Here is a 226,181-nt window from a genome sequence, read left to right as displayed (position 1 = left end):
TTAAGGTTTTACCATTTGGCTTGTGCTCCGCGCCTGCTACTTTCCAGCGTCTCATGGATACCGTTCTCTCTGGGCTTAAATGGAGAACCTGCCTAGTATACCTTGACGACGTCATTGTGTTTTCTACAACGTTTGACGAACACCTTGAACGATTGCAAATGGTCTTGCAGGCCATACGAGCCGCAGGCCTGACGCTCAAGCCGGAGAAATGTCACTTCTGCTTTGAGGAACTACAGTTTCTTGGCCATGTCGTCAGTTACGCAGGAGTTCGTCCAGACCCCGAAAAAGTTGCCGCCGTCGCACTGTTTCCAACACCATCAGATAAAAAGGCAGTGAGGCGTTTTCTGGGTCTCTGTGCATATTATCGGCAGTTTATTCCAGATTTTGCGCGCATCGCGTCACCTTTAACTCGTCTCACAAGGGACGACGTTACATTTGTTTGGGGCAACGAACAGGAAGATGCTTTCAATGACTTGCGGCAATGTCTACAGACGACCCCCGTGCTTGCCCATTTTGATGACACAGCCCCTACAGTGCTCCATACTGACGCCAGCAATGTTGGCCTCGGAGCTGTACTTGTGCAGCGCCAGGACAACGAGGAAAGAGTGATCGCTTACGCAAGCAGAACTCTGTCACGCACAGAAGCAAATTACTCGACCACTGAAAAGGAATGCCTCGCCGTGGTGTGGGCAGTTATGAAATTTCGCCCATACCTGTACGGTCGCCCATTCAAGGTTATCAGTGACCACCATTCGTTGTGTTGGTTAACAAGTCTGAAAGATCCTTCAGGGCGATTGGCACGCTGGAGCCTTAGACTACAGGAGTTTGATATAACAATGGTGTATAAGTCGGGAAAACGACACACGGACGCCGACTGCCTATCTCGATCACCAATAGAGTCGGCTGCTGCTTTTGATGAAGAGACAGCGTTCCTCGGAATCCTCGACACGTCAACCATCGCAGATCACCAGCATGACGATCCTGAGCTACTTGGCTTGATTAATTATTTATAAGGACGAAGCCAGAATGCGCCCAAAGCCTTTACAAGAGGACTATCGTCGTTCTGTGTGCGAAACAATGTCCTTTACAAAATGAACTTCTCGTCAGACGGGTCCACCTACATGCTTGTCGTCCCTACCACTCTTCGTTCTGAGGTGTTGCAAGCGTGCCACAACGAGGTAACATCTGGACATTACGCTACACGCGCACACTGAGCAGAGTTCGAGGGAGACATTACTGGCATAGACTCACTGCTGCCGTGAAGCATCATGTTCGGACCTGCCTCGATTGCTCGCGGTGCAAGTCACCTCCAACGAAACGAGCCGGTTTGCTACACCCTGTCCAGATCCCGACAACGCCATTTGACCAGATCGGAATGGTCCTTTTGGGCCCACTTCCCACCTCTAGTGTTGGTGACCGCTGGGTTATAGTGGCGACCAACTACCTTACTCGCAACGCCGAGACAAAAGCCATCCAGAGAGGCACAGCAGACGAGGTAGCCCGGTTCTTCATAGAGAACATTGTGCTGAGACACGGTGCGCCATCGATCGTTATAACAGATCGCGGAACCGCATTCACGGCCGGGCTTTTAGATCATGTGTTAGTGCTCAGTGGTACTATTCATCGCAAGTCGACAGCTTACCACCCATAAACCAACGGGTTGACCGAGCGACTTAACAAAACTCTGGAAGACATGCTTTCAATGTATATGGACATCGAACACAAAAACTGGGACGAGATTCTCCCTTACATAACGTTCGCATACAATACTGCGAAACAAGAAACCACTCGGATGACCCCATTCAGCCTTGTTCACGGACGAGAAGTAAGAACTATGTTAGACGCGATGCTGCCACACGAATGCGATGACAACGAAACGACTGCTGGCGCGTTTACTCAACGCGCAGAGAAAGCCAGGCAGCTCGCACGTCTGCGAATATACCAACAGCAAGAGTACGACGCAGGCCGCTATAACCAACGTCATACACCTGTAAGGTACGAAACCGGGGACTGGGTGTGGGTGTGGACGCCTGTACGAAGACGGGGACTATCCGAAAAATTGCTCAGAAGGTACTTCGGACCTTATCGAGTGCTGCGACGACTAAGTGACGCTACCTATGAAGTCGTCCCGGATAGCCCAAACTGTTCAAGGCGTCGCCAGCACCGACCTGAGCTTGTGCACATAGTGCGCATTAAGCCATACGTCAGCGAGTGACTCTGCGAGGCTCCGTCGCTTCTACAAAGTGACTTCATGCGCGAATTACTGTCTCGGCTATAGCATCGGGGCGATGCTCTTTTAAGGGGAGGCGAATTCCGCGCCCGAAACAAAGAACGAAGACGATGTGCGCACCAACAGCTCGTGAAAAGGGGGACTGAAGAAGACGTGTTTTTGTTTTGCTCGCCTGCTCTTGGCTCCTGCATAACAACACACGCCGTTGGTTCTCGGACTCAACGTCTCGGTGCACTGCTTACGTTGAACCGTGACAATATCCCACACAAAACTACAATGGAATGATTTATGACGACTATTCATTAACCTGGTCAATAGAATCTCAACCGTAAAGCGAAAATGATTGTGCTGAAAGAGCCATGGAGGCAAAAGCACATTATGATCACAGTAGCATGACAGGCCACAATCGCACACCAACGTTCGCAGAGACAGATTGCAATTGTCAATTGTAAGCATGCATTACCACAATCTTGAAGGTGGCCACTCTTCTTCAATAAACCTGAACCCGTATCCAAAGCACACAGAGGAGTTTTGCCAGCTTAAGCCAATGGATTGTTAAAGCAGCAGCCTAAATACAATTTTGAGAACTCTGTTATACAGCACATACTGTGAACACGTCTTGGCACTTTAACACAATATAATAAGGAACTGAAGAGGGAAACCAAGAGCCTACAATTGCATAGCCAGTTGTCATATTGAATATACGTATGAAAATAGTTTAAAATGGCACTGGGGTATAAAAGGCTTTTCTCACATTAGTAAACTACTCTTTCACAGTTCTATAATCGCCACCATTGCTACAAGAACACCTGCAGATTGAAAACGCAGGTAGCAAGGCCACCTTCATGTCCCCGCACTAAATGCAGCAACATTGTGGATTTCGATGGCGTCTACTAAGCTCTACGCATTTCCCAATTAGTAGCAATGAAATACACTGTCCTCTCAGAAGTAGATGGACTGGCTATATATGTCATTGCACCAATGTCTCCAAAATATGAAAAAAAATGCAACTTTAAATCTGTGGCGTTTTGCTTGTAGATTTCGGCGCAACATTTCAAAACGAAACTTTTTTTTTTTATTAATAAACCTGTGATGGCAAACTTACTGACAGTATAGCTCGCCGAGCACACTTTATTAAAGCCAAATGCGGTAGTGCTAAGAGCCGCGGGCACCCCATGAATTGTAACAAAATCGCTTCTTCTCTTCGTGTCTCTTGGCATTCCTCATCCCCTTGGCATTTGTTGTGATGTCCACACGTCGTTTACTTCGTCACCCAGAACACCTGTTTGTCCAGTCAAAGGTATTTGCACTTGCTGCTTACCGTGGTAGTGGTTAGAAGAGGAAGAAAGCACCTAATTTCTGCAGCCCGATTTGGAGCACGGCGCAGTGCTTAACCGTACAAGGAGGAACACTCGGCGAAGGGGGGAGACGAGCATGGGAAAGAGTGAAACGAGCAAGGGAGTCTTTTGTATCATCAAACACGTGCAACTCCGCTATTATTGCACCGTTCCGGAAAATTCTCACGGCTAGAGTTCGTCGTAGACTCATGCACAACTGTAACACAACTAAATTTCAACCTCTGGGCAGTTTATAGGCCCTTTAAAATGCTAACCAATACTCTCAACATGCAATAAGTTGAGAGAGTATTGAGTGTTCAATCACCAATCAAGCCAGAAGCAAGCACCAATCAAGCCAGAAGACCTTTACAAGAACTCCACCCCTTTATCAAATGTCTGCCCTCCAAGTAACGACACGGACAGGCCACATATGGTCTGGGGCGAGAGACAATAGTCTCTCGCCCCAGACCATATGTGGTAGAACTCGCCATGCCATGTTAATGGGTGAATATCAAGTTTCCCCTGCCAGAAACCCAAGCCTATGCTTGTAGGCACTTTTGGAACATGGTACAAGGGTTTGAGAGCAGCCCCGGGAGAGGGCAAATGTGCATTTTGTAGCAGGCTTGGAGCATCCAGAAAGACGTTTTGGAGCAGGCACGAAACGTTTTCGAGCAAGTTTAGAGCAGTCATAAAGACTGTTCAAAACAGACGTAGCACAGTTTCAAGTCAGTCGTGAAGCAGCATTTGTCCAAAGTTGCTTTTCGCAAACACTAGGCTAAATTGTGCAAGTCTTATTTAGCTATGCACACATGTTCGCCTTTTTCGTTGCTTGACATAGTGTCTCCCAATGGCCAGTCGTGCTAGGTATAGTGAAACGCCTGCAGCAATATGTGCGTATTCTGGAAATTTCCTGCTAGGTTTAAAGTTCTCCCAAACAGTAAAATAATTATGACATTTTGTTTCTTCGGTCCTATGCAATAGAGTTACCACTAAGATATGATCACAGCTCTAGCTCTAACAAATTTCAGGGCAATATGGCTTTTTCTGTGGTCCCAGCCAAGGAACCTTAGTTGGCCTGCAGTGTAATATTGTACAATTGTAGCGAGCGGATTTCCACCCCACAACATTTGATAAGAACATAAGCTGCTGCACTAGTACAAAGCTGAAGCTGGCACTTACGGGTGCGCATTTATGCCGACTCAAGTGTGCGCATTTATGCCGCACCACCAATTGCCTATCAGCAGCGCATCATAGCCTCCAGAGAGTGTGCACGATCAAGGGTGGCAAGTTAATGTGCCTCTGCATTTGAAGACAAATGGCGGTGACGAGTTTCTTTTTTGTGTGCATTAATCTGCACACACGACTGCCGCATCGATGCAAGCCCTATCGTTGCACTTAGACATCCTATGTAAGGTGGACTAGGAACTAAAGAGGAAGCGGATTATCTTGGCGAAGGGTCTAGGCCTCTCAACGTCAACATGCACAAACGTTCAAGACTCACACACCTGTCAACTCTACAACTTGCGCAAGGACTCCCGAATTTTCGACAAACCTCCGGATAGTGTGGGCACTGCAATCAGAAATTAATTTTAAAAGGCAGTGGTTTGAAACTTTTTTGCTTTTCATCCATCACATGTGAAATTTTCCTTAGCTCGCTTTAACCGCAACAATTTCAGGAAGAAACGCTTACTAAAATTATCAAGGAAAACTAGCTGATAACGGTAACATCACATAGGGTTCATTAATTACGCATGTGCCATATATTTACAAGTAAAAGTACAATTGTTGGCATCTAGGAACTTTACTGACAATAATTCAGATCTCGTGACATCATTGTGTCTCTGAAAAATAAATGAAAATGTATGCCGCTTTTCTTTTATTACATTCAAATTAATAGTTTTCTAGAAATATGAATATTTTGGTGACCATGCGAGATTTGTATCACCAAGCTTTCACTGATCGATTGATATGTGGGGTTTAACATCCCAAAATCACCACATGATTATGAGAGACGCCACAGTGGAGGGCTCCGGAAATTTAGACCACCGGGGTTCTGAAACGTGCACGCAAATCTGAGCACACGGGCCAACAACATTTCGGCCTCCATCGGAAATGCAGCCGCCGCAGCCGGGATTCGAACCCGCGGCCTGCGGGTCAGCAGCAGAGTGCCTTAACCACTAGACCACCGCAGCGGGGCACCAAGCTTTCACTGCATTGAACCGAAAAAAAAATTCTCAATTCGAGTTTTTCATACAAGATGCTTTTGTGTGGATGGATGAATAATTTTATTATGGTCCTTTGGTGCATGCGTTTAGCGCACAGTGGGCCCAATGCACAGCCCAGAGTTGTGATCCAAGGTTTGAGCTGCGTAGAGCTCAGTCCCACTCTTCCTTAGTGATCCTGGCCCCCGGTGCCAGGGGACAACCCTAGAGCATGCGAGCTAAACTTGTACGTGCAAAAACAAACAAAAAAAGGACTGAGCTTGAACCACTCTCCATTCTCTCTCTTTTTTTAAATTCTGAGACACGTAATACCTGCTGAACAGCCTCTATAGCCAACCACAGCCTTGATGAAATAAACTATAACAGATTCAGTGAAACCAAAAACTATGTCTCCGCCACATTGTCAGGCACTGAGCTTGAGCGCTGCAGCACATTGCGGGTAAATTCTGGTGTTGAAGTGCAATGCAATGCTGATAAGAGTTTGGTGAACAATGGTGCGAAAGGCACAGCTGTTCCAAACCTACACGAGTCATGTCTTGGCAACGGGAAGGAGTCTGCAGGATTGTTCCAGCTGTGCTCTCTACTGCAGGACGACGCCCACCAAAGACCCACCTTCGTTTTGCATTGCTTCACAGTTGGGTGGCGCCACCGCAAGGACACTGGGGGTATTTTTTGCACAGTGGCAAATGACTTTGGCTTGGCCAGCATTTCGCGAGAAAGCCAGTATACAGCCCACGTGGGTGCCGTATAGTGAAAACAACTTCTCAGGGGATGCAAAGATCCCCACACACTGGTGTGGTAAAAAAAAAAAAAAAGTTTGCCAGAGTCCAGGAGTTTTTTTATTTGTGTACAGGGTCCCTCAGAACTTCATTCTGTGTGGGTACATACGGTTGCGCAGCGAGAAGCTGGCAGCCAGGTAGTGCACCAGAGCCCTCTTTTCGGGGTGCTTCTTCATGGCCTCCAGCACCTGCTTGTCGACCTCCTTCTGGACCTTCCGGTGCTCGTCACTCACCGTTCGCTCCTGCATGACACAAGAAACAAGAATCTCAAGCTCTCATTGAAGTGATGCAAACATCCGCCCTTGCACAGAGGTACAGAAGATGGCGTTTGAGTAGAGAATCCTGACCATAGAGTTTCACAGAATAATACCTAAAGAAGAATCTGGCGCTGCGATTGTGTACCTCCACGTGAATTATGGGAAGTACAGGCTTCGGATTGGACAGGGTTAGCTAGTGAACTGTTTACGGACTTTTGTCTGCAATGTCAGTTTCGTTCTTCATGCAGCGCGGGTGATGGGGTGCGATGCAAAAGGCTGAGGCAGTGCCTTTGTTGTTCAAAGAGGCGGATGACCACTAAATCTCCTGATTTGCTGCGACTTTGGAGCTTTTCGAGTCGTATAGGACAATTTAAACAAAGCGTCGTCAACTCACTGCTGCGCATAGATGTAGCGTCTCATGCCAGTGCAGGATATTGCTCCGAGTTCATGTTTTTCACGAGCGCGTCTCGCCTAAACTCGTTTTAAATCGACTGCAAAGTGATGACGAAGCTAAGTAGACGCGCCATCATGCTCCGTAGACTCGACCATATCAAAACCAGATAGTGCGTTGGAGGCAGACCACTGGGACAGACGCACTTAGCGTCGCAGAAGACGAAACGGTAAGTGCTTCTAACTTAATACAATACTAAATGATAACACATACTGTTGAGAAAAAAAAAAACAAGCATGTTTGTTTTAAAGTGCTGTAAAAAATAATTCATTAAATTTTGATGCCAAATCTGAAACGCAATGGCAGAGCGATGCATAACCTGATGGTTGAATTTGCCCAGGTTTCACTTTCGCCGTCTGGTCACGAAAACTTTTTGCAATAAAGTTTGTGAATGAATGATTGAAGCAGGTTTGAATTAAATCTAAGTTCATATCACTTTGCTTTACACTCTGAGAAAAGCATCGCGAATCTCAAGAACGTAATCAACCCGAAGCAGATCTGAAACCTGTACTTCCCATTATTCTCATGGGGGTACAAGCGCCGCTGAAGGAGCCCGCATAGACACAAGCGCTAGATTCCCCTCTAGGTATTATTGCATGAAACTATGATCTCGACGGACCACAACAGCAAGTGCAGACGGTGCAACATCATCAGGAATGGGCAAAATGGAGATGCAGGTTTCGTTACAGCATGGCAAATGGAGCACCCAGTCTGTGTCTCTCTTTCGCAGCCCTTACATGTGACACACAAAAATTTCAATGTTGTCCCTGTATTGCGAGATTTTCCAGGATAACTTAATTAGGTAAGATCAAGAAACAAAGGTGACGCGTTGCAGTGGCAATAGTTGCTGAATACCACCATAATTACATGGTGTACCATCTCTAAGACAAGCTATCAGCCGTGGTACCAAAGCAGATGACTTACGCTGATGCCTTGAACAAGTGAGCTTCAACATAGAGCATGTAAACCATGCTTAGCATTAATTCATTGGGATGGTGTCTTACCACCTCCTGAATAGTTGCTTCCTGCTCGGTACAGTCATATGCAATACCAAAGGCTGCACTACAATATCTTTTTTTTTTTTCTCAGTCTCCCCCACCTTCGATACTTCCCCCAAGAGGCACTAAGGCTACCGACTTAAAGCCTAAAACTGCTTGGACCTCCAAGTAGAACAATGCAGTGACTGGCAGTCGGTTGAACAGTTTTTTACAGTTGTGCACCTGCTTCCGCTGCTTGCTTTGTCCGACTAGTGGCTTCATCGGAACTACTCTGAAGCAGCTTGCCATATCACTTTAATACTAACTTCCTGCCTAGCTTAGCCTGTGCATCAGCAATTTTTTTGCGCGTGCAAGCACCTGGCAATTAAAAATGAATTGTTCACACCGCAAAAAGATTTAATGTTGTCTCGAGCAGAATGCGCCTGAAAGTATGATGCAGCTAAGCAGCACAGTTGACGATACTGCAATGATGCCACTGTAGCTACGCAGTAGCTCACTGAAATTAATCAGACTACAGATACACAGACCCTGCTTAGTCCACCTTTCTTTTTGCCCAATTTTCACACTCTCACGATACACAGTTCACTTCTGCAATAACAGTAGACTTACTATACAAATATATGTCTGACAGAAAAAAACAATACAAATGGGTGGCACTACAGCATCTACAAATTTGAGTAATATTTGAGGCTAACTCACTTTAGTGCAGAAACCAGTCTCTGAACAGCAAGTATCTGATGCTTCCATAGCATAACCACCCAACATAAGTAATGTTGCATTTAAAAAACAAGGCCCTCAGCAAAAAGTTCAAGAAGCAAGAAAGTTTTTATTTTCGTTTCTTTCTCTTTCTCTGCGCTAGATATTAAACTTTTCTGGCCAAAGCAACAAAAATACTGTAGAGTTAAAACAATATTCCCAAAAATACTCAACTTTTCTTTCAACGCCTGTGTTCATCGCTAGTTACGATTTAAGAGAACATGTTGGAGCACTTTCCGGTCTGACCAGACTGGTTTTTTTTTTTTTCTCTTTCTCTGCACTAGATGATACATTTTCTAGTCAAACCAACGTAAATACAGCATAGTTAAAACAATATTCTCAAAAATATACTCAACGTTACTTTCGTCTCTTCATAGATAGTTTACGATAAAAAAAAAAAAAAAACATGTTGGAGCACTTTCCGGTCCGACCAGACAGAGGTTGAATCTGGGCAGAAGGATATATGCACCCTGTTTATGTTTGGCAGTCTATGGAGGGACACCCCATTAGTAAGGGCATGTCCCTTGTAAGCAGATCAGCCAGCATGCTCATATATAACTCGAAACAGCAAATTTCCAACCAAGCAACTGAAGATTCCAGCGGTGTATACGTGACAACTTCTATACACGAAAATTACATTGTTGAAACGGCTCTCTGACTCGGCTGTTCCAAAGCGAGTTTCGACTTGAAATCACAATGTCCAAATGGGCCTTTCGTGCACATCCTCAATTTGTGGCCTATTCCGAACGATGAGTAAAAGTTAACTGGGAAGAATTTTGAACAGTAATGTTTAACCCAGTGTTTCTTTAAGACCTCTCAAGAAAACTACCCACAGACCTGGCAAACTATCAGTTGTGCTTATTAGATAAATGCAACATATGACTGTTTTCAATGCAAAACAAGAATTTCAAATTAAGAAAGACGAAGTAACAAGATGGCTGAACATGAGGAGAAAAACTTTTTTAAGAAAGGGAGAAGACGCACCTGTTTTCAATGCAAAACAAGAATTTCAAATTAAAAAAGACGAAGTAACAAGATGGCTGAACATGAGGAGAAGCAAACTTTTTTAAGAAAGGGAGAAGACGCACCTGTGGCTTGGTGTCAAAGATCTCGCCCTCGTCCTTGCGGCTTCGCCTCTTGGCCGACTTTGGTCGATTGAAGAAGCGGTCGTCGAGGTTTTCGGGCAGCTTGACTGACGAGATGTCAATCTTGGTGCTGGTGGCGATCACGTAGATCTGGTTGATGCGTCTCAGAGGGCAGCCGTTGATGCCGTAGGGGCCGGTCACCATGAGCAGGCCCGTCTTGAGCTGCTTCAGGAAAACTACCCTCTGCAGGGAAAACAGCGGCAAAACCAAGGGTGTCAAGAGGACGATTCTCCTCCCACAGGTCGTACTACCACAACACCCTGCCATGCTTCTCTTCTTATCACAGCAGCTCACTGTAGCACATTTTGAAAACCTTCATTCGAAAAATATGTAAATAAAGCAGCACCACACATTATTTTAAATAAAGTCTCTGCAGGGAATGTCTTGAGAATTTTTACGACACTACAGCCCCTGAAATGAGAATGCTCTGAAATCTGTGACACCACACTGACACAGGATTGTTAACGTCTCACTGTAAATAAACACAAGTTTGTTTCATTTTTGCATTCCCTTATAATAATCAACCTATTTGCACACCAATGAATAAGCAAGCACAAGTGATGAAAACATGCTACCATTTTAATGTGTTTACTTACTGTAACTGCTAAATGCATCGTCTCCAATAGGAGCAAACATGTCGGAGCACTTTCCGGTCCGACCAGACAGAAGTTGGGTCTGGGCAGAAGGATATATGCACCCTGTTTATGTCTGGCAAATCATGCCCCGGCACCCCATTATAAGGGAATGCCCCTTACAGATAGATTTGCCAGCTTACTAGTCATACATAGATACGGAAATGGGAAAAGGCTGTCTTTTCTCACTGCCTAGACAAGCAGAACTATGTCATAAGACCTAGACGCATGTTCAACTGATACAGGTTCACACACACAAGATACACATTTTTAAGGGGAGATGAGAATAGAAAAACCAAGTTTTTAACGACACTTCTCGTATTTTTGGTTTTTATTGAATTGTAATCCTCAACCCTTCTTCTATCATCTGTGAAACTTTCAAAACAGAATTCGAACAGCAAAATGCAAAATATGTGTATAAAGCCGTCGCAGTGGCTCTAAATTTCGCGAATTTCCGCTAATATTGACCACCTTTGAATGAGTGCTGCTCTGCATCGCAGCGGCGCCGCCCGCTGTAGCGACCAGTTAGGAAAGTTGCGTTCAGGCCTTCTTACAGCTCCGATGCCAGTTTCGTATGTGAGCACAAAAAAATAAATAAAACAAGGCTGTTTTACCGCGTGGTTTGAGCGGCTTGAAACACGCGGCACTGTCAGCCATTGGCATTGGTCCGTCTGCTTATCTGCGCGTCTACGCATATTCTCGCAATCGCCATGACAAGCCCGAAAAAGTGCAACGAGAGACCACAGAAGTTTCGAACGAAGCACAAGTTCAAGGGAAAGCGGCATAAAGCGCGTCAAACAACGGCAATGAAAGAGAACCAGCCTACGTGTGCTAGGCCTAGCAGCGGCATCAAAGGGTATGAGAGCGACAGTGGCTGCGATGAAGGGATCGATGCTGTGCTTTCTTTCGTCAGTGCCTCAGAAAAAAGATCGGCTTCTTCGATAAGGACAAGAGACGGTGCGGTGAGGTTTGTACGATGACAGTGTTGTGCGACATTCTTGATGACGGCACTTGTGGCGGGTGGGGCATGCCCGGTTTGCGGTAATAAACAACTTGCAGTTCGGGAGCCGGCAGAAAAGCGCAAGGGACTTTCGTCGCTCCTCGAACTTTCTTGTGCAAACAGCAAATGCTTAGCGACTGTACTTTCGTGCTCTTATACGTCACCGCGTGTTACAGCAAATGGCAGCAGCCGAGCGAGCCAACGGTACGACAAGGGGAATGAGATGGTTTCGCCGTAAATGTGAAGGCGGTGGTGGCTGCACACGCTGTTGGCATCGGGCATGAGCAACTGTGGAGATTTTGCTCCATCATTGGACTCGCAAAGCCAAGGCAACATCAAGGATTTTTTTTCCATAGTTACGAAAGTGCACACCGCTGCCATGGAAGCTGCGAGTGAAAACTTGCTCCAATCTAGACAACTGACAAAAGAAGCAGCAGGCGAAACTGATGTGGCTGTCATGTTTGATGAGACTTGGCAGAAGAGGGGCCACAAAAGCCACAACGGTATTGGCACAGCTATCTCCTTAGATACTAGCCTCTGCTTGGACTTTGAGGTCAGTTAAAATTTCTGCCTGACATGCAGTGGACACAAGGATATGGGCCCTGAGGAAGTGTGGCAGGCGTTCCTTGGACCAGTCTGTGAAAAAATGCACTGTTCCTCCGATGCCATGGAAACAGAGGCTGCAATGCGCATTTGGCGGAAAACAATGAGTTACGAAACTCCACTGCGTTTCATGAAGTTCTTGAGTGACGGTGACAGCAAAGCATTTAGCGCAGTTGACGAGTCAAAAGTCTATGGGGCTCTCAATATAGAAAAAGAAGACTGCACTAACCACGTGGCCAAAGACTTAGCACTGCGATACGGGAGCTTCACGTGCCATTACCAAGAATGGCAGAAAATGAAAGAGCCGGACATTCAGAAGGTTTAAACGTATTACCACATTGCCATAACAAGCAACAGGGGGAGCCTACGAGATATGTACACCGCAGTATGGGCTTCATACTATCACTCATGCTCTACGGACAATGCTGGCAGTCCCAACTTCTGCCCTGCAGGAACACTCATGGTGCAAACAAACAAGCTAAAGCACTTGGCGAACCTTCACCCCCCACACCTCTTCTGACAAAAGCCCAGGGATTGGCTGTTCTGCCGATTTATAAGCGACTAACAGGTGAGAAGCTCCTTGCTCGATGCATTCAAGGGAAAACCCGAAATGCATCATAACAACTGCACAGCAAGATGTGGCTACTTTGCCCCAAGACCAAGTTTGCCTCCCTGAACAGTTGTCGAGAATGCCGCCGCTATCGCAATCCTGTGGTTCAATAAGGGTCATGCTAGTTTCGAGCACATCCCGGAAAAGCTGAACATACTCCCATCTAGGAATCTAGTTGCTTTCAGCGATTCCTGCGATGCGAAGCACATCAAGAGGATGTCCGGGCGTTTGACAGCAGAAGCAACGGCCCACCGTCGTCGTGGAGTAAAAAGGGCACGGCTCGAGGAGTGTGCTTGCTTGGAAGGACCGTGACGGCACAACTTATGCTGTTGGACAGTTCTAATAACTTGCAGTGCTTCTTAAAGTTCTCTTGAACATTATGGCCAAAGAATATGCATTTTGACAATTCTGTGAGAAAAAAGAAAGGTTTAAAACTTTCAAATGCATTTTTCTCTTTTTTCAGTTTTGTGATCTGTGCTGCTTATGCACGCCAGTTAGTATACTTAGAATTCTCACAACTCTACGAAATTTTGCACATAGCATGATGAAGGCCTGTAGAGCACAGGTATCTATTATTTCCAATGCTGCTTAGTTATGTTTTTCTAAATGTTACATAACATTGAAAGCCCTTGGCAACTAGAGCCATGGTAGAGTTTATTTTATTATTGTATTTCACCTTTTTACTAGGGGTGTGCGAATATCCGAAAGTTTCAAATATTCGACGAATATTGCATTTGTAATATTTGTATTCGTTTCGATAACCACATATTCGAAAACCACATATTCAAATATTTGAAGTAACTCGAATATTCCTCAAATATTCTACGTTTACAAATATTCATTCGTAGGCTTGTGCGATTATTTGAATGCTTCGAGTATTAAGGTATTCGAATTCTCTTCTGTTTGAATTTAAATTATTGAAAATTTCGAAGTATTCGCAAGAAACGAATAGGTGCATATCAATCTGTGGTTTCACTGCAGTGTAAGGGTGCTGATCTGTGAAAGCACCTATGCAGGAGAAATCCGCGAAGCCCCCCCCCCCCCACCCCCCTTCGAATTTAAAGGGGCCCTGCAACACTTTTTGAGCACTGTCAGAAAACGCTGCCGATCGGTAGTCGAGGCTACTGAGAACACGCAAGTCAAATATTACAGCGCAGCATGCTACCTGCGATTCACACTAAATTCTCAGTCAGCTAAAAATTGCCCTCTTCTCTTGGCAAATGACTTCACAAGCTCAGAAAGCACGTGTGACGTATTTTTTCCCATGCCATCCCTCCCTGCTTAGCTTCCAGTGGTTTCGTCAGTATGAGATGAGAGACAGTGGTTTCGTCGGTATGAGATGAGAGAAAGCACTAGCAGCACGCGAGAAATCTTTGCAACTCCGCGAGTACAGGACGGATTCTAAAAATATTTGCAGCGGTGAATTCATGAGGCAATAAATAAGCTTCCTTAGTGAATTAATTCCATGGCTACTTGAAAAAGGGTCGCACAGCCCCTTTAAGTGAAAATATTACTCTCAAATCAATTCATTTTATTAAGCTTAAAAGCTTGTTATGATGGCTTGTATGCTCTAAGTATACTAAACCTTAAAATGTTACGTATTACAAGAGTTATGACACATCCTGCTGAAAGCGAAATCCTGCTACTACTCAAAGTTCTTCCGAATGTTTTTTTTTAATAAAAAAAACGGCATTTGCATAGAGGCTTCATTTATTAAAAAAAATATTGTGCAGGTTAGTTAGGTGATGATAAATATACCATTTTTCTTTATGTCATATATACTATTCGAATACGATACGAAATTATTCGACCAAAATCCCCATTCGCTTCAAACCTGAAAATCACTATTCACACAAGACTATTCGTTCGCATATGTCACTGTGAAGAACTTAGTATTTTGCACATTTGCCATAAAAGCCTCATTAGATCACGCAGTTATTATGATGACTTCAGCACAAGTGCGGTGATGCTTGCGTGGAAATTCATGGGAGCGTGATGACAGCTACCAACAAATGTGGCGGCAAGTCATCGCGACAAACCTACCAATGATAAATATCTCAATCAATCTAAATCATGTACTGCCTGCGCGGCAGTACGTGTGGCTTAGCGATGTAGCGCTGTTAGGGTTCATGCAAGCGTACTGACCACGCCATCTGCTGCACGCTGGACCACATGTTCATATCGCTCATGGAAACGAAGGCAACTTGTCGCCGCCACATTGGTTCAACAGAATTAACTTTACAAAGTTTGCTCGGTCTTGTGCTGAGCGAGCACGAAGAAAAAAAATCTCTACGCAAGGGCAAATGCACACGTGTACGTTACAGGGCACGGCACTGATGGAGTGAGATTTGTAGGCGATGCACCGCGTGCAACTAGCTAGGGGCGCGCTCAGCTTGACGTATGATGGTTTCATGTATAGCCATGCCAGTTTTCGCCAATGAATCACCGTAGAAACGTACGCGCACATGTCGAAGGCTGACGAGTGGTCCGTCAGCTGTGTCGTTACTTCAGCATGTATACCCTCTTCATAGTTTCAGAATGATGTCATGATAGCGAATATGGTCATGCAAATGAGCTGAAGTGTTTTTACGCGCAATGACCAACATAGAAAAGGCCATGCACTTTTGATACCGTTACAATGGCGTCACCACATATAGTTCTCCATTGCTAACTGTAACGCACGTAAGGTGACAAACGGAGTACTGCGTAGTTCCGCTGTGTTTCCGACTGTACCTTTAAAAATTTGTCGTACGTGCATCGAGCTCGCGCGGCAAGGTCTCCTGCAATCAACCCTCTGTTACACCATTGCTATGATATTGTCTTTTGCCAACGTCAGTTTACTGCCGCCTGTAGCCAGTGCGCCAAAGGGGTCGCGATGCGGCAAAATAGTGCCCTAGCCGCCGAGAGTTGTAGCTCCATCAACAAAAAAGCGTATTTGGGGCGTCTTTTTATCACACATTAGTAATCATCTATCTCGTGCGCTTACCTCGCGTTACTGCTGCGCGCGCAGTACAACTCGGTAACGACTGTGCAGCTACCAGCACAGCACAGCATTCTTGATCGCGAAATGGCGAACGCGGTCCTCGAGAAGGTAACAGAAGCAAGCGAGATAACGAGTATTGCCGTGTAGTTGAACGCCCCTAAGTACTCCCATTTTCCTTAGTGACTTGCCCGGATATGAGAACAGGGGACAAGAAAACTATAAAATCGAGGTCTTTTGAGCCATAACTGGATGAATTGTGACGACCTAGACTGTTTTAATAATCGCTTAGACTCGAGTATATTAATTTTTACAAAATCAAACCAATGGCCTCATGCTCAGAAGTCATCAAGGCAAGTACAAAGCTTTTCTTTCTTTTTTTTGTAATAAAGTGCTACCACATAAAAAAAGATACAAGAGAATTGTTCATCAGGTGAATTGAACCCAACGTCACAGTCACAAGCTCAACTATTAGTCTTATGCTTTCTGGCAAGTACAATTTTTTTTGAAATATTTTTAACTTTTGTGTGCAATACTGACTATAACAACAACTGTACCGTTTCTAATCTAAATATACGATAAAGTATTACTGGCGGAAAAAAATTGCACCTTTTCATTATTCGATATTCGGTTCGTATTCGTATTCGAAAATTTTGAGATTCGCACACCCCTACTTTTTACACATGGAACTTGTTATAGTTTTTTGCACTCTACAGTTCCAAAGGATCATAGTGAGCTATATCTGCATGCGTTATCTCAAAGTTTTATAGGTCAAAATTATTGCATAACAATGGCCATAATTTCACAGTATCTCAGCAGCACAAATAAAACCAAACAAGCTACATGAAAATAAATGACATATTTCAAAAGAGGAGAAAAATCTATTGGCATGCCCATTTGTGTTCAATTCAAACTCTTATTAAAGAATATCGTTTTCAGAGTAGAATCTCCCCTTAACTAAAGCAACTACCGTATTTACTCGCGTAATCCTCACACTAGCATAATTCTCAACCTCCCGCATCGGCCAACAAAAACGCGTTTTTTTCCTCGAGTAATTATCGCACCCCAAAAATTACCGCAATAATGTCGTCTGCTCGTTCCAGCCGTTGATGATAATGTGCGCCATCTCTTAAGCATCAAGTGCGCTTGCGGCGTGTTTAGTATGTTGTGTCGGTAATCTTGTCACTTTATGGGGCGATACTGAAGCTGCACGGCTGCTTTAAAGCTGAAAGTTATTGATCATCCACTAAACAACGGCAACAGGTTCGCCGGTAGGCCCTTTGGAGTCTACGAGTTTTGTGTTCGCTACTGGTGGCGGCAGCTGAAAGCCACCAAGAGACGTTGGGCCTGCAGTGTGCCTAAGACTGGGATTGATGGTAAATGTTATTTGTTTAGAAGAAAACTGCGGACGATTCTGTTAAGGGGGGAGGCTACCTTCGAAGGGCAACTTTTTTGTTTGTTGAGATATCTTAATGAACTTTTCAGGGTATACTAATAGCAAAGCCATTTGAATAACCACAAAGTTTCATGCAGTTATGTTCACTGGTTCCCAAGTTACAGCCATTCATCAGGGTAGTCCACATGGGTCCCCTAGTCAGGGTCTGGAGAATTTGAAAAATGTGCTAGCACTGTGAAATTCACTATGATGATTCCTGGATAGGTGCTTTAGGGCAAGACAGAGCCCTTTTTTTAAATTTCCTTGCCAAAAAATGTTAGCAGAGCACTGAATTTAGTGTTCACAATTTGGCTCTCAATGAAGTTTTAGTTAATTATTACAAATTACAGACACAATAAATTGAAAAAGCGGGCTTGTCTTGCCCTGGGCAATTTATTAAGGTGCATAATAAAAAAAACCTGATAGAAATCAGACCAGCAGTTCCAGAGAGATCACCTGACTAAGCAGCCTCACTGGCCAAAAAAGTCATTCTGAGAAAATTGACTTCGAAAGTTTCAAACATTTATTATGGTCTAAAATGACCCTGCAGAGTAGCTAGATGTGTCCTTAGGCTCTCTTTTTCTTTCTCGTTCTGACGAGCAGAGCTCCACGAACTTGAAACTATTCCACAATGTGGACATACCAGCTCAAGCATCGTGGCAAGTCCAAGCTGGGTGCCTCCTTGAACTTTCATCCCGGTCGCGAGGCAGCGCGGGCACGGGGTCTTGGACAGCATGTCGCTAAGGGCATCCCCTTGCACGAGGAAATATCTCTCGCCTTCGGTCGTAGCGGTGGCAGCTTCGGGTTCAGGCATCATCGCTTGAAACTTCCTCTCGGTCGCTGGCATAGCGCCAAGCTTTCGTTGCACAGCAGCACGTTCTCTCTCCGCCGTCGCCAACTCCTCGCACGTCCGAAAACGTGTTTGGAAGTGCACAGTCGACAACGCGGTCTCACTGTTCGGGGCCGGAATCAATGCGGTTGGCGAGCGCGACACACCAGGCGCACTTGAGCACGAAACACCAGCCTCACTCGTCACGACGGATCCTTGTGCCGGTGGTGTAGAAGTCTCGTCGCTAGAAGCGTCGACGCAATCGTCTTGAAAAGATGAAGCGGAAGCATCGGTGCAACTGTCGCCGCGCGTGGGCGTGCAGGTGAGCTTCGCCATGCGTACGAGCTTCAGCTGACGCTTTCTTGAACCGAACGCGTGCCGAGTCTTGAACTTCGAAATGCCCATCGTGACCGTCAGCGCAACAATCCGCGTCCCGTGAACACGGCGGAAGATCGTCTCGTGAGGACGGTAGTGATCGTCTCGTAAAGACGGTAGAAGATCGTCTCGTGAAGACGGTAGAAGATCGTCTCGTGAAGACGGTAGAAGATCGTCTCGTGAAGACGGTGAGATAGAGGAGCACGTGTGACGACCGATCGGAATGATGGCAAACGGGGCACACAAAGAACGCCGGCATTGAAAACGCCGGCGCAGACGACGAGCCGGCGCATGCCGGAGAAGCAGCTACGTCATCGCGCGCAGCAGCCAATAGGAGCCGCGCGTTCCCCCATTCTCTCGAGAGGCGCGCGCTTTGTCCAATCGCGGCTTCGCATCCAGGCAGCGGGACATTCGAAAGCTTCCGCGAGCCCCCCAATCGTGAGCGACTCCCGCCTCGGAGCGCCACCGTGGCCACTGCCGCGGGTGGCAAAAAAAAAAAAAAAAAGCGCAAGAATTCACGAGCAAAACAACATCAAGATGGCGGCGATCGGCCGAGCGGTTGGGAAATGGCGAGCGCGCGAAGTTGGGGTATTTTTGGCGCTCGCTCGCCGCTTGCCGGCTGCCGCGGCATGTTATAAAATTTATTTAACGTACTTTCGCGATGAATTAGACATTGATATTCACAGTAGAGGCAGTTTATGAGTCATACTGCCCGAGTATGTGGTTTTCAAAAAATCGACTTTTTCGCGATTTTTCGGTTTTCAAAGGGCGCGTCCCCCCTTAAATAGCCATCAGCCCAATACTGACATCCTATGTTTACTTTTTGAGGGCTCCTGTTGAGTGACATACACTACCGCTACGCCCGCAACGCCCACAAGCTTTGCGTATGGTATTCTAATTCCAGACTCAAATAAATCTTGCCTTGTGTTGAACCTGTTCTTTTATTGTTGACATAAGGTTTGATTAGTATTTCTCGAAGCTTGCTGTTAGTTGCCGATTTGCGGCCACTTCGTTTTCTTTTTCGCTCTGTATATACAGTTTTCGTGGAAAGTTTTTCTTGCGTAAATCTCGCATTCCCTAACTTTGCATCGGTTTTCCGCCGAAAAAACTGCGAGGATTATGAGAGTAAATACAGTACCCACATCTAAAATTCTAATGATGTGTATAAGTACTACACTTTTCACTGGTTAGTTGAAGCAACATTTTGAATTGCCTCTGAAGTCACAAAAGATGCCAATTATGTTCAGGCATTGAGAATTTATCCTAACAATGTTCCTGGTGCAAATATTTGGCATCAGAGTGAAGAGCTGAAAATTGTGCACCACTGCAAAAACAAGACATGCCTTGAAAGAGGTGCAATTCAATTTAAATTTCAAGGTACAGGATATTTTATGTAGTGACAGTGTCTGAAACAAAGAAAACCGAGCACAAGTACACAATATCAGGGCCAATAGGTGTCAAGAACACAAACATGCTGCTTTGTTCCGGCTGTTCGTAAACACGAGACATGTTTGCACGATCAGGTATGAAACTATCACTTCGAATGAAGTGTGAATTGTGCAATACTGGAGAACTGTTTTTTTCTCTCGCCCACTGACACCATAATATAACAGCTAGACATCAACTAGAGCAGGATTTTCCCTACAGATTGAAATCTTTGTTTATTTACACTCGGACCTTATTATAAAAAAAGTTGCATCTTGCACAAAATAGGTTTGTTCTATCCAAAAATTTGTTATAATAGTATATTCCTAACACTATATTTATTTTAGGACTATTCATTTACACCATTATAACCAATTCTTCGTTATGTCTGGGTTTGTTATGTAGAGGTTTGAGTGTATACCTGAAGCAAGTTAGCCAGAACAACATAACTTCAGTACACTGAACAAGTTGACTTCACTCATACATTGGCCGTTTGAGAATTGCACCGGTTACTTCGGTTACTTTTTGGCTTCAGCTACTCATAGCAAAGTAAGACACCCTCGTCCTTCTTGAACTTGAGATTGTCCTTGCACAGGACACGCCCACAAGGATGAAAAAAAAAATGTTCTTAGACAGGAGCTTTTCTGCCCACCAGCTCACCTTGCCACGGTGGGGTCCAGCCAGAAGGATGAGGATGGTGCCAGGGGTGATCCTCTTGCGGAGCTTAGCAATTCGCAGCGAGGAAGGCTTCATGTGGGTGGTCCTCTTATGCTTGGGGCTGTCCTCCGTAGGGTAGGAGCGGCGCTACAATGAAAAAAAAAAAAAAAAAAACGGCAATGCCATGAGGCAGCCAAGACAATAGCGTTTCCAGACATAGGTTGTACTGTATGCACTATTCATGCATACAGCTACACATCGATATTAAGAGGGACACATTTCAACTTTCTTTATTTCTTGATCAATTTTGATGAAAGTGTGCACTTGGGGATATTTGTGTGCTGATATCAAATATGCAATAACTCTTTTTGCATATGTGCAGTTTTGAAAGGTAGAACATTTCATGCACCGTTTGGGGCTAAACTTTATATAGAAAGAGTTACAAAGTAAATCAGCACATCACAACTGCGTGCAGTCTAATATAGAAATGGATGTTCTAAGCCTATTTGAAGGTAAGTTACGGTATGTTGAACACTTCCAAGCGAGTTGATTTCAAGCTCGGATTTCTTTAATGAATGTTTAACATATCACAAGTGGATGACACTTTTTTTTTTTTTCATTGTATGCAGTTCTGATTTCAGAAGATTCCAGAATATACTGACTGCAATGCACCGGCTTTAACACTTACCTCCTTCTTGATGTGCACAACGCGCTTGCCGCCATTGTTATCGCCGTTAATCTTCTTGACGTGGACACGCTTCTTGCGCTTTCGCTTCTCCTTGGGGACTGGTGCGTGCTTCACCTTGAAGAGGCCCCGCTTGTGGAACATCTTGGAGCGGGAGAAGAGCCACACGCCACCGGGAAGCTTCTGGTTCCGCGGGGCATGCGCCTTCTTGGGGACTGCCGCATCACCCTTTGCAACAGCGGAGGCGCCCTTGGCAGCACTCTTTGCCGCCGCAGGCGCCTTCTTCGCCTTTGGATCTGGCTTCCCAGACATGCTTTCACCGCCTTAGACTGCACGTATAGAGAAAGTGAGAGATCAGGCATGTTGGGTAGCAGAAACAAGTGTCTAAACTGGCAATATATATTAACTACTTCGTATAAACATTGTGAATATGTAGATCACAAAAGCCGCTCTTTTCCACCCCTCCTATGGTCGCTAAGCTATCAGTTATGAACCACAGTTGCGCTGAAATGCACTTGACGCCACTTAAAAACACTCACAATCGATACGTTCACAAGATGAGGCATCAGTCCCACACTTTCGCTTTTAGTGTCAGAAGTACAAAGTGGAATAGCACAAGCACCTCGTACTTATTGCGCTAGAGACCGGTTTTGCACAGAAGAGACGAACGGTAGTGACAAGGCGACGGCTAGCAAGGAACTTCACGAGCTACCTGTAGAAACGTTTCTACCTGTAGAAACGCGGCACACAACTACATTGTTCTTAAACATAGTGAGCAATCGGACACAGATCCTTCGCACCAGTATACTGGCCCATCAAACACGAGGCTTGCACACTTTCATGTGCTGTGACGCACCCGGCTACTGCAATCACACACATCTCCAAATCCACGTTCCAGCTTGTAGTGAAGCGACCGCAGTTAGCTATATATACGTCGCATTGCACAAGCGAACTAACCTGCTATTTGGGAACGGTCCCAAATAACGCCGGTTACTAGCCACAACGAGCATGTCAGCTGAGAGAGCTCCACGCGAAGCCACTTCTACAGACACCGCTGCCGTTCTTACGCCAACGAGCACACGCGTGGAATATTCGGCACTTGACAGCTTTAACAGTAAGTGACGCTCCTATCGCATGTTACAAACGCGCACCTTTTAATGGTCTCTGAGTGACCGCGTGACGTGCAGTCTACGAAGTGAAGGCCAACTAAGCGGTGCCGCAAATCGCCGAGCTAACGACTATGCATGCGTCAACGATCTATTGTAGCACAGTGGGGTATGGCGGCTGACTGCATATGGGCGTTCCAATTTCACTGTACAGAACAGCAGCAAAAAGAAAACAACGTAAAGCTGTAGTTCTCAATACATTTAGGAAAGTTCACGAGTGCTACAGCGGCTAACGTGATTTCGCTACCGCATTGTGCACTTACAAAAAAGTGTAGACATAGAACTAACGTCCTAAACGTAATTAAGAGGCATAGAGCAGTTGCTTGATGCAGCTTACAGGTTTAGATGGCCGAAATAAAACCATAATTTTTTAGATTTTGTCAACTACAAACATCGAACTTGCACTCACCTCAACAGCGGTATGAAAAAGGAAGGAGGAAGAACCCACGGTTGCCGGACGACTATCGTTTGCGAACCTAAATTGGCCGCATAGCCAGCTAAAGCAAAGTTGCGTAGCCAGAATAACTATAGCAGCCGACGTTGGCTGCTGAAAGCGTCCGCTGAGAACTGAGTGCATAATGTCCGGAATAAACTCGCAACCTCATTGATTCTATGTTCCGTAACTGCGTGGCTCATTTTGTGAGCAAGAACGACCTTAAGTTGTCGCAACATTTCGCAGTGGCATGCATACGCTGTAAAAGTGCCTGGCAATTTATTCGAAATAAATTATATAGATTGAATATAACAAGATTTGGGAGTTTCCGAGGAGCCAATTTTCATAAGCCAATCATTGAAATTTGTGACATCACACTAACAGAGGCGCGAAAGTTTAAAAATGAAACTTTGACCACTTTTTGTTTGTAGAGAATTAGCATTGAATTGTCCCTCCAAGATGTAGATACCAGACGGCCCGAACATTTTACGACATGCAGAGTTACTGACTTCACAGTAAAAATGCTGCGCGGTGGCTAATGTCCGGTTATCTTCCGCGGGCTGCTATGGTAGGTAGGCTCGTCACTTCTGTAATATTTTTATTGTTCAGGTTCTCTACCTTCATAACGCAAAAGTCACGCGCGTGTTAGCGCACCTTTATGACGCTTTATAATGATGCCTCTAAGAAAGTATTATTATTATTACATATTTATATGCAAATATATAATGGGGTCAGTTTATATGAAGTTACACATGCATATTCACAATAAGGACGCACTTGCGCGATGTGTAGACGCCAGGAGCGTCGCTAAACATTTCTGGGGGTGCTCTGAACGTTCCTATGCATGTTCGTGCGCATTTGCATATATGTGTGCGTGAATATACACGCATTCAAAATGTAAAAATTTTGCGCATGGGCGGAAGGCGGGCGGTTTGAGCCCCTAAAACCACGTGCATAACTGGCTACGCCTCTGATAGATACCGACACGATTCGGGATAATTAAATACGATCTTTATTATGGTAAAACAAGACGGCAGTTGAATGACAGCGTGTTGTTCACACGCGAATAAAATTACGTCGCTCGCATTGTTCATATCGCCTAAGCGCTGCAGCTGGGGATGATGCAGTGGTAGTCCCGCTCGCAAAGTGGCTATTTTGCTTCTTTTCAAGTTCGGCGCGAACCAGCCACACCAGACCACCTAGCGCAGCTAGTACAAGGGTGGCAATGAGGATCCCGCAGGCGACCAGCTGCCGATTGTTCCACGCTTCCTTCTGCGTGATGCGTTGAATCACCACAGTCGACCTGGTCGGGGAAGGCGAGTTGATTGCCGAGTGCACGATGGACTCCGCGGCCGGCTCCACCCCTATCCACCTGCCCTTGCGCCGAGGCTTTGGTTTAGGCTGGATCCATGATGATTGCGTTGCCCGAGTAATGGTGTTGATCAAACCACCATGTTTTGTCCGGGATGACGCCATGTGCTGCGTCTGTTGAGAACAGTAGCGAGACTCTTCTCCTTGAGCAGGTTGTGCTGCAGAAGTTGCATGGTGTCCCGATGAGTGGTGCACATCCGCGGCTGCATGGCGCCCTGATGAGTTGTGCACGTTCCCTTTTTCTGTAGCTTCATGCACTGCCGCTGCGGTTTTTGCACGATCGAGTGGTTGCTGCATGGTCGCGATAGATATCTGTGTACAACGACACAATTACAGCTGCGCGTTAACCTTGCCAGTCCATGCCAGAGTTCTTCTTCTTCCTCTTTAACTTGTGCCATACACCGACATAGCACGGGTGACAGCAGGCCCGTAGCCAGGAGTTCTTTTTTTTAATTTTTTTTCGAGGGTTGGGGAGGTGTGGGGTAGAGGGGGCCTTTGTTGAAGCTTAGTCTTGAAAAACACCTATTTTCATTATTGTTCCTCGGTAAGCCCCTTACGTCCGAATTTAGGGAGGGGGGGAGCTAGGGCAGCTCCTTTTGGCAACGGACCTGGGTGACAGACTGCTGTATTACACACGCGCTGGTTGAAAGTCCGCACGACTTATTCTTTATAAAAGCGGCTGGATGTCCAGAAAAAAAAACAAAAAAAAAACCGTTGCAACACACCCGCGATGCAACACAAACGCTTTTCACAATTATGACGCATCTTGACTGGAATTTCGACTCACCGCGAAAGCTATTCTACGAACAAAAATCAACTGAATTCGGGTGTACTTAGCCGTGAACTGCTCACCCGTCGCAAGATTTTGGTAGAACGCATTACCAAAAAAATTATTCGGGACATCTTTTTCCCGCTCAAAATTGAGTAACTTCTTTTCAGGATGTTTTAACGTACTAAAATCTTAAATTAATGACTCATCGCTTTGCATGCAGCGAGATCGTTATGACAAAATACTTGCCTCAACATTTTGAAAGCCGCGCACCCCCAATTTTTTGTACCGAAGCCGCCATTTTGACTATTTAGAAGTGCAAAAACATGCGTTGGAACTAATTACAAGCTGTCTCAGCGTACAACTAGAGTGCTCTTAGTGCAACCACAGCCTGTACCACCGCGTTAATTAGTCCCCGGCTCACAGTTTCACGTAATTTGACGAGATCGGAAAGACAACAGTTGTCAACACTGTTCGGGGGCGGCTGCCTGTTGCGCTGTAGATGGAGCGCTTGTCTGTGCCGTAACCTTGTGGGATGGCCAAGGGATGGCGAACTTCGGTATTCATCGCTTGCAAATCAGCGATAGCGACGACAGCGACCGGAACATTCTCGTGAGAGCTGACAGATTCGCATCGTACGAGAGCACGGAGCGCATCGATGCCACCACTTCTTGGGCCACTGCTTCCCGTAAGAGATGCGAGCGTCCGCTACACTTGTAGCAGACGCGCTTTTTTTGGCCTCGTTTTTTTCGTGCTTTGTCGTAGTTTTTCGCAATCGCGCGTTTATCAAAGACTGAGCGGCCCAGAAATACTCTCTGCGGAGCCTCTTTGTGCGCTGCATGTGCAGCTGCTGCTGTGCTCTGCGTGCGACGTCACGAAACCGCCGCTGCAAGATCGAGTTTTCGCGTCGATCGCCGTATAGTTTCCTGCTTCCCGATCGCGTATTCAGTGTAAGCTAGCTTTGCGCCTTTGTGGCGCAGCAGTTTGCGCTGCGCTGTCGCCAAATTTGGCAACTGTCATTATATTTGTGTGTTCGTAATTGTGTGCGCGGTTTCATGAACTTAACTTCGCTTATTAGGATGGAGCGATCACCATAGCGGCTGCGCGTACGTGACGTCACGCGCGACCTCCTTGGCGCGCGGCACGTACTGGACTGGTCAAAAGTTTCCAGGCCACTATCCCATGTATTCCTATATGGCAGCCTGTGAACTTTTTATCCCTCCCCCGTACATGTACATGCCTGTGTGTGTATATATATATATATATATATATATATATATATATATATATATATATATATATATATATATATATATATATATATATATATATATATATATATATATATATATAGATGAAATAGATGATCAGAGTTTCTTCCGGCTACCGTAATAAAAGTTATAAACTTCGAGAATAGTGCAGTATAGGAAACAAAACAATAAAATATTTATTTAATCCTAACAGTTTCGGCTGGTGGACCAGCCTTCTTCGGAGGATGTAAGTGAAATTTCACTTACATCCTCCGAAGAAGGCTGGTCCACCAGCCGAAACTGTTAGGATTAAATAAATATTTTATTGTTTTGTTTCCTATACTGCACTATTCTCGAAGTTTATAACTATATATATATATATTGTAACGCGGAGAAATAAGACAAAGAGACAACGCCTTTGCTGCAGGCCGGCTGTTCTTTATCTGCTTCCTCTTCGTCGTCTTCCGTCTCTCCCAGGTATGCGCCGAGCACGATCGCCGCTTTGTCATCATTACACTCGGCCACGCTGCAGCTGGTCTACTCCTGTAAGAAAAACACAAACCAATGTCACGTTTGCCGCCGTATGCAGTTCTTCATCCGCGACACATGCACCGCAAAGTTATTCCGTTTTCTCTTGTCTCTGCGCGTATCAGAAGCTGTGGATCGTACTCGCCAAGTGTTATCTCCCAAGCGCTCAGAAATAATGTAAGGGCCGTCGTACTTTGGGTGCAGTTTGTTTGAAGACGATGGCGCACCTCGCTGTAGCCACACCTCATCACCTACACTGTATTTCGGCGCGGGACGGTGGCGTCGGTCGTAGTATCGCTTTTGTGCCTGTTGAGCATGCACAATCCTCCTACGCGCCTCCACACGGATATCGCGACAAAGTCTCTGGCGTGCAGCGGAACGCCCTACTTTAACGGGAGTGTCCAAACCGAACGTAGCATTCAGTTGCGGGAGCTGACCATAGACAATCTCGTAGGGGCAAATTCCTGTGGAGCTGTGTGCCGCCGTGTTCACTGCGTACGCAGCTGCTTGGAGATGATCATCCCAGTCGGCCTCACCTCGTTTGTGATTCTTACAGTACGGTGCGAGTCTAGCCTGGATAGTCTGGTTCGACCTTTCGGTCAGTCCGTTCGCCTGCGGATGGTATGCCGACGCGAAGTGATGGTCCACTCCAGCTTGTTGTAGGTAAGTGCGGAGCTCGCGACTGCGAAAGGTGGTCGACCGGTCGGAGATCAACTTGTTAGGAAGACCGTGTCGCCATTCGAAGCGATCTTTCAGGAATCGGATGACATGGCTAGCAGCAAGCGAAGGCACGGCCGCGACCTCTACGAACTTGGACAAGTAGTCCACAGCGAGTATAATGTAACGATTGCCCGCTGTCGTCATTGGAAGAGGCCCGATGTGATCTATGCCCAACGTGTGGAAAATTGTCTCTGGAGGCTTGATCGGCGTAAGAAGTCCATGTCGAGCTCCAGGACGTCGTTTGTGTTGCTGACAAATCTCGCAACTGGCAACGTATGAACGCACGCTTTTATCCATTTTCGGCCACCAAAAACGTTCTTGTGCCTTGCGTAAGGTGGCTCTGTAGCCAACATGGCCTCCCTCGGGAGTGTCATGGATGGCGCGTAGTACGCTCGATCTTAAGGTGTCAGGAATGACCAGGAGATGACACTCGGTGCTTTTATCGGCCCAGTGACGCCGATACAGCGTTCCATTACGTAAGACAAACTTGGCATTGCGTCCCGCATCGCCAATGGAGTCTATAACGGATGCGAGTCTTCCATCGGCTTGCTGAGCCTTGGTCACGTCCTGTTGAGAAAACAGGATCCAGGTTTCTCGATTTCGTGTGGAGAACTCCTCGATCGGATTTCGCGATAATGCGTCCGCAAGCTGATTTTGTGCTCCAGCACGGTGACGGATGTCGTACGTATAGTCTTGGAGCCGAACAATCCATCGGGCAAACTTGTGCTTGAGGTGCTGCTTCTGGAACATCCACGCAATCGCGGAGTTGTCTGTTACTACCGTGAAGTGTCGGCCAAACAAGTAGTGGCGGAACTTTTCATCCACACTCCATACTACAGCCAAACACTCCAGTTCATTCGAATGATAATGCCGTTCTGCGTCCGATAGTTTACGACTGGCGTAGCAGATGACGTGCCCACGCCCACTCGAGTCACGTTGAAGTAAAACCGCCCCCAGGCCAATCTGACTCGCATCAGTATGGACTTCTGTCATCCAATCTTCATTAAAGTGGCAGAGCACCGGGCTATGTGTAAGCTGGTGTTTGAGGGTTTGGAAGGCGTTATCCTGCAAAGGACCCCACTGAAATTGGGCGTTTTTCTTCAGTAAGTCCGTGAGTGGAGCAGCAGTTGACGCAAAGCTCGGTACAAACTTGCGCAAGTATGACGCCATTCCTAGGAATACCTGGAGCTGTTTTATAGATGTTGGTGCAGGGTATTTGGCAACGGCGTCTATGCGTTCAGGCAAGGGTCGTACGCCATTATGAGATATCTGATAACCAAGATAAGATATTGTCGTCAACCCAAACTGGCACTTCTCGCGGTTAAGTCGAAAGCCGGTGTTGTATAGCCTCTGCAGAACCGTGTCGAGATTTTGTAGATGTTGTTTTTCTGTTTCCCCGATGACTAGAACGTCATCGAGGTACACGACGCAGGCACGGTCTATCAGTGTGCCTAACACTGTGTTCATGGCACGCTGAAAGGTGCTTGGAGCAGTTCGCAGACCGAACGGCATCCGATTAAACTCGTACAAGCCAGATGGTGTTCGGAAGGCCGTCTTAAACTTATCTTCTTCAGCCACGTTGATCTGCCAATACCCTGCTTTTAAATCTAGCGACGAAAAGAACCTCGCTTTTCGTACGGCGTCAATAGCGTCGTCAATGCGTGGCAGCGGGTACGAGTCTGGTATGGTGTGCTTGTTCAGCTCTCGGTAGTCAACACAGAATCGGAGATTGCCGTCCTTTTTACGGACTAGGACAACAGGTGCTGCCCACGGGCTAGAAGATGGCCTGATTATGCTTGCGGCAAGCATTTCTTGCACCTGCTGGTCAATTAATATCCGCTCTCGTTCGGCATATCTACGTAACGGTATGGACACCGGCGGATGATTGTCGGTAGTAATATGGTGCACTAGCACGCTAGTTCCGGGAAGCTGAGTAGTAGTATCAGCGAAGAGCGATGCGTGCCTCTCGAGTATTGCGGGAAGTGTAAGTGGCGTCGTCAGCTCACCTTGGGATTGCGCCGGAGGCACACTTGGAGCCACAGGATGGAGGTTGACGGTACTTCCTTCCACCGTGAGGCGCACTTCCCCGGAGAGCAGGTAGTCGGCCCCTAAAACCATGTCTGTGGGCAGGTCGTCGAAGACGGGCACCGAGGACAAAAACTTGCTGCCGGCCTCGGTGTTGAGTTGCAGGTTTAGGGCACCGACCGGTAGTACGTCGCCACCGAGACCCCGCAGTGGTGGCTCAGTCCAAGGCTGGAGAGGTTCGGAGGCGTGGCGGCGAAGCAACGCCGTACGTTGAGCTCCGGTATCAACGAGAGCTGTCAGTTCTCCGATGCCGTCGACGCGGACCTTGAGGGTTGGAAGTGGGCGTGATTGATATTGCATCGCTTGAGGTTGGCTTTGTGGGCAGCTTTTATACCCATGCCCGATGCGGCCACACGTATAGCATCCGCGTCTCGGTGAAGCTGGCTCCTTTGGGCCAACTGCAGCCGCCCGGCGATGAGACGTGTCCTGCAACTCCATTGCCTGGCGTACGAAAGTGGAGATGTGGACTGGGTGGTTGTAGGCGGACAAGACGGCTGCGTGCGTCGAGTCATGGATCCCGTCGATGATGTACTGCCTGGCTGCGGAGGAGGTCCACTGTATATCGCAAGCTTGTAAAAGGTCCAGCTTGTCGTAGATGTAAGTCGCGACGTCCTCGGTTGCACCTTGCCGGCGTGACCGCATGGTCATGAAACGGTCGTCGTAAGCGCTCGGAAGCGGCGCAAACGCGGACATCAGGGCCGCGCTCCATGTTTGCCATGTAGCGTATGTACTGCCTTGGAAACGATGCCACGCTTGGGCAGATCCTCGCAAACGTCCTTCAGCGACCGACTTCTTAATCGTGTCGCTCCACGAGTATTTAAGGGCAACCGAGTTTATCACGCTTACCCAGTTGGTAGGGTCATCCTTGAATCCATGAAAATATGGAATTTCGTTCTCGTTGAACGATCCAAAAGAGGCGCAGCCAAACCCGGATGTCTTGAGCTCTTGGGCGAACAGAGAGAAGCCTCGAGAAATGGCCTCGCTGCAGTCATGATGCGGTGCCGCCGTGGAGGCTTGGACGCCGTCCGTGATCGGTGGGGAGTTCGAGAGCACTCGTCCACTTCGAAGTGTAGTGGACGCAGGGATATCGGGGTCAGTAGTTCGCGACTGCGCCATTGTAACGCGGAGAAATAAGACAAAGAGACAACGCCTTTGCTGCAGGCCGGCTGTTCTTTATCTGCTTCCTCTTCGTCGTCTTCCGTCTCTCCCAGGTATGCGCCGAGCACGATCGCCGCTTTGTCATCATTACAATATATATATATATATATATATATATATATATATATATATATATATATATATATATATATATATATATATATATAAAAGCAATGGTACCATGCTGACTTTTTAAAACATGCTTAATATTATTTCTCACACAATGTAGGTATTTATTAAGGCCTAGATTAGAACATACATGCTCAACACTGATTTATAGCTCGATATTTAATGAAACAAATGTTCATTATTATTTACACACAGTTAATGATAATGGGATAAAATAGAAGACAGATGTGTGTTCAGTACAAAAAGTGGATAAGTAGAGCACTCAAAAAGTACAGCTAATTAGTGTCCCACATGCAACTGCCAACAAGTCAAAAACAGCTCTGCTGTCAACAGTGTAAATGCAAGAGCGATAGCATGACATAAATGCACATATCGTAGCCAGTAAGCCATCATGGCTGCTGTACCTGTTTCACTGCATGACAAATGTGGCATATGTGGTGCCACGCGTGGCTTAAATTCTCCTACACGTGAAAATTATAGTGGACTGTAGATGAATGTGTCACATTTTCAGTAGCATATTACATGCATTGAGGTTAATTTCTTTGCAACAAAACTAAAATTGGTAGGATATGTTGCTTTGTAGATATTCAGCTTAATTTTCAAGTTTTTCATGTTATGCATGTACCTTATGGAGGGAGAGAGAAAGATAACAACATTATTAAAAATAAACAAACACCAGTACAGGTCCACTAAATAAAAAAAAGGGGGCTCAGCCGGGGTTGTCTAGTGGCTAAGGTACTCAGCTGCTGACCTGCAGGTTGTGGGATCGAATCCCGGCTGCGGCGGCTCCATTTTGGAGGCGGAAATGCTGTAGGCCCGTGTGCTCATATTTGGGCGCACGTTAAAGAACCACAGGAGGTCGAAATTTCCAGAGTCCTCCACAACGGCGTCTCTTATAATCATATGGTGGTTTTAGATGTTAAACCTTACTTATCAATCAATCAAAAAAAGGGGAAGGGGTTGGGCTAGTCATCGCATGATGCGAGCTGACAATGCCTTGTACATATATTTTTAATGAATAGTAGGCTTTCAGGCTCCCTGAAACTCTTTTCTCCTATTCTTGTGTTAAGTTTGAGAATGCATGTATCCTTTTCAGATGCCGACATCCCGTTAGATCTCACCAACTCCGTGGAAACCAGTCATTCGGGCCACACTGAACTAAGTTTCCCCAGTGGTGAGATACAGGGGGAACGGCTGGCAAAGTGCTGGCAGTCAAACTACCACGAGGCGGCAATATTCCTAGAGGTATCGTAGATTTCTTTATTCGAGACGCTGGCATTTTGAGTTCTCGCCGTCACTGAAGCAAAGTGTGTGACATGTATTCGGCAACTGCATTATATCGCTTCGAGCTGTGCAGAGAACACAGAATTTTCGCAAGCATTCCTTAGAATGTTTGTACAGAAAACCATGTGCAATGACAAAGCTACTTATTATATAACTCTTCTCTTGGTTATGCATGTGCAATGCATAATGCCAGAATTTGTGCAAATACCTGAGTGGGCTTTATGTCCACCTCTCAATTGTGAGGCAGCACCATGATAATATTGTATGCTTTTATGCATGTTTGCAGAATGACAACACATTCATGTTAGGTAGTTGTGCAGGCCTACACATGGCTCTGTAATCAGAATGCTATCTGATACCACGCCATTATTGATAGGCTCAGTGATATTTAAACAATGGATATGTGTAACAATTGCATATTTTATGAAGTAGTAGTGGATAATATTTAAGGCTATGTAAGGGCATGCAGAACTCAAAGCTAAATATTCTAAAATTCTGATATGCACGCTGTGTTGTTGTTCTTGTGTGGGCACAAATGGACACAAAAAGATAGACATCTAAATAAATGAAATTAATGTCTGAATTGTTTTCTTCCTATATTCGAAATTTCAGAGTACCTCATGCAAAGCTGGGCCACATGAAATAATTTCAATTAATACAGCAGTAATAATCAAAGGTAATGTGACAAGTTAGAAGGTGAAACTTCTAACTTGTCAAATTCATAGCGGGGGCCTCATTCTGGCAGCCTCGGTGCCTTTAGGTAGTATACGAGAGATTATTGGTCAGCTTCCAGCTCGTAATAAGATCACGTTCTACGTGACGCCAATATAGGCAGGAAGAGTGTGCTGCACTCGCTGTTGTGGCTACAGGGGGCGCTGACTGACGCTCCCACGTTTAATTCACATGTATACCAAATAAAGTGGATGGGGGATAGCCACCGTAGCAGCTCAGTCGGTAAAGCATCGAACACATTATTCAAAGGTCGTGGGTTCGGTCCCTGCCCACGGCAAGTAATCATTTCATCCGCTTTTATTTCTGCAAATTTACATTAAAATTATCTCATATAACATTCCCTATACTTTCCTTGGCATGATTGTTAGATATCATTTAATATTGTGTTTAACAAAAGAAAACGAGCCCTTAAGTGTGCACTTCTTTCCTTCATTCATAGCTGAACTAATGTAAGCTAAACTACAAGCAGAGGACAAATTACAGCACCTCACACATAATTATCCAGAAATGCTATGTCGTCGCTGCATAGTTGTTGACAAGTGATGGTGTTGGACAAACTTGCTACAGCAACCGAAATTTCATGCCTAGGAGTGAGAAACATTGAAAAGTCACATGCACTGACGATCGTGGGGAAGCAAAACCATTCCTGTTCGAATATCTTGTCATTTTGTCTGCAACAATTTCATGAGACTACCCCATTTTCGACTGATCACTCGTGTGCAATGTGCAGGAAGGAGAAAACAATGACAAGCTCGACTTCCACCCGTGCAGCCGCGAAGCACTACCAGCCTACCTGGTCGTCCATAATGTGCTCTTCTACTGCCTCGACCTGCTTTCAGCCACTGTGCTTATGGCACTGGCCCTTATGGAGGCCCCTGCTGTACCAGGCCTCAGTGTTCCCGTGGCTGTGAGCACGTTTTCCTAAGTATGAGATTTGTGGATGAGCTGCGGCTGTCATGGCTTGCAGTTGGGGAAGACCAAAGAGTCATTTCATATTTTAGTACCAAACACAGCACTTTAAAACGTACCATGCCAAATTCCTGTTCACTTGTTATGACCCAGAATAAAACACGTGGCGTGCCACTAGCTATATAGAGAGTGTAATAATTGCTGAGGTTTTACACCCCAAAACCACAATATGGTTATGAGAGACAATGTAGTGGAGGAATGAAAATTTCAATTACCTGCACTTCATTAACGTGCACCTAAATCTTATCTTCAGCATTTTGCCTTCAGCGTTGTAGTCGGGATTCGATAATGTGACCTTAAGGTCAACAGTCAAAAACCATACCAACTAGACCACAGCGGTGGGTAGGGAGGAAGTGAAAAAAACATTGTGCAAAAATCATAGATGATTTTTCGACATGGGCGAGAAGCCAAAAGACTCCAAAAAAGTGAGTGGCGATAATATAGGAATGACACGTATGAAGACTTACATTTGTTGCAGATAGGATGCGTAGGTATATTTGACTGTTTCATTTGGAATTCCACAGAAAACATAGATGTTAGTCAGTGCATCTGCAGCTCCAGCACCTCACTTGCAAAGATGATCGTGGTCAATCGGTGCCATTCCATTGCCTTTGTCACTGCCATAAATAGAAATGACGTCATCCATCTTGTTGTATTCTGCTCGGTCCTTCATGTCTGGAAGTGACGTTCGAACCTTCAAGATTTACCAAAGCCTCAAACTAAACATGAATAAGATAATGAATAACTTATGCTGCATTCACAGTTATGATATTAAAAATAACAATTGGGTTAGCGAATAATGATAGTGAAGCAAGCTTGGAAGCAGGGCTGAATACTACAACAGCAGCACATGTCACTTTAGTGCTCTTGTGTGGAAAATATAAAACCTGCATTGTCTGTTTACTTGTTTACAATTAACATTCTCACTGAAGATACTATTTACTTGTAATACATGTTCACACCTTTCATATACATTGCGAACACAAGGTAATTTAAGAAATATAGATTATTCCTGCTCTTAGTCATCATAGGGATCGTATATCTGTCTGTATAGTCTCACATGACATCTGAATGAAACATATTTTGCACCCATTTTCATCATGCCATTTGTGTGTGATGAATTCAGCACACTTGGGCAATGAGTATAGTAACTATCACACCACATAATAAGAAGGTTTGACCACTGCATGAAATTGTGCTAAAAATATGCTTACGTCATTATGGTTCCCGTTATGTTAGCCATTATAGTTGCTGCTTTCTTAAGAGCTGAACCCTGGCATTGTAGTGTGTACTGTGTGATGTACATAGAACAGATTAGCTGTTGAGGTATCACCTGTTTTGAGTTGAACACAACATAGTTCTTAATCTTTTTTTTGTCATTTTCAGCTTCATGTTTCCGTTGAACTACTGGCCCTCTCTGTAGTTGCTGTTGAACTGTGCATGAAACTTCGATGGATGGGGCTCAAACCGTTCTTTACTCACAAGAGAACCGTCTTTAAAGTAAGTACGCTTGTTTTTTGTTTCTTTGTTTCGTTAGATTTTTGGAAACTTCTTATGCTCATCATCTTTGTTTTATTTTAATTTTTTTTCCGCTCAGCTGTCGATCCTGCTGTTAATGCTCATAGAGGCACTTGTGGTTGCTGCTCGGCAGGCCACACACTTTCGCATCCTCCGTGCCCTCAGGCCCATCTTTCTAATCGACAACCACTACTTGGGCGGCGTTCGGAGGTACTGAGCATGACCATTCTTGACGCACTTCTTGCAAATGTATGCTTGTTTTTTTCTTCTGATTATTGTTATGATGTAGTTTCTCTGCCCTTAAACACAGAATACAATAAGGTCTTTTGATGCCGATTAGTTTTGACTCAACTAATAATCAGCAGTCTACTCATGTCCACAACAAGCAAAAGAAAAAGTTGGAATACTGTGTCGCAGTACTTTCCCACTGGGCTTAAATAAGGAATGTAAGTTTGCTCTCTCTAATAGTGGCATCAACAGGGATTACCAACAGGCATTACCAATGTTCACTCAGGGGCTGCATTTATACACTCTCAACCTTTCAACTTCCCTCTCTCTGCATGTTCACGTGTATATGCGTGTGCACACATTTCTTGTTCTTGTTTTTATCGCTATATTCTTTTCACTTACATTCTGCCAAAATTTGCATAAATTTTAGAACATTCATGGTACACATTTCAAATATTTTCTTCACCTGGGCTGTTGTGTAACTCTAAGCGTTGATCTTCAGGATTTCAATAAAGTTTACTATACGATACTATACCTAGGCTGTTATGTTGATGAAGAGTATGGTCACTGAGCACCCAGTAAAGATATCCTTTGGTTTACATTGTGTTTCAACTTGAATAACTCATCAATAACAGTTATAATTGGTTTGCTTTTTCTTTCATATCATGCAGATTGACTCGACAGATCCTGCAGTCTCTTCCACCGGTGTTTGATATGTTGGTCATATTGTTTTTCTTCATGACTGTGTTTGCCATTTTAGGTGAGTGCGGCTCTCGTGTTGTGTTCCAGCTATAAGCTTTCTTGCGATCAGGCAAGCTTGTACACTGTGCTCTTTCACACCACAACCCAGCTGAGTAAATGCAAGAGCGGAAAGAACTTACTGCAGCTATGGATTAGACCTTCTTTTGTAAGAGCCGTCAGTCTTGACCGTGTCTAGCTATACACCTATAGCTCTGTTATAAAGCTCTAAGGTTGTTTGTAAAGGACAGTTAACTCCCATTAATTTTACCTTAGGTAATTCAACTTGTTGCCTAATTATATAGCACCATAAGCTATTCAACTCGGGAATTCGGGCCAGTTGGTGGTAGCTGAACTATAGGTGCCAGCCCCTGTTCTGTTTGCGTGCTGTCTTTCTTCCGAGTTTGTCCCCTTGTGCTTTACCATAAGTTAACCATAAGCTTTTTCATATATGTTGCCTGACCTGCAACAGACATTGTGAATAGATGGCTAGAGGTTTTATAAATGATGCCTTGAGTGTGCCTAGTGTTATGCAAAATAGGTTGACCTCTGTGCCTATCAGCTTTCATAATTTGTAACTCAGTTTCAGCAATGCTAGTTGCAAAAAAGTTCAGCCATCTTGTAGAGCAATAGGCAAATGGAAAATCCTGCCTGTGGCATTCAACGTATCAAGCTTATTGCAAACGCATAGCTTACTTATTTCTCTCTTCAGTCCTGTCATATCATGTGTGTGTATGAAACCTCTGACTTTTTATTGCAGGATATCACATCTTCTCATTTGTTGACAACCAGCCCGTAAGTATATCTTGAGCGTGTGGTTTATATAGAAGATTTGTTAACGAGAAATGCTTCCTTTTGCTTACAGTACTTCAGTACACTCTATGACAGCCTCGTGAATCTCTTTGTATTGTTGACAACATCCAAGTGAGTACTGCCTTTTTACTGCGCACACTCATTGAGTTATTTTTTGTCTTTGCATTAATTTTGCATAATTAAATGTTGGTGTGTTTTGGTACATAATAAAGCATTGGCATTTATGCGTTAATCACTCATTTGAGCTAGTATATTTATAAACCTGATTCTCAAATAGTAAGCTGTGTTAGCAGCAATTGTGAAGAAAAACAATGTAAATGTGCGATACAAAAAGCAGGAATTTCTACATACTTGACAGATGTGTTGTAAATGTTGGGTCACTGCATATATGGTTTGTTATTTAACTTACACTTGCACGTGAAATTCCCTGTAGTTTACAGGTCGAGAGACACAAGAGATTAGAAAGAAGCTGCCCCATCTGCTGTGTTGAGTGTTACACAAAAATGTCACATGCATCATGCCATGAGTGCCTCTGATCACATTTTTCTCTTTCCTTAGCTTCCCTGATGTGATGATACCGTACTACGCCAACTCCAAATGGGCTGCGCTGTTTTTTGTTGTGTTTCTGCTCGTCCACCTCTACTTCCTGATGAATTTGGTGAGTGATGCGTAGTAATAGAGCTGGAATTTATTGTGTTTATTGCTATTATAAACTGAGACTAGCAATTCTCTAAGTACTACAAGCACTTGCTGCTACCATAGCATTCTGGCACATGAACACTTGCAGCTCCTCAACATCAAAAATATGAGGAGGATATTAGTGCTTAACAGGTCTTAATAAGCTCCTCCAGCAAACTGTGAATGTCGGCCATGCCGTCGACATAGTAATCCGCCTTGGAGGGTACCCTGCCCACACGAATGGACAGACCCTTGCACACATCGAACATGTCTTCATCGGTCACGTCGTCACCGGCACACATTGCAGGATTGACTTGGAGACAGGGCACATCCTTGCTCACGGTGCGCACATCTACAATCCCCTTGCCCTCGATCACTGCATCGCCCACGTGATGCCGGAGTCTCGTGACCATCTCTCTCGGGTTGAAGCTCTCAACGCAATGGTAGTGTAATGCTAGAGCGGTGCTTTTGATCTCCAATACCATGTCCGGCCACGCCTTTTTGTATTCCTCCATAATCGCAATGCACTCCGTCAAGTCCAGTGGCTCTCCTTCCCTCTTCCACGAACCGTCCCTCCTGCGGTAAGCACCGTGCTCGGCAAAGATTTATATCTCAGCAGGAAACCAGCCGTCGACCTGCTCCTTTTGCCTGCCAGTGCATATCACAGCCTTAGCCGTTTTGTTGAACCTGATCAACAGGTCGATAAGCTGACCGTTGGGACGTGCATGGTGAGGTATCTTTTGGACCGGATTGAGCGTTCCATCGTAGTCCAGCATGAAAATCTTGTTTGATTTTAGCCAGTGCTCTTTTAAAAACCTTGGCAATGTCGAGCGGTGGCAAGTCATCTCTGATCACCTTGGCCTTCTTCATTGGAGTAACGCTGCACACGAATGAGGAAAATGAACTAAACCAGAGCCCCACGCAACATGTTTTTCACAAGACTCCTGAGAAAGATAAACATAGTAGTAAAAAATTTGATGGCAAGACAGGTAGGAACGGCATGTGGGCAGTACAAATTTAGCAACATTACAATTAGTGAAAAATAACAGTGAGAAGTATGTTATGAGCACTGGTTACCTTCACTTTGCTCTCATTGTTTCTAAATGAAAAATAAGAAAGATAAGTGCGTTGCTGTGCTGTACAAGGATGATAATCTATCTCAATCTTTAGTTGTCATCTACCATTACTAGATTGGGTAGAGAGAAACATTTCAAAAGAAGTAACATTTGAAGCTAGCACTATCTCTGTTTTTTTCGTTGTCATAGCTCATTTATAGCTTTGCTAATTAATGTGGTAATTTTCCTCAACATTTAGTCTGCCCTAATTACTATTTTTTTACTTGCTCTCCAGCATGTCTTTTTATGTGCACCATAAATATTTATGGCCTGTTGAATTATCATTCAGCTATCACAGTAACCACAGATCATTGGATGATTATGATTCTATCACCTTTTACGAAAAGAAACTCAGATATTGGTACTTCGACAAGCAATTTGCCCTCCACTTACTTTTTGTTGGAGGAGCAGTTGTTTGCGCTGTTCTAGCATGAAACTATAGCGGTAGCCAATTTTCAATAAAGACATCAATCATAAGATCAAGCTACAGACTGAAAACATTTCAGCAAGCATAAACTTTTCACCGAGCTGTTAGCACGTGCATTTCGCAAAGAAGTAATTGGTGTAATAACTGTTTCGATACACGGAATAACGGAGGAAACTAAAAGCCGAGCTTCGTTGATGGCGGGAATCACCGTGCACTCGGAAACGCAGGTGCTGGCGGTAGTGTACGAGCGTTTCTCATCCCTGGAGAAGGACAAGTTCCGCAAGCTGCTGCTTCATCGCAGGAAAGCCTGCCACCAGGCCTTTCGCCTGCTGGTCAATCGGTCCTCACCGTCGTGCCTCTACTTCTGCCACTTTGAGGGACTCATGAAGTACTACAAGCCACGTGCGAGTGAGCCCACTGTCCAGCTGCCTTCTTCGCCTATTTTATCAATTTACTGGTGTTAAAAGACTGGCCACACGTGAAATTTTATAGAGAAGTATCGGATCCGCCAAAAAATTGTATCCGAGTACACTGGAAATGTAGTATGCAACTAAATTGAGGTGTTTACTTTCATCGTAGTTGCATGCAGACAGATTGCTACATACACTGAAACCTCATTTTAACATAGTTGCATCTTACACAAACAAGAGATTGTTATGTTAAAAAATTTGTTATAAAGGTATATTCCTAAAACTACATATATTTTACAAGACTATTCTTCATTTAGTTCGTTATAACCGATATTTCGCTATATCCAGGTTAGTTATATTGAGGTTTGAGTATAATATGTGCCCCAGTTAAATATTTTCCTCAACAGTGGAATGAAAAAAATAAAAAATAATCAAATAATGGTAATTTTTCACAGCCGAATACAGCCAACAAATAAAGAGTGCAAAGAAACGAGATTAAGCAATCGGCCATGAACTACGACATGAAATTACAAGTAAAAAAAGGGAACACAGTCTGAATTGGCTGGCAGCTTCTTATCTAATTTGTGGCTGTAGCATTGCACAGCTATATCTGAGAATGAGAGTCTAGTGCTCGTCTGCAGCAGCCCCATTTGAATTAGCAAAAATGCTTGCTTGTATAGTTTCAAGGACTGCAGGTGGTTGAAAGTAATCGATAGTCCCCAACTACAGCATGCCCAGTAATGAGACCATGGTTTTCTCACAGAAATAATTTGTTTAATATTTTCAAAATAAACTATTGAAGAAGTTTTAGCTTTAAGTTTAATCTACGTTATTTACATTGGATGCCCTGTTAGCACCTCTGCGCATTGATCGTGCCTAGGGCTGAGTGTTTTACTCCGGCTTTTGAGTGTTTTACTCTGTTTTTTCTGACACATGCTAATTAAGGTAATACAAATGTGCAACACATTTCTCTACAGAGCGAAGAGATGTCTACCTGATGTTCAAGACCATGGACACGGCACAGAATGGATTTTTAAGCCAAGAAGAGTTCCTTCAGGTGTATGAAGCCAGCAAGCTCACGTGGGAGGTGTGTGAAGTTAGAATGATTGCCTCATGTGGCTGATATAAGGGAACACAACTAATGGTGTTATTCCATTAAAGCAATCCAGATTGCTTCTTCAAGGTGCACGCTTCACAAATTGTGCAGGATCTCATGATCATTTGCTGATACCATGTGAGAATTTTAAAGCTGTCGTGCCTCCTCTGACGAAGCAGCCAAGAAAATCTCCAATGGAAATGCATTCTTGTTGTAAGAAAAAGGAAGTAGTACTTGAAAGAACATCACTTTTGCCAGGTGTGTTTTGTTAGCAAATGTGTTATTGCAGAATTTCTTTTGCTTCACGTAAAAAAATGATAACAGATAAGTTTGGTGCCTCTGTATCGTTCCAAAGCCCCTGACTTGCTAAAGAAAGTGGCAATAGTTACATATGGAGCATATTGCATGATATTTGGAAAAATTAATTGGTAAGTAATGTTATGTCATCTGTAATGTTGGTAAATAATATTTTGAAGAGGAAATGGTTACTGGAAAAGACTGCAGCACCTTTATTGATAATTTATTACAAGCTATTAGGAAGGTATGTCTAATGTTAACTAATTAAACCTGAGGCATACTCTGCAACAAAGATTCTCTGATGCTGAGTATTACGTTTCTCTCTTTTAGCGGAAATGGTCGGACTACCCTTGGTTCAATGAGCTGAAAAGACCATTTGAGAGAAAACTTTTTGAAGGTAAGGCAGCTGCGCCTTTGTTACGTGTAGTTCAATCCAATTCAGAAGTGTGCTTCAGTGAAACACTGGACGCAATTAATTTTGATGCCCTTGCTAACTGGTCAAGCATGGTCGTGTCACATTCCATTTCAGCTAGCGCTAATTTGATTGATTAAATATAGCCTCGCCAATCTTTTCAGTATTTGAGTGGTAACCTTTTGCTCTGTTTCTTTCATTATTCATATTGTTGAAGGTGCCTACAAAGTGATAACCTGGAAATGGAGCAATGTTATCATATGTAAGTATGATGTCCAAGATCTGGCCGGTTTTTTATGCGAGTGAAAAAACGTTTGCCGATTGCAATAATGTCATGTAACTGTCTGTGCTCTAATCTTCCTGCCTTTTCCTAAACAGAGACCTAAGCTTGTTCCTGTTGCTCTTATTTTCCTGTGCTTCCTTTGAATCTTTCCTGCCACTGCCCAAGTCTTACTTGTGAGTTTTGTCTTTCATTTCTCTATGCACTCTATACTCATATAGGCGTTGTACTTCGTTTCTCAGGCTTCAGCTCACTAAGCTTGTTGCCCATTTGTTTCGGGGTATGCTGTTCTGAGTGATCCGTTTTTTCGAGGTTGTTATTGATGTAAGTCTGATCTAAGTTGACAGTAAATTTCCTCTAGCACAGCTAACCCAAACCTCGATATAACGAATTTTGGATATACTAAAATACTGGCTATAACGAAGTAAATTAAGAATAGTCTTGCAATAGGTACAGCATTAGGAATATACCTTTATAACCAAATTCCAGATATAACAAACTTATTTTCGTGTCAGATGCAACTTCGTTGTAATGAGGTTTGAGTGTATATGAACGCCAAATGTATTGAATACAACTTGCCATCTGTCTCGCTTTTCATTACTATTAATAATTCATAGATGTACAGATCTATCAATCTTGCTTTTCAGTAACCCCAAAGATGTGATAGAAATGAGACACAACTTGCATTGTTTTGAGTGTGGAACTATTAAACACATCTAACTTTGAAAATCAGTTTATTTTCACTAAACTGCAACGTAATTTCCAGCAATCATTGGCACTCTGAAGTGGCCAGAACTTTGTCATTGTGACAAAAGACAACTTGATGAAAAAATAAACACAATTTGGAGTTGTGTGCCCCTATGCAGCACGTGCTTCTGAATTTTCCCAGTCAGCATGCACTGAACCCAGTATCCCCGAGTGCATTTTATTAAGAACTTTGCCCCAATTGCAAGTACTCAATAGTTGACACAGCTCAAAAGAGTTACAACATACTGAGAATGCAAATTGGGATGGGCCACATATTCAGAAGTCTTAGCTGCCTTAGCTGTTGTGGGTCGATTTTGGATGTAAAGAGCAGCTTGTAGAGTGAATGCGTGCAAGAGCTCTTTAACCCTTCGCGATCCAAAACTTTTACCCACTTTCCGCATCTTCCGGTTCGAAACTATTTCGCCAGTTTCTGGCATCACAAAGGGTAACACAAACTGTGCAAGAAAAATTGACCGGATATTCATTTTCGCTCCTGCATTCAGCAAGCAACTCCTTTAGCGATATTTGAGCAGCGTATGATACCACTCAAAGCATTCTCTGGGTACAGGCTGGGGTTGTTACTGCAGGTTTTGCAAAAGAACAAAGGTGTTTTCTCCACTGCCATTGTCGTCACTCATTTCTGTCGAATCACTGTCATCAATGTCTGGTGGAGGCCCGTAATTCTCTCCATCAATAAATTCGTCCTCGCTTTTGCTAAAAGCACCACCGTAAATCACACGCGCTAAGAGCGTGACCATGCTTTTCAGCAAACCATGCCCGAGTGGGTACGCTCTAGGCTCTGTGCTGAACATAGTGCAGCACCCTACTGTAAAGACAAAAAACTCCAACAAAGTAGGCTCCTTTATTTTTCAAGAGGTGGCACTTCATGCATTTTAAAAATACCTGCAATTTCCAGTGAAAAAACCGCGACATATAAACCACGAACATTCTTGTCGGGTGGTGCCCGACAGCGGACCGCAAAAGGTTAAAGTATGTATGCTCTAGTAACTATTGTTTTGTTGAAGCTTCCTGCATAGAATATTTTACTTAAGACATGTTGGCGCTGCCATTTTAGGCAGTCAAGCCAACGTCTTCCCGTTCTTGTACATTACAACGTGAATTAATGACATCATGAAACGTCGGATGCACCAGTCAAACTGTTTTCATGTGTATGCGCCTATGTAACACTGTGCATTTAGTTCTTAACGATATAAAACCCAAAGGTTAACGGCCAATATGGAGGCACTCAAATGAATCAGTAAATTAGTTGATTGGAAGAAAGATAGGTGGACCATCTGTGGCTCAACACAATTATCTCTCTTTTTCATTTTCAGACCTTGTGATTGCAACAAGCTTTCTGTGGCACATAGTGGAAATCACGCAGTTCACAGGCAAGGCTAAAAGTGCTTTATTTTTATTGCAAACTCGCATTAACTGAACACTGCCACAAAATTGGTTTTGTTGCGTCAAAAAAAATTCTTTTGTGAAACCATAGCGTATTTCCTGTCTGCACAGGTGACTCCTCATCAATCATAGGGGATGGAAAGACTGGACTTTCAGCATGGATTCTAGTTGGGCTGCTCGTATGTGAGTGTGAACTTCTCGTTGTGCACATAGGCTTTCATTTTTTTCCTTAGCTGGGACAAAACGGCGTACCACTAGAAAAGTTTTCCAATATCTTTGCTTTCTTTTTGATTCTTCACAGTTTACCTCGCCGAGATGCTTTTGAAGATAGCAGCCTTTGGGGTGGCCGACTACTTCCACCAAGGCTGGAACAAGTGAGTGGTGTGGTTATTTGTGTAGGAACTGCATGTTTTCATCACGTCGCAAAAGTCCCAAAAGGTGAATTAGAGCAGTAAATTTGACACATTTGATAGAGTTCAAAGCAAAGTAGTTTTTCATACTGTTGCTTGCATATTATAGCTGTTTATACAAAATTCCTAAACTTCAGCTTGTCTCTCGTAATTATGCAATGTCTCTAATACAGTGTCAGTCTGTGTCGTCATATGTTCCTTGACCCTCTTCCTGTTTGCTTCTTTTCGAAGATGAACATTTTGCCTTTTGTATGCTACATTAACTGCTTTATGTTTCACCCCATTTTAACACAAATGTAGAAATGTTAGCAGTTAGACTTTGGTGAATGTGCGACTGGAAGCAGACCTGCCACACAGTGCAGTGTCCTGCTGATGTGGTTTTTAAATGCATATTGAAAAGTGTGTAATTACAGCGACAATATGTGGAAAGTGTAGTTAAATCTGGTGTTGTGTGAATCGCGTGACTTATTAGCACTGAATGCAGCTATGGGGCGTTCTTGCAAAAAGTCGATCGTTTTTTTAAGCAAAGTTTTACGTAGGTTAAGTTGTCCGAAGCATGAGGGCACAACAGTCACAGCGCAACGAGCTGGCGTGGAAGGCACGTGTTTATAGAACACAGTGCGCACATGAAACATGAGCACACATGCTACAAACATACCAGGTGACACCTTTGCACGAAACGCCGGCACCTCTCAAGTACAAGGAATACAACACGCACATTGCACAAAATAACTAGGTCAAACACAAATCTGAGTGAGTGAATATGATTAAAGAAACTTGGGCAGATGTTTAAAGCAGAAAGCCAAAGGACAACATCAATCAACAACGTTTGTGCAAACACCTCAGAAACATCACATTCGCATGGTTTTGACATGTGTATCGCACCTACCAAAATTTTTTTAAAAGATAGGATCATATCGTCCATATGAACAAATGATTTCACATCATTTTAACATCCCTAACTAGCTATGCTGTACAGTTTCGTTTTCTTACTGGCCTCTTGATACTTTTTTTTTAGGTTTGACTTTGTGGTCATTGCGGCTGCTGTTGTGTTTGGGTCTATAGGAGCCTTCCTGGACGCCAACCTGCTCAGAATACTCATCTTTCGATCACTGCGTCTTCTCAAGTGAGCTTCTAAGGATTTTCTACATACGTCAGTTTTTTAATTACAATGCATGCAATAATGCCACGTTTGACAGCAAGGACAGTGTTCATAACTTGATGCTTAATTTTGCTTTCTGAATTTTTCAAGTTATGAGCTACGCTGCGTGGTAGCTAATGACAATAACATGCTGACAATGCTGGGAAAAAATGTATTGCACTGCCAGAACTTCTTTCAAACAGGTGGTACAAGGATTTCATTAAAAGTGCATAGTTTTCTATTTCATGTAGTAAAATATACTACTTCAATTAAAAGCTTATTACAATGACATTTGATGTCAGCGCATGTTAAATAACACGAGATGGTCCAAATTTACAGAGCCCTCCACTATGGCGGTTCTCGTAATCATCGTGGTTTTGGGACATAAAAGCCCAGATATTATATATTACAATGGCATTTCTGTGACACAGGTTTTGCTGAAGTTACGATTGATGCTTTGCAGGTTGTTTCAGTTGAAGAAGAGCTACCACGACGTCTTAGGCACAGTGTTCATCCTGATGCCTCGATTTGCCAGCGTTGGTGTCGTCCTCATTATCGTCTACTACTTCTTCGCCATCATTGGAATCGAAGTTTTCTCACAGTACGTCATGGAGGACTGTTGCAAGTAAGCACGCTCATTGCACTGACACGTTTATTTACGTGTTCATTAGTGTGCAAATGTAGGTTAGCCTTCCCAAGGTTACAGCCACACAAGAATAAAAAAGAATATTCTGGTTCAAATATAATTTCTTTTCTATAAAAGTGTAGAAAATTTAGAAAATTTAGACACCATCGTACTCTATGCTCGTCTTCTTACAACCTGTCACAGATTCAATAAACAGAAAAAGGGCTGTAAACACTGTTACGATGAGGACAGCTGGCTTTGCCTAGTTGTACACTTTGTAACAAGCACTGCAGACAGCTTATATTTGATCATAATTGTTAGTCAGCTTTTCTCGGTCGTTATTATGCATAAATTGCACAACTTTTGGACAAGATTTGCAGATATAGAATGATATCATATATAGTGGTAGTACTAGTAATATTTTTATATTAGTTCATAACACTACCTTTTTTTTGTTTTTTACTCTAGGAACACAACAGTTGAACTCTACTTTGCCACGAATACATCATCCGGGCCGGGCTATTTCTACTTGATGAACTTTCACAACATGGCCAACAGTTACGGTATGTAACACTTGATATTGTTTTACGTTTTGCTGCAAAACAAGACAAAGTGGGGCATTTAACATTCAAACGCATGATAAGGTAACCGTGTTTGCACTAGGTCAAACACCACGTTTAGCGCTTGCAAGATGCCGCAGCTATTTGTATGAAATTAAGAATAAATAAAACAGTCTTACACATCATTTTTAATTCCCCTTTTTTTTTTCATACAAATTTATTGTCTGCCTGAAATTGTACACACTATACATATACATAAAATTTAGTTTTAAAAAAATTATGTGGTGTTTCTCTTTATTAACTCGACCATAGGGCAGTTGCACACATTGTACCCACTCAAAGTACATCTAATTTGGCATAGGAGACGATCACATGCTTATGCAAGTAGTGCTGGCCCAAGTGTAAAGGCTGAAGGCATTTCTGCATTACTTTTACTACACCAAAAGCACTGCTAAGTGAAATGTAATGCAAAATCAAAATTATCCTTTCTTTCTCGAACCCCCCCTCCCCCCTCACCCAAAGTGACCCTGTTTGCCCTGATGGCTGTCAACAATTGGTTCATCATCATGGACGGATACGCTGCAGTCACATCCGAGTTCAGCCGCCTGTTCTTCATGTCCTTTTATCTTATCACCATGGTGGGTTGGCTATCAGTCGACTAGTAGAGTGCTTTAGCTCCTCTTCTGGTCTGTTCAGCTTGAGTGTTCGCACTTCTAGAGACTCAAGAAAACTGCATATGTTAACCCTCTTTCTACTGTTGCCAAGCATAGTTATGAGATTTTGTAAAGAAATGACCGATGACAAAGATTCTTGTCATCAACGAAAATTGGCCCTACGTAGAACCAATGAAGACTAAGCTCATCATACTTGTGTTTCTTGATGCCATTTGGGTGCACCTCTCCATTTTGAGCCATTTGCGTCCTAGCTTTCCTATTATTGTCATTTTTTTTCCATTGCATTTTGATTCGGTGGAGCCATCTTAAAGTTTTTTTTACAGGATTAGCAAAATAAAAATAAAACTATTGTATTCAGAAGGAAAGCTTTACAAACCGAGGGGACAAAAAATATTTTGTCAATTTCGGCACATTTTTCTTTTCTTACTGCAGCAAAACCGTTAACATTGCTAACGAGCCTTCATCACGGTTATTGTCAGATTGAGAGCTACATAAAGTAGATGCAAGCATTGCATTCTACTCAGTTTGACAAAAAGGCAGACATTATTTAATGCCCTATCTCATTGTTCCTGTCACGAGGGCTACAAGTGCGAATACTCGCTTTTTAAAAATTAGCTGATCACTACAAGAAACTTGTTGGGAAGCATGCATGAAGCAGAACGTAATTACTTTGTAAAGGCATACAGCTATGAGCAGTAATGCCGGTTTCTGTCGTTTTTTTTCTTTTCATACCCCGCTGCTCAGATCGTCCTTCAAATTGTTGTGGCCTTCGTGCTCGAGGCATTCATATTCAGGATACAGTACAAAATGAAGATAGGCAAAGAGAGCAAAGGTGAGTGGCGACCACCAACCAATTGCATGATTATTATCACGCTTGATGGCACCTCGGCTCGTTGAGTGAGCAATAGGCAGTGGTGAGGTTTTTTAAACAACAGAGATGCGCAACATTTTTTGACCTGCTTGTGAAGAACTGTCAGTGTAGACCATGTGGAATGCTTGCCTGCTGTAGCTTCTGGAAAACTTAGTCGAGTGACTGCATTGCAAAATGAACAGAATTCCGAGGGCTTGTTTCTTTGTTTAACACGGTGTTAGTGAAAATCAGCAGATAATGAAGCCCGGGAAAGTATAAAGGACGTTAATTGTATTGTTTTGTGAGTATATTAGTGATTGTGGTATAAACGTGAAAGAAGTAAAGAGGGCTAAAGGAAACATGCCACCGGAAGGGACTGGAACTGAATCTTCAGCCTTTGAATTACACGCTTGATGCTCATACCGATCGAGATACACTGGGTGGTCGTCCCCTCATTTACGTTTTGGGGTAATTACATGCACGCAAACCCTGGCCGTCTCCATCGCAAAATATTTTACACGATGGTCGAGAGCACTGCGTAACTGTTGGCTTTAGGATTGTCCACCAGAGCAGAGTGCTTCATTTACATTTGACTCCACTGTTAAGGCATAGGCAAAAATATCCCTTACACCTTTTTTTTTTTTTCTGTTCCTCACAGAGGACAACCTCGTGAGAGTCGAGACGACAATGTCGCGAATGGAGCTGCAGTACTGCAGCGTGCCTCCCGAGTTGTCCAGAAACCCACAGCCGCTGGTTTACGATGTGGACAGTAGTTCGCAGAAACTTGTATTTCGAGGAGTGCGCTGGAAAACGAAATTCTCCTTCTGCCTCAAGATGTATGCCGACGAAGCAAAGGTGGATTACAAATTAACAAATTGATTATGTAGTTTACTTTGAAAAGATGCCTCAATGCCATAACGTAGGGCTCCAAGTTAGTTTTTACTGCCCATGGCTTTTTAGTCCATGCACACCTAAAGCATGATAGATGAGCATTGCGATTTCAAGCAATCATTATAATGTGCAGCCGGGCATTGAAACCATGACCTTGTGTACATCAGCACAATGCCATAGCCACTGAGGCAGATGCATAAGCCATGAAAGATGTTTATGAAAACCCTGGATTGTTTACGACTTGTTAGTACTGTTAAACAATCCTAAAGTGAGAACGATTCCTATTATCGACATTAGTACTGTTAAACAAGTCCTAAAGTCAGAATGTTTTCTGTTATCGACATCCTAGACATGGACCGTTTGTCGCTCCTGTAATATTATACCAAACACTGCATAGCATTATGTTTAAGTGGCACAGTGACACTATTACCAGCTTCAGGCAGGTATCTTTTATTTTGAAGACTATTTATTGAAAACAAATAGATAAAGGTAAATATTAATTTTACGACTTCAGATAATAGATTCAGATAATAGATTAATTTCCCAAGCATATCTGCCAACAATTTAAAAAAAAGCCACCGACAAAATCACATCTTGGCCCTAAAAACTTTAGTGAAGGTGCCCCATTGATTTGTAAAATAGGGATGATAAGCCATCTTGGAAGTTGCCAGTTGCTAAAACCAAGACAGATGAGAGGGCCAGACGGAAAAGGTGCCGCGATCACTCAAATAGCATTACCATAGCACAAATTTCTTTTGTAGAAAACATAAACTGGTCACACTTAATTTCAGCTTCATTTATGGTGGCTGATACTTAGTTTCCAATTACAAAAAGAATTGATAGATAACAGAACTGATTCTGCATTTTCACATGATCAGTGGTAATCATGTCCTCGAATTATGCAATGTCTCGCACAACATAACCTGTGAAGAAAGGATGCTTACCACTTGCCTTGTTTTGTTTTTATTAGATACTTGCAAATGGCCAAATGCCAAGCTTCATATCGAGAGCTGGCTAGTTACTGAACCTTACTTCAAATACAATTGGTATACAAGTTACTGCTGCATCTGAGTACTTCACTGCTTCAGGATAACGCACACAGAAACAACAAAGCTTGAGAAATAGTTGCAATGGCATTCTAATGAAAGCAAGCCCAGGATGCACACTTATGTGAGGCCGTCTAACATTTGTAAAATGCAGAATGATGGAACAGATTAATTCTGTGGAGTCTGCGTAACATCTGCATTCTCTACAGCACAATTTCCTCTTGCACATTTTGCAGTTGTGCAGAGTGCAAAATGAGTGCACGCCCATCATATGCAGTTACAGTTGAATCTCGATATAACGAATTTGGATTTAATAAATTATCATTTATAACAAAGTGAAGAATATCTGTGTAATAGAGACAGTATTACGAGTAATTGTTAATCACCAGTTTCTGGGTATAATTAAGTATTGTTCTGGGTATAATTAAGTACTGTTGGGGGAGATTGATGCAATCATACTTGTGCAAGTCGTATGTATGTGTGCCTGTATACGTATGTATGTGTGCCTGTATATATACAAGTCTAAAACTGAAAGTTTGCGGAAAAGGGGGGAGGGGATTGAGCCTTTTTCCAACCACCTGGCTACGCTAAAGCTTCTCCATTGAGTCTGCTGTAACCTAGCCAGCCAAAACGCATGCAAGGACTTCAGGCTGCACCGCGGTACTCATTTCGTGGCTGTATTACCAATCTGAATGATTGCCTGCTCTTCTTACGCAACTTGTGGTATTGATCATGGCTCTGTTGAACACGGCATTTAGTATCCCGCAACACCTTCTCCCATCTATTTTTTTTTTCAAGCTCAATCACCGACTTCTGCAAGGTGTAGCATATTTTTATTAACAAGATTGCCCATGTGAAAAGAGCGGGCATGCAAACGGGGACTCAAGAAAGAAGACACCACAAATGCCGTCCCGACTTCTTTCTCGAGTCTATGTTTGCACACCGTTTCTTTAACATGAATACATACCTAGATCAACTCTCTTTTACTCTAAGGCTGCCCACCTGGCATAAGGTGCCAAATGAAAGGAAAATATTTGCACGTGAAGTGCCAGAAATATATGCACAAAGATGCTTGACCTGTCCTTCTGTGCACTTAGGAGTGGCTGGACCATGCGGAACTGGAGGAAAGGCGCTCCAACGACTGGCTAGTGCTCAACATGCAAAGTTCCGAAGCCGATGGTGGAAACCGATGGAACGAAAACAATTCCAATCGTCGGACGTTTACCTTATGACTACAAACGGCTTCAGTGTAACGACGTGTACAGCTGTACAGTTCATCAGTGCGATTCATATTTTGGACATCATCCATGCCATCACTGCTGCTCGGTGAAATGAGAGTTACAGTGCGTCAGACAGCCCTGGTAATGCTGCAAACTCGCAAACTTCAGTTACTGCAATTTTTTTTTTTCACTTGGATTACAGTATAATCTTGATAAATGGAAACCTCTTAAATGGAACAACAGCCTCAGATTTTTTTTGTACTGGGCAGTGCAAAGAAAAATCCCTTCATCTACCTGTAAATTGAATTGCTTTTAATGTTACGACCATTCAAGGAGCACAATTCGAAACCCCAATTTAAACATTTTTTTCAGAAAGAGCCACACTTTGAAATCCTTTCGGATCTGGTTTCCTGTGTAAAACGATAAATTTTAATGCTCCAGCTAAAAGAAAAGGGAGTATATTTTTATGTGCGATATGTGCTCAGACATCCACTATTATTTGGAAATTAACTCTGTCACTTTAAGAGTTCGGCAAACAACCGTACGAGCTTGTGTGATGTACAGTGTTCCATCCGTACACATACTCGTCGGCAAGCGAAGGTCCCGGTTAAATGCAACAAGTTCTCTTGGTCTTGAGGTTCCATTTAACAAGATTATACTGTAATTTACAGAGAGTCGGTGGCATGCTCGGTTTTGCATTTGCAAGCTGCCTTAGAACGTGCTATGCAAAACATATCTGCATTGAACAAACGTTTCCTATGTGGAAGGCAAAGAACATAAGACAACACAGAAAATTTTTCAGGCAGCTGAATTGACTAGACCTTCGCTAGGTGGAAGGCAAAGAGTACAAGACGAGATAGAAAACACGCAGGCTGTTTTCACGGCAGTTATTACTGCTAATGCATTGTGAACTGTGCAAGGCTTGGAAAAGGTTTTATTCCCTTCCCCATAAACATTAATTTTGCACGACTATAATGATGTATGCACCTTGTCCCATCTTTAATGTAGTCAGCCAGAAGAGCACTTAAAGTTAAGCTCCGACACAACGAATCAAATTTTCTACAATCTTCAGACTGCTGCAACTAGCATGTATATCGCCATCACCTATGCATCGACAAATGTCTGTGACAACTCCTGTGGAATGTCAACTTGCACAGGCTTTATTATCCAAACTTGGGTTACCAGGGTGGTTGCTAACCAACTATTACTATATGTTAATTTTACGACTTTTTAGCATGCAGTTTGAATGCACATTGCACGGCGAGCACGAATTCAATGCAACTTTTGTGCAAGTTCAGTCTTGTGATCCTGTACATTTATGAAGTTTTCTGTGTTTTAAAGGCATTAAATTTTAAAGTACGAAAAAGAAAGGTTAATTTAGTATTTACATTTCAGTTTGCATATTTTAACCAATTGTTTTGTCTTGACAAGCCAAAGAGAACCAGGCTGAAACATTTTTTTTTCTATTGAGCTGCTCTAGTACAGCGTTGTTTTTAATCATTTCTGCGCAGCTTACCTCATGCTTCATTCATTGTCGTAACTTTGTGAATGGAGGTCACATTTCGTGCTGCACTTTTTAGTGTCACAAGAATTTAAGCCAGGTGCTCCTTAATGGCCATGTTGACTAGTATTTGTTGCAAGTTTCGGCTATTTTATGGCAGGGTTTTTTACAAACAACCCTCAATGCACGGCTCCTTTAAAACTTGGCAGAGAAGCCCTTGACGTTATTTTTAACTTTGATCGCAGGTGCAGCTGCTTTACATCATAAATGCAAACACACCTTAGGTGCTTCAAGTAGCTTAATTGTAACACATGGGCAAAGAGCAATAGACAATATTTTACAATAAGCTAGCCAGTATATACAAGGTGCTCCTAGCTGTGACGGCAGGAGAAACAAAAAGGTGGTAAAAGCATTCACGTTAACTCCTCGCAATAATACCTAAACATTGGAATAGTGCTACAGACTTGAGTTGATGATACAAAATCACGGTTAATACTGCTTTGAAAAAAGGCAACATTAATTTGAGCCTTGCAATTGGTCAGTATAGTGCCTGGGCTCTAACAAAACTTGCTCATTTACGCTGATAAAACGTGCTCACGCTTACATTCTTTTGCATAAGGTTTAAACACAGTTTATAAGCGGCTGATTGGGATTGTCTTGTATCGCCTCGCAGTATAACGTAACACACAATCACCAGTGGTGAGCTACACCAATTAAATTCAGAGTCGGAAGTTATACTGGTGCCGCACGGCTACATTAGATCGCGATCACATCTTATCCGAATCAAATTTTTTAGCTGTGGTTGGTTCCTATACACAAGCTGCAGAAGAAAGCCAATCACAATAGAGAAATTTGGTCCCGACCAAGCTTAATCACTTATCAGCTTGGCACCACATGACACCAACATCTGACAGCGATTTAGGCATGCCAGTGCACTGTCCTGCAAGATAGCGTACACAAGATGAATGTAAATTTCGTACTGGAATCTACATTCGCAATGATGGAGTATTTGTAACAGAGATTTTTAAGTCAAGCATGACTGCGTATTGCCAGTGCCAGCAGTTAGGGAATACTTCGAAACAGCGTTTTCAAACTGCATATGAGAAGAGACTTTCCGGCATTACATTTGATGCAAGGAAACTCATTTGTTTTTGCCCCACCCTTACTGTAGAATAATCCCGAAACACCACACATTTTTTGTCTGTTGTCTTAGTTATTTCTGGTGGGAAATGTCAAATGTTGGTGGACCCCAAAGCGATCACATTTTCTCTACTCTCATCATTTATGCACATGCAGAACAAGTGAATGTGCGAAACTCTGAAGTGCTTATGATTTGGGAGCAGGCTTTTTTTTTTGTATTTTAACCAATAACTTGTTTTATGTGCCCAGCCAAACAGGGTTTGCATAGTTTTTCAAATGTGATAGTTCGTATGGCATGGCAGTAGAAATTTCAAATCGCATTCTCTTAACAAGATGCAGCTGATACTGTTGCGTTTCATTAGTAAGAATTTCTAGATGGGTGTGGCACACACGTTTAACAATGCAAAACACAAATTTTATGTCCATGTTCAGCTGCAGTTTGATAATAAATTGTAAATTGTGCATTTAAAATTAACAGCACAACACTAATAAAGAAGCAACACAGTAAACACTTTGGGGGAGTTCCAAGGTAGAGCTAGAATGGAAACAACAGAGCTTGCGTGTTGTCGGCTGCATTCATACAAAGGCTAATATTCTTTTAGCAAATGGCATTTGTCCTTGCTTAGAAACATTTTCAATGACCCGAAGCAAAAATATATATTAAAAAAAATGGGGTTTAGGTTGAACTGGTTGATCAAAAAGCGCAGATAGACTGTCTCGTAACAATCGGCATATTCCCATTTCTGCAAGTTTTGAACGCTAGTACAATTTTAGTATTTCACAGAGAAAAAAAAAACTAACAGCTTTCCATCTGACACTAATGGTCTATACTGCGCTGGCTTATGTAATTTTTTTTTCCCTCTTGGAAGGCAGACACAAGACAAAAAAAAAAAACCCACAGTGAAACCTTTTAAGGAGGCACCGCAATTTTTGCTAGGGAACAACCAACAACATTAACAGCAATGTCATATTAAGCCTTTGCATGCACTAGTCCAATTTTCTTTTAATGGCAAACAAAAAAAAATGTTGCAATGTTTTGATACCTGCATATTATCTGGGCAGCCTGTTCTACACATTTTAATTCTGCTTGAAGAGAATGCTTATATGTAAAATAAAATATTTTTTTCACCAATGTACCTGTTTATGTGCTTTTCCAAATGAACATTTACTTTTTACTAGTGAGATACCACTTTGTGCTGCTTCTTGTACTTTAGCAAAACAACTGTCTCAGCAAGTGCACCTTGAAAAGTTTCCAGAGGCCGGTAGATAAGGTTGAAAAGAGAAACGAAGCCGACTGCATAAAATGTTGCCAAAAGCACCGCTCTGCACTCACCTGTGTAACGACCCATCATAGCACTTAACAATCAGCCTCGAAAATGCATAGAGTGTACGATGAACATTTGTGAACTGCACCCAACTTCAAATGTAGGAGTGGTAATCGTGAAGATTATTCAGACTAAACAGAAGTCTTTTTGGGCATATCATTGCAAGAAATAATTTGCATTACAAACCTTCCTGCACCAGCTTAGTCATTTTGATATTCATACCAATGAAGCACATTTTAAACGAAAAAGTTTCAATAACAAAATAACACTCAAACCAATGTCCTCCGCATGATCAACAAACAAGTAACAGCAAGCTGTAACCAAAGTTCTCCAAACACTCCATTTGAACCATGTAACTGAAGCAATTATACTTATTCGATAACACCCCTTTAATGCCATAATATAGTTCTAGCTTTCAGGAACATGCGGAAAACTGTACAGCATCGAGCCTACTTCAAAAGTGAGTGATCAATGCATATTTGTATAATAGAAAAAAAAAAGAAAAATTCTCCACAACGATCGAATAGTGATAAACCCCATCAAAAGCAGATCTTGCATAATAGTAATTCGATCTCAAAGAAACAGACTGCAATATCAGCAACAACCATTAAATTTGGGCTCCCACTGGCGTTACTAGAGAGCCAGACTGGAGCACAAGCTGCACTGTGCTGAGCGGTCCTTAGAGGCACAGCTCATCCAAGTCGCTTTCAGTCACAACATCCTTGCCTTCAAACAGCTTGTCGACTGCTTTTGCAGCGGCCCTCTTGCTCAGCGTCTGTTCAGCAACCAACTTGTGCGACAGCAGCTTGCATATCTTCTTGAACAGATCCTTTGAAAGCCTGTTGTCTTTGTACTTTGGGTAGAGGCACCTGTTGATGTTTCGTGCAGCTTGGTTCAGCTCTTCTTTGATGTTTTGCTTCTTCGGACTAGACTCTTTCGACTTTTCCAAGCTCGCTCCCTCGCCCCTTTCACCACGTTTTTTGCCATGATGTTTTGACGACTCCTTCGCAACGTCAGAGTTCCCAGATGTATCGTGCGATTCTGAATTCTCCTGCGCAGGGTCAGAATTGGTTTTTTTGCGACGAGGAGAATCCTCTGCCTTGCCAAAGTCTAATTTTCTCTTCTTTTTTATGGGAGAGCTTTCGAAAAAATATCGGATCTTCGAAGCCGACGCCCCCTCGTACTCTTGCTTTGGGCTAGAACTCATGTATGGAGGGGTTGGTGTGCGTGAAGCAGCACCGCTGGATCCTTTGCTGACCGGAGAACTTGTTTGGGCCTGCTTGGCCAGCTTTGAAGCATGGAAACCACTGCTTTCACTGTGCAATGAATCATCCGAACATTCCATGTCCACTGATTTCAAGTTGTCAGCAGCAGCCTTCTCAACATCCTGCACCAGGGCCCTGTTAGTACTGCTGTCTTGCTTGCTTGGCTCAGGTGGTGAGGGCTTCTCAAGCTCGGCCGTTGAAAGGAAATCTAATAAGGTGTGCAACCTCTCAGGTGGCTTTGCCTTCTCTTTGGCTGCATCCTTGGGTTCTTTACACTTCAAAAGAAGGTCGTGAAGCTTGACTGCACGAGTAGCTTCCCTTAGTGCTACAAACAAGTCCACCAGCTCCTTCCTGTACAGGTGCACATTTTTCTTTGTTTTGAATATGTGGAGTTCATGCTCGGCGGCACAGTTTCTGATCTCTCGAGGGGTCAGCTGTGGCTCGTCGTTGAAGGTTTCGTACGCAGCGAAATTCATCTCCATCTCCCCTTTCAACTTAGTTAAGTAATCTTGTCGCATCTCGACAGAAACTTCTTTAATGGCTGAGCATTTGGGCTCTAGAACACAGCAGTTTTTGGGAATAGTTCTCTTCTTTGGCTGCTCAGACTTCGATCCACGACGCTTCTCAAATTCATCTTGAATTACTTGTGAAAGAGCAGCGGCTGCTTTGCTATTGCTTTCACCATCACTCCCGCTGTCAACATCATAATACTCGCTGTCCATTTTTTGACCATGCCTTCCACCGCCATAAAGTTCATTATCGAAACCATTGTTGCTTTCCTTCTTAATCGTTCCAGTGAGCAGAGTAGCCTGGAATGATGAAAGCCTACCTTCTAGCTGTTTTGGCTTCGTACAAGCATCACAGTTTTTTTCACAGCCTTTCAGATCATCTCCGAATTCACTGCAAAGCACTTTGTGGCGACAAGTCATCCCTTCGCAGTAGCTGGCCATCTTCTCAAATGCTTTGGTGGCCATCTCTGCGACAGTCTTGGCCCTTTTTGTTTTCGCCCCTTGTTCGTCTCTTTTCAAGAGGTAGGTTATAGATTTTCTGTCCTTCCTGGAGTAATAAATTCGGCAGTAAGACGGCCTTCCATCACGACCAGCCCTGCCAGATTCCTGGTAGTAAGCCGGAATAGACTGTGGAACTGACCAGTGCGCTACAAACCTAACCATGGCACGGTCAACACCCATTCCAAAGCTTACTGTGGCGGCAATTATGGGCACTTGCCCTTTGGTCCATTCGTCCTGGTTCTCTTTTCGTTCTGCGGGCTTCATACCTCCGTGATATGGTTTCGTGAGCAGGCCAAGGGACGTCAGCTTCATGCTGACTTCCTCACAGGCGTCCCGAGTTCTGCAGTACACTATGCCACTTCCCCTCTTTTTTGGGTCCTCTTCTTCCCAACCTTTGCCAAGCGCACGGATCGAGAAGTTCTTCAAGTTCTCAAAGGGCTCGTCAAGAGCCTCCTTGAACTCGACATCGTAGTAAAGGTTAGATCGGAAGCTAGAAGTCTTAAATATCGCCACAGGCTGCCTTAGCCTCAACTGTACCAGAATATCGTCGAATACCTTGGCAGAGGCGGTGGCAGTGAGGGCGACCATGGGAACGTCGGGAAACATGTCGCGCACTTTGCCGAGCTTGAGGTAATCCGGCCTGAAATCGTGACCCCACTCGGAGACGCAGTGCGCCTCATCGACCACAAAACGAGCCAGCTTATCGATCTTGTAAAGCGCGCTGAGGACAGCCTGAAACTTTTCGCTGGCCACTTGCTCTGGCGTCACGTACAGTAGCCGGGTCTCCGGGCTCATGCTCATCAGGTCTCGCCTAACACGCTGCCGTTCCAGAGAGCTCATGGTAGAGTTGATGGTCTCGGCACGGACATGCAGGGACTTGAGTTTCTGCAGCTGGTCAGTCATGAGCGCGATAAGCGGCGACACCACCACGGTAACGCTGTCCTTCGGGGTCACTACGGCGGGTAGTTGGAAGCACAGCGACTTGCCAGCTCCGGTCGGCATGGACACGAAAACATCTTGGCCGCACTGCGCCACCGCTTCGATCGCCTTCTTCTGCAGGCCGCTGCGATAAGCCTTGTGTCCAAATATCCTCGTCAGAGCATCGGCCAGGGCGTGCTGCAGCTTGTCCTGGTTAACGCTCAACGCCGGCTCCATGGCTTTTCGCTCTTTCGAGTCCGACATTACTACCACGACAGAACAGCTACAGCCAGGACCGTGGCCACCTAAACTTGCGTCCTGTGCGCAAGGAAACCTGGAACGTCATCTGTCGTCTCGAATGGCTCGTGGCACTAGAAACACGGCACGCGCTATGAAAGCGCCAGCTCGACCATTGCGCTGCAGACGCGGCGCAGTGCCCTCGGCCTACGGGCCTTGCCGCAGCCGGCCGCGCCGTGTTGCAGACGAAGAAAAGCACATCCTTATATATTTGATTCTTGCATGAGGCGTCCACAGAGTTGAGGGCGTTGGATGACGCGAAGTAAGCACTTGGCAGCACAGCAGTGTCCAGTTGGCAATGGTTTCTACTCTAGCCAGCGTAGAGCCTAGCGGCGGGCGAGGAGAAGCTTGCAGCGCATTGGGTCTCTCAAACATGCGAGTTCGAATGGTTCGAATACTACTATCCGGTCCGATGCACTACAGGCTTCTCGAGCACTGCCAACGTTGCGCGCGATGTGCCGAAGCATTGCCGAATTGCCGAAGGATTAGAGATTAGAAGGAGCAATAGAGTGGTGATGAGGGAGCAAGGCCGCAGAGTTCAAGAACCTAGCAGGGGGCGCTGATCGACTTCCCGCAAAGGCAGGCACAGGCGCGCAAGCGTGTGCGAAAACGCTTTCACAGCTTCTCTTCTGCAAGTGAATGTGACAGCATACGCGTTGCTTTACGGAAAAACAAACAAACAAAATGCCTGTTCATACGAAGGAACACATACAGGAGAAGCTGAAAAAGGAACTTGAAGCTACTTACGTGGTGAGTGATGGCTCGGCAGGGCGTCGGCTGAGCTGCACGCTGGCTTTTGCGCAACGTGATCGATGAATGAACCGCTGAGTGCAATAAATGCGGTCTATTTATGTCCTAGCTAGTCAGAATGGAATGGAAAACGTGGCTGGTGATTTCGCACACGCGCAAACTTCACTCGAGAAGCGCTTTAGCGCGTGGTATCCCTTCCGTTTGTGCGATTAAATTTAAGGCAGGAAGTAGCAACTGTCGCGAAATGACACTCTTGTAACAATGCTGAAGGATGTATGTGTGCGCGGCTTTATTCGAAATAGAATAAATTACGCGTGTATCGCTGCAGGACATGCAAGACATTTCTGACGGGTGCGGCGCCAAGTTCAACGCTATCATCGTTTCTCCCAAGTTCGAGGGAAAGGCGCTGTTGGAACGACACAGGTAAGTGCCTCAAAATTTAGCCGTATTTGAAGGTTGTTTTACCGTTAAAAAAAAATAGTCATGGAGCTTCTGATATAAAACGCGTGTTATGTAGTGCTGCCGACTACTACCGAAGATATCCACAGCACTGGTAAACAGCTATCAAAACTCGCCGATATTACGTTGGAGAATATGCTTGTCGATTAGTTTTTTTTCTGTCACGAAGGAGCATTCTGGCCTCTATTCTGCCTTACGTTTTTTTTTTTTTGTAGCATGCATACCCAAAAACACAGCCGATTCCATCATTAGTGGAACAACACAGCAGAAGGCAATCACCTCTAATGAAAGTCTGTAAACAGACAAGTTTCATGCTTCATGATGTTTCTGTGATCGCACATTATAGCAGTGGAAAAACATTCAGTGCCTTAGAATGCTATTGGATGCATATTTATGGCATCGCCTACGGTCATATGTTCGCATGCTACGCAAATGATACGTTTGTGGTTCTTGCTCTGAAAAATGACACAAACACATACTAGTTTTGGGGATAGAGAATGTTTAGAATCAACAATGCACAAGTCTTGCTGCATTGATGCCCTTGAGCACTCAGAGGTACGACAGCCGCATCGGTGCATTCCTGCAGAAAGTGGGTGCAGCCCAGAGCACCACAATTTGAACCTTTAGTCTGGTTTGATCTTGACCACCTGGCATTCTTCAAAGTGATTCTAAATCTAACAACATGGGGCATTTTGCATCCATCAAAGTGCTGCCACTGTGGCAACATTGATGAGCAGACCTTGTGCTCAACACTGCAGTACGTTGGTCAGAGCTACCAAAAGGGGTTTCCTTGTCCTTAAGGTTCAGCGAGGCGGCATCGGCAGCCAAGGGGTTTATTCTGGATGCTTTCAATTTCCGCTATGTTGTCAAATTAACCATTTTGTCAACTCAGGTTGGCCAAGAGGGCTGCTATGACCCCTCTGATTGGCTTAAAATTCCACGATTGCAAGATTTGATCATAAAGAGCATTTATAATAGGGTTTGTAGCCATTGTGTTGCTTGGGTATGTGCGCTATTTTTCCTAGTATAATGTGCGTGCCCATCATGTCAGCATATAATGCATGCACAGTGGCAACGAAACCTAGCGCAAAACTCTGCGTGCCCTATTCTACAAATAACACAGGGTAATTTGACAGTATTAAGAATAGCAGCCCTTGTACAGGACCTAACAGCCGAAACTGCACAGTTGCGTCCCTATAAATGCCCTATAAATTGCCAGAAAGAAATGATGTGCTTTTGCTTCCCACTCCCCTTCTGCTTTGAGTTTGTTACTCTATGATGTATGCTAGTACAAACATAATATTGCCAATTTTTTTTTCGTTTCAGGATGGTCAACACTGTCCTTGCTGTAGAGTTGAAAGACATTCATGCATTCTCAATGAAGACCATGACACCTACACAGTGGGAAGAGAAATCTAAAGCAGAGAAGTCTAAAGGATAATCATTAGTAATGGTATATGTGGATTACATTAACTTTCTTTGCACAAATGTTGCATGCACTTTTGTACTGCCTAACCTACAAATTCAAGCACATTTAATAAAAGAAGCAAACTCGCGACATCATGTCCAGGAATGATTCTTTCTTATGTGGAAGGGACGCAGCAAGGTGTTGCTTCATATTCCCAGTAACAAAGACCAACGAGTAGACATACCTGTGAGAAGTCAAGTTCTTATGGTGAAGCTGCATCGGTGAAGTTGCCAGGTGTTTCTATGAAGAACTAAAGAAGAAGAAGGGATATTCGTTTATTGTGGAAACATAGATAAAGTGTTCTTTGTCTGAGGTCGGTGGCCTTCTCAGCGTAAGAAACATTCAAAAATAAGGTTACTAATGAAAAGAAAATTTCTACTAAACTATAGGGTCTACAGGTGTCTATAAACTATAAAAAACATGCTAATTAAGGGTTAATTAAATAAACTATCTTTAATCCCATCATGACATGCATTGCAAAACAAACTACAAATTGGCTTGGCATATCTAATAAGAATGTATCTAAGCAAACCCCGAATCAGACTTACATTAAGGTGCACAGTTGTTCCAGTTACACATCACAAGAGTGCTGTTGACATTCTTGCGGGCCAAAGTCTTAATGAAACTTTTTAAACAGTGTAGTCTATGTGTGTCTACAAGAGTTGATTTGATGATGATATGTCGGGTTTAATGTCCCAAAACCACCATATGATTATGAGAGACGCCGTTGTGGAGGGCTCCGGAAATTTTGACCACCTGGGGTTCTTTAACGTGCGCTCAAATCTGAGCACACGGGCCTACAACATTTCCGCCTCCATCGGAAATGCAGCCGCCACAGCCGGGATTTGAACCCGCGACCTGCGGGTCAGCAGCCGAGTACCTTAGCCACTAGACCACCGCGGCGGGGCATGTCTACGAGAGTGGGCAGGGCTGTATGCGCTATCCAATTATCAGTGTATACTATATCAACCATCACCCAGTGCCTGAAGTAGCATGTCAGGTAAATAGCCAGGCCAACATCTACAGCTGTTCATTAAAACATTTTTCTCTAAACAAAACGCTAGCTTTCGCTTTGAAGTACAGAAGTAACTAGAACACCACATACTCCACAGCATACTTCAGAAACAAACATTTGAAAACTGGCATCACCATCTAAATTTGTATTAAGTTGATATGCCTTGCAAACTTGTCAGATACAATATGGCAACTCACCAATAGGTCAAATCACACTGGTGGCTTAAGCTGCCAAGAATAGGTTTTCTGTCGGGGGCTGCGCTCACCCAGTCTACAACCGATCTCTGGCTACGACAGTACCACAACCCCCACGATGCATCATGTTAATTTTGACACCACAATCTGCAATGAGACACGTGACACATTTGCTTTAAACTTGAGCACAGACCGTGTTCACCACCTCAATGCAATAGACTTGCCCAACCACCTGGCTCCAATTGTTACATTCACGAACCTTTCATCGTTCTAAACTTTTTGTACAAATCAAATTGATCTGTGTATCTTTTTTATTACCTAAGGGCAAGCTTTCTAACAAAGAATAACTAATTCACGTGATGTAAAACTTTTATTAATGCCTACCATACCTGGGACTAAACCAATTTTTATGTTACCAGTTTTCTTTAGCACAGAGGAAAGCTTGCGGGTCAAAGTGTTGAACCGCAGAATGGTAACATGGAAAACACGATGAACCATTCACAATCAAACTTTTTGAGCGGAGAAATATGAAGTAATATGCACGCAAAATATGTTGCAAACATTAAGAGGTGAAGGCAAGAGCTGTTCGTGCTTGTGCACGGCGATTTGCTGCACATGAATGCACTTCGCGGCTCGACATGTTCCGCCAACTACTGCAAAAAGGTGCTGCTTTCCCATGAGCTACTTTTTTTTTGTACCTTATAAGGAGCACAGAATGGAGTGGGAACGGAAATATACATACTCTCTTTTTTAGCACGAGAGATGGTGCAAATATAAACAGCATACTGTGAAGCATACTGAACTACTCCACAATCCAGTTTCAAGGCTATTCTGCTAGGCTTTGTGAAATCCTACTCTGGGGGATCACAAAAAGGGGTGCTTGAATGTCACTATAATGCATGGTCTTTTCAGTTACTTCAGGATCTAATTACACATTCTGGCTAGTTGCTGGTCCCTTTATCAGCTCGCTTGAAATTTTTTTGCTCCAACTCTAAACGTCTACTTTTAAACATTTCAGATTAACAGCCCACAGAAATACGTAGTGCAACTAACACAAAGCAAAATGCAGCGCTTCCCTTGACCCCCCCATAGTAGAGACGCATATGCAAGTGCGTTACAAGTGCTAGCAACCCACGATAACACCAGTACAGTTAAACCTGCTTAGAACAAATTCCTTCATATAATAATGTTTTTCTATTCCACACCGTTACTCCATAGAAGCACATGTATTTCCGACCTCTAGCTAACAAAGTAACAGCGCGAGACACCCTCGATATAATGAATTTTCACCAAGGACAATCTAGGAATTTCGCCCCAGACTTAGTCATTTTGTCACGAGCATGCATATTCCACGGTTGCCCTGCCGCCGACGCGGCGACTCCCAGAAGAGAAAAGCGCGGGTGCGTGCGAGGCGGGCAGGCGGACCTGCGCCTCAAAAGCCGATGTTGCTGCCGTGGCGAATGTGCTCTCCCCCTCCCTCCAAACCAAACACACACACACACACACACACACACACAAAAAACTACTTTTGCATTGGCAGTGCCACACTTTTAGTTATCGTCACATATGTGGTGATGAAAGTGACTTTTTACTTCTTTTTCGAGTGGCCATACATTTTTTGGAGTGAAAGAAATGTTATTTTAAAGCAATTAATGGTGTTTTAGGAGCAGATAAATTTTTCATACACCCATTAGAATTCAATGCATCTCGTAAATATTAATACTGATTATAAAATGTATTTCATAGACAACCACCAATGTAAATTTCAAAAAAGCAAACAAAAATGGCTTGTTAGCAAAACTAAGCTGAGAAATGAGCTATATATTTAAATACTAGTATTTGTAGCAGAAATTAAACCACACTGGTAACGCTGAAAACCACAGTTTAGAAGTAACCACAGTCCCACATAGCAAGTGCTAAATAAGCAGTAGATAATCAATTTGAGATAAAAGAAATCCTGCTCATTTTCACATTTCACCTCGCTAGCCTGCAAGTCTAGCTGGAAAAAAAAAAACTGCCAAATGAGCTATATATTTAATATGCCGGTTCTTGTCACACAAATGAGGTCAGTGCTGATAATGCGACACACTAGTAGTATGCTGGGACGATAGAATATTCTTTTCAGTTTCTTTAAGTGGCCAGTAAATGTTCATCATTCTCATTCTCTTAGTGCCATTGCAGAGCAGGTTTGGAGCAATTACTAACAAAGATTGCTGTTCGGAGCAGCATGGAGTAGCATTTCTCTTTTGGAGCAACTGGAGCAGCACTTATATCACTGCATATGTGATATGTGAGGCCGCACTGCATATGGAGGGCTCTTTACCGAATAATTTTTATCAGTATGCTTGTCGTTAGCTCCTCGTTATTGATGCCGTGCGTGCGTGCATAGTATCACTGCACACGCATAGTATGACCCTTGACAACATCCAGCTTCGATTCCCCCCCCCCCCCTTTTTTTTAATGCAGACAACCATGTCACTACGGAGGGAATGTCAGATTAGGCAGTGATGGAAACTCTCCGAGACCACCAATGCCACGACGGATCTTCGGAGGTCGACTCGTCATGCGCTTCCGTCTTTCACCGCGCCTTTGCGATTAGCAAATTAGCCCTGGCAACAGCACAACCGCGTGTTGAATGGCAATGCAATGGATGTGACAGCAACAAATTGTAATGTTATATGACATAAGGCTGGCAGCCAACTTTATTGGATCCAATATCGCAGAGCTCCTACAAAACGCTGGCATAAGCAAATACAGCTACTCCAGAGAGAAGTGCTCTTTTCAGTCTTTTCGTGTTTAAAGAGCACTGATGCTTGCCGAGATAGCGCACGCCCCAGCGATTGCCAGTGCACCCTTAAAGTTATAGTTCACCATTGCTGCTGGAGCGACCCCCCTACTTGCGTATTTTCATGCTCGTTCAAGACTGGTAGTTTTCTTTCCGTTTGAGTATTCGACGACAGTTTTAACAGCAGGAGTAACACGCAGGGTTATGTTATCTTGTGCGCACTCAAGACGATAGAGATGAGCCGACTTATTTTATCTATGCTTCAGCAGTGCTCGTGCGCTTTTACCCGCTTGTAAAAATTAGGATGTGCGTGAGTGTGTTATATATTTGGACTTTTTACTGAAAATAAAATACTGGCGGTGGCAAAACCCGTTGAGAGTGTCCTACAATTTCTCTCACAATAATCACGCAGTTCCTCACTGAAGTGTTTTTTGGGTTAGCTATGCTTTCCGTTCCTTTCTTTGTTTTATTTGTGCATCTATTTTTCAAATTTTCACACCGAACTTGCATATAACAAAATCCTCTTCACAACAAATTTTTCTGGGAATTCGTCAATTTATTTATATCCAGGATTAACTGTAGTATGAACATATATTATGCATCACAGCAATAAAAAAAGGTCAAGTAAGTAAGAAAAGCTGGGACAGTGCTGTTTCGCAGTCTTTTATGCTCTGCCAAAAAATTGCATGCAGTGCAGATCCTTGACAGCTACCAGCATAGAATCAAGAAAATATGACAGGCTGAAATAATTTTAGTTACCAACATTATTTATGTACTGTACATTGTAGCATTTGGTCTTTGTCCCTCGTGCGGTCAATCATGTTTTTTCATCAGCTTGTGCTTGGTACTTCTTTGCACGCTTCGTTTTCTCCCTTTCAAGCCAGGTCCTGAATGACTCGAGTTCTTCCTTTTCGTCGTCTGAATAAAGGAAAAGAAGAAATGTTTAATCTTGCCAGCAAGAACTACACTTGCACACTCAGCCCACCCCTGGTTGCGACCTTCAGCTGAACTACAGTATGGAACCTGTAGGGACCGGGAAAATACATTCTACTTAACAGGAGTTCCGTTTACTCACAAATGAATGGGGTTCAGAATACAAGTGCGAAACTAGTTAAATCAGAGGCAGTTTTAAGCAGCTGTTTTGTTTAACAGATTTTCGTTCACTGAGAGTCTACTGTAATTGGTCTCATGTAATCACCTTATAGCACTTCCTGCAACAAAGATATCAACCCCTTCGTGGTAATTTCAGCTTTTCAAGAAGCTCACTAAGCAAGCGTTCTTTTTGACAAGTATTCTGAGAAGGTTGTAGGAGTAACGATATGCTAACGCAGTACCTTCATCATCCATTGGGTGTTCCTCTTCAGAATCTTCCTCATCGCTCAATCCAGGTTGGACATCCACACTATCTTCACCTCCATGCACTTTGCCTGAAAGTGTTGAAGTGCAGACAACAACAACTGATCCATTTGTTCAAGATTAATTTTAAACAAGGCTTCTATGCACAGTAGTCCATAGATATATCCACAAAAGCAAACTCACAAAGAATATACAGCAAATCTACACAGAACATCAACAAAGCATTTGGAAGCAGTGCTTAGATAACACACACACACACACAAATAATAATAAAAAAAAATTGTGGAACTAGAGAATACAATGAATATAAAAAGAATTACATGCAGAGGCTTGCTAAACATGTGGAAATATATGGTATAGATGGTTTCGGTGTTTGTAAACAAACTGGCTCGCGCCGAACGGCCTACCCTAACAGACTTCGGTGCGGCACTTCCGGTAATGCTTTTTCAATGGTCACGGTGGTGTTTTCGTGGTGTGTTTGAATTTGCTGCTCTATTAATTCTGGCGCATTCCTTATGAAGTGTTTGGAGCAAGGTCTAGCAGCTACATGAAGGGGTTCGAAGCGCACGGGAGGTACAGGCGCGGCCACTGCTGCAGGTAACACGACTCACGTGGCTGACGGGTGCCACGCAAAATATTCGTCGTGGCGTTCCGATGAACGCGGCTCCCTGCTCCGCGTTACTTCTGACAGTGGCCGCGACTATAGAAACAGAAAATGCATCAACTGCAGTAAAGTTTGTCAGCGAACTTAATTGGGCCAGTTAGTTCTGCATGTTGACGATGTGTATGCGCTTTGAAGACGCGGTCAGAGATTCGACAGCGCACACCTGTCTCCTCCCTGTTCGTGTCTGCAAAGCACACCAACATCGTCTACATGCGGAAGCAGAGTTGCCTGATCCACAGTGAAGTTGTTCAATTCAGCTTTTCGACTAGAACTGGAAACCTGACTTCTGTCGAACCACGAACTTATAGGTGTTTTTGTCTAACACACAACCACGGGTAAAACGCTTATTTCTGCGCCTGTGTCACACCGGGCACTTATTATAGAGATCAGGGGCGATCAGAATCGCTCGCGATCCGAAGTGTTTGTGTGACCGAAAAAATATAAAATGTACTGATTATGTGATGACGTAAACTGCGGCTGAGTCACGCAGACTATTATGGTTTCCTCACGTGTAAACTATTCATTAATCAAACTTTCAAGTTGAACCCACCTAAACCTACAGTCCATGTTCACACCGAAAGATAAATTAGCTTTAATGCGGCGTTTTTCAGTAACGGCAGAAAGACAGGCGATAAGTAATTTGCTCGAACATATGTGAGCCCACTCGCCGGCGTCGCTTGCAAAAAAATCAAATGAAACGACAACGAAACGTGAACACCATGACGCTCACTGTGCAGCGATTCATGTTGAGCGCGGCTACTTTGTGCCCATTGTTCCATCGGACAGTACACATCATTGATGTTGCTCAAACTGTAAAAGAAATACCTTTGCGACGGATTTTCAGTGTTATCTTCCACGTTTTGCCACCGATGTCAGGCGTCAGGACACTCATCTACCACGGGTGGAATGCGACAGCGCCTGATGTGTTTCCGGTAACTGGGGGCCTACGACTAGTCTAACGTCTAAGTATCTATCGCCTCTGTGCCACAAGTCTGCGCTGAGCTTTACATTGCCTTTAATGAAGTGGGCAGAACAAACCTACGCGTTCTTGGTGGGAATACAGTTTTCTCGCGTGATCGCTGAATGCAGGCGCTCTTTCGAACGTCATCGGTCGAAAAACAGAACGGTTTAACTAGCATATAAAATTAGTTCAGGCTTGCAGACTGCCTCCTGTCTTGACACAGCTGTGCCCTAGTTGCGGGCGCTTCATCGGAATAATTTTATCTGCATAAAACATCGGAACACACGCAGACGCGGCCAGCAAAAAGGGGAACATGCAGACGCAGCCAGCAAAAAGAACTAAAACCATGCAGAAACAAGCTTAACCGGAAGTTTCCATGAGTGGTTTTCCGGTCATTGCACAAAGCTGCCGGAGACTGGTAGGCTCAGGCTAAACCGCCTATAGTGTAATAAACAGGTACCTGCCAACCTAGGGATCTCAAAAATACTAAAGGAGAGGGTGCTGACAAAAAGAAACAAAAACCGCACATATTTTAATTTTTTGCTTCTCAGGGCCATAGTAGCATAGTAGCATCATATTGTTATGTGCCGCTCACCTAGAGGACGAAGAAGAAAAGGACTGGGTAGTGCCTGCTCTCGCCATATTTTTTTACATTGCGCCAAAGTAATTTTACAGTCAAAACACAGTAATCATATTCCCCTAGTCTAGAAAACCTAAAGGTATTGACTTGCATTAACCACCGGCTTCTTGGCCAATCCCCCTTAGTGGGTGAGAGCCACAAAAGAAAGGAACAAGCAAGCAAGCAAGCCATCTTGGTTGTTTTTGCCCGCACTACTGTGGACTGTAAATATTGTAAATGCGCCCTTTTCTGTCATCCCCCCATAACATCATTGGTGGAAGGTGCGGGGTACCCACTTCACGCAAGACGGAACTTCGCAGCGGGTGTCTTCTTGGACAGATCATCATGTCGACAGACAATGCGTCAATCCAGCCCCCGCTATGCCGAATTCACCAAGCCATGTTGTTGCGACCCACTCTCCGAGACTCTGGCCTCTTTTGCGAACTGATAATGTGCATGTGGAGAAGTGGCTGGCCGACTACGAGCACCCCAGCAAGACCAATCGCTGGGATCCACTTTGATGCTCGCAAATGTCAGCTACTACCTCAGGGGTACGGCCAGTGTGTGGTTCGACACGCACGAGGAGGAGCTGACCAGCTGGGACGTATGCAAACAAAAAATGAAAGACCTTTTCAGAAAGCCCATTACACTCCTACGAGCCGCTCACAAGGAACTCTTGTGCCGGGCCCAAACCTCGACGGAGCCGTGCACGGTGTACATACAAGATGTCTTAGCCTTGTGCTAACAAGTTCATAGCCAAATGCCCGAAGCCGACAAAGTCAGCCACATTCTCAAAGGCATCACTGACGACACCTTTCACTTGCTTGTGTATAAAGACTGCTCCACCACTGACGATATTATTACGGAGTGCCGGCGGTTCGAAGAAGCAAAGAGCCGACTAGTCACGCAGCAATTTGTTCGGCTCCCTAACACTGCCGCCACATCGTCGTGCGAAGACGTCCAGGTTCAGCCGCCACCCAGTACTGAAAACTTTCTGCGTCTTGTGCGCCGAGAAATCGAGGCAGCAAGTCCATCTGCTCCCCAGGCTCATTTTCACGAGGATGCCTGCCTGACAGTGTCACTAATCCAGGCAGTCGTGCGCGAAGAACTGGCAAATGCAAGCATCCTGCCAGTATGTGCTCCAAGTCATCCCGCAGTCAGCCCTGCTTCATACTACCGGCCACAACAGATGTATTCCAAATACTGTGATCCGAACCAGTGGCGTACGCGTGATGACAGGCCGGTATGTTTCAACTGCAATGGCGTCGGCTACATTTCCCGCAATTGTCGCTGCCATCGGCCATCGTCCCCTGGTTCATCGTCCATCCAGGCGACACCAGATCCTCCCCTTTTCACAGCCATGAGGACCCACTGAACCCTAATGCCCGAACATTGACCTCACGTTACAACCGCTTGCCGTCCCCCCAGACCGAGCGACGTTCTCGGTCACCTATGCCCCGTCGCTCCCCTTCACCTTTCCCGCGCCATCCCTTTTCGGAAAACTGACCAGTACAGCTCCCAGAGGTGATGCTGCATTGACCTATCGACCCAGAAATCCTCTGTTAACTCTGGCAACTCGGCGAAACCTTTTGGATGTTGACGTAGATGGCATGCCTGTTTCAACGCTCATTGACACAGGTGCCCCATTATCAGTCATGAGCGCTCACCTTTCTCGCAGTCTTTGTAAAATCGTTACACCCGCCTCATCACCTGTTGGTCGCGTAGCCGATGGCCGTACACCCACCGTCTTAGGAATGTGTTCTGAGCGTGTGAGCTTCGATGACCACAAGACTTCAGTCCTTTTTGCTGTTCTGGACGAGTGCCCTCATGACTTAATCCTCAGCCACGACTTTTTGGGCACGCATTCTGGCCTGATCGACTGTTCTTATGGTTTGTTACAGTTAGAGCTTCCTGCTATACCTGACCTCCCTATCCCGTTGCCACCACGTTTATGTGTCGTCCAGTTTGTTCGCTTGCGCCCAGGTACCGTAACTTAAGTCTTATTTAACGCAGACCCACCGGCACGTGATGGTGACTACTTGATTACCCCCTCCTTGGACGTTGTTCTGACGCCACGAGTAGCTCTGCCTCACTCTCTTGCGACTGTTTCTAATGTTAAGAGGTTTATTGGGCGAACCAAACGGGCAGGTGGAAGATTCGAGATAGCGACAGGACGAGAAAGATGGAGGAGCTCGAGCGCCGATCTCGTGGAGCCTTACTCTGCGATGATGCTTGTTGTTCCCTGTTGTTGTCATCATTCCTTCATCATAATTGCCCCAGTCGAGAAAGATGAAGCCATCCTGGCGATCTAACAGGTGGGAACGAGCGGGTCGAAGTACGGCTTCAAGCGGTCCACGTGAACAATATCGTGTTCACGCCGACGATAGTCACCGAGTGGCGTAAGCGGTTCAATGGCGTAATTGACGGGCGATGTGCGCTCTACCACGCGGTATGGACCATGGTAATTTGAAAGTAGCTTGGTAGACAAACCAGGTGCACAGGGTGGTACATGCAGCCATACAAGGGTTCCAGGGGCGAACTTTGCGGCAGGAGGGTGGTCGTCATCACGGGCCTTTTTCTGGCATTGCTGGTCAGCCGCAGTAAACTGCTTCGCTAGTTGGCGGTATTCTTCGACGTGACGGACGGCTTCAGACACGGTCGTGCACTCAGATACATCTGGTGCGTATGGCAGCAAAGTGTCATTTGTGTGTGATGGTTGACGTCCGTATAGAAGGTAGAATGGGGAAAAGCCGGTGGTGACTTGGGTAGCGGTGTTGTACGCGTAGGTCGCAAACGGAAGAACCAGGTCCCAGTTCGTTTGGTCAGATGCCACATGCGTCGCGAGCAAGTCACACAGGCTCCGATTAAACCGCTCAGTCAGGCCGTTCGTCTGAGGGTTGTTAGGTTAGGTTAATTTGGTTTTTTATGGCGCAAAAGCAGCTAAGGCTATGCTGCGCCAGACACAAGACTTTCAGAAATGGACACTAAAAAGATGAGATTTTAAAGCTTATTTAACAGGTTACATTCTTTCAGAAACTTTAGCAAGTCAGGCAGAGGTACTAGAGGGTCATCTCCTAGGAACAAAGCAGGGTGTAAAGGTACGTGTTGTTTGTATAGCTTGCTGAAATGTTTTTGTCTCTGTGTTTCAATGATAGGGCATGTGATTAGGATGTGCATAAGTGTTAACGCTTCTTGGCATTTTTCACACGTTGGTTGTTCTTCCTTTGCGAGTAAGAAGTTGTGTGTCAGGTGTGTGTGTCCAATGTGAAGTCGGCATAATACAACTTCAATAAACCGTTGCTGGTGACGGCAGGTCTTCCATTCCCCGAGTGTAGGTTTCACCAGGTGGAGCTTTTTGTTCGTGCAGGTGTCCCATTGCTTTTGCCATTTTGCTAGTAGGGCCAGGCGAATTGTTCTCTGGATATCTTTAAGGGGAACTTTTACTTTTGTTACTGTTTGATGGGCTGCCTGGGAAGCATACTTGTCTGCTTTTTCGTTTCCGGGTATCCCAACATGACTTGGGACCCAGCAGAAACGGATGCAGGTTGCCTGGCTGTTTAAGTATACCATGTTTAGAATGTCGCCTACTATAGGCTCACATTCGGATTTTATATGTAGTGCTTTTAGTGTGCTTAGTGAGTCGGTGTATATGATTGCTTTCTTGTATTTTTCAGCGATGATTTTCCGAACTGCTTCACTCAAGGCATAAGCTTCAGCTGAAAAAATAGAAAAACTACGAGGTACTTTCACAGAAATTGCGCTTTTCGTCGTCACAATCCCAATACCCACGTGGTCCTCCGTTTTTGAGCCATCTGTGTGAAATTCTTCGTAATCCCTATATTCGTGCTGAAGTGTAAAAATTCTTGGATTATGTGTTCTAGTGGGGTGCTTTTTTTGTTGAAACGGCTTAGCGAAAATTCGCATAGCTGTGACAGGTCAAACCATGGCGGCAGTCTTGGTGGTTTAATAGCGACATCTAGTGATCCATCAGGGATGGTATAAAAGCGGCAGTATTCCTCGAAACGTAGGACAAGTGGTTTGATTAGGTTCGGTTTGTTGAGGTAGTGTGAGCGCGAGTCACATTTTGCGGCAATTTCATAGCAGATGTGTTCAGGTGACGACCTTATTCTTAAAACATATGACAAGGTTAGTAATGCTCTTCGATCACATAGAGGGGGCTCATTGTATTCTACGTATAGACTTTGCACAGGTGATGTTCTGTAAGCACCACTTGACAGACGAAGGCCGAGGTTGTGTATAGGGTCAAGACGGCGGATGTATGAGTTACGCGCCGAGTCGTAGACTATGCATCCGTAGTCTAAAATGCTGCGTACAAGGGATCGGTAAATACGTATAAGGCAGAGTCGATCGGAACCCCAGTGTTTATGGGAGAGTACTTTGAGCACATTGAGTGCTCTGTTTGCCTTAGTTTTCAGTGCATTTATGTGTGGCAGAAAGCTTAGTTTTCGGTCGAATGTGATTCCTAGAAATTTGTGTTCTTGTTTCACCGGCATGTTGATGTTGTATAGTTTGAGCGCGGGTTCAGGGAACAATCCTCTCTTTTGCGTAAAGAGAACAGCTGTGGTTTTTTGGGCTGAAAAGCGGAAACCATTTTGGTCGGCCCATTTCGTAAGCCGATTTATTGTAATTTGGAGTTGCCTTTCGCAGGATGATAGGCTGGAGGCTCGGCATGCAATTTGCAGATCATCAACATAGATGGAGTGCATGACTGTACGGGGTATAGCCCTGTTGATGGAGTTCATTTTCACTATAAACAGGGTGGTGCTCAAAACGCAGCCCTGTGGTACACCATTTTCTTGGACAAATATTCGTGACAGTACCGTACCCAAACGTACTTGAAAAGTTCTATTCGATAAAATATCGTGTAAGCAGTTCAGCATTCTTCCGCGAACCCCTAAGTTAGCTAGATCTCTGAGAATTCCATATCTCCAAGTTGTGTCATATGCTTTCTCTAAGTCAAAGAAGACCGAGAGACAGAACTGTTTGTGTAGAAATGCTTGTCGTACTTCTTGTTCCAGCCTGACAATGTGATTAGTGGTGGAACAGCCCTTTTTATATCCGCACTGGTGTGCGTCTATTAGGAGCTCCGATTCCAGAGTGAAGGTAAGTCTAATATTTATGATGCTATCGTAAGTTTTTGCGAGGCAACTTGTTAATGCAATGGGTCTATAGCTACTTGGGGTTGTTGGGGGTTTACCAGGTTTTAGGAATGGTATGACTATGGCTTTTTTCCAATCTTCAGGCATTATGCCAGAGTCCCATATTTTGTTGAATTGGAGAAGTGCCTTCGCGGATGCTTGAGATAGGTGTGCCGACATTGTGTAGTGTATCTGGTCAGACCCTGTTGCCATTTTTTTACCGGCAGAAAGTACCCTGTTCAATTCGTGCAGCGTAAGCGGAAGGGTGTAACATTCATTTGAGGTACTGCTAGTAGGCAATCTTTGTCTTTCTGCATTTTCTTTATATTTCAGGAATGTATTGGTGTAATTTGCTGAGCATGATACCTTATAAAAGTGTGCTCCTAATAGGTTGGCCTGGTCTTCTAGTGTTGATTGTGTGTCTGGACTTCTAAGCAGTGGTATTGTGTAGGAGGAGTACTCTCCCTTGAACTTCCTTACCTGGTCCCAGATGTGATTAGATGTCACTGAACTGTTAATTGATGATATGTATTTTTGCCATGAATCCTTTTCTGCCTGTCTTCGAATAAATCGGGCTCTGGCTTTTGCCTGTTTGAAGTTGATGAGGTTGGCGTAGGTGGGGTATCTTCGTAGGATTCCCCAGGCCTTATTTTGTAGTTTTTTGGCATCAGTACACTCGTTTGTCTACCAAGGGTTGAATTTCTTGCGTACGATGCCCGATGATTGCGGTATTGCTTTTTCTGCTGCTAATATTAAAACTTTGACGAACTCTTCGTTTAGTTCCTCAACAGAAAGCTCCGATGAGAAAACTTCATCGAGCTTAGCGTTTTCTGTGAAAACTGGCCAGTTCGCTAGCTGCAGTTTCCACCGGCGTGGCCTGCTTGTTAAAGTTGGGTAAGATGGTATGAGTTTTATGATGCCGGGTTGATGATCACTACCATAAGACGTGTTGACGACGTCCCATTTAAAATCATTAAAAATACACGATGAACACATGGCGAGATCTAAGCAACTAAAAGTGCGCGAGGTTGGTGAAAGGAGGTAAAAGCACCGGAATTAAGAAGGCAGATGTCATTCGATAAAATGAAATCTTTCACGGCTTGCCCTCTTGCGTCAGTTTTGTCGCTACCCCAAAGGGTTGAATGAGCATTGAAATCCCCAACTAAGATAAATGGTTTTGGCAACTGTTCCACTAGATTTTCTAGGTTTTTGGTGGTGAAAAGGGTGTGAGGTGGGATATACAGTGAGCAGATGGTGATGGTTTTGTATGATAGGATGGTGACGGCTACGGCCTCAAAAGATGTGTTTATTTGGACATCTCGCGTAGGAGTGCTGCCCTGCACCACTATGGCTACTCCTCCTGAAAGACGGTTGCAATGTTCGCGGTCCTTTCGGGCAACTTTGAAGCCTTTTAGGAAATGGCTGTGTTTTGCACCAAGATTTGTCTTTTGGAGGCAAAAGGCTACAGGTGAGAATTTCTTAATGATGTCCTTTATGTCACCTAAGTTATGAATTAAGCCTCTGCAGTTCCGATGTACGATAAAAGCCATGGCAGAATAAAGTTAAGTAAATATACTTCTGGGGATTGATCGGTATAAAAGATGATAGGTGACAATATTAAGAAATAGAAATAGAGAGAAATACGATAACCATTACGGTTATCGCTTTTTTATTGTGGTTACTGGGACTTTGTCCTTGTCCTGTTTGGTACGCTCGAGAGAGCGCTTGTCCTTTGGTGTCGATGACACCGGAGTTTTGTGGTCGATCTCCATTGCCTTGTCTGAGGCGCTGGAAGATCGAGAGTGAGGCGCTGAGAAACTGATCTCAGGCCTTGGCATTCTATTGAGTTTAGGGCCCAGGGAGACCGGAGTCTGCGGGCCCTTTGCTGTGCATGGAGCAGCTGGCGCTGCTTCTTTTACGGGGGCGGTTTGAGTCACCATGGAACCACTGGGTGTGGTAGCGGTCGACTCCTGAGGTCTTTGTGACGCTGCCCCCGACTGCGTCACATCGGCGTAACTTCTGTGGAAAAGGTACGATAGGCGTGTTCGCGCTTCGCTGAATGATATTTTTTCTTTGACGGTCAGAGCGATCACTTCTTTTTCTTTTTTCCAACATGGGCATGACCGGGAATACGCTGGGTGTTCCCCGTCACAGTTAACACAGTGGGGTGAGGATGAACAGTTTTCTGATTTGTGGTTGTTTGCGCTGCATTTTGCGCATGTTTCTTTGCCTCTGCAAGAGTGCGAGTGTGTCCGAATCTCTGACATTTGAAACAGCGTCTGGGGTTGGGAATGTAGGGTCTGACATTTATTTTTAAGTACCCAGCCTTAAGAGAGGTGGGAATTTCACATGTTCCAAAGGTTAGTATTACGTGTTTGGTGGGTTCCTGTTTATTGCGATGGATTACAATTCTTTGGACTTTGATGATGTTTTGGTCTTGGAAACCTTCGAGGAGCTCTTCGTCACTAAGGCCTAAGAAGTCTTCCTCAGAGATCACTCCCCTGCTGGTGTTTAGAGAGCGATGGACCGAAACGGTGACAGCTGTTTCTCCAATGCTGGTTAGTTGAGATAGCTTAGGCACTTGGTCTTTTTCGGTTAGCTCCAAAAGGAGGTCACCGCTTGACATTTTGGATGCTTTGTATGTGGGTCCTATTTTTTCTTTTAGGCATTTAGCCACCAAAAATGGGGATAATTTTCTTAGAGGTGTGCTGTCACTGTGGATAATGTGGTACTTCGCGAAAGTAACTTTAGTTTCTTTCGAGGCGTGATAACTTGCTTCGGTGCGGCCTCTCTTGCGAGACCGATCAAGGTCGGCGGATGCTTGTAAAGCCATACAAGTATGAATGTGTTCGGTAACAGCGGCGACCACCCACCACGGAGCCCAACAAGGGGACGTGGTTGGACTTGTTAAAACAAGCCCTCCCGACGCCAGCCGTACGCTGTCACTATAACCCAATGTAATTATCCAAGGTGGGATACCTACACAAGGTTAACTTTTGCCGCCATGAATATCGGAAGTAAACGGAAGAGAGTAGAAGACAGGACAGATAAATAGTAAGAGATAAAGACGAAGATGTAGGGGGAGAGAGATAGGAAAAGGCGACTGCCGATTTCCCCTGGGTGGGTCAGCCCAGGGGTGCCGTCTACGTGAAGCCGGGGCCAAAGGGGTGTGTTGCATCTGCCGGGGGGCCTTAAAGGTCCAATCACCCAGCGTCAGCTCAACCCCCAGGATCCCCTTTTCCTCGGACACGGCAAAGCCACGCACGGCTAGGCGTGGGAGGGAGTAGAAACTCCCCCGTTAGCTCGGGTCCGTGGTGTCGCTACACACCAAACGCCTACTTGCGCAGGCGTCCCTGCGGGGGTCTGAGGGTTGTAAGCAGTACTCATCCGGTGTACAATATGGCACTGATGGAGAAGTGCTTCGGTCACATGGCCTCGGTCACTGAGGAGCTCGCGAGGAGGGCCGTGACGCAACGTCCTGAGCGGTCGCCGTAGGAAGAGCAGCGGTTTCGGCGTACCGTGTCAGGTGATCTACAGCAATGATAGCCCGCCGGTTACCTGCTGTGGTCAATGGCAGTGGTCCATAAAGGTCGATTCCGACGCGATCGAATGGGCGGTCAGGGTACAAAAGCGGCTGTAGTGGAGCTGCTCCTGCATTCGGTGGCTGTTTTCGTCGCTGACACTTGTGGCAGCCGCGAATAAACTGTCGAACAAAAGTAAACATCCCACGCCAGTAGTACCGCTTCCTTAAACGTTCGTTGGTCTTGAAGACACCGGCGTGAGCGCATTGCGGGTCGGAGTGAAATGATGCACAGATTGTAGAGCGCAGCTTTTGGGGAATAACGAGCAGCCATTTCCTGCCGTCTGGTGAGTAATTGCGCCGGTACAAGAGGCCACCTCGAATGGTGAAGTGCGAAGTCTGGCGTAGCATTGCTTGAGTGGTGGAAAGTGTCGGTACCCCAGATAAGATGTCCAGAAGCGAAGTTATCCATGGATCGTCGCGCTGTGCAGAGGTCATTGTGTCGATGTCAAGAGCAGACAGCGCGTGTTCTATAGAAGATATAGAGGCAACCTCAGCGGACAGTGGTGATTGTGAGAGCGCATCAGCATCGGTATGTTGGCAGCCGGAACGGTACACGACGCGGATGTCATACTCGAAGTCGCAGAGCCCAACGAGCAAGGCAACCTGATGGATTCTTCAGCGACGACAACCAACATAAGGCATGATGGTCTGTAACTACAGCAAAAGTGCGGCCATATAAGTATGGGCGAAATTTCACAATCGCCCAAAGTATGGCTAAGCACTCTTTTTCGGTAACACTGTAGTTTACTTCAGCCTTGTTGAGCGTTCTGCTGGCGTAGGCGACGACATACTCAGGGGATCCAGGCTTGCATTGAGCGAGAACTGCACCAAGACCGACACCGCTGGCGTCTGTCTGTATGGATTTCAGTTGCAGCCGTGGGATCATAGTGGCGCAATATAGACGGTGATGTCAGGAGACGGCGAAGAGTGGTAAATGCGTGATCACATTCGGAAGACCATGATGAGATGTCGTTGGCACTGCTTAAAAGTTGGGTCAGAGGGGCAATTATGGAGGCAAAGTTGCGCACAAACCGACGAAAGTAGGAGCACAATTCTAGGAAGTTGCACAACTGTTTTACAGTCGTCGGTTTGAAGAATTCAGCGACAGCGCGTAGTTTAGCCGGGTCAGGGAGAACGCCATCCTTTGATACAACGTGACCGAGAATGGTGAGCGTCCGAGCAGCGAAGTGGCATTTCTTGAGATTTAGTTGGAGCTGCGCATTCTTCAGACACGTGAGGACATGTTTCAGGCGTACAAGATGTATTGCGAAATCGAGTGCAAAAAAGACGATATCGTCGAGGTAGCAGAGGCATATGTTCCATTTCAAACCTCGCAGAACCGAGTCCATCATGCGCTCGAATGTGGCCGGCGCATTGCAGAGGCCGAAGGGCACGACATGGAACTCATATGGCCCGTCCGGTGTCACGAAGGCTGTTTTTGGACGATCACCATCTGCTAAGGGCACCTGCCAATACCCCGAACGCAAATCTAACGACGAAAAAAACTCGGCACCTTGTAATCAATCAAGGGCGTCATCAATCCTAGGCAAAGGGTATACGTCTTTGCGAGTGATCTTATTTAAGTGCCTGTAATCAACAGAGAAGCGAATTGTACCATCCTTCTTCTTAACAAGAACGACAGGTGATGCCATGGACTTCGGGAAGGTCAGATAACGTCGCGCTTGAGCATATCGTCAACCTGTTTGGTGATAACCTGACGTTCTGTGGCAGAAACACGGTATGTTCGCTGTTGTACTGGCGCCTTGGAACCTGTGCCGATGCAGTAAAAAAAACTGGGAGTTCGGCCAAGGGTAGGTTGTGCAACGTCAAAGGATTCACGAAACTGGTAGAGCAGCTGAAGGAGCTCAGAGCGTTCAGATGGCGATAGTCCGTCGGCAATCGATGAATCGAAAGGCTCGGAGGGTGGTATATTGGAAGGGTTGAGGGCACTGATGCCGTCGTAGTCACCAGAACAATCTAATGGCATGGTAAAAATTTGTTCTTTATCAATGACATGCACGTGTCCAAGAGATTCACCTTGAAACAGTTCGACAGGGAAGGGGATCGTTGAGGCAAAGAGCACTGTTTCCTTCAGAAATAGAGAGGATTGAATGAGGCAGAAGAAGTGATCTTCGGCTAAGGAAGAGGCTTGATGGTTCAAAGAATGCAGCTTCGTTCCTAATGCCGTCACAGAACACGGGGAGCAACAAAGCTGTTGTCGGAAGAATTGCAGTGCCTTCTTTGACGACGAGTGTGTACGGCGGGCTGGATGCGGCTGGTTGGTTGGCCGTAAAACGGGAAAAGTTCAAGCTCCGATCTTGCACAATCAATAACGGCATGGTTACGCGATAAAAAATCCCATCCAAGTATGATGTCGTGTGAGCATGACGAAAGGACAATAAACTCAACAGTGTAGTGGTCCTTCGCGATCATCAGTCGGACAGTACAGGCGGCTACAGGCTGAACCGGGTCCCCATTCGCTGTTTTCAAGGACATCATATAAAGAGGCGTCGTCACTTTTCGGAGCTTGCGGCAAAGTTTAGCGTCTATCACGGAAACGGCAGCACCGGTATCCACTAGAGCATATGCTCGAGTACCTTCTACAAAAACTTCGACAATATTCGACGGCAATGTCCGAGGACTTGAGCATTTTGACAGCGCAGTTCTTGCCTCCTGAACTGCGGCGGTTAGTTTCCCTTGTGTTCAGGAGCTGGCCGACGACGCATGGGTGACAGGTAGCGACCAGACATAGTACGCGGACATTCCCGTGAAGACGAGCTTAACTGAGGGTCAGAATTTTCTAGACGAGATGGAGGAAGGTCCATGAAGCTGTTCTGTGTCCGGGCGTCTGTGTATCCCGGCACGCGACGACGGCAGTAACGGGCGATATGGCCAGGGCCGCCGCGTGCAAAACAGATGGGCCGTTTATCGCGCATTCTCCAAGTATTGGCGACGAGGGGAGCAGCCCATGCGGCAGACGGGTGAGTTGAGGCTGTGGTGGCAATGGGAGGAACCCAGGCGGTGGACGGCTGAGTCGGGGCTGAGGTATACGGCAGTCCCTGGAACGGCAAGGGTGGTGTGGCTGCTGCCGCTTTAGTGCCTCAGTGTAAGTAAGAGGCGCGGTGACGGGGGGTGCTGCAAGGGCACCGGCATAGCCTCGAAAATCTGCTGCTGGACCACATGTCGGAGCATGGGAGCCAATGGTGGTGGGTGTCGCAGTGGTTGTTGCTGCGAGAGCTCTTGGCGTTGAGCAAAAGGCAGCAGAGAAAGCTGCCGAGCCACTTCCTCTCGAACAAAGTCTTTCATTTGTGCGAGAAGGTTTGTCTGATCAGTCATAACGTCCAGTGCGGTCACTGGTTGGATTTTCTGGAATGAGCGTCGCATCTGAGCTCCTTGCCTCCGCAATTCATCATAGGTTTGGCACAAAGTCACTACTTCTGCTACAGTGCTAGGAGACTTCGCGAGAAGCATATAGAAAACGTCATCGTCGACGCCCTTCATAATGTGCTGCATCTTTGCACTCTCGCTCATGGAAGCATGGACGCGCGGGCAGAGATCGCTCACATTTTCTATATATGATGTGAAAGTTTCACCTGGCTCCTGTGCCTGTGAGCGCAGATGTTGTTCGGCGTGTAGCTTCTGTAAGGCAGGACGACCAAAAACGGCACATATCGCCTCCTTGAAGATGGACCAATTCGCAAACTCGGTTTCGTGGTTCGTATACCACAGCTTGACCACGTCGGTGAGATAAAAATTGACAGTGCCAAACTTAGCAGCGTCATCCCACCTGTTGGGTCCACTGACTTTCTCGTATGACGACAGCCAGTCCTCGACGTCCTGGTCTTCGGTGCCAGCAAAGATAACACACCCAAGGCGGTGTCGCCAACGCTCGACTTACCACGAGGGCCCCCGACGCGCAACCCGTGGTGCCATGCACCGGAGACCCACGCTAGAGACAGCCATTCGCGGCAACTGCCACGTGCAGAAGAGACCAGCTTATTTCTTGCTCGCCGCTACTAAGGCTTGTCGCCGCCGGCGCTATACCATGATGATGATGATAGAGGTGATCACCGCTCGCGTACACAACGCCACCTGTCACTCAACAGCCATGACCCCAAAATACGGCTTCTGCGCGAGACACGTGCGCCACACAGCACAAACAACTTCACAAGAGGTGTCAGCACCCCACACTTATCGAATTGACACCGCGGCCGCAAGACCTATTCACTGATACCCTTAACATGTATCCGCGACCAAGCGCAGCGTCATTCAAAAGGAAGCTGACAAGATGCTCGCTAAGGACGTCTTCGAGGCATCTTCGAGTTCTTGAGCATCGCCCGTGGTACTTGTAAAAAAGAAAGATAACGCCTGGCGGTTTCCGGCACCTCAACAAAATCCCCAAGAATGACGTCTACCCTTTGCCCCGAACATGGTGCACGGTACTTTTCTTCTATAAAAATTTGTTCGGGCTATTGGCAAATAGCTGTTGATGAAAATGATCGGGAGAATACCGCCTTCATTACACCCAATGGTCTACACCAGTTTAAAGTCGTGTCATTTGGGTTGTGCAACGCGCCAGCAACATTTGAGCGCATGGACTCACTATTGAGGGGTTTCAAGTGGTCCATATGCCTCTGTTACCTGGATGATGTAGTTTTCTCCCCGATGTTTAATAGTCACCTGAAAAGCTTGTCAGCTATTATGCAAGTCTTTCACTCCACCGGTCTTCAACTCAACTCTTCAAGATGCCGCTTTGGCCGCCAAGAAATCACCGTGCTTTGCCATCTTGTTGATGCTGCCAGTATACGACCTGATCCAGCAAAAATACGCGCTGTGACCAACTTCCCTATTCCACGTTCTTCCAAGGACGATCGCTCGTTTTTCGACCTGTGCACGTATTTTCGCTGCTTTGTTAAAGATTTCGCAGCCATTGCGCAGCCTCTCACATGTCTTCTGAAAAAGGACGTCCCTTTCTCTAGGAGACCTGACCAAGTGTCGGCTTTTTCTCATCTCGTCGACCGACTCACAAAACCACCTGTGTTGGCCCATTTTGACGACTCTGCGCCTACCGAAGTACGCACAGATGCCAGTGGTCATGGTATCGGCAATGTCCTTGGCCGAAATTAACGTCGTCACGACTGCGTCATTGCTTACGCCAGCCGCCTCCTCTTTGCAGCTGAGTGGAACTATTCTATAACCGAGAAACAGTGCCTTGCTCTTGTTTAAGCTGTGGAGAAATGTCGTCCCTATCTTTACAACAGCGTGGTAAGTGATCACCACGCCGTATGCTGGCTGTCTTCACCCAAGGATCCGTCTGGTCGACTTGGTCGTTGGGCACTACGATTTCAAGAGTACATGTTCACTGTTGTATACAAGTCTGACCGCTTGCATCAAGATGCCGACTGCCTGTCCCGTTATGCCGCCGACCTGCCAGACTCTTCGGCGAACAATATCATTCCGTCTGCGCTTGCTATAACTGGCCTGTTCAACGTTTCTGCTGAGCAACTCCGTGACCAGACTCTTCGCAACATTATCGACCGCCTCAACTCTACAGCTCCCCATTTATCCCTTCGTCTCTTCATGCTACGCGACGGCACCTTGCTACGTCACAGTCTGATACCCGATGGTCCTGATCTCTTACTCGTGATTCCTGCACACCTTTGTTTGACTGTTCTGGCCCAGCTTCACGACGTGCCGACGGCGGGGCACCTCAGCGTTTCCCGCACCGGCAATCGTGCACGCCGTTGGTATTACTGGCCAGGAATGTATAGGTCAGTATGTCGTTACGCGACCTCGTGCGATTTTTGTCAGCGCCGGAAGAAGTCAACACTCCCGCCTGCCGGCTGTCTTCAATCACTCGACATCCCATATGAACCATTTCATCGTGTCGGCCTCGACTTGCTTGGTCCGTTCCCTAGGTCTGTTTCGGGAAATCGATGGATTGCCATTGCCACGGACTATGCTGCACGGTTCCCAATTACTCGCGCACTTCCCACCAGCTGCGCGACCGACTTAGCGGATTTCTTGCTCTACAACGTTGTCCTTCAGCACTGACCACCGCGGCAGCTTCTGACGTAGGGTGGAAGGCTGTTTCTATCTCGGGTCATCAATGATATTGTAATGTCTTGCTCGACCAAACATAAGCTAGCCACGGCCTACCATCCACAGACAAATAACTTGACGAAGCGGATGAACCGAACCATTACCGACATACTGGCAATGTACGTATCTGCCGACGACCAAGATTGGGATGCAGCGTTGCCTTTTGTCACTACCACCTACAATACGTCGCGGCACGAGACGGCGAGCTATTCGCCTTTCTTTCTTTTATTTGGCCGAAATACAATGCCTTTGCCTATGGACACAATGATGCCTCCTTTGACGTACTCACCCACTGAATACGCTCAAGAAGCTATAGCTCGCGCCGACCATGCACGTCAACTTGCGCGCGTTCGGCTAACTGACTCGCAAGCCAGCCAAAACACCCACTTTCCGACCCATCTCGTTTCACAAGCTGTGTAGGTAAACATTTTGAGCATGTTGTTCTCCGCTGACTACAGCCACATTTAGAAGCTAGCAATTTCTTTCCCAACACCCAGTTTGGCTTTCGCCTCAACCTATCAGCACGGGATGTCCTCCTGAATGTTAAAGAGACTATTTCATCCCAAACGGCAGGCAGCTCGAACCAGAGCCATTCTCGCATTAGACATACAAAAGGCTTTCGACAATGTAGGTCTTGAACACATTCTCAGGACATTGGCCACAACTGGCTGTTGTCGTAGGACCTGGCATTATGTCAAAGTTTTTTGGAAAAGCGCACCGCCGAGGTTAGATTAGGTACACTCACATCCACCACTTTTTCCCTCCCAAACAGGGGCACACCCCAGGGAGCTGTCCTATCGCCACTCTTATTCAATGTATCCTTAGCCCCATTGGTCAAAAAGCGCGCTGATATTCTTAAATTACAGCATGCATTTTACACCGATGATATGACTCTGTGGGTGTGCCATGGCTCTATTGGGGAGGCACAAGACGTTCTACAAACTGCCATCAATGTCATCGAGAGGCATATCAGTAGAATGGGCCTCCATTGTTCACCAGAAAAGTCGGAGTTACTTACAATTAAACCCCGCATGCATGACCCAGGCATTGACCTGCACGTGCATGGTCAGCCTGTGCCAAGAGTACATAAAATCAGAGTACTGGGTCAACACATATGTGATGGTTAAGGACGTTCGTCACTATGTTTGCTTATAGCGGACGAGAAAGGATTAACATCAACAATTGATGCGAACAAAAGAAGCTTTATATTGCACACTAAAGAAGGAAGTGACACTTTCTTGTTGATGAGCTGCGCGAACCAATGGCTCTGCGCCTCCTGCGCGGGGAACACGCCCCCAAGCGGCTGCAGTAGCCCGATGAAGGCCAGTGTCGGGTGCGGCAGGTGCGGCAGAAACACCTACTTGTACAGGCACACCTTGTTCTTCTCGGTCTTGTGCACTTCCTGGTCCAGGAATGGGAACGTCGCAGTTTGGGTCCCCGTCGTCCCGACATGATGCGGTCGTCGACGTGCGCGAGGGCAAAGGTGGCACGACTGGAACGGCTGACCGCACACGGATGCGCTACCGTGTGCAGCGCCGTTGAATCGGACGTCGCGACCAACCCAGCAGCCTGGGTCGCAACTCCCGAGGTCCCGGTAGGCCTCGCCCACGAACCTGCTCGCGGCCACTGCACCCAGGCAGGAGCCGTTCAGCAGGCCCCGTCCTTGGACCTTGTACAGGCCGACGGACTCGACCTCGAACCGATACACCGGAGCTCGACCTGGCCGACACATACGGGTCCCACGTCCGGCTCAGGAACGCTGCCAGGAACTTGTCCTCGCGAGCGGCGCACTGCTTCCTCTGCCTTCCTAGCCTCAACCCTCCAGCTGCGATGGCAAAGATGCCTGGACCAGTGCGACCTCGGACCTCGTTTCCAAGCTCTTGATCACCGCCCAGGCGTAGCGGTTCCACGTGCGGGTTCTGGCCAGCACGGCACCGTCTGTGCCGTGCTGAAATGCTGCTCGCTACAGCTGCGGAGCGACAGCTCACTCACCGGCGTTCCTCCCCTTGGCCAGGGTACAGCCAGGTACCCTCGGGTGCACAGCCCGTGAGCTCGCGGCCCACTTCCGAGGCTGGCGCGTCGCTCGGTACGGCTCGGCGATCCTCGATTCAGCCAGCAACTCCCCTGGCATCTGAATCCTCGGCCACCTTGAATCCTCGCCCGGCTCCATGGTCCTCCATACACACGCCCGTGTCTCGCCCGGCAGAACATCTCGCTCGTCCCTTGCCGAAGTGCGCCGCTCTGGTGACACCGGCGCTTGATGGCATGGGTGCGACTACTGAGCAGTCAACCCGCATCGGAGACGCGATTCTCCATGCGGGGAATGGCCAGCCCGTCCAGCGAAGAGCGTGCGCCGAGATGCGATGCTCGACGCAACCGTGACCATTAGCCAGGCCACGTTCATCGCTGTGTTGAACGGCTGCCCGTGGAGACGCCTCGCCGAGATCCGCGATGCCCTCGGCAAGGAAGAGAACAGCAGGCCAGGCCGCGCCCCGAGATGCAGTACTCGTGCCGGCAATGCCGCCCCAGCTGGTAGTTGGACGACAGTAGCGTGGACAGCCGCGTTCCCTGGCCGGAACCTGGATCGCCTGCATCCGACGCTTCGGCCCGCTGTCTCCCGTCTGCCACTGCTCCGGCTCGTCCCCAGCCACACAGCCTACTGCCACGTAATGGTCGCACGTGGCCCAATCGTGGCACGCCACCTCTATGGGCCACCACTGGTCATCAGCCGATTGGCGCACAGTTGCCTGGTAATCGCACGTGCCTTCTCCTCTTCTTCATTTCTTGTTGTCGCCTTCGCACCACCTGCCGTTCGTCTTCTTCAGTTCTGGTTTGACATTCCTCGGCGTCTTTAAGTCTTTTCCTTACAATATCCCCCTGCTCAAGAAAGTTGTTTACACAAAACAACTTTTCTCACACAACAATGAACAGACGTCATTCCTCGAACAGGAGCCTTTCAGCCTCCATGCGAGCTATTTCACGCTCATGCTCCGCCTGTGCTGCTAGACGTGGCTCCTCTCGATCTTTCGCTCTCTGGTCCCTCATTTCTTTTTCCTCAGCGCTCACCCATGCCAGCACAGCCTCTCCGCTCAGCCCCATCTCCTTCCCTAGCTCCACTAGCTTTCTCTTGTCGTCCATTCTCATCCGCCACACACAAACAACGCGAGGCTCTCAGATGTTACGCGAGAGCTTAGTCCTGTCGCGCGGACGCCAGATATTGTGATGGTTAAGGAACGTTCGTCACTATGTTTATCGATAGCGGACGAGAAAGGATTAACATCAACAATTGATGCGAACAAAAGAAGCTTGATATTGCACACAAGAGAAGGAAGTGACACTTTCTTGTTGATGAGCTGCGCAAACCAATGGCTCTGCGCCTCCTGTGCGGGGAACACGCCCCCAAGCAGCTGCAGTAGCCCGATGAAGGCCAGCGTCGGGTGCGGCCGTTGCGGCAGAAACACCTACTTGTACAGGCACACCTTGTTCTTCTCGGTCTTGTGCACTTCCTGGTCCAGGAATGAGAATATCGCAGTTTGGGTCCCCGTCGTTCCGACATGATGCGGTCGTCGACGTGCGCGAGGGCAAAGGTGGCACGGCTGGAACGGCTGACCGCACACGGATGCGCTACCGTGTGCAGCGCCGTTGAATCGGACGTCGCGACCAACCCAGCAGCCTGGGTCGCAACTCCCGAGGTCCAGGATCAGGCCACGGCTCACGAGGATCACACCCGGTAGGCCTCGCCCACGAACCTGCTCGCGGCCACTGCACCCAGGCAGGAGCCGTTCAGCAGGCCCCGTCCTTGGACTTTGTACAGGCCGACGGACTCGACCTCGAAACGACACACCGGAGCTCGACCTGGCCGACACGTACGGGTCCCACGTCCGGCTCAGGAACGCTGCCAGGAACTCGTCCTCGCGAGCGGCGCACTGCTTCCTCTGCCTTCCTAGCCTCAACCCTCCAGCTGCGGTGGCGGAGATGCCTGGACCAGCGCGACCTCGGACCTCGTTTCCAAGCTCTTGATCACCGCCCGGGCGTAGCGGTTCCACGTGCGGGTTCTGGCCAGCACAGCCCCGTCTGTGCCGTGCTGAAATGCTGCTCGCTACAGCTGCGGAGCGGCAGCTCACTCACCGGCGTTCCTCGCCTTGGCCAGGGCACAGCCAGGTACCCTCGGGTGCACAGCTCGTGCGCTCGCGGCCCACTTCCGAGGCTGGCGCGTCGTTCGGTACGGCTCGGCACCGCTCGGCGATTTTCGATTCAGCCAGCAACTCTCCTGGCATCTGAATCCTCAGCCACCCTGAATCCTCGCCCGGCTCCATGGTCCTCCGTACACACGCCCGCGTCTCGCCTGGCTGAACATCTCGCTCGTCCCTTGCCGAAGTGCGACGCTCTGGTGACACCGGCGCTTGATGGCACGGGTGCGACTACTGAGCAGTCAACCCGCATCGGAGACGCGATGCTCCATGCGGGGAATGGCCAGCCCGTCCAGCGAAGAGCGTGCGCCGAGACGCGATGCTCGACGCAACCGTGACCATTAGCCAGGCCACGTTCATCGCTGTGTTGAACGGCTGCCCGTGGAGACGCCTCGCCGAGATCCACGATGCCCTCGGCAAGGAAGAGAACAGCAGGCCAGGCCGCACCCCGAGATGCAGTACTCGTGCCGGCAATGCCACCCCAGCTGGTAGTTGGACGACAGTAGCGTGGACAGCCGCGTTCCCTGGCCGGAACCTGGATCGCCTGCGTCCGACGCTTCGGCCCGCTGTCTCCCGTCTGCCGCTGATCCGGCTCGTTCCCAGCCACACAGCCTACTGCCACGTAATGGTCGCACGTGGCCCAATCGTGGCACGCCACCTCTATGGGCCACCACTGGTCATTAGCCGATTGGCGCACAGTTGCCTCGTAATCGCACGTGCCTTCCCCTCTTCTTCATTTCTTGTTGTCGCCTTCGCGCCACCTGCCGTTCGTCTTCTTCAGTTCTGGTTTGACGTTCCTCGGCGTCTTTAAGTCCTTTCCTTACAACATACAATCAAACTACACCAATGCAAACAACACCATCGCAAACTACACCTTGAACATTCTTGATAAGCAGATAAACCAAATTTCAGGACTGATCCACTGAATTGCATCGCGCGATCATGGTCTATCTGAAAAGGACACCATGCGAATTGTTGAAGCTTTGGTGGTAAGTTGCCTCGCCTATCATCTTCCCTATCACATCCTCACTCAAAAGCAAATTGAACGGGCTAACAGTCTAATCAGGTGGGCGGTTACCGTATTTACTCGCATAATCCTCGCACTTTTTTTGGCGGAAAACCGATGCAAAGTTGGGGGGTGCGAGAATTATGCGGCGAAAATTTTCCACGAAAACGTACAGAGCGAAAAATAAAACAAAGTGGCCGCAAATCGGTATTCTCACACCAGCAACTAACAGCAAGCTTTGAGAAGTACTAATTAAAATTTACCTGAACAATAAAAGCAGAGGTTCAACACAAGGCAAGATTTATTTGAGACACAAAAAGTGCAAGCAAATCGTCGAGATTTAGAATACCATACGCAAAGCTTGTGGGCGTTGCGGTGCGTTTATCACTCAACAGGAGCCCTCAAAAAATAAGTGTAGGATGTCAGTATTGGGCTGATGGCTATTTAACAGAATCGTTTGCAGTTTGTTTCCTTCTGAAGAAATAAAGTTTATCATTTTTTCAGTCTTAGGCACACGGCAGGCCCAACGCGTCTTGGTGGCTTCTGGCTGCCGTCACCAGTAGCGAACACAAAACTCGTTGACTCTGAAGGGCCTACCGACGGCCCTGTTGCCATTTTTTTGGTACATGATCAACCACTTTCAACTTGAAAGCAGCCGTGTAGCTTCAGTATTACCTCATAATGTCACAAGATTACCGACACAACATACAAAACACGCCTCAATGCGCACATGCCGCTTTGGCTTGGCTTGGATTAGATTAAATCTCTGTGCAATAATAGTATGCTTGATGCTTAAGAGATGGCGCCAGATAGCGCATGCTATCATAATTCTGTTAACCCTTTTCAGCAAGGATCAGAACCTTCAGAGAAAGTTAGAGGATGGGATGTGTAAGCTCCGAGAAGCCTCAGGGAGTGTGCACAGTCCCAGAAGCCTCTGGGACCATATGCACAGAGAAGCCTCTGGGACCATATGCACAGTCCCAGAGGTCTGGGGCAGCCTCGTGGGATTTAAAGGAGGGTAGTGGAGGCCAATTGTGTGATCAAGGGTTTCAGCCGGCAACTCAGATACAGCGTAATGGAAGTTAACCAAGACGTGTACGAGCTCGGCGCTCGCCCCTTTGCACAGGATGGCATTCACTACAGAGGTGCGATGGGCAGGAGGGTCGGTAACAGAAAGGGTCACCAAGCCATAGCTTTTTTAGGGGGACCCAGAGCCCTGAGGCCAACAGTGTAGCCAACGACAGACCTGAAGAAGCACAAATATTCAAGCCACACGAAGTTCGTGGGAGAAGAAATCGGCGTAAGCACAAGGGCCGAGCTAAGTCAGACGTAGGCTATATTAACATGCAGGGTGGCAGGAATAGGTTAAAGTGGGAAGAGATAGAAAAGCAGTTGAGGCAGGAGGAGCTGATGGTATATGAGGTTGTGGAGACACATCTTCGGGACATGGAGCAACCACCCTGCAATCCGGACTAGGTATGAGAATATTGCAATAGAACAGAAGGCATCGAAAAGGGGGGTGGAATTGGTGCAATTATACATAAAAGCATGGGTTGGCAAAGAGTCAAGCAGGGATGCATGGAACATTTATGGTTAAGAGGGAAAGTAGCTGGGCAGATGACACCCCTTGGTTTGGTGAACTTGTGGACGGGAGCAAAGGCCAGAGAGGAAAACCAGGCAATGGTGGAGTGTATATCGAAGGACATTGAGGAATTAGGAGAAGAGTGCGAGATAATTATACTAGGAGATATGAATGCGCACATAGAAGATATAGATGGGTATACTGACTCAACAGGCAAAATGATCATGGATATGTGTGAAAGGCACGATTTGATCATTTGCAACAGTACCGAGAAGTGTGAAGGGCAAATAACATGGGAGGTAGGAAGGCTGCAGTCAACGATAGATTACGCTCTGATGTCACATAGGATGTATGATAAGCTCAGGGGAATGCACATAGATGAAGGTGGCTCCAGAAGTCTGGGTAGTGATCACAAACGTATCAAGCTAAGTTTTGGAAGTGCAGTGAAAGTGGGAAGGAGACAAGATGAGCAACTACAGGAAAATTTTCATTCAGAAAGGCAAATAGAAATTTCTACTAAACAAGTTGAGAAAGTAATCACTGAGGATAATAAAACTGTGTGGACGTACACAAATCTAATTAGACTGCTTGGGCTAGAGCTTACTAAGGCACGTGAGAAGTCACCCCGGAAAAGAAGACACAAGCCCAAGAGTCGGTGGGATGAGGAAGTTAAGAGAGCCATAGCAAAACGTCAGGAAGCCTCTAGGGAACAAAGACATGCTGAGCAACGGTGTGAACAGACAGATGATGAAAAAAAAAAGGGAAATCTTTCTAAGCTCTAGAAGGGAAGCATCCCTCCTGATCAATGAAAATATTAGAAGAAAGGGTGCTCAGTGGCTGGCAGAAGTACATAAAAAGGACAGAAAGACAGCTGCGAAATTTCGGAACCATCTAAACTCCCTAAGAAATGAAACAAACCTAGAGCAGAGGTTTATAACTACAGCTCAAGGTGCTAGGCTAGAAGGGGACGAAGCTATTGAATATATAAGAACAAGGGTGACAGAAAAATTTCAACAAAGAAGTGCTTTATGCACCACAACAGACAAGGACCGAGTACCTAAGGGAACACGAAATATACGGGACGACTAAAGGTAACAGGAATGCAGCAGTGATGAAAAATAGGGCACTGTGAAATTACAATAGGTATGATGTTGTGAGAGGAATATGGAAAGGGGTCATGGTTCCTGGGCTGGCGTTCGGCAATGCGGTCTTGTGCATGAGATCAGATGTTCAAGCAAGATTAGAAATTAAGTAACGTGGAATAGGTAGGCTTGCTTTAGGAGCTCACGGGAATACACCAAATCAAGGAGTACAAAGTGATATGGGATGGACATCATTTGAGGGCAGGGAAGCTAGCAGCAAAATAAAATTTGAGAAGCGATTGAGAGAAATGGGGGAGGAGCGTTGGGCTAGGAAGGTTTTCAGCTACTTGTACATAAAGAATGTCGATACGAAATGGAGGAAGCGAACCAGGAAATTGACTGGTTAATACTTGGAAAACAGCAGGGGGACAGACTAAAAAGAGCTATCGGTTAAGAAGAAAGTGAAGGAAACGGAAACTGACATGTGGAGAATTGGCATGATTTAGAAGTCCGCACTAGAGATCTATCGAACTTTTAGGCAGGAAATTGCCAAAGAAAGGATCTATGATAATACTCGGGGTAGTTCACTACTGTTTGAGGCCAGGACGGGAGTATTGCGAACCAATACATATCGGGCCAAATACGAAAGGGTAGACACAGTATGCAGTGCGTGTGGAGAGGAAGAAGAAACTGCCGAACACTTGATAATGTTCTGTAAAGGGCTTCACCCTTTAGTTCAGGATGATGGCGCAGAGTTTTTCAAAGCACTGGGGTTTAGGAACAGGGAGGGCAAAATGGACTTTTAGCGGGTAGAATTAACTAGAAGGAGGTTATCTGATTGGTGGCTAAAGTCAAGGCACGAGTGAAAATTAAACCCTTCACTGCAGAGTACGGATCCTCAACCTCACTATTTAAAGGAAAAAAAAGATAAATCTAGTGGTTAGTTCACCAAGTATTACGGCTAGGTGGCGTTAGCCGCCTCCCGATCTAAAGGATACAGCCACATTTATCCATCCCTCCTGGAACAAGCTGACGACATTATTGCGGCAATTACTCAAGGAAAAAAAAAATGTATTTTTGTTTGGCGATGTGGGGAGTGCGAGAATTATGCGAGTGCGAGGATTACGCGGAGTACCGATTCATCAATTACGAGGAGTAAATACGGTAAAACCGCATTGAGGTTGCCGATGCGCACCAAAACTTCTCTCCCCCTAGAGACTGGTCTGTATAGTACAGTGCAAGAAATAGTAGAGGCACAGAGAAGCAATCAGCTCCTGCGCTTTTCTCGGACACCTACAGGGCAGAACCTGCTCCGAACCCTGGGGCTCGAATCAAGCGACACGATGCGTAACGAAGAAGCATGGTCGCCTATTCCAATAAGGGCCGCGGCACACATGCAACTCAAACCATTGCTGCGCAACATGAATTCACAACACTAACCGGGCTGACGCAAGGTACGCGCCGATTTTTACATATGGTGGTACAAAAATCGTGAAGACGTCCTATATGTCGACGCTGCAGTAGGCCCACTTGAAGGAATGGCCATGGCTGCTGCCATGACAGAAGACGGGCGCATTAGCATTTCCGCGTCCATTAAAACGACACGCCCCGACGTGGCTGAGGGGGTTGCACTAGCAGTGGTGCATGCAGCCGCAGATTCTACCATTACAGATATTTGCACTGATTCCTAGAGCGATTATCGATACTTCCGTCAGGGCATAGCACCAAAGACAGTCTCACGCGTACTGAGCAACATTCCTTCACTTCTCCATCCGGTGACTATCACGTGTGTGCCTGGCCATGGGTGTATCCCCGGGAATGAGCGTGTTCATGCGCATGTCCGAGGTCTTTCCATCCGGACCCTGGGGGCTCGCTCACCCGAACCCGTGAGAAAACCACTAGAGGGAATCTGCACCTACCATGAGATTATGAGGTATTACCGAAACGACAGACGAGATTTCCCTGCTCCACACTTCTCCCTCACCCCTAATCAGAGTTCAGTTTGGCGCCAGCTGCAGACAAAAGCATTGATTTCTCCCTATTTTACTCCACTCTTCACCAACCCACATTGCACCACCTGCGGGGCACCCCGGGCTGATCTTTTCCACTGCTTGTGGAACTGCCCAAAGCCCGTGGCAGTAGACCCTATCCCTAACCCTTCCCTTTCCTAGTGGGAGGCCGGCCGCACTTCGGGCCACTGGCTCAGACGACCAGTTGTGGCTAATGCACCGGGCCTGCCTAGAGATGTCGGCCAGGGGGCTCCCGGACGTCTAGGGGCCCAACCTTATTTATTTTGATTTTTTTTTTTTCAAATAAGGTTGTATCTTCCTCCTTCTCTAGAATCTCTTGTCCTCCTGTGGTCCCCAGCACACTATATTGGGCTTTTTGAGAAGCTACTGTTCCTGTACTCCGGACCATACCGTGTGCGCCACCAAGTGACCGACCTCACATATGAAATCGAACAATTGTCTTCATCCTCGACACCCCACACGAAAATCGTTGACACTGTCCGTCTGAAGCCTTATCTTACACCGGGCTCCCTCAACACACATGTATAGCGACCACTTTCACTCCTGTCTTTCTCCGGCTGCACCGAGTCGGTGCCTTCGCCGCCGGAGGGTAATATTATGTGCCGCTCACCTAAAGGACGAAGAAGAAAAGGACCAGGTGTTGCCTGCTCTCGCCATCTTGGTTGTTTTTGCCCCCACTAATGTGGACTGTAAATATTGTAAATACACCCTTTTCTGTCATTCCTCCTCCTCCTCCTCCCCTCCTCTCCCCCCCCCCCCCCCCCCCTTGTAACAGTATACAGCTTCAAATGGTTGTAGTAAGGTTCCTATACAGCTACAATTGTAGCAGTGCTGGTCATTGCGGCACGCATGTGTGATTACGCACCACAGAGCAAAATATGCAACGACCCAGAAATACAGCAGTCTTTTCCCACACTTAGCACACTCAACCACATAACATTCTACGACAGCGAAGCTAACTTGGCAAACACTGGACTGAAGCTATCGTGAGTTCATAATTGAAAGAAAGGTAACAGGCCAAGCTGTATATAACTAGGACTATATAACCGGGAGGACTGGCCAGCAATCGGGATACTCCTGGTCAAATCGGGAGTTCGCAGCATTGTAAACAACGTCAAGCAAACTGCCTTAAAAATAAGATATATCTGCATTGACAAACCTACAGTTGAATCTCACTATGAAGCAACATTGCTATGTGCACCCAGGTAGCTTAACACAACTGTTCTAAAGCATAAGATGTATTAAAAAAATTTTGGTATTGTAAGGTGTGTTGATGGTCATAACAAAGTACCATTTTACAACCCTACATGGGCTGTTGTGGCCGTTCAATTTGATGTAATCAAGCAAATTCCTGCCCCGTTTGATGTAGTCAAGTTGACTGTTGTGGCATTATGTTAAACCTCTTCGAACCCTTTCACACAATATCAGTTCAAGAACTCTTATAATATAGTAGAAGTATAAAAAATCAGACACACACAAACGCACATGCCATGGTTTTTGAAGTTCCGCTCACTATACATCAATATTCAGTTAATTTTAATCTTTTTTCAAGGTGTGAAGCACTAAAACAGTACTAAACATAGCAGCTGCAGAATATAGCTCACATTGTTTGCAGGACAGGTATTAGAAGTTATGCTTCATCATATTTAACGTAAACACTATGGTCAGTTTTAGCAACCACTAAAATGCATTTGTGCCCTGCTAATAAGCTACTCTTTAATATAATGAAGTCGTTAGCTTCTTACTTTTATGTTCATGAGGTGCCAGATATTTTTATCTTCAACATAACGAAGCATTTATCCACGATTTTCATATGAAACTACCATTCTGCAAGAAGAGAAATGGTTGAATCGCATGCAGTTGTTCACGAAAACCCCTTTACTATTTCTTGCGAAGAGCAGAAGTAGGAGTAGTGAACTTGAAATGTACAACTCTTTTGCAATATTTGAATTGCAGTGTGCAATGCCGTGAAAAAAAAAAAGCCACCCGATTTTTACCACTCCTGTAGCTTTGAGCTCACAATTTAAGCAGTCCATTTTGCATGAATTAGAACCTACACAGCTCTGAAACTTCTCTATTATGTATACAGGCTCTTATACTTTTGCACTTCGACGTAAGACTACCTACAACATGAGAATCGACTGTGACGTGAGCAATTCAAAAGCACAGCAAGCTTCACACTTTATTGGTAGCGTAGAAAAACTCAAGTATTAGTTTGAAACAAATGTTTCTGGCTTCAGCAGCTCACCCATCAGAGGAACACTGTCCCCTTCGGCAACATCCAGTTTTAACCGCTCCAGCTGCTTCCTCTGGTCGGCCAATGACGCATCTTCCTAAAAGCATAGATGGGGAGCCTCAACCTCCGAACAACACGCACAGCCCGCAGTAGGCAAATGCTCGGCACTTCAATGCACTGCCGTAAAGTGCGGTATACGACGCACAAAAGCATTTTTCAATACCACCCGCGCTATTCCGCATATCCTCAATTTAAAGGTAAGTAGCAGCTTTCGAAGCATAAAAACAGTACTAACTACTTCAAGATGCACACAGTTTTCAGCATTGTATACTGGCGATGACAGTCACATCCCTATTTTTCAATATATGGAACAAGTAAAGCTGTCGATGGCAGATGGAAACAGCGCCTACAGCTTAAGTGATCCCACTGGTTGTATCCATGGATGGAACTGCTTCTTCTAAATGTGGTCTGAAACACTAGCTCAAATGTAGGCTGTGAGAAATTACAGACACGTAATAGATATGAAGAATTCAAGAGATGAAAAATAATAATAAACAGTATAAAATTCAATAAGATATAGAAAATTATGACATGACAGTATTTATAAGATTTCGTAGAAAAAAAAAAAAGAAAATTCAGAATCACTCACCTTTTTCTTCTTGAGCTGCTCATACTCCGGTCTATATACACTGTGAAAAGTAGTAAAAAGACTTGCATAAGACACGGCCACTTATCCACTTGTTATTATAGATATGAAAAATATCTGAGTTATGAAAAATAAATTATTCTAAGCGATCAGAGAATTTAAGCTAGGCTGATAGAATTTTGAGTGTCGATGAAAGCAGATCTTTTACACCCCAGTCACATGGGCACCTGCAAACACTGTTTAACTCCCTCGTCCTTATAATAAGGGAGATGCAATTCGTGTCACATGGCCACCCTTGTGCAAACGAACGTAAACGAAGCATTTCGCAAAAAAACTTCGGCGATCTCCCTTTGCCGCGAAACGAAACACCCACTTTGGTTCGCAAGACTGTGAGTAATGTTCCACTTGGAGTGAACACTTGCTCAGTATTCCTGTCTGGTGAGTCAGACGACTGTCAATTTCTTGGCATGTTTCACTGATGAACTATACTATTTGTATTTCAGTTGCCTGGCATTATGGGGACACAGGTTTTGCACACTGAAATTTATGAAGTGCATATTTCTGGTCACGTGAAAGATGCAAATAAATGTGTACAAAATAACGTGCAAGAGACAACAAGAAAGGAGTACAAAACAAGAGTTCAAGGAGAGTATGGGGCTTTGGGCACACAAGGATGCTTACTCACTTGTGCACTGACTGATACTTAAAATGTGTATGTGTTTATGCGTATGTGTCAGAGCTAGGCAAGCGTTAGTTGACATATATGAATAAGTGCCGGTACCTACAAATGGAAGCAAGCAATAAACTCTAATGATTGTTAACAAGCAAGAATATAAGTACCACGTATGCATTTTCTATCAACCCTTATTTTGCTGTAGGCACATTAGTGTCTCTTACACCCATTTGTCTTTTATGTTAGTGTCTCTTGTTAAGTGGTTTGACTGCACATACCGAATACAATAGCCTTTGAAGAGTAAGACAGCCATTTTAAAGAAAGGCGGAATTATCTCAAACAAATATACAAAAACTAATAAGCAACACTGCCATTAAGTTTAGCCAGCAAAACATGCCACAATTATGTAAACTGAGGTAAGCCCATATACAGTAAAAACTAGAATCTCAAAGGTATTTTTAACTATAGGCTGAATACAGCAGTTATTTTGTATTCGAGGTGGCACTTTGTCACCAGCTTGACACTAAGATCAAAAGGTTAAATAACATTTCATAACACTTTATGAATGAACATAACGAATCTCAGGATAATGACAGTGGGTTGAGGACACAATCACTTTAGCAACACTGGAGCTCAAAGCAAAAATTCCTTTGTCCAATGATGAGTATAGTTTTGATAGTCTCGTGAAAACTTTACCTGCGTGCATCTTTGTATTTCACCGATTAAAACAAAAACGATCCTTCACTCTTTCAACGTATGGTTCCTGTGGGGTTTCCACATCAATGCTGATTGTTCAAAAATTATTACAAAAATATTCGGTAGTACAAATATGTGCTATTCGATTCGTTTTTCAGAATTGTTAATATTGTTACGAGTAACTTCTTTAATAATCTATTTACAACGCACAGCACTCGATGAGCAAGATGGCACCAGTCCAGCATCAAACGAAAACTCACTTCGTCCTCCTCTTTCACGCAGCCGTGTTTAGCGGCTGTTATGTATCAATATGTTCACACACCCCTAATGAGATCGCTAGTGCTTTGTTCACGCTGCCGCAAAGACCGTAGTCAATCCCACAATTGCAGCTACTCACGTGTCGTATTCATGACGAGCTTTCTGCAGGGCCTCGATGAACTCGAGCACACCCTTTCCTGTCACGGCAGACACGCCAACGGCATTCAGGTTGGCGTAGAACTCGTCCAGCACGTAGCTGAGCGAACGACTGAGGTTGGAGACGTGCGACGTCTCGCCTTGAAGCGCATCCTGAAAGACCTCAAAGTCTTGCATCCACTGCACCGCAAACTGGTGGTCCACCACATCAACCTGCGCGAGACGCATGAGGCACTCATCAGACCTCGCTCAAGGACAAATTGATTTCAGGGAGAAAGAAAAAAAGAAGCTAACCTAACCTAACCAATTCTAATTGTCTCTGCTGTAACCAATTATGAACGAAAAAACCAAAATAAATTGATGGTACACTGCCCACTATTTCTTTATGTTCACCATTATATGCAGTTTGTTTACAACAGCGAATGGCCTGTATAAGGCAATAAAATAAAAGTAATGTTGTGATCCACATATATTTAGCATGACACAACCAGGCATACCCTTAACATATTTTTCAGAAAAATAGCTTCTTTGCAACGAGGCTGGTGAAAAATTCATCCCCGTCAATGACTCAAAACAAAGGCCAACACCTTTCCTAGATGATTGCTTTTCATCTGAGCTAACAACGACATAAGCAGACCAGTAGTGTCAGTTAATCTGTACCCACCTTCATTCTGCAAATGAGAGCTTGATTAGACAAATTGCACATGTTCTGATGCTAATGCCTTTGACTTTGATTTGACTTTCTTCGATCAATTTATTTGTGAGGGTTAACATCCCAAAACCACCATATGATTATGAGAGCCGCTGTAGTGGAGTACTACAGAAATTTCGACCATCCGGGGTTCTTTAACACGGGGCTACAGCATTTCCGCCTCCATCGGAAATGCAGCCACACTTGGTCATTGGTCACAGCGGCGTGCAGTGTCACCCTGACCAATGACCAAGCACAAGAAGAATGAAAAGGCATTAGCATTGAAAAAGGCATCACTACAAAAACCATTGCATTTATTTCTCATATTTAGGGCAATAAAATGTAGCTTCCAGCAGCACAAGAAAACAGTTACAGATAAATAAAGGCTCCCACGCCCTTCTTTTCGTATGTTTATAAGGAGGGGGGTGTCACCATTTCTGCGTCTTGAGTGTTCTTTGCACACACCAAGATTCAATTATTCTCGCTAAATAAATTAATATCGACTTTTTATGTGAACAATTTTCAGTTTCGGTATCTGAGCGCCGAATTGGGTTGTGATATAGCAGTCTAGCTGGCTTGGTCATGGGGCCACACGAGGCACTTACGCACGTCGTGCTGATTATTGTCTGCTCTCGCTTGTTTTCTTGCACACACATGCCACGCAAGCACCAGCAAAACATACGTGTAGAAGCCGCGATGCTTTGCCGGTATGCACTAGAGGGGGGTAAGGGGGCGGCCACTCCCATAGTCACCTACGAGGGGGGTATGTGCAAACACACCCCCCACACATCGACATAATAAAAAGTAGGCGCGAGTCAGCCTCATACACTGACATAATAGGAAAGGGGTGAGCTGCGATGAACCTTCCTTCCCCTGGAGGGGAAACCTGCATGCGCCTACGCCCTCTACAGATCTGGTGCGACGTCACTGCAACTTTCGTAGCCCTGCCTACAGAGCTCCGACAGTTCTAGACGCGCTTGCGATGGGCTTTGGTCGGAAGAATGAGCATTTAGGTACACTTTGGAGGTGAACTAAAACATGTTTATAAACGTTTGTTCGACTATACGTGCGGAGTGTCCTAGTAATCAGAGGAAATTCACAAGAGGCTTTATTTAGACTCGAAATTTGAGGGTACCACCCCTTTAACCTATAACTGAATGGTTCAAGATGTGTGAAGCATGGCATAATGTGCACTAAAATAAGAGTACTGTCATGTTTGCACATTATGCACCAGGTTTAAACTTATGCCAACAAGTATATGACATTCTATACCAACTATGATACACCCAAAAAGTAGAACCCGATTGTAAGTCTTTGCCCTTCAGAAACACAGTTGCCTGCAACGGTAGGCGATCATGAAGCAGCTTACCTTGTTCATGGCAATAATAAAAGGCAGCTTTGTCCTGTAGAGAATACTGCATGCGTAAAGCATGTTGGACATGAATGTGACTGGGTTTGTGCTGCGAACCATGTCCATCACGTACACTACCACGGTGGGAAATTCAGATGCCTGAAATGGAAGAGCACCAAGCAATGCTGCTACCTCGTGCTGGAGAACATTGGGCAGGTCACACAAGGCTACGAAGTAAATGAGGATGGGGCTTGCTTGAGCTAGTCAATTGCACATCGTAAGTAGGGTTCCCAGCAAAACGCATTCAATAAAAAGAACTGTGGTGTGTTGCTTTTCTTCCTGCATCATTGTCCGCGCACTTTACTCAAAACTTTGCTCCCAATATGAATGAATAAGCTGCACACAAGATACTGCTTGAAAAAATTAATAATAATGAGACTGTCTAGAAGCTGCCTACTGGAGAATATTTTCATGTCAACTTTTGAAATACGACAAAGTCAAGGGGGTAGCCATTTGGCCAAGTCCGTCACACACTACAGCTTTGTTTCTTCATGGTGCCTCTTGTTGTCCGAGTACAGTTGGTGCTAGTGTAACTATATTTTTGACATTATGATTACGTGAAGTAGTGGATGAAAGTGAAACACAAACACAGATCTTGTTAACAAAGGACATTTTACTGGAGTCAATATCTCAGCAAGGGGATTTACCTTCAAAGCAAGCACACTCAAACCCCGATATAACGAAATATTGGTTATAACAAAGTACATGAAAAACATCCTTGCAATAGATATAGTGCTAGGAATATACCTTTATAACAATTTTTCTATATAACAACCTCATTTTTGTGTAAGATGCAACTTTGTTATAACGAGGTTTGAGTGTATCTATACCTAAATGTTAGCTTCAGCAGTACCCATTGATCAGACCCCCTTATTTCATGCCTTTATCACCCACTCAACGCACAGAATAGGCATATTGTCCCTGTTTGCCCCCGTGTTTGTGTCTGTGTATGCAATAGCTGCAAACAAGGACTATGCACAAACCAGAGTTTCTGTGATGATATTCCCAGATGCAGACCAGGTGAAGACTTCGATCTGTCCCGGAGTGTCAAAGATGACATACCTGTAAGCAATGAGTTGACATGCGATTGAAAAATTCGTTTAAGCTGGTGCTGCCAGCCATCTGCTAAAACAAGAGGGGCTCATTACTTACTCAAGCTCAGACTTCCTTTTGTGTATCAACTGCACAACCTGCGAGATGGCAAAGCAGAACCACATTAAAGAGCCCGTAAACCATTCAGAGGTCAAAATTCAGTTGTGGAGGGGAAATTGTGCACGAGTGTACAACGAGCACGGAGCCGTGAGAATTTTTCAAAACCGTGTCGTAATAGCGGAGTTAGACGCATTTCACTATCAAAACAGCAAAGATCACTTCTTTCACTTTCTCCTGCGCTACCCTCCATGGTATCCTTTCCCAAGCCGCTTTTCCTTCTTGCCGAACGCCCCTGCGAATTTTGCATTGATATACGTCATCGCTGGCGCACTGCTTGAAACACTGTCTACTTCCGGTCGCGGTGACTCCATCAGTTGCGTTGTAGCTGTGTGCTTGTTGGCGAACCGTGACTGCCATGTCTATACGAACCATGCCGGCATGGACCCTGCGATGCGCGCACACCTTCAAAAGATCGCCAACATTATTGACCCATACGGAGACACGTCGTGCCAGACAACCTCTACAGCTGATTCGTGAGCGGGCGCACGCACACAGGCAACACGACAAACAACAACAAGCAGCGCGGACAGCTAGCTGCTTGTGGACTGACCGGAAGTCGTAGGCTCTCGCTCGACCAATCACAGCCTATTTGGATCGGTGCATTAGAGATATTGAAACGATGCGTCACGAGGAGGCACAAAAGGCCCGAAAAGTAGGAGAGATTCTTTCTTGGAATTTGTGGTGCGCTGGTGGCTGGCTCGTAGCGCTGCCACGTGTAGAATTGTTGATCGCGATGGCATTCTTCACACGATGCACGTGTTTACTTGAAATGTTTGAAAGAATATTGGAGGTGGTTTATGGCCCCTTAAGAACCAACAGTGAATTTAGACAGCACCTAAACTCTGCTTACTGTGTAATTGCCCTTTTGGCACCATTTGCATTGCTTCAACAATAAATTTACACGGTAGTAGGCAAGAAGTTCCCCACAATGCACACATACATTTAAATTGTGACATGACAAAAAAAAATTGTTCCCAGCTAATGTCCAACTGGCAATCCACTACACTAGGGCAGGTATATTGTAAGAATCTGTGCATCGATACATAGGGAGGAAATTAGTACTGTATGTACACTATGCCTGCCACTAACAAAATACAGAACGATGTTCTTGTTCCTAATGGCTTCACTAATGGCTTTCAAGAAGCAGAAAGCTTGGATAGTTCTTTCGTTGTTTTCAGCAACACAGCTTCCCTGACGATGCCCACTACAGGTAGATACGTAAACTAGCTTGGAGCAAGTTGCCCTATATTTAGCTCTGTGCAATGCCAAAAAAAAAAGGGGGGGCTATGCAAGTACCACTGCGAATTCTCTCATGCATTTTTTTATTTCTCGAGTCTTGGTCAACCCATCATTCAATACTTTTAAAAGATTTACCATAATTTACAGAATGTTCATATCTTACAAGAGGACCACTTTCGAACGAACTACGACAAATTTGGAATAGACTGCAGGCATGTGCCCATCACAAATGCAAGATCAACACCGTTCTCTGTAGTGCCTCAGCTTGTGAAATAAGAGTAGAATGAACAATCATCATGAAGAAAAAGAAATGTCAAGAGTTTTACGCACCAATATTAAAGCCTAATAATGGAAAAACAAGAAGGCAGAATTGACAGAGAAGTATCCAAACACTGGAAAATTCATTGTTTCTAGTCAGCCAGCAAGGTTAGGTTGGATTTATTGTCCGCTTGGCTGCAGCGCTTCACACTTGAGAACTGCTCACTCATGACTCACGCTCATGCAAAGACTGAACTAACACTCTAAAAAAGAGAGAGAAGTTATTGAACAACATATGTCGCTGGAACCAGAAAAGTAGAGCAGTAATTTTCTCTGTCAAGGCAAGCATCTTGTCTGAACAGTGGCTCCAAGCAACAATTCTTGAACAAACAACTCAGTCTGTCAGTTCGAAGCTGATAGCATACTGTGAGCTTGCGGCTTTTATGGAGAATAACTATAACGAAAGAAAGTGCCAGTTATCAAGAAGCTCGTCACAGAAAACTTACCTGGTAGAAGCGAGTGGAGAAAAGGTTGAGTGATGTGACGATGGCACCATTCGGGCCTAAGCCATACCTGTAAACAGCTAAGGAAGCAAATAAATTGCGCGCTTCCTGACTAAAACAAAAGCCTCGCAATTGCAGAAACACGTTCCAAACCCTCATATAATCTATGCAAGCAACAAAACTGAGTGCATCAGTGTTCGGCAAAACTGAGTGCATTCATATATACCTACATGAATAAAGATTGCATTTTAGCTCACTTTTATATCAAATACCTGGGAGTCAAAATACAAATGAACAAGTACATACAGATGGTTCATATGCAACATATAATTTACACAGTAAAATTAATAATAGACAAGCTGCCAAATAAAGAAGTGTCAGAAATAAGCAACAAGAGGTAATAAGGTGACCATATGAGTGCTTTGTTTATCTAAAAGAGGAGATGGAGTAGAAAAACTAGAGAACCCTGTGTTAGGGAACCAAAACATCTCACAAGCTGGGAGGTTACTCGCAATGATCTTTCAGATAGCCTGTTGCTGCCTTGTGCAGCACAAGTGGAGTTTTCGTTACACACATTACACATCTTAGACACCAGCTTTTCGGACAAAACGTTTCTATATGTTTACTGACATCTCGTCTTTATAAAGTTGACTAGCACCTTAGCATTACAATGCAAGTCACCTTATTTGGTTGCTCATCTTTCAGCGCATTAAAGAAATTTTTCGCAATGAATTCCCAAACTGTCAAGCAATATATCCTTCAAAAAAATTTTTAAATACACACATGTGCATTATTAACAAGAACTGAAAGACTATTATGCCAAGGAAAGTATAGAAGATGTTACTAGAAGTAATTGTAATATAATTATGAAGAAAGAAAAGTGGACTAAAAGATAACTTGCCGTAGACAGAAACCGAACCTGCGACCTTCGAATAACGCGTCCCATAATCTGCCAACTGAGCTATTATGGCGGCTATCTCTCCTTCCATTCTAGGGGCATGTATGTGCCCTTAAACGTGAGAGCATCAGTCAGCGCGGCCTGTTGCCATTATCATTTCAAGTCAAAGGATACTGTTTCATGACTTCCTTGTACTTCACAGTGTCTCTGATATCTGCAAATAGAAATCAGTTTTAAATGTGAGGAAAAAGATAAGGCATACATGTTGCACATCAACAAAAAATTAATAAAGAGACTGCAGTTTTTCATCTTCGTTGATACAGCGCACATCAGGCGATGAAAAGAATAAGAAACACAGGACCCCAGGTGCTCTTATTCTTTGTCATTGTCCCTTGGTGCACTGTAGTATTAACCAAGATGAACGCATAACAACTCGCTCAAGTTTCCATTCTGAGCTCAGTTTCAATTTTACAGTAATGCTGCATCTCAGCAAAGCCCAAAGAATCTAAAAGAAGCGTTTACTTGGCACACAGTGAGCACACTGCTTTGCTGAGATGCTCACTCACTGTTTTTAGTGTTATTGTGCAGTAGCTCCTTCGATTTGGGGAGATAGCTATGTAGCGCAAAGCTAAACACACACCATTATTTTGAGCACGATTCCTAATGTGACCTAGAATTCCACTTAGTACACATTAGTAGCAGTAGTAGCATGAAAAACGTTTTATACACTTGTGGAGCAAAAACTGGGCACCGCATGCACAGAGGCTGTCAAAAATCGAAGTGCTCAAAGAGATACAAATGAAAGCAGCACTTAAACAGTGACATGACAAGAAACTTGGTTCCCAAAGGGACTGTCACTAGCTTGCTGTCACTACAGCAGCCCCTTATGTACAGCCGTCAGCACAATTAGCACGAACGCTCCGCCACGTGGTTTGAAACGGTTGGACTTACGCCTGCCACGTAGCTTTGGGTTCTGTTGCCGAGATGTTGCCCATATATGCCAACATACTATCTAAGCATGCCGAGATATTATCTCGGCAAGAGCGCCCAGCACTTCGTGGTTGGCATCAGTCAAACCAGTCAATGCCGTGCTGCGGAGTGTTTGTGTTAAGCATGCTGACGACTGTACACTTGTAAGCAAAAGTATAAAGACCACGGGAGCCCACAACCAAATTGCCATCTGCGCTGCCTGCTGTCAAGAGCGTGCTGCCATAGCTGTGCTCTCGGCAGCAGACGATTTGTTACTAGGTGGTGCAGATGATGATTATAGCACAGGCTGCAGTGGTACGCATACTTCTGCTCACGGGTGTATCTACACGGCGCGTTTGCTACGTAAACAAGAACTTTAAAAACAATGTACGCACCCACATTGGCAGGGTACGGAACACGGCTGCAGGCTGGGTCCAGGTTCACAACGTACGGCGGTCTTTTGACAGTGTGCAGATGAGCTGTCAACCGCTGCAATAAGTTCAGCAACAATACTGCACAATTTGCACAACAACCGGCAAGTCAGCCTAGTAAACACACATTTACTTCCTATTCCAATACGAAATCGCCGGATAGTTTGCGCTCTCTGCCCTAGGCTTTACAGCCCACACCACTTCTGGCTAGAGCATAAAAGCGGTGTGCTACGGAGGTGTAGAAAAAAACAAAACATGACAGTAGTTGCGGGTTTTCCGAGTACATCGTTTATACCTCCGGGGTTTCGTTCAAGTATAGCTGACCTGAAAACTAGGAATACCTCTGAAATCTTGCAGGTCATTCATGGCGCTTGTGCCCCGACAAAGGCGACATATCGTAATGAAAGCAGGTGATATTTATGCTGGATACTAAGAATGTGCGAGTGGTCTGAAATGATTCACAAGTGACTGTTTACAAGCACGCGAACGAGAATTACAGACAAAATAACTCACGCCAGTAGAACCTGGATAAACTTTTCTCGCACACACACACAAAAAAAACATAACGTCGAAGAATCTGACGCAATACTCGTAACAACAACAAAAATGACACGAAGTATCACGCACCTGTACCCACGTCGTTTTGCCAGACCCTGCCATTCCAAGCACTATGACACAGGTCGGCAATGGCCCGTCATTCTGTGGCTCTCCACTGCCACTGGCCATGGCTAATCCAGGTAACTATATGTCCTGCGGAAACAGTGCAATGAACACTTTTGCCAAGTACACGCTTATTCAACGCAAGTCAGCTCAGACTCAACCAACTGGAAGAAAACAAGAAGTGTGTAACTGAGATTACGTGGCCGCTTCCGACACGAAGACAAAAAAATAAGCACATACCAATTAAGCTATATCACTCTGTTCTTTATTTTGACAAATTACCAAATAGGAAAGAAACGCGCAAGTTGACGCACTGGCAAACGTTTGTGAAACGACCGCTGCGAAGCTCTGCATCGACGTAAATGAAATTTAAATAGGAAATCAGGATTGCAAGAGTGAATGAATTTGTAAGCCGGTAAACAGATATAGAAAGACGCAAGAAAACTCACGAGAAACGACAGAGAAATGCACATCAAAACGCCAAGTCCCTGTACGCGAACACACGTGAGAGCGCGCACGCATCAACAAATGCGCGGCTGCAGCGACTGTGGCTTGTCGCGGCTTGTTTTGGCTTGGGGATGTCTCAACAGGGTTGCGATCACGACCTTCTTGTGGCATTGTGGTGTTCATCAATGCTTTCATTTATCCCAGTAAGGTAGAAGTTACTCAAGATCGACAAGTGTATTCAGAGGTGTCTTACGAGACCTAAACAGGGGATATTCGAGCTCAAGGGATTTCAGTGAGACAGATCGGAAATCGTAATCTATGAAGTAAAAACAGTCAAAACGGGTTGGCATCCTGTCGGTTCTGCAGATTGCACTCTATGGGACAGTGCGTCCTTTACCGGCGCGGTAACTGCTGATTAATCGCGGTGCCAGCTCGGGAAGATACGCATTAGACATTCGCTCGCGCGAACTTTTTATCGGAGAACACTCTTTTATCTAACAACTGATTGAGACTGAAAGGCCACGCCTTCACGGAATTTGAGAGCACATATGTGTATCGCTATCTTCATCTGACAGGCACGCTTTCTGGCTGTGCGCACACGCGTGCTCTTTCTTGATTGGTGTGATTAAAAGCGGCCGGGTTTGAAAACGTCTGCGCAACGCCAGAGACGCCCTAGGTGTCCGGACAGTCGTCGCATTCCGATAAGAGACACCCGTTCCGCACAAACGTACGGAGGGTCCAGAACGCCATCCGACGGAAAATGATTATTGCCGCGCTTTCTTTGCCGCTCCTTTTGGTGTGTGCGGCCATCGCACTTTTTGCTGTGTGGTTGAAACGCGCCGACGGCGACTTGACACTGCTATTCTGTGAAAAGTTCGGAGTTTCTCCAGGTAAGAAAAATGTTCCCACATCTTTATGACCACGGGCGAGAGCTAACGGCGGTTAGATCGAAGCGAATGTCACACTTAATAAAAAAAAAGTGCAATCGCAAGCAGTTTTGCAGTTGGGATTGAATAAAACTGACATAACTGTCATCGCCCCGTGCTCACCATGCACACAAACCACACCCTTTGCAGAACGTCCCAAAGATGACCCGACTATTCTAGAACTCCCGTGGTTCCAATGCTGCGACAAATAATTTGGCACTGCCTGTACCACATTGGCTGACAACTCTTCGGCGCGTAGTTCAAAGCACTACTGCGTTCGCAATCTTCTGACGTCGCAGGAACTGAGATGTAATCACTACTAACGTTGTTGGTGGTTGTCTGATAGCATAATTAATGGTAATTAATGGTAATCGTGCCGTTGCAGTGCTCCACGCGCGCTGTTCACACATGCACGCTTGCAGGTGCGGCTGTGCAACCACACCTTAAGACCAGTGGCATAGACAGAATTGTTTTTATGGGGGAGAGGGGAAGGGCAACGTTTTAAAATGGTCATTTTTCTCACTGCATGCCATGGCGAAAAAAAAAAATTCGGGGGGAGGGGGCACGGGCCCGGTGTGGGCCCGTACCCCTGGCTATGCCACTGCCCAAAGGTCTACGCAAAAACGTGTATTCAGGGCAGCCCACACATGAAAAGAAAGTTTTCCGAATGTTCAAAATGGACTGAAGCACCTATAATCGTACACATTGTCAAATCTTGAATAGCAATTTACTGCTAACATGTTCATAATCAACAAAAATATCTGTGTAGTCAGTCCAGATATCAAGAGATAAAAGATAAACTTTGGCACAAGTATATATATATATATATATATATATATATATATATATATATATATATATATATATATATATATATATATATATATATATATATACGTGACGCCAAACATGCGCATAAGAGTGTTTTCACACTCGTTGTTTGGCTTATAGATGGCGCTGACTGTCACTCCTACTTCTAAAAAATTCACAGATAAACCCAAAAAAGTGGATGGAGGGAGTGCCGCTGTAATAGCTCAGTGGTTAGAGCATCGAACGCGTAATTCGAAGGTCGTAGGTTCGATTCCTGCTTACAGTTGGTAATTTTTTCATCCACTTTTCTTTCTTCTTATTTACATTCCATTAATGTTAATAACTTCCCCTGTACATTCCTTGGCATTACTGTCTGTTATATCTCATTATTATTGTGTTAAAAACACGGAAAAACGAGCCCTTAGGTATACACTTCTTTCCCTTATTTCATTGAACGAGGGTCTCGTACTGGCAGACTTGGTGTGTTTGGGTTGTATAAGAGGGACAATTAATCAGCTGCCCGCTCATAATAAGTTCACGTGCTACGTGACGCCAAACATGCGCATAAGAGTGTTTTCACACTCGTTGTTTGGCTTATAGATGGCGCTGACTGTCACTCCTACTTCTAAAAAATTCACAGATAAACCCAAAAAAGTGGATGGAGGGAGTGCCGCTGTAATAGCTCAGTGGTTAGAGCATCGAACGCGTAATTCGAAGGTCGTAGGTTCGATTCCTGCTTACAGTTGGTAATTTTTTCATCCACTTTTCTTTCTTCTTATTTACATTCCATTAATGTTAATAACTTCCCCTGTACATTCCTTGGCATTACTGTCTGTTATATCTCATTATTATTGTGTTAAAAACACGGAAAAACGAGCCCTTAGGTATACACTTCTTTCCCTTATTTCATTGAACGAGGGTCTCGTACTGGCAGACTTGGTGTGTTTGGGTTGTATAAGAGGGACAATTAATCAGCTGCCCGCTCATAATAAGTTCACGTGCTACGTGACGCCAAACATGCGCATAAGAGTGTTTTCACACTCGTTGTTTGGCTTATAGATGGCGCTGACTGTCACTCCTACTTCTAAAAAATTCACAGATAAACCCAAAAAAGTGGATGGAGGGAGTGCCGCTGTAATAGCTCAGTGGTTAGAGCATCGAACGCGTAATTCGAAGGTCGTAGGTTCGATTCCTGCTTACAGTTGGTAATTTTTTCATCCACTTTTCTTTCTTCTTATTTACATTCCATTAATGTTAATAACTTCCCCTGTACATTCCTTGGCATTACTGTCTGTTATATCTCATTATTATTGTGTTAAAAACACGGAAAAACGAGCCCTTAGGTATACACTTCTTTCCCTTATTTCATTGAACGAGGGTCTCGTACTGGCAGACTTGGTGTGTTTGGGTTGTATAAGAGGGACAATTAATCAGCTGCCCGCTCATAATAAGTTCACGTGCTACGTGACGCCAAACATGCGCATAAGAGTGTTTTCACACTCGTTGTTTGGCTTATAGATGGCGCTGACTGTCACTCCTACTTCTAAAAAATTCACAGATAAACCCAAAAAAGTGGATGGAGGGAGTGCCGCTGTAATAGCTCAGTGGTTAGAGCATCGAACGCGTAATTCGAAGGTCGTAGGTTCGATTCCTGCTTACAGTTGGTAATTTTTTCATCCACTTTTCTTTCTTCTTATTTACATTCCATTAATGTTAATAACTTCCCCTGTACATTCCTTGGCATTACTGTCTGTTATATCTCATTATTATTGTGTTAAAAACACGGAAAAACGAGCCCTTAGGTATACACTTCTTTCCCTTATTTCATTGAACGAGGGTCTCGTACTGGCAGACTTGGTGTGTTTGGGTTGTATAAGAGGGACAATTAATCAGCTGCCCGCTCATAATAAGTTCACGTGCTACGTGACGCCAAACATGCGCATAAGAGTGTTTTCACACTCGTTGTTTGGCTTATAGATGGCGCTGACTGTCACTCCTACTTCTAAAAAATTCACAGATAAACCCAAAAAAGTGGATGGAGGGAGTGCCGCTGTAATAGCTCAGTGGTTAGAGCATCGAACGCGTAATTCGAAGGTCGTAGGTTCGATTCCTGCTTACAGTTGGTAATTTTTTCATCCACTTTTCTTTCTTCTTATTTACATTCCATTAATGTTAATAACTTCCCCTGTACATTCCTTGGCATTACTGTCTGTTATATCTCATTATTATTGTGTTAAAAACACGGAAAAACGAGCCCTTAGGTATACACTTCTTTCCCTTATTTCATTGAACGAGGGTCTCGTACTGGCAGACTTGGTGTGTTTGGGTTGTATAAGAGGGACAATTAATCAGCTGCCCGCTCATAATAAGTTCACGTGCTACGTGACGCCAAACATGCGCATAAGAGTGTTTTCACACTCGTTGTTTGGCTTATAGATGGCGCTGACTGTCACTCCTACTTCTAAAAAATTCACAGATAAACCCAAAAAAGTGGATGGAGGGAGTGCCGCTGTAATAGCTCAGTGGTTAGAGCATCGAACGCGTAATTCGAAGGTCGTAGGTTCGATTCCTGCTTACAGTTGGTAATTTTTTCATCCACTTTTCTTTCTTCTTATTTACATTCCATTAATGTTAATAACTTCCCCTGTACATTCCTTGGCATTACTGTCTGTTATATCTCATTATTATTGTGTTAAAAACACGGAAAAACGAGCCCTTAGGTATACACTTCTTTCCCTTATTTCATTGAACGAGGGTCTCGTACTGGCAGACTTGGTGTGTTTGGGTTGTATAAGAGGGACAATTAATCAGCTGCCCGCTCATAATAAGTTCACGTGCTACGTGACGCCAAACATGCGCATAAGAGTGTTTTCACACTCGTTGTTTGGCTTATAGATGGCGCTGACTGTCACTCCTACTTCTAAAAAATTCACAGATAAACCCAAAAAAGTGGATGGAGGGAGTGCCGCTGTAATAGCTCAGTGGTTAGAGCATCGAACGCGTAATTCGAAGGTCGTAGGTTCGATTCCTGCTTACAGTTGGTAATTTTTTCATCCACTTTTCTTTCTTCTTATTTACATTCCATTAATGTTAATAACTTCCCCTGTACATTCCTTGGCATTACTGTCTGTTATATCTCATTATTATTGTGTTAAAAACACGGAAAAACGAGCCCTTAGGTATACACTTCTTTCCCTTATTTCATTGAACGAGGGTCTCGTACTGGCAGACTTGGTGTGTTTGGGTTGTATAAGAGGGACAATTAATCAGCTGCCCGCTCATAATAAGTTCACGTGCTACGTGACGCCAAACATGCGCATAAGAGTGTTTTCACACTCGTTGTTTGGCTTATAGATGGCGCTGACTGTCACTCCTACTTCTAAAAAATTCACAGATAAACCCAAAAAAGTGGATGGAGGGAGTGCCGCTGTAATAGCTCAGTGGTTAGAGCATCGAACGCGTAATTCGAAGGTCGTAGGTTCGATTCCTGCTTACAGTTGGTAATTTTTTCATCCACTTTTCTTTCTTCTTATTTACATTCCATTAATGTTAATAACTTCCCCTGTACATTCCTTGGCATTACTGTCTGTTATATCTCATTATTATTGTGTTAAAAACACGGAAAAACGAGCCCTTAGGTATACACTTCTTTCCCTTATTTCATTGAACGAGGGTCTCGTACTGGCAGACTTGGTGTGTTTGGGTTGTATAAGAGGGACAATTAATCAGCTGCCCGCTCATAATAAGTTCACGTGCTACGTGACGCCAAACATGCGCATAAGAGTGTTTTCACACTCGTTGTTTGGCTTATAGATGGCGCTGACTGTCACTCCTACTTCTAAAAAATTCACAGATAAACCCAAAAAAGTGGATGGAGGGAGTGCCGCTGTAATAGCTCAGTGGTTAGAGCATCGAACGCGTAATTCGAAGGTCGTAGGTTCGATTCCTGCTTACAGTTGGTAATTTTTTCATCCACTTTTCTTTCTTCTTATTTACATTCCATTAATGTTAATAACTTCCCCTGTACATTCCTTGGCATTACTGTCTGTTATATCTCATTATTATTGTGTTAAAAACACGGAAAAACGAGCCCTTAGGTATACACTTCTTTCCCTTATTTCATTGAACGAGGGTCTCGTACTGGCAGACTTGGTGTGTTTGGGTTGTATAAGAGGGACAATTAATCAGCTGCCCGCTCATAATAAGTTCACGTGCTACGTGACGCCAAACATGCGCATAAGAGTGTTTTCACACTCGTTGTTTGGCTTATAGATGGCGCTGACTGTCACTCCTACTTCTAAAAAATTCACAGATAAACCCAAAAAAGTGGATGGAGGGAGTGCCGCTGTAATAGCTCAGTGGTTAGAGCATCGAACGCGTAATTCGAAGGTCGTAGGTTCGATTCCTGCTTACAGTTGGTAATTTTTTCATCCACTTTTCTTTCTTCTTATTTACATTCCATTAATGTTAATAACTTCCCCTGTACATTCCTTGGCATTACTGTCTGTTATATCTCATTATTATTGTGTTAAAAACACGGAAAAACGAGCCCTTAGGTATACACTTCTTTCCCTTATTTCATTGAACGAGGGTCTCGTACTGGCAGACTTGGTGTGTTTGGGTTGTATAAGAGGGACAATTAATCAGCTGCCCGCTCATAATAAGTTCACGTGCTACGTGACGCCAAACATGCGCATAAGAGTGTTTTCACACTCGTTGTTTGGCTTATAGATGGCGCTGACTGTCACTCCTACTTCTAAAAAATTCACAGATAAACCCAAAAAAGTGGATGGAGGGAGTGCCGCTGTAATAGCTCAGTGGTTAGAGCATCGAACGCGTAATTCGAAGGTCGTAGGTTCGATTCCTGCTTACAGTTGGTAATTTTTTCATCCACTTTTCTTTCTTCTTATTTACATTCCATTAATGTTAATAACTTCCCCTGTACATTCCTTGGCATTACTGTCTGTTATATCTCATTATTATTGTGTTAAAAACACGGAAAAACGAGCCCTTAGGTATACACTTCTTTCCCTTATTTCATTGAACGAGGGTCTCGTACTGGCAGACTTGGTGTGTTTGGGTTGTATAAGAGGGACAATTAATCAGCTGCCCGCTCATAATAAGTTCACGTGCTACGTGACGCCAAACATGCGCATAAGAGTGTTTTCACACTCGTTGTTTGGCTTATAGATGGCGCTGACTGTCACTCCTACTTCTAAAAAATTCACAGATAAACCCAAAAAAGTGGATGGAGGGAGTGCCGCTGTAATAGCTCAGTGGTTAGAGCATCGAACGCGTAATTCGAAGGTCGTAGGTTCGATTCCTGCTTACAGTTGGTAATTTTTTCATCCACTTTTCTTTCTTCTTATTTACATTCCATTAATGTTAATAACTTCCCCTGTACATTCCTTGGCATTACTGTCTGTTATATCTCATTATTATTGTGTTAAAAACACGGAAAAACGAGCCCTTAGGTATACACTTCTTTCCCTTATTTCATTGAACGAGGGTCTCGTACTGGCAGACTTGGTGTGTTTGGGTTGTATAAGAGGGACAATTAATCAGCTGCCCGCTCATAATAAGTTCACGTGCTACGTGACGCCAAACATGCGCATAAGAGTGTTTTCACACTCGTTGTTTGGCTTATAGATGGCGCTGACTGTCACTCCTACTTCTAAAAAATTCACAGATAAACCCAAAAAAGTGGATGGAGGGAGTGCCGCTGTAATAGCTCAGTGGTTAGAGCATCGAACGCGTAATTCGAAGGTCGTAGGTTCGATTCCTGCTTACAGTTGGTAATTTTTTCATCCACTTTTCTTTCTTCTTATTTACATTCCATTAATGTTAATAACTTCCCCTGTACATTCCTTGGCATTACTGTCTGTTATATCTCATTATTATTGTGTTAAAAACACGGAAAAACGAGCCCTTAGGTATACACTTCTTTCCCTTATTTCATTGAACGAGGGTCTCGTACTGGCAGACTTGGTGTGTTTGGGTTGTATAAGAGGGACAATTAATCAGCTGCCCGCTCATAATAAGTTCACGTGCTACGTGACGCCAAACATGCGCATAAGAGTGTTTTCACACTCGTTGTTTGGCTTATAGATGGCGCTGACTGTCACTCCTACTTCTAAAAAATTCACAGATAAACCCAAAAAAGTGGATGGAGGGAGTGCCGCTGTAATAGCTCAGTGGTTAGAGCATCGAACGCGTAATTCGAAGGTCGTAGGTTCGATTCCTGCTTACAGTTGGTAATTTTTTCATCCACTTTTCTTTCTTCTTATTTACATTCCATTAATGTTAATAACTTCCCCTGTACATTCCTTGGCATTACTGTCTGTTATATCTCATTATTATTGTGTTAAAAACACGGAAAAACGAGCCCTTAGGTATACACTTCTTTCCCTTATTTCATTGAACGAGGGTCTCGTACTGGCAGACTTGGTGTGTTTGGGTTGTATAAGAGGGACAATTAATCAGCTGCCCGCTCATAATAAGTTCACGTGCTACGTGACGCCAAACATGCGCATAAGAGTGTTTTCACACTCGTTGTTTGGCTTATAGATGGCGCTGACTGTCACTCCTACTTCTAAAAAATTCACAGATAAACCCAAAAAAGTGGATGGAGGGAGTGCCGCTGTAATAGCTCAGTGGTTAGAGCATCGAACGCGTAATTCGAAGGTCGTAGGTTCGATTCCTGCTTACAGTTGGTAATTTTTTCATCCACTTTTCTTTCTTCTTATTTACATTCCATTAATGTTAATAACTTCCCCTGTACATTCCTTGGCATTACTGTCTGTTATATCTCATTATTATTGTGTTAAAAACACGGAAAAACGAGCCCTTAGGTATACACTTCTTTCCCTTATTTCATTGAACGAGGGTCTCGTACTGGCAGACTTGGTGTGTTTGGGTTGTATAAGAGGGACAATTAATCAGCTGCCCGCTCATAATAAGTTCACGTGCTACGTGACGCCAAACATGCGCATAAGAGTGTTTTCACACTCGTTGTTTGGCTTATAGATGGCGCTGACTGTCACTCCTACTTCTAAAAAATTCACAGATAAACCCAAAAAAGTGGATGGAGGGAGTGCCGCTGTAATAGCTCAGTGGTTAGAGCATCGAACGCGTAATTCGAAGGTCGTAGGTTCGATTCCTGCTTACAGTTGGTAATTTTTTCATCCACTTTTCTTTCTTCTTATTTACATTCCATTAATGTTAATAACTTCCCCTGTACATTCCTTGGCATTACTGTCTGTTATATCTCATTATTATTGTGTTAAAAACACGGAAAAACGAGCCCTTAGGTATACACTTCTTTCCCTTATTTCATTGAACGAGGGTCTCGTACTGGCAGACTTGGTGTGTTTGGGTTGTATAAGAGGGACAATTAATCAGCTGCCCGCTCATAATAAGTTCACGTGCTACGTGACGCCAAACATGCGCATAAGAGTGTTTTCACACTCGTTGTTTGGCTTATAGATGGCGCTGACTGTCACTCCTACTTCTAAAAAATTCACAGATAAACCCAAAAAAGTGGATGGAGGGAGTGCCGCTGTAATAGCTCAGTGGTTAGAGCATCGAACGCGTAATTCGAAGGTCGTAGGTTCGATTCCTGCTTACAGTTGGTAATTTTTTCATCCACTTTTCTTTCTTCTTATTTACATTCCATTAATGTTAATAACTTCCCCTGTACATTCCTTGGCATTACTGTCTGTTATATCTCATTATTATTGTGTTAAAAACACGGAAAAACGAGCCCTTAGGTATACACTTCTTTCCCTTATATATATATATATATATATATATATATATATATATATATATATATATGGTCACGTCACCCCCTCGTTTTTCTTTCCTAAATTGATTTATGTTTTCTTAACCAGTGACTTGCATGACGTCTTCCTCTGAGTGGAGCCAGGAAATAAAAACAAGGAAATAAAAAGTGAAGTTCATCTCGCTAGCTTGCTTGTAACCTATGTTGTGGCTCGTACCCACTACGGGGGATTGGCCATTAAACTGGCCATTATTGTATCTCAAATTTTGATGAAGAAATATAACCATTCAGTCATCTAGAAAATCTAAAATTGGCCAATCATGAGGCTACCTATGAATAAAGTAGGTAAAGAACTATTAATTGAAATGAATAAACAAATCAAAGTTCATCTGTTTCATTTCAGCCTCGGCTTCCTCTGCATTGTTTCTTAAGCTTTGCACATTTAAGTGATAAAAGGACAGGCTATTTTTCATACTGTATCCAGGTGTTTTTAGCTATTCTCGGAATGAATCAGCAGAAACAAAGGCCATATTTCACTAACTTAATTTCAAAAAGACAGTCTGTTTTATACAATCTTGTCTAAGTTGCTTTCATTGTTGATGTAGATGGCCTGAGCAGTTGGCTCTTTTAGGGCAAATATCTTGTCTTCCTTGGTCCAGACAAATCGGTAGCGCGTTTCCACAGCCATTGCCTTTGCGAGCCACAACAGCCTCTTATTTTGCACAGTTAAGCTGTCAAGAATCTTAACATCTCTGATGCATTGCTGCAGAGTATGGCAATCCACGGCGCTTTTGTGGACTGTTTACAAAACCTGACGAGCACAACTGAAGTTTTGTCTGACCTTGAGGGAATGTGATGCAGCCCATCTACATTACTCCTTGTAAGATCCCACAAATCAAGTTTTATAGCCAGCTGATTCACTTTTTTATCAGATCTTCGCGTTTGGTTTCAGCCAAACCATGAATTTTCATGTCTTGTGTTCTGCTGTATTGATTTAGAGCATTAAGCTCCCTGTGCAACTCTGCAGTTGTTTTCTTGTCACCTGCTGCCGTGTCGACTGCAACCCCTTTCTCTTGTAAGGCATTTTTTAATTTGTATTTCTCACTTCCTGCTTGTTTACCCTACAACAAAGGCTATTTAAGTGCATTGCTGTAAACTCTTCAAAGTGTGCCTTTGGGGAAGCACGAGCTAGTCAAGCTGCCTCTCAGCTTTTCCTCCCACCCTTTATCATTTTGATGAAAAATAAAAGACTTATTATTAGTGTTAATCTCAATACTTCAAGATTTTAGATGAAATGATATCTGAATACGAAAACATGTGAACACACTAAGAGTATTTTATCTGAAGGTTTGAACATGCAAACACAGATATATGGACAAAACACCTATGTTTGTTTAAACTACAACATTAAAGCCTGGTGTAATAGATGCAAGCTTACTTTACAAGGTTGCTGCCGCTAATGAGCATGCGTTCCTTTTGATTGACGATTGGCAGCTCTGAAAGTGCTCTTCGGACGTTGTAAACACTTTTTTAAAATAGGAGCTTACTAGATAAATTCATATCGTCAAAGCTTTTACCAGCAAGTGTATATCGGATTTATCTGAAAACATGGAGTCCTAGCTATAAATAACCTTCTCATATTGCGACAAATAAAAGGTAACGCTGACTCACAACTCACAATGGCGGAAATGAAAGTATGTATCTTAACCCTAAATTGTCACCTTTAAATCCGTGAGCCCCACATATCCCGTGATCAAGAAATATTGTCTCAAGGGTCGCAGTATTGCAGATCACAAGCTTGCTGACTTTAGTTCTTGGCCTCCCTTCAGTGGTGATGCCAAAATGCAAGGATATTCCTTTTTGTGCAGGTATGAAAGCCAAAACACCATTAAGATCAAGTACACATTACAGTATCTCACTGCGTGCAGGTTGCTTTAGATGATGATTTCGGTTGTTTCAGTGGATCATATAGTAGTTTTGGGACGTTAGCCCTTCCCTCCCCCCCCCCCCCCCCAAATAATGATGATTTCGGGTGTTGCGGGAGAAGGTTGGTGTTTTATTGAAAGTACAGAAAAAGCAACTTGCGACGAGAAGCGGTTGCATTTGCTGAAATTTTCCCGACATTGATTCTTCAGTTACTGATCTGACCTGTTTTCTGCATTTAAATTCTGTCTACTGCTCACCCAGCTTCCCTGCAAGGCAAGGTGGTATGGATTACAGGTGCATCCAGTGGCATTGGGGAGTGGCTTTCATACAAGCTGGCTAAAGTGGGTGCCAAGCTCGTTATTTCTGGCACAAATCGGCAAAGGCTGCAAGCGGTTCATGACAGATGTTTGGGTGAGCATTACATTATACATGACAACTATTCTGCAGATGCAATCACTGGCTATAATTTAGCGTAATACAATTTGGGGTAAAGTCTTAGTTATTCACACGATGTGTAGCACTCATACCTTGATATAATAAACCCTGATATAAAGAAATATTGATTCTAATAAAATTAATGAAAAATAGCCTTGCCATAATTATAGTGTTAGGAATACACCTTTATAGTAGATCTTTGGATATAACGAATTTATTTTTGCATTAGATGCAACTTTTTTTATAATGAGGTTTGAGTGTACAGCAGAGGAAAATCTTATGTATCCTTTACTATCTTTCAAGCAGCACAGGAAGTTTAGTGCATGACAGATAAAATGATGAGAAAGATATATGTTCTGCATTTGACATTTTCTTGCTGCTGATTTAAGACAAAATGTTAATGGTTTTGTGGCATCGAGCTATATGATCCCTGCCTTAATGCGGGACATTGCACATGCCTATTTCTGTAATACAAGGCTTGACAGGTCGAGTTTTTGAGCCTTGTAAAAGCATGCGCATTTAAAGTTATGCTGCTTTACATAGAATAAGCCACTGTGTGGCCTGCAATCATTTTTATATGAAATTTGCTGGCCAAATTTTGTGGCATAGCAAAAATGTAGGCTTGGCCGAATAGTGAATTTTAGTTTTGAAGTGAACTTGAAGCGAATAGTGATTTTAGTCAAATAAGTTTTAATATAATTTGAATACTGTATATATGTATTATGAAGAAAGGGGTGCATATTTTTCATGAGAAAACTAACCTGCACAATATTTTTTTAATTCATACACGACCTGTGAGAATGCCTTTTTTTCCTTCAAAGGAAGAGGAAACAACTTAATTTCAGTAGCAGCAGGATTTAACTTTCCATAGAATGTAAATGATGGTCTATAAAATATATTACATTTTAAAAATTGCTATACTTAGAGCATAAAAGTCGATATAACAAGCTTTTCAACTGAAAAAAAAAATTGATGTGATGGTGATATCTTCATATAACCTTGCAATGGGGCTTCGCGGCAGTGCGAATTTCTCCTGATTATGTGTTTTCACGGTTCAGTATCACTTCACAGCAGTGAAGCCACTTTTACAAAAAGTTGCATGTGAATTAATGTGTTTGAGTAAATGTTTTCACTCTTTATTATTTCTACACTGCAGTGAAACCACCTTTACAGGGTGTCAAATTAAAATGCATTTATTAGTTCGTCTTGAATATTTTGAAATTTTCAATCATTTAAATTCGATTCGAAGCAAATTCGAATACTGCATTATTCATTCAAATATTCGAAGCATTCCAATATTCGCCCATAAAAATGTCATCATTGTGCTGTGTGTGTTTGAAATGCAATTTAGTTCCACCTATTAAATGTGCATTGCAAGGCCCTCCAGTAATCTAGAAACATGCAATTTGGTTCCTCCCATCAAATGTACATTGTAGGGCTCTACAATGATAATGAATATTGTGGGCCAGCACAATCATTTCTTGCAGTGCCATTGTGGTCATGTGTGCTGCTCCTAAGATTTGAATGCTCTAGCTGACAAAAGGCATCAATAGCCTAGAACTAGTGTCAAATAGACCCTTTTCACTATTGTAAAGCTAGATTTCCTGCTATGCAGTATGAACAACTAATGGTGACTAGCCCCTTACGGCAAACAGCCTGTTCAAGCGCGGAGCGCTTATGCTATGACGTAAATGTAGAGTCGGCTTTCTTGATATAAACATGCACAGTAGACAAGCTGCAGCAAGTTCAACAAGGACCGTATCTCCACTAGAAGCGCGACTGGTGCCGCCATTACTAGGGCAAATATTCAGTGCAGAGAAGCGCACTTGTGAATTATGAAAAGGGTCCATTGAACACGAGTGTAAAAGCAGTTCTAAAAAATTGTATGATTGGCAACTGCTGTTAAAGTTTTCATGGGTCATTCTGTGACACATGACAGACAGCACTTGGTTTACATGAGCATGATGTGGTGCTAACGTCTTATTCTTTACTTATGATTGGTTTTCAGAACTTAACAGTCGCTGTGAAGTACTGGTCTTGCCATTCAATTTGGCTGACATTTCGTGTCATGCTGATCAATTCAAGAAGGTCTTGGACTGTTATGGAGCTGTAAGCTTTCGAAAATCTTTATTTCTCTCTTTCGTATAGGGTGCAGTATGAATAATTGAAACTCGTGAATTATTTGAAGGATGTTAAAAGGTCAAAAGTAGCATAGAGCTTTCAAGTAAGGCATTTTTTATCTGTACACCCTAGAGGAAAAATTGCTGTTTCCTGCAGTTTATCATTTTTTTATAGAACACTTAGAGCATGTGCGCTGTCTCGCAATGTTCGACACGCAGAGTGCTTGGAGTAACTGCATTACTGTGCTACTTCATGGCATAGCACTGAACTTACTTCCCTGTAATTTTATGCTATTATATGTGCTGATAGCTTTGACCTATAGTAATGATGTACCAATAGGTCATTTTAAAATGGAAAATAATGCCACTGATATTCATTTCATGCTGTAATGTGCCAATAAAATCTGATAATAAATGTTCTGATTCAATGCTTGGGCTATCAAGGTACTGAAATACACAGCTGAGACAATTGTCTCCCTCTATTTATTTATTTTTTTCACTTTGTTTTTGTGTTCCTGCATTGCCAGTATTATGTATAACTGCAGGTAGACGTCTTGGTCAACAATGCCGGATTATGCACTTTGAAACACTTCGAAGAGTGCACAATCGAAGAGGACAAGGCTATGTTTGAGGTCAACGTGTTTGGCCATGTGTCGCTCACCCGACTCGTTCTTGTCAACGCAACGGAGGCGGGAAGAAAGGTGCACATTGTGGCCACAAGCAGCATCAGTGGAACACAAGGTATGGCTATTCTACAGGATTTGTACACTATAACCTGGTCTGAAAACATAAGCTAGTTGTGAGCCAGATACGCTCAAACCACATTACAACAAAGTTGCATTTTATACATAAATAAGTTCATTAAACCAAAAATTTGTTATAAAGGTCTATTATGACCACATATCTATTGAAATACTACTTTTAAATTACTTCATTATAACCTATATTTCGTTAAATCCGGGTTCATCATATTCCACGTAATGATGATGCCATAGACTGTCTGCATTCGGCCTCTTACTTTTCCTCTGTAGACTTAAGATCGGGCTACTGGCAAATTCCCATGCATCCTAAAGATAAAGAAAAGACAGCCTTTGTAACCCCTGACGGCCTTTTTGAATTCAACGTGATGCCATTTGGACTGTGCGACGCGCCGGCGACGTTCGAGCGATTTATGAACACTGTTCTTCGTGGCTTGAAGTGGAGCATTTGCATGTGCTATCTCGACGACGTCGTCATCTTTGGCCGCACCTTCAGCAAACACAATTCACGTCTGCATACTGTACTGACTTGCATAAGAAACGCTGGCCTTGTTCTTAACTCAAATAAATGCCACTTCGGGGACCGACAAACCCTTGTTCTCGGACACCTAGTCGATCAGGAGGGCATCCGTCCAGATCCCCAGAAGACAGCAGCCGTTGAAACGTTCAGTGCGCCGCGCTCTGTGAAGGAGCTCCGCAGTTTTTTGGGGCTTTGGTCCTGTTTTCGCCGCTTTATACCTAAATTTGCCGATGTCGCGTATCCGCTGACATGTTTGCTACGGAAGAATACTCCCTTTGAGTGGACTCCGGAGTGCAACTCCTCTTTTCGTCAACTGAAGTTCCTCCTGACATCACGGCCTGTTCTTCAACACTTCAGCCCATCAGCTCCAACGAACTGCACACAGATGCCAGCGGCATAGGAATTAGTGCCGTCCTAGTTCAACGCTATGGTAACCGCGAGCACGTGATCGCATACGCAAGTCGCTCCTTGAGTAGGCCCGAGCAGAATTACACTGTCACAGAACAAGAATGCCTCGCGGTAGTATTTGCGATTCAGCGGTTTTGGTCTTACCTAAATGGACGCCCTTTTACAGTCGTCACCGACCACCACTCATTGTGTTGGCTCGTCAACCTTCGGGATCCTTGCGGCCGTCTAGCGCACTGGGCACTTCGGCTCCAAGAGTATAACTTCATAGTCTCGTACAAAAGTGGTCGACGACACGCCGACGCAGATTGCCCTTCGCGCATGCCACTGAGCACCACAGAGTGTGACGCCGATGACCTCTATCACCTCGCAGCTTCTGTGTCACTAAAGTTTCCCGACCTCAGTACTTTCAAAGATGAACAGCGAACACCAGGCTATCATCGCTTTGCACAGCTCTTATGGCATGCCATTTCTGTGTACGCAACGGACTCCTATATAAGAAGAACTTTTCCAGCACTGGCGCACGTTTCCTCCTGGTAGTGCCAGAAAGCCTTCGGACAGCGATTTTAGGTGCTATGCACGACAATCCTACGTCCGGACATTTAGGTTTACGCTTTACCGTGCTAAGGAACGCTTTTATTGGCCAGGAATGCGACAGTCAGTCGAGGCGAAAGTGGCCAGCTGCACACAGAGTCAACGCCACAAACGCCCGTCTACTGCTCCGGCTGGTCTTCTACAGCCCTTGCCACCTCCAAGCACATCTTTCCAACAGGTCGGCATTGACCTAGTGGGCCCTTTTCCAAAGTCGGCTAAGGGCAATCGCTGGATAATTGTATGTGTCCATTACCTCACGCGCTACAGCGAGACGGCGGCCATACCAACCGCAATTGCCAGCGACGTCTCTGTGTTCCTGCTGCAGCACGTTATCCTCCGACATGGCCCACCTCACGTGATCATCGGTGATCGTAGGCGACAATTTACGGCAGATATAGTAGAAGAGCTGCTTCGATTGAGTGAGTCCTGCCTTCGTCACTCGTCGCCATACCATCCGCAAACAAATGGGCTCACGGAGCGCACCAACCGAACAATTGTAAACATGCTCTCTATGTATGTGGCATCCGACCACAAGAACTGGGATGACGTGCTACCATTTATAACGTACGGGTTCAACACCGCTAAGCACGAGACAACAGGCTATAGTCCCTTTTTCTTGATGTACGCACGACCGCCACGGAACACAGTTCACACAGTTTTGCCATTCTCGGCGCACGAGAACCTCTCAGTCACCGAAATCCTCTGCCTTGCAAAAGAGGCGCGTCGTATTGCTCGTCTACGCACTTTGGCATCACCGGAAAAATCGAAGGTACGCTATGACGTCCGCCACCGCCCTGTAACTTACCATCCAGGCGACTTAGTGTGGCTGTGGACTCTGGTACGAAGACGCGGGTTATGCCAAAAGTTCTTGGCCACATACGACGGACCGTTTGTTGTTCTCGACAAAATCACGGAAGTCGCATACACAATAGCTCGCCTAACGAGAAGTGGTAGAAGAGCTGCTAAAACCCAAGCAGTCCATGTCGCTCGATTGAAGTTGTACACACCAAGGTGAATCAGTTACCTCGCCTGGCGGGCTTCGTCTGCGAGGGGAGGAATGTTACGCATGCCTGGGAAGAAAACGAAGATGGCTGAACATGTTGGCTGCCCCAAGCTGGAGGAAGAAAGAAGGGGACGACACTGCGATCATCAACCTGTTGGCCGCTCCGGCGCTTCTCTTTGCGACCAAAATAAACGGCCCCCTTCAGCTGTATACGTCCTGGTCCTCCTTGTGCGTAACGATATCGAGCTTTGTGCATCGAGCATTATTGCACTGCATGCAGCCAAGAGTTTACAATTTCGAGTTAAAAACGAACCAGTAGTATTTGCTCTCTTGTTTGCAAAACTATGCAAAAGATAGTTAAATACAATAACTCCTAGAGGGGAATCTGGCCGAGCCGCCGTGGTCTAGTGGCTAAGGTACTCGGCTGCTGACTCGCAGGTCGCGGGATTGAATCCCGGCTGCAGCAGTTGCATTATCGGTGGAGGCGAAAATGTTGTAAGCCGTTGTGCTCAGATTCGGGTGCACGTTAAGGAACCCCAGGTAGTCGAAATTTCTGGAGCCTTCAACAATGGCGTCTCTCATAATCATATGGTGATTTTGGGACATTAGACCCCACATATCTATTAATAAGAGAGGAACCTGGCGCTAGTGTGTACGCGTGCTCTTTCAGCAGCACTTTTACTCCCATGGGAATTATGGGGAAGTACAGGCTTCGAATCTGCTTCGAATCTGCTTTGAACGGATCATGTTCTTGAAACTCGCAACGCTTGTTTGCCAAGTGTGAAACAAAGCGATAAAAAGTTATATCTAATTGAAGTTTGCTTCATTCTTTTGTACGTAAATCTTATTGCAGAAGGTTCTTGTGACTATGGGGTAGAAGTAGAACTCGGAGAAATTTAACCACCAGGTTATGCATTACCCTGCCATTGTGTTCCAAATGTGGCATCAAAATATAATAATAAATTATTTTTTATAACACTTGGAAACACATTCTTGTTTTTCCCCAAAAAGTACGCATTATCTATTTATGAGAATAACAGTACAGTATTAAGTGAGAAACACTTTACGTTTCGTATGTGCGATGCTGGGTGCTGTTATGACCGCCATCGGTAGGCGCCATGCTGTCGCTGAAAAGCGTAGCCGGGCCGCGTTCCCACGCCTGGAACCCAGGTTTTCTTGGAACCAGCGTCGAGAGCTGTCGGGGGAGCGGCGCTTTTGTAATCCTCAAACAAGTAGCCGACTCGCCGAATGCCTATGCCCGCCAGGTATGGTCCCTGCTAGCCGGTGGATGAGACGTCACGTCGCCACGAAGCGGTAAGCCGTTCCAGAGGGGACAACAAAGACAGCGTATTCCTTTGAAGAAACGGCGACCGCCGCCACAAAGTGCCCTGCTAATTGAGCGGACAGATTGGCGGACCGTTTGATGTCTGCTGTCCGAAGCTTGGGACCCCTCGACCAGCGACATACACGACGAGCAAGAGCCTCTCTGGCGCCACCTTTAAGTGCAGTGATCTTGACTCGAAATTGGATGTTCACGTGCGCCGTGCATGCTCGTACCCCTCACCTGTTGTGTGTGTGTGTGATTGGTGTTCCACTGAAGAAGGAGGAGCCCGACAGGGCTTATAACGGCGCCGCAGAGTGGAGGACGTCGCTCTGGACCAAGTAAAGGTTCAACCACCACGTTCGTAGGTGTGAAGGCTCTGGACCAAGTAAAGGTTTAACCACCACGCTCGTGGTTTGTGAAGTTTTTCTATGCTGTAAATATTTGTAAATAGTGCCATAAACCTTGTTTGTTTTTCGTATCCCCATCTTGTAAGCGGTCGTTTCCTCAACCCGAAGCTACACCACGCTACCACAGCACCCCGGGATCACAACAACTGGTGATCAGCGGTGGGATCACGACAACTGGTGGCAGCGGTGGGATTCGAATCAGCACCCCGAGCCACAACAACTGGTTGGCATCGGTGGGATTCGAAGCTACAAGTGACAACAACAGTCGGCCCAAGAGAAGCAGTTGGCTCGAGACATGGATCACGTATGGGTGAGTGCTTGGCTTTTCCTTTGAGTGAACCAGGTTCTAAAAGAGGGTTAAATTTTAGAACTGGTAGTTAACTTTGCCGAAAGACTCAGTTTCGCCTTTTCGGGAAGTTAATTTTTGGAAGTAGCGAGCACTCAGTACGATCATGGACTTACGGGAGCTGCAGAAGTCAGACTTGTTGCTGTTGTGTGAGGAGTTGGGGATCGATACAAAGGGTTTGGCACGAAAACCCATAATCATTCAAGCGATTAATGATTTGGGGGCTGATGATGAGGAACTAAGTGAAGAATGGGACCTCATCATCGAAAGAAAACTCAGAGCAGCTCAGATGGAAGGAAAGAGTGAACACGAAAGAGAAGGCCTCAAGAGAAAGTTTTTCAAACAAGACTATGAGTTGTGTATGAGAATGGGACCCCAGCGAGGAGTACTTCTTCTCGAAAATGAGGCAGAGTTCGAGATGTCTAGGTACATGCAGCCATATGAGGTATCATGGGATATGGGCCTGTATCTAAGACTGTTTGAACGAAAGTGTAGGCAACTGAAGTGTGAGCGAGACACCTGGTCTCAGAAGCTACGCACGGTTCTGCCCTGCGAGGCAGCGGACGTTGTTGCGCGACTCAGTGAGCAGCACGCGAACAACTACGAAGTTGTGAAAGCAGAGCTAATCAGAAGATTTGGAACTTCTATTAGCAAAAAGAAAGAAAGACTCGCACCGGAGTCTGAAAGCGAGGCGCATCGCAAAGTGCCGGAAGTTGAGGCGCCTCATAAAGCGCGACAGGAACAGATTGCGCCAGAGAAGGGCCCGCATATTCTCGAATGCATTCATGTAAATGATGTAGAGAACGAGGCCGTGGCCGGTCTGGAGGTGAGGACGATGTCGAAAGACGCTCCTTGCGTGGATGAAGAGGGTGCCAGCAGCCCTAATGGGCCCAGTAAGAGGCTGGAAACCTTCTTCGTGCCTCAAGGGGACCTTTCGACATTGTCAAATTTAGGCATGGTTAGCGCAGTGGCTGATGAGGGCAAGAACGCCACGCTTCAGCAGTGCAGCGATAACACCGAGCAGGTTTGCAAACATCGCCGAAAAACAAAGAAGCGAAAGCGTTCGGCACTGCCTAAGCATAGGACTAGTCCCACACCGTCCCGCGAAAGACGAAAGGGTAGGCCACTAATCCGTTTAAGAAAACGTCAATGGGGCTGTTCCTGGAGGCACAAGCGGCGAGCCAGGTGTGGAGGGAGAAAGGGAGGTGCGTCACCCCAACGAAGCGCGCGGTTCAGCTCGGCGACTTCGGGAAAGCGGCCTTTGCCGAAGGGTCAGAGTCGAGAGGGTAGAGTGGCTGAATACCGCGTAGGGGAGAACACAAAAGAAAAATTGCACAGGCTTCCTCCCTGCTTCTGGTACGCCTTTCACATTACCGAAGAAAGCCGGCCGAAGTGCAGAATGAGGCGTGACGGCAGGACACAGCCTAGCGGTTGCACGTTTTGTAGCATCTGGCGTGCTCGAAAACCGCCGGGACCACGACCCCATCGTGTGCGATTAAAAGATTCTAGTTAAGAAAGGGGGAACGGTCAGTTCGAGTAACTTTTGCACAGCCGTGTTAAAAAAATTGTTACTCAGTGGAACCTTAAGATGCGTATTCAAGTCTTTTAAATTTGGTAAGTTTGATGCGGAGTAAATTTTTCAAAAGGAAAACCGCCGGACTAAAGGCTGAAAATTGAAGTTAGTGCGAAAATTCGCATAAGGTAAAAACCGAGAAAATATGTTATTTTTCTCGTTTTTATAAAAAGGTTTAGTGTTATATCGTATGCCTTCACTGTCATGTGGATTTGGAGTGAATGAGCATTTGAGGGAGATGTTAACATGGACCAAGTGATTTTGTAAAATGAGTAAGTTTGACGCGACACAGTGGAGTTGTCGTTGCGCGCATTAAGAACTGAAGGTCATTGGGGCACGATTTTAGCATAGAACTTGTGCATTATTGTGAGGTGCTTTTGATGAGTATCGCACCTAGGATTATTTTTGTGTTGTACACGGTGTGTTACAACATAACGTAAGAAAGACAAAGTGTGAGGCATTAAGCGTTTTGGTTAGTAGAACCGTGTACCTAGCAACGCTGTTGGAATGGGAGTAAGTAAAGAGCTCAGGCGAGCCCAGTGGTTTTTTTACTCAGAAGCGTTTGCATAAGCAGGTAACTTTAACCAAATGAACCTTCAAGAAAGCAGTGTTTGTCTCCTAAGTTTTGTCGATGTTTTCTGCCAAGAATAATCGATTCAGTGATCATATGAGCAGATCAAGCTTTCTCCAACCGTTGAGGTAGACCGTTAGGTCACAGCTTAGGTTAAGTTTTCGGGAGGCTGGTGAGCTTTATGTCTCAGTGGTAGACAAGTATGGGCAGCCGTAAACAAAGACGGACGTTCGGACAAAATTAGCGCTCACTGAATCCGAGTTCCTGACTGATGCTCTCAGCAGGACAGAACCGATGAAAGTAGTCAGTGATTAAAAGGAGGAGGCAGCCTTAAGTGAAGAGGCAATACTGATCGTCATCCGGTTTTGAAAGCTTCTGTTGACTACCGAGAATTAATGGTTCGGTGTTATGTGAGAGATCGAGGCCTAGGTGCCATTCTATGTCAGGACGACAGTGGTAACAAGCAAAGCTGCACTTTACTTGAGCCAGAAATTGGGCTACAGGAGATAACGTACTGCGCTTCAGGAAAGGAGTGCGCTTGCCTTGTGTAGGGCATTTATCAGTGGCAGTGTTATCTCAAAGGGGCTAAATTTAAAGTAGGAACAGACCATTTTTCCCCTTACTTGGCTGCAAACCGTGACATCAAAGAACAGTCGCCTTGTGGGGCGGAGCTTGATTCTTCAAAAGTATAATTTTGGCATTGTAAAGAGCAAATTGAATGGAAACGCGGACGCGCTCAGCCGCTCTTTCTAAACCATTCTGGAGTGCTCTTTATGTATCAAAATTGATATTTTAGTTTTTTTTTGTCGTGCATCTTATTATGAGAAGGTTTAAGATAGCACGTTTGATTTCTCAGCACAAGTGAATCCTGAGAGTTTTGAGTGTGAGCTTTTTGTTAAAGCTAGTAAAGAAAATTGGTTTGCCATCCCTCTTTTGGCTTGGTTGTTCGAAGGGGGCCGAGTGCTTGCTTGTACATGTGGTCGAGTTTCAGAAACAGTGTCGAAGATTCGGCAATTACCCGGACCATGCCACAAGCGAAGGCCAGTTTCTGGCATTCAACTACGGACCCTTTCGTCGTCCCTGCGAGCAGCAATGTTGACCGCTGCCCTCCGTGACTCATCTGGCGAGGGGGAAGCTGTTATGACCGCCATCGGTAGGCGCCATGCTGTCGCTGAAAAGCATAGCCGGGCCGCGTTCCCACGCCTGGAACCCAGGTTTTCTTGGAACCAGCGTCGAGAGCTGTCGGGGGAGCGGCGCTTTTGTAATCCTCAAACAAGTAGCCGACTCGCAAACCAGCGTCGAGAGCTGTCGGGGGAGCGGCGCTTTTGTAATCCTCAAACAAGTAGCCGACTCGCCGAATGCCTATGCCCGCCAGGTATGGTCCCTGCTAGCCGGTGGATGAGACGTCACGTCGCCACGAAGCGGTAAGCCGTTCCAGAGGGGACAACAAAGACAGCGTATTCCTTTGAAGAAACGGCGACCGCCGCCACAAAGTGCCCTGCTAATTGAGCGGACAGATTGGCGGACCGTTTGATGTCTGCTGTCCGAAGCTTGGGACCCCTCGACCAGCGACATACACGACGAGCAAGAGCCTCTCTGGCGCCACCTTTAAGTGCAGTGATCTTGACTCGAAATTGGATGTTCACGTGCGCCGTGCATGCTCGTACCCCTCACCTGTTGTGTGTGTGTGTGATTGGTGTTCCACTGAAGAAGGAGGAGCCCGACAGGGCTTATAACGGCGCCGCAGAGTGGAGGACGTCGCTCTGGACCAAGTAAAGGTTCAACCACCACGTTCGTAGGTGTGAAGGCTCTGGACCAAGTAAAGGTTTAACCACCACGCTCGTGGTTTGTGAAGTTTTTCTATGCTGTAAATATTTGTAAATAGTGCCATAAACCTTGTTTGTTTTTCGTATCCCCATCTTGTAAGCGGTCGTTTCCTCAACCCGAAGCTACACCACGCTACCACAGCACCCCGGGATCACAACAACTGGTGATCAGCGGTGGGATCACGACAACTGGTGGCAGCGGTGGGATTCGAATCAGCACCCCGAGCCACAACAGTGCGTAGGTCCGCAAATTGTGCTACCAACGCACCTCTTGTTTTATTGTGAAGTCAAGTCAGAGGAGCGTGACGGTGCATCTACTTAGTTTCGCTGTCATTCTGCTGTCGATGTAAATGAGTTTTGGCAAAAAGCGATTATAAAAACATGTGAACTAGATGCAATATTCTGCACTGGCATAAGAAGCTACATCTATGCGCAGTGGTTAGTGGACGACGCATCACTTTAACTCTCAAATACAACTTGTAAAGCTTCAATGCTGCCGCAAATCAAGTGACCTAGTGGTCTTCAGCTTCGTTTAACAACACAGGTGCTGCTTCAGTGCTTTGCACCGCGCCCCACTACTCACGCTGCGCGAAGAACGAAACTGAAACTGTAGAAAAAGTTCTTTGGACAATTCGATAGCTAATGCAATCCAATTCAAAGTTTGCACTTCCCATAATTCCTACAGGGGCACACGATCGCAGTGCCAAATTCTTCTTCAAGTATTATTGTATGAAACGCTATGATGCAAAAAGACCGAGTGCTAACGGAAAATCTTGGATCTCGGAGGCGACGCCTTGTATTGTGTAGGTACCATGGCTTCTCACGTGCTGCATCCATGTGTGTTTGAATTAGAAGTAGCGGCCAACATGGTCAAGGAAGAAAAGTAAAAAGAATTCTTATGACGTACGACGAGAAAGTGCAGTATAGCAACTAAAAGGACGGAAAGTGTAGCACAGCTTGTTTTATAGCTCCAGTTATACTTGATGCATTCTTTCTTTTCTGTGGCATGAGATTTACAAGGCAAAAATACAATATTAAAGCCCATTTTGCAATGACTTTGAGGGAGGTGGAATAGCACCTAAAGAATGAATCGTTTTTCTATGTTGCTACGCCCTTACACCTGATCACGCACTGCAGTTCATTTAGTATATTAAAGTGATGTTCTGGCTCAACAGATCTTCACAAGTAGACAAAGGCTTGAAGTGATCAACGGTGCTTGGATAAGACCGAAAGTTGCAACAGCCAACTTTTTGACAATGGAAATTTTACAGACAAGTGCACTGATGGCAAGTCTTCTTATAAAAGCATTGCCTTCAGTGTCATTTATAGCTAAATAAGCTAATAATACAGCAATATTTTAGCCAACTTTGATTTCATTAATATAACAATAATACAAGTTTTATAATATAACAACTGCAACCATTCACCATGTTCAAAATACTTGAAGCAGTGGTCTTATTTAACTATAGTGAACTATAACAGAGCACACAACAAAACTTGAAACTATTTGCCATGAGCAAATGCATAAAACCTTAAATTTATCCCCACTTTTTTTTTTTTTTTTCAGGCAGTTGTGTGGCTCCAGTGTATGCTGCAACCAAGCATGCGATTCAGGTGAATTCATAATTGCTTTACATTATGTCATTGTATACACAGTGTATCATCGTCCACCTAAATCCCTTCTTTACATGTCTTGGTTTAATTCAGCGCAACAGTTATTGTGCATGACCAACTCTAGTGATTGTGGTACATTGCTGGCAATTTCGGTGTAGCTTCGAAAAGTTATAACATGCGGAAGAGTAATTCTTCTCACTTGTGTTAATCTTTTCTAGGTAGTTTAAATCTGCTCGTATATTTAAAAATGATATGGCCACTAAATCACAGCGTAATGAAATGTGTGCATATCTTTCCAGGGTTACTTCGAGAGTGTCATGGTGCAAGGGCAGGTGACTGGTATGATCGATGTGACAATTGTGTGCCCAGGACCAGTGCTGACACCACTAATGGATAACGCCCATGGCTCGATATCGGTAAAGTGTTGGGTGCATTGATGCATTGAGAGAGTTGATAAATGAGTGCGTTATCTAAGGGCCTAAACAAATTTGAGTAAAGATGACTGCTTGTAAGTGTTAAAATTTAAGGTAAGGAACATGCGTACAATGCGCGATTGGCCAGAAACATACTTTGTTGCATGGCCTCCAGTTTTACAGTCACACATCTTTTTACCGTGCTGAGTGCGCAACACCCTAAAGCAGTATATTTACATAAGAGGATGACATCATAAGCTGTTGCACTACTGCCTCTACTCACAAGAACTTTGCCTGTGGTACAATAACGGAAGAATGTCCATAAATTTCGGCAGATGGCTTTAACACTAAGGCCTATGCCATCAAAAGCCATTAGTCATGGGCATGCTGTGGCGAGTGAGATGGTTCTCTTCATTACTGAGCTTCAACATGTCGGCAACAGTTGATGCCACTAAAGAAAACAATCGCCTATGATGTCAATAATTTATCACCAAGCTATTGTGAAGGCTGCAGTGAATTTAATGCTACTAGCAGGCATGGTGTGATCCTTTTGTTAGACATTTGTTTATTTAAATATGATTAAAAAAATCTAGTCAAATATTCTTGTCACCTTTGCGTTCAAAAGTGGATGTTTTGTAGCACCTGCGCAGCAAAACATCAACATTATCCTAGATCACTTGCAATATGTTACATCCCTACTGGTGCTTATTACAACCCTTCAATGCCATAAAGGCATGAACAGCTTCGTGTGATGTGCACTCCACTCTGTAAAACAAGGAAAAAGTTAAAGATCATTGGAATAGAAATGAAAGTGGAAGTGAAGAAGCTTCTTAATCTATGTGGGTATTAAAATGTTCCCAATTCCTAATGTGAAGCCAAGCCATTCCTCTATGCGATCCTAACTTTTGGGGCCTTTGAATCTAGTCATAAAATAGCCATAATTTCCTTGATGCAAGCACAAGGTGGTACCGAGTCAAGTCGCACTAGATCCACACATGTGTGCACCAATATCGATGCAATTTCTTCGCAGGATGAACCAGCACAGAAGGTAGCTGGCGTGTTACTTCCAGACCGTTGTGCCGAGCTGATGTCTGTGGCAATCGCAAACAAACTTAACACTGTCTGGATCTGTGAAAACCCTGTCCTGGTGCTCTTCTACTGGAACCAGTATGCACCCGGCATCTATCAAAGGTAAAGCTTTTTTCTTATGATTATTTGGAAGGATTTTATTATTTTAATATAAGATTTGGGTGATAGCCAGCACAAGAAGGGGTTCTGTAATCTTCAGTTGTAATAAGGAATTACTAAGCAACCGCAGGAAGTAGCAAATGAAGTGTGTACTCTATAAGAGTTCACTAAGCAGATGTTTGTTTTTAAGGCACGCTGATGTTATAATATTGCACAGCTAGTGGTGATGATTGGACTGGTTTAACATTTTCTGGCTTTGCACAATAGACATGCTCTGAAATGGACAGTGTACTTAGAGAACTATTGCATAATTCATCAGTCTCTGGGCAAAGGACAGTGGAACAAGATAAAATCCACAGGACGAGCACTGATTGTTAATTGAAAGCTTTGGTCAGTAGTACAAAATACGAGCTCTACAAGAAAACAGTCGTACAGCGTGCACAAAAAATAATCGGCAAGAACAAAAGATCGTTCTGTTCAAGTACACAAGCGTGCGAGCAATCAAGGGCTGCATGACACATGATACTGTCACTTCATCAATATGATCTGTTCCTTGTGGTGTGCTTTATTTATTTGTTTTATTTATTTATTTACAATACCTCAAAGGCCCCAATGAAGGGATTTTACATGTAGGCTATGGAAACGTACCAACAAGTTACACTTTTTGCTCTACCACACTCCATACGATGGTTGGAATATTGAGAGCCAGCCATCCAGCATAAAGGCGTATGGACAAAAAGGCGTATGGACATGTTAAGTAAATGAGTGACCTTATTGAGTTCAACACTGAGGTGAGAAGATGTTAACCATGCTGCATAAGTATGTCAATGTTCCCATGTACAGTGGACTCTCAGTAAAAGGAAATCTGTTAAATGGAACTACTGTTTAAATAGAACAACTGCCTCTGAGTTTCGTCCCTGCACACTGCACCCTGGTTCACCTCTCACTAAATGGAACTTTTTTTAAATGGAACAAATTTTCCCGGTCTCTTCAGGTTTCATTTATTGAGAGTCCACTGTATTTGCCATAGTTAATGCTGTGGCTATAACAGTCTACTCACTTTCCAGTTGTGGCAGTTGAATTTCAATGTTTAAAGGTGTCCTGTTTGTGTTATTTACTGCTTTATTGTGCTTTGAAATGAGTGTTGTCAACAATATGCTTGTGTATATATTAAGGAAATCGCATATGTGATAACCAAAACACAAGAGCTTTTTTGGAGTGGCTGGCAGCCTCAACTTCTGTTTCAGCACAGGTAGTATTTTAATTGACGGTGCATGTAAATGTTGCTAGAAAAAGGCTGGCCAAATGGGAAAGATGCAAATACATCTTTGTCATGTGTTTCCATTTTGTTGTGACCATGGTATTCTTAGCAACCTAACATGAACCTCGTGCAGATATATTGACCTCACATGATTGACATGCAATGTACAACTTCACAGTAATCCCAGCAAAGGTACTACAGATATAGAAAAGATTCAGCCCAATATTTGTTCAATAATAACCTACAAGTTGTCAATTTGGTCCACTGTCTATGCTTAGCTTGCTCGTTGCTAGTAAGTGGTGCAATATGGCACAAATTGATGTAACCTTAAGCATTATCCAGTCTTCTGTGAGTCTCGGCACTTTACATTCCCTGAGACGGTTCAGTTACGTAATGTCTCGTAAGGTGTAGTGTGTCTAGTGCTGGCTTTGCTCTGTGCCAGTTATCTAATGTTAAACACAATGTACTGAAATTACATAAGGTGAAAGCCGATCGAATATACAGTGTTTGTCTGTCCATGTTTTTTCATGCCGCTTCTTACTTCTTCCAAGTAATAACTTTTCCCCCAAAACAACTTTTGAATGGAATCGTCTGCCTGCTGACACGGTCAGCATACTGGATAATGAAGCTTTCGTGGCCGCTCTTTGACATCTTGTTCTATCTTCGGCTACATTTGAATTTTATGCAATGTTTAGTTCTTATCACATAGTGTTTGTATGTTTATACAGTAAAGTTTTGTTTCTTTTCTCTCTTTGTCAACGTTAGTTGATCTTTTCGTCGCTGATGTACATTGACAATATATTGATACAGGGCTTTCATTGAAGTGGGGTAGAAAAAAAAGAAGTGACTGTGTTCTGTGCCAGGCCTGCCTTCTGCAACCATCCATCATCCCACCTGTACAATAAACATTTCTCACCGTAATATAATTGGTGGAGGTGCTGGGTAACACCTTGGAGCACTGGACAAGTACAGTGGAGGACACATCCCTGGAGCTTCGCCAGAGCTCCAGACTTGCAGTACTTCTGCCGCTACCAGTCATCATGAACCCTGACAGCGAAATCCAACTAGCTACGTCTAACACCTATGGACACCATTACAGGGAACCACGCCTGTTCTCTGGGAAACCTGGAGAGGACGTCAACGAATGGCTCAAGCGCTATCAGCGGGTGAGTCTGTATAACCACTGGGACACTACCGGCAAGCGCAATTACGTACCACTTTTTCTTGAGGAAACCACGTTGATGTGGTACGAGAACCATGAGGAGAATTCGAACATGGGCGAACTTCAAGGACGAAATCAAAAAAGTGTTTTGGAGATCTGACCACGATAAAGAAGTGGGTTGAGCAGGCCTTGAGCCAACGTGCTCAAGTCCCTGGGAAGACATGTACAATGTATATTGAAGAAGTTCTCAAGCTTTGCTAGAGTGTGGATCCACTAATGACTGACGAGGATAAGGTCGAGCATCTCCTTAAGGGCATTGCGGAGGATTTATATCACTACCTTATAGGACAGGATGACTTGCAGTCGGCCAATGACATCATCCGGCTTTGCCGAACAATTGAGGCCCTTAAGCTCGGTGCATTTTGGCAAAGTTTGGTAGACTCCCCGACGTCACAACGGTCGGAAGCATCTACGTGGTCCCTCCACCCAGTGATCTGGCGTCAACAATATGACTAATAGTGCGCGGAGAACTTGATCGGTGGGGCGCTGCTGCGCCGTCGATAGCACATGGCCACGGATATTATACGCCATGCAGCCCCCCCCCCCCCCCCACCTGCGTCTGTCAACGCTGTGGGCTTCGTAAACTCAAGGACAGCGGTACAGTAGCATCATCATGCCTATATATCTGGTCCGCCTATATGTCTGTACAATAAACATCTCTCACCGTAACAATATGCTATTTATCCTTAGTAATAATGGTTGTACTTTTGTTTTTTTGTTTTCGTTCTCTTCTTGAAATATATGGTGCATAAATTCTCTGTGTACCTTCCCCCCACTATAATGCCTGAACGGCACTGTAAGTATGAGAGTAGATTAATCTAAGGTCGTACGCATTTGCTACCACGAAGGCAAATTCACACTGTATTGGTGAAAATATGCTGCTATACTGCCAAAATTTATGCATGTCTGTGCATATGAATTTCAACCACCAGTAACAACGCATTCCTCTCGTTTTGCAGATGCATTGTTTCACGGCTACCTTGGAACAAGGTTGGTGTTCACAAGAAAGAAAAGTAAACAGCGTTGTTAATGTTTAATGGATCTCAATGCTTTGCTTGGTACAGCATCTCTCATTGTCCAAGCTAATTAAAGAAGCTGTCTCCCAGGAACAAGTATTGGCCACACTCTTTGATGTTTGTCGATGACCTATGTACTACTGCTATTAAAGGGGCTCTGCAGCAATGGTTTTACAAGGACATTAGACTGTCGGTACATTGAAATATGTGAATATATGAAATTTGTTATGATTGGTTTCGTACTTGCATTCTGCGCCCCCGTCCATCTTTTCATAAGTGGAACTCTTGTTATATTGGAACACATATTCCTGGTCTTCTGAAGTTCTACTTGAACAAGTCTACTGTAATCATCAGATGACATCGCTATTCGAGTTCAATGCCTCTCAAGTCGATTTATCCAAAACAAGTACAAAGCCGTCAAGTGCAAGCATAGTGGCACAGATTTCTTGTGCACTTTAAGCAATTTTTTCCTTCTTTAGTTATGACGAGCACACTCAAACCTACACATGGTCAGATAAAAAAGTGGTGACAAGCTATGTTGGATCACGTGGTGACTTTGACCACTTATTTTTTTCTTTGAACACATTGGTGCGGTCACAAGTACACTAGCATAACTACTGTAGCAGTGATGGAAGCGACTCTTTACTTTTTAGAGCATACTTTGGAGCAGCCATTCGAGTTTTCGGAGCAGAAAAAAATGCAAGTTTACAGCAGCTACCAGTGAGCAGATATTAAATTTGCTGTGCATTAATTGAAGTTCAGAGCATTGTCGAAGCATCTCGTAAATATTTTTATTATGAAATGTATTTACCAGACAACAATCAAAGTAAATTCATGATGCAAACAAGGGAAGGTTGTCAAAAATGTGCTGTGAAATGAGCTACAATTTGAAATATTAGTATTTGGGGCAGAACCCTGATTAAACTGGAAAAGCAAAGTGCCACATTTTAGAAGTAACCACAGCCCCATATAAATGTTGCCAAATGAGCAGTAGATAATAGGTATGAGATAAAAGCAATCCAGCATTTCACCACACTAGCCTGCATGTTCAGCTGAGAAAAAAAAAAAGAAAAAGCAGCCATATGGCCTATATGGTCAATATGACAGTTCTGTCGCACAAACGGGATCAGAGCTAATAATCTTGCACACTAGTAGCGCAATTAAAGAGTAAAAGTTCGTCACTCTCATTCTCTCAGTGTCATTTTGGAGCAGCTTTGGAGCAATTACTAAGAAAAATTGCTGTTTGAAGCAGCATGGATCAACATTTCTCTTTTGGAACAGTTTGGAGCAATTGGAGCAGCACTTCCATCACTGCTGAAGGCACACTGCAATAATCCGCACTAGTCGTGTTAACTATGCAAAACGCTCAATTGAGCCCATGGCCATCCTTTACTCCGAAGAGCGAACAAGTTCTGGCTGTTCCTGAAACATAATTGTAAGTTCTTTGCCGTGTGCCATTGTATGATATTTGGCTCGGATGTTTCCAGGAGCCTTGACCATTTTCATAACCATTTTATAACCATTTTCAAGTGCTGCACGGCTTTTTTAAGACCAAGCGTGTACGGTGACAACATGAGCCTCTTTACACGCTGTAAATCAGTTTCAACGCTCTGCTTTAATCTCAATGCCAACTGAAACAATACCTGCGGTATTCCATGCCAAACGAAATTCAATAGGCGTTCTCCATCAACTGACGCTCGTATATACGATTACATTATACGGGACTTTCGATTAAGCACGGTTTCTCAGTATCATCTTAGATCAGGGGTCTCAAATGTGCCTAAGCCAGATGGTCAGTCGCGAAATATAGTCACCTAAGGTCAAAAACAGAGAAGACCGTTAAAGCAGAGTTGGAAGGTGGGTGGTTGAGCATATTTTCAATAAATTTGCCATTTCAAAGAATGCCTTTTCTATATATTGTATATGAGCCATTTATGAAGACTTCACGTTACCTCCCAAGCAATTAGCATATCAATAATGATCTCCACAACTACGAAAATTAAATGCCCATTCTGAAGTGTAGAGCTTTCTTGAATTTTCATCTCATATCGACTGCATAGGGTGCCTCACTAAAAGAAAAAAAAAAGAAACTCTTGACTAGTCCTGTCTCTGTAGCTTACCCAAACAAAGCATTATTAATCGCAATTTATGTTGAGAAAAATAACAGTATTATTTAGCAAAGCCACAAAACTTAATTCCGTGTGAAGCTGTAGACTACTAGTTAAAGGTATGTGCTTCCTATGTTCGAGACTCCCGTCTTTGAAACATCATTATTGAAACATCAAAGTAAATAGGTGGTAACATGGAACGTTAAATATGCATCAGGCAATAAGGTGCGCAAAAACGAACTAGGAAAGCACACATATTTGCTACTAGTAATAAATTTTTATCACCTTCGTCGATCAGGGATCTTGCTTCCGCTGCAACGATGGGAACAGCCATCCACAAGAGCCGGTTTTGGCAGGGTTTGTGAAGGCATTTTCGGCAAAGTGGTCTGTGTAGAGGCGGTAGATGTATCTTTGCTCCTGTGAAAGTCCCTCGAGGTCTGCCCTTTTGCTGTATTTCCGCTGTAAATCACACGTAGAAAATGAAATAAATAACAGTATGGATAAACAACATGTAAAAGTGATACGAGTATAGAGAGTGTTAAAAAGGGCGAAAACAATGTTTGACAGGTTCAAAAGCGAAGCGCAGCTCGACCTTAGCTCAGGTAACTAACTTCTCGTAACACTGAACGCAAGCAGTCACTGCTACATAAATAAATTTGTGGGTTCTGCCTTCAACAGTGAAATGTGGCTATGTCACTACAGCCAATTGGTCATTGGAATGCTCTAAAACCGACCAGTTCACCGAAGAAGCATATTCGGCAAACATGCTTGCAAGATTTCATCTTGAAAAAAATATAATATTACGAGCTACCGCTAACAAAACCGATAATAAAGCGAAATTTTTGTCTGCCTGTCAGCTGGCATCAATCGGCTCACGAGAAACTGTCCACAAGTACCTTTACATGCCTAAAACATTACTTACAACTGCGCAGCCCCCCCCCCCCCCCCTCCTCCTCCAAGGAAGGAGGTTCACCGTAAAGCAATGACAGAAGAGAAAGAGATAGAGAAAGGCTTTGTGATGGGCAGGGAGGTTAACCAGAAAATAATTTCTGGTTAGTTACCCTGCATTGGGGAAGTGGATAGAATGATAGGGAGAGAAAAAGAAAAGACAAATGGTAAAAGAAAAAAATCGTACACACATTCAAGCCAATCCATTATGGTGGGTATGCGCCACGGTCACAATGTAAAAATAAATTAGGTGATGACACTGCACCCGGCGGCACGTACAGACTGTGTTTGCGGCCTGGACTGTTTTGGTTTTATGAGACAGATGGTGCTCGTGGAGGGTGGGTCAAGGTGTCCACTGGGGAGCAACTCGATCCGCGTGTAGAAGGTTACTGCTGCGGAGCTTGCAGGTTTATAACGCTCAATATAAACCAGTGCGACTGCTTTTATTGAGCGAGGCTGCTTATCAACATCCATTGACATGGATGTCAATAAATTAATACACTGCGACTCTGCTTTAACAAAATTGATTTCCTCATTTTATATGCAGCTTATTTGCTAACGGTGTTCTTTTATATTAATTCACCAACAGCAGCAAACGTTGGCTTGCGGAGAGCAGTTGCATTTCAACGCGACAGCACTAAAGAGCTTGTTTCATTGAAATTGTGGTGTCGGCGTCCTTGGTTTAGAACAAAAAGGCAGCGTCGTGCGTGAAAGAAAATTTGAGGTGTTTGCAATAAGGATAGCAGCCTCAAGGCAAAGGCGTGCTAGCTATTAGGAAGGTGATAGTCTGTGTGCGTGTGTGTGTGTACTGTGTACGTACGTATATCACTGTCCTGATCTGGTTGCTCAGCAAAATGAACGAATAACTTCACCAGAAAACTTTCAACTAATGTATCACAAAACTTGCACGCATTCTATTAAGAGCTTAAATTCACACGCTGCCCTTGGCAGTCTTGCTGTTAGCGTCATGCAGATTCTGGCCTCTGGCAGTGTAAGCAGCATTGTATAAGTGGGAAAACTTGATTGGGTCTCAAAAGTGGACCCTGGGTTAACCCGTACTGCACCCATGTGGAGACTGTCAGGCCAGTGCCATCAGTCATATTTTGCGCTATTTTATTAGGCCGCACGTACTTCAACTTGACAAAGTGCTTGTGAGACAGTGAGAGCGAGCGCACTACCTAAAGCAGTTTATTTTATGCAGCTCGATCCTCAAGCCACCGACGCGGGACGCCGACAATCATATTTAGCGTTTGCTGAGACATCTAAGCTAGGATATCTAAGGTTTTTGCCTCAATAATTAAACCGTGTTGAGTCGTAAGTACTGTAGTCGGATGTCCGCCTGCAATGTTGCACGATGCTGACAATAAAGTGCTATAGACATAAAAAAAGGAAAAATCTGGCTTGATGACATTAAACATTGCAAACTATAATCGCGATGGCTTCATAAAAGATATAGTATGTACAGTGATTTCAGTTCACTGGTCTACAACATAGTTTTTTTCTTGGTCCAAAATAGATGAGGCAGCTGAAAAATGCGGCATGTGAATGTAATAAAACAAGAAATTACTTTTCTGGCGCGATGAAGAACTGAGTCGGTAACGCATAGGCCCACACTATAGTGTCGTGTTGAGAAGCATCCTCGTCATTACGTGGAGGAGGCCCGTCTCTGTTGAAATCAAAGTGCTACCATTTGCATGCGTGCCTGCTGATTGATCATCACCATGCTGTGGAAAAACTGTCTCTACACGCAATAAATTTTGCGTTCTTTCAGCGGTCATGTCAGGCACTTCAGAGGTCGCTGAATCTCGTGGTCCCCGTCGCTTCCAGATGTTGGCAGTAGAGCCAGCCGTTCTTGTTGAGCGTTACTGTTCTTCTTCTTCTTTTTTTTTTTTTTTGCTGTACGGTCAGGTATTTTGGACAACCCCGGTAAAATGGCAGGCTCAGCATCCAAAGTGAGCGTAGGTTTCTTTAGTGCGTGCAACAGGTCGTTTCCCTTGTATTCAGCATTAGATGTGCCAGAGATCGCTTGTCCAGGAAATGCCTCGCGCACAAATAGTCTGTAGGTTGCAAGGCCTCATCAGCTTTCGGAATTGCACATATTCGCAAGCACTCGGTTTCACGCGGAGCCTTGAAAAGCGACACACGCTCCGAACAAATCCGATACCCCGACTTCCGATTTGGGACAAAACACTAATTGCCCATTTCGAGGCGCATTGAGCGACAAGGCCCCTTTAGCCGCGCGAATCCCTGTAACTGTTACTCTATGGCGCCCCATACAGTAGCGCAAAAGTCATCGGCGAACACAATAGGACAATAGTTACTCAACGCGCCACAGACCACCCGGGCCCTCTCCTTGCGCGGAGCACCTAACTTATTCTTAAACCGCCGCCACAGTTAAAAGGTGAATAAGAACACTCAAGCACCGGAGTATGCTTACCTGTCGACGTCCCGTGAGAAGCGGAAAAATCTCGCTGCGCTGCTTCTTCCCGTGTTGTTGCACCACAAAGCATCGCAGCTCGCCTTATGTTTTTTTCCTACCACCATTCTGAGAGCGTTCGAACTCGCAAAAACCTAAAATTTTACCTTGAAGGCATTTTCGAAAATTTCACACGTCTTTAAACTTTTTAAAAACTTGCGCAGAAACACAATGATGGCGATGACGATAAACAAAAAAACGGCAACAAAGTCAGAGGCAAGAGAACGACTAAAAACCATTCTGACATTAATAATGACTATAGTCGCTTTAGTTAAACCAGTTTATTTTTCCAGTAACTGTGCGTCAAGAGATTACCGGAAACCACCACTTCCTTCATGACGGAAACATTGCGTAAAACTTTCCCCAACTCATTCCCTACATATTTATTAGCCAGACCATAGAGTTCTCTATGGCCAGACTAACTAGGGATCGAGAACCGCAGCAGGCCGAGGAAGTGGCCTGTGATCTCTGGCGAATGTGTTCCAAGTTTGGCTAAGGAATCTACGCGGTCCACTTTGCTCGTTCGATGCGCTGAAAAGATAAACAGGGAGTTCGACCTGCGGCGTCCGATACCCTAGCGATGATGTCTTCACTCGTGGCCGACTACGGTTCTTCGGCCTCCGAGTCTGAAGAAAATGCTGAAAGTAGCGAAAGGTATCGTGCTCAGCGCTGACCTCTGGGTTCTTTGCCGTTGTACAATGGTGCTGTTTTGTGCCTTGCGAAGAGCTCGTACAGCCTCAGTGTATGTACGTACAGTTCAGCGTTTCGCGTTCTTTGGGCCGCTTTTTACAGTTCTGACGAGAATGGTGATGCGAACCAGGTTAAGAAGCAGCCCGACAAGAACGACCGGCCGAAGCTACCAGGGCCGTCCTTCCAGTCCACCAATCTGGGTTCATCATCGGTCTTCAGTAATCCTTTCCGGGAAGAGGAGGACGCGCAGTCGTCGATCCTGGAAAGGCACGTCAAAATGACGACACCTGTGAGCCAGCAGACTACTGTCAATGGAAAGCAGATTTGCTGGAACTACAGGTTTGTTGGTTATGTGGTGCACTCTTTCGGACTCGAGGACAGTAGTTGAGCTGTGGACATCATAAACTACTTTTTCAGCGCCTTAATGATGTCGCCCAAAAGCTGAATGGCTTTAGATGATAATGTGCTTCTATTCAAGTACAGTAGAAAATTTGAACAGTTTAATTTGCTTAAGATGACCAAGAGGTCTGTTTTATAATTTTTGTATAACAATATTGACCGATAGTGATAGATATATATTTTGTGGTTGACAATTTACCCGGAGCTTTTTTTTTTAAGATGTGAGTGTGCAGGCTTTGAACTAAAATTTGTAGCTGTTCGTAAATACTAAATATAAAAAGTATTAATCCATGAAACAAAAAAAGTGGGAAACTGGTATTAATGTTGTCTTAGAAGTTTTCACTCCAGTTTGCTTGCTGCGATGCTTGATTATTAAGTGTACTCAGTGGATTTGAATATCTGATCAGGTTTGATTATTTATTAAGAAAGTCAGTTACTGAGGGCACGTCGTGATAACCTTTAAAATTGTTTAGAACAACTTTGCCAGAACACAATATGAAATCAACGAGGCCATGTCGATGTACCATCACGTAACCGTTGTTATGGTGCAGAATTAAAGAACGAAAATTTTTGCCTTTGTTTTTACTGCTAGTAACACTCTTTGTTTTCTGTCAATTGGTAAGATCAACTTTGAAAGAAAATAGATGTCTCCTGTACGTATTGGTTACAGTTCTCAAGCAGTAAGGAAGGATGGACGGAATCACACCTGTCTACTATGGCGGGGCGTGTGGCTGTGGACGCTGTTGTTGTCTGCAGCTGCTACCTCATGTTAGCTGCAAGCTTTAATTATAGACACCTAACTGGAGTTTTGCCGACAGGCAGCGCCACCTGTCGACGCAGTTTTGAGTAGTGCAAAGCCCGAGTACATTGTACAGTTTGCAGCGCAACCAGGTGCAACTACAACGTAAAAAAGAGCGATTGTGGTAAATATTAGGTGTATTTGAGCATTGAACTTTTCGAAAAAAAGCTACAAGCTTTTATCCACTAGTCAGGCGCGTCACCAAACCGCCGTGAAGGGCTTGCTGGTTCACTCGCCAGAAAGACGGCGAAAACAGCAGCAGACGCAACAGCTCTGTGCTCTACGAAAAAAGAGCCTAGCCGACGCTACAGTTGTGTTGTGAATTGCTACGGACGTTAAGGACTTTATTTTACTGTTTTCCGCAGCATACGCGAAGCAGAACGGCGAGAGCACTAGACATGGGCGGTTGTGTTGGGTAAGCAAACACTCGCGCTGTCTACAGTCGTTCGCGTGAGAAAGTGTGATAATGTAGGTCTCCTGTTATTGTTTTGAGTAGCTTTGATATCAAGGGGAACCGTAGTAACTTTGATTATGAAGCTTAACAGAGCTTCGGAGCACGCTGCGCACCATGCAGCAGTAGACAGGTGACGATAAACATCGCACACACTGTGACTGCCGGTAAACTGAAGCTCCACAGCATTACGGCTGAAGGTTTTCAAAGCTCTAAGTTCCGGCTTTAGCTATGAAATGGGAACAAGCACATCATACAGGTATAAATCGCAAAATGATCGGGACCACAATAGTTTAGTTTTTTTTTTTTTTTTTGCCGTTGGTTTTTGTGATTGTTGGAGCTATCTCGGAGGCCTCGGTTTTACATTTTGTTGTACACCGAGAAGGTGGACACGCATGCATCCCGTTTGCAGTACATACAAATGGATGACAGTTAGCCGTCAACAGAACATTCCAGCATGCGTGATAAAGCAGTTCAACGCACAGAAAGCGAGAGATCGAAGGAGAATGCAACTGCAACGACGAAAATTGCCAGGGCTATTTGTGCCGAATAAAGTGAACTTCATACCGCTGATCGCAAGATAGATTGCTCGTTTATGCACTTCATCGCTTTGGCATCATGTGTATGCCCAAGTTTAATGCATTTAAGCATTTCAGAACGAACGTCGAAGTGCTTGCCTGTAACTCGATGTCATGCGATGCTAGCTTGCTCTTATGTGCCGGTTGCAGTACGCCGAATTAACTGAAACATCTTTCACATCGTACCCACAGTTTGTTTTGATGAGCTTCCTACTTTTCTGAAGCGAGTTTGGATTGAAGTAAGAAGCTTGCCAGGTCCTTGATTTTCAGGAAACTGCGCCTCAAGGCGAATGCAAGAGAAGGGCCTACGCACGTTTACTTGCAGATGGCTCACTTTGTACTACCCATTTATAACTGGCGCGTCGATGGGGGCGGTGATGGTGGCGTTTTTCACAGCGTCACCTGTGCAGAGTCTGGCGTCTATACTACAAGGAACTAGCATGCGGTAGGACAGTGTTGGGTGACAACACGGTGGCAGTTTTTGCATATTTCTGCAGAAAGCAACAGCTGAAGCGGCCAGCTGGGTGCTCTAGACAAGTCTGATTCCGTCCATACCTGCCATCTTCAGTGGCATCATTACTTCTCCTGAAACGCCAGATTGACTTCTTGTATGCTGGATGTGGGCATGAGCTTCTGTTATTATTTTTGCAAAAATCAGTAACACTAGTCTACACTGTATGCCTGCTTTATTCAGTTTCCACGAGTTTAGGCCAATTTTGTAATGTATTAGTGCTGAAGTAATGATATCAAAGCTGATTGTTATATAAGCTTATGATTAGTCAGAACAGCACATGCATCTTACATTCAGCAGCATGTTGCCGCAAAGGTTTTTCTGTGTGCTTACAGATGGCACATAATCAACACAAGTTTGTGAGTCACCTGTCTTGTGTTACATCCAAAACACATCAATAGTAGAATTATTTGTTTGTCTCGGTAACAACAACATTGACTTTAGTAAGCCTTTCGTGATGCATTTACTCTCATAACAAACAAGCTCTCTCTACATTTTGTGCCGAGGTTGTCCTACATCTATGCTATCTGAAACTAGCTTCTTAGTATATTCTTGCTGCCGAATGTAATTAGTGATGTTTCATTCCAGAAAGGGGCGATGTCGCTTTGGCCACAACTGCAAGTACGTCCACGATAGCGATGTTGTGGGCCTATCGGGCTCCACGCAAGACCCCGAGCCGGCCGAGCCAGAAGTCGTGGCGACATCAGCCGCTGCACCCTGCCAGGTTGGAAGTGAAGCGACTTCTCAGAAGCACAAGAAAAAGAGACCGGGCTTGTCAGACAGTGTGACTCCTTCAAAAAAGGCCATGAAATTTTACCACAAAACTCAAGGCAAATCATAGTCAGCTGCACACGACCCCTTCTCAAAGAGCAAAGGGAAACCAAAAGATGTGTTTTAATCATGCAAAGTTAGCTTTCGCAAAACAGTTATGCAAGAGGCATATTTTTGTATATAATGCCATACACATGTGCATATTTGCTTGCAGAGCTGCAAGTGTACATTTTTTTCTACTGCCAGATAACTAGAGTGAGAATTTTAGCTTAGTGTTATTGTTTTTTGTGTTGCACATCCTGTAAAATAAAGATCATTTTGCCACACTAGTGATGAGGTGACTGAATTCATTGCATCAGGAATGTTGAAGGCACTTGTAACATGATTCTTTGGGTCAGGTGAAAATCGAGTTGCTTTCATCTTGTCAGCGTTGTGATAACACTTGTAACGTGTCCTGTACGGCAAGCTGCAATTGTAGAGAGCAGTGTGGCAGCTTGGGCTAGTTGGTATTTTAGACAATAGTTATAGCACATGAACAAAACGACGACAGAGACAAGAAAGACACGAGCGCTTTCGTGTCTTTCGTGTCCTTCTTGTCTCTGTGTCGTCGTTTTGTTCTTACGCTATAACTATCGTCATTGTAGAGAGCAGCTTGAAAGAGATACTAACTGAAGCAAGACTATTTTTGTGATGTAATAAAGATAGGTGCACTGAAAGAACAGTCTGAAAAAAAAAAAAAAAAAAACTTAATGCCAATCAGTGAGCCTTCATGTAGAACTGCGTCTGCAATATGTTCTGCTCTAATCTTGATGCCTTTTGGTTTTCAATGCCTGCATTATTGGAAACAGCCTTCAGCGCTGGTCTGTTCCTTTAAAGCAGTGTTGCAGCTAGCATATAAACTAAACATACATATCTGGTTGCTCAAACCACCGAGCCACATCTATGCGGATACCACTCCCATTGTTGTAGTGGCATTTTGCTGGCAGAGAAAGTTGTTAACTGCTATTTATAAGCAAAATTGGTACAAGATGCTGACGGGCTTGCTCACGCACCCAGTATATAATGTAAGCACAATCCTGTTGGCATTATAGTAATTACACTTGTAATACACCTCTGTTACAGCCGCATCATTCGTCAACCTTTCACTAACTTATATGCATAAAATATGTGCCCACCCTCTGTGTGATATCTACTTCATTTGTATCACTATAAAGTAATAAAATTCCCTAGAATTAACTTGGCAGCCAACAGCATGCACTGCAAGAGTTCTTATGCTTGATCTGTGTGCATCATCAGTCTTGACCAAGGATGTTTAAAAAAAATTCTCAAGTGGACGCATTCACTACGACTTGGCAGCAGATGTGAAGCCAGCATTTGCCTGGAGTCTACCTCAAAACATGGCTTTCTCGCTTGATACCGAATCCGAGATAAAGTGCTTTTGTTTAAATATTTAATGCTAGCCTAAATATAGGATAAGAGATAGCTGCTCCTGATAAAAGAGATAAATATAGATTAGCACAGGTAGCTTGCTCTCTACTAATATTTGCCAGGATTTCGATGCTTCTTAAGAAAACCAGTAACACTAAAACACATGTTGAGCAGTATCTATCCGAGGTAATGCAAGCTGGATGCTGTCATTTTGCTCTTTGCAAACGTCTTGGCGTGCCTGGAGTGAGATGGTGTTTGTCTGGCTTCACTTTCCAAACATAATTACCACTCCAGCAGTTTTAAATGCAAAGCATTTCTTAGCGAACTTTGGCGACTTTGAGCGTATCTATCTATCTAGCCGCCTACGACATTTAGCTCTCCTGGCCGTTCGTTTAGATAATGGCATCGATACCAAACTTCGTATGGCATTACATGACTGTATGAAGAACATTTTTGACTAGTCATAACATGAAAATCATGACATGTCATGAATGTCATGATTAACATTTTACGGTCCTGCAGCTCTTGCGGTGGTTTCGTTCACATGGCATGTTGCAAAACTGGTATGGTATGGCATGATTGCATGGCAAACACAAGCGACAGACCCTAACATGAAAATCATGACATGCATGTCATGTAACAACATGACAACATGCCACACTCATGATGCGCTCCTGGCGGTTTCGCTAGCTTCACTTATACTAAATTTGGTATTACGGGACGTGAATGGATGACGAAGGTATGATACTGGTGCAAACAAGATAATCATGAGATGCATGTCGTATGAGAACATGACTACATGCCACAGTCAAGGCGCCAATACATTTCGACGTGACACGGTGCGCGTGCTCGCCGGCGTTCATTTCGTTGCATCACGCCGGCATTGCCACACCAGGCGCCGGTGCTGGTATACACTTGCAGGCGCGCGCCGCACTGTGTTGCTTTGATGCATGTGCGTTTCAGCGCGTCCGGCGTCCTTTCGTCACGAAAAGAGGGAGACGCAGTGTTGTCTGGGTAACGCATCGGCACGAAATGCACCCTGTCGCATTTCGCGCCGGTTGCCGTCGGGCTGCGCCGATGGACGCCGGTCGCGCCTGTCGTCATGCTCGCATTTTGATAACGTAGCGTCGCTGTGCCCAGCGTGCGCGCGCGTCATCACTACATTGGAGTATATTGCACCCTTCATGATGCGCTCATGGCCATTTTGCTAGGTCCACATATACCTAATTTGGTGTTACGTGATGTGGTTGGATGACGATATTTATGACTGGTGCAAACATGATAATCGGTACACGCGTGTCATGTAAGAATATGACGACATACAATGCTCATAGCCTGCTCACGGGTGTTTCGCTAGCTCCACATATACTAAACTTGGTATCACGTGACGTGAATAGAGAAGGTAAACGACACATCCAAACATGATAATCATGACACGGAAGTCATGTTAGGCGTCATTTACCTTTACTTCGCAACATTGTGCTGATTTTAAAGTGAAATATCAATATTTCTCATTCGTGCTTCGGATATCATCGATTACCACGTGGGATCTGCCAATTTTTATTTAAACCCCCTTGATTCTGACACTAATGTTCCAAGCAGGCCAAATTCATAGAAGGGTGCAGAAGAATCCGCTGTGGAGAATATGCTAGGTCTACAGAGCTTCAGAACTTGCCAGCTTAAGCCAAAAATTGGTTGCATTGACTGTGCTAAAGATGCAGATGTTTGCCCATACTTGCATGGAAGTGACAGCTATGATGGCAGCAATGATATTGCTTGTGTGTTTTAATGAGTGGAGGGCAAGGTTAGTGGGATTCCACGTAACTCACTTGGTGGCAGTGCATGGTAGTGCATCCTCGGGTGCTTGCCTCCTACCGGAAACCCAGTATGTTACTCTGAACGCTTTGTCACTGTACGCTCACAATTGTGTACACCATTTATTTTGAATATTTGTATCAACTACAGGCAAAGAAAAAGCAAGATATATTGAACTCTGAATGAATCAAACCTCCTGCATAATAAATTTGTCTTCAATTTGCAACAGTACATGTGTTGTGTACTGTTGCATGTGATCGCTTTGCTGAAGGTACGCCATGCTCGACGTTCCGCTTCCTGTGAGCAGTGTAACAGGTATCTTTTTCTTTGCTCAAAATGGACATTACCAAAAATGAACTTGCGCTATGTTTTCAGCCCGAGATTTCATTGTATTTATGCCAGACAGGTATTTCATTCAGATATTTCATAGATGTCAGGATAGATAGATATTGATTTACAATTTAATTAAAATTAGTTACAACATAAATTAAAATACTATAGCACTATTTTAGAGAGTGTCTCGCAGCACCTCGATTGGTTCTAGACAGTTATTTGTGGCGTCTGAAGTCAGTATATGACATCATCATGATGTTGTAGAACGCCAAATTTGTGAAGTAGCATGACATCATCACATGACGTCGTTGCTTACTCAAAGAGGGGGCCGGTCACAGCGATTACCTAGCCTTCGTGCTACGTGCCCCGCCCATACACATTATTCTTGATTCTTGACGTTGTGCTCTCTTGCCCCTCAAAGTTAAACCTACAGGGCAGAAACATGGAGGCTTAAAAAGTGTTAAACAGTTAAATTGAGGATGACTCAACGAGCCTGCATTTCACATCTTTATTACAAACTTAATAAGTCAAGTTGCAAACACTAGTTTATCTGTACACTGTATACATTAGCTATGTACACGAGGCAGCAAGTCGAGCATGACTTGGCGTGCAGCCTCTTTCTTCATTGTTCGATCTGTGGGAAAAGCTCTGCTGCCTGGTTTCCCTGCATGGTGCCGGCGCACCACGTGCACAGCCACGCTTCGAAGGCTTCGACAAGCCGACCCTCCTGGTTGCTGCAGAGGGCACGGAAGTCCTGCATCACGCCTCGCATGAACTGCTCGTCAATGGTGGCGGTGTTCTTCCAACGCTTGGTGATCATGTAGTTGTAGGACCAGAGGAAGCCCACCTGAGTCGGTAAATGACATTTAATGCATTTTCAATTACTATAATAGTGCCTCATCGTGCTAAATACAGAAAATAGTAGGACGACGACAGTCTATGCGAGGCAAATGATCTTTGACTTGATTAGGTGAGGTGCGATGGTCTGCTACAGTACAAATTTCGGAGAGCTATTACGATTTGACAGTTTGCAAGTGGCACAGTTTTCCTATACAGTACTTCCAGCTAAAATATACACAGTCAAGTCATGTGTCTCACTTCACCTCTATTGTCCTCATTACTCTATATCAAATTAAAGAAACATTTATGTTCAATATGATATTATAAATCTATAAGAGCCTAGGTTGCCTCATCCAATGCGAAAATTGACCACCGATGTCCTATGGTGTCAACATGACTGAAGCGAAAATCACATGTGATGAAATCACCATATGATATCATGATGTCATAGCCAAATTTGTGAATTAACGTGGTGACATCATCACATGACATTGTCGCTTAGTCAAAGGCAGGCTAATCACAGAAGATACGTCTCATAAATATTCTTTGTGGATACCTTTTATAATTATTATTACCCAAGATTGTAAGTGAAACGTTTTCAAGCAAGCACTGCTCTGACCTTTGCAGTCAGTGCATTTTTATATGAAAGTGATATCCTTGCGGTTTCATGTGGCCCGTGTTTGCAGCAATATGCAGCAAGCATGTTGAAAATAATCTTGCAACGAACGAATTGATTGGTGCCCCCTACCCCAAATATTTGCTTACTGCTCTTTTGCATGAGCTGTTTGCCATGCATTCCAGAGACATGATACCGCTTTGTGGTACCAGCTTACCTGCATGGTAAATCTATATCGGATCATTAACGTTCTTTCTTATAGATGTTTGTGTCCATACACACTCACACGATTTTGAGTTCTACCATTTTGAAACAGTCTCACTTTGAAACAATCTGTGACTCACTTTTCTATTTGTATAAGGTGCGGGCGGTTCTTCACAGTGTTTTAAACAGTGCTCCATCACATCAGCTTCACAGCAGATCTGAAAAAAAAAATCACGTGCTTTTATAAGAGCAATCTAACAAATGAAGCAACAGTGCAACAGCCGTAAGAAGCCAACACTTATTATTATTCTTGCAGTTTGGTTACATTAGCAGCGAATACTAGTCATTTGCGCCATTCATGTCATTCTGTTAACTGAATCATTCAATAAATGCTCAGTAAGTTGCAATACAGTGTCCACATGCTAAGCCATTTCAACTGTAATACACCCTACAGTGCTCACTGATGCAACTCTCTGACATGGCTAAGTTGAGGGAGCGTGATGCCCTCTGTGTGCAGTTGGTTTGTTACAGATGGCACTATCAAACAGAGAGAGGCAAAGCCTTATTGCAATTTTATGAGACTGCCATGCACGGTTAGTCCAGGGCACCATTTTATAAAGTTTGCTAACCAGTTCTAATTTAATGGCTACAACAAAAAACCACTAAACTTGTGTCTGATGCTTGAATCAGCAACTTGACACTGGGTGGCCGGAAAATCTCGGTTTCTGAACAGAAGCAGTGGTCGGGTGATGTAGCAGTGCCAGAGAATTTGTCCTAAGTAATAGGATTAACTGCCGAGCCACACATTTGGTAGGACCTAGCAGGCGTGAGATAGTGTTGATTTGTGCTATAAAGGTGCGTTTTTAGCAGTGCAGAAAGAAGGTGATAAAGGCACCAGCAAACAAAGCAGACAGGTAACAAGGTTATTAATTTGAAGTGCTCAGTAGTTTTGGCTCAGTGTAGTAAGTGCACTACGTCACAAACATAAAAGCTGCCAAGAATGAAAAACGATTCTACCTGCTGGTTACATTGCAGTGGACTAAAGACCTATTGCAGACCAGCTTTCTAAAAAACACGATTGTGGTGGTGGTAAGATTGCAGGTAAACAGCATCACTTGATTCAACACGTGGGTTTTGGGCTGCACTAGCACTGTTAAGGAAGTTGTGAAATGACAAGTGCAGCTCGCACACTGCTTTTATGTGAAATAAAAAACAAGATTCATGATTGATCTAGTAGTAAAAATTGACTCATTGTTTTCTTGACACCCTCAATAATTCAACATACATTTAATTCAGACACATTTTTCCAGTCCTACGAGTTTTGAATAAAAGAGATTTCGCTGTACATGCGTAAGCCGTAAGAAGCTTCTCGTTTTATGAAAGGGGTTGGGCCTATTTTGCTTGTAAGGAAAATCAGGCTCAAAAGTACCATAAGAATGTTTACTGTATCCAAGTGTGAAACTCCGACAAGTAAGCAGCTATGACTCACATAGCCCAGCGTTTTGTCAGCTTCCTCTGGTGGACTAGGTTCGCGGCTGTGGCTGCTCGTCCGAGGTATCATAAGGAACATGCCACCCGTTGTGTGCACGTAAGTGCGGTGCTCTACAGTGGACTGCAAGTCCCTCAACGTGATGAAGCCAAACCGATGCGCCACATATTCTTGAAACTGCTCCAGGCCCCCACCTGTGAAGGTTGTGCACCACATTCAGACGATTAGTAGAGAATGGTACAACAGCAACACTCGTAGTGGTCAAGCAGCTCACAATTGAACATTTTGTGCTCTGTACAGAAGTGATGACTTTTGTGGATTCCTCAGTGTCATTTGATCCTACCCCAATTTGATTAACATGCTCCTATTTCACCAGTCTGGCAGACAGCATCCGCTTGACCTACTGAATTTGGGTGGTCCCGAAATATGGGGCACACTCAGTGACTGCTTTGTCAGATGCTCACCTCGTAGCAGCTGAGACGCGGGGTTGTCAAGTACGCCAATCTGTAGGGGAACAAAGATGGCACCTCGCAAGGGATCCGACTTGGGCGATTCCGGCAATACGAATGGGTCGCTTGGAATGGGCACCAACTGCAGACCCTGGCTGTTGGCCTTGCGTGCCCAACCCAGCACCTGGACATGTGAAAACCAAATTGCGAAAATCACTGAATGTGCCACAGAAAGTGGGAACCAGGACATTAGCATGAGAGATCTAGTATGAATGAAAATCTGTTCATGTTGCCTATGTCATGACCAGGATGGACCCAATGATAGAGAGGGCTGGTGATTACTAGCGCATGGTAAAGGTAATGAGGATTACAGGTATAAGTAGATATACCAGAATGGCATTGTTTGATTACATCATCAAATAGTATGAGACTCCTGGGAATTAACCACAGTTACTAAAGATATATAAGGGTGACGGGCATAGGGTTGTGACCAGGTGACATTGGCAACTCTTAAGACAGGACGCCAAAAGTTCTGCAGGCGAATTCCAGCATGCTGCAATGCACCCAAGCATGTGAGGATAGCCAGCTGTAGCGTAAATTTTTGCGCACTACAATGGAAGAGAATTGAAGAAAGAAAGAAATGGGACAACACAAGTGCACTTCTGCTGTCCCATTTGTTTTTTATTTTCTTTCACTGTAGCACACAAAAGTTTACACTATGTACAACCAATGTCTCCTAGACTAGACGCCTGCCGCATGAGAAAGAAACGAGCTGCCACACACTTTCCCTCCTTCTTTTCTGATTCGTGTTAAGGTCCCTATATGAAACAAGTTTCCAAGGTAGCGTCACTCATTGTTCTCGAGCCATCCTCCTCACTCTCTCACTTACCCCTCCTTTTCTCTGCCATCCGCGTCTGTAATTGGTGCAATCTTTGCACGTGATCTTGCAAATGGCTGGTGGTGTTATTTATTATTAAGCAATAGGTTCCAAACGAGTATGTACGCATGTGCATATGGCTCCAGCCGGATTCTGGCCGCGACAAAAGACGAAATCGTAGTCAGGAAATTAACTGAAGAGGAGGAGCATTTCAGGTGGCGCCCAGTTGGCAAAGCTTGTTTCGCAGTGCTTGTTCAATGCAATATCCGAGTTTTTCAAAAATGTTGGGTTGCCGTAAAACAACAAAAAATGGTTTCGCTCTCTTCAACTTACCTTGCGCTACCCGAAATGAAGCACGCTATGAAACATTTCACGTGAACGTTTTCGTGCAACTCCGTCAATGTACGTCAACGCAGTTCTGCGAAACGAGTTTATTTGTCGGTTTTTATTGAAACGTTAGGAGAGCGTCTAATGCGTGTCTAGCGAATGCCAGTCATTACAAATACTTGTGCATATGCACGTATACAGAGCAGCTGGAGCGGGTAATCAACGCACCTTCAGAAACATTTCACGCTTGACCAGTTGACCAGAACACGGCATAAAGGGGCCTAAACGTGCTCCGGGACACCTCACCGTTAGAACTCTCACTTTTCAGCAAGATCCGCGCGCCGCACCAGAATCCACTGGCATCACGATTGTCAAAATTGGCTTATTAAAAAAAAAAACGCCATCGCAGTGCTGCTAGTCTAGTGATCGTACCAGTCTGGCCGTGGTTTTTCCTTGCGTGTGCACAAGCCGGCTGTAATCACTCGTCACAACGTCATGCGTTGTGGTCACTGACAGGATCCAGAAAGAAGTGCGTTCGCTGTGTCACAGCACGAATAAAACGCATTCGAAGAACTCGACTAGTTATAACTGGACGAACTACGATGTACGAGTCTAACGCGAGACGCCATGGCTAGTGGTGTAGAATATAGAACTGCACATTGTTGCCAGTCAAGTAACGCTAATCCCGCTTGCTTTTGTGTTGTACAGTTTACGTTCATAAAGGTAACCGCTTATTCTACGACTCATTTCGTTCCATTTTGTTTCATTTACATCTATTCACCGCAGCAACTCAACCCAAACACTCGCTTTTTGACAAAAATCTTGAACTTTCTAGGGCCGCTTCAGGAACATAGGCGAGGAGAAAAGGGAAAGGTGTCACTACCTTGGAAACTTGTTTCATTTAAGGAGCTTAATCAGTGTCAGTCGCTAGCGCCACTTGTGGCGGACGGTGCCACAACTCCACATTTTGCATAACCTCCGAAATGGTTGTGTATAGTTGCAGATCTTGAATAACTCTCAATTCACGCGCCCCTATGGGACACAAGTAAAAAAAACTATGATAGTGTTGGTTGCAAGCGCCACCGCGCGGTGCTTGCTGAAAACTGAAGGCAGGTTGACTCTGCTGGAAGCACGGGCCATTTGTCAGGCATCTTAATAAAGGAGACAATGGTACAACCAACTGGTTTCTACCCTGGCTCTTCTAGCATTGCCCTTGGGGCTGGGGTAACAGGTGGCGCCCACTTCTTGCACTAAACGTAGTCACTTTCTTGCGTAGCAGCTATGCAGTGATCTCACTTGCAAGTCATAAATCAAATGTTTTGTGGCAAGTCAGTGGATCACTAGTAAAAAAAATCACGCTATATTCCATTCATAATTGCCCTGTAGACATCACAAACAGAAGCACCCTGCGATAGCAGATAGTTCAAATTAGAGGTAAAGAGAGAACTCTTCAATTAAATTCAGAGCTAAAATTGGATCAATAGAGTCCCTGTTGATATAACAAACATTTGTTATAAAGGTATGTGCCTAGCACTGTACCTTTATACTATTTCTACTATTGCAAGACTATTTCATCATGTCCTTCGTTCTAACCAGTATTTCTTTATATCCAGGTTTATTGTATCGAGCTTTGAGTGTAATAACAGGAGAGAAAAGAAGAGTTTTAACTCACCAGATCAGCAATTATGTAACCAGTTGCAACCATCCACTCAACAATGATCTCAAATGCTTCTCCTGGCTGGAATATGGTGTGGTACTGCGCCTGACCCCATTCGGGACGGTCGCTGCGACCGCCAACATCGATGTCAACATTGACGTTCCGAAACTGAAGTCCTGCATTGAACAGGCAAATAGCAGGTAAGATAATGGGAAATTAAGCAAAAGCCGAAAAGTTAAGCAGGCTCCTTCATGGCAGCTTTTAGCATACACCACAGCTTTCAAGTCATCAAGCTAAGGTTCCCGCTCAAAAATACACACGCCGTTTGAACAGCTAATCGTGCGTGCCCAGATGGCACTGCCTCAGAAGAGCAATTTCAGAATTGTGCAGCTAACTAGCAATAAATTTCACAGTTTCAACAAACTGATGACATAGTGACTAACATGGAACAGGACTTGCAATATCGATAGCATGACCTGGTTTATAGCAAAATGTCAAACATAAAAGCTTGTCTTGAGTTGTATGTCACTGGTTTCACATATAAGCGATATAGATTTCGAGAAATAGAAGCAAGGCACTTACACCAGCTCACATTAGACATAAAGAAAGGGAGCTGAATGAAAATGAGCACCCCTTTGCATCATCATCACCAGTGCGACTATGCATCCACGACAGGGAAAAGGCCTCTACCATGTGTCGGGCCGATGGGCCCTTATCTGTAGCATGCACAGTGGAAGCAGGGCGAGAGCACAGGCGCATTGCACATGCGGGGGTTGAGCGTCAGCATTGGAAAAGCCACAGGGGGCGGAAAGGCGAGGGAGATAAAAACGGGTGCGAGACAAGCCCAGTGGTTTTTCGGTGGCAGGCGAGCGATGGGATGCGGCGTCGGTCGCGCTAGGCGAGACAGGTTTTCTCCATGCATGCTGCAACGGTAAAGCCTTGCCCGTTTTGGGGGCGTATAGTCAATGGCCCGTATTCTACGGTGAGTTGGGTGTGAGTTTTATTTCTTGCTGTTAGGTTTTGTGCTGGCTTTCCTGCCGTTCTTTCGTTGTGTACGTTCGATTCACTGCCAGTGTGCAGCGATTGTTCCCTTCGGGTTTTTCGTCCTCTTGTGTGCGACAGTGCCGTGTTGAACCGGTGAGAAAGGCTGTTCGTGATTATTTTGAGTCACGCATTAAAGGGAGTTCTTGTTCTCAGCGTTGCTGGCTCGACACTGTGAACTTTGGCTCACTGACCCCCCTGAGCCTTCGAAGGCGGGGCCTTCACATGTTTCGCTAATCCACCTGGTCCTGTGGTTGCTCTGACCATGTTATCCTTGCAAACACCTTAATCTCATCTGTCTAACTCCTTTCTGTCTCTCCCACGCAGTTGTCATCTCTTGGAATACAGTCTGTTACACTCTTAATGACCAGCAGTTATCTTGCTCTGCCCATGCTCGTTTGTTTTTGCTGATTTCGACTAAGACGTCACTAACAACTCTTCATTCCCTGACCCACTCTGCTCTCTGCTTGTCTCTTTTACGCCTATAATTTTCCTTCCCAACGCTCACTGTCCTTCATGCATACATATGTTATACACTGAAATACATACATGCAACACCAAATGAAAGTTTTCTGGCATCAATAAAGTTGCCTTGCGCAGACGCTAACAAACTATACAATATGTCATGTTCCTATTTGACATTTCTTTTCGACCATACCCAGATGCACCGATCTGTAATATTTCAAGAGAGAAAGATACCAGTTCCTGCAATGCTGTTATATACTTGAAAATTTCACAGTGCGAAAGAGCATTTGTTTTATGTGACAGCTGTATACACCAAATTTGTGAAAAATAGCAGCATTTAAGCGACAATCACTGCTGACTGAACTTCTAACATAAAAAAACCAGAAACATTTATGACAGCAGTGGGGTGATGTGCATGCGATTTGTTTTAGAAAATTATAATAGCATGCATGCATTCCAGTGCAAAAAAAAATTAAGGATAAAATTCCTAGAATGCATAAATGTTTCAAGCACCATCAAGTCATCTCATCGCAGCTAGCCCACACTTTATAGAGAGAGCAAAAGATCAAAACTTGAAACTCAAGTCTTTAGTAGCATGAATTACATTGCTGCGGGTAAGTGCACAAGGTGTACGGAAATCTCAGGCTAATTAATAAATAAACTTTTATAAAAAGAAGTGACATACTATGTGAACATGTTTCAGCATTGTGTGCATTGTTCAGGGCTGTAAATGCTAAGAAAAAAAATGGTATGACTTACTCTTGCCGATATCAATTTCGGTGCTTTCCAACTCGCCCGCACTTCTAGTGTGTTCATCCTGAGGCAGCAGCTCTACTTCCATCCACTCGTGTTGGTAGGCTTCCAGATCTACTTCATAATTTTCTGAAACCAGCGAAGATTAGTGTCAAATTTTCTTTATCAAAATCCATAGTTAGATATTGTTTTTATCAAGTCTTAATAAAAAGGGCAGGCGTACTTTTCCTTTGTGAAAAATGAAACACATAGGGAGTGGCAAGGGGCTATAAAGATGAGACAGAAAAAACAGTCTACTTCGGCTGTAACAAATGACCAAATACCAGTTTAGTTATGATGACTGTTTCTTTGTCACAGTTTTTTAAATCACAAAAGTATTTTTTCTATCTTGCATTTCAACTACCATGAACCAGACTGAAGATAAGCTTTTGTAGAACATGTGTATGACCTTCCTCTTGCACTGCCTTAGTCAAAACTGAAACGTAGGGCCGGAGTCACGCACATATGAACAAAAATGGCAAGCTAAGAAGAAAAAATTGACGAAGCAGGCAGCTGTGGAAGTTTGAATGATGGCAGATACATAATTAACACACCATTCAGCAGCATGCTCACCTTTGGCATTCTTCTCTGGGAAATAGTAAATGTAGAAGCCATTGACAAATGGGTGCCTCACATCTCCAGATGCATGGCAGATGTAAGTCTCTTCTACAAGTTTCTGTGGGGACAATGAACAAGATTTCAACTGATAGGCATTGCCTTTCCTTAAACAAATTGAAGTTATGCACCATCTTGAACAGGTCAGCTGCCCTTTATGAAGTAACTGAAATGGGCTAAAAAAACTCCTTAAAAAAAAAAAAAAACTCTTTTTGTACTTAGCTTCCCTCATCTATAATGAGCCCATAATAATGAGGTGAAATGCACTCAGTACCAAGTAAGAGAACCAATGATCATGCTCACATTACTGGCTGTTACGGTGCAAAGTAAATATTCAAAATGACTGCCACTTGAAGTCATTGTATGGGAAAGTGTGGTCCGCTAAGCTTCTTGCCCACAGCTTACACTGTTCTAAATCACTATAGACGCTGATACTACGCAGGGGCTCCGGAAGTACATCTGAAATGCGGGGGTGACGTTTTTGGGCAGGATATATATATATATATATACACACGCACACATACACACGGTGTTAATACATATCTTAGTTTTTGATAAGGCGAGAAAAGGGGGGTTGTAGCAGCTGTAAGTGGGGGGACACGCCCCCCCCCCCCCCCCCCCTAGATTTGGAGCCCCTGCTGAAACTCACTTCTATCAGAAATGCGTAATGTTACCTGAAGCAGCTGAATGGCGTCTTGGTCGGAGTGCACGCCTTCCACGTGGTCTCGAACCCATGTCGTAGCTTCGACACTAATGAAAGAGTTTTGAGGAATGCCGCCCTGCTTGGGCAGGATGCAGATGCCATCACTGCACATGCCAGGACAAAACTTTGCATCAAGTCACGGGGGTACAGTTTTACATAATTTGCCATAAATGATTCTTCTGAACATTGCATACTCAGGTTTTATCAATGCACCCAATGGTGAGACTTGCATTGGAAAGCCCTAAAGAGGTTTCAAGAAATGGTAAACTGAATTCTTGAAGCAGCATCCAAGTCATGAGCTCTACTAGTTTTATACCGCTGCCTCATATCCTTCGTGACATGACAGCTATGTGGAAACAATGGCACCAACCAATGCATGCTTTCTTACTAGAGCCCATACAAAAAATACACAAAAAGTACAGTAAGTAGGAGAGCTGTGCAAATAGCAAAAAAATTTGGTTTCAAATCAAATTGGAATATTGAAGTCTGAATATTTCTAGAATGTTTTTCTAATAGTTCGAAGCAAAATTCTGGAAAAAAAGTTGAAGAGGTTTCCTAAGCGTATTCTTGTGAGATATACCAACATGAAAGCGTTTCTTCTCCCTATGTTGATGAAGTGTTGACAGGGTTGGTGTTTCATAGCTGCCTTATCAAGAAGGAGGCAATGCAGAAGCTGAATAGCTTCAATGTACATGATTTGGTGCAACCAATGTGTTGCTGACAACTATTTACATGTTATGGGCAAAAATACTATATCCTCATCCTTCTCTCTGCTTTCTTTTTCTATGGAAGCCCAACTGATGTGGCAGACAAAGAAGTGCTCCCTGAGAGTCTGAAGTTCAAAACAACTCCTAGGCATGAATATATAAAAAGACCTGATATTTTAGATGCAAAAAACTTTTGGCGTTCAATTTTTTGAACTTTCTGCCCAAATTTTAGATCCAAAACAGAATTAACTGAGCCCGCAACCAGCATTTTCTTGAGCCAATACAATTGTGACCGTAGCAAAGCCTGAAGGGCAGCTTTGCCGCAATATGAGTGTAATGGGGTGAAGCATATTAAAACTCTGAAAAAGGCCATTGCCAATTTGACGTTGACTGCAGTTGTTCGAATAATAAAATTTCGATGCAAATCAAATCGAATAGCAAACACTATTTTAATAACATTCAAAATTTCTAATATTAGCACACTTCTAGTAATTAGGTAAGCTGCAAGTGACAAAACTTTCCCGTGTGTTCTCCGCTAGATGAAGCCTTTCATCAATGATCACCTAGGCTATGAAGTGCCCTTCAACCACCACCATGGTCGTCGGCAAGATATTTCCTTGGGGGGATGCAAACAAGTGTTGCATCGCGGCTTGTAGAGGAGGAGAGCACAGGTGTAGCTTGGGTGAACGAAAGTGCTGGTGAGGTTTGAGGGGGCATGCACCCCTTTTGCAACCACTGCTGACCCCCATGACCACTACAGGCACTCAGTGAAATTAAATTCAATCTTATCGTTCTACGCAGCAAAGGTGCTCACTTATTTTTTTCTTGTTTTGCCGTGTGTCAGCCTACTATGATTCCGCAAGTGTAACCTGCTTGACTGAGTAAACTAGATCCCGTAAAGTTTTTATTTTATCTTTTAACTGTCATAGCAGAGCGTTTCTCCCGTGAACATCAACATCACCAATATCAATCAGCCATTCATTGGCACTGCTACTAAAGAACTTGATGAACATGATTAACTGCTCTGAAATTAGTCTCAGAAATCAGATAATGCACAACTTATACCTTACAATGATAGGTTTGGTATGTCAGATCTAAAAAAATAAGGCTGAAAAGTCAACATGAAGCAGCCTGACATCAAACAGCATGCTTAAAACTGTAGAAAGAAAAGAACCTCAGCGATAATTACCTGGGATTTTTCATTGCTTCCACAATTTCCCCAGGCGGCGTCACCACAGTCAAGCATTTCACTTCAGCATTGAGCCTGTGAAAGGTATGCATAAGTTCTGTGTTGTGTCATCAACCTATATAATGCAATACATATGCCATACACTGAATAAGACCAAATGCCTTCCAGACCCTCACCCTAAAGAAAAAGAAAACAGCCAGCAGTGAAGTAATCCACAATTGTTTAAGAGATGCACATGTTCCTCATTGAGCTGAGTACAGTGAAGATTTTAATATGGGATTTCTGTTAGGCTCGTGCTTAATAGAGCAACAACTGTGCACACAGTGACCTCTTTCATTAGAACTCTGCTCCTCAAGCACTGCAAGCAAATCAAGCAAGGGCGTTACTGTTTTAGGCCAATCCCTGGCACACAAGTGCGTACTATAGTTTTTGGAACACAGCAACTTCAGCACAGAGGCATGGCTGAACAAGCATGGAACTTGATGCTACAAGAAGTACCGTATTTGTTGCACGAAGACCTGCAAAGTAAGTCTATAAATTCCTTGCTAAATGCCAAAACTGTACGTACGTGCAGCCCCTACATGCAGCCCGTTTCTGTGCCTCGAAACATCTCCAAATAGCTCTAAATATCGGTCACCCCGTGGCCTGTAGATTTGGCAACAGCTTGCAAGTAATACCTGCCTTTTTGGTTGTTACAATTCGGACAGTTTTCACTTGGAACAAACAGAATTGGCGCTAACGTAATGATTCAATATCAAGCAGCCCAACGTCCCGACTTAGATCCACAGTACGACGACTGACAAAAGGAAGACTGAAGAGTGAAAGGAAAGAGCGCTATCTTGTCACTTCTCAGTTATTTTTCTTTTTTTTTTTTTTGTCACAATATGAACCTTGGATGCATTACCACCACAACATGCCGTTTCAACTAACCTTGCCTGTATACCGAGCACATTATGTATTTCTACAATTCCACTAGTAAAAAAAATAGAGAGAAAAGAAAAACAGAATGATTAAAGAGTCTAAAACATGCTTAAATTTTCAATTCTGTTGGCAAGCACCACCCATTATCATAGAAGTGTGGGATAGTCGGTACATGCTCAGAGGTTAAAACAGCGTCAACCATATGAAATGCTTACTAAGACAGACACAAGGTGAAGGCTGTAGATAACATGGATTGCAGTTGAGGACTGCAGTTAACAGCGCTTTAGCACATATAATACAAAACATGGCGAAATGAGCAAAAACCGAAAACACATGTGTGGGATGACAACTACAGAAAAAAAAGGCTTACTTCTCATCTGAAGATTCTCCAGCAACAGACTCTGGTGTGGCTTCTAGAGAGGAGTTGGACCCATCCTTCTGAAACAGCACTTATAATTTCTTCAAAAGGCAATCCGAAACATAAAAAAAAAAAAGACTAAGAACATTACCAGAAACACCAACTTGCAAATTCAAGTCCTTTTAGAAAAGAAAACTGTGCAGTGTTATAAAAAAAAAATCCAAAAGTCTCACCTAAAAAATATTACAAGCACTTCCCCTATTGAAAAAATGAAGGCAAGCGAAACTTAACATGTGTATGCCTGACCACCCATATTTCTTCTATGCATTGTGCAATGCTTACTTCTAACAGTTTCCTTTCTCCATGCCTAGAATGGAACCCTCATGCGTGCGCTCAGCAACGCGACGCTTCAGCTGCTACAGGCAACGAGGATGGTCATGTGTTCCTATCTTGGAAACAACGAAGTGTGGCAATCGTGAAATGACAGGTCACCTTGATAAACTCTAGAAGATCAGAAATGTGACCACTGCACATTTGAAGGCCTTATTTGTATACACCTGCACTTCTGTACTTTGGCAGGTAGAAAACGCAAAACTTGAATGCAAATTTGTGAGGCATAGAAGCCCCGCTTAAAATAATGATTGGCATGACGATAAAACCGGGGGAATGAAGTACAGCGACAAAGAAACATCGGTAGAGTAGAAACTAATTGTGTGCTCGAACAAACAGCTTTCTTTCCTGGCGACCACTTCCACCAATAAAATGTGGTGACAACCAGTGTGGCGACCACAGCGCGAGGTGGCAAGCTGTCAACTCAAAAGGCACACTTAAAACATAAGCTTGGTGAAATGCGAGCCTCACCTTACTGTCAGAGTCCGCTGCAGGAGTCATGCGGCCGGCAGGCATTACGTCGGCACGTAGATGCTCGGTGTGGAGGCTGCGTGGTCGGTCGTGGATGCGGTTGCTCGACACCCTGTCCCGGAATGCACCAGCCGCAATCGCAGACACGGGACCTGACTGCGGAGACGTGGTCAGCGGCGACCCCTGGTGGCTGATGCTCAACCGCATAGGGTTACTCGAGGACCGCACCCAGGCTCCAACAGACTGCAGTTTGAAGAATGAAATGAGAGATATTACTGGTGGCAGTCACAATGGAATTGTTTAACAACAGATTTATCTAGCTGGTATACAAACGTACAATGCAAACTAGTGCAATTTTCTCAGAAACAAGCATTTCCCCCCCCCCCCCCCCTTTTTTTTTTCTAAGATAAGAATTGGTCTCGATTTACAGTATTGAACAACGATCTGGGGCAGCCACTCTATCGACTTGTCTAACTAGTAAGATGGCATGTTGCGCAGCGAGCCTGAATTGATAAGCAGCATGAAATGCACGCACGAGAGGATTCAAAATGTTATTTAAATGGAATTACAATGCTCTGGGTCTTGTGCACTGTGTGCCCTATGACAAGTTTTCACAGAAATGTGGACGTCACTATTTCATTCTCTTTAATAATTTTTTCCCCCGCTTGTGTCTTGTTCTTCATAACTACAAGCTTTAGAGAGTACACAAGCTACATAATCAAAACTATATCCTAAACATAATGTGAAATTATCATTGTTTTCCTCACTTTAACATATCTCTACCACAAGTCAACAAAAACACTTATCTTTCAGTGAGCCAGTGAAAATATACAGAATAAACAAATCACATGTGCAGAAATCCTTTAGGCATAAGAAGCTTCATGAAAATTATTTCATTGATTTGAGAAAAACAAGGCAGTAAAAGTAACCAGAAAAAAAAAAGAAAAGCATGCAGATATGTGTAAGAGACATGATTTTACACATATTTGATTGATTGATATGTGGGGTTTAACGTCCCAAAACCACTATATGATTATGAGAGACGCCGTAGTGGAGGGCTCCGGAAATTTAGACCACCTGGGGTTCTTTAACGTGCACCCAAATCTGAGCACACGGGTCTACAACATTCCCGCCTCCATCGGAAATGCAGCCGCCGCAGCCGGGATTCGAACCCGCGCCCTGCGGGTCAGCAGCCGAGTACCTTAGCCACTAGACCACCGCGGCGGGGCTTTTACACATATTTGCACACTTGAGATTGTTCACAGCCATCATAAGGTGTATTTTAGCACAGAGTGACATGTGACACGTGAAATCTTCAGCCCATTTGTAGGCAGTAATACAAAAGTTCTCAACTTAGCAGAAAACTTATGTTATACATTCTAGAAGAACTCAAAAACCACTTTGTTTCAGATTCACGGAAATACAACACAACCGGTGCTAAAGGCTGTAAATCTGAACCGTAGCGCAGCACGCACCTAAATTTTACAACAATGCAACTGGGCTGTCCTTGTAATACAACATCTTACTTTCAGAGAAATAATACCTCGCTCCCGACACTCAAAAGGTGCCTATTGCCCCAGCTTCACAGAGCTATGCAAGTATAACGTCGCAGATTGTCCAGGCAAGGTTAGCAATGGCATGCCAGGTTCTTAACAGCGAAAACCAAAGGTTGTTATTATGCTATGACCCATGACCTATAACGGCAGCAGTTGAAACAATACTATAGAGGTCACCTTTGAGCGCCTTGTATTGGCAGGCCAGCGGATCCGATTCATGATTTCGAGGAACTTTACAAAAGCCTCTCGCTGAATCGCCTCATCAGTTGCAGTGAAGTCCGGGTAGATGTCGCAGCGGCACTTGGTGTCCTTGCTGTCGATGATCTTGCGCGTTGCTGCTTGAGAGCCGGGCAGCAACAGCATGCGCAGTCGCCAGTACTTGAGAGCCTGGAAGAAGGCGAGAGAGCCAGTCCAACGAAAGTAGCATCGATTGGTAATTGCAGAAGCCATCCTCGTCTCAAGTGGCAACCTGCTTGGTTCCATCATTAGCACACGAACATGTAAATAATTTGTGTAAGCATAACTAACTGAGAATAGGGGGAAAGTGATGCAACATGTACACACGGGACACCTAGTGGCATTATCAGAACGTACTTGTCAGCGAACTGTTCGTCACTGTTCTTCCTAGGATTCATAACATGACTAGGTTAAGCAGGAACAACAGTGCTAAACACGGGCAAGGACAATGAAAAAAAAAATGACACAGGCGCTGTGTCGTGCCTTTTTAGCACCTGTGTCGTGTCTTCTTTTGTACTTTGTCGTTTTTAGTGCTGTTGCTCCTGCATAATGAATTACCACCAACTAGCCCAAGTTTCTCTTCTAATGACTAGGTTTGCGAGCTGGTATATAGTTGCTAACGAGCTCTGTTGGTGTAATGAGGTCGTACATAATTTGGCAAACATCTTCATTTTCAACCATATATTGCATAAACATTGATGTTATTGGGAAAACTTATAGCTTTACTTCTGAGCATCTTTCTTTGATGTGACAAAGTTAAAAAATGTCAGAATTTCAATCTGTGGCCACGGCAGCAACTTCCCATGCAGGTAAAACAGAAGAATGCTCATGTACCGAGATTTCAGTAAATATATTGTGGGCATTTGTTGTAGACATCTTCATCTGTACATTATTATCATCATATTATTGCGTTTGATTATGCATCCTCGTCTGCTTTGTGTATCATCATCATCACTGTGGTTTCACAATGCCTGTTCGCTCCCAGGTCGTACAGCCAAAAAACGTCGGCCCAACCAAGACTTCATAATATTAGTCAAAATTATGGCAGTTTTTCAAGTATAGCGCCTGTCACAGTCAAACCATGGCAAAGTGTGTTTTGCCGACTCATTTTTCTATCATTTTTAAACCATTTTTATGTTATGAACAGACTCATCTCTCCTACATGAGCATTCACATAACACGTGACACAAGCACTTAGTCTTGGAGATCCACATTTTCTTTCACAATATGTAACTAACATGACTTTTCACAATATACAAAAACAAACAGGGGTCAGAGAGTTATACACAGTGATTTAACCAACAAATACAGCATGCGCAAACAAGTCGCTGCAGAAACCATAAGCGGCCGCTATTTTTTCAACATCCAAAGACATGGAAAGCAAGAAGTTATGTATTCACTGTGTTCTTCACTTCGTAATTAATTGCAGCTGCAAACCCCTCAAGAATTGCACTTACCTCCTTGAGACCGTACTCCCGTTCACCACGAATGCAGATGTAATGGTCGAGGTAGCTCCAGTTGAATGTCTCGAGTTTCTCGCTCGAGAAGATCACTCGCGAGATGTCGTACAAGGTGCTTCCCGGTGGCTGGAAGTTGTACACATACTGAATGGGCTGAACTTCTCGTGAAGCATGCCTAAAAAAAATGATTGGGCCCGAAAAAAAAAAAAAAAAAAAAAAACAAGTCACATGTTTGGGAAGCTTACTCATTCACAAAAAAAAATAAAACACCTCTCAGAGTTTATTGTTCTGTGCGAGAAAGAGAAAAATGTGTGTATAAAACAATTAGTACTACACTATGAAGAAAAATGATGACTTCATTGCAATGGAAGTTTTATCCACTAAGAAAGGACAAATGATTATGGATAGGTGAAGAGTAAAGTTGAGTTTCGATACAAATTCAAAGCGAATAGTGATTTAGCTAAATCATTTCAAATTGAATAGTGCAAATAGCATTGACCACATATTTTATACAAAAGGTGAAGAAGTGAAAATTTCAGGGCTCGTTTTTTTATTTTTTAGATACAAGCAGTCATGAGAACTAGCCGGCAATGGTGCCATGGCATCATTGTCTGTGAGTTATAATTAATATAGAAGTCAGCATTTTGGTCACGGCCCAACTAACATGGACAATATTTTTAAGAACTGGAACTAGGCATGTGCAAATGTCACTTTTTCTATTACAATTGAAGTGGGAGCAATTTTGAATAGAAGTAGGGTGCAAGTCATAAAAAAATTTGAATGTGTTATAATATTTTAGAATTTGCTATATGTAGAGTACAAATTCCTGTATAGTACGCCTTTAAAGTGTCAAAAAAACAGCTGATGGAGGTGAAAAATAATATGTACATTTAACCTTGAAGTGTGGCTTCGTGACAATGCAGATTTCTCTTGACTAAGTGGTTTCACGGCATAGTAGCCCCACACAACAGTGAAACCACCTTTAAGACGCAAAGTGGGTTACGTGTGGTTAAGTGTGCATCTATTATGAAATTTGAATACTTAAATTTGTATGGAAGCTAGTTTGATTACTGTAATACTAGTTCTAATATTTAATCATGCATACAACCGACGAATGATAAAGCATTATTGGTAACATTGAGGCTTTCAGACACACTGCAGCCGTAACTCGAAATCATTGAAAGAGCTATGCTAGAAACTTGCCACAAATTAAAAAAAAACTATATACCTCATATTTTTGCTGACATTAAAAAAAAAGAAAAGAATAACTCAGCTTCCATACCGAGGTCTGTACTGGGTGACGGTTATCACCGGCCCGTTTAAGGCTATCGTGTGGAAGATGCGTCCAATGCTCATTCGGCACTCCTCCTGTGAAAAGGGAGGCCCCAGGTCAGCTTTTGGCACTTAAGAATGAAAATTATGGCTCAAAGGTTGTAAACAGCGGTGCGTGCACCACAAATTTCTAACGAACCTTTTCCTCGTTGACGGGTGCATGCCCTCTGAGAACACTGTGGCCGGACGAGTGCTGCGTACCGTTGACAGTGTTCTGGCTCTTAGGAAGAGTAATTATTTGGAAGCCCTGCGCAATGATAAAAAAAATTTTTCACATCACAATATTACACGTTTAGAAAAGACAATAAATGAGAGAAAATGAGAGAGAAAGAAAAGGCAGGGAGGTTAATTTAGGTTGTGCCCAGTTGGCCCTCCTGGGGAGGAGGAAAGCGGGATTAATAGATAAAATGGACAAAAGAAAAGGTAAAAAAAAATAGCAAACGAGCAGTACATGCAAACGACCACAAAGAGATACCTTACTAGAAAAACAGATTTTTGCCGGCATCTGTGTATCACTGACATGCTACTCTCTGTAATATTGGGGAAGGGGACTAGAAGATTCCAGAAGAGAGAGTAGAAAAGAATGATAAAAAGAATAATAAACAAATGTGAAAGTGTCGAATTGCACACGCATTGATCAGTTACTCGTCCGAAATTGGCCTCGCCCGAAGACTCTAATGATACAACAGTTCACATGAAAAATCTTGACTTACCTGTCACCCTAACTTTAAATACTTTTATCGGGTTCATTAACGATCAGAGCTCGTGTCAACCCTTTCCAAGTATTTTGAGGTCTATTTGCCTTCAACAAGCACATTTGCCTTGAATACGTGAACTAGAATGTTACATCATAAAAAGAGACGATGCGGCACTTGTTTTGTCTCGAGCTTTTCTCTTGTGTCTTTGTTTGCGCACTTCACCTTCTTTGACGGTGAAGTGATGAGCAGCTGTCACGTCTTGCTTCACTACTTGGCGATTATTCAAGTGTGTGTTTCTGCAAATTTACTTACAATTATTTGGAAATGGCAGCTATATTATCAAAGTATGTTTAGTTTGAATTAAACTAGCAAAGGAACATTTGCAACTTTCTATTTGCTGTTAGCTCACATGAACAAAGGACATAATAGGTTCAACCCTGCCAATGATCCGGCTAATATACCTGCTGCAAGCGTTGACAGATGAGCTCCTGGTAAACCTGAAGTGTAGTTAGTGGCTTGTGGTGCTTGTAATCCTCCTCTCCTCGATAGCACCTGCAAAAATTGGGGGACCCTCAAGCTATGCCTTTAAGAGTTGAACGTGACAGCGATATACTGCTTCCAGGGCATACTTCAACCACTTAGTGCATACTTTTTACTTCATGATGTTACTCGAGGTAGCTTACTACAATGTACTGCATAAAGTTGAAAGTGGCTTGTGCCAGTGAAGCTTTCACATATGGCTGCATTCTGTGTAATGGATAGCATGCTCGAGCAACTATGCGTGTAAAATCTTTTCGAACTTGCTATGCACCCACTACGTGGTCTTAAGGGAATACATGCACTGACGTGCGTACCTTTTATAACGGGTGGCCGGCTTTAAACCACAAAGTCGTTACAGTAATCACGTGTTCTGACGCCTGATGGCAATGTACCCTAGTGCCATGTGATATCATTACGTGTTGTATTGTGAAGCCTCTTTACAGCACGCGTACGTTTGTAAAGCATGAAAGTAATTTTCACTGCACTTCCAAGCAGAGGAGGTTCTTTTCACTGTATTTCCAAACAGATGCGTGGCTGTGTGATAAAACACCAGCTTGCCATGTAAACAACCAGGGTTCGATCCTCGCTCCGACCAGGAAATTTTATTAATACAGTAAAAGCTCGTTAATTCGACACCCTGTTAATTTGGAAATTCAGATAATTCGGACGGCTCTATTGGTCCCGGCCAAAGTGCATGTTAATCTATGGGACCAAACCTTTGTTATTTCGTCGAAATTCGGCTCCGCACCGCTTAACTCGGACAAATGCTGACGGCTGCTGCTACACAAAAGTGTGATAAAGCAGCGCTGGCACCACTGGAGTGAGACCGAAACCTGAGTGGCATCGCCATCATCATCAACTAGTGGGGGCGATTGCAGCGTCACCGAACGTCGGTGTCTTCTTTCTTCTCCACTCAGCGCCTCCGACGCCATTTTCCCTTGTGTTGTCGTGTCGGAACCATCTCTTCTTGCGGAGTTCTCTTTTTCTTCCATTGTGACCGTATTTGCATGCCACCACCATCGTGCGCTACAGTGATGGCAACGCCGAAAAATCGGCAGAACTACGACGCGAAGAACTTGGCGACTAAAGTGGAAATTTTGCAAGCACTGAAGAACGGCGAATTGCGACAGCAAGTTATGACCAAGTACAACATGAAGCGGAGCACGTTGGGAACGTACGTGAAAAATGAACAACAGATTCGACAAGCCTTCGAAAGCGAGAAGTTTCATGCCTCTAAAAAGCGGTTGGGAACCGCAGCTCATCCCCAGCTCGAAGAAGCTTTGCTCCGGTGGATTACTGACTGTCGCAACGCGCATCTGCCTTTGAGCGGACCTCTCATCATGGCGCAAGGTGCGAAGTACGCTGCAATGATGAACATTGAATCGTTCAAAGCGTCAGAAGGGTGGTTTGCGTGGTTTCGAGAGAGACACGAGCTTGTCTTCAGGAGTGTGTGCGGCGAAAAGGCCAGTGTTGACGAAAGCGTGACCACCGAGTGGAGAAATGTGAAGCTGCTGGAGCACATCGCCGCATATGAACCACGTGACGTGTTCAATGCATATGAAACTGCTCTATTTTTCAGAGCTCTGCCCGACAAGACGGGGACTTTCAAAGGGGACGCATGCATTGGTGGCAAGAAGTGCAAGCAAAAGATAACTGTGCTTCTTGCTGCCAATATGACTGGCACGGAGCGCTTGCCACTACTTGTCATCGGGAAGGCGCTTAAGCCACGTTGTTTTAAGAACGTCGAAAGCCTTCCTGTCGAGTACACAGCGAACAGGAAGGCATGGATGACATCGGACATTTTTCGCGGCTGGCTGCAGCAGTTGGACCGGCACTTCACATCGTAGGACCGCAAGATAATTATAAGGTTGTTGACAACTGCAGTGCCCATAACTGTACAGTCGAACTGAAGAGCATCAAAGTAGTTTTTTTGCTGCCCAACACTACGTCTGCTCTCCAGCCGATGGACCAGGGTATCATTCACTACGTGAAGTCGAAGTACCGCAAGCACCTGCTAGAGCGAATGATCCTATGCTCAGAAGGTGGAAAGTTGTATCAAGTGGACTTACTCGGCGCAGTGCACATCATCGCCCACGTGTGGAAAAACACTCCGCCGCAAGTCATCGCCAACTGTTTTCGGCACAGCAATTTTGTGAAGCCCGAGCATGCAGCAGTAGCTGACGATGGAATCGAGGAGGTGTCAGCCGAGTTCACCGACGATGACTGCCCGACTTTCGATGCTGTTTTTCTCACAGATGTGACCTTTCAGGACTACATCGCGATTGATCATGGTGTCGCCACGAGTGGTCTCCTGACCGATCAAGAGATTATTAATGATGTCACGGGCGCCCATGAAGACCACAATTCCGACGAAGAATGATGCGAGGAGATACAGCCGCGACCTCATCGCACCTCACGGGAAGTCTCGGAGGCGCTGTTGATATTAGAGGACGCTTGCCTGAACACTCCTGACAGCTTGCGTGCTGTTGGCCATTTGGAACAGTTAAGAAAAATTGTGATGTCAGCCGGAATCTGCGTGAAAACGCAGACGACAATTACAAAATACTTCAACAAATAAAGGTATGCTTCTGCAGCTTGATTTTAAATGTTGTTTTTCCTGTTCATTCGTTAATCTGGCATTCGGTTAATTCGGACAGTTTTACAGTTTTTCCGGTCCCGTGAAATTTGAATTAACGATCTTTTACTGTATACATTTTATTTGCATCATTCTCAATTTTTTGGTCACGCACAAGATGATGATTTTAACTTACAATCAATAAGGCCGACACTGACACTCTAATCTCTGCAAAACGAGCTCTTTGATACTGTTGTGTTAAATCATGGTGACGTCTAATCTTTTCCCATCACTTCACTGTTAGAAGACACACTGTGCGTGGCATTGAACAGTACGCATAAACCGAACAGAGTATGGTGGCAAACATTACATAAAGGAAGATACACGTGTTAGTATTTAAGTGTAAAAATATTTGATGTTTCAAATACTGAACAAATTGCCTTTGTTATTCTATTGATAACAGACCTGCAGGTTTACTGAAGTCACGAAATACTAAAACCAAATATAACATTTCTTTGTGTTTGTAGCATTAAAGTCATCTGCAAGCAGTGTATCAAACTATGATTCAATGCCAAAACTGTTTGTCCTTTTCATCACACCTGTAGATACGCTCTTCATGAAGCCATCATTATTTGTGCGCTTCTACGTTGTCACAACGGCCTTTTACAAGATCGTAAAAAAAAAACTGTCTGTCTGTCATAGCTACATTATTTCTCACAGTAATGTGCCATTCGGAGGCTAAAAGCTAAGCTATCCCAGAACTTCAACAGTTGGTAGCCAGGAAAGGGTGTCCTGCAGTGTCTGTGCGCACATCTACAGTACTAGGACAGCACAGCCTGCACTGTAGTGAAACGGTTCTTCAAGAAGGCCATCGAGAACAGTATTAAAGCTTCGAGAACAGTATTCAAGAGCTCGTTTTGCACTATGAGAGTATGCTACCACCGCAGTCAAAGAATACGGGGCCGTATTCTGCCCACATTTCACACCTCTTACTATATAGCTATGTACAAGAAAAATGCAAGCAGCACCAAATTGTAGGGTGCACATGCCTTATCTGGTTAATCTCGGAGTTGTGCTCTTCCGGTAGGAGGCTGTAGTCGGAAACAACATAGTCGTACTGTAGGCTGTGCTTGTCCGGGAAGAAATCCGTAGTGATGGGTAGGCAGGCGGGTATCACCAAGCTTTTCCAGTCGACACCTGAAGCACCGCCACATTGTTTGATTATTATTATTATTATTATTATTATTATTAGTATTATTATTATTAGTATTATTATTATTATTATTATTATTATTATTATTATTATTAAATGAAAAAATATGGTGACAAAGGTGTTAAGGTATGATGCATATACTTATGAAATGTGAGCTAGCATTGGAAATACAGCTTTTTCAGTAGTTAGAACCTATTTGAATCAACCTGTTGAACATGGCTGCTCGCTTACGAACCAAAATCACACTTTTGCACAGGCAATCACCATTGCTATTAAGACACCAACACAGCTTAGCCATGGCATGAGTTTCAATTAAAATGTACACCTGTAGTTAGAGCTGGGGTCCACTCCTGTTCACCAGTTGTGCCCCATAACCAGCTATGCCCTGTCTTGGCAATGGGTGTCTCGTTGCCCAGAGATGACGGGAACACGACTCGTGGTCTCATATGAACTGCAATGAAGAGTGGGAAAGAAGTAATATTATTTGAGAAAAAGCAGAGGCATAAATTCATGAAACTCGTTTTTGTTTATTAAAACCAAATTAGACGGCTGGCTTACACTTTTCTTTCATTACTACCTTCAAACAAGATTCTTTGCTTGACAAAGAAAAGCCATGGTAGAAGAGTTTATTCATATCAAAAGGTTACTTTTGTTATTCGAATCAAAGCGAAGGAAGTTTCCCATGTCGACGAAGATGACACAGAAAATTAAGGCCCCAAATTTGCTAACTATGTACAGTAGACACTCAGTAACTGGAAACTCCTTAAATGAAACTGCTGCTTAAACAGAACGGCCACTTACGATATATAATTGGTTTTGGGCTTGTATTCTGCACCCATATTCATCCCTCTGTAAGCATAACTCCTGTTAAATGAAACAAATTTTCTCGGTCTCTTCAGGTGACATTTAACGAGAGTCTACTGTATGTCTCTCTCTTTTATAGCTGCTGCTTGCCACTTGGCTTAAGCCACAGGTTACCAAGCCCAAAGCATACCAGGCATGATAACGATGATGGACATGAACCATCACCCCAACGCTTGCTTCTTAACGTCCCTACAGCTTCTGTTGAATTAACATGAAGTCAAGCTGATACCAGAGCTTGCACAGCACCCAAGGCACGATATGTGCGCTACTTCACAACACTTTTTAAATAGCCATGACACGCTTGAAAAAAGAAAACTATTTCTACAGTTTTCATAGCAACATTCACAATTCACTATACGTATTAATGAAATTTTTATTCGTGACACTCAATTAGACTTGTTTGAATGCTCCAAATCATTCGAAAGCTCCAAATATTCGAATGATTAGTAGAGTATTTGAATTCACTTTGATTTCATTTTGAATTATTAAAAATTCCGAAGTATTTGCAATGAACGCATAGATGTACGTAACCACCGCATGTAACCACTTGTAAAAATGGCTTCACTGCAGTGTACAGGTGCTAAGCCATGAAAGCACCTGTCCAGAAAAAATCTGTTCTGCCGAAGAGCCCCACTTCAAATTTAAAGGGGCTTTGCAACACTTTTTGACTATGATCAGAAAACGCTGCTGATCGGTGGTCGTGGCTACCGAGAACACGCGAGCCAAATATTATGGCGCAGAACATGGCCTGCAATTCGCAATAAATTCTCAGTCAGCTAAAGATTGCTCTCTTCTCTGGGCAAATGACACCACAAGCTCAAAAATAACGCATCACAGCTGTTGTATCAGCCAATGGCTGATTTAAGCATAGCACACTCGGTCCTTACTCGGGCCGCCACGAGAGGTCGTCACTTGTACACAGGTACGTGCACGAAAAAAAGAGAAAGAAAGTGCTGAAGGGTCACGAGACGTGTGTGACGTATTTTCTTTTCCCCTATCATCCTCCCCGCTTAGCTTACAATGCTTTAGCCAGGACGCGAGAAGAGAGAATGCAATTGCAGCGTGTGATAAATCTTTGCAACTCTACTCGTACTGAATGGATTCTAAAAATTTTTGTGGCGATGCAGTTCGTGAGGCAATAAGGTTTTTTAGGGAACCCATTCCATGACTACTTGAAAAAATGTTGCAGGGCTTTTTGAAATAAACATATTACCCTGAAATCGATTCATCATTTTTTATACTTAAAAGCTTGTTATGATAGCTTATATGTTCTAAGTATAATAATTTTTTTAATTTTACGCATTTTACAGGTTATACAGGTTATCCCTCGCATCATACCAAAAGTCTGAACTTGCTGCTAAAAATTTTTTTGACTTCCTTTGAATGAAAAAAAAAAGTACTTTGCATAGAGGCCTTGTTCGAATTTTAAAAAAAGTATTGTGCAGGTTAGTAGGTCATGATAAATATGCCCATTTTTTAATATGTCATATACACTATTTGAATTCGGTTTGAAATTATTTAACCAAAATTACTATTTGATTTGAACCTAAAATTCACTACTCGCACAAGCCTACACTCAATATATATTATGCTGATATCATTGGTTGTATTACAGCATTTCACAAGAATAAATAACTTGACTTTTTGATTTCTTTAATAGAGTGAGCAGTTATCCATACTTGACACAGGTTCCATCACACTCAATACAGAGAAACCATTGGCCTCAATGTGGAATTTAAACACTGGAATTTATGTATTGCAATATATAAAATGTAGCGTAGTATGGTCAGTGTGCCTACAAACTATGATACTAAAACTAGAGGAGACCTCTAAGTAACCTTGTCTTGCGTAGACAGACTGCACCTTATACTTAAAAATTTTCTCTTTTTGTGCGTCGTATAAGCATTAGCTATCCCCCTACTGAATCTTCTTTCCTTTGGCAATTGTTCAGCAACTGTAACAAACCACTTAGTATTTGTCTATGCGTTTAATGTCTTAACAAATTCCATTTCTTCCCAATGTTGACTTGCTGCAGTACTTGTACCATGCAAACAATACAGTTCAAGGAGGGGATGTTTTGAAAACTGCACATAATTTTTACAATGCTGGAATATCTTGAGTGTAAGACAGGACCAACCATCTTTGGCAGCCTTCTTGTTCGGGACATCCATCGCAGGTTTTTCCAGGTGTGTAGAGAGCTCTTGGTTCTGAATCATCATTCGACTCGAACTGTGTGGTATGGCCTGGTAGTGATGCTGTTGCATGAAAATCCCAGTTGGTCCTAAAAGGAGAACACTGTGATTTTGGAGCAATACACAAGAAAAAAGAAACCAAGAAAAGAGTAAACAAGAGCTGTACCCAGTGGGAACACATGCGTCCACCGACGGCGGTTTGACGTCAGCTTGATTGTCACCTGCAAGCAAAACCTTAAGCATAAGTTTTTCACTGTTGAAGTAACTTAGATAGCCCTAGCAAAATGTTGAATTTCAATATCACGCTATCTACAGTAGTCTAGCTATCTAGCCACTAAGCAAAGCATAAACTGCCGCAACAAAAGATTGAGACTTGTGAGCTTCTATCTGTGCTTCAATACTGTGAGGTACAAACGAGCAATTGAGACAATTTTTAATTTCTAGAGTGATATGTTAACAGTAGAAGCAACAAGTTAAAACAAAGGCAGCCCTGTTAACAGTGGCATTTATTTGACTAGATCAAGTTCAGATAAAGGAACATTTAACATCAACATGTGCAAAATAGTAATTGCGCTTCCTTCGGCAAGTTCACAAGAGCTGTTACAGTGATGTCACCACTTTAAGTTGTGTTTCTCGATATGGGGGAAGGTTCATAAATGGTGATTAGAATGTCTGCTGGCCAGAACTGGCCACAGGGGAGTAATCAGACTTTGGGGTGGGGGGGGGGGCTACATCATGGAATGGTCATTTTTCACTCAGTATGCCACAGCGAAAAAGAAAAAAAATCAGAATGGGGGGGAGCACAGGCCTAGAGTGCTACCCCATGGCTATGCCACTGAGTAGCTATTCACCTGCGAGGGGTCAAAGGGATTAATGAGGGCTCTTGGCTGTTGGGGCATCTTCTGCCTTTCCTGCAGTGCCTCGGGAACCTGACCAGCACTGCCGACCACTGTTCGATGAGGCGGCGACACCACAAACTCCAAGTTCTCTTTAGATGCCAGCACTCGCGGCTTCTCCACGTCACACACAGCAACAGCTGTCCCTACAAAGCAACATGTTGCCGTGTTTTTATTCGTATTCAGCCAAGCTGCAGCAAAAGCACACGTTCAGGCTCAGCATATTTGGCACCGGCTATTTAAAAACATTTAAAGTCGTGTTTTAATTGAGTAGAATGATAGAGTGACCTTCTGTTTCTGTAAAGCCAAAAAGACTGAACGGTGCAGCACACCTCATGCTCAAAGTATTGAAGAAGCACTCATTATAACAAGGCTTCAAAAGCATGCTGTTCAGAATCGAATTTTTGCAGAAATCCACACAAGAAAGAAGTTCAGAAAATATGATCCAATATGATGAGACATCACTGATGAAATGCTAGCACCACCGACATTCTTCATTAGACAACTTTTCGTCCTTTGTTGTTGCACAGTAATGTAAAGTTTTTCGTAAAGACCGCATATATTATACAGCGCAAAAAGAGTCAAACAAATATCCAAGAAAACATTTGCAAGCTAGACATATTGTAGACATCAAGTAATAAGCACAATAATAGATTGTACTTTTAAAGAGATATACAGTAAAACCTCATTAATTCGTACTTTGTTATGTCGAAATCCCGCTTAATCTGAAGGATTTCCACGGTCCCGTATCTTGCAGTGTAAGTTTGAGTGGATAATTTGAAGCGGCAGCCTGCACTAGTTCGGTTAATTCGAAAACTTTGGGTGCCATGTGTCAGTTCCCCATTTCGCCGCAAATTCGCAGAAACGACAGCCCTTAATAGCCACAAGGCAACGGAATGCAGCGATAATAATGAGTGGCAGCTGAAGCACTCCAGCCTTTTGACTTCCAGCGCAAAAAAAAAAAAAAAAAAAAAACGGTATCGTGGTCAATCGAAACGGGCACCTGCAGAAAACGAGACATGCTTCACTGCAACATAGTAATGACGCGCGGGCAGCATATCGCATGTTTCTCGCCAGGTCAGCGGGTCATGGTTTACCCATTCTTTCTGGGATTAAAAAAAATTAATAAAGTACAGTTTGGCAGAATTTGCGATGTATGCGAACCTCCGATAGCCGGTCGCTCCAGCAATTCGTGCCTTTGCACTGCTGGCGGAGTACTTGCCAGCAACACCTACTTCGAAAGCTAAGGTCAACAGTTTCAAAAATCACTTTTTCCAGACAAAACACATCGCGAGCTTCGTAATACTAGCCGTCATTAAATTCCTAAATATACCAGAAAAAATGTGCAAATGGTCGCAACATGACATGCTGACGCCGCGAGGAGCAGGCGACATGCTGCCCGCGTGTCACTACTGTGTTGCAGTGAAGATGTCTTGTTTTCTGCAGGCGCACATTTTAGTTAATCACGACAGCGTTTTTAGGGGCGAAGCTCCTTAGGGCGTGGGCTGTGCGTCCCCTGTAGACTGTATGTAGCCACCTCTTGTTTAGTTCTTGCAGTGTCCACTAGATGGCGGTACCGTCTCCTGTATGTCGCCTCTTCTCGTTTAGTTCTTGCAGTGTTCACTAGATGGCGGCTCCGTCTCCTGCATGTAGCCACCTCTCGTTTAGTTCTTTCAGTGCTCACTAGATGGCGGGACTTGTAGCTGATGATGAAAAGATGCAAGATGTTATAAACTAGACGGCGGTACTTGTAGTTGATGATGAAAGATGCGAGATGTTATAAAATAGGAATGATGTCACATATGGCACGTGTCATTGGTAGAAGGCAATCGTTCGATTTAGTGCGGCGACGTACGCTAGGGGGAGCATTGTAATAAAATCGAGTAGGCAAAATGTACGGAAGATTCATGGTTTACCAGGTTTTCCTCCAGAGCTTCGCCCACTCATCATCATTCACTTCGTGGATATGACGGCACTTTTTGTTTTTTTTTTCTTGGTGGCAGCAGCGAGGCCAACTATTCCTTCATATTTGCGGCAAAATTAAGAAGAGGTATTGCTGGAAAATTCAACCGTTAGTGGCACAAGCTAGCCGGCACAGCAAACGACGAGCACTGACTACTTTGAATAGTTTCCAAGTTGCTTGCATCCCACTTTTTGCATGTTCTGTTAATTCGAAAACCCGCATAATTCGAAGATTTCTTGCGGCCCCAGTGACTTCAAATTAACGAGGCTTTACTGTATAATGAACCTGCGAAAATATTTCAGGTCAACTAACTTATAGAATCCCAGCAACATTTTTTTCAGTGTGGTCAGAAAACACAGCCGATTGGTAGTCGAGACTCCCGAGAGCACGCAAGCCAAATGTTACAGCGCAGCATGCAGCCTGGAATTTACAATTCTCACAGTCAGCTGAAAATCGCTCCCTCTTTTCTTGACAAATGATGCTATATACTAATTATAAACATTGCATCATACACTCAAGTTCCATGCAATTGACTGATTTGAGCGTGCCAGGCTCTGCAGTTACTGTGGCCACCGCAGGAGGCTACCACGTACCTGCACGCATGTGATCACAGTAAAAGTAAGTTGCGCGTTCAAAAAAAAAAAAAAGTGCTCAAGGTCACGAGGTTTATACAGCATACTTTCTTTTCCCATGCCATCCCTCCCTGCCTAGCTTCCAGCGCTTTTGTTGGGACAAGAGAAAGGAGAAAGCGATTACAGCGTGTGACAGATCTCTGCAACTCCGCTCGTACGTGACAGATTTCTAAAATGTTTGTGGTGGCTGATTTGTGAGGCGATAAGTTCCTTTAGTGAAGCCATTCCATGACTACTTGTAAAAGTGTTGTAGGGCCCCTTTATTCAGAGCTGTCCTTACCAAAGTGAACTAACACGTTATAGTTCGAACTTACAAACATGGTTTGTATGAAGGATTTCGTACACATCGAATATGAGTAAGAGAAGGGGCAACCAACATATCCCCAGGAAAAAGTTAGTATAGAAAACACTGGAGAAAGCATTTCTTTTTTGTCATGCACATATAAAACTGAGCAATTCATTCTGAATGCTTCAATATATAAAACTGAGAAATTCATTTCGAATGCTTCAAGAACATATCACAATGCTTCCCCGAGTTTTGTGACAATTCCAAAGCTTTCTAAAATCTTGCATGTGCAGTCGGGCACTTTCATTAAAAGGTTTTCACATGTAACTTTGTATATCTTTGAAGCACTCTTTCAAGCTTCAAACAGGCAACAGCAGCAGGAAATCTCAAAAGGACAGTAAGTGTATTTATGTTAGCCACACCATAGTTCATGGACATAGGTGCAGTTTCATGTGTTCTTGTGCTCTCTGTGTTTATATCATGTTATCAGGCTAGAAAAATGCTTAGACACACACCATCACTCCCAAGAGTTGATGACGCTTGAGATCTGGCGTAACACGAAGCCCCTCGCCGAGGGATCGATATGGCACCCGAACGGGAATGGGACGATCCACTGGAGTAGGTTGGAGACGACGAGGTGTCGTCCTCCTGGTTCAGGGGTCGCGGAGGTGTTGGCAAATGAGAACGTCGCCTCATATTGGCCCTTTGCAGTGTGCTCATCCTACAAGGTGAGAGAAAAGAATAGAAAAAGAATAGAATTTTGGAAATTAACATGCCAATACCATGAGGCGATTACGATCTCCGCGAAAATAGGGAACTCTGATCACCAGTGGTTTTTTGACCACACGTATCTAAATCTATGCCTGTAAGTGTTTTCACATTTTACCGCCATCGAAATGCAGTTTCCATGGGTGGCTATTGAGCTAAGACGCGCAAAGCCTAAGCCACCAAGTTATCAACGTAGGTATAGAAAAGCATAAAGCATAATTTACAGGCAAAGTATGATAAAACAACCCTGCATATACAGCAACAAGGTTGGGTGTTCAGTTAGTTCATATTTGATGTTTCCTGCATACAGGACAAGCATAGCACTGTTTATTACATACACTGTTATAATTCAGTGGTGAATGGCAAACTGGATTATAATATGCCCTATGAACCATTGGTTAAATAACCAAAAAAATGAGACACTACTGCGTATGTTGTTACATCAACGGGAATAATGTGCAGGCAATTTCAGCTGTGTTATGTTCTATAGTTGTTTCAAGCTTTCTTCCAGAGACCTGTAGCTATGTTTGATAACAGATGTGGAAGTGCTCACACGGATGGTAAAATAAATTCTGTAAGACATGACGTGCAGAGCAACTGTGGTTATATTTGCAAAATTGTCAAGGAACAAAAAGATGGTACAGTACTCTGACACTGCATACCAATTTCATACACTCAAGTAGTATTTCCACCCCCAATATCACTAAGCTAGGCTAGTGGAAATATTCGAATGCTTCCAATATTCGAACGAATAATACAGGACTCGAACTCACTTCGGATCAAATTTAAATTATTGAAAATTTTAAAGTATTCGAAACACGAACGAATAAATGCATGTAACCTTCTGTACAGGTGGTTTCACTGCAGTAAAAAAATGATAAACCGTGAAAACATCAACCAAGGCGAAGTCCATACTGCCGCGAAACCCCACTAAGTTAAATGAAGATAGTACCCTCACATAGATTCATTTTTTTTTTGTTTAAAAGCTCGTTATACCGACTTATATGCTCCAAGTACAGCAAATTTTAAGAATTAACACATTTTACAGTTCATCACTTGCATTCTACAGAAATTCAAATCCTGCTACTATTCAAGGCTGTTTACCCTACTTTTGAAGCAAAAATTGGCATTTTCACAGGTCTTGTTTCAGTTAAAAAAATATTTTGCAGGTTAGTTAGGTCATGACAAGTACACACATTTTAATTTATAAGATATATATACAATTTAAATTCAATTTGAAATTATTTGACCAAAATCACTATTCGCTTCGAACCTAAAATTCACTATTCAAACAGGCCTACACCAAGCACTTTAGACAATCATCAACTCTGATGTTTTTTTTCTTTTTTTAGAACGTGGGCTAAATATTAAAGAGCAAGCATTCAGAATGAACAAAGAAAGTGAAGTGAAAATGTTAATAAAAAAATCTGTACAATGGTTCCTCGGCTGTCTTAATCTTTTTATAATTTCAGCAACGACATGTCAACATAGCTCACACGTAGCACACACAGCAATAACGATGCAAAGCGGCGGCTTTGTAGTACCTAGAGTTTCCCTGATACCATTTACCGAATGACTTCAATGCCTTGAAAGCAAGGTTGTCAACCACTGCATATCTAGCCGTTTGCATAGCTAAAGCACTATCGCTGAAGTAATTATTAGTTCATCAACTATGTAGCATATCTATGTAGCATGCAAACATCTAGTTCATGTAACTTTGCTCACTTTGGCCCCGACTGGCTCGGGGAGCACCCCTTGAAGATGTTGGCGTCATACTCATCATAGTCGTACACCACGGAGATGCTGTCAGAGGCCCGTATAGGAGGCTGACTACGGCATGCATACATTCCTGGTAGTGCAATGAAGACGATGAGGAGAGATGGCAGTCAGTATCAAATTAATTTTTTCCCTGCATCGCAAACGAAACACTGATGCACTGAAGTCGAGATATGCTATGCGTGTTATTTTTTTAATGTAACACTTAGCTTTATTACTTTTTCTAACAATCAATTTATTGACTCAAAATTAGCTACTACAGGGTTTCACAAATGTACTTTACCAGTCTAAACCAATTCACTCTTTAGGCCAAAGTTAGAATGATGTAAAGTAGAAAAAGAGAGGCAGCTAAAATACATACCAGTTCCGAGTGCTTTCACGTGGCTAGGCTTTGGCTAGAGGACCATGTGGAGAAAAAACAACACTGCACACTACTGTAGCGTTGCCCCAGTACACACCCTACTGACCTGAGGAGTGGGAAGTTTGATTCGAGGCACGAACTTCGAGTAAAACTGTGCAGGTGTCGTTGAGTAAAAACTGCAACCAAGGAAAACAGGGGGCTTCAGCTTGTACATGCGCACTCTAGCAATTGAGGATGCGTTGAAATAATTCATACATGCCTGTTCGAGTGTGCTACACACTTATCCTGAAAAGAGAATGCAAGCAGACAAAACGACAAGCACTGGAAGGTAAACAAGATTCAAAAAATGAACAGGCAGCTTAGTCGTTCTTTCAGAAATAATATTTTTTTCTTCTTGCCTGGACTTCAAAGCAGCTAAGCTCTTACTGCACTCTTCCAAATGTGTAAATTTAACAATTTTAGTGTTATAACTGACACCAATAAAACTTCAAAAGAAATGTTTTAATGTTTTTTATTTTAAGTGCATAAAGTAGCCTTATCATGTAATCAAACAGGTGCAGATATTGCTTTACATAAAAATATAGCAGGTGATTGCTTCCCAATTAAAAGTAAGCAAGCATGCATCGAAATATCATCCTTGCAACCCTTGCATGGCCAGCACTTTAGGACTGCCTAAGTGAAAGAGTCACTCGCAGTTCAAGAAAGGCAGGCCAACAACAGTCTTGCATGCACTGCCTATGTGCCTTCTGCGTCGACCAATGGCAAGAGAGACAGAAAATGTCAAGAAGTAGCAGACAGGCTGGCCTGGGTGAGGTTGACATTTCTAATCTGGTATTCTTAGCTGGTACAGAAAGGAGGGGTTGCCAATGGTCAGACTTAGCCAGCAGGCTCACATTCAAGAGGTGTAAGTAAACGAAGAAAACAAAAAGCAGTAACAGTACCTCAGATTTATCCAGTGAGGCATGTTGTAGTCATCCTTCATATCCAAGCCTGTTGGATGTTTCGATTGGAACTGATATAGAAAGTGAAACAAAAAGAATGATCATTCAATTAAAAAAAAATGAGTACCGCTTAACTGAGAGTGTCACAGTGTTCAATACATTCAGGAAATGATTTTGTGTCCGTTACCTTCAATCCGAGCTGACTATACGCAAGTAAAGTATCTACATTCTTTACTTGTGTAAGGTATCTACATCCTTTACTTTAAAGTAGCTAACATTCACAGTTACAAAGAGTGCATATCAAGTATAACTGTCTTTCAAAACTAGTTCAATATTTTTCCACAGATGTTATAACATGTAACAGCATAAGGAAGAACTTTGAAAATACAAGGCAGCCTTCTGTATAGTAATGTTCTAAAACACAAGCTTCTGAAATAAAATTAACTTAATAAAGCCATTCTGTTATGAGTAAATATACTACGAGTAACAAAGAGTGCTCCAATAGCTCTACCTGCCAACTTAACTGAGTACGCATATTCACTAAAATGATATCGCAAAAGTGAGCAGAATATAACATGCTTGAAAATTTCTATAAAAAAAATGTAACATAGCATGCTATACAAGCTACACGCATGAAAGCCGCATGTGTGCAAGCTACATAAATACAAAAACTTTGCTATATACACAGCTGGTTATTTGGTGAATATGAAAGAGAGGCAATGCGCATTCACCTTGAATAGTGGCACCGCATGCAAAGGTTGTTCACCAAGGCACACAAGATCACTTCCAATTCCTGCAGAAATAACGGCCCAACAAGGTCATTTCATTGTCATGAAATCAGTCCACCATTCGCGTGATGACCACCGCATCAAAAACAAGTAACCGTGCTCTCACCGTTATCGATGATACGCTGCTTAGTGATGTTGGTGAGGTCTCGGTCAACCTCGAAGACACCTACACCGGGTGTGATGACAACGCTAAGCTGACCAGTACGGTCAAAGCTTCGGTCCATGAAATGCTTTTCAAAAACTACAGAGAGAAAGAAAGAGAGAGAAATACACAACCCCAACAGTGATTTTGAAAAAAAATTATCGGTATTAAATAAGCACAGAAGGAAAACAAGAATTTGATGGTTTCATTGATTCTACATTTTCACTCGGACTGGGTTTAACCAAATTAATTAGAACTGCACTATTTAATCAATTAATTGAAGTTGTTTGATATTTTACATTAGTAAAAGATATACAAACAAGTTCGTAATGGTGGTGACATGAGCTAGTTGGTATGGATGCATAATAGTAATTAACGGTGAAAAACTGGGACAAAAAGAGGGTAACCACACAGTACAAGCTATACAACTTACACACGACAAACTATGCAGCGCTTGTCCTGTGTAGTTATCCTCTTTCTGTCTCTCGTTGTTTTCGTGCCGTTATGAAAACAAGCATGACAGAAAATTAAGCTAGGCTATAATGAACTGTTACACTTATTACATGAGCATTACTTAGTATGTGTGGATATCACATCAAGCTCGCTATCACTCACTCAACAACTCTTGAAACCAGAACAATGCTTTAGACACAGCATATAAATGTATAGATTAATTAGGTTCAGTTACCAGGGCAAAATTTTATGACACCAATTTGCAGTACCACAATAGAACGCATGAACACTGAACTTTTTTGATGTCCCAAGCACTTATGTTTAATGCTAGCAGCTGCTAAAGACCAGACTTGACCTCAACTGGCTTCAGTTTCCGAAAAGACGGGCGACTCTTGTCCTAGGAAACATTGCCATTCAATCTTCAGTTCTCCGTAACCACTTGTCGCTTCTTCTTGACTTGAAGATTTTAGGTGACAAAGAGACAACATTCCACGAATCATCAATCGCAATTAAACATGTAAAATGTCAATTCACCGATCTCAAGCTCATTTACAATGATACATTAGCATGCAAGATGCTGCACTACTTCACATGTTTCAGTTTAGACTAAACGCAGATCCGTGGTGGCTGCCTTCTAATGAGAAAAAGAAGCAAAAAAAAAAAAACAAACTGGTGTACTGATGTTTAATGAAGAGCATATACCGTATTTACTCGGGTAATTCTCGCTCTTGCATAATTTTCGCACCCCCCACATCGCCCAACAAAAATACGATTTCTTTTTTTCCTCGAGTAATTATCGCACCCCCAAAAACTGCCGGGATAATGTCGTCTGCTCGTTCCAGCCACTAATGATGATAGCACGTGCCATCTGGCGCCATCTCTTAAGCATCAAACGTACTATTATTGCACGGAAATTGAATCTAATTCAAGCCAATCCGAAGAGGCAAGTGAGTGTTGGGACGTGTTTAGTATGTTGTGTCGGTAATCTTGTCACGTTATGGGGCGATACCGAAACTACACGGCTGCTTTCAAGCTGAAACTGATAGATCATGCACTAAACAACGGCAACAGGGCCGCCGGTAGGCCCTTCGGAGCATACGAGTTTTGTGTTCGCCACTGGTGACGGCAACTGAAAGCCACCAAGACGCGTTGGGTCTGCCGTCTGCCTAAAACTGGGATTGATGCTAAACTTTATTTCTTCAGAAGGAAACTGCGGACAATTCTGTTAAATAGTTATCAGCCCAATACTGACGTCCTACGCGTACATTTTGAGGGCTCCTGTTGAGCAACGAACGCTACAGCCACGCCTACACGCCCACAAGTACGGTATTCTAATTTCCGACTATTTGCTTGCACTTTTTGTGTCTCAAATACATCTTGCTTTGTGTTGAACCTGTGCTTTTATTGTTGAGGTAAGTTTTAATTAGTACTTCTCAAAGCTTGCTGTTAGTTGCTGGTATGAGAATCCCGATTTGTGGCCACTTCATTTTCTTTTTCACTCTGTACGTTTTTGTGGAAAGTTTTCCCCGCGTAACTCTTGCACCCCCCAACTTTGCATCGCTTTTCCACCAAAAAAAGTGCGAGCATTATGCGAGTAAATATGGTATAAAGGTTAAAGAACCTCAACTGGTAAAAAGTAATCCAAAGTCACTCAATACTGCCTTCTTCATAATCATATCACAGTTTTGACATTTGAAGCACCAGCATTTACTTTAGTTTTGATCTGAACATCATTGAGCACTAGTATTCATGCTCTAACATCTATGCATTATATGATAAGTTTCTGGAGATGATGGGCTACCAACCATTTAGAGACATGTTGAGCACTTGGAGAAAGTTCCCCTGAGATGCAGTCGAGTTCACAGCTGTGGGCACCCTGACGTTTGGCCTGTGATGATGCTCAAGAATTTGCTTTGGGTATTCGTTAAAATACGTTTTGAGCAGCCGTAATGTCTGCGTCCAGTCATCAATACGCTCGTTTTGGACAGCAACTCTACAATAGTGCAAAAGGGAAGCATTCATAATTAGAATTACAGTTGATTACCGGTCACAGCAGTTCAAAATGGGACCAACAAATGCAAAGATTTTTCTCATTCCATGCAAGTGCACTTTCAACACTGAAGCTTTTTTCCGCATTCAATTTAAGACATTATTAAAAATTATATTCCCTGTCATTACTTATTTTATTACCTATTCATGGCTTTCTAAATAAACCTGCCACAGAAGTTAGTCTTTTATTTAACTAACAAAGTAAAGAAGTGTGTGGTGGTAGTTGGGCCGCTGAATTGGAAATAGCTCATTCATGTGAAGCTTCAAAATTAATGCACAAAAAAAATGTGCTCTGCATTACAAGCAGGACTAGCAATCACTACAATAGCATTCAATGACAGAAGGGAAGCGATGCAGAATACATAAGCCAGTAGTAATGTGCTCCAAGTAACGAATCGAGATGCCTCTGATAGTGCGGCGAGAGCAAAAATTTGAAAATGCTAGAGTAAAAAAACTAATGAGCATGTCTTACCAACCTAAATCAATGATACATCATTGATCTTAACATATATAATGAAGGTGCATACAGTCATATGCATCAGGCATCCATAAAGAATGTTGGACATCAACTGACACTCACACGACTAACAAGTCATTAAAGCGCTTGCACAAGCTACCCATTTCATTAGGACATCTGCTTTACATCAAATGAATGTAAGGTAGAGGATCCATTCAGTAGATGGTCCCAACTCAGTATTCTATAATAACCTCATTTATAATAATAAATTATGATTCTGATTTTGAGTGAGCATGCTAAATGTTCATTTTTTAACTGAGGGAAAGCCACGAAAAGCCTGGAGAAGAGAGTGCTGACAAGTTTTCATCAGGCTTATGTGAATGGTGAATTTTAGGTTCGAAGCCAATCTAAAGCTATTAGTGATTTTGGTCTAATAATTTTGAATTGAATTCAGATAGTATATTTCAAATATTATAAAGACAAATGGGCATATTCGTCATCACCTAACTAACCTGCACAATGTTTTTTTTTTAGTTGAAACAAGGCATGTGCAATTCCCCCCACCCCCCCCCTATTTTTTTTTGATAAAAGGAAGTGGAAACAACTTGGAATAGTAGCATGATTTGACTTTTGGTAGAATGCAATGACAACTTGTAAAATATGTTACGTTTTGAAATTTACTGTACTAAGAACATATAGGGAAAGCATAACAGGTTTTTAAACTATATCACTTCAAATATTTTTTCTCTTTTTGGTGACGTGTACGAGATGTATTCGAACATGTTTCTTTTATCCGTGACCTATGCGGGATGTATTGTGATATAGTTTTGCATTTTTGTTTTGTTATTTTCATATAGTGTGCATCTTGAGCGTACAGTGTGAAACTTGTTTCCACATATGTTCTTTGTACATGCCAGATATGTAACCCCAACTCCTGTCTTGGCCCTTGGGCTGACAGTATGAATAAATAAAATAAATAAAAATAAAAATAAATAAGCGAGCACTGACATAAAATTTACTCATGCCAAGATTTTTGCGTCAGCAAGTAAATAGACCCCGTAGCAGCGATTTAGGACCTAAAAAGCAACTGAGAGATGAATAACTATCACTTTTTTTTATTTATATCACTGGTATCTAGCACTAGTCAAAACGGTCGGCGATCCCGCCATTTTTAGCGCTGGGAGCACCAGCAGTGGCACTACCTCGCGGTCACCTCCAGTTCACGCCACAGCTGACCACTTCTCCACAGAAAAGAGTGACGTCAGGCTCAGCTGCTCCGCGAACATTTCGTCTGCTAGGCGGACCCTTTCAGTCATGCTTTGTCACCTGCATTGCTGTCGTCGCCGTACAAAGTGTCGACTAGGGTTCAATACGATAGTCTGGAGCTTGGAATCCCCGCGATTCGTGACGTCGCGAATTATTTTTGTTTGGATCGACCTTTTGCAGAACAGTGATTCCGAAATGAACACCGTTCCAAGCAGCACTACAGAGGTGCCGAAGGATGCACGCTTCAGCCATGTTCGCTCGTGTTTCTCAGTTAGCTATATTGGTGTGTCTTGGCGTGCAAAACATTCAGGTATACGCAGAGGGGTCAATGTAATATAGCTATCACGAATGAGCATCAGCGGAGAAATAGAATGAGTTTCCTGCTTGCCGGGTTTTTTTTTGTGCCACCAGATGGCCCCACCTATCCAAACTTTCGCGGTTAACATGATATTACCATTTTTACGTGGACGCAAAGCCTACAGATGAACTAAAATTCAACGACACCTGTGTGTTATTTGTTAGCTATGATGTCTGACTATACGCTGTTCCACTTTTGATAGCTTTTGGTCGTGTTGATGTGTATCACATACGTAATATGAAAAGACACCTTCATGCGCTTTTTCCGTGCTTCAAACTAGACGACTGCTACTCACCTGCGACTCACAACGATTGCCCGACAAGCTGACTGACAAGCACACGTTTAATTGTGCTCTTTCCTTTTCCCGTTCTTTTAAAGGTGGTTTTCATCTTCATAATTTCACGAAATCATTCAAAACAGTGCGACGAAAATCACACGCGACGAGCGAGTGTGTTTTTGCGCTTCGGCGCCACGATAAGAACACTCGAATGGTACACATCATCACTACTAAGGCATCATCACTCGGGATGGTGGAATTTGTGGAATGTATCACACCGAACACGTAGCACTAGTGTCGATGTCGCAGGGCAGTCTATTTACAGTTTTTTCACTTTAGCTTTTCTACGCTGTTTGACATCGAATTAAAATAACTTCCACGCGTTGGATGCCGTTCAAATTTGGCCAAGAAGACCTATGCATACCAAGCGACTGAATGATGGGCACATCTCACTCTTGAAATTTGATGCCAGTGCTCCTTTAAACATAAAAATATTGCTACATGCCAGTGCATGGAGCTGAAGAAGACGAAGGAGATAGACTGGCACGGGCTAATCTGTGTGGCTGGCGCTGCTCGCCTAACCGGCTGAAAATACATCGGTGACTACCCCTCTGAGTCAGTCTCCTTCCCGTAACATATTTGGTGAGGTTGTGCGATCCCCGTCCTCGCCACGGAACTCCGAAGCGGACGCTCCCTCGCGGCTTACAACATGACCACCCAAGACTCGGCTGCAACCTCTCCGGTCGCTCCCCCTTCTGCCCAACCTGTCAACCCAGCGCCCGCAACAACTTTCGTGACAGTTCCCGCGCTCAAAGACCCCGGCGTGTTCTCAGGCAGCGAGGGTTCCGACGTCGACCAGTGCCTACGCCTCTACGAACGCGTCAATGCCACTTACAGGTGGGATCCCACTCTTATACTCGCAAACGTCATCTTTTACCTCGACGGAACCCCTCGTGTTTGGTTTGATAACCACGAGCATGACATAACAAGCTGGGACAGCTTCAAGGCAAAGATCCGTGAGCTTTTTGGCAACATCTCTGGCCATCGTGAAGCTGCGAAAAATGAGTTGTCGACTCGCGCACAATCTTCCACGGAGCCCTACATCGGTTATATTCAGGCTGTCCTTTCACTATGCCGCCAAGCTGACGAAAATATGTCTGAACCTGAAAAAGTTGCGCATATCCTAAAGGGTATCGCCGACGATGCGTTCAACTTGTTGGTATTCAACAATGTGTCATCTGTTGATGCGATCATTCAAGAATGCCGCCGGTTCCAACAAGCTAAAAGCAGACGCATCTCCCATCAGTTCCAGCGCCTCCCGAACACCAGTGCGACGTCCTTGTGTCTCGACACATATCATCCACCAGACACCTGTGACAACTTGACGCGAATCGTCAGGCGGGAGCTTGAAGCGGCTGCTCCAGCTAAGGTGGGACCAACGTCCCCCGACCCCTCTCCGCCAATTGCGTTGCCTCTCATTCAAGCAGTCGTCCGGCAGGAAATCGCCAGCTTGGGAATTCACTCTATCTCACCGCCTCCCCGCACCGACTACCAGCCCCGATACACGCCTGCACGTCCCTTCCCGACCGGCTCTCCCTCAACGTTCCGTAATCCGTCCGCATGGCGAACACACGATGACAAGCCGATATGCTTCTCGTGTCACAGAATCGGGCACATTTCTCGCCATTGCAGAAGTCGCTGGGGTCCTCCTGCACAACCGTCCTCTCGTCCCTTCTATGCACGTCCTGCCTATCGCCATGAGACCAGCCGCGACCACTTTGCCCAGGAACCTGCTTCTGAACAACGCTACTCCCGCTCTCCATCATCCCAACGTTGCCAGTCTTGTTTACCACAGCCCCGCTGACCATCTTCCCCCGCCTTCCCACGAGGTTCCCCGACGGAAAACTAAGCGTTGCAGCCCCCGGAGGTGGCGCTGCATCGCTCGGACTGACCGAAAATCCTCTTCTGACGATACCGACAAAACGGAACCTCATAGACGTACAAGTAGACGGCGTATATGTCACTGCTCTTGTCGACACCGGCGCCCAACTTTCCGTCATGACGAGTGATTTTCGCCGCAAGCTTAAGAAGGTTCTCACACCTGCGACCACTCAGTTCGTCCGTGTTGCGGATGGTGGAATAGCATCTATCATGGGAATGTGCTCCGCTCGTGTGAGCATTGCCGATCGACACACAGTCGTTCTCTTCACCGTCCTTGATAAATGCCCCCACGACGTAATCTTAGGCCTCGACTTCCTGTCCGCGCATTCTGCCCTCATAGACTGTTCGACCAGTACGCTCAGTCTACACTTGCCCGCAACAGAACCTCTTACACAATGGCCGAGTCGCCTCTGCACAACGGGACACGCGCGCCTCCCTCCACAGACACTGACCTACATAGAGCTCATCTCAATACCACCAGTTCCCGACGGGGACTATGTTCTGACGCCTATCACCGATGTCCTCATAAGCCGTGGCATTACATTACCGCACACCATTCTGTCCATCGCAGGAAGTTCTACGTGCTTCCCAGTTGTCAACTTTAGCTTGTCACCTCAAGTTTTGCCACAAAGGATCTCTTTGGCGTTGCTCTGTACCTTAGAAGACAATGCGGTAGATGTTTTCGCGATGGCCGCACATTCTGACCCCCACGCTCAACATTAATCTGCCACTTGCACCGACAGCGCTATTACTTCGGTGATCGCTTCCAACTTAACGCCGCAGCAAACTGATGAGCTCCACCGGGTTCTGCTGTCCTACATCGACGTTTTTGACATCAGCGGCCGTCCGTTGGGGAAAGCTACCGATATGAGCCACCGCATAAACACTAGTAATGAGCATCCATATAGGCGTCCAAATCGGGTGTCGGCAGCCGAGCGTCACATCATCCAAAGTGAGGTCAACAAAATGCTCGCCAAGAACATCATTGAGCCATCCTGCAGTCCTTGGGCTTCTCCTGTAGCGCTAGTCCGCAAGAAAGACGGTGCATGGCGTTTCTGCGTGGATTATCGACACTTAAACAAAATTACCAAAAAAGACGTCTACCCTCTGCCACGAATAGATGCCTCTATGGGTCCCACTATTTTTCCTCCATAGACCTTTGTTCCGGCTACTGGCAGATAGAGGTAGATGAAATGGACCGTGAAAAGACGGCATTCATCACCCCCGATGGCCTATATCAGTTCAAGGTCATGCCCTTCGGCCTTTGTAACGCTCCAGCCACCTTGTAACGAATGATGGACTCCCTGCTCAGAGGATTCAAATGGTCCACCTGTTTGTGCTACTTGGACGACGTCATCGTCTTTTCACCAACATTTGAGACTCACATAGAGCGCCTCTCAGCCATCCTGGGAATCTTCCGTCGCGCTGGCCTGCAGCTCAACTCGTCCAAATGTCACTTTGGACGCCATCAAATCACAGTGCTTGGCCATTTAGTAGACGCCAACAGTGTACAACCAGACCCGGCAAAAATCAGCGCGGTCAAAAACTTTCCTGTACCACGATCTGCAAAGGATGTACGCAGCTTTATCAGACTATGCTCCTACTTTTGACGCTTCGTGAAAAATTTTGCGCACATAGCGAGGCCGCTTACGCAGCTCCTCAAGAAAGAAGTCCCGTTTTCATGGTGCTCCGAAGAGGCTTCTGCGTTCTCGACTCTCGTCGCTCTTCTCACTACCCCTCCGATTCTGGCACACTTCAACCCTGCTGCCCCTACGGAAATCCGTACAGATGCAAGTGGGCATGGCATTGGTGCAATGCTGGCTCAGAAACAACATGGCCATGATTGCGTTATTGCATATGCCAGCCGCCTCCCATCCGCCCCTGAACGTAACTATTCGATAAAAGAGCGTGAGTGCTTGGCTCTTGTATGGGCGGTGGCGAAATTTCGACCTTACCTATACGGACGCCCATTTTCGGTAGTTACCGACCACCACGCACTCTGCTGGCTCAACTCTCTGAAAGATCCATCAGGCCGCCTTGGTCGCTGGGCTTTGCGCCTGCAAGAGTTTTCCTATTCGGTCGTCTACAAATCTGGCCACCTACACCGTGATGCCGATTGCCTCTCTCGGTACCCTGTCGACGATCCTGAGGACACTGACGAGCCCACGGAGAACTCTATCTTGTCAGTGTCCGACTTTCTTAATATTGGGGAAGAACAGAAGCGTGATCCAGAGCTGCTTGACATCATCAGCCGTATGGAATCCTCCACAAATGATGCTTCCGTCCGCTACTTTGTCATTCAAAAGGGTGTCCTATACCGTCGCAATTTCCGACCAGACGGGCCCGACCTTCTCATTGTTGTGCCTAAGCATTTGCGCCGCTGTGTTCTCACCGAACTTCACGACACTCCCATGGCTGGACACCTTGGCGTATCTCGTACATACGAGCGCGTCCGGTGCCGTTTTTTCTGGCCAGGCCTTGCTTGTTCGGTACGCCGATACGTTGCCACGTGTGACCTATGCCAACGTCGTAAAACACCGTCGCTGATACCCGCTGGCCATCTTCAACCAATTGACATACCCGCGGAACCATTTTACCGTGTTGGGTTAGACCTGCTTGGTCCTTTTCCCACATCAACATTGGGAAACAAATGGATAGCCCTTATTACAGATTACGCTACACGCTACGCTATTACACGAGCTCTACCGACCAGCTGTGCAACCGACGTCGCTGACTTCTTGTTACGGGACGTTATATTGATTCACGGTGCTCCGAGACAGCTTCTCACAGACCCTGGCAGTACGTTTCTATCCCAAGTCACCGCCGACATTCTGCGTTCTTGTTCCACGCAACACACACTGACAACCGCTTATCACCCTCAAACAAACGGCCTCACGGAACGATTTAACCGCACTTTAAGAAATATGCTCGCTATGTACGTGTCGCCCGACCACCGAGACTGGGACCTTGCCTTACCCTACGCAACTTTCGCGTATAATTCAACCCGTCACGACACAGCGGGCTTTTCGTTGTTCTACTTATTGTACGGAAGAGAGCCGACTTTATCACTGGACACAGTCATCTCAGCTCACACCTCGTCCGCCACCGAGTATGCCCGCGACGCGATTGCGCGAGCCGATCATGCCCGTCAGCTCGCTCGCGCTCGGCTGATGGCGTCGCAAACCAACCAATGCCGTCGGTACGATGCGGAACATAGAGACGTACATTGCGCTCCCGGTACCCTCGTTTTACTCTGGTCCCCTCATCGTCGGCTGGGCCTATCTGAAAAACTTCTGTCTCATTGCACGGGACCCTACCGTATATTGCGTCAAGTAACACCTGTCACCTACGAGATCAGCCCCATCTGTCCGTCATCATCTACCATGCGGCCCAGTGATATCGTACACGTCTCGCGGATCAAGCCCTACAATAATGCGTCAGATAACGACCTTTAAAGCACCGGGACGGTGCCTCCGCCGCCGGGGGTCATGCTACGTGCCAGTGCATGGAGCTGAAGAGACGAAGGAGATAGACTGGCACGGTCTAATCTGTGTGGCTGGCGCTGCTCGCCTAACCGGCTGAAAATACATCGGTGACTACCCCTCTGAGTCAGTCTCCTTCCGGTAACAATATATATATATATATATATATATATATATATATGTGTGTGAATCAATGTCAAGGTAATATGTACAGTAACCTTGAATAGAGCCTTCATGACAATGCAGATTTATCCTGAGTAGTAGGTGTTTCCAAGACTTCGCATCTCTTTAGGGCAGTGAAACCACCTTTACAAAAAGTTACATACAGATTATACTAAAGTGCTTTCACGGCTTAGAATTACACACTGCAGTGAAACCACCTTTGCAGAAGACTACATTCGGACCAATCACAATTATTCGCCAATTTCGAATGCTTCCAAATTTTTGACAATTTAAATGCAATTCAAAGCAAATTTGAATACTGTGATATTTGTTCAAATAGTCAGAGCATTCAAATATTTGCACAAGCCTGGTTTTCATGAATGCATGCAAATTATGTTGACACCCTGTGATGTCTAAGTAGACTTCACAGTTAGACAGATTAGAATACCACCCATGAATTTATTTTTCATGGGTGGTATTCAACATTTCCATCCTGAAATATATTGCATTAAGTTAGCAATTGTGTGATGTGTGTGATCAGTGACGTTTAAGAAATACAAACATGACAAACATATGTTTCATAAATGCCTGCTTCATCCTGACAAATACGTAATTGTGGCACATTGTGACATTACAATGGTCACGAATCCTAACGCATGAGAAATAACTTCTTCAGTCTCAACATCACCCCACAACAGTGGTCCAGAGGTTAAAGTACTTGGCTGCTGACCCACCAGTCACGGGAACGAATCCCAGCTGCGGCAGCTGCATTTTCGGTGGAGGCGAAAGTACTGTAGGCCTGTGCGCTCAGATTTGGGTGCATGCTGAAGAACCCCGGGTGGTGAAAATTTTCAGAGCCCTCCACTACGGTGTCTCTCATAATCATATGGTGGTTTTGGGACGTTAAACCTCACATATCAATCAATCAACAGTCTCAACATCTATAAGGTATAGGTTCATACATAGAGTAATCAAGGACAGTAGTGAAAAAGGCAGTGTTACCTATAGAAGTCTTCGTAGAAACGCCCCTTGTAATCCACTTGCACACAATGGGCCATATGTTCTGGAAACTGTTCCTTGCTTTTAGTTTCATAGAAGACCCGCGAGAAGAGCACAATGTTGATGTCATGATTGCACTTCATATCCTGAGTAACAGATGAAGAGATGAAGAGAGCAACAGATGAGAAACATTTTTTTTGCGCATGGTTACTATCGTACAAGAAGCGGGTGAAGACAAAAGGTTTGATGCTGCTGCCTACAACGTATGCACAAATTTATACATTATCCTCATCACTTCCGCACCAAAATGTATCGTGATTTCATAATTCACAAAGAACAGGTGGCAATGCATCACCTTGACTTTGTTCTATCACCACACTCACCAAAGAGATTGTGCAGTTTCCTAACTTGTGCCCTCTTTGAAGAATGTGTTTCAGGGAGATGTGAAACTTGGCTCCTCATTCCATACTTAATGAACAGTGAGGTGCTTAACTTAATTCCAAACATCACGGTGTTCTCATAAAAGAAAATATTGCAACACTGGCAATTATAAAGGTGGTGCTGATTAATATATAGAATAAATGTATTTATCTGGAACCAGTCAAGCCAACATAACATTCAACTAGAGAGGCCACATTTTGTTAATTCTATCAACACACTGTACGCTTCACAAGCTTGCAGTCATCGATTTTCGCTACTCACATGCGCGAAAGTAGTAAAAGATCTGTCTACATAAGCTAGACATCTCAACTCAACATTCAACCGCAGGTGACCAAAATTTGAAGTAGTAACGTACACACACAGGCGTAATTTTTTTTTTCCAGCAAATACGTTTAGATATTGGTGCGAACCAATATAGAAAATACAAAGCAACTTGCCTTCCATTTCGCTATGAGATCACACAGGAAGCCATTAACAGCCTTCTCAAAGTAGAGGTCGCCATTGGTGTCAAAGTCCCACATTTCAGAACTCATCTGAATGAAGAGATACACCATGCTGCTTGCTGAGCGATAGACAATCTTGGTGTCAGCAGTGATAACACCCGAGGCTACCTGCTCTCCGTGAGCCCACATTTCGTACACCTGGAGCCTGTAGAGAATAGCCATGCAGTCAGGCAAAAGAAGTACAAGAACAAAAAGCACAATATTTATAAAATTAGGCAAGTCAATTACTGAACACAATTGTATATACCGAAAGAAAAAAAAAAACTTGGACACATCAATTTTGAATACAATATTTATATGAATTATGGAAGAACCTCATTTATACGTTCTGAAAAAAGTACAAGATGAATAAAAAGAGTATCATACATATTAACCATTATAAACACCAACAGCACAGTTCAACAACTAAAATATCAGTGAACTGAAAAGTTGATATACTCAAACCTCGATAAAACAAACACGAATATAACAAAATATTGGTTATAATAAAGCAAATGAAAAATAGTCTTGCAATAAATATATTGTGTTAGAAATACATCTTTGTAGCAAATTTGTGGATACAATGAACTTATGTTCATGTAAGGTGCAACTTTTGTCACAATGAGGTTTAAGTGTACAACTATTGCCACCTGCTTATTAAGCACTACGAAACTTTTTTATGTTTCCCACATCGAGCTAGTCTCAACAAATGCCAATGTAAAGAAAAAGAGTAAAGCGATTCAAAAACATTACATGAGCGTGGAGGATTCATGTTCTCCTCTCTGCCTTTGCATTTACATACACTACTTTCGTATTCAAAGGCAACAAACAACACACCCACATTTTTACAACAGCAGACTTTATATCGTCTGTGCTGTAGTCTGAGTGTGTTAAGTGCCATATGTCATTCGTGTACTAAACCTCGTTCATCGTGTCATGCCATCCAAAGCCATGTCAATGCTTTGAGTGCTGCCAATGACTAGTTCTGCCACAACGGGAAGGGGGTTTCTACACCACTTAATTTCAGTTAGTGGGAATTGAGGCTAGCCCGTTGCCTTTACGTGGGCTTTGCCACATTTTCTGCCGTTCTCATGTCCCGACATGACTCCCCTTCTCCGCTGTCTGCCGCGCTGGGAGAGCGAGGAATGTTGTTTAACCCTTGTCACCCGGTAGCGGATGTCGACTGTGGCGCCGTGCCCGGAGTCTCTCGAGAGATTTTGCGCGCGTACATAGAGAGCAAGTCAGAGATTCTCCAGGACAGCTTACGCTAAGCCACGCATTCCCTTTTCTGTCCGTCGACTCCCGTTGCTCGGAGCTCACTGGACTTCACTGACGGCGCCTCGCGCCTGAGGCGAACGCTCACCTTTTGTTGCCCCTTTGCGTACGCTCGGCTGAAGGGTGGTACGGTGTCCTAGGGCGTGGCCAAGCTACACCGATTCGTCTCTCTCCAAAGACAACGCGAGCGCCTTTGTCGTCGCTCGAGCGACCGGGCCTTGGTCCCGGTGTCTCCGTGACTCACCTTTACCACGGAGACGAGCTCGTGGCACCCTGTGTAGTACTTTTTTCGCCCGTGGCGTGGATAAGCTCATTTGCTTTCCCGCCGCGCCTTCGCAACGGGCTGTACTGCGTTTTGGTGTTGCCACAGACAATAAAGTGTTGCGACCTTGCGCAGTATCGTGTTCTCGCCATGGCGACAGTTGACGCGTGCCCTGCGGTTCGCTAAGACCGGACCCACACTAGTGGCTGTACTCCTTCGGGATACATCTCACTACAAGTTTAGTCTTTCATGTTTCAGCACTCATTGAGAACACACGCGGGTAACCAATGACATCGCTCATCTGCACTTCCGAAGCCTTCCCAAGTATTTTTAGCAATGACCACAACCAAGTCCCAAAGCAGTAAGTTTTTTACTTGATGCTTGAAGAAGTGGCATGACAAAATTGCCAGAAAAAACGTCATTGCGAAATTTTCCATATCGTGGGTCGGGGAAGAGAAAGAAAAGAAGAATAGGAGAGCAGGTTCATAGTACTCAGCTTGGGCAGCGAATTGCCTTTACCACTGCATTCACCTAGCGTGGCATGCTAAGGAGTGACCTCAGGCAAACCACTTCAGCTTTCATTAAAGATGTTTTCGCTACGGCTTTGTCAAACCATGGAAGTACCATGGATAGTTAAACATATGTTACTCTTAGCCTAGTACACATGAGACTCTTTTAAAGGAGCCCTGCAACACTTTTCTGAGTTGTAGTAGAATAGTCTTACCATTAGTACGTGATGCTTCACGAATCGCATGCTGCAAAACTGTCTAGAATCCATCATGCCCGAGCACAGTTACAGGGCTTGTCACACGCTTCAAGTGCCTTCCTTTGCGTACCAGCCAGTGCGCTGAAAGCTACGCAAGGGGGTATGACAAGGGGTCAAGATACATTCCCTTGTCAGTGTGCATCATGACTGAGCGATTTCTCGGATTGCGCGGCTACTTCCAGTGTGGTTGTGAGCATGTGGGGGCACGCAGCTGCGTCCTGCGGCAGCCACGATAACTACACAGCTAATGATGCTCAAAACAGCCAACAGCCATGGACCTTATTATACGGCACAGTAATTCGAGTATGTAGCATCATATGAAGACAGAAGACGGTGAGCTTTCTAGCTGACTTCGAGAATTATTTGTAAGTTCTAGGGAACGTGCTGCTCCTTTTGGTTTGGCTCACATGTTCTTGGGAGCTTCGACTACTGATCCGCAGGGTTTTCCGACCCTGCTCAAAAAGTGTTGCAGGGTCCCCTTCAACAAATTTATTTTTTCTTCATTTACTGCATTTGTTGAAAGCTAATTAGAACTACTCAGGGCTATATGTAGCCTGAGCTGACTGTTTTCTCCCCTTCATTTGACAATTAAGTTGCATAAGCGCAAGTGAAGTGTGACACACTAAGTAGCCATGATGAATAGGGTAGCTTGCCTTCCACAAGCACCAAGTCAGACAACTAAGCGAAAGCACAGCTGCGTTTGTACATTAGACGACAGTGTATAAATTTGATTAGGGAGGCAGATATGCAAATGATTATTCCGAGAAGGTCACACTGTGCTTTCGTGATAGGTCGTAACGGTCACAACATTGGGGTGTTTGCTGTGAAGACCTTAAACTGTGCTTCAATACTTTTTGACCGTGACCATAAGAACCTAAAAACCATACGAGCCAGCAGCATATCAAGGAGGTTTCATTGTACTCTATGTGTTTAAGAAAAGTGACAATACCTGAACTTTGGTGTATGTAGGCAGCAAAACAGGCTAAGATGCAGGTGCACTAACAGCCACTAACAGACAAAGAGCACGCTCCGATTACAGTGAGAGGATAAAAAGTTAGAAAAGAAAAAAATGTGCAAAATAAACATTGCAGGCAACCAAGCTATACACATCACACATATAAGCATATTCACTTGAACCCAGGTATATCAAATCTGAAGGGGATCACAAGAGAGTTGTATACTATGGGTTATTCGATATATAAAATAATTTATATATCGAAAGTAGATTCAAGGAGATGTTACAAATGTTCGATATACACAATGATTTGTTATATATGGGTTCAAAATATGAAGGTTTGACTGTATAGGTAGAATGGAACAAGAAAGCATGCAGAGATATAAACACAAAGTACACACATAATAGTAAACGTCAAAAGGAATAAACAATTAGGGAAATGCAGCACAGCCATACAAGTTGAATATAAATGCCTAACACAACAAAGCAAGCAGTGCAAACCAATGCATTTACTATCACATGAAGCGATATCAACGAGTGATGATACTGAGAGGACTGCGAGAGAGATCTACCAAAAGAAAGAAGCTTTAGACACAACACAAGAGAGTTTGGAATAAAATAGTGATAGCAGCAGTGGTGTCAAGATATGAAAACGAAGAAAAGAGCGACCACCCATTCTAGAGCTGAAAAAGGTAAGGAGAATGATACACTTCTTACCACATCAATAATGTACAGTTAGCCTGTAGGTATGTGATCCCTATTTGGTCATCATCATCATAAGCTTGATTACACTCCCTACAGGTCAAAGGCTTCCTCTAAGCTTCTCCAATCTACCTGGTCCTGTGCTGTCAGCAGCAACATTGTCCCGACAAACTTCTCACTCTCATCTGCTCGTCGAACTTTCTGCCACCCTGTGCCAAACTTGTATTCTCTAGGCATTTACTAGGGGTGTGCAAATAAACGACATTTCCTAGTGTTAGCTATTCTATTCGATTTGCAGTGAAATTTTTACTATTCGAACTTCTCGAAGACAAATGCAGTCAACGTCCAATTGAAAATTACCTCTTAGGTCTTTAAATATGCCTCACCTCATAGCACTCTCGCACTGCAGCAAAGCTACCTTTTAGGCACTGCTACGGTCGCAAATGTTTTTTGATTCTGAAAACGCTGCTTCCAACACAAAGATGATAGATGTGGCAGAGGTGGGGGGACTCAATTAATGATCCTTTGGACCTGAAATTAGGGCAGAAAGTTCAGAAAATCGGACGCCGAGAATTTTCGTCATCCAAAACTTGAAATAATCATGCAGAGATCTGTGAGGCAGATTTGGAACTCCTAACTCGAAAGGAGCACAATTTTGTCTGCCACATCAGTTGGGCTTCCACAGAAGTTGAAATAGGGGGAGATGCTGAGGAAATAGCATCTTTGCCTTTTGGGTGTAAAGTGTTGTCGGCAACACTTTGGTTGCACCGATTCATGTACCAATACTACTCAGCCTCTGCGTTGCCTCATTCTTGATAAGGCTATGAATTACCATCTCGCCAGTGCTTGATGAATCTAGAGAAACACAAACACTTTCATGTTACTATTTCTTGTAAGAACACGCTCAGGAATCCTTTCCAACATTTTTCCATACAATTTCACTTCCAAATATTAGAAAACTATTCTAGAAATATTTTAAACATATTTGAAAAATACTAGATTCAATTTGAACTCTCATTTGAATGTTACAATTTGCTTTGCACTCAAAATTTTGCTATTTGCACTGCTCTAGCATTTAGTTCTTCATGATCTAGACCTTATCATTACATCTCCTCCTCATGCCTATATCGTTTTGGTTTTGACTAAGATGACCTTCAAAGACATAACATAACAACTTTGAAACCGGTTACTAACTTGCCCCAAAGTGCAGTGAATACTCTACAGCCCATCTGAATACATGGTTGCTCCGATGAGCCCATGGCGCAGTCATCCAAGTATTGTTTTTAGAACCCAGAGGCACAGGCTCCGATACCCAGTTTCAAACAATGCCAGAGTATGCAGTCCTATTACCATAGGACAGGTGACTGTCCGTGTCAAGCATGACTTTGCACAATTTCGGAGCAGTCACAATAGAAAATTGTTAATGCCATCATTAGAAGTTCATGCTTGACACTACCCAAAAAGTTTCCTCAGAAGCGATACAAGTTTTCGCTGCAGAATGTGGGGATCGTGAAACATTTTTTTTCTCGACAAAACTAACATTCAAATGAAAAGCTTTGTACGAGCAACCTTGCCAAAAAGAATCCATACAAAACAAAGAGCTCTGCATAATCACGTGACAGCTCATGAACCAACAGGAAAAGGACATACTCAATACATTCAGTGACTTTCATTCTGCAGCATGCCTTTGCATCTTGATGTGGAATTTCATGCCACCAATACATACTGAACAGAGAAAGATGCATGCCCAACTTTAAACACAAAATGGGGCACCAAGCTTTCTGGAAATTGTGAATTGCTGCCTGGTCAGCACAACCACAAAATTTCTTATGCTGTCAAAAAAAAAAAACAGTACTATAACCGATTACTTGAACTATAGGCGGATGTGAAGTGTAGCAGGAGTGAAAAATATTCTTTCCTTCATAGAACATGTCACTGACTTCCAATCAGAGTGAAACTGTGTACTGAAAACCATACAGCAAACAAGCCAGACTACAGTAAAAAACAGTCTTGCATGCAGTTATCAGAAAACTGAAGGATGAACAGGGGAGTACCGCACAACAGTCAAAATATCATCAACAATAACTCAAGTGAAGAAAATACCAAGTAATGGAAACTGAGTGAATGAGCAATGGCCTCATAAAATAGCCACCAGGAAATGAATATCCTAAAAGAAAAGCTTCATGAGGATCAGGGCTACAGCTGGAGAGGTAGCACATCACAGAGCATAATCTTCTTTAAGAGTAAAAGTGGCTAACCACATCAAAGGCTTTCCTGAGACTGCGGTACACTTGCCCCCCTCAAAGGGCTGGCACGGAGACCTGCATCATGTAAGATTAGCATGTGTAGATCGATCACAAAGTGATGTTGATAGGGAATTGAGACATTTTTTTACATGTAACACTGCACTGTGGGGAGATTGCTCAAAACGCTTAAAGGTTCGGGAATAAGCAAGTGAAATGGGAAAAAGGTCCCTGCATACCGAGCAGCAGCGCCATAGTTTTGTGCCTTTGTTGGCCTGTTCATGCTGATTCCGCTTTCACATGAAAACTGGTCTGAGGTACTATCTCAGAACATTGACTATATGAGTTCAGATTATTTTTGGTGATGCTAAACAATGACAAACAGCAAAGGGGACTGAAAGAAGGAAAAAGCAAAAAAGGCAAGAAATGGTGCTGCCTTCAGGCATGTTGGGATCTTAATCTCAGATTAGTAACCAGTGGCACCTGTTTTAGTGCTTTATCTAAATACTAGAAAAATGCAAGCAGTTTTTACCATGCGAGAAAAACCAGGATGTCAAAACTAGTAACACTACATTACTACCATGTGCTTTAGGTAACGGCAGCAGGCATGACATTCCACCTATGCTAGGGTTATTTCAAACCTATGCTAGAGTTCCTACTAACAGTCAAGTACGAGTCAGTACCAGTCTCTACTAGTCAATATGATATGGCACCTGTGCCAGATCATTTCAAGCACCAGTTCGTTTTTCTAATGAGTGCATATAGCAACCAAGAATACAAAGTGTTTGAGCACTCTGAAACACAGCTGCAGCGTATTCACAAGAAAAAACATTTATTGTGAAGCAGTAAACAGATTCCTAGGATGTTCGTGCATTCACGCAAGCAAATGTACTGTCTGCACTTAAACGGAGCGTACCTTTCCCTGAATGCATGTCCAAAAGTGTGACGACAGGTTCAAGCATTACAAAGGCTGTATAGCTCTGCCTACATAAATTTTTGCATGCAAAATGAAAGTAGTGAAATCATCATTCTTTGTCAATGGCCCAGCAGTTTTGCTCCTGAGCAACATGAGGCTTATTCACCTTAAAGGGCCCCTGCAACATTTTTTTTAAGTAGCCATGGAATGGATTCACTATAGGAGCTAATTGCTTCGCGAATTCATCACCGCAAACATTCTTAGAATCCCCACAGTATAAGTGAAGTTACAAAGATTTGTCGTACGCTGCAATTGCATTCTCTCGTCCCGACTAAAGTGCTGGAAGCTCAGCAGGGAGGGATCGCACGGGGAAAGAAAATACATCCCGCCTGCCTCATGACCTTGAACACTTTTCCTCTTTTTTTTTTTTTCCTTCGAATACACGGCTTTTTGATGCGATCACAAGCACACACGTAAACAAATCGCCACCTCCTACGGTGGTCCCAGGGAGAACTGAGCGCGCCATGCTCAAATCAGCCAATGGCTGATACGATGGCTGTGATGAGTGATTTTTTGAGCTTGTAGCATCATTTGTCAAGAGAAGAGAAAGCAACTTTTAGTAGTCTCTGAGAAGTTATTGTGAATTCCAGGCCCTTTAAAGTGGCAGTAGCTCCATTCAAGAGATTGAGGAATGTAAAGAAACGTACTGCATACCGAGACTTCACTGAACGTTGAGAGACTGACAAGTAATTCTTGCACATCACACCACATTTTTCGTAAACTACATTTAGGATGTCACTGACTCAATTATCTAACGAATAACAAGAATAAAAATAAAGAAGAAACCTGTGAAGGCCTATTAATAAAAAGACGCTCATGCTTCGTACTACTCACATGCTTGAATGAATCTTGATGAGTTTCTTGGTGTAAACACATGTATTGATCTAAATAATGAAAAAGCATAACAGAACGATCATAAGTGTCAATGTTCTCTTTGATGTCTCCGATGAGACTTGTGACAACTCACGGACACACACTCACGACAACCGAAACGAATAATTTCACAAATAATATTTGGCACAACAGAAAGAAAAGCAATGAATCACGTACAGTGGGTAAACTCACCATAGCTTGCTTCCAGCGCCACATGTCACTGCGAGCCAGATAGTGGTCTTTAAACACAAGCTCAACTGAATCAAGAGCCACGTCCTGAAACGCGAAATACGGCCGATAAGCCACAAACTGAGGAAGCTGAAAGGAGCAACAGTATCATTCAACAAACCCTTGGGTCCACCTTGTTAACGATGACATCAGCATACACCCTGAGCTGGAAGGCATTAGCAAGGCTTTGCTCCACGCTGATTGCATCTGATAATTAGAAGAAAGAAGAAGCTTTAATTTAGTGTGGGTGATAGGACTGATTAAGAATATGGCATGCTCGTGGAAATCTAGAAACTTAGGTGGCATGCACAGACAGTAAAAGATTGAGCGTGAGCAGCGAATACAGCAGCATCAACTCTGATATACATAATTACCATAACTGAAAACAAGTAGTGCAATGTTGTGCGAATGGTTTTGGTTTTGCTAGCCACGACTCTAAGCAAGACACCAAATTTCAGAAATAACATTCATTTACTGCCCCGTAGAAAGTCATTTATGAAATAGACATTCACTACACTTACTAACTCGAATTACAATAATTTCATTATGATAACAAATCCGTAAACAGGGGCCAACGTCGAGTCAACGTTTCGAGATACTCAGGAGCCTTGAGGAAGGCAAGTCCGCTTGTTGAAGCGTTGGCTCGATAGAGGCCCTGTTTACGGATCTTTTATAGCAAGCTTCCATTTTCTATTCCTACGGCCGTTTTTTGAATAATTTCACAGCATGACAGTCTCATAAAGAGCAAGGTGTCTGAACAGTCGCAGCATTGGCCTAATTCCACGTTTCATCTTTCAAGTGATACATCATGGACTAGCAATTTATCTTCAATTATTAATGTGATGTGGGAATGGTAACTGAGACATGCCAAGGAGTTCCCATAAGCGTCACTCATGAGACCGTCACGGATGAAAAACTGCTAAGTTAGTGTGAGTTATGAAACAAGATAGAAACAAACCTTTCTGAAAGTCTTCTTTCAGTATTGTCACTTGTAGCAGTAGGCGGCTGTAAGATGTAACAACACGATTCATCATTCTCACATGATTTGATGGAGCTTGCTTTCCGTGCAACAGGTGGCATGCACATATATACCAACAGCGATACCGGCACTTGTTCCAGCAAAGCTACGAATGCGACAGAATGGACCAAATTGTTCTTACGCAGGCTTACCTAAAAGTGTCATCGGGAAGGTATATTTCGACGATGTCTCCAATCTGCAGACCTGGAAAGTCTTTGGCGCCGATTATCAGGCTGTCATCTGCTCAAAATCGAGAAAGTACAACCGCGTGTAGTATTGCGTCGCCAATCGCGCGCGCAGTAGAGCTAAAACGGCAATTGAGCGTATATCGCACTTACCAGAAAAGCTTTTCTGATGACAAATGAGTTTCATTTGCTTCATTGGTTGCGTTTATCTTTGAAAGCACACTTGTCACCTGTGGTAGCCTATTAATACACGCGCGCGTCTAGCCTTAACAGAAAATACTTTGCTTTACAATTGACAACTAAAGTTATGGGAATATAAAGTACTTTTGATGAACAGCTGCGCTGCTCTGTGCTTCCCAATGACCAGAGGACCACACACAGAGGAGCTCGCCTTTCTGAGCGCTTCCAGAGCATTTGACCGCTATATTAAATCAACGTTCAATGCACACATGAAGCACACGTTTCAATTACAGCTCTACAATAATGTGTCGTTTTAAATAAAAATTCGGACATGTTTCATGTTGCGCCTAAACAACACCGCCCTCAGAAAAACAACTGATATCGGCGGCGATGTTGGTTTCTCTAGGGAGATCCCCAAACGAGCCTAGAGCCCCCTAGAACTTCTCTGTTTACGTTTACGATATTCCCCAGTGACGATCCACTTCAAACGCACGCAATCTTGTGCGCAAAATGACAATTTCAGGGTTCTTTGTACTTCTCTCACAGCGCTGACGGTGCGTTTTGCCCACCTACTTATATTACTTTCTTTTGTGCTCACAATCAGGCTGCAGTACGTGATGTACACTACGTACCGGCGAACGAGCAGTTGCCGCCAACTGCGAACCCACCCGCATGCCTAGCATGGGAACGTGTGGTTATGATCTACTCCGATTGCCTTTTAAGAAACTGGCGTTAACGAAGGGTGTGTATCGCAGGTGTTGCCTGTGTCATGTCTAGCTTGCGCCGTGATGTCTTAAGGCATTATGCAAATAAACTGAGCGAGCAGAGCGCTGTGTACCTTGGTGTCTCAAGAGCGACTAACGCCAAATGTTAACCGTCACACATATTCACGTGACGTGTTGTTTAAAAGCTTTTCTAAATGTCTGTTTGTGGATGATAACTTTTGCATATTGTTTTGCGACAAAGATACGCATGTATCATGGAAGTTCTAATACATGGCGCGCGTGGCTTGTGAACGCTTTTCGGAATCGTTACAGTGGGTACTGTAAACATATATGTATTACTGCAGTACTAACTGAATGCATTATTTCATTTGTTTTACTATACAGCGGGACATATCATGACCATGTCATCAAAAAGAGTACAGTTTGACGAGATGGAAGAGGAGCTCCTTGGAAAGGAAGGAGTGGATGAAGGCGTAAAGAAAAAGTTTAAAAACTCCTTAGACAGTGATGAGGAGGATGATGAAGTTGAAGACAAAAAGTACAACTTGCTTAACCCAGATGATGTGGAAGGTAAGCTTCCCTGATGCAATGTCCTGCGAAGCAAAATCCTTGCCTCTAAACACATCAAAAATGTCAACACGTTGGCTTGTACAGATGGTATCAATCGACCCGACTATCTGAAGCATGCTAAACTTTTCAAGGTAGTGTCATACTCTTTTTGCTAATGATCTTTTCCTGCACAATTGCAGATAACCAACACCACCTACCTCATATCATTCTGCTTCTAGGATAGAAATTACACACTTTGCAAGTGACCTGTGCACATTTTCAGGCTGTGGCTATGCTGTTTTATCAAGAGGTCATCATTTCTTTTAAAGACCTCATTTCCTGTGCATCATTGGGCCAGCATATTCTGTGTCTGTCAATATGAAGTAAAATTTGAACCATACAATTCAACCTAATCCAACACTACATTGAAACAATATCTTTTGTCATAGTTTGACATCTGTTATTTTATACTCAGGCACTATGCGCAACTAAGGATTATAGAGGAAGATGAACCAAGTAATCTTTATTTTCTGTCACTTAATTCACATAATTGTTTCTATTCCGTTAAAGATATCATTAGCAGCTTTCATTTACATTCACTTCAATGTTGCTGTGTGCATAGAGTTTCCTATATATACACTAGAGGGAACTCTGGTGCTAGTTTCTATAGGGGCTGCAACGCATGGCACTTCAGCGAGCATGGGAATTATGGGTAGTACACGAATTTGCCTAGTCTTCGTACTTTACGTTCCTTTTGGCTTCACATGGCTTGAAGCTGCTTTGTCATGAAACAACAATCAGCAAATGCTTAGCAGTTGTGCTTCACCACATTAATCTTTTAGCCTTACCATTTCAAATTAGGTCACGAAGTTCGAAAGAATTCGTTCTTTCCTGCAAAAAAAAACCAAAACACAGCAATAAACGAAGCCACAAGGGCAGTTCGCGACTCGCAAGTAACAAGACCAGGCAAATCCCTGTGCTACCCATCATTCCCATGCTCGCAGAACGATTGCAGTGCCAGAGTCCCCTGTAGTTAATTTTAGGAAACTCTGTGGATGTGTGCACAAGTATCGACATGCTGTACCTACTTTCTGTGTACCCAAGAATTTTGTGTTGAGATGAAAGTGCATCCATAATTCCTCAATGTTTGTAATGTTCCATATCTCATTAAAACAACTCAGTAAATGCTTTAAGGGACTGTCTACCGTCTTTCACTGCCTTTATGTTTTGTGTTGAAATAAAAAACGTACCATCTGAAGTGTCTAACCTTGCTGTGGTTTCTCTGGAAAATGTGTAGAAATTTTTAAAACAGAACTTTTCGATCTGCATTCGGTCTCTCTACATCGATCGGATGATTGTCCACAACACTGGTTGGTGGAGGCGATGACACTTATATTGCCGGAGAAAGTTGAAAATTGAAACCGCGTGCAGTTTTTGCAGGCTTCATAAAGCTTTGTTTATTAAATATCTAAGTGGTCATTTAAGGCACGCACATACTATTTTGTTGTTCTTATAAGCAGCGGCGGACGCCGTGCTCGCGTTTCTCCACCGTTTGCAGGCAGGCAAACTTAACGCACTGCCAGCAGTGCCACAGTGTGCTTATTTAAATGCGTGAGAGAAAAAAAATCACTTTTTGTCTAAATCTAAAGCTGCCTCGAGCATGTAAAATACTGTCGCAAGTTATACATGTTTGTTTTTTAGCAAAGTAAGTCTACATGCAAGGATTTATTGTCCTACCAGTAGATTAACCATATCGTGGTTGGCTGAGGCTAGCGGTCAATTTTCGTCGACTTTCAACATCAAGTTAAAGTTATTAGTTTTTTATGGGTAAAAACCATGCTTATTGTCGTCGATGTGATGAACAATCTTCTCAATTGTGCCACACTCGGAAAAATTTTTCCGAGCGTTAGATAGTCCCTTCAAAATTTCAAGGTATCTGAGATTCAAAGAATTTTTCACAGGGCAGGTCTGGAGTGTTTGCATTTGGAACTTTTTTAAGAATGCCTACTAATAGAAAAGTGCACTTTATAACAAGAGGTTATATATTCTTGTCTTATAGTGTCTCTCTTTTTTTCATTGTCTACCATTGATAACAACAAAAGCTAAGCCACCTAAAATAATGTGACAGCTTTGTAAAAATTGAAGAGAAGCACCGTTCGTTCCAAATTTCATGAATAACAAAAATTATTTCCTGAGAATTATTTTTTAAATGTCTTGTGTGCTTTACAGATGTTAAGTGATTATGCAGTAGTTTCTTGTTGCAACTACTGTTGTTAGAAGGTAAAACTTATGCTACATCAGTCATTTTATTTTAGTGTGTGGCCAAAGCATATCTCAAAGTTGTGCACAACATGCCATTACCTTATTCATTCCTGGTATAGGGCAAGAAGACAAAACAATCGAGTATGATGGGAACATCAAAATCACTCCGTTCAACATGGAAGATGAAATGGAGGACGGTCATTTTGACAAAGATGGAATGTTCATCTTCAACAGAGACAAACCAGAGATACGTGATAATTGGCTCGACAACATTGACTGGGTCAAGGTGAGCTTGGTTTCCAGCAAAGATTTTCGTGTTGCTTTTTCGCATCATGTCTTGTGTGTGTGACACGGTTCAGTGAAACGGTGGTTGCTCATCAGTGGAGCGCACTGGTGAAAAAATAGTACCTGGGTCTGCTGCACATGCACTGTATCCCTAGCATACTTGCTTCACTTCCCGGAGCATCTAAAGCAGTATTGCCTTGCTCGAAAAGACTAGAGTTGGATTCATTTTAGCATTTTGCAGGTGGACTTTGCAGATGTGGTGTTTAGTAGGCTCAGTGTGCACATAGTGGAACATACCTTATAAGCTTGGACATGCACATTAGTCGTCGTTGGCGGCTTTCAGAGGAGAAGGACCATGTGGCTCAGTTGAAAAATGTGAGCTTCTGGTCACTTGTTATTGACTAAACTTGCGGTAGCAGAATCAAAAAGTGGCGTAATAAACCACCTACGTAACTAGCCGAGACATTGTAGTGCAAGGAATAAAAGGGCGAATTCATGAAATAAGGCGTTTTATTTTTGATGTTGATATGTTTGAGCCAGTTGTGTACGATGAACTAGTGCAACAATTAATTCTTTTTGGAACATAATGAAACCTTGATATAACGAAATATTGGTTATAACAAAGTAAATTAGTAGTCTTGCAACAGATATAGTGTTAGGAATAAACCTTTATCATGAATTTTTGGATATAATGAACTTATTGTCGTGCAAAATGAAACTTTGTTATTATGAGGTTTAAGTGTATACACATATACCGTTTAAGTAAGCATGTGACAGTGAATTAAGCACCAAATAACTAAGAGTAATTCAAAAGCCAGAAAACCAATTAAAAGTAATTACATACGCGGAGATCACATGACAAATTTATTAGAGCATGCTATAATGTATTAGTAAGCTTGTAACTACTGTTAACTAAAAGTGAGGGTTGCATATACAATAGGTAGTACTGCACATCAATATGCGACTCCGTGATAAGGATAGGCATGTCATATTAAGACTAATTGACAGTTCAGTTTATTTCAATAATAATAAAGTTTGTTAATTAAGTATTAATAATGAAGAGAACATGTGGCACAAGCATTATTGCCGCGTTGAGATATTATGCTGTATTGAGCATGAGCATGCTGTAAGCAATGTCCCGATACTCCCATATGCGTTGTGGCAGAGGGACCAAGCCCACGTTCTTTAATGCAAGGCAACACCTATTTAAATACACTAAAAAACAAGGCTTGCTTGCCAGTTATTCTACACACACGCAGACCATATGCGGGTGTACTCTTCTGACAGACGGCCACCGATTCGGGGCTCTGAATTATATTGAGGGCCCCTCTACATATATCACAACAATGTGGCTACTGGCAAGATGTTCAGACACATAAGAAAAATGGAGTGTTGGTAACCCTGGGTAACATTTCAAAATGTTGATTGCACGCACTGAAATAAGCACAGAATATGCATAAAAGTAGGATAGATTTTGTTCCCGCAAGCATGGTATAGTCGTAAAATGTGAAACCTTATGTAGTACGGCAGACCACTTCGCTTGGGATGCCACACTTTGCCAGCCTTACAGTAATCATTATCACTCTCGTTTTGTATGTGTGAAAAATTTGCTTGTTTGTTTCTGACGCTCCATTCATGCTTTCGGTACAAAAATTGTGAATACTAGAATGTTACGTCATTAGAATCCATGTACAATTTGTTCTCAAAAATCGCCATTCGCATGTGCCTACAATGAACGTCCTGCCGATGGTGCATTTAAGTGATGCACAAGTGTTTCTATGCTCCTGCTCTCTTTCAGGTGCGACCGACAAAGCAAGTTGTAGAGGACAGCAGAGGCACGGAAGATTCCGAAGACGAGGAGCGTGTGGACGCATTGGCACTTTACGGAGACATGCTGGAGATCATGCAGCCTGGCGAGACTGTGCTGTCGTGCATCAAACGCCTGGGTGGTGGCAAGCGGGACTCAACAATAAACCGCTGGAAGAAAAAGAAGCAGGAGGCTACTGAGCCAGGTTAGTTGCGCTTTCACCTTGGCGGCAGGGTTGATGTGCCGACATCATTTTAATGCCATTGTCAGCTCGCTTGCAGTTGCCGTTTTTGGCAAAGTCAACACATTATACGTTACTGAATATCAATCTGTCAGTTTAGCTTGCTTTCACGTCCATCTGGAAAGCCAACTGTAAAAACGTTTTTGAACGGGTACAGTACTTAGCTTCAGGTGGTGTGGGTGTAAGGTTGGCTCCATGCAAAGTTTGACCCTTGAAATTACAATTGTGTCGTGAAAAACTTCCAAAATGTGGGTACATTTCTAATACAAAAAACTTAAGAAACTGTAATCGTGCTGACGTAACAATTTATTAGGAGCAATGCAGGAGACAGAATAGAGCTAGCAGTGGACTTGCAGAACTTCTGAAATCGGACGGTGCCTACAGTAGATTCAAAATTTGGGAGGTTGTGTGATGAGATAAAGGTCGTGTCCACTAACCAACTAATGTGTCTGCATTGCTATATAAAAACTGTTAAAAGGAAAATTATACATTTAGAAGCCGGAAAGCTATACAAAGATTGGTTGGGTAGAATGTACTATAAATTTTTAACTAACCATGTCCAAGTAACAACTTGGCCTTTTACAGTAAACTTGGTCAACAAGGTCTACAGAGGGGTCTCTGCTGGCCTGGTAAATTTTGGTTATATGCACACTAAGTTGTAACATGCCATCTAGATGGGTATCTACTGAATAATAATTATTTGTTCATTGTTAAAGGTCGCAAGGAATTTAACTGCTCCTTAACCATGGTTCACTGCCATGGTTAAGGAGCAGTGAAGGAGCAAAAGGTGCACTGCCTAAGCTGACATACTGTCTCTTTGCCTTGGGCTAGCATGGGCTAGCACTGTACTTATTCTGCATAGCACCTGTTATATAGGTATGCATGCATATGATTCTTTCCCTAAGCACGATTTCCCCGCACGACATGCAGGCATTTCACACTTTTCAGGTACAATTGACATCAAGCGATGTATGCTTCCCCCAACTTTCTTTCCTATTCCCAAACCAGGATTAGTTATGATTGCTATCAAGTGATGTATGCTTTACACAAGTTTCTGTGCAGTTCCCTAATCCGGAGTGGTGTCGTTCAAGTGCCCCTCCTCTTTCGTTACCGCGCAAAAATGGTTGTTTTTCATATGTCTCTAAAAGATCGATTTTTGCCAGTTGGAAAAGTACTTCAGCACGCATTGCAGCATTCGGAACTTTGCACAACGAAATGCGTTTTCCAAAAAATGTGTGTTGTAGAGCAATAAAAATATTTTAAAACAAATAAAAAGTGAAAAGTGTAGAATTTTCGGTCACAAGCTAGTAAACAGTGCAATAAAAAACACTATATAGGCAAAAATATTCAAAACAAAGAAAATTTAGAATATATATTATGTAGATAAATGACTCAGAAATAGTATGAAAAATAATGAATGTTGTACAAAAATGTTTCTCTTTACATAGACAAAGAACATCAGAATCGAGGTGCTGCTTTGTTGCTCGTGCCATGCGGTGAAGCATTGCATGTTTTTTTTTGTGAAGCAAGTGTACTTGTACACTTTTTTTCGGTAATATTTTGTTGCGTTGGGATAAGAGTCTCCTGGTGTTCCAATGGAGGTAGATGTATGCCCGTGATGTGAATAATCTGTCTATAAATGAGATGCCCAATAGACTTCGCTATTTCATCAAGTGTCACCTTTTTCCATGAGCCACCTTTCACCATATAGGTCTGCGTTCCAATATATGCATCCAAGCATATTTTTTGGATTTTTGTGCATATCGTATTAAAAAAGAGGACAATATCGCCGCAGTTCTAAAACGTTTTGCACTGCTTCGTAGTTGAGGCCAAGATGTGCTCAGGAGGCCTTCTAGTCGTTAGGAGAAGCTCTGCAGCCAGTGCCAGCACACTGCGCCCCAGCGAAGTGTAGATCATGCACGTAACCAGAGTAGCTATAAGATTGTGCGCAAAGGTCAGAAACTATGGCACTTGCCGCGGGGCAAACTACTTGTGGATGTAAACAAAACAAACCCATGAACAACTGTCGATGTATAAGGCTGGCGCAGAACATGGTCACCTTAAAGCTTGAAGCAGAGGTGCTGTCATCCTCGAACGCTAAGCTCGTCGTCACTCAATTCAGGTGAGCAGGGCATGTGTTTTTCAGCCCTGATGCGCACCCAAGCGTGCGTGACGACATCGTAGGAGTGACTAGTGACACTAGATGGGACCCTGTGTCTGATATAACGATGCAAGGAAAACCAAAGCTGCTGGAAATTGTCATAGAAGGCCACCTTAACTTTTTAAACACGCGGGGGACCTTCGCAAATATTTTTTGTAGAACAAATTTTTCCTGACTCCTAGAAACAGCTTTCTATTGAATATATGGCATAAATTTCTGGCTATCATTACTGCTCGACATAGTCAAATTGCGAGGCTGACACTATAATTCGATATTTGGCTTGCAAAGGTTCTTTTCATTACAGAACTTTGATGTTACTGTACCATAATCACGAGGTGTACACACTTTTGTCAAGTTCGCCAGCATAGTGCATTTTTTCAATAATACACGCACATTGGTTCGCGCAAAGGTCTGTCGAAAATCACTGTGTTGCCGAAACGGGCAAATTCAAATTGATTCTGAAAGCTCAGTGCCCTGACTAACTACTAGAAAGTGCTGTGTGCACGAGAAACAAATTTAACATGCCAGAATCGATTATTCAAAAGCGTCGATCACCGGTGATCGATTTGGATAGGCATGGTAACAAAAGAGTTAAGTAACCACCTACATCCATGTTGAGGTCTTATCTGCAAGTTTCTCATCCACTGAAGTGTTGAATAGACTCCAGAATCAATTACATTGTAAGTGCAGAAGAGAGAGCAGCAACTGTCACTGAAACGTGTTCTGAAGCAAGTTGTGGTTACATAGCACATACGTGCAGCTGAAGTTAAAACATGCTGCAGCTTTCAAAAAATAAGCAAAGCATACTTGCATTTTTCTTTCTCTGTACTCTTCAGACAGCACTAAGGATGTGGCACCTAAGGAGACCCTTCTGCGGATGACAGAGTTAGCCGACCGGCTGGTGTCAACTGGTGACATGGACATCTACCAGCAGACATACGAGCGGCTGAAGTTCTTGCGAGAACACAAACAACAGGCCAAAGAGGCCAAGGCAGCCACTACAGCTGTAGAGGGGTCTTCCTTTGACATGTTTGCAGATGATGCAGACAGCACTAAAGCTACTGAGCCATCACCCGCCAAAGATGAGAAAGCAGCAGCTGAGAGCAAGAGTGAAGGTATATGGTCATAGTCACCTTATTTGACTCATGTTTTTGCTCCTACAGGGACAATGTCATTTTAAAAAATGCATGCCAGGTCCGTAGCCAGGCAATTTTTTGGGGGGGGAGGGGGAGGCACTTGTTAAAGGCCTTGAAAAACACCTATTTTCACTATCAATTCTTGGTAAGATACATCCTCTCCACACATTTTTCTTTATTCTTTTTATTTTTTGGGGAGGTGGGGGAAGGGGACCTTTAGGGCACCCCCTGGCTATGGACATGATGGATGTAGTTACACAAAATCTTCTACTTGTACTGTCGTCAGACTAACTGGATCAATAAAGGCACTGGCATTACAGTATGTGTGTCTAAATTGCCTGACATAAATTAACTTGTTCCTTAATTAAGGAATAAAACATTCTAGCGTCAAGAATACACCATTGCATTTAAAGGGGAAAGTCACCGGTTTTGTGCCTACACAATTTATCACCTTCAAAGAATGGCGTTAGAGTGTCCTAAAGCAGGCTGTCTATTAGCCTTCCCTAGCCTATAGAGTTAAACCATTTTATGAGAGGCACTGATTGAACAGACCATTGAGCATTAGAGACACCAGTGTGCCTGCATAAAAAGAAGGGTTAAAGAGAAAATAGGATGCTGGTATTCTGCTTATGCGACACCTTACATAAAGGCCAAGAACTGCTTCCTGGTATGCCTCTTATGAAGGGGTATTATATGTTCTAAAAATCTTCTCGTTTCACATCATTGTCACTTTTCTGGTTTCAGACGCAGAACCAGTGAGCTCATCAGTAGCAGAGGACGAAGTGATGTGGGAGTTCAAGTGGGAGGAATCTGATGACGCACCAGTGTATGGGCTGCACACGTCGGCACAGATGCTGCAGTGGGTGCAGGAGGGATACTTTCAAGACGGTGTCTGGGTCCGGAAAGCGCACGAAACAGATCGTCCATTTTACAGCTCAAGGCGGATAGACTTTGAGCTCTATGTTTGAAGCGCTGTTTTCTGGAGCAGTGCATTGATGGACACTGAATGCAGTGCGTGTCCTCTGCTGTTGGTTTTAAATGTTGCAGTTTAACAAATACAGTCAACGTATCTAGTGTGCAGGTTGAAAATATGGCCTGTATTATAAGAGGCTTGCTATGTTCATTATAGAATCACAACACTGCAACATCCTGGAAATGTGTGCTTCTGCAGACATCTATGTGTTGAAGAATTCAAAGTTCCGTGCAGCAATTTTTTTTTTACTTCTCTTTAGCACTGTTGTTTGTTAATGTAGCCAAGTACTATCTTGGCATGAAGCGATTGTTGGAGCACAATGGAGAAACGTATTTCGCTCATTCTCACTGTTTGGCGTATGCTGCACATTTTTCACTATCCTCCCACAGTTTGCAATACTATCCCCGTTGCGCTTGCTTGCTTTGACAGTAACAGTTCTGTGAGAAAAAGCTGGAATGAAAGCAAGGACGCGTAAGCCCTGTAGTTACTCCATCACTTCAATAGTACGTCTATTTTAACACATAACCAACAGACGAACACATATAAGACATACCATATTTACACAATTGCAAGTAAACTCAAATATAAATTAACCTCCTTGAAATTGCAGGGTGGCTTCACGGCAGTGTTTGAAAGCTGTGCAGAAAAGCGAGGTTTGCAAAAATGGCGCATAGATTGTTTTTAGAATGACTTAACAATCGAAACTAGTTTTTGATTCCAGGTCGACCTCCCAACTTCGGATTTCAAATTAAGGCAAGATGTGTCGACCTAAAATCGTGTAAATGCGGTACATTGCTGCTATGACTCACCTTAAGTATTCATCTGTCGTTTATGTGCCGTTTTAGATTAAAGTGAATAACCGTCTAGCCAAAATTATGGCCCTTGTGAAGTTCTTGCATATTCTAAAGAAAAGTTGTCTGCAGTTGTCTATTAATATCTTTTTGCACGCATTTCTGACCGTGCGAATTGCTATCTTATGCAGTAGCACATGAATTGGCGTTGAAGTTGGCACATATATGGAGCATTAGTGATCCCTGGTTCTCTTTTGGTTTTGCAACTACTGATGTTGTTTGTCTTTAATATCCTGTTTCGGGAACATTTAGGGCTGCCATTCGATTGGGTTGACGGTAAATGTCCGAAGTTCGTAGTTTGTGTTTGGTGTACTCTGTGGCACTTCAATGATTATAGCAAAATATCTTGTAGAGTGCATTTGTTTGCGACTTTTATATAAGCTGTTGCCAGTTGGGTATTATGCCCTTACAATGTCCTATAACTTTATGTGGTATTGTGCCAATCGATAAAAAAAATGGCTGGTGTGATCTTTTTTTCCTCTGCTTTCAAATTTTGTTATATATTGTCAGTGTGTCACGACATTTTGTAATGCACTGTGAAAGGACACACTTTATCAAAAGCATTCTCTCAGACTAAAAAAGGAGAGAAGCACCTCGGAGGTAGCAGTACATGCGTCTGTGGGCTTTTAAAATAGATTTGCTTAAGTGCTTAAGTTTTTCGTAAAAATTTGTGCTAATAAATGTGTCATGTCCTAGTGGCGCTGGTGGATGCAAATAAAAGCAGTGCACATCCCGGAGGAGTTGTATCGTGGTGCACTTTGCACATCACAGGTGATGGCATTGCAAACCTCATAAGCTTGATAATAATATGTCGCATTTGCAAAGTGGTACAGTGGGCCACAACTAATTCTACTTTTGAAGTTCCTCCGCAGGAAAAGATAACGCTGAGCTTGATGTGTTATTATATACAGCTAAAGTACTATTGCACATTGTATTTGTGTTGCTGGCAGCAGCATACTTGGTACTATTTTGTGCCAAAGACGTCTGTCATGGCACCGCTGTTCAGTGTACAGATAGATCGGCCTAGATTTTTTGCTAGGAGTGGCCTGCATTTTTTTTACCGCATTATTAGCCACTGGCTGTTGGGGAAGTATGTGGATGCTTGCCACCTATAAGCATGCCAGCATAAGGTTCACTTTCAGTTTAAACAGTTAAAGCAGTAATTATAATGCTGACCAGTTGAAATTCACTATTGCAAATGCCTCGTCAGGCATTTTCCTTGCTCTTTGCAAAGATGGTACTCAACGACACAGAAAATGCATACATTAAGCTGCCGTGAGAAGGATTATAGCAGCCTGTCATTATACCTTTATGCGTGCTGTGCTCTCACCGTGCGTTGGAGAAATAGACAGCACAAAGGCCGCTTTGCTCGCTGCAGAGTCTGCGTTCCCTTTCCCCAGGTTAGATGCTGAAGGGGTTAGCTGTTCGCCTTACTTAGTATAACATTCCAACTTGTTGCTGTCACATTCATTGCTTCGCTCTTGCGGCAAAACTTTAGCTTTTTTTTACAGTCGGAAACATCTGCAAGCTCTTGCTATGTTCGCTGCTGCCAACAGTATTGCCCGTATTTGAGTAGCTAGGAGTTGGACATTCTATTCATGTTCGACATGAATAGTCGAGTTTTTGTAGGCTTGTCAAGCTTAATATTACTATTTTTAACATTCAGTGCATTATAATTAAAAAAGAAAGCTCACACACTCTTTTCATAACATTATACTATGGACAAACAAAAAACTGAGAGCCTTTCGTAACTTCAAATGTTTTTCCTTAATTATTAAACTACTTCCAGGTGCTTTCAACATTTCTATTTCGTTTTTTATTGCATTTGCTTATCTTTGTTCTTTTTCCTTCTATTGTAGAATTTTCGTTTCTTCGATAAAGTAGTTTTTTCTAATGCTTTATTTATTATGATTCTGTCACCCCCCCTTCCCCTACTCAATGCTTCTCTGAGGCCTGTAGGGCAACCTGAATAAATAAATAAACATAATTCTGCTAAACTCGGATAACATTTATTTGGGAAATTTAGGATTGCTCACAAATTCGGTATGCCCGAGGTTTGCATGGTATGCATTTGTAGATGAAAATGGTATGCATAAAAATGAGGATGGTATGCATTCGTTGGCATTCGTGTTTTCGGTGACGTACATATATATGTAAATACAAGGTCAAAAGCGGTAGCAGCGTTGGTACAGAAGCAGCAAGAGCAGGCCGAGTATACGGGCAGCGTCGCAGCAGCAACGAGGCAGCCTTAGCTCGCGCCACCGTGTGGATGTCGCTGCAGTAGTGGGCATTCCTCTTCACTATAATACATATTTTGAGCCTGCCAAAACAAGCAGCCCATCTCTCTTCCTGATCTCGTTTTGAAAGCATGTGTAAACGCCCTTGAGGGAGATCCGCTCAGGCAACACTTTTGAAACAGTATATAATGTGCTGCGACAGGTCATAGTCAGCAGAGGGCGCTGCGCTGCAATGAGGTGCCGCGCGTTACAAAAGTATAAGCTTGAAACTATTGAATACATGTTATTTGAGAACTCCCAATTCGAAACTGTGCGCCTAATGAGTGCTTTTGGCGGGGCCTTCATTGCGCCTCGACAACAATGCGCATGTGGCCGATGCCTGTGCCGCTGCAACCTTCAAAGAATCTGACGCCAAGCCCGTACTACTCGACCACCTGCGCCTGCAGCTTCTCGCGGTCTTTGGGCGGCTGGCCGAATACTCCAACCTCGCGGAACTCGGCGTCTGGCCGAGCGACCAGTGGTGGCCTTCCACTCTTTCACACACCAAACAGCAGTGGCGCCACCATGTGCGCCTGGACGACACGTTATTGAGACACGCGTGAGAAACCATATACAGGGAACTATGCTTTGTATTGCAGTAGGTGAAGCGCGCATTCTTGGAGAAGCGAATAGTGTGTAAACCGGGAAGGAAAGTGATCACGTTGTAGACAGGCGGCAGCTACGTTAATTTTAAAATCAAGGTGAGCATGCGAAACCACATCGACGTTGTTCGGCTTGTATGCGTTACATGGTACAACACACATATGGGTACACACGCGAAGTTTGATTGCTGCCACCGCCGATGTACAAGAGCGCCTTGCAAGAAAGGAGAACCCGTCATCTGGACATGTTGAATATATATATATGTATATCACTAGTTGTAGGTAGATATATAAAGTCGGCATGGTTACACAATTATCGTGAGAAAATCGGGGACAATATTAACTATTTAAAATTTGCACGCAAAGCGCGGTAGTATGATGCCCCGTATTTCGATGTACTTTTCACGCGTTTGCATTTTTGTTCAGAAAGGTTGGACTGCATGCATGGCTGGTGCACTTTGTTTTCCTTGCTACTCGCACAAGGCACAAATTAAAAAGAGCGCGTGCTAGTTGCTTGAGACAAGTCAATGAAGATTTTTTCTAAATGCGTGATCAAAACTTCGTTACTGACTGACTACATGTCTGCAATAGAAAGAAAAAACATATAGGTAAAAATGAGTGACTGAGTGATTTCGCACGCTGAACATGGCAATACCTCGCACCCTAGTAATAAATGACACTTCATGTAAGTGAAATCCAAGAAATCGAAACACAAACAGCGATCCCTCATGAAAGGAGCCCAGCAGACCAAGAAGTAATGAAGTTCTCAATTTATTTATATATTTATTTACAGATACTGTCAATCCTGATCAGGAGCAAGACATGTAGGAATGGTAACAATACATCAACATAAACATCCATGCCACTTAATTTTGTTTCAACCAGGCCGCCGCGTCTAGATGTCCCGCTACTGAATTCTACATTTATATACCGACGAGTCTTTGTCAGAGCAAGCAGGTAATCTACGTATTATTATTGCACAATCACAGTGCATGGTTACCTTTGTTACAGTACCTTGTATAAGAGTCGCATTAATTGTGTTAAGCTGGCTTCTCTGCACAATGACTCTCTCTGCGGTGAAGACAGCTTTGCCAACTATGCTGTGGAAACTAGATAGCTCACTTGCCCCACCAAATACGGTGCTTCTCTGTATAGCGCGTGCGCACCGGGAAGAGGAGGTGGCCGTTCCCTAGTCAAAGGGTGGCGACAATTTTGCCCTATAACGGACCTTTTTTTTAATACGCAGAGTCACGCTATAGATGTTTTTTTATAGCCACGCTAAAGGACTTTTGATATGATATGACATTCAAATAACTTTTCATTTAGGAAAAGAGGACCCCTCAAAGGTTCAAGGAGGCTTGGTCCTCTGACCAAGAGTGAACTTTCGCACGCTGAACGTATTTATTTATTTATTTATTTATTTATTTATTTATTTATTTATTTATTTATTTATATGGTGCTAAACAAATGTTTTTCCTCCTCCCGCCTGTACCCCAGGAATGCCGGGGACCAAAGGCAGGTCTTTGTAAAAATTCCATCATCGCTTCATTTTAATTTTTGCAACCATTGTTTTTTTTTTCTCTCAGATTCAACTAAGGGGCGGGAGAACAGTGCAGTGAAACGCTGCCCTCCCTAATGAAGAATTCAGCGCTCGCATATATGTGCGCACGTGTGTATAATTATGATAGTAAGTGCTTTGCAACACTCGCGGTTCTTAAAATGGCGCTGTCTGTCTCAACGCGCCTGGCAGCAGTTGACGCCAATGGCCGCAAGCTGTCTTGCCGAGTCCTCGGCGAGGCATGCGCGCATGGCATCCACGATGTTCTCGCTCTTGGCCGTGAGACGCTCGTTCTGGCAGCTGAAGCTGAGCCACGCCATGGTGCCGGGAAACTCACGCAGCAGCTTCACCAGGGCCAACGCCAGTCTCGAAGGCGAGCAGGTCAGAGCCGCGCTCCGGGATCCGCACGCGGGGCCGGTGCCAGTCGAGCAGCTCGTTCACCGACATCTGGTCCGTGTAGCCCCTGTTGTACTCGGAACTGTCGTACAAGTACGCGTCGTACGGACCCACCAAGCCGACGACGCGCACTGCTTTGGCATCGAAGTTTCGAGGCACTGTTCATACAAATTAAGAGAAAAACAAAAATCAGAATGCCGAGGTGCTATATGTACGTGCCGGTTAATTATCAAGCTGCGACAGCTGTGTAATGAGGAAGGCGTTACTTAACGGCCAATAATAGAAATTCATACGTGCCGGTGATTAAATCGACAGTACATGAAGGCGCACGTACTTATACGTATAAGCTTCATTCTTAGATCGCAACAAAGATTTATTTTTTATACCTTGCATTGTACACACTTCTGCAAACGCGCCCTCATATTCAGAAAGTAGGAAAATATATGCCGTATTCTGCATTATTTCTTTAGCTTAAGCCGACGCTTGTTGACCGCGAACGAGATTGTTGCCTGGAAACTACGTAGAGCTGAAGAAGAAAAAAATGCAAGCCAAAAATTTCTCGAAGGTCGAATCATATGAACTCTTTTTTGGCATGGTTAATTGGAAGACGCTGCCGATCAATAGTCGATAGTTGAGGCTTAGGAAACCACGCGATAGTTGAGTCGATAGTTGAGGCTTAGGAAACCACGCGAGCCAAACATTATTGCGCAGCGCGCGGACTGAAATGTACAATCAATTCTCAGTCAGCTAAAAAAAAAAAAACGTCCATCTTCTTTCTACGAATGATGTCATGTACACGAATGACCACGCCACATACCCAAATTCACGGCCATCGACTTTGGTTCACTTCCTCCATTTTGTATCGACATTCTTCATGTACAAGTAGCTGAAAACCTTCCTAGCCCAACGCTCTTCCCCCATTTCTCTCAATCGCTTCTCAAATTTTATCTTGCTGCTAGCTTCCCTGCCCTCAAATGATGTCCATCCCATATCACCTTGTACTCCCTGATTTGGTGTATTCCCGTGAGCTCCTAAAGCAAGCCTACCTATTCCACATTGCTTAATTTCTAATCTTGCATGAACTTCTGATATCATGCACAAGACCGCATTGCTGAACGTCAGACCAGGAACCATGACCCCTTTCCATATTCCTCTCACATCATACCTATTGTAATTCCACAGTGCCCTGTTTTTCATTACCGCTGCTTTCTTGTTACCTTTAGTCATCACGTATATTTCGTGTTCCCTTGGGTACTCGGCCCCATTGCTTATCCATACGCCCAGATAATTGTATTTATCTGTTATCTCTAGCGTGACCTCCTGTATTCTAAACTCACTAACTCCATTGTCATTAAAAATCATGACTGCTGATTTTTCCTTACTGAATCTGAAATCTAATTAATTAACCTATCTCCCACATTACCGCAGATGTCCACCAATGTCTGCAAATCTTCCTTGTTGTCGCCCATTAGCACTATATATTTCTGCATACATCAATGCTGGCAGTGCCTGTTCAATCAGTTTTCCTTGTTTGACGAAAGAGAGGTTGAAGCCCAGTCCACTTTCCTCTAATTTGGCCTCTAATCCTTGTAGGTACATCATGAATAACAAGGGTGACAGAGGACACCCCTGCCTAAGCCCCCGTTTCACCTCTGTGGGCTTAGATACCTGTTTTTCCCACTTTATAACTACCTTGCTACCTTTATAGATATCCTTTAAAAGATTATTGACTCCATCTTCCACACCCAGTGTGTCTAGTATTCCCCACAATTTCTCTTGAACCACGCTATCGTACACTCCCTTGAGATCCAAAAATGCTAGCCACAGGGACCTGAGTTCCTTTTCTGCTATTTCGATGCACTGCGTCAGTGAGAACAGATTGTCTTCCAACCTCCTGTGTTTCCGAAACCCATTCTGCAGTTCCCCCAGCACCCCCTCATCCTCTATCCATGCCTGCAGTCTTTCCTTTATAATCTGCATCGCCAGCCTGTAGACCACTGATGTCACTGTTATAGGACGTAGTTGTTTATGTCATCTTTGTCCCCCTTTCCTTTATAGATCATGCTCATCCTGCTAAGTTTCCATCCATCAGGGACTTCACCATCGATTATTGTTCTGCTCAATCCCTCTCTCAAAGTCTGTTTAGAGTTCGGACCCAATGTCTTTATCAGCGTAATTGGAAGGCGATCTGGGCTTGTTGATGTACTACTTAGAACCCTCTTCTC

At 44.0% G+C, this 226,181-nt stretch overlaps 10 protein-coding genes, 1 long non-coding RNA gene, 17 other non-coding genes and 1 pseudogene across 37 annotated transcripts; 22 read left to right on the top strand and 7 right to left on the bottom strand.

Moving 5' to 3' along the window:
* Positions 1-6,605: 6,605 nt before the first annotated feature.
* On the bottom strand, positions 6,606-23,098 carry LOC119174999 (large ribosomal subunit protein eL6). 2 transcript variants are annotated; one of them, XM_037426163.2, is made up of 5 exons: positions 22,982-23,023; positions 21,410-21,735; positions 20,725-20,868; positions 10,119-10,358; positions 6,606-6,810 (listed from the first exon to the last, which is right to left on the bottom strand). In XM_037426163.2, exons 2-5 carry the CDS (start codon positions 21,716-21,718, stop codon positions 6,649-6,651), a joined length of 855 nt encoding a protein of 284 aa, XP_037282060.2. In that variant the 5' UTR covers positions 21,719-21,735; positions 22,982-23,023; the 3' UTR covers positions 6,606-6,648. The 2 variants fall into 2 exon arrangements, with proteins under 2 accessions (XP_037282060.2, XP_075745587.1); XM_075889472.1 differs by having other exon boundaries at positions 6,773-9,912; positions 10,015-10,358; positions 22,982-23,098.
* A 2,521-nt stretch (positions 23,099-25,619) lies between these two features.
* LOC119175019 (two pore calcium channel protein 1-like) lies at positions 25,620-55,353 on the top strand. 2 transcript variants are annotated; one of them, XM_037426186.2, is made up of 23 exons: positions 25,620-25,833; positions 32,112-32,260; positions 33,762-33,938; positions 35,387-35,500; positions 35,598-35,728; positions 36,418-36,506; positions 37,245-37,279; positions 37,350-37,408; positions 37,856-37,955; positions 39,745-39,925; positions 40,905-41,014; positions 41,651-41,717; positions 41,950-41,994; positions 44,094-44,150; positions 44,275-44,346; positions 44,465-44,537; positions 45,592-45,699; positions 46,178-46,339; positions 46,808-46,902; positions 47,422-47,537; positions 48,318-48,405; positions 49,082-49,278; positions 51,458-55,353. In XM_037426186.2, the coding sequence occupies exons 1-23, from the start codon at positions 25,692-25,694 to the stop codon at positions 51,590-51,592; spliced, it is 2,502 nt and encodes an 833-aa protein (XP_037282083.2). In that variant the 5' UTR covers positions 25,620-25,691; the 3' UTR covers positions 51,593-55,353. The 2 variants fall into 2 exon arrangements, with proteins under 2 accessions (XP_037282083.2, XP_075745583.1); XM_075889468.1 differs by lacking the exon at positions 49,082-49,278.
* On the bottom strand, positions 26,813-29,814 carry LOC142803035 (uncharacterized). The gene is made up of 2 exons (XR_012893993.1): positions 29,650-29,814; positions 26,813-26,938 (listed from the first exon to the last, which is right to left on the bottom strand). It is a non-coding gene; the product is annotated as an uncharacterized LOC142803035 (long non-coding RNA).
* On the bottom strand, positions 37,980-60,083 carry LOC142803723 (uncharacterized). Its single transcript, XM_075889473.1, has 2 exons — positions 59,784-60,083; positions 37,980-38,855 (listed from the first exon to the last, which is right to left on the bottom strand). Exon 2 carries the CDS (start codon positions 38,488-38,490, stop codon positions 38,122-38,124), a length of 369 nt encoding a protein of 122 aa, XP_075745588.1. The 5' UTR covers positions 38,491-38,855; positions 59,784-60,083; the 3' UTR covers positions 37,980-38,121.
* On the bottom strand, positions 50,262-59,530 carry LOC119175008 (ATP-dependent DNA helicase Q5). Its single transcript, XM_037426174.2, has one exon. It carries the CDS (start codon positions 59,001-59,003, stop codon positions 56,226-56,228), a length of 2,778 nt encoding a protein of 925 aa, XP_037282071.2. The 5' UTR covers positions 59,004-59,530; the 3' UTR covers positions 50,262-56,225.
* On the top strand, positions 59,595-66,079 carry LOC119175026 (bolA-like protein 2). 2 transcript variants are annotated; one of them, XM_075889474.1, is made up of 4 exons: positions 59,595-59,786; positions 60,115-60,209; positions 61,572-61,698; positions 65,389-66,079. In XM_075889474.1, the coding sequence occupies exons 1-3, from the start codon at positions 59,721-59,723 to the stop codon at positions 61,684-61,686; spliced, it is 276 nt and encodes a 91-aa protein (XP_075745589.1). In that variant the 5' UTR covers positions 59,595-59,720; the 3' UTR covers positions 61,687-61,698; positions 65,389-66,079. The 2 variants fall into 2 exon arrangements, with proteins under 2 accessions (XP_075745589.1, XP_037282097.2); XM_037426200.2 differs by lacking the exon at positions 65,389-66,079 and having other exon boundaries at positions 59,598-59,786; positions 61,572-61,803.
* Positions 66,080-66,357: 278 nt separating this feature from the next.
* LOC119175033 (GPN-loop GTPase 1) lies at positions 66,358-143,084 on the bottom strand. 3 transcript variants are annotated; one of them, XM_075889470.1, is made up of 14 exons: positions 142,960-143,084; positions 139,860-140,022; positions 106,946-107,068; positions 106,283-106,376; positions 105,093-105,132; positions 104,024-104,090; positions 101,961-101,998; positions 101,792-101,870; positions 100,767-100,907; positions 98,690-98,919; positions 96,927-96,966; positions 96,290-96,374; positions 67,042-67,134; positions 66,358-66,625 (listed from the first exon to the last, which is right to left on the bottom strand). In XM_075889470.1, exons 3-14 carry the CDS (start codon positions 107,042-107,044, stop codon positions 66,525-66,527), a joined length of 1,107 nt encoding a protein of 368 aa, XP_075745585.1. In that variant the 5' UTR covers positions 107,045-107,068; positions 139,860-140,022; positions 142,960-143,084; the 3' UTR covers positions 66,358-66,524. The 3 variants fall into 3 exon arrangements, with proteins under 3 accessions (XP_075745585.1, XP_075745584.1, XP_037282108.2); XM_075889469.1 differs by lacking the exons at positions 139,860-140,022; positions 142,960-143,084 and adding an exon at positions 107,450-107,573; XM_037426211.2 differs by lacking the exons at positions 139,860-140,022; positions 142,960-143,084 and adding an exon at positions 107,428-107,567.
* LOC119175042 (dehydrogenase/reductase SDR family member 7) lies at positions 107,842-137,697 on the top strand. 2 transcript variants are annotated; one of them, XR_012894247.1, is made up of 9 exons: positions 107,842-108,315; positions 119,132-119,281; positions 121,314-121,414; positions 121,971-122,166; positions 131,438-131,555; positions 132,320-132,366; positions 132,666-132,782; positions 133,810-133,970; positions 137,410-137,697. XR_012894247.1 is itself a non-coding variant. In XM_075889471.1 (8 exons), exons 1-8 carry the CDS (start codon positions 108,186-108,188, stop codon positions 137,465-137,467), a joined length of 960 nt encoding a protein of 319 aa, XP_075745586.1. In that variant the 5' UTR covers positions 107,855-108,185; the 3' UTR covers positions 137,468-137,697. The 2 variants fall into 2 exon arrangements, 1 of the variants encoding a protein (XP_075745586.1); XM_075889471.1 differs by lacking the exon at positions 131,438-131,555 and having other exon boundaries at positions 107,855-108,315.
* TRNAT-CGU (transfer RNA threonine (anticodon CGU)) lies at positions 109,375-109,447 on the top strand. The gene has a single exon. It is a non-coding gene; the product is annotated as a tRNA-Thr (tRNA).
* TRNAT-CGU (transfer RNA threonine (anticodon CGU)) lies at positions 109,834-109,906 on the top strand. Its single transcript has one exon. It is a non-coding gene; the product is annotated as a tRNA-Thr (tRNA).
* Positions 110,293-110,365, top strand: TRNAT-CGU (transfer RNA threonine (anticodon CGU)). The gene has a single exon. It is a non-coding gene; the product is annotated as a tRNA-Thr (tRNA).
* TRNAT-CGU (transfer RNA threonine (anticodon CGU)) lies at positions 110,752-110,824 on the top strand. The gene has a single exon. It is a non-coding gene; the product is annotated as a tRNA-Thr (tRNA).
* On the top strand, positions 111,211-111,283 carry TRNAT-CGU (transfer RNA threonine (anticodon CGU)). Its single transcript has one exon. It is a non-coding gene; the product is annotated as a tRNA-Thr (tRNA).
* On the top strand, positions 111,670-111,742 carry TRNAT-CGU (transfer RNA threonine (anticodon CGU)). The gene has a single exon. It is a non-coding gene; the product is annotated as a tRNA-Thr (tRNA).
* On the top strand, positions 112,129-112,201 carry TRNAT-CGU (transfer RNA threonine (anticodon CGU)). The gene has a single exon. It is a non-coding gene; the product is annotated as a tRNA-Thr (tRNA).
* TRNAT-CGU (transfer RNA threonine (anticodon CGU)) lies at positions 112,588-112,660 on the top strand. Its single transcript has one exon. It is a non-coding gene; the product is annotated as a tRNA-Thr (tRNA).
* Positions 113,047-113,119, top strand: TRNAT-CGU (transfer RNA threonine (anticodon CGU)). The gene has a single exon. It is a non-coding gene; the product is annotated as a tRNA-Thr (tRNA).
* Positions 113,506-113,578, top strand: TRNAT-CGU (transfer RNA threonine (anticodon CGU)). The gene has a single exon. It is a non-coding gene; the product is annotated as a tRNA-Thr (tRNA).
* On the top strand, positions 113,965-114,037 carry TRNAT-CGU (transfer RNA threonine (anticodon CGU)). The gene has a single exon. It is a non-coding gene; the product is annotated as a tRNA-Thr (tRNA).
* Positions 114,424-114,496, top strand: TRNAT-CGU (transfer RNA threonine (anticodon CGU)). The gene has a single exon. It is a non-coding gene; the product is annotated as a tRNA-Thr (tRNA).
* TRNAT-CGU (transfer RNA threonine (anticodon CGU)) lies at positions 114,883-114,955 on the top strand. The gene has a single exon. It is a non-coding gene; the product is annotated as a tRNA-Thr (tRNA).
* TRNAT-CGU (transfer RNA threonine (anticodon CGU)) lies at positions 115,342-115,414 on the top strand. Its single transcript has one exon. It is a non-coding gene; the product is annotated as a tRNA-Thr (tRNA).
* TRNAT-CGU (transfer RNA threonine (anticodon CGU)) lies at positions 115,801-115,873 on the top strand. The gene has a single exon. It is a non-coding gene; the product is annotated as a tRNA-Thr (tRNA).
* On the top strand, positions 116,260-116,332 carry TRNAT-CGU (transfer RNA threonine (anticodon CGU)). The gene has a single exon. It is a non-coding gene; the product is annotated as a tRNA-Thr (tRNA).
* TRNAT-CGU (transfer RNA threonine (anticodon CGU)) lies at positions 116,719-116,791 on the top strand. The gene has a single exon. It is a non-coding gene; the product is annotated as a tRNA-Thr (tRNA).
* A 314-nt stretch (positions 143,085-143,398) lies between the features above and the next one.
* LOC119175051 (uncharacterized) lies at positions 143,399-147,526 on the top strand. The gene is made up of 3 exons (XM_037426231.2): positions 143,399-143,652; positions 143,791-144,027; positions 147,015-147,526. Exons 1-3 carry the CDS (start codon positions 143,579-143,581, stop codon positions 147,265-147,267), a joined length of 564 nt encoding a protein of 187 aa, XP_037282128.2. The 5' UTR covers positions 143,399-143,578; the 3' UTR covers positions 147,268-147,526.
* A 3,741-nt stretch (positions 147,527-151,267) lies between these two features.
* Positions 151,268-208,288, bottom strand: Iml1 (GATOR complex protein Iml1). Of its 4 annotated transcripts, none has more exons than XM_075889465.1 (38): positions 208,108-208,288; positions 207,922-208,009; positions 207,710-207,756; positions 206,873-206,958; positions 206,701-206,799; positions 206,485-206,534; positions 204,690-204,752; positions 198,427-198,637; positions 197,552-197,694; positions 188,363-188,550; positions 186,069-186,203; positions 185,906-185,967; positions 185,175-185,245; positions 184,340-184,409; positions 184,234-184,267; positions 183,822-183,945; positions 181,844-182,049; positions 178,403-178,593; positions 177,718-177,772; positions 177,497-177,640; positions 174,821-174,946; positions 174,332-174,479; positions 170,629-170,719; positions 169,609-169,716; positions 169,420-169,505; positions 168,135-168,312; positions 166,618-166,827; positions 164,885-165,127; positions 164,036-164,103; positions 162,745-162,819; positions 160,820-160,952; positions 160,104-160,206; positions 159,498-159,620; positions 157,248-157,408; positions 154,387-154,555; positions 153,923-154,116; positions 152,574-152,651; positions 151,268-151,620 (listed from the first exon to the last, which is right to left on the bottom strand). In XM_075889465.1, exons 1-38 carry the CDS (start codon positions 208,148-208,150, stop codon positions 151,396-151,398), a joined length of 4,629 nt encoding a protein of 1,542 aa, XP_075745580.1. In that variant the 5' UTR covers positions 208,151-208,288; the 3' UTR covers positions 151,268-151,395. The 4 variants fall into 4 exon arrangements, with proteins under 4 accessions (XP_075745580.1, XP_075745581.1, XP_075745582.1 ...); XM_075889466.1 differs by having other exon boundaries at positions 206,716-206,799; XM_075889467.1 differs by lacking the exon at positions 204,690-204,752.
* Positions 208,289-208,568: 280 nt separating this feature from the next.
* holn1 (CD2 antigen cytoplasmic tail-binding protein 2 homolog holn1) lies at positions 208,569-218,408 on the top strand. Its single transcript, XM_037426259.2, has 6 exons — positions 208,569-208,688; positions 209,244-209,429; positions 211,790-211,956; positions 213,754-213,967; positions 217,001-217,279; positions 218,045-218,408. The coding sequence occupies exons 2-6, from the start codon at positions 209,255-209,257 to the stop codon at positions 218,266-218,268; spliced, it is 1,059 nt and encodes a 352-aa protein (XP_037282156.2). The 5' UTR covers positions 208,569-208,688; positions 209,244-209,254; the 3' UTR covers positions 218,269-218,408.
* Positions 218,409-222,757: 4,349 nt separating this feature from the next.
* LOC119161485 (homocysteine S-methyltransferase YbgG-like) lies at positions 222,758-224,789 on the bottom strand (annotated as a pseudogene).
* Positions 224,790-226,181: the final 1,392 nt, after the last annotated feature.

The sequence above is a fragment of the Rhipicephalus microplus genome, chromosome 3, assembly GCF_043290135.1.
Source record: "Rhipicephalus microplus isolate Deutch F79 chromosome 3, USDA_Rmic, whole genome shotgun sequence".
Lineage (NCBI taxonomy): Eukaryota > Metazoa > Arthropoda > Arachnida > Ixodida > Ixodidae > Rhipicephalus > Rhipicephalus microplus.
Note: the sequence above shows the minus strand (reverse complement) of the source record. Positions and strands in the feature narration are given on the sequence as shown.

Coding starts and splice junctions, on each gene's coding strand:
- LOC119175042 (XM_075889471.1), top strand. CDS start 108,186: ATGATTATTGCCGCGCTTTCTTTGCCGCTCCTTTTGGTGTGTGCGGCC. Junction 108,316..119,131: donor AAAGTTCGGAGTTTCTCCAG/GTAAGAAAAATG, acceptor CTGCTCACCCAG/CTTCCCTGCAAGGCAAGGTG. Junction 133,971..137,409: donor GCACCCGGCATCTATCAAAG/GTAAAGCTTTTT, acceptor CTCGTTTTGCAG/ATGCATTGTTTCACGGCTAC.
- LOC142803723 (XM_075889473.1), bottom strand. CDS start 38,490: ATGGAGGAATACAAAAAGGCGTGGCCGGACATGGTATTGGAGATCAAA.
- Iml1 (XM_075889465.1), bottom strand. CDS start 208,150: ATGAAGCAAATGAAACTCATTTGTCATCAGAAAAGCTTTTCTG. Junction 206,800..206,872: donor TTAACAAGGTGGACCCAAGG/GTTTGTTGAATG, acceptor TTCGCGTTTCAG/GACGTGGCTCTTGATTCAGT. Junction 152,652..153,922: donor CTGACAAAACGCTGGGCTAT/GTGAGTCATAGC, acceptor TTTTTTTTTCAG/ATCTGCTGTGAAGCTGATGT.
- LOC119175026 (XM_075889474.1), top strand. CDS start 59,721: ATGCCTGTTCATACGAAGGAACACATACAGGAGAAGCTGAAAAAGGAA. Junction 59,787..60,114: donor AACTTGAAGCTACTTACGTG/GTGAGTGATGGC, acceptor GTATCGCTGCAG/GACATGCAAGACATTTCTGA. Junction 60,210..61,571: donor GCGCTGTTGGAACGACACAG/GTAAGTGCCTCA, acceptor TTTTCGTTTCAG/GATGGTCAACACTGTCCTTG.
- LOC119175019 (XM_037426186.2), top strand. CDS start 25,692: ATGGCGAACTTCGGTATTCATCGCTTGCAAATCAGCGATAGCGACGAC. Junction 35,501..35,597: donor ACAAGAGAACCGTCTTTAAA/GTAAGTACGCTT, acceptor TTTTCCGCTCAG/CTGTCGATCCTGCTGTTAAT. Junction 44,538..45,591: donor TTCCACCAAGGCTGGAACAA/GTGAGTGGTGTG, acceptor CTTTTTTTTTAG/GTTTGACTTTGTGGTCATTG.
- LOC119175033 (XM_075889470.1), bottom strand. CDS start 107,044: ATGGCCAGTGGCAGTGGAGAGCCACAGAATGACGGGCCATTGCCGACC. Junction 105,133..106,282: donor TCCGTACCCTGCCAATGTGG/GTGCGTACATTG, acceptor TTCTATTTGCAG/ATATCAGAGACACTGTGAAG. Junction 96,375..96,926: donor AGCAGCTCAAGAAGAAAAAG/GTGAGTGATTCT, acceptor CTATGCTTTTAG/GAAGATGCGTCATTGGCCGA.
- LOC119175008 (XM_037426174.2), bottom strand. CDS start 59,003: ATGTCGGACTCGAAAGAGCGAAAAGCCATGGAGCCGGCGTTGAGCGTT.
- LOC119175051 (XM_037426231.2), top strand. CDS start 143,579: ATGATGTCTTCACTCGTGGCCGACTACGGTTCTTCGGCCTCCGAGTCT. Junction 143,653..143,790: donor AATGCTGAAAGTAGCGAAAG/GTATCGTGCTCA, acceptor CGCTTTTTACAG/TTCTGACGAGAATGGTGATG. Junction 144,028..147,014: donor CAGATTTGCTGGAACTACAG/GTTTGTTGGTTA, acceptor GTTTCATTCCAG/AAAGGGGCGATGTCGCTTTG.
- LOC119174999 (XM_037426163.2), bottom strand. CDS start 21,718: ATGTCTGGGAAGCCAGATCCAAAGGCGAAGAAGGCGCCTGCGGCGGCA. Junction 10,359..20,724: donor CTGGACCCCACCGTGGCAAG/GTGAGCTGGTGG, acceptor TTTTCCCTGCAG/AGGGTAGTTTTCCTGAAGCA. Junction 6,811..10,118: donor TCTTTGACACCAAGCCACAG/GTGCGTCTTCTC, acceptor TGTGTCATGCAG/GAGCGAACGGTGAGTGACGA.
- holn1 (XM_037426259.2), top strand. CDS start 209,255: ATGACCATGTCATCAAAAAGAGTACAGTTTGACGAGATGGAAGAGGAG. Junction 209,430..211,789: donor TAACCCAGATGATGTGGAAG/GTAAGCTTCCCT, acceptor TTCCTGGTATAG/GGCAAGAAGACAAAACAATC. Junction 213,968..217,000: donor GCAGGAGGCTACTGAGCCAG/GTTAGTTGCGCT, acceptor TGTACTCTTCAG/ACAGCACTAAGGATGTGGCA.